The following is a 288,358-nucleotide window of genomic DNA, read 5'->3' on the forward strand; positions in this document are numbered from 1 at the left end:
CCCACTAACCCTTCTCCATGTAAGAGGATGGAATAAGGATCACAACAGTGTACTGGGTTTGTAATGTTGGATGTGAAAAAGCAGGTAAAGGCTTTCAAAACCTTATTTTATGTACTTCTGTTTCAACATTTCTTTTTAGCAGGGTTTGTAATGTTGGGCGCAGCAAAGCAGGAAAGGCTTTCAAAAGCTTTAGGGAGACCTTTCTGATATTTTGTGTATCAATTTTTTAGATTTAGCCAATCTATGAGAAGACCTAATTTTAGGCAGATTACAAATGAAACAGTAATCATTTAAAGACGTAACAAAATAGTGGAAAAAAATCCTCATACAAATAAAAACATCATTTACCTGTAACATGTATTGTGCAAGGACAAGCAGGCTTATTAATTCTCACAAGTGGGTGACGTCGACCCGCGTCACCCAGTCCAGGATTTATAAAAGTATAAATCAAGCTTTGTGGAGCGCAAGACACACTTTCTACTTGTGTTCCTCTTTTGGAACCTCCTGTCCTTGTTTCCCTTAAGTTTTTCATTTATTTTCCCTGTGTTTAAGTTTCCTTTCCTTTTTAGTCATCATCAGGCTGTTTATTGTTCCTTGCCCCTTTTTCAGGCACCATCGCTTCGTTTAATTTAGATGAGGAAATTTTTCCTTCCATGTCCACTGAAAGCTCCCAGTAGCTTTAAGCGCTGTACCCGATGCAATCGGATGATCTCTGGGAAAGACACCCATTCTTGGTGTCTACAGTGCCTTGGGCCTGACCATAGCCCCACTAACTGTGTTATCTGTCTTCACATGAAGACAAATACCCAGATTTCCAGAGATGCTCAATGTGAGAAGATTTTTGGAGCCAAGTCTGGCTCCTCAACATCAGTGTCAACCAGGGCCGCTGAGAGGGGGGGACAGGGGGGACAAAAGTCCCCGGGCCCGGGCCTCCGAGGGGGGCCTGGCGCCGCCGCCTGGCCCGCCCTCCGTTGCTCCCGGAACTAACCTTAAGCCTCCTTTCACTTCGCAGCAAGCAGCAGCAGGGCAGGCCACTCCTTCCTTCCGTGTCCCGCCCTCGCCTGATGTAACGTCCGTGAGGGCGGGGCACGGAAGGAAGGAGGAGTGGTCTGCCCTGCTGCTGCTTGCTGCAAAGTGAAAGGAGGCTTAAGGTTAGTTCCGAGGGCCCGGCCCGGCAGCGGGTGGAGGGGGGCCGGCGACTTTGGGTGGGTGGGCGGCGGGGGCCCGGCGATCTTGGGTGGGCGAGCGGCAGGGGGCCCGGCGATCTCGGGTGGGCGATGACCTCGGGTGGGGGGGCCAGGGGGCGGCCTTGTCACGGGCCCGGCTCTGGCTCTCGGCGGCCCTGGTGTCAACAAGCATGGCTGCTGCTCGAGGGCATAGCTACGGGTGGGCCTGGGTGGGCTCAGGTCCACCCAGTCTCATTGATCACCAATCAGCTGCCAGCAATCCTGCACAGCTACATGCAGTAGTCCAATCGCATTAGTAAATGTGCAGAAAGCAGTGAAGCACCTCCTACTGCCTTGCTTTGTTTCCTGCTATTCGGGAGTCAAGCATCGGATTGGGGGGGGGGGGGGGGAAGAGGCTCTGCACCGCACCCTTCTTAGGGTGGATTACTTCTCTCTGCTGCTCTGCCTCCGCTCCCTATGGCTGCCTGCTGCAGCTCCTCTAGCCTATGCTCACTTGTGCGGTCTGCCCTGCAGTGCATGCATCGATCTGGCATGGCCAGGTTTCATCTCGTCGTCTCCAGTGAGCCCCCAGGATCCAAGGGGTTGAATTGAGAGCAGGAGACAGCATGGCGTCAAAGGGTTGAGGCCATGGACTCAGAGGTTGGTCCATGTTTTCCCTCCCTCGCACAGCCATAATCCCCGTGCACTTGGGGCAGGGCAGACGGGCCTGTGGGCTGCTGCATCCACGTTGTCGTTCTTTATTGTTGGTGGCATTTTTGTTTGATCTCACTTGTGTTTTTAAGCAAGCTGGCTTGTGCGGTATGCGGATGTACACAGAGGAAGTATAATAATGGGATAACTTTTCATGGGTAGAGTTGTGATTTATTGTGAGTTGTGATCAGTGTGTCATTTGGAGAAGCTGCTTGTGGGGACAGCCTAGCACGTGATGTATTCGTGTGGAGATATTTTCCTCCTGGTGAAGGGCCACTAAAGCAGACATTATGAGAATCAGGTGCTCGACATTCAGAGTATCTATCAATCTATTTATTTCCTTATTTTATGACATTTTTATGTATGTAACAACCAAGACATGTACTAAGGGATATGAATTGGGTTGATACATGGGAGCATTTGAAGTCTTTTTTTTTTTCTGTGTCAAGGGATGGGGATGGTTTGTTGGAACTTGCTCCTTTTGTTTTGTGGGGTGAGGTGGTATATTATATAGGTGCACTTAATATTGTTTATTGCTGCTATTTAAGAGAGAAATATTTGGCGATGGGGCAGAGCTACCATCATACAGAAGTCAAGGATCAATCTGGGTGTGTGCCAACATTTTCCAGTTCTGTAAAGTCTGTTTGGAAAGGTATATATATATATATATATATATATATAATTTTTTTTTTTTTTTTTTTGGGGGGGGGGGTTAATCTTTGTCTCCCAGCTCTGTGTTTGTATATAGATGAGTCCTAGGAATAATGATGGCTAAGAGAAAGCAGCAGTAAAACAGTTGGAGTTGAATGACATTTATGTTTTCCAAATGATGATGCACAGCTTGATGGGATGTCTTTGTTGTAAGATCAGAGTAAATAATTTCTTAGCTTCTTGCCTAAAATTAACCAAGGAGGAACAACTTTACTATTCTGTCTCACTGTATTTCCAGTTTTGGCACAGTATAAGTCATCCCAAAGACAAAATATAAGAAAACCAATGGACTGCATTAGGGGCTTATAGCCCATGAAGTTATATTTAAACAAATGAGAGATCTGCATGAAAGAAAATATTTGTATTATTTTGACTTATGAAAACCACTTGTCCCTGAAACATGCTCAAAACGGAATAATACATTTGTACAAAAGAGATGAGGTGAAGATGTGATTCCATATGCCCCAATGAAAGGAGAGTTTGATTTTAATTCAATTTCAGTATATTCCTTCTTTATAGCACCAGACTTCCCAAGGCAGATTACTACAACAGTTAAGATGAACCCAAAATCTCCAGCCTGGAACTGGATAACTTGGCATCTCTGTGGGCTGATGCCAGGCCACAGAACAATATCAAATTTTTGGTCCTTTATTGTGATGAGGGTTGGTCTGTGTTCTGCATGTGACTGAGGTTAGAGATTCTGCTGGCATGTGGTTTGTGTGGGAATCTATATCAGTCTGGTTTTTCCAATGGGACCCGTATTGCTGTAGTGTATATTCATTCTGCCTTTTTAAGGTACAGTTATTGGTATTTGTGTGTTCAGAATTGGTGTTAAGGTTTGCTACATAGGCTCTAAGAAGCATCTTCATAAGATTTAGTGTTACTTTTAACAAAGAATCTGGCAGTGAAGGGATTTTGTATTGCCAATACCGAGATCCTACCAGAATTTGAATACATTTTTTTCTATGGACAACTGTAAGAGGAAACATCTTAGCTGTGGACGAATAGGAGGGGCGAGATTAGTAACCTTGACTCAGGAGAGAGACCTGGGGGTGTTGGTGTCTGAGGATCTAAAGGTGAAGAAACAATGTGCTTCGTATGTGAGGATGAGCTAGAGCCATAGCGGTGGCTGGATTGTTGGCGTAAGGAAGTGGGTAAGGTGCAGTCTGGCGCGCCTTTACTGGATGGCCACTCAGTTAGGAGGAAGGAGAATGTAGTCAGTAGATTTAGATGATATGATAGCATGAAGGTTTGAATACCGGTGAGAAAAGCCATTGTTTAAATGGTGTGTGGCTTATGGAGTTTGAAAGCACGTGTTTATGTGTAATAGTTTCCTTCCAGTGCTATTGGCTGGATAGAGATAATGAAAAATATCTAGCTGGCTTTGTAGCTGCGCAATGAAATACAAGGCCTGCCTACATGATAGCAGATTAAATGATGGTAGTAGTTCTTACAAGTTCTCTTTTCTGACTGCTAGTGAGCCCTATTCTCCTCTTTTTGAAATAAGTGTTTGTGTGCTTGTCACTGGGATTTCAGGCTCTGGCCTGTTGTGGGTCCTGTGAACTGGGAAGGTAGAGTTCAGGCAATTTCTTACATTGTTTTTAAAAGACTTAAGTGAACTGTTTTGTAGACCTCTTCTGTACTAAAAGAGGACATTTCTCTCCTAGTCTTCCCTCCTTATTGCAATATGTATTTAAGGGTGTAAATGTAAGCATTTTCATAATTCATGGAGACTTGGACGGAATTGAGGAGAGACTGACTTCTCCACCTTGCAATAAGATATATTATGCAGCTCTAATAAAAAGATGAGTTTAGGTCCAGAGTTACAAAGAATTCTGAAATCTAAGTAGATCTATTAGAGAAAGCTCAAAAATACAGCACCTATGAGACTTCTAGAGGGGCAACAATGGAGATCTATAAGGCAAAAGCAGAAAAACAAGTTGTAATGTGCACCTACTAAACAATGTGTTAGGTGCTGTAGTTTTGAACTTGTTTTTCTGCTGCTTTTACTTTATACGTATCTTATAACTATCAGTTTGACTAATATTTTACCTTTTACTATATTTATACATATTACAATATACATTCCTTCATTGTTATTTATTAATTAACATATCTTTACATCCATACTTTCAAACAGATAAATCTCACATTCCCCCAACAAATCTCCTCAAACAGAAATCCTCTGGACTTTATAATATAGTAATGTCCCACATATTGTGTTGTCCACAATAGTCTTACAAGATACAACCCTACAGGTTACACCACCTCCTTATATTCAAATACTGTGAACACTTCAATATATCCAGGATATATATTCCAATGACAGCTCCACTTAATCCAAGTGATGATTAATCAGTATTTCAACCATGAATTTTCTTTGCTGTAATCTTGATCACCAATAGATGTGAAATTTTCACAAGATATATCTTCACAAGGAGACTTGTCTGGATCTTAATCACACGTTTCAATCGCATTCAATCATCAATCATGTCTCTACACAGGCCGTGTTTCATTTTACTTCTTCAGGAGACCTTATTCAAACAACATCAACAATTTCACATTGAACCATGCATTGACACCATTGAGGCCATAGTTCCCCTAATTATTGAGTGATACTATTGTGTTTAGAGCTATCTCAAGCAAAAATTCAGTTATTATTACAGATGGCAACATTAGTAATTGAAAAAAAATATTTTCAGTTTGTAGAACAATATTACTTACAGATTAGAGGGGTTGCCATGGGGGCCACGGTTGCCCCTATGGTGGCGTGCCTCTATATGGCAAAGTATGAATCTCAGTTTGTGTATTATTCAGATTATGCGCAGAATAACTTGATAGCCTGGAAGAGATACATTGATGGTGGTGTAACCTGTAGGATTGTATCTTGTAAGACTATTGTGGACAACACAATATGTGAGACATTACTATATTATAAAGTCCAGAGGATTTCTGTTTGAGGAGATTTGTTGGGGGAATGTGAGATTTATCTGTTTGAAAGTATGGATGTAAAGATATGTTAATTAATAAATAACAATGAAGGAATGTATATTGTAATATGTATAAATATAGTAAAAGATAAAATATTAGTCAAGCTGACGGTTATATGATACAGGTGACTAATCAAAAGTGAGTGTAACCTTTGTAGTGATAGTAGGATTGCCTTATACGTATCTTAGAGATAGCAACATGTTAAAGATTAATATATTGTTTAATACCTCTCTAGTTTTGTTTTTTTAGGTGCTGTATTTTAGATTTTGAATTGATTCATACATTCCAAATCAATCTTATCCATTCAGATAGTCACATGTTAGAGATAAATCTGTTAGAAAGAACAATAAGTACTTCTCTTGCTTTTATGTGTTTAAGAGATAAAGGGTAGAGTTTTAAAGCATTCTAAAGTAAATGTTTTAATTGTATGGAGTAACTATGGTGTGATTTTGTTTTTTCCATAATAAATACATGAAATTGTGTCTGTTCCTTTAATCAATAATTGGTCAGGGCATGTGCCTCTCCCCATCAATGAGTAACACAAAAAAACCTCATCTTAGAGCATCTAACTAGACAGGTTTCAACAATGCTGAAAAGAAAGACCAGGAATGCTTAAAGAGAGAGCATAAAATGCCTGTGTTTGTTTCTATGAAATGTATTCATCCCACCCATGGGCCCAAGAAACAGGTGTGGGTGTGTGGTAACTATGAGAGGGCCTTACCTCTTACTTGTTGATTCAACTAGATGAAACAAAAGTGTCCAGGCAAGCAGCAGGTACAGAGCAACAGCGGAGAACTCACTGAAGGAAAAAGAGATTGCAACATAAAGGTCAGAATTTAACAAGTACCTTAAAACTATAATAGGAGGCTCATAATCATTTAATTCTCGATCTTGAAAAATGTGTGTGTGTGTGTGTGTGTGTGCGCGCACGCGCACCTTTCCAGTTAAACTCATGCTTTAAGGACTACAATCTCAAGCAGCCCTTAGATAGGTTGCCTGATAGGGCTAAGAGGCATTCCCAGAATCCTAAAGGGGATGAGCTGGGAAAACATCATGAGGATATGAGACAGCAGGAGGAACCCATGGACTTGCAAGTTGAGGAGGTGGAAAGAGAGGAGGGTGTGGAGGAGGAGGAACCTGGTTCCCCGAGGGTCGGGGGGGGGGGGGGGGGTCTGGACTTAAAATTTGAACCGAGGAGGCACCAGAACCCACTAACCCTTCTCCATGTAAGAGGATGGAATAAGGATCACAACAGTGTACTGGGTTTGTAATGTTGGATGTGAAAAAGCAGGTAAAGGCTTTCAAAACCTTATTTTATGTACTTCTGTTTCAACATTTCTTTTTAGCAGGGTTTGTAATGTTGGGCGCAGCAAAGCAGGAAAGGCTTTCAAAAGCTTTAGGGAGACCTTTCTGATATTTTGTGTATCAATTTTTTAGATTTAGCCAATCTATGAGAAGACCTAATTTTAGGCAGATTACAAATGAAACAGTAATCATTTAAAGACGTAACAAAATAGTGGAAAAAAATCCTCATACAAATAAAAACATCATTTACCTGTAACATGTATTGTGCAAGGACAAGCAGGCTTATTAATTCTCACAAGTGGGTGACGTCGACCCGCGTCACCCAGTCCAGGATTTATAAAAGTATAAATCAAGCTTTGTGGAGCGCAAGACACACTTTCTACTTGTGTTCCTCTTTTGGAACCTCCTGTCCTTGTTTCCCTTAAGTTTTTCGTTTATTTTCCCTGTGTTTAAGTTTCCTTTCCTTTTTAGTCATCATCAGGCTGTTTATTGTTCCTTGCCCCTTTTTCAGGCACCATCGCTTCGTTTAATTTAGATGAGGAAATTTTTCCTTCCATATCCACTGAAAGCTCCCAGTAGCTTTAAGCGCTGTACCCGATGCAATCGGATGATCTCTGGGAAAGACACCCATTCTTGGTGTCTACAGTGCCTTGGGCCTGACCATAGCCCCACTAACTGTGTTATCTGTCTTCACATGAAGACAAATACCCAGATTTCCAGAGATGCTCAATGTGAGAAGATTTTTGGAGCCAAGTCTGGCTCCTCAACATCAGTGTCAACCAGGGCCGCTGAGAGGGGGGGACAGGGGGGACAAAAGTCCCCGGGCCCGGGCCTCCGAGGGGGGCCTGGCGCCGCCGCCTGGCCCGCCCTCCGTTGCTCCCGGAACTAACCTTAAGCCTCCTTTCACTTCGCAGCAAGCAGCAGCAGGGCAGGCCACTCCTTCCTTCCGTGTCCCGCCCTCGCCTGATGTAACGTCCGTGAGGGCGGGGCACGGAAGGAAGGAGGAGTGGTCTGCCCTGCTGCTGCTTGCTGCAAAGTGAAAGGAGGCTTAAGGTTAGTTCCGAGGGCCCGGCCCGGCAGCGGGTGGAGGGGGGCCGGCGACTTTGGGTGGGTGGGCGGCGGGGGCCCGGCGATCTTGGGTGGGCGAGCGGCAGGGGGCCCGGCGATCTCGGGTGGGCGATGACCTCGGGTGGGGGGGCCAGGGGGCGGCCTTGTCACGGGCCCGGCTCTGGCTCTCGGCGGCCCTGGTGTCAACAAGCATGGCTGCTGCTCGAGGGCATAGCTACGGGTGGGCCTGGGTGGGCTCAGGTCCACCCAGTCTCATTGATCACCAATCAGCTGCCAGCAATCCTGCACAGCTACATGCAGTAGTCCAATCGCATTAGTAAATGTGCAGAAAGCAGTGAAGCACCTCCTACTGCCTTGCTTTGTTTCCTGCTATTCGGGAGTCAAGCATCGGATTGGGGGGGGGGGGGGGGGAAGAGGCTCTGCACCGCACCCTTCTTAGGGTGGATTACTTCTCTCTGCTGCTCTGCCTCCGCTCCCTATGGCTGCCTGCTGCAGCTCCTCTAGCCTATGCTCACTTGTGCGGTCTGCCCTGCAGTGCATGCATCGATCTGGCATGGCCAGGTTTCATCTCGTCGTCTCCAGTGAGCCCCCAGGATCCAAGGGGTTGAATTGAGAGCAGGAGACAGCATGGCGTCAAAGGGTTGAGGCCATGGACTCAGAGGTTGGTCCATGTTTTCCCTCCCTCGCACAGCCATAATCCCCGTGCACTTGGGGCAGGGCAGACGGGCCTGTGGGCTGCTGCATCCACGTTGTCGTTCTTTATTGTTGGTGGCATTTTTGTTTGATCTCACTTGTGTTTTTAAGCAAGCTGGCTTGTGCGGTATGCGGATGTACACAGAGGAAGTATAATAATGGGATAACTTTTCATGGGTAGAGTTGTGATTTATTGTGAGTTGTGATCAGTGTGTCATTTGGAGAAGCTGCTTGTGGGGACAGCCTAGCACGTGATGTATTCGTGTGGAGATATTTTCCTCCTGGTGAAGGGCCACTAAAGCAGACATTATGAGAATCAGGTGCTCGACATTCAGAGTATCTATCAATCTATTTATTTCCTTATTTTATGACATTTTTATGTATGTAACAACCAAGACATGTACTAAGGGATATGAATTGGGTTGATACATGGGAGCATTTGAAGTCTTTTTTTTTTCTGTGTCTGGGTCAAGGGATGGGGATGGTTTGTTGGAACTTGCTCCTTTTGTTTTGTGGGGTGAGGTGGTATATTATATAGGTGCACTTAATATTGTTTATTGCTGCTATTTAAGAGAGAAATATTTGGCGATGGGGCAGAGCTACCATCATACAGAAGTCAAGGATCAATCTGGGTGTGTGCCAACATTTTCCAGTTCTGTAAAGTCTGTTTGGAAAGGTATATATATATATATATATATATATAATTTTTTTTTTTTTTTTTTTTGGGGGGGGGGTTAATCTTTGTCTCCCAGCTCTGTGTTTGTATATAGATGAGTCCTAGGAATAATGATGGCTAAGAGAAAGCAGCAGTAAAACAGTTGGAGTTGAATGACATTTATGTTTTCCAAATGATGATGCACAGCTTGATGGGATGTCTTTGTTGTAAGATCAGAGTAAATAATTTCTTAGCTTCTTGCCTAAAATTAACCAAGGAGGAACAACTTTACTATTCTGTCTCACTGTATTTCCAGTTTTGGCACAGTATAAGTCATCCCAAAGACAAAATATAAGAAAACCAATGGACTGCATTAGGGGCTTATAGCCCATGAAGTTATATTTAAACAAATGAGAGATCTGCATGAAAGAAAATATTTGTATTATTTTGACTTATGAAAACCACTTGTCCCTGAAACATGCTCAAAACGGAATAATACATTTGTACAAAAGAGATGAGGTGAAGATGTGATTCCATATGCCCCAATGAAAGGAGAGTTTGATTTTAATTCAATTTCAGTATATTCCTTCTTTATAGCACCAGACTTCCCAAGGCAGATTACTACAACAGTTAAGATGAACCCAAAATCTCCAGCCTGGAACTGGATAACTTGGCATCTCTGTGGGCTGATGCCAGGCCACAGAACAATATCAAATTTTTGGTCCTTTATTGTGATGAGGGTTGGTCTGTGTTCTGCATGTGACTGAGGTTAGAGATTCTGCTGGCATGTGGTTTGTGTGGGAATCTATATCAGTCTGGTTTTTCCAATGGGACCCGTATTGCTGTAGTGTATATTCATTCTGCCTTTTTAAGGTACAGTTATTGGTATTTGTGTGTTCAGAATTGGTGTTAAGGTTTGCTACATAGGCTCTAAGAAGCATCTTCATAAGATTTAGTGTTACTTTTAACAAAGAATCTGGCAGTGAAGGGATTTTGTATTGCCAATACCGAGATCCTACCAGAATTTGAATACATTTTTTTCTATGGACAACTGTAAGAGGAAACATCTTAGCTGTGGACGAATAGGAGGGGCGAGATTAGTAACCTTGACTCAGGAGAGAGACCTGGGGTGTTGGTGTCTGAGGATCTAAAGGTGAAGAAACAATGTGCTTCGTATGTGAGGATGAGCTAGAGCCATAGCGGTGGCTGGATTGTTGGCGTAAGGAAGTGGGTAAGGTGCAGTCTGGCGCGCCTTTACTGGATGGCCACTCAGTTAGGAGGAAGGAGAATGTAGTCAGTAGATTTAGATGATATGATAGCATGAAGGTTTGAATACCGGTGAGAAAAGCCATTGTTTAAATGGTGTGTGGCTTATGGAGTTTGAAAGCACGTGTTTATGTGTAATAGTTTCCTTCCAGTGCTATTGGCTGGATAGAGATAATGAAAAATATCTAGCTGGCTTTGTAGCTGCGCAATGAAATACAAGGCCTGCCTACATGATAGCAGATTAAATGATGGTAGTAGTTCTTACAAGTTCTCTTTTCTGACTGCTAGTGAGCCCTATTCTCCTCTTTTTGAAATAAGTGTTTGTGTGCTTGTCACTGGGATTTCAGGCTCTGGCCTGTTGTGGGTCCTGTGAACTGGGAAGGTAGAGTTCAGGCAATTTCTTACATTGTTTTTAAAAGACTTAAGTGAACTGTTTTGTAGACCTCTTCTGTACTAAAAGAGGACATTTCTCTCCTAGTCTTCCCTCCTTATTGCAATATGTATTTAAGGGTGTAAATGTAAGCATTTTCATAATTCATGGAGACTTGGACGGAATTGAGGAGAGACTGACTTCTCCACCTTGCAATAAGATATATTATGCAGCTCTAATAAAAAGATGAGTTTAGGTCCAGAGTTACAAAGAATTCTGAAATCTAAGTAGATCTATTAGAGAAAGCTCAAAAATACAGCACCTATGAGACTTCTAGAGGGGCAACAATGGAGATCTATAAGGCAAAAGCAGAAAAACAAGTTGTAATGTGCACCTACTAAACAATGTGTTAGGTGCTGTAGTTTTGAACTTGTTTTTCTGCTGCTTTTACTTTATACGTATCTTATAACTATCAGTTTGACTAATATTTTACCTTTTACTATATTTATACATATTACAATATACATTCCTTCATTGTTATTTATTAATTAACATATCTTTACATCCATACTTTCAAACAGATAAATCTCACATTCCCCCAACAAATCTCCTCAAACAGAAATCCTCTGGACTTTATAATATAGTAATGTCCCACATATTGTGTTGTCCACAATAGTCTTACAAGATACAACCCTACAGGTTACACCACCTCCTTATATTCAAATACTGTGAACACTTCAATATATCCAGGATATATATTCCAATGACAGCTCCACTTAATCCAAGTGATGATTAATCAGTATTTCAACCATGAATTTTCTTTGCTGTAATCTTGATCACCAATAGATGTGAAATTTTCACAAGATATATCTTCACAAGGAGACTTGTCTGGATCTTAATCACACGTTTCAATCGCATTCAATCATCAATCATGTCTCTACACAGGCCGTGTTTCATTTTACTTCTTCAGGAGACCTTATTCAAACAACATCAACAATTTCACATTGAACCATGCATTGACACCATTGAGGCCATAGTTCCCCTAATTATTGAGTGATACTATTGTGTTTAGAGCTATCTCAAGCAAAAATTCAGTTATTATTACAGATGGCAACATTAGTAATTGAAAAAAAATATTTTCAGTTTGTAGAACAATATTACTTACAGATTAGAGGGGTTGCCATGGGGGCCACGGTTGCCCCTATGGTGGCGTGCCTCTATATGGCAAAGTATGAATCTCAGTTTGTGTATTATTCAGATTATGCGCAGAATAACTTGATAGCCTGGAAGAGATACATTGATGGTGGTGTAACCTGTAGGATTGTATCTTGTAAGACTATTGTGGACAACACAATATGTGAGACATTACTATATTATAAAGTCCAGAGGATTTCTGTTTGAGGAGATTTGTTGGGGGAATGTGAGATTTATCTGTTTGAAAGTATGGATGTAAAGATATGTTAATTAATAAATAACAATGAAGGAATGTATATTGTAATATGTATAAATATAGTAAAAGATAAAATATTAGTCAAGCTGACGGTTATATGATACAGGTGACTAATCAAAAGTGAGTGTAACCTTTGTAGTGATAGTAGGATTGCCTTATACGTATCTTAGAGATAGCAACATGTTAAAGATTAATATATTGTTTAATACCTCTCTAGTTTTGTTTTTTTAGGTGCTGTATTTTAGATTTTGAATTGATTCATACATTCCAAATCAATCTTATCCATTCAGATAGTCACATGTTAGAGATAAATCTGTTAGAAAGAACAATAAGTACTTCTCTTGCTTTTATGTGTTTAAGAGATAAAGGGTAGAGTTTTAAAGCATTCTAAAGTAAATGTTTTAATTGTATGGAGTAACTATGGTGTGATTTTGTTTTTTCCATAATAAATACATGAAATTGTGTCTGTTCCTTTAATCAATAATTGGTCAGGGCATGTGCCTCTCCCCATCAATGAGTAACACAAAAAAACCTCATCTTAGAGCATCTAACTAGACAGGTTTCAACAATGCTGAAAAGAAAGACCAGGAATGCTTAAAGAGAGAGCATAAAATGCCTGTGTTTGTTTCTATGAAATGTATTCATCCCACCCATGGGCCCAAGAAACAGGTGTGGGTGTGTGGTAACTATGAGAGGGCCTTACCTCTTACTTGTTGATTCAACTAGATGAAACAAAGTGTCCAGGCAAGCAGCAGGTACAGAGCAACAGCGGAGAACTCACTGAAGGAAAAAGAGATTGCAACATAAAGGTCAGAATTTAACAAGTACCTTAAAACTATAATAGGAGGCTCATAATCATTTAATTCTCGATCTTGAAAAATGTGTGTGTGTGTGTGTGTGTGTGCGCGCACGCGCACCTTTCCAGTTAAACTCATGCTTTAAGGACTACAATCTCAAGCAGCCCTTAGATAGGTTGCCTGATAGGGCTAAGAGGCATTCCCAGAATCCTAAAGGGGATGAGCTGGGAAAACATCATGAGGATATGAGACAGCAGGAGGAACCCATGGACTTGCAAGTTGAGGAGGTGGAAAGAGAGGAGGGTGTGGAGGAGGAGGAACCTGGTTCCCCGAGGGTCGGGGGGGGGGGGGGGGGGGTCTGGACTTAAAATTTGAACCGAGGAGGCACCAGAACCCACTAACCCTTCTCCATGTAAGAGGATGGAATAAGGATCACAACAGTGTACTGGGTTTGTAATGTTGGATGTGAAAAAGCAGGTAAAGGCTTTCAAAACCTTATTTTATGTACTTCTGTTTCAACATTTCTTTTTAGCAGGGTTTGTAATGTTGGGCGCAGCAAAGCAGGAAAGGCTTTCAAAAGCTTTAGGGAGACCTTTCTGATATTTTGTGTATCAATTTTTTAGATTTAGCCAATCTATGAGAAGACCTAATTTTAGGCAGATTACAAATGAAACAGTAATCATTTAAAGACGTAACAAAATAGTGGAAAAAAATCCTCATACAAATAAAAACATCATTTACCTGTAACATGTATTGTGCAAGGACAAGCAGGCTTATTAATTCTCACAAGTGGGTGACGTCGACCCGCGTCACCCAGTCCAGGATTTATAAAAGTATAAATCAAGCTTTGTGGAGCGCAAGACACACTTTCTACTTGTGTTCCTCTTTTGGAACCTCCTGTCCTTGTTTCCCTTAAGTTTTCGTTTATTTTCCCTGTGTTTAAGTTTCCTTTCCTTTTTAGTCATCATCAGGCTGTTTATTGTTCCTTGCCCCTTTTTCAGGCACCATCGCTTCGTTTAATTTAGATGAGGAAATTTTTCCTTCCATATCCACTGAAAGCTCCCAGTAGCTTTAAGCGCTGTACCCGATGCAATCGGATGATCTCTGGGAAAGACACCCATTCTTGGTGTCTACAGTGCCTTGGGCCTGACCATAGCCCCACTAACTGTGTTATCTGTCTTCACATGAAGACAAATACCCAGATTTCCAGAGATGCTCAATGTGAGAAGATTTTTGGAGCCAAGTCTGGCTCCTCAACATCAGTGTCAACCAGGGCCGCTGAGAGGGGGGGACAGGGGGGACAAAAGTCCCCGGGCCCGGGCCTCCGAGGGGGGCCTGGCGCCGCCGCCTGGCCCGCCCTCCGTTGCTCCCGGAACTAACCTTAAGCCTCCTTTCACTTCGCAGCAAGCAGCAGCAGGGCAGGCCACTCCTTCCTTCCGTGTCCCGCCCTCGCCTGATGTAACGTCCGTGAGGGCGGGGCACGGAAGGAAGGAGGAGTGGTCTGCCCTGCTGCTGCTTGCTGCAAAGTGAAAGGAGGCTTAAGGTTAGTTCCGAGGGCCCGGCCCGGCAGCGGGTGGAGGGGGGCCGGCGACTTTGGGTGGGTGGGCGGCGGGGGCCCGGCGATCTTGGGTGGGCGAGCGGCAGGGGGCCCGGCGATCTCGGGTGGGCGATGACCTCGGGTGGGGGGGCCAGGGGGCGGCCTTGTCACGGGCCCGGCTCTGGCTCTCGGCGGCCCTGGTGTCAACAAGCATGGCTGCTGCTCGAGGGCATAGCTACGGGTGGGCCTGGGTGGGCTCAGGTCCACCCAGTCTCATTGATCACCAATCAGCTGCCAGCAATCCTGCACAGCTACATGCAGTAGTCCAATCGCATTAGTAAATGTGCAGAAAGCAGTGAAGCACCTCCTACTGCCTTGCTTTGTTTCCTGCTATTCGGGAGTCAAGCATCGGATTGGGGGGGGGGGGGGGGAAGAGGCTCTGCACCGCACCCTTCTTAGGGTGGATTACTTCTCTCTGCTGCTCTGCCTCCGCTCCCTATGGCTGCCTGCTGCAGCTCCTCTAGCCTATGCTCACTTGTGCGGTCTGCCCTGCAGTGCATGCATCGATCTGGCATGGCCAGGTTTCATCTCGTCGTCTCCAGTGAGCCCCCAGGATCCAAGGGGTTGAATTGAGAGCAGGAGACAGCATGGCGTCAAAGGGTTGAGGCCATGGACTCAGAGGTTGGTCCATGTTTTCCCTCCCTCGCACAGCCATAATCCCCGTGCACTTGGGGCAGGGCAGACGGGCCTGTGGGCTGCTGCATCCACGTTGTCGTTCTTTATTGTTGGTGGCATTTTTGTTTGATCTCACTTGTGTTTTTAAGCAAGCTGGCTTGTGCGGTATGCGGATGTACACAGAGGAAGTATAATAATGGGATAACTTTTCATGGGTAGAGTTGTGATTTATTGTGAGTTGTGATCAGTGTGTCATTTGGAGAAGCTGCTTGTGGGGACAGCCTAGCACGTGATGTATTCGTGTGGAGATATTTTCCTCCTGGTGAAGGGCCACTAAAGCAGACATTATGAGAATCAGGTGCTCGACATTCAGAGTATCTATCAATCTATTTATTTCCTTATTTTATGACATTTTTATGTATGTAACAACCAAGACATGTACTAAGGGATATGAATTGGGTTGATACATGGGAGCATTTGAAGTCTTTTTTTTTTCTGTGTCTGGGTCAAGGGATGGGGATGGTTTGTTGGAACTTGCTCCTTTTGTTTTGTGGGGTGAGGTGGTATATTATATAGGTGCACTTAATATTGTTTATTGCTGCTATTTAAGAGAGAAATATTTGGCGATGGGGCAGAGCTACCATCATACAGAAGTCAAGGATCAATCTGGGTGTGTGCCAACATTTTCCAGTTCTGTAAAGTCTGTTTGGAAAGGTATATATATATATATATATATATATATAATTTTTTTTTTTTTTTTTTTTGGGGGGGGGGTTAATCTTTGTCTCCCAGCTCTGTGTTTGTATATAGATGAGTCCTAGGAATAATGATGGCTAAGAGAAAGCAGCAGTAAAACAGTTGGAGTTGAATGACATTTATGTTTTCCAAATGATGATGCACAGCTTGATGGGATGTCTTTGTTGTAAGATCAGAGTAAATAATTTCTTAGCTTCTTGCCTAAAATTAACCAAGGAGGAACAACTTTACTATTCTGTCTCACTGTATTTCCAGTTTTGGCACAGTATAAGTCATCCCAAAGACAAAATATAAGAAAACCAATGGACTGCATTAGGGGCTTATAGCCCATGAAGTTATATTTAAACAAATGAGAGATCTGCATGAAAGAAAATATTTGTATTATTTTGACTTATGAAAACCACTTGTCCCTGAAACATGCTCAAAACGGAATAATACATTTGTACAAAAGAGATGAGGTGAAGATGTGATTCCATATGCCCCAATGAAAGGAGAGTTTGATTTTAATTCAATTTCAGTATATTCCTTCTTTATAGCACCAGACTTCCCAAGGCAGATTACTACAACAGTTAAGATGAACCCAAAATCTCCAGCCTGGAACTGGATAACTTGGCATCTCTGTGGGCTGATGCCAGGCCACAGAACAATATCAAATTTTTGGTCCTTTATTGTGATGAGGGTTGGTCTGTGTTCTGCATGTGACTGAGGTTAGAGATTCTGCTGGCATGTGGTTTGTGTGGGAATCTATATCAGTCTGGTTTTTCCAATGGGACCCGTATTGCTGTAGTGTATATTCATTCTGCCTTTTTAAGGTACAGTTATTGGTATTTGTGTGTTCAGAATTGGTGTTAAGGTTTGCTACATAGGCTCTAAGAAGCATCTTCATAAGATTTAGTGTTACTTTTAACAAAGAATCTGGCAGTGAAGGGATTTTGTATTGCCAATACCGAGATCCTACCAGAATTTGAATACATTTTTTTCTATGGACAACTGTAAGAGGAAACATCTTAGCTGTGGACGAATAGGAGGGGCGAGATTAGTAACCTTGACTCAGGAGAGAGACCTGGGGGTGTTGGTGTCTGAGGATCTAAAGGTGAAGAAACAATGTGCTTCGTATGTGAGGATGAGCTAGAGCCATAGCGGTGGCTGGATTGTTGGCGTAAGGAAGTGGGTAAGGTGCAGTCTGGCGCGCCTTTACTGGATGGCCACTCAGTTAGGAGGAAGGAGAATGTAGTCAGTAGATTTAGATGATATGATAGCATGAAGGTTTGAATACCGGTGAGAAAAGCCATTGTTTAAATGGTGTGTGGCTTATGGAGTTTGAAAGCACGTGTTTATGTGTAATAGTTTCCTTCCAGTGCTATTGGCTGGATAGAGATAATGAAAAATATCTAGCTGGCTTTGTAGCTGCGCAATGAAATACAAGGCCTGCCTACATGATAGCAGATTAAATGATGGTAGTAGTTCTTACAAGTTCTCTTTTCTGACTGCTAGTGAGCCCTATTCTCCTCTTTTTGAAATAAGTGTTTGTGTGCTTGTCACTGGGATTTCAGGCTCTGGCCTGTTGTGGGTCCTGTGAACTGGGAAGGTAGAGTTCAGGCAATTTCTTACATTGTTTTTAAAAGACTTAAGTGAACTGTTTTGTAGACCTCTTCTGTACTAAAAGAGGACATTTCTCTCCTAGTCTTCCCTCCTTATTGCAATATGTATTTAAGGGTGTAAATGTAAGCATTTTCATAATTCATGGAGACTTGGACGGAATTGAGGAGAGACTGACTTCTCCACCTTGCAATAAGATATATTATGCAGCTCTAATAAAAAGATGAGTTTAGGTCCAGAGTTACAAAGAATTCTGAAATCTAAGTAGATCTATTAGAGAAAGCTCAAAAATACAGCACCTATGAGACTTCTAGAGGGGCAACAATGGAGATCTATAAGGCAAAAGCAGAAAAACAAGTTGTAATGTGCACCTACTAAACAATGTGTTAGGTGCTGTAGTTTTGAACTTGTTTTTCTGCTGCTTTTACTTTATACGTATCTTATAACTATCAGTTTGACTAATATTTTACCTTTTACTATATTTATACATATTACAATATACATTCCTTCATTGTTATTTATTAATTAACATATCTTTACATCCATACTTTCAAACAGATAAATCTCACATTCCCCCAACAAATCTCCTCAAACAGAAATCCTCTGGACTTTATAATATAGTAATGTCCCACATATTGTGTTGTCCACAATAGTCTTACAAGATACAACCCTACAGGTTACACCACCTCCTTATATTCAAATACTGTGAACACTTCAATATATCCAGGATATATATTCCAATGACAGCTCCACTTAATCCAAGTGATGATTAATCAGTATTTCAACCATGAATTTTCTTTGCTGTAATCTTGATCACCAATAGATGTGAAATTTTCACAAGATATATCTTCACAAGGAGACTTGTCTGGATCTTAATCACACGTTTCAATCGCATTCAATCATCAATCATGTCTCTACACAGGCCGTGTTTCATTTTACTTCTTCAGGAGACCTTATTCAAACAACATCAACAATTTCACATTGAACCATGCATTGACACCATTGAGGCCATAGTTCCCCTAATTATTGAGTGATACTATTGTGTTTAGAGCTATCTCAAGCAAAAATTCAGTTATTATTACAGATGGCAACATTAGTAATTGAAAAAAAATATTTTCAGTTTGTAGAACAATATTACTTACAGATTAGAGGGGTTGCCATGGGGGCCACGGTTGCCCCTATGGTGGCGTGCCTCTATATGGCAAAGTATGAATCTCAGTTTGTGTATTATTCAGATTATGCGCAGAATAACTTGATAGCCTGGAAGAGATACATTGATGGTGGTGTAACCTGTAGGATTGTATCTTGTAAGACTATTGTGGACAACACAATATGTGAGACATTACTATATTATAAAGTCCAGAGGATTTCTGTTTGAGGAGATTTGTTGGGGGAATGTGAGATTTATCTGTTTGAAAGTATGGATGTAAAGATATGTTAATTAATAAATAACAATGAAGGAATGTATATTGTAATATGTATAAATATAGTAAAAGATAAAATATTAGTCAAGCTGACGGTTATATGATACAGGTGACTAATCAAAAGTGAGTGTAACCTTTGTAGTGATAGTAGGATTGCCTTATACGTATCTTAGAGATAGCAACATGTTAAAGATTAATATATTGTTTAATACCTCTCTAGTTTTGTTTTTTTAGGTGCTGTATTTTAGATTTTGAATTGATTCATACATTCCAAATCAATCTTATCCATTCAGATAGTCACATGTTAGAGATAAATCTGTTAGAAAGAACAATAAGTACTTCTCTTGCTTTTATGTGTTTAAGAGATAAAGGGTAGAGTTTTAAAGCATTCTAAAGTAAATGTTTTAATTGTATGGAGTAACTATGGTGTGATTTTGTTTTTTCCATAATAAATACATGAAATTGTGTCTGTTCCTTTAATCAATAATTGGTCAGGGCATGTGCCTCTCCCCATCAATGAGTAACACAAAAAAACCTCATCTTAGAGCATCTAACTAGACAGGTTTCAACAATGCTGAAAAGAAAGACCAGGAATGCTTAAAGAGAGAGCATAAAATGCCTGTGTTTGTTTCTATGAAATGTATTCATCCCACCCATGGGCCCAAGAAACAGGTGTGGGTGTGTGGTAACTATGAGAGGGCCTTACCTCTTACTTGTTGATTCAACTAGATGAAACAAAAGTGTCCAGGCAAGCAGCAGGTACAGAGCAACAGCGGAGAACTCACTGAAGGAAAAAGAGATTGCAACATAAAGGTCAGAATTTAACAAGTACCTTAAAACTATAATAGGAGGCTCATAATCATTTAATTCTCGATCTTGAAAAATGTGTGTGTGTGTGTGTGTGTGTGTGCGCGCACGTGCACCTTTCCAGTTAAACTCATGCTTTAAGGACTACAATCTCAAGCAGCCCTTAGATAGGTTGCCTGATAGGGCTAAGAGGCATTCCCAGAATCCTAAAGGGGATGAGCTGGGAAAACATCATGAGGATATGAGACAGCAGGAGGAACCCATGGACTTGCAAGTTGAGGAGGTGGAAAGAGAGGAGGGTGTGGAGGAGGAGGAACCTGGTTCCCCGAGGGTCGGGGGGGGGGGGTGGGTCTGGACTTAAAATTTGAACCGAGGAGGCACCAGAACCCACTAACCCTTCTCCATGTAAGAGGATGGAATAAGGATCACAACAGTGTACTGGGTTTGTAATGTTGGATGTGAAAAAGCAGGTAAAGGCTTTCAAAACCTTATTTTATGTACTTCTGTTTCAACATTTCTTTTTAGCAGGGTTTGTAATGTTGGGCGCAGCAAAGCAGGAAAGGCTTTCAAAAGCTTTAGGGAGACCTTTCTGATATTTTGTGTATCAATTTTTTAGATTTAGCCAATCTATGAGAAGACCTAATTTTAGGCAGATTACAAATGAAACAGTAATCATTTAAAGACGTAACAAAATAGTGGAAAAAAAATCCTCATACAAATAAAAACATCATTTACCTGTAACATGTATTGTGCAAGGACAAGCAGGCTTATTAATTCTCACAAGTGGGTGACGTCGACCCGCGTCACCCAGTCCAGGATTTATAAAAGTATAAATCAAGCTTTGTGGAGCGCAAGACACACTTTCTACTTGTGTTCCTCTTTTGGAACCTCCTGTCCTTGTTTCCCTTAAGTTTTTCGTTTATTTTCCCTGTGTTTAAGTTTCCTTTCCTTTTTAGTCATCATCAGGCTGTTTATTGTTCCTTGCCCCTTTTTCAGGCACCATCGCTTCGTTTAATTTAGATGAGGAAATTTTTCCTTCCATGTCCACTGAAAGCTCCCAGTAGCTTTAAGCGCTGTACCCGATGCAATCGGATGATCTCTGGGAAAGACACCCATTCTTGGTGTCTACAGTGCCTCGGGCCCGACCATAGCCCCACTAACTGTGTTATCTGTCTTTACATGAAGACAAATACCCAGATTTCCAGAGATGCTCAATGTGAGAAGATTTTTGGAGCCAAGTCTGGCTCCTCAACATCAGTGTCAACCAGGGCCGCCGAGAGGGGGGGACAGCTCCGAGGGGGGCCCGGCGCCGCCGTCTGGCCTGCCCTCTGTTGCTCCCGGAACTAACCTTAAGCCTCCTTTCACTTCGCAGCAAGCAGCAGCAGGGCAGGCCACTCCTTCCTTCCGTGTCCCGCCCTCGCCTGATGTAACGTCCGCGAGGGCGGGGCACGGAAGGAAGGAGGAGTGGTCTGCCCTGCTGCTGCTTGCTGCAAAGTGAAAGGAGGCTTAAGGTTAGTTCCGAGGGCCTGGCCCGGCAGCGGGTGGAGGGGGGGCCCGGCGACCTTAGGTGGGTGGGCGGCGGGGGCCCGGCGATCTTGGGTGGGCGGGCGGCAGGGGGCCCGGCGATCTCGGGTGGGCGATGACCTCGGGTGGGGGGGGGCCCGGGGGCGGCCTTGTCCCGGGCCCAGCTCCGGATCTCGGCGGCCCTGGTGTCAACAAGCATGGCTGCTGCTCGAGGGCATAGCTACGGGTGGGCCTGGATGGGCCCAGGTCCACCCAGTCTCATTGATCACCAATCAGCTGCCAGCAATCCTGCACAGCTACATGCAGTAGTCCAATCGCATTAGTAAATGTGTAGAAAGCAGTGAAGCACCTCCTACTGCCTTGCTTTGTTTCCTGCTATTCGGGAGTCAAGCATCGGATTGGGGGGGGGGGGGAGAAGAGGCTCTGCATCGCACCCTTCTTAGGGTGGATCACTTCTCTCTGCTGCTCTGCCTCCGCTCCCTATGGCTGCCTGCTGCAGCTCCTCTAGCCTATGCTCACTTGTGCGGTCTGCCCTGCAGTGCATACATCGATCTGGCATGGCCAGGTTTCATCTCGTCGTCTCCAGTGAGCCCCCAGGATCCAAGGGGTTGAATTGAGAGCAGGAGACAGCATGGCGTCAAAGGGTTGAGGCCATGGACTCAGAGGTTGGTCCATGTTTTCCCTCCCTCGCACAGCCATAATCCCCGTGCACTTGGGGCAGGGCAGACGGGCCTGTGGGCTGCTGCATCCACGTTGTCGTTCTTTATTGTTGGTGGCATTTTTGTTTGATCTCACTTGTGTTTTTAAGCAAGCCGGCTTGTGCGGTATGCGGATGTACACAGAGGAAGTATAATAATGGGATAACGTTTCATGGGTAGAGTTGTGATTTATTGTGAGTTGTGATCAGTGTGTCATTTGGAGAAGCTGCTTGTGGGGACAGCCTAGCACGTGATGTATTCGTGTGGAGATATTTTCCTCCTGGTGAAGGGCCACTAAAGCAGACATTATGAGAATCAGGTGCTCGACATTCAGAGTATCTATCAATCTATTTATTTCCTTATTTTATGACATTTTTATGTATGTAACAACCAAGACATGTACTAAGGGATATGAATTGGGTTGATACATGGGAGCATTTGAAGTCTTTTTTTTTTCTGTGTCTGGGTCAAGGGATGGGGATGGTTTGTTGGAACTTGCTCCTTTTGTTTTGTGGGGTGAGGTGGTATATTATAATGGTGCACTTAATATTGTTTATTGCTGCTATTTAAGAGAGAAATATTTGGCGATGGGGCAGAGCTACCATCATACAGAAGTCAAGGATCAATCTGGGTGTGTGCCAACATTTTCCAGTTCTGTAAAGTCTGTTTGGAAAGGTATATATATATATATATAATTTTTTTTTTTTTTTTTGGGGGGGGGGGGGGGGTTAATCTTTGTCTCCCAGCTCTGTGTTTGTATATAGATGAGTCCCAGGAATAATGATGGCTAAGAGAAAGCAGCAGTAAAACAGTTGGAGTTGAATGACATTTATGTTTTCCAAATGATGATGCACAGCTTGATGGGATGTCTTTGTTGTAAGATCAGAGTAAATAATTTCTTAGCTTCTTGCCTAAAATTAACCAAGGAGGAACAACTTTACTATTCTGTCTCACTATTTCCAGTTTTGGCACAGTATAAGTCATCCCAAAGACAAAATATAAGAAAACCAATGGACTGCATTAGGGGCTTATAGCCCATGAAGTTATATTTAAACAAATGAGAGATCTGCATGAAAGAAAATATTTGTATTATTTTGACTTATGAAAACCACTTGTCCCTGAAACATGCTCAAAACGGAATAATACATTTGTACAAAAGAGATGAGGTGAAGATATGATTCCATATGCCCCAATGAAAGGAGAGTTTGATTTTAATTCAATTTAATTTCAGTATATTCCTTCTTTATAGCACCAGACTTCCCAAGGCAGATTACTACAACAGTTAAGATGAACCCAAAATCTCCAGCCTGGAACTGGATAACTTGGCATCTCTGTGGGCTGATGCCAGGCCACAGAACAATATCAAATTTTTGGTCCTTTATTGTGATGAGGGTTGGTCTGTGTTCTGCATGTGACTGAGGTTAGAGATTCTGCTGGCATGTGGTTTGTGTGGGAATCTATATCAGTCTGGTTTTTCCAATGGGACCCGTATTGCTGTAGTGTATATTCATTCTGCCTTTTTAAGGTACAGTTATTGGTATTTGTGTGTTCAGAATTGGTGTTAAGGTTTGCTACATAGGCTCTAAGAAGCATCTTCATAAGATTTAGTGTTACTTTTAACAAAGAATCTGGCAGTGAAGGGATTTTGTATTGCCAATACCGAGATCCTACCAGAATTTGAATACATTTTTTTCTATGGACAACTCTGAGAGGAAACACCTTAGCTGTGGATGAATAGGAGGGGAGAGATTAGTAACCTTGACTCAGGAGAGAGACCTGGGGGTGTTGGTGTCTGAGGATCTAAAGGTGAAGAAACAATGCGACAAGGCGACGGCCGTGGCCAGAAGGATGCTAGGCTGCATAGAGATGGGCATAACAAGCAGAAGAAAGGAGTTGTTGATGTCCCTCTACAAGTTGCTGGTGAGGCCCCACTTGGAGTATTGTGTTCAGTTTTGGAGGCCGTATCTTGCTAAGGATGTAAAAAGACTGGAAGCAGTGCAAAGAAAAGCTGCAAAAATGGTATGGGATTTGCGTTGCAAACCGTACGAGGAGAGACTTGCTGACCTTAACATGTATACCTTGGAGGAAAGGAGAAACAGGGGTGACATGATACAGATGTTGAAATATTTGAAATGTATTAATCTGCAAATGAACCTTTTTCAGAGACGGGAAGGCGGTAGAACTAGAGAACATGAATTGAGGTTGAAGGGGGGCAGACTCAGGACTAATGTCAGGAAGTATTTTTTCACAGAGAGGGTGGTAGATATGTGAATGCCCTCCCATGGGAGGTGGTGGAGATGAAAAAACGGTAATAGAATTCAAACATGTGTGGGATAAACACAAAGGAATCCTGTTTACAAGAAATGGTTCTGCGGAGTCTCAGCAGAGATTGAGTGGTGATGCCAGTAATTGGGAAACAAAACGGGAGCTGGGTAGACTTCTACGGTCTATGCCCTGATCGTGACTAAATAGGGATGCGCTGGAGTGTAAATTTTAAGAGGCTTCGACATTAGCTTCTGAACGTAGTACAAGAACAGTGTTGAGCAGACTTCTGTGGTTAGTGCCCTGAGAAAGGCAAGGACAAATCAAACTCAGGTACACATATAAAGTAACTTGTTGGGCAGACTGGATGGACCGTACAGGTCTTTATCTGCCGTCATTTACTATGTTACTATCCAGCTTATAATCGAAAGACATCGCCGGCGAAAAAGCGACAAAAAAGGGACATAGCCGGCTCCATTACAGAAAGCCGGCCAAATACAATAATCGATCGTCAGTCATGTCGCCGGTGTCAATGTAAAGCCGGCCATCTATGGCCGGCCCCATAAGGGGCATGTTAGGGGCGGGGTAACAAGACGGCCGGCTGCAACTTCTAACGGATAGCGAAATAGTAACGCATGGCCGCCGATAGAGGCGGCGTGATTAGACCACAAATAAAAGCGACCAGAGTAAGAGGGAAATTGTCTATAGACCCATTAGCGATTGTGTGGAGTTGGAGAGTGGCGAAATCGTTGTTGGGAGAGTTGAACTGGTGTTTGCAGAGAAAGCTGAGAGTTTGTTGAGTACCTGTTACCTTTGTCCATGTCTGCCTCATTTGTGGTTTACCTTTTCACCTTTAATCCCTCCCCAAACCCAGACACACCTACTCCTTTCTCTATCTCCCCCAACCCCTCTCCCTTCAGTGTGTCCAAGTTCATAATTCAAACCCTTATCTGTTTGTAGACTCTGTTTTTGTGTTTGTCCTGTGTAGTGCTGCAGCTGTTTGTGAAGACTGTCGTTTGCTGCTTGGAGAGTGGCTAGAGGGTGTTGAGGGAGAGTTTGTAGTGGGTGTTGCTGGGTGGTGTGAGAGTGAGTGGCAGCTTCTGTGTGTTCCTGCTGTCTTTCACTGGTGTATTGCACCTGTACTGTGGGGAAATGGAGGCACTAAATGCACAGGTGGCTTGCATGTTAGAGGAAGAGGGGAGGCACCGCAGGAGGTATGCACGCCCCAGAGTGTTCAGGCCCCGTTCCACTTTCCTAGACCTCACTGACCTGCAGTGCCTCACTAGGTTCTGGTTTGATAGAGCTGCCATTCATTACCTCTGTGACCAGCTCCAACCCCTCCTGCAGGCCGGGACCCGTAGGAACAACCCCATTCCTGTGCACCTAAAGATCACTGCTTCTCTCTCTTTTCTGGCCACTGGGAGTTTCCAGTCTGTCCTAGCTATGAACACGGGTCTCATGCAGCCTTCCATTTCTAACTGCCTCACCCAGTTCCTTGATGCCTTCCTCACCCACACCCCTGAGTACATCACCTTCCCCACCACCCCCCAGGCCCTGCAGAACAACATGGCTGACTTCTATGCCGTAGCTCGCTTCCCCTCGGTCATAGGTGCCATTGACTACACACATGTCGCACTCAGACCCCCCCGGGCACAAGAGGCCACTTATAGGAACAGAAAATCATTCCACTCCATGAATATGCAAGTGGTGTGTGACGCCCAGGGGGAGATTCTAGACGTGTGTGCCCAGTATCCAAGGTTGACCCATGATGCCTACATATTGCAGCACTCGGGCATTTTTTGCAGGTTTGACCGAGGGGAGATTACCGGCGGATGGCAAACTATCACCTCCTCCAACAGGCAGGCCTCAGCACTGTCTACATCCAGCTCACTCCACAACCCACTAACCCCTCCCCCCACCTCCACAGGGTACCCACTCCAAATAATACATACTCATCATCTGTCTCATTCTGTTTCTCTCCAAAGGTGACCGAGGCTACCCACAGCGGACTTGGCTCATGACCCCCCATAGTGCACCCACAAACAAGGTCAGAGGAGAACTACAACAGTAGGCATCGGACCACCTGTGGCAAAATAGAGCGGACGTTTGGACTACTAAAGAACAGGTTCCGATGCCTGGACCGTTCTGGAAGGGAGCTCCTGTATAGCCCCCAAAAGGTGGCAAAGATATTCCTGGCCTGCTGCATGCTACATAATTTGGCAAAGTACTGAGGACAGGCCCTCCCAGAAGAGGTACAGCCACCAGAGCAACAGGCCCCAGAGGAACAGGATGAGGAGCCCCCTCCACCTCCCGCCCACAGAGCAGAGCTCACTGCTCACCAGCTGGGGGTGAGAGCCAGGCAAAGATTCTTGGACACAAGTTTTCAGTGAAGTAAGTGCATATTTTTTTATATCTTACAGTATTTACACACCAACAACACCCCCCCTCCCACCACCATCACCCGCTCTGTGCATATTCCCCTCCCTCTCCACCCCTCAACCCCCAGCATGTGCCATCACTTTCCCCGTCCCCTCCTACCCCTCCCACCATGTCCCTTTGCAGCTGGTGCTGCATGGGAACTCTGTTGAGAGTCCTCCTCTGAGCTCCCACGTCCTCCTCAGTGTCCACAAGGCAGTCCGCTGCCTCAGCTGCCCTGGTGAAATCTGGCCACATTGTTCTCTGTCCCTTGTCCTGCAACCTGGCCACAGGACCCAGAATGGGAGCTGGTGTGGTGGATGCTGGACCGGTGGCTGGGGAAGCGGATAATCTCAAGCTCCACTTCTTCGCAGGTGGTTCATGTGCAGTCGAAGAAGTGGATGGCAGTTGTTGTGGTGGTGGGTGCTGCACAGCTGGACTAGGTGCTCTCATGTAACGGTGTAGGCCCTCAATGCTGTGCTCCAGCCGTTGGAGCTGCTGGATCACAGCACGTTGGGCCTCTACCGCTTCCTGTTGCACCTGCAGCGCTTCCTGGTGGGCCTCCCATTGGGCCTGGAGCGCTTCCTGGTGTGCTTGCCATTGGGCATGGAGCGCTTCCTGTTGCACCTCTAATTTCTGCCGCCAGTACTCCTCCATCTGCAGATTGTGGCTCAGCAATTGTGTGGCCAGGCGCAGTAGCTGCCTCCTCTGGCTGCCTGGCCTCTGCTGAGCAGCTGCCCCCCCCTTCTGCCTCATCACTTTTTTCATCTGTGCCACCATCACCCAGGGGCGTAGTTACAGGTGGGCCTGGGTGGGCCCGGGTGGGCCCAGGCCCGCCCACCCAAATTGCAGCAGCAGCAGCATGGCACGACGACGACAGGGACGGCACCCGCACGCACCTGCTGTGGCTCAGCTGATCAGGCTCCGAGTCCGACAGGACAGAATTCAGCCCGATTTCACTCAGGCCCGCCCCCCCACCACCACCCAAGCGCTAGCGTACCACTGTTACCACGCAGGCAGGCAGCCGGCCGGGCACCCGCTCAGGTCTCCAGGGCAGGGCAGGCTCTGCCTCCGGACATCAGCCCTCGCCGGGCCGGTGCCTACCTTCTGCTTCTTCGGGTCCGGGAATGCATGCACTTGGCTTGCACAGGGCCACGCAGGCAGAGTCTGGACTACATCAGCCCCCGCCAGGCCAGCGCCTACCTTCGGCTTCTTCGCGTCGTACTTTTTCATCCATCCTGCGGTGCGGTAGCAGTAGCAGCGCTCACTGGACGACGTGCGCACGTGCACGCACGCAGGTGCGAGGCAAGCCTCAGCCTGGCCCTGCCTGGACGTGGGAAGGAAAGGAATTGGCTTGGAAGTTGGGAAGGAAGTTCGAGGAGAGACTCCAATCGAGTTCCAGCAGTGTCTCCGTCCAGTGGCACTCTCCAATCCATAACTTTACTGCCAAAAAGGTAAGAAGCCTGCCAGCAGCCCAGCCCAGCCCAGCAGCAGCCAGCAGGTAATAAAATTGTAAATTCCTTCTTTTTTTTCATCATAATCTTTTGCCCTGCAGTGAAGAGCCCACCCCGAAGCCCACCACCATGACCTGCCAGCATTTTGATTATTCTTTTGTAATCAAAATGATGACTGTGGTCTGGTAGTGAGCTTCTGGATGGGGGGGGTAGACATGCCGGTGCCTAGGGCAATGAGGAGGCCATCCCCACCCAAAAATTCCCCAACAATTTTAATAGTGCCAGAGCTAGCTTAATTTAAAAAAAGTTGTCTTTCTCTCATTTTGGTGGGTTTTTGGGTGGGGATGGTCTCTGCAGTGCCTAGTTAAAAAAAAAAAAAGTTATGTGCCGGCGGTTTTCTCTGGGTGGACCGGTGTGTGCAGAAAAAAAGTTTTTAAAGAAGTTTAATTCCATAGGGGTGGGTAGGGAGTAGGGTAGGGCTGATGCTAGGCTACAGGGAGGAGTGGGGTGAAGGATAGAGCTGATGTTTAGCTATGGGATGGATGGTGGGGAAGGGAAGGATTGATACTGGGCTACAGGGATGGATGGGGGGGGGGGGTAAGGAAGAGAAGGGAAGGGCTGATGCTGAGCTATGGGGATGGATAGATTATTGGTGGGAAAAGCTGATGCCAGGCTGCTGGGATGGATGGATGGATGGATGGATGGATGGATGGATGGATGGATGGGGTAGGGTAGGGAAGGTCTTTATGTTTTTGTAATATGTTTTAAAATGAATGTGTGTTGAATTGTGATCTGTTTAGAATTGCAGAGATAATGTGGCATAAAAATTTAGAAAATAAATCAATAAATTTATAATTTTTGGTCCTTTATTCTGTAATTGATGAGGGTTGGTCTGTGGTCTGCATGTGACCATGAGCAGATGAGAGTTTCTGCTGGCATGTGGTTTATATGGGGATCTATGAGTCTGACTTGTCTGGCTTTTCCAATGGGATGTGTATTGCTGTTGTGTATATTTACTGCTGCCTTTTTAAAGGTACTGTTATTGGAACTGGTGTTATCGTTTGCAATATAGGCTCTAAGAAGCCTCTTTGCAGGATCACAAAGTACTTGGCATCAAAGGGATTTTGTATTGCTAGTATTGAGGTGCTACTACAATTTGAATACATTGTTCCAGGATTGGGGAGGGGGTGCTATGCTTTAGTAAAAGGGCAACTTTATTATGCTTCTGCTACCTATGTTGTTGGATGTATTATTATTATTTCTTACATTTGTATCCCACATTTTTGCAGGCTCAATGTGGCTTACATGTAACTGTTAATGGCGTTAACTGATTCTGGTCTGAACAAATGCATGGTATGAATGAATACAAAGTGATACTGTTGTCAAATAAGGTGAATGTATGGTAGGTACAATTGGGGGAACTTAGAGGGGGAAGAAGAGTCAGGTAATGTCTATTACGGTCTTTGGTTACATTGTGTTGCAAGTGTCCAGGTATTTTTATGTTGGGTCGGTGGGGTATGCTCTTCTGAACAGGTCTGTCTTTAGTGCTTTCCGAAAATTTAGGTGATCGAGCGTAGTTTTTACTGCTTTTGGCAATGCATTCCATAGTTGTGCGCTTAGGTAGGAAAAGCTGGATGCATAGGTGGATTTGTATTTTGAGTCCTGTATGTAAATGTAAACTCAGAAGATCCTTATCACAAAACTTACTGAAGTTATTATGATTTTAGCTTCAAGGAGAGAAAAATCCCGGAAGTGTTCCAGAGATAAATATATTTCCTGACAGTGTTCTTTATTCTGCCCCCATGGCAAAACAGAGTTCATTACTAAACTACTTCAAAAAACCATGTATAGAGGAGCATGGTGAGGATGCTGTTCCCTCAACAATTTCTACTTTATGCTCACAGATCAGTAAACCTGGTGTGCAACCGATGGAATTACTTTCAGATTTATCCGACATTGATGAACCACCAAAACAGCCAAAGTTACAGGCTTTCCCAGTTTGTACAATTAATGGCAAGTCCTGAAGTTTTTCATCTCACTGGTATGATAAATTTTGCTGGCTGGAATACAGTGCAAGCCAGGATGCAGTGTTGTGCAAAGCGTGCAGACATTTTTCTGATACCCGGGCTGAAGAAACTTTCACAAGAACTGGCTTTAGAGATTGGAAGCACATGAATCAGAGCTGCTCAAAACATGAATCCAGCAAGGCACACTGTCTTGCACTAGGAAAATTTGAAGACTACAGACAGTCACTTACCAGGAGATCGGGGAAACATTTTCAATCAACTAAACCAAGATGCCATGAACTTTTCTTTAGTTGAAAGGAATTGTGAACACATCAAAGTAGTACTTGATATTGTGATATTCTGTGCCAAGCAAGAAATTCCATTACAAGGACACAGAGAGACAGAAGAAGCCTTAAATAAAGGAAACTTTTTGGAAATGTTCAAACTCCTTAGCAAATATGACAATAGTATCAAAAGTCGCCTTGAAAAACTTCCAAAGAATGCAACTCTAATGAGCCCAGATATTCAGAATGAACTGTTAGAATCTGCCACTTTACTACTGTTATGCAAAATCAAATCTGAAATACATGAAACCGATAATACATACTATGCAATTCTGGGTGATGAATGCAAAGATCTCTGTAAACGTGAGCTTGTTGCAGTATGTGTCAGGTACCTACACAAAGGGGTAATAAAGGAAAGGGCAGTTGGATTTGTTGATACTGCAGACATGACAGCAAATGGGATTTCTGATAAAATCATAAAAGTGATTGAAGTGCTTGAATTAGATCCAGAGTTATGTGTTGGCTTCAGCTTTGATGGAGCATCTGTGATGTCTGGAAACAAAGGAGGTGTTCATGTCATTTTGAAACGCATGTTTCGGCGGGCTGTTTATGTGCACTGTAATTCTCATCGCCTCAATCTGGTTCTCTGCACAGCATCTAAAGCATGTCCCTCTGTTAGCACATTTTTTGAAATTCTGAACTCCTTGCATAGTTTTATGACAGGTACATATAGGCATGCTCGTTTTTTGGAAGTACAGAAACAACTGCATTCTGATAGACCATGTCTTGAACTTGAACGATCAACAGACACAAGGTGGAGCTCAAAATCTGGCTCTGTGAAAAAATTATTGATACTTTTTGATGTTATTCTTGAAGTACTTGCTGAATTTTCAAATGCTGCTGGACAGACAAAACTAGATTCCCTATCACTTCTACATTAGATAGAGACAAAGAAATTCTTATTTCTGGCAGTTACATTTGGGAAATTATTTGAAAGCAGTGATTTTGCCACAAAAGGACTACAGAGTGCCACGCTGTCTGTTACAGATTGCATTAATCTTATAGAGTGTCTAAAAGAAACTTTTGTTCAGTTTAGGGAGAACACATCAAATGACTTTGATAAAGTTCTTAAATTAACAGAGGATCTCATGAAGAAATATGATATTGAAGAGTGGGATGATTCTTCCTCTCGAAAGACAAAGCTACCTATAAAGTTTGGTGATTCATTGGTTTTTTTCCACTTTGGGTAAATCTTCTTCTGTGCAAAGCAATGAAGATTTGAGACATCTGTGGAATGAGATTATTGACTGCCAGCTAAGTGAACTGAATAATCGTTTTCAAGACGATGCTTATGGAATGATGACGGCTTCTGCTGCCTGTATGCCAACATCTGAGGCCTTTGGCCGAAGAGAGAGTCTACTGCCCTCGTGTACGTTATATGGCATTACCATAGAGGAAGCTGAATTAACAGTGTTTGTTCAGCATCTAAAATGCAAAGTAGCAGAAGGTATAAATTTTCCATCTTTAATTGAAGTACTAGACAGCTGCAATGTGGACATTTTCCCAAATGTCGGTGCCCTTTTAAGAGTACTTATCACTCTGCCGATGTCAACTTGCACTGTGGAATGACTGTTTTCAACTGTAAACAGGATCAAAACGGCATCAAGAGCCTCAATGCTCACGTCGCCTCCATAAAATGTCACTGTTATCATTTGAAAGAGAACTGTGTGATTCATTGGACTATGACAGAATTATTGATATATTCAACACCAAAAGACTGCGCCTCATTCTTTAGTGAGCATAGTTTCTCACCTTAATTTCCTACATACTATTATACAGCTTTGGAATTGTACGTTTATGCACTTACTGTTTTTGTATTAAAGCACACTGTACTGTTCTATTTAAATAGTTACACTTCTTGAGTGCATGTAACCACACCTGTACTTTGTTCTTGGTTTTTATTTTAAACTGTTTTTACAAATGTCCCTAGCCTTCAGGCGAAACATGGTCATGTTGGGTCATTTTCAATAAAGTATTTTTGGTTTGTTCTTCGTCTGTGATTCGTTCTGTCCTTTGATATACATTTCTTATAAAACAAAGTTGAAGGATATGTGCCAAACTGTGGCAATTTTATTTTGTCAGCATCAGAATAGAGAGAGAAAGCAGTAGAGCCAAAGGAAGGGAAAAAGTCTTCAAAGGTTATCAGGCATTTACATTTGTTAAGCAAAGTATATGCCATTACTGTGATTATACTGTTATGTGTGTTGACGTATTTGCCATTATAGTAGACATATCTGATCAAGTTTGATATGGCATAACGTAACTATATTTAAAACTATTGTTTTTTTCCCCACATTAAGTAAGTGGTTTATGTTGATGCAGGGCAGCTGTTGGGCAGAATACTTAGAAATCCATCATCAAGTGCATTCTACTTGCCCACCCATATTAGCTCTGGGCCCACCCAAAATCTCAGGTCTGGCTACGCCACTGCCATCACCACAGACTGCAGCTGGAGGAGGCATAGGTGGTGCGGCAGTTGGTGGAGGCATAGGTAGTGCGGCAGTTGGTAGAGGCATAGGTGGTGCTGCTGGTGTTGTGTCTTGTGGTTCGACCCCATGGTCCTGTGTCGGTTGGTGTGCAGGCCCACGGGTTTGCTGCTGTGTGTGGTGGGGCTGGAGGCCACTAGGGACAGCTTCTTCCTCCCACTGGGTGTCATCACCTGCATAGCAAAAGGGGAACAACTGTGTTGGTCCAAATATTCTGCATTTGTTTTTCAGCATTCATATACATAGCTCCACAGGCAAAGACCCAGCAAAGAGATGGTGAGGAATGGGATTGGCAGGCAAGCCACAGATGTCATTGTGCATGGTACAGAGCTGGAGACAAGGAATGCAGTGTACTGCAGAGACTGATGTGCAAGACAGCCACACAGACAGGTGGGTAGACATACAACTGTGAAAGGAGTGCAGAGGACACAGTGGCTAGAGCACAGAGGTGTGGGAAGGAGATATGCAGAGTTTGGTGATGGGGAAAAAAGGAGGGAGTGGGGAAGGCACCCAAAGGTGTGAAACAGTGCAAACCTACACACAGTGTATGTATTTGATTTACATTATATATAATATTGTAAATATCTTGACATCTATTATATACATTGCTCGAGACCCTCCCCACCTCCCTCTCCATATGTGATGGTTTGCAATGATGATATGCATTGCATGCTGTTCTTTTCCCCCTTTCCCTACTGAGGAGCACCACACTGTCCCCCACTTGTGTGAAGCACAGTGTAGTACAGCACAACAGATCCCCCAGCTCCCTAATGGTGAACCTACCTGAGCCCTCAGCCTGTGCAGATGTGTCCAGGGACCCAATGCCATGGATCCCCTCCTGGGGCAAAAGCCCATGGACGACGAGTTCAATGGGGGTCAGGTTTGCGGTGTCATTTCCTGGGGGGTTTGCACCAGCCTTTCTCCGCACATCTTGCCACAGCCGGTGCCACTTTCTTTTGCAGTCTTCCACATCTCGCCCTGTGTGGAACACCGCATTGAGCCTGCCTCTGACAGCCTCCCATTCCCTCTGCTTGGTGGTTGCGGCTATCCTCTGGCCGGTGGGCACAAACAGGTTCATGTGCCTCCTGTCTATTTCCTCCACCAGCAGTTGAACCTCAGCATTGGAAAAGTTTCCCTTGCAGGTAGCTGGTAGTTTGGGTGCCATTGTCCCAATCTAATGCAAAAGATTCGAAAATACGGAGAACGCCGCTTAAATACGCTCTTATGGCCGGCCATGTGAGAATGATATGGGCGGCTCTCACATAGCCGGCGTAGTTTCAATTATCGGCAAACGCCCTAACCGGCCACACCCAGATGGCCAGCCTAATTTTGAAAATTGCTAAAGCAAATGGCCGGCGTCATTTTGATTATCGTCAAAAGCCCTAACTCGCCGCCACTGCTTTCCGCAGATGGCCGCCGTAATGTTGATTCTCGGTAATGAACTACGGGTGTTCTCATCTGCACTGTGTTTGGATTGTACTCATCATGATGAAGGGTCACGAACTCACTAGCTGCTGTTCCCATTTGGAATCTTACATTTCCTTTATTGGAACCTCTTTAAAAGGGCTTTCTCTGTGCTGCACTTTATAGGTTTCCATTTATAGTATGGGATGGTTTAGCACTGCGGTTTTCCCAAATGTATGCTTTTCTATATATACTGTGTGTGTTGTTTTGGGTTCCTGGGGGGGGGGGGGGGGGGGGGGGGTGAGTTTTTGGCTAATGGTTGAAAGGGGGGGGGAGATTTAGGACACTTTTGTAAAGAAAACTGATGTGTGCACTTTGTTTCAGACTGGGTGGTAGTTGCTAGCCTAGCATATACTCTGCAATTTCCACATCGGACCAACTCTGCATTCTGTACCCTCCAGGACCTCCTTCCTGTGTGTGATATGTTGGCTCAATGCCCCCCCCCCCCCTTCTCTCTCTCCTGTGTTGAAGTAGCCAGCATCTGGTCCCTTGGAGCCTACAGATTCCAGCACCACAAGTTCTAGGTAAGCTCATACCTCTCAGCCACCTCTTCCCTTTCTGCTATGTAGTTGCTAACCAAACACTTCTTGCATCTTTGCAGGACAGTTGGTCAAGAGGATTGCAAGAGACAGCAGTGGACTGTAATACCCTGACCTCAGAGAGCCTTGATTTGTTCAACCCACTTCATTGTACAGATGTCTTGTTCTCTATTGGACACAATCAGCAGTGGCTGGCTGTGGGGTGGGGGTGGGGGAGGGGGAGGGGAAGAGGCCCTGAGAATGGATGTGTGCATCCCTCATAGTTAAGGGTTCCCCATTCTATCTGTCTCTTCACTGCACTCAAATTGTACCTCTATTTTCACCTGGTTCATAGGTATCCACAGCTGGTAGTTTGTGTCCTTCTTTGCCCCTCATGCGTCTCCCCGCTAGGTTCCATCCTTCTTTATGTGGTGAACTCCAGTCCCCTGTTAAGAAGTGCCCACCCATTCTCAGGGTTGTTGGGGGTGGGGGGAGAATGCATACATACATAACAATATATAACAAATCAGTTACCATATATGTTCTTTACTATGCCACTGCTGTATATTATTGCAAAGTTAATTTACTGCTTGCATTGTTTTAGTATGTCAGTAATACAGTATTCTTGATGTAGCTCTTGTAAGCCACATTGAACCTGCATCCAGTGGGAACATGTGGGATATAAATGCTTTAATTAAATAAACAAATGAATAAATATGCCCTGAATGTCTTTTCCACATTATTAAGCACAGTCCTACAATTGTCTATAATTATAGAACCACAACATTTCTACATTCCAGCCTACAAACCAGGGGCGTAGCTACGGGTGGGCCTGGGTGGGCCCGGGCCCACCCAATTTCAGCTCAGGCCCGCCCACCCAAGCGCACACACACTGTGCAGCAGCGTGGCGACCACGGCAAAAACGGCACCCGCTCGCTCTGGCTCAGCTGAGCTGATCTCTCCAGGGCAGGCTCCAGCCCGATTTCGGACCCACCCACCCAAGCAAGCAGCAAGCGCATTGCGCACACACTGCAGCAGTGCACGATGTCACGTGGTTGCGGGCTCCCGCTCAGGGCCGGCTCAGCTGATCTCTCCAGCAGGCTCATCCCACCTACTTTTGGCTTGGGCGGCGCTGGAAAATGCACTTGTTGCAGCAGCAGGTCCCATCACGGTCGCGCAGCGCGTTGTAGTTCCCTCGACCCATATGATCCTATGCGGTAGTACCATATGATGATGTGGCTGCTGTGCACGGCGGCATGCACAGCCTCGCTCTCATTCCGCTCGCATCTGAGAGCGGCCAAAAAAAATAGCTGCACATGCACGCAGGCCGGGTTAAGTATTGAACTAGAGCCTCAGCCTGGCCCTGCCCTGTGGAAACGTGGGAATTGGAAAGGTTCGAGTGAGATCATTCGAGAATCGAGTTCCTGCCAGTGCCAGCCCAGCCCAGCCCAGCCCAGCCCCAGCCCAGCAGGTAATACAATTGGAAATGCTTTTTTTTAATCATAATTTTAACATCACCATCATGTATTTTTTTTTTTAAATTAAGGTAGCTGGGGCCTGGGCACAATTAAAATTTATATATATATATATAGTGCCCACCCATATTAGCTCTGGGCCCAGCCAAAATGTCAGGTCTGGCTATGCCACTGCTACAAACTATTTTCAAGGTGGCCACAGGTACGTGGCTACTGAGCCCTTAAGTCATGTGAGAGCAAGGGTTTCTGGTTACAATTCCTACTCCAAATTACGTGCAGGTGGCTATAGCCTGTTGGTTGGAGTGGCCTAGTGGTTAGAGCACCGGTCTTATAATACAGAGGTTGCCAGTTCAAATTCCGCTGCTGCTCCTTGTGATCTTGGCCAAGTCACTTAACCCTCCATTGCCTCAGGTGCAAACTTACAACCCTCCTGGGACTCAAGAAGCTGTGAGCAAACTCACAATCACTACAACAATATACATTTATATCCCCTAGCCTAGGCCCTTCTGTACCTGTGGTATTGTATTGCAATTGTGAAGAATCAAACATCCATCTAATGTTTTAACATTGGTTTCCCTTTTCTGTTGAGCACTATATAGCATTGCTCAATGTCAAAAGATGGCCCAGCTCCTTGTAACATCTTTGTGGCCCCCACCATTGTGGTTTGATTGTGGGTGAGGGTGTCTGGTGATTAAAGAGCAAAACTTGTCTAGGGGCTACCTATAGATATCTCCAAGTTTCTACTTGGCAGTTCACTAGTGCTACACAACTCTGTGGTGTGCAGCTCTAAGGTAAAGGGGGGAGGAAGAAGAGGCTAGATGGGCATTTATGTTCCTCACCACAAATGCCCACCCAGCCTCCCCCCTTACCATACAGCCATGCAGATTGGATGGAACAGGTGGCCTTCTGTATGGCCACACATCACACATATGTACCCAAGTTTCTCTGTCACAGTTCACCTGTCATGCAATCCATATTGCTGCCTCCTCTCATATGAACCCCAGCATTTGATAGCATGTAGTGCAGAAAGAGAGACACACACCCTGTTATCTGAAAAATATGCAACTTATATTAAAATAATCCAAAACAATACTATTTACAATATCCCCCCTCCCTCCCCCCAAATGTCCTTTATTGACGGCCACGTCTTCCTGGCTGAATGGCCGTGTACAGCAGGCTAATGAGCAGCACCAGGAGCAGCGTCACTGCCCTATGGTGCTGCTCATTAGCCTGCCACATTGCCCCCATCTGCTGCCTCATTGCTGTCACCTCCTGCAGCAACTGGTTTACCCCATCCACCAGTTGCTGCAGGAGGCGCAGTGCTGGGGCAGGAGATGGGGGTGGGGGTGGTGATGGGGCTGCAGCTAGGGATGGGGGTGGGGATGGGGTAGAAAGGGCAGGGGGTGTGGGCCCTTCATCATCCCCCTCAAGGGGAGGCATGTCTGGCCAGGCCTCCTCCTGCTGGGCCTCCTCCTCCTGGGCCGCCGCCTCCTCCTCCTGGCCTGCCTGCTCCTCCTCCTCCTCCTGGCCTATCTCCTCCTCCTCCTCCTCCTCCTGGGACGTTTCCTCCACTTCCTCCTCCTCCTGGGCCGCCTCCTCCTGCCGCTGGTGCTCTGTGTATGTAACAGGATTGTGGTTGAGATCAGCACATCCAACATAGCTTACATAGTGCAGGAGCTGGCTGGCCTGAGGCGGGGGATGGGGTGTGAAATGCATGAGATGAGATGACAGGGAACCGTGAATACTGGTGTGACTCTGAGTACACAGGCAGACCACACTCATTGCTCAGCAGCATGTTTGCATTATAATTTGTGACTATGGTTGGCTGACTATTTTGGGTTTATGTTGATTTATTTTGTTGGTTTTTTTTTTTTTTTTTTTGGGGGGGGGGGGGGGGGACACATAAGTTTAATATGAGGCAATGACATTCACTAAGAGTAGGACCTCAGGCAGGAATACCATGGAACAGTATCTACCCCAGAAAGAGGGATACAGAAATGAGGCATGCCATCTTATTCATCTCACAGGAGGTTAGTTGGAAGTTGCAGCCATACCTCAGGCCTTGATCTGGGATAGAGGTGTTATGACTTAACTAGTTGCTTATTAGTCACATGGAAACTGATATTGTACAGGACATTTGCAGTATGAAATACATTTACAAAGGAGTACAAGTGCCCTGTTTATAATACTTACGTTGATCCCTGAGGCGCCGTCTTGCCGCCCTAATCATGTGAGGGCTCTGTAAGCGGACGCGGCGGTACCTCCACCGGAGGTAAATCTTCTGCAAGATATAAGTTTGTACACCAGGAGTCAGGGGATGGGCCTTCTTGCCTTCAGCACCCAAATTCATTTGTAAATCAAGTAGAAGAGATTCAGAACACTGGGTGGGGGGGAGGGGATGTGAGGACGGAGAGAACCTTTGTGTGCAGTATTGTAGGGATGTGGCAATGGTTTTAATTTCTACTACCTACATTATATTAATGATTGTGCATGTACACATATCATTGATTATTGAATGCAGACTCCAGTTTGTGCTTACACTACTGAGGGAGCTGTTATATATGTAGCTACAGGAGGGGGGGGGGGGGGGGCTGAAACACTTACCTGTGTAACCTGTCCCTGATCTCGGTCCAGGTTCTGAGGCAGATAGCCCTGGGGGTCAGGTGGTGGTGGTAGGGGAAGAGAACATGCCTGTGCTTGACACAGAGGTAAACTAACAGCAGGTTCTCTGCAACAGAGAAGTTCGGCTCCCTTCGCATCGACATATTTGTCAGTGAAAATGGGACCACGTGCGTCGCCTTATATGGCCGGCCATGCGTGATGGCCACCCTTACATGCAAGGCTCCATATATGGGTCGCCATTCCATATATGGATAGGTCAGCACTTGCACGTCTCGCCATGTACAATGGCTCCACACGTGGCTGGCTATGACGCATGGCCGTCTGTGACACATTGCCGTCATGCATGCGGGACCTACGTGCGGAGTTGCCCTTATATGGGAGTTTTCATATATGGATCATTATCACAAATGTGAACTTCATACACAATATATTTCCCGTAGCTGCATGTTCCGCAAGTACAATGCAGTTGCGGACATCCAGATACAGGGAAAATTTACGGAACAATGAAGAATATCAAGTACAGTAACATTTCTCAAGTACCGTATTCTTAGTATACTTTGGCCGGCCCTGATTTGGCCGGTTGGAACCGCGAAAATCGAATGTTTCATGGCGGCATTTTTACTATGCTTTGCCCGCATCAAATTTGGCCGGCCTCGATCGCGATAATGGTACGTTTATGGCCGGCCATATTAGTTTTGATTATTCCTGCCTGTTTTCACCCGCCTATATGAAGCCGGCCAAATTCTGAGTTCGCCGGCGTTTCGATTATGCCCCTCCACGTATGACAGATCTGCCAAGTAATTTTAGGCCGATGTCCAATTTGTCATTTTAGAAAAGGTGGTTTTTAACACAATTTAATCATGCAATTATGTTTCTTATAAAACAAAGTTTGAAGGATGTGTGCCATTGCTGTCATTATTTTTACAGGATACTGTGATATGTTTTTAGATGTTTGCCATTATAGTAGACTTATGTCTTGTCAAGTTTAAGTGTTGCTTGTCTAGTAATTAATATGCAAAATTTTATGTTCTATACACTATTAATCAGAGGGTAGAAGAGACCAATTTAAATCACATGAGAAGAGACCTCTCCTAGGGTGCCAGCTAGAGCATACACTATTTAGCCAATAGCACATTACACAGGTATGCGTACACTGACCTGCTGCTTTTCTGTCCATTTACAGACACAAAAGTGGCATATACTCTGAAAATTTGGGTGTGCAATTGGTTGGGTGGTGTGTGCTTTGGCTGGCACTTTTGGGAGAGGTTTCTTCTAAATTTTATGTATTTAACAGTTGTAATCTGCCTAGAATTGTGGGATAGTGCAGGATTGACATTTTTAAATTTATTTAAAATTTTCTGTGTTCCATAAAGTATGTATGTGGTTTATGTTGATGCAGGACATCTGTTGGGCAGATAATTTTGTCATCAAGTGCACGCTAAGGCATTATTTAGACTATCCCATGAAGCACAACTCATACCTATATACATAGTGCCCACCCATATTAGCTCTGGGCCCATCCAAAATGTCAGGTCTGGCTACGCCACTCCACCTACCTCGAGGACTCCTGCTGTGCAGGGCCCCAAGATCGTCCATCATCGGACCCAACCCCAAGGCAACATGTGGATTCAATGTTGTCAGCACCAAGGAGCCTCAGTGACAAGCTTTGGGCAAAGGCCAAGAAGCATCATCATCAGTTGCCAACACATGGTGCTGGGAGCTCCAGGGCGTTGAAGGATTCGGCACCAGAGAAGCGTCAGTGCCGGGAGGACCACTCGCTCTCCCAGCAGCCAAGATCCTTCTCCCATATCAACACCAGCAGTTCTGCAATCTGCACCCCAGACTTTCCCGGTGTCAACCTTCAATGAGTGCCATCCAGGTTTTGTCTCCCTGAGCTGCTAGATGGCCTCATGCAATGGGTTGCATCGGGGGGGGGGGGGGTGCGCTTGTGTCTACCTTGCCTACTGGTGCGGCTTTCGTCACTGGAATCGAGACGGTAACAGACTTCTAAATGCTGTTCTTGAGTGCGTGGTTCCTCAAGGTCGAGGCAGGTTCGGTCTCCACACTCCCATCAGGAGGTATTGTCTGACACTGAAGAGGAGTGCTCATGGGATTCAGAGGAGGATCCAAGGTACTTTTCCTTTGATGAGTCCTTGAAAGAAGAAAATGTCCTCTGGAAAGCCTTTCATTCCCTTCTTTTGTTAAGGAAATTTATTTATTTATTTATTTATTTATTTATGTATTTATTTATTGCACTTGTATCCCACATTTTCCCACCTATTTGCAGGCTCAATGTGGCTTACAAAGACCTGTTATGACGTAGCCATGCCAGGGTAGAGAGTACAATTGGTGTTACAAAGAAGACAAGGAAAACAAGAAGATTTGGTCAAGTAGTTATAGAGAGATACATTCTGAATAAAGGTGGATGGGTATTGTGTTATAGTTGGTTATGTGTTCTCCTGGTAGGCCTTGTTAAAGAGATAGCTGATGCCTTTCATTCCCTTCTTTTGTTAATGAAATGGCTGATGCTCTTCCCTTTCTTCTGGGAGGACGAGCCCAGGGGCACCATGCTCGAGACGTTGATATCCACACTTTTTGTGGTCCTTGCTTTAATGCTGTAATCATCCCTGTTTTTATATATAATCACTCGAAGTAGTATAACAGGAAGTTTACTGGCAATGTGGTGGTTTAATTCTCCTCCGATGCTGTATTAATATTTCATTGCGCTTCTGTCAGCCTTTAAGGGCACTGATAATTGTTTGTCATACATAACAATAAGTGCATCATTTTATAACACGGCACTTTTAGATATTTTATCATTATATCGCATTTAGTGTTTATATATGTGACTTTGCTGTGCCATGATGTTGTTTTGATTGCAAGACGTTTTGTATATAGTATTTTTTTAAACACATCGCACTAGTCATGTCAATACACAATGTAGTGTCAATACACCCTATGATACCTAAACTAATGTCATATTATTAGTCTTGATCCGCTCTATTTTTATTTTTTTGTTTTTTATTAATTCTTTTTGATTTATGATTATAGGGATTCCCGTTTGAGCTGGTTTTTTCTTGACTTTTATGCACCATATGTGAGTAACATTTTTATTGTTTACATTTATCTTCATTTATTTTTATTTTCATTATTTATCTTTCATTTTCATTTTTTTATAATTTTTCTTTTTCCTTATTTATTTTTAATTCGTTTTTTTTAGTTCAATACATACTACCCAATTTCCCATTTTTTGGTAACGTGGAGGGGCATAATGGAACAGAAACGCCTATCTCCATGGGCGTTTATCTCCGAGAACGGGTCCGTGAAGGGGCGGGGCGGATCGTATTTTTTAAAAGAAAAAGACGCCCATGTTTTATTCGTCAAGGTATGAGCTGGGCGTTTTTGCTTTTCAGCGATAATGGAAAATGAAATCGCCCAGCTCAAAAACGAATAAATCCAAGGCATTTGTTCGTGGGAGGGGCCAGGATTCATAGTGCACTGGTCCCCCTCACATGGCAGGACACCAACCGGGCACCCTAGGGGGCACTTTTACAAAAACCAAATAAAAGGTAAAAGAGCTCCCAGGTGCATAGCACCCTTCCCTTGGGTGTTGAGCCCCCCAAATCCCCCTCAAAACCCACTGCCCACAAGTCTACATCATTACTATAGCCCTAAGAGGTGAAGGGGGGCACCTACATGTGGGTACAGTGGGTTTGGGGGGGTTGGACGACTAATAGCATTAAGCAGCACAATTGTAACAGGTAGGGGGGGGGATGGGCCTGGGTCCACCTGCCTGACGTCCACTGCACCCCCTAACAACTGCTCCAGGGACCTGCATACTGCTGCTTGGGAGGAGGGTATGACATTTGAGGGTGAAAGTAAACAGTTGTGAAACATCATTTGTTGTGGTGGGAGGGGGTTAGTGACCACTGGGGGAGTCAGGGGAGGTCATCCCCGACTCCCTCTGGGGGTCATCTGGTAATTTAGGGCACTTTTGGGGGCCTTATTCGTCAAAAAACAGGGTCCAGGAAAAGTGTCCTAAATTCTAGCTCAAAACTGTTCCATTATCGGCGAAGGGCGCCCATCTCTGTTCGGCCGATAACCACGCCCCAGTTCCGCCTTCGACACGCCTTCGATACGCCCCCGTCAACTTTGTCCGCATCCGCGACGGAGTGCAGTTGAAAGCGTCCAAAGTTCGGCTTTCGATTATACCGCTTTATTTGTTTTTGTGAGAAGAACGCCCATCTCCCGATTTAGGTCGGAACTTGGGCGTTATTCTCGTTCGATTATAAGCTGGATAGTGTATTATTTGATTGTTTCCATGTTCACTTTTTTATAGTTGCCCCTTTACGAAGGTTTCAAATTAGGTATGTGCCCTTTTATTATCTCATTTATGAAATTTTTTATACATATTTGTATTGAAGTTCGTAATATATACCAGTGCCCTTGCTTTGCTGTTATGTGATGTCAGATTTTATTATGCTTTTACATATATGTTTATATGCACTGTCATACAATTGTTGCATTACATACACTTCTTTTATATATATTTTCTTATATATGCTCTTTTATGTACATGTGTGTATATATATATATATATATATATATATATATATATATATATATAATTTATATTGGACAGTGCATAGCGATATGCTTATTCATGTAATTATTCTAGTATACTCTCTATGTATACTTAGTAATATTCCATATTTTATTATTTGTTTTTTGTCAATTTATATATTTGATATATTATGCTCGTGTGTTATATTTTATTTATTATGATCTATGATAATTATTATATATTTGTTCATTGTAGCCCCTGACGCAGCCCTAGGTGGGCGAAACACGGCCTGTGTCGGGCGATTTGTTCATACACGGTATCTTCAATAAAATCTTTTTGTTGTGATATTGATCTGCTGGCTTTCTTTCCCATATTGGATTTTGCAGATCGTTTGCCTTGTTGTTTTTTGGGACCCTATAATCGTACCAGCTCTTCACAAGTATCCACTTGCGAAACTCAGTGCATAAGTTGTCGGGCCTGGACGAGTCACTTCACAAGTTGGTCAAGCAGCAGAAGATATGTTGAAAATTCTTGGCCGGGGACACTTATGACACTTTTGATGTGGCATCCAGGATCTCTGCTCAGAGTATAGCAATATGCAGGGCTGCATGTTTCTGACTTTTTACAAACCAAGGAGGATTACAGCATAGGTTCAACCCCTTGGCTTGCCGGTCTGTTCAGGCTCAGCTCCAGCGTGCTCATTCATGTCAACAGCGTGCACCTAAGGCTCCTGCTGCTCCCCAGTCAACATAGAAACATGATGGTAGATAAGGGCCAAAGGCCCATCCAGTCTACCCATTCTCAGTAACCACTAACTCTTTCCTAAGGGATCCCACATGCCTGTCCCCATCCCCACGACCTCCACCAGGAGGTCATTCCATGCATCCACCACTTTTTTCATGAAAGAGTATTTTCTTAGATTCCTCCTAAGCCTATTTCCTCTTTATTTATTTAGATTTTGCTCACACCTTTTACCAATTTTGTAGCCACCCTCTGGACCGACTCCATCCTGTTTATACCCTTCCATAGGTGCGGTCTCCAGAACTGCACCCAGTACTCTAAATAGGGCCTCACCAGAGACTTATACAAGGGCACTATCACCTCTTTTTTTCCTGCTGGTCATCCCTCTTCTTATGCAACCAAACATCCTTTTGGCTTTGACCGTCGCTTTTTCTACCTGTTTGGAGATCTTAAGATCATCAGATACAATCACCCCCCAAATCCCGCTCTTCTTTCATACACAGAAGCACTTCACTCCTTATATTGTACTGTTCCCCTGGATTCTTATAACTCAAGTGCATCACCCTGCATTTCTTAGCATTAAATCTTAGTTGCCAATTATCAGACTAGTCTTCAAGTTTCACTAGATCCTTCCTCATGCTATCCACACCCTCAGGGGTGTCCACCCTATTACAGAGTTTGGTATCATCCGCAAAGAGACAAACCTTACCAGACAGTCCTTCCACAATATCTCTCATAAAGATGTTAAAGAGAGCTGGCCTGAGGACTGATCCCTGCGGTACACCACTGATAACATCCCTTTCCTCAGATCAAGCTCCATTTACAACTACCTTCTTTCTCCTTCCATTTAACCAATTTTTAACCCAGTGAGTCACTTTAGGTCCCATATCAAGGGACAAGCTTTTGGCTTGCTCCAGCAGAGCATAGCCACAGTAAAAGTGTCCATCCCGGCTGACTTGCCGGTTAGGGAGAGGCTGAAGGTTTTCCATGAAAGGTGGCCCCTTATAACCTCCGACCGGTGGGTCTCCTAACATGTCCTTCTCAAATATGCACTCAAAGACTTCCAAATTGCCCACTGTGAGCTCATTCATTCAGCTATCAGCACAGGCAGGTACTTGCAGAGGAACTCCCTGCCCTTCTGAAGGCCCAAGCAGTCAAACCCGTTCCACCAGGGGAGGAAGAGAAGGGATCGTATTCCAGGTACTTCCTTGTGCAGAAGAAAATGGGGGGAATGCGTCCCATCCTAGACCTAAGGGCCCTGAAAAAATTCCTAGTCAGAGAAAAGTTCAGGATGGTTTCCCTGGGCACCCTTCTCCCAGTGATTCAGAAAGATGATTGGCTATGCTATCTGGACTTAAAGGATGCATATACTCACATCTTGATACTTCCAGCCCACCAGAAGTACCTTTGATTTTGACTGGGAACACATCACTTTCAGTACCGCATGTTGCCTTTTGGCCTCCCATCAGCTCCCAGGCTTTTCACCAAATGTCTAACGGTAGTTTACAGCATCGCTACATAGACTGGGAGTCCATGTGTTTCCCATGTCTCGACAATTGGCTGGTAAAGAGCAGCTCTCTGGAAGGAGCTCAGGAGTCCATGCGAATGACTATTCAGGTGCTCGAGTTACTAGGGTTCGTTTTAAACTACCCCAAGTCCCATCTTCGTCCTGTCCATCTATTGGAATTCATAGGAGCCCTGCTCAATACACAGAAGGTTCGAGCCTACCTTGCAGAGATGAGAGCAGACACTCTTGTCACACTTACTTCCAAGATTCGAGCCTCTCAGCAGGTCACAGCTCGGCAGATGTTGAGATTGTTGTGGCACATGGCTTCCATATTGTATGTAACTAAGAATCAAGATGGCAAGCGATCTGCAAAATCCAACGTGGAGATAAACAAAGCAGATCAATCAGTGATATGGTTCAAAACTTTATTTTCAGAGTTTTGCCCGACACAGACTGTGTTTCGCCCACAAGGGCTGCGTCAGGGGCTCTACAAAAGCAAATAAAATCAAATACAATTAAAAACATATATATTTGTATAATACTATATCATAAAACATTAATAATCAAAAAGAAACCATATCAGATATATAAAATCAATCAAACTCTTGGAAGGAGAAATCAAATATCGTCAAGGAAATAAACATAAATACCTACATAAACCTATGTTTACAAACATACAAATTTGAGTAACACAAATAAGACAATCATAAATTCTCTGTTATGCATATGATAATTATCTGAAATAGAGATAACTGATTTAGATAGCATAAGAACAATAGTCCAAACAATAATTAACATAATACAATATAATTTATACTTACATATATAAAGAATCAGACTCACAACAATTATAGCAAAATACTTCATACAATTTTATCACTCAATAAAACTCACAAAAAGAATTATATGGCAATATATATTTATAATACATTTAAAATGTCAGTTATAATTATATATATACAAAGAAAGGTAAAATAGAATATTAAAAGGACCAAAATAAATCATATGATTCAACAAGACAATGGCCACACAGAAAAGATTCTATGGCAATACTTATTTAAAATGTCATTTGTTATCAGTTATCTCTTTCAGAAAGGAATGGCATATATGTTGGATGAATACCTTAATAGGAGAAATCTATTACTATAATGTTACTTGAAAACATACATAATCAAAATAATAAAAACATAGATAACTCACAATAGTCCAAGCAGGACATGAGATTGAAACATAAAAAACCAGCAGGGTGCTTTCCTCAATCAAGGTGAGGACACTGCAAACAAATTGCAAAAAGTAAGAAAAAAAAAAGAAGGAAAAACTTGGAGACTTAAAAAAATTTATATATATATATTTTAAAAGTGAAATCTTCCTTTAATAATGATAATAAATCGCCATAGCAGTTGTTATCTTATTTAATAAACAGAGAGCTAACATAACACAAACAGGCTATATACATAGAGCTCTCAATCTCTACACTTGCCTTAACGAACCATTACTTGCTACAAAGAACTAGCAACAGTCCACTATATAAAGCAAAGTGAAACTGAACTGAAAACATGGAATAAAACCAGAGCTGGCAAGTCAAACTGTGTCGAAAAATACTTATGCACTCAAAAAATCTACAAATTACTTAGCTTCTCAAAATCATGGTTAAGAGGACCTGATTTTGAGAAGCTAAGTAATTTGTAGATTTTTTGAGTGCATAAGTATTTTTCGACACAGTTTGACTTAGTTTTTTGAGAACACATATATACATTTGTATTTTGAAGATAATATAAAATTTGAAGAATTTAAATTTGAATAATTTAAAGGTTGAGGCCGATGATGAAGCAGCGCAGCCCCTGTGAGCGACAATACATATAGCCAGGGGCTTCTTGAGGCCTTTCCTTTATACATTAAGAGTGTGATGTTGATTGAGCATACAATATTTGATCCCCTCATCTCGATTTGGATTATTGGATAACCAGTATAATTGAACAAAGAGGGGTGTGATATGATCTGAATGGTTCACAGTAGTGGAATAAAATATAATATACATCATACAATCAAAATACCATCATATAATATAGGAGTACAATACAAAGTTAAATAAACTACAAAGGAGATGATTTTATTATGACTCCCTGATTTGTATGGTAAGTATATGCTTAATTTACTCTTGTGCATATTTCTTTAAAAAGTATCACAAAGAAATTAAATGCAAACTTTTACACCTTCTTCTCATTTGCCGCACCAGGGATCACTAGAGCAGCTTAGTAAAAGAAGCCCTAAATGTTACAATGAGAAACAGAGAATTATGCATAAAGAAACATTCCAAAATAGTTATACAAACAGCTCACATCAAGGAGAACTTTTAATTATGGAGCAGCAAAACAAAAACAAAAAAACATTTCACGAAGAACTGAAGTACCCTTCTTTTGCCAGCACAAAAGTTTTCAAATGGGTGGGATCAAGGAAAATATAAGAATTATTCCCATATCTTACCAAACATTTACAGGGAAATTTAAGAAAAAAAATGAGGCACCTAATGCCAATACCCTAGATTTTAACTGAAGGAAACTTTTCCACTTCAATTGAGTAGGCCTGGAAACAACAAGGAACAGCATAATAGACTGCCCAAAAAGGGGACATTATAAGCTTTCAACACAATTTTTGCAACTTAAAAAAAGAAAAGTTGTTTATAATATTTAAACATCACGTATCAAGAAAAACACTTATTGATTAAGGAAATATGCAGATCATTGCTTCAGGAAAATAACTTTAAAAATTGATAAAAAAGGATAAATAATTACCTAGAAACAGCCTGTAAGACCACAAAAAAAAAAAAAAGGAAAGGCGATTCACGAAATATTAGGGCATTATCTTAAAGGAAACAAGTTACAAATAAAATACACAGGAATATGCTAAAAGAAGATGGAACCTAACTACCATATCTCTTGCCTCTTCTCATAACTCCAGGAGTACAGCAAAGAGGACATTTATTATCTAAGAAATTTTTCAGCTGAATGGGTCAAAAAATATAGGGGCCCTTTTACTAAGCCACATAAGCGTTTGCACGTGCCCAATGTGAGCCAAAATGGAGTTACCACACGGCTACCATGTGGCTCTTGTGGTAATTTCATTTTTGGCGCATGTTCAAAAAATCATTTTTATTTTTGGGCACACCTATTGGACGCGTCCCAAGTGGCACTTGACGCACGTAGGTCATTACCGCCCGGTTACCGTATGAGTCTTTACCGCTGGGTCAATGGCTGGCGGTAAGATCTCAGACCCAAAATGAACACATGGCAATTTTGATTTTGCTGCACGTCCATTTTCGGCAAACTTTTTTTTAAAAAGGCCTTTTTTTCCAGACACAGTGCAAAATGGATCAGTGCGTGCCCAAAACCCGCGCCTACCCTACCGCAAGCCATTTTCAGCGCACCTTAATAAATGGACCCCATATTTTTCATTAGCATAGTTCACCACACCGAAGCAGAAAAACTGGAACACAAAAAGGTGGTCCACAGGAAGTATCTCACCTTCTCCAAACCAGGAAGCGCTTACATCTCTCTTGGGAGGCATAGGAAATATCTGGAAAAGTATTTTACAGCTTATTTTACGTGTGTGTGTGTTGTGGGGAGCTTTAGTGGGGCTCAGACCTGATGTCTGTATCTTCAGAGCACCCCTTTGAATAACATAAGCAGACCTCAATAGTGTGTCTTTTATATAAATGATGTATATGAATGCTAACCTGTCCCCAACACTGCCCCTGGAAATGTCTCTACTACATGCACATTTTTACCTTCTGGTATTATGAACAATTTAAAAGAAGTGGTTTCTGCCCATAAAACTCTGTTTTATATGTGAAAATGAGCTTCTAAAATTACCCACAGAATGTTTCTTTTACAACACAGTATGTGTTGTATAAATGCTCTTCTTCCTTTTCAAATGTTTTAAAAGAATTCTTAGAATACACTATAACAAAAAAATACACAGGTGTGAAATCACAACTTCCCTAAAGAAAATATTCATTCATGACTCGAGACCATTGTTCAAAGAAAGGCAATTTTAGCAATAAAGGGAAAGAAAAGCTTCCAAGAGCTCCAAACCCAAAGGCTTAGAGCTAAATGTGATCACATAGATCTACTCCATCATTGGCGGAAAAACCTTCCCTTAATTTTAAATTATCCCAATATTTATACTCGTAACAAACATACATTAAACTTGTGATGTATGTTAAGAGTATTTTGGAACTGAACATTGTTCTTTTTGGGACTTTTTATAACATTTTTGTTTTTCAAGGACATTGGATGTATATTAGTTTTGTGATATTTTTTCCTAATCTGTAGTCCACAGACTTCTGGGAATTCATCAGGATGCTGCTGGCCTTGCCCTGAAAAAGGTCATAGAAAAGAGAGGAAACAATGGTAGCAGAGATGTCAAGTATTCAGGCTGGATACTTTCTGGCCAATCGTGGCTTTGAATTTATATCCCAAAGCAGTGTGGGGATTTTTAGTACCTGATCTTGTCCATTGAAGTCAGTGCCGAGAGTCCTATAATGCACTGTGATGGGGTAGTCAGAAATCCAGGACTGTCCCCAAATCTCCATACTGGAGCTGGTTAACTTGGTATTGCTGTGATAGACAGCTCTGCTTCCATTAGCAAACACAAGGGAGAGGAATAGCACTATGGCATGGAACTAAAGAGTTAAAGCATCTGAACAGCCCCTTCTTTGTTCTATGGAATCTCTTTCCACTCTAAAGAGGAAGTGCACATGGCAGCAGCTAGAGAGTAAGAGGTAGTTAGGAGGACAATGTCTGAAATGCCTTTATAGTTCCTAGGCTGCCATTTCTGGCCCCACAAGGAGAAAGTGACATGAGATGATTGGAGGACAGGGGAGTTGGGAAAAAGAGGCTGGAAAATGGAGACTGACTGAATTCAAAACATAAAAATTAGAAATAAATGAGGAATAAATTATTAAAAAAAAAAAAAAAGAAAGAAATGAGGAAAAAAAGAAGAAAACAAATGAGAATGCGAGCAAAAGAGTACCGCCTGGAGGTGGTCCTCACTCCTATTTGAAGCAGTACTGTAGGCAACACTAGTGTCCCCTTTAGCCTGGCACAGCACAATCAGGGCCACCATGTAAAAGCATATTTCATTTTTTTTCTTGTTCATTACAATTTTTTTTCCTGGTTTCTCTCGAGTTATTGATTTTTCCCCGGGGCTGTAGGGTTGATTATTACCATTGTTTTATTGTTACTAGAGTCTGTAGGACAGTTATTATTTTCTTTGTTGTTTTGTTATTGCCTGTTGACAATAGGTTAGCAATTACAGTTCACCTTGAAACAGCCTCATGGCTGATGTCATGGATGACTATGATAAGGATGCCAAAGGAGTCCAAATCAGAACATTTTTTTTAGAATATTGTAAGAGCTTGTTATAACTTTTCAATTTTTCTTCCAGATCTCTGTGACAGAAACATTGGAAAAAAGCATTCAACTCAGATGTCATACTATAATAGATATTTCGCTGGGGTTTACCTTCTTACTGTAACAATTATCTCCATGTTCAATCATCTACTAGACAAATCTTCAAGTCAATCAAAATATAAAATAAATATTACCCATAGACTGTGGAATGACATGGGCTACGGTCCCACCAATATTTTGCCTCACATATCATCAGCAACTAGAGATCTTGGGGTTGGTGCTGGAGATTGTCCCCTTCAAACAAAAAGATGTTTTATGGGCCCTAATATTACTCATAACCACCCAATCACACCATTAAGTGATAACAGAACTTTTATAATCTCAGCATACTATGACAATAGAAATAATTCTTCTATACGTGTCATCACAATCATTCACCATAAAGTGAAAGAACTGTACTGCTGGTTCCCCTGTTCTCCAGATGGCAATGTCTCCATAACGAAAGCAAATATACGTATGCACTCTGACAGATGGGGATTCCCTTACTGCACAACAGATTTACTTTGCTCAGAACCCCCAGCCTGTGATCCAAAATATGTTTCAATTCATTGGTCCTCTGAAGGAGATATGAACCAGCTACCCACATTTGAAATCAGAAATCGTGAACCCACAACATTCTCTGCAGAGTTTACAGTCTGCATTTCTACCATGTTTGGGAATTACAGCAATGTCTTACAGTTCATACAAGCTATAGAGATGTATAAACTATTAGGAGCACAAAAAGTGGTGATCTATAAAAACAGCTGCAGCCAACTGATGGAGAAAACTTTGCAGTACTATGTCACAGAAGGTACCGTAGAGGTGATTCCCTGGCCAATCCACAAGTATCTTGATGTGTCTGACAAATGGCATTATTCAATGGATCCAAAAGACATTGGCTATTATGGACAACTGGCAGCATTAAATGACTGTGTGTACAGGAACATGTACACCAGCACGTATGTAGTACTCAATGATATTGATGAAATAATTCTGCCCATTAAACACCTAAACTGGAAGACAATGATGAACAGCCTTCAGACTGTTCATCCAAACACTGCAGCTTTCCATTTTGAAAATCATGTCTTCCCCAAAACCGTATTTACCTCTGCATTCAACTTTTCAACCTGGAATACTATACCTGGAGTTAACATATTACAGCACATTTACAGACAGCCTTGGAAACCAAATGCAGAAAAAATTATAGTGGATCCAAGGAAAGTAATTCAGACATCTGTTCACACTATTTTGCAAGCCTATGGGAAGAAAAGCATGATTGACCGAAACACAGCAATTCTTTTCCATTGTAGAGCAGCAACACAATCTCAACTAGGCAAGGAATCGCTCATCAGGGACACGACAATCTGGAAATACAACACATCTTTAATTCAAAATGTTGACAAGATACTGCAAGAAATCTTCGATGTTTCAGATTCAAACTTAAATAACACTGGCAGCAATCCACTCTTCCTGTAGCAGTAGTTCGTCATGGTCCCCCCACTAACCTTCCTGATGGCAATCCCCCATCTATCCACAAGGTCCACCACTGTGTCCTATGCCCACCCCCAACCCAAAGGAAACCCAGCATTCTCCTGAATTTTTGGCCCCAGTGCTTGACAGCTGCTAAGTAACTGCCAGGGGAGGAGGGGGTATAACCAGTGGTGTGCTGGTAAATGTTTAACAACATGCTCTCTCCCCGGTCAACCTCTGTGCCCCACCGTCCACCTCTGCCCCCCCCCCCCCCAAATTGCAGAGCTGGCTATAGCCGGGGAGAGAGCCTGGGGGGGGGGCGCAATGCATTACTCCAGGAAAAAAAATTAAATGATCCCAGGTTCCAATCTAATTCATGTTTAATGTGGGAGAAAATGCCATAAATAAGTAAATAAATATAAACTTTTAATGTTGAGCAACTGATTCTCAAAGTGGACATATTCCAAACACTATAATGAAAATAAAATCATTTTTTTCTACCTTTGTTGTCTGGTGACTTTGTTTTTCTGATCATGCTGGCCCAGTATCTGATTCTGCTGCTATCTGTCCTCTTAACTCCGTTTCCAGGGCTTCCTTTCCATTTATTTCTTTACTTTCTGCCTTTCTTCTTCATTTATTGCCCTATATCCGTAAGTAAAAGCTGGGTCCTCTGCAGACATGACTGTCCAGTGGATCCAGCTTCTGCCTATTTTCTTCATCCATGTGCAATTTTTCTCCTCTCTTCCTTTTCCCTCATCTCATCTCCTTCCTCACTTTTCCCTCCCCTCCATCCATGTCCAGCATTTCTTCTCTCCCTTCCCTCTCCTCCATCCACCCATGTCCAGCAACCCTCCTCTCCCCCTGCCCTCCCCTCCAGCCACCCATACCCAGCGATTGTCCTCGCTCCCCTTCCCCCCTCCAGCCACCGATGCCCAGCAATTGTCTTGTCTCGTCTGCCCGCCCTCCAGCCACCCATACCCAGCGATTGTCCTCTCTCCCCTGCCCCCCCTCCAGCCACCCATACCCAGCGATTGTCGGTTGTTGAGTGGATTCTTCGGGGCAGGCAGGAAAGATCCCCAGTCTTGACTGCCCGCTGCCGGCACTGACCCTTCCAAGCTGCCGGATCGCTCTCCAAAATTGCCACCGAGACTTACAAGGGCAGCCTCCAAGACTTCAGCAGAAGTCTCACGAAGCCGCTGCTGGAAGTCTCCGCAGCCATTTTTAAACAGCGATCCAGCAGCGGGGGAGGATCAGCACTGGCAGCGGGCAGGCAAGACTGGGGATCTTTCCTGCCTGCCCCGAAGAATCCATACACTGTGAGGGAGCCTGTAGCTCGAAGGAAGGAGGGAAGGACCCTGTAACTCGAGGGAAGGAGGGAGGAGAGCCGGCTCGCCCTGAACAACAACCGGCTCGCAAGACGGTAAAAAATTTAACAACTGGCTCTTGTGAGCCGGCTCCAGCACATCACTGGGTATAACCCAAGGCCCCAAAGACAACCACGGTGCTGAGTAAGGTGGTGGCCATGCCCAAGAACTCAACATATCCTGTCCATGCTGTTGTGGCACATCAGCCCCACCATGGGGTCCAACTCATCCTAGCAGAGGAGAAGCAGGATGCACACTACCCTCCCCTACTAGCTCAGGAGCAGGAGGCCCTCCACCCACCGATTCCTCTCCTCCACTGGCTTCCCGCTACGCAACTCTACCTGTGGGAGCATCCTTAGCAGCACCACTGCCCATCCCAACACCCCGCACTCAATCCTGCACGCCACCTTCAACCACAGATTCCTCTCCTCCACCGGCTTCCCGCTACACAACTCTACCCGTGAGAGCATCCATAGTGGCACTGCTGCCCATCCCAACACCCTGCACTCAATCCAGTATGTCACCTTCAGCTCAATAGGATCCCAACCTCGCTCCTCGCTATCATGCTGCTGAATCCCGCTTTTCTACCCTTCACTCCAGCCAAGGCGCCCTTCTTACCCCTCCTCCCTGTGCTCGCCGCTACTGCCAAGGTCAACAAAGCGTCAGCCTTAGATTAACATGCAGGCAGAAGTAGGGTCACCCTCCAGCTCTCGGGCTTAGTAATTCATTTGCATTACACTTTTATTCCTAGGCAATGGGATAAAATTTATAGACTGTACCAAGTCAGAATTACACCCAGGGCTGTGCCTAGGGTCTCTGATGCCCCCTGCAGACTATCAGTTGGCGCCCCCCCCCCCCCCTCCGTCTAGCAGAGCGGGAACAGAAGGGCGCAGGCAAGTAAGCCAGACCTCAGGAAAAAATAGCACTGTATGTATCCCTCATTGATAAGTCTCTGACTCTAAAGTTTAGCAAATTTCATTAAAGCAAAATGTATTTTCATAACACTTCAAAGATTTCCAACTCAAAATAGGAATGCTAATTCAAAATGTGAGCAAAGTCCTCTTAGTTTCCAAAGATTCTTTTTCTAATCTCCTTTGCACCAAAGGATATAATTCAGATCAAACATTTCTCTGATCAACTATCTCAGATCAAATATTTATTTCAGATCAAATATTAAGGTTTCCTTGCTTACAGTCACTTAAATCTACCCAGCCTTTATATAGCTTATAGGATTTAAACACTCTTAAACTGAAATTCACCCTTTTCTATTCTTCATAAACTTCAAGTAATCCTGAAATATTCAGATCCTTTTCTCACTAGAGATACCTCAAACTTCAATCTCCACCAACCTGTTTCCATTCATATTTTCTCATTTACCACATAATCAGGCACTCTTTTATAATTTCAGTCAACACACACAGGAACTCACAGCTGCATGTCTCTCTTGGCCAAACCCACGGTCAGTTGCTGTCTCACTCTGTTCCCTTCCCGGCAGATTGCTAACAGAAGCTGATCATCCAATCAGTGAGCTCTATTTGAATGCAGATTAACATACAGACACTGTAATGGGAAGTTTTAGTCAAAAACACTAGATAAACCCTTCGTTTTTGGATAAAACTTCACACTTTTGATCAGAGCCATGACCTAATATTAAGGCTGTAAACATTTCCATCATTTTTTTATCCTTAAATATGCAATGAGAACTTCCCAAAGTGCATATGATTTAAACAAATCTGAGCATATGACAACCAACTACAGACTCCCAGCACCTGAATTCTGCAATTAGATTTAATGCAAATACTTTTAAAACTTATTTTTAGCACTTTTAAAATTTCAGGTTCTCTTTAATTTGAATGTTGTTCAAGCTCTGAAGCTCACCCTGAGTGAGGAGTTATCCCCAAACCAAAGCATATATAGCAATCTGGTTGCATTCTCTCAAATAACTTAGAGCCTGCCTACCTCAGTGAATTCTGCTGTGTTGCTTTCACTTCCTTGCTTTCACTTCCGGGATCGCAACTTCAGGTGAAAGATTTTGCAAGTGAGCGGAAGGCAGGGCAGCGGCGCCCCCCCTGCCTTGCTTACCCCGCTTACCGCATCGGCACGGCCCTGATTACACCCTGTATGATATGTCCCCCACCCCAACTGCACTACAGCCAAGGCAAGGAGACAATGGATAGGGAGCAATTTTGGTACCCCACCTCCCTTGCACCCTTTGTGGCTGCCATCACTCGCACAGCTCTCGGTATGGCCCTTGGCTAAGCTTAATCTGCTTTTCTTTGAAGGGGAAATTTCAGATGATCAATTTATAATCTGTGATAGGACTTCAGTCTCATCAATACCTCCAGCCCTTCTTATACTGAATCCAGTCCAGCTTTTATTAACCCCCTTTTACCATCATCTCTAGCTTAATGTACAATTATCCTAGATTTATTTTATTTATTTATTTATTTCATTTGTATCCCACATTTTCCCACCTATTTGCAGGTTCAGATTCTACTCTTATGCTATGATTCTGAGTTACTCAGCACTTCATTCTCAGGCTTCTTTTCCTAAACCCCTCTTCCCCTAAGCCTGCAACCCCTCATAACATCTGAAGGCATCAAGGCTACTATCACATTTATATAATGTCAGCTTCACACTCTTTCCCTACTTAAAGGACTATGCCTTTAAGAGGGTTTACATGGGACACACTCCCTTAGAATCTTGGTGCTATGCAATGCTTTTATCCTGCCCCCCCCCACCCTCACTACATAAGAACTGTCCCGTTCACTGTAGTGGCTTAGAAACAAAAATCATGGCATGGATTTCAGGCACAGGAAGACACTTTTCCAACCTGCCAATGTCCTTTCAGTAGATAGTTTAATCACACCACATGTCTCCCTTTCGAGACTCCCTGATTATGGGTGCACCTCTCCTCTTCACCCCAGATTCTAGTTACTCACTGTGGAAATCTGCAATCCTCGGCATATTTGCCTCTCTATAGGTTCAGAGATTTCCTATCTTTAAAAACTCCTCTTCCCTTCTTCAGGTTCTAGCTCTTCCCTATGGAAACTTGTGTTTCTCAGTACAACCACTTGTGTCTGTGGTGGAGACTAATTGGCCCTGAGAAACTCACCTACCCTTTCTCAGTTTCCAATCTCTCTTTCTGGAAACCTCTTTTAAGCTCCCCAGCACCACAGCCTATCTCAGGGGTGGAAATTTCCCCTTCTCCTGCATATAGGGAATATCAGCCTTGGCTTACCTCCCTGTTTACATCTGTATCTCTCTCTGTTTGGGGGGGGGGGGGGGGGGGATGGACTCCTTTAAACTGTGCTGGCAGCAAGTAGAGAGCACCAGCTAATTCGTACAGCTGGCAACTTGCTGACAGCCATCAACAAGACTACTAATTAGAACAGATAGCAAGCTGACCTATCAGTCTTCCTCAGGCTTCCACAAGTCTGATGCTGCTGGCCTTAGGCCACATTGCCTCATGGGACTTGTGGTTCATACTTTATAAAGGGAAAACTTTCCAGTCCAATTTCCGTTTTCTTAAAGTGTCATAGCTATCCTATTGATGTCACAACTCTTATATAATTAATGTGGTTCCTAAATGTAGTTTTCAAATTCTGCAGCAGTTAAGTGGCACATGTGTATAGATTTCCATATTGAATAATACAAATATGTATTCACCTTACTAAAAATAAAGTTGTTTTCTAGTATTTTTTGGGTGTCTGGATAATTTCATAAGGACCATAGAGGGGCTTTTACTAAGCCATGGTAGCATTTGTACCTTACGGTAGAAATCAGCTAGTGATAAACACTAAAACGCGCATACGGATATAATGGGTGTCTTGGCTTTTACCGCAAGCTAAAAATGCGACTGCGGCTTAGTAAAAGACCCCCTTAATGATCAGTGCTGGGAAGAAAGAAAAAGGGACAGAGAATAAGTGGAAGGAATGTTAGGGATCTCAGAGGAATATCAGCTTCCTTCTGCCCCTTTGGATTTTCAGTTCAATCAGATCTGGAATCTCGGGGAATTACAGAGATCCTTCAAGATCAGCTATTAAAGTCAGGTTCCCCCCCCCCCCCCCCCCAACCTCCCTACTTTCCTCTAGCCTAGTCACCACAGTGACAGTCCTTGACCAGGTGGCTACAGACCATAATTCCACCCCAGAACAGTGGTTCTCAACCCACTCTGCAGGGCACACCAGGTTTTCAGGATACTCACAATAAATAGAGGAAACTGTACAAAGCAGATCGTTGATAAACCAAGATATGTTTTATTAATATAGTAAAATTAAAATATAGTAACTCATATGCATATACATATAATAGCCCAATAAATATGCATGATATAAATTTACATGCAAATCTCTCATAAGCATATGCATTATGGATATCCCGAATATCTGACTAGCTAGGTCTGTCCTGAGGACAAGTTTGAGAACCCCGCTCCAGAAACTGGTATAAATATTAGACTCCAACATATGCTATTTTATTGATGCATCCATTTGGAGGAGGTTTCTTTGACTGAGAGAAAGCAGTTGGGAGTAGCTGATAATATTATTTCTTTCTGATGCATTTGCCTCCCACAGAAAATTATGCAAACATAGTGGGGGTAATTTTCAACTGGTTAACTAAGGAGTTAGCCAAACAGATGAAAATTTGCCCCATTCGCCCCACTCCCTGTGATTGGACAAATGGATATTTCTGGAGACATCGAGTTTTTTTTTTTTTTGTGGGGGGGGGGGGGGACCTGAAGCTGGCTAGCTGGTTCAAGTACACAGCTATGCGTACAGGGCTAGAAGGATTAAATCTAGACTTAAGCCAAATTTTGGTTAACATCTAGCTGAAAATGGTTAGCTGCCTGTTACATAACTAAGGGGCCCTTTTACTAAGACACAGTAAAAAAAAAATGGACAACGCATCCTAATGTGGGACATTCCCTTGTGCTAAGCCCATTTTTATTTGCGGCATTGAAATAAGACTTTTTATCTATTTTATTTTTGCAGGTCATATGCTAATTTTTCAATTAGGAGGTGCTAACAGTGCTTAGCGCACCTTAGTAAAAGGACCCATAAAGTTGCTGTTCATTGGCTCTTTGAAAATGCTCCCCATGTTGTTATTGCTTAGTTGTTCTTTCTCTTCTACCCCCACCTTCAGCTACAGAAGAAGAATTTTGTTTTTATTGTAGTAAACCACTTAGTCACCTGTATAGGCTCAATTTGAGGTATATCGAATGCCTGTAAAATAATAAAAATACTTACAGAAAAAGGAAGGAATTAGCATAAGTTTGAAACTTGGGCACTACAGCATCAAAAATTGCCAATATTCACAAAATTCAAACTTGTGTGAGTTTGACCATGCATACACAAAAAGGAAATGTCCTGATGAAAAAAACATTGCATATTAATACAGCTTCCTAAATGCAACTATCAACTTCCTCACCCAGCCAGTATAGACTGTGCCATGGATAACAGGAAGGAATGCCAAATATAGCTCTTGATCCCTTCTTAGCTTTCTGCACCTGAATACTTCTTGACTACACCTATTACAAGCAAATTTCCTGGAAAATGAGCTATATAATGCAATATAAGTAGTATAAGTTACATACTTTTGTCAACTAATTTGTTTTGGCAGGTGCCATGCCCATATCCACCTTCTGGGTTCTCAGAAGTGAGAATCTGCCCAAGCCACTCCTACTCCCTCCCTGCCCCTTTTGATGACATCACTAGATGTGACATCATAGCTCCACCACAATCCCAACCCCCTTTGGTGATGTCAAAGGAAGTGACATCATATCTCTCCCCAGGCTGTACCCCCCTTTTTAAGATGGTGATGAGTGTCTTAGAGTTTAGCACCAGCTAATTTGCAGCTAGAGTTAAAAATGTTAGTGCACCTTAGTAAAAGACCCCTAAATTAGGTTTTTTTGCAATTTATTAACCTGACGTTCTATAATAAACTGTCAATTAAAACTCCCAGTACTCAAGCTGTTATGTCAAAATGAAAGTTATGTATTAAAGACAATAGCAGATCACTCCTGATGCCATCTGGTGGACCGAACCATAGAAATTTAGGGCCCTATTTACTAAGGTGTATATTTTTAGCATGTGCTAAAAATTAGCACACGCTAACCATGTAGCATATACACGCCCATAGGAATATTATAGATGTCTACATAGTTAACGTGTGCTAAAAACGCTAACTCGCCTCTAGTGCAGCTTAAACTAAACAAGCATAAAACTAAGGGCCCTGTTAACTAAGTTTGTGGGAATTCACCCAAATTTTGATTAAATTTAAACAGTATCATGGGACCTCCGAATCTGTTTTGTCATCTGCTACAGGGGGCTCATCTGCATAGATGTAGTATTCAGTTTTTGTTTTCTCCAATTCTGCTCCTAAAGATCTCATTAAAATGTTAAACAGTATTGGGGATAGCTGTGATCTGCATACTTTTTTTTTTTTAATCTTTTTTTTTATTGAGAACAAGCAGAGCTTTCCAATACAAACATATAGCAATTGTAAACAGTAATACTAACATGAAAGTAACGATCTGCATACTTAATATCTGATAATGCTCCATCCTTCTTCACTCTATAGGCGCATTGTGTTAAAAAACTGTCAAACCATTTTAGAACTAGCCCAGAAACACCTACTTCTTCCAGTACCTGAAGCAAAAATACAGTGATCGACAAGATCAAACGCACACAATAAATCAAATCATATGAATATTGATGATCTTCCCGAAGCAAGTAAACATTTAGGGCTCCTTTTATTAAGTGGTGGTAAGCACTAATGCATGCTAAAAGCCACTACCACAGGGCACACTTAGGCAACCTGCAATAGTTCTGGGATTGGTGCACGCTACCCATGCAATAAAAAATAGTTTATTTTTTTTGACACAGGGGTGTTTGGAGGCAGAGAGTAGGTGTGCCCTGGGTTAATTAAGTATCATGGGTAAATCACTGTGCGCTGCCTGATTAGAGCGGGGTTAGCACATGAAATCTTATCATCTAGTAAACAGGTGGTGGTAAGAGCTAATGCTCTAATGGGCACAAGCTAATGGGGAAATTAGCATGTGGCCATCAGTGGGAAAATAGAAACTGCAGCCATTTTACAGACATGCTAAAAGTGGCCTCAGCAGTAGTATGGGGCTTTCCCATGCACTAACACAGGCCACCTTTTAGCACAGCTTACTTAGGGCTCCTTTTTACTAAGCGGCTGTAAGCCCAACACAGACTTGCCGCTCACCATAGGCGCAGACTCCGTGGGTGCTGTGGGTGCTCGAGCAATATTTCACCTGCCGGAACCGGAAGTTCCCTTCGCCAGCATGACCTGCCTGGTGCCCGCCCTCTTCTCCCTCAGTCCTCTGCCGGGCCGCCCTCGCCTTCCTGAGTGCCGCCCAGAATTTTAACAGTCATCTTACCTCAGGGTCCTGACGGCAGCAGTGAAAGGCATGCAGGCTCGGCCCTTCAGCCTTCCCTGCTCTCTCTCTCTCTCAGTTCTGGTCCCACCCTCATTTCCTGTTTCCGCAAGGGTGGGACCAGCGCTGAGAGAGAGAGAAGGTAAGGCTGAAGCGCTGAGCCTGCACGCCTTTCACTGCTACCGCCGGGACCCCGAGGTAAGATGACTTTTAAAATTCGGAACTCGGAGGGAGGAGGGGGGGCTGGAACTCGGAGGGAGGGAGGCAGGCAGGCCTGGACCTCTGAGGGAGGGGAGAAGGGGAGAGGGAGGGGGGAGGAGGGGAGAGGGGGAGGGGGGAGAAGTACCCCCAATCATTTTGAAAAGTTGGCTCCTATGCCGCTCACTATACAGGAAGTACCACCGAGCTACCTCATCAGGCCAGCAGTACTTCCCACCTCTAATGCGCCATCATTTCCAGCGCTACAAACATTCATTTACTTTTGTAGTGCCGAAGTGTACCCGGCGCTAATCGGGCAGTGCCAAGTGCTGCCTGGTTACTGGTAGGTTAACACGGGAGCCCTTTCCGCCACCTCAGTGGGTAGCAGTAACCTCAGTGGGTAGCAGTAAGGGCTCCCCCTGAAATGGCTGTGCAAGTGCTTTACTTGCCACATGAAAAAGCAACACTGGGCCTTCAAGAAAGAGACAATGGCAGTCCTTTATTGTGAAAAAGACCCGACACAGGCCGTGTTTCGGCGCACAAGCGCCTGCCTCAGGGGTCAAAGTGTGTCTTCACAATATATGAGCAGGAATGTTCAGACAGTCTGAGTAAATTGCCAGCCACCACTGAGCGTTTGTTCAATCCTACCAGACGCTGTCTGTGTGAAAACTGCCAAAAGAAGGCCCAGTGTTGCTTTTTCTTTTTTATATTGTATGCTGTATTACCCTCTCTTTTGTGATTAGCCTTCCTGCAGGAAATGCCCACGTGGGAAGTAGACTTCCCTTTTACCAGCTGTGGTAAAAGGGGGCCTCAGCATGCGTGTAAAACACATGGCAAAATACCAGCACCGGCCCACTTTTGCACCAGCTTGGTAAAAGGGGCCCTTAAAGAGTCCCTTAGCTTAGGTCACTAAAGAACAGACCACAGTCTCTGTACTGCAGCCCGTTCAAAACCCCCAATTAGGAGTGATGCAGAAGATTAAAAATCCTCTATAAAATTTACTAAATGAGTACTGACCCAGTTCTCCATAATTTTTGTTAATAGGAGTATATAAGCTACAGATCGCGAGTTAGTGGTGTTTTGTACACCAGATTTTTTTACTTTTTAAAATAGGAGTCAATATGATATTTTCTTCCAAGGAGTGGAAGTTGCCCAACAAAAGAAAAAAAATGAGTGACATTTGGCACATGTCTAAACAACTTTGCTTACTCTCCATCAGAATATGGGGGCAATGGAAAATCAGGTAAGATCAACGAACTTAAGATTTTTAAATTTTCCAGTTTGACAGCTTTTGTCCACTGAGTTTTTGCTTCATAAATAATTGCAGGAAGTCTTATTACTGTCAAACATGGAATATATTTCTTTTTCTTGCCTTTTAAGTGGATATGGCAGGAGGGACAGAAGGGAAACAGAAGTCCTTTAATCTTACTCAGGGGTCCTTTTACTAAGTGTGGTAGAAAGTGGCCTGCAGAAATATGGGCACATGGTTTTGGTGTGCGCTGGGCCATTTTTTACCGTGACTGGGAAAAAGGCTTTTTTAAAAAAAATGGGGGTAGTAAATGGCTGTATGCTAGAATTAAAGGTAGCATGTAGCTATTTACTGCCCGAGCTCTTGCCACCACCCATTGACCTAGCAGTAAGAGCTCACATGCTACATGTATAGTACTCATGTGGTTGCGCTGCCGATTACCGCTGGAAACGCTCCCCTCCCCCCCCGGAAGAAATTTGCCTTCTGGCTTTACCATTTGTGTGTGAGAAACAAATTTAAAATGTTCATATTTGAAAGGATAATGCCAAATTATGCATTTTACAGGATTGTTTTGGCAGGGATGGTTTTGGGGTGATCATGATTTCTGAGGGGAAAAGTGCACAGTTGAAAGTTCACATAGACAGCCAGATTCTATATAGTACGCCTAGAGTTCAACACCCAAATCCAAGCGTATTCTATAACTATGCATGCAACTTAATTGGCTTAACAAGTTAATCAGCATTGATAACAGCACTTAAGCAACAAGGAGCACTAATTGGCATTAATTATAATTTACGCACACAAATCCCTAAGTGTATTCTGTATCATACTGTGCCTAAATTCCTAATGTGCGCAGTTCAAAAGGGGTATTGCTGTGGACAGAAAAATAAGCATTTCATGGGCGTTCCAATATTTACACACGTAGTTATAGAATATGGGCCAGTGTGTGTAAATTTACACACATGGATTTACACCACGTTTTCATTGGTGTAAATGGACACACATAGATTTAGGCACTAAAATATCAACTAAGCGTATTCTATATACTGCCCCTAAATCTAGGCACCGCTTGTAGAATACACTTAGGCAAAAATTTTTATCATGTGCATTTTTTTTAGTAATCATATAATTTGGCTCAGGGGCCCTTTTACTAAGCCACATAAGCATCTATCTATTTATTTATTTACCACCATTCAAGGCGGTGTACAGTAAGAATAGCTCAAACATGAGCAACAGACAATTACAGCAGTAAAAATATTCAAAAACAATACAAAGTATGACATGGTGTACTACTTACAATGTCAACACAATACGTAATAGAACATTATAATTGATAGTGAAGGGTAAAGCAAAGATGAAACATATAGATAGGTAAGAAAGTGGGAAGAGTTAGAACGTAAGGTGATTGATTTAAAGAAAATTGCATATGAGGTCAGAGAAATGGTTAAATATTATCTCAGCTAGGGTATGAGTGGATAAACATGACCGGATGCAGTACATGCAGCCCGAGTCACACCTTGTGTGTATGAGTAAGGCTAACGAGTTAGTTACTTCTTCCATTAAAGGTCTGGTTGAAGAGCCAAGTTTTTACCTGCTTCCTGAAGTAGAGAGAGTCTTGTGTTAAGTGCAGCCTTTGAGGCAGTGCATTCCAGAGTGTGGGGACTACTCCGGAGAAGGCTCGCTTGCAGGTATCCCATCGTGTAATATCTTTTGGAGAGGGTGTGGTTACTGAAAGTACTTGGGAGGACTTTAGTGTCCTTGGCGGTCTTGGAGAGGATCTTTAGCAAATGGGAGGACCCTTGAAGATGTACATGTGACTGGGGACTTGGTTGAAGGGTATCTCCCTCAAATACTGACCTCCTGTTCACTTTTTAATCTATGCGGGCCAAAATGGAGTTACTGCCTGGATACCACATGGGTCTTGCAGCAATTTCATTTTTTGCGCGTGTTCAATACACACAGCCGAAAAATAATTTTTATTTTCAGACGCGTGAAAAGTGGCAGTTGGCGCACATAGGTCATTACCACTCGGTTACCACGTGAGACACGACTGGCAGTAAGGTTGCAGACCCAAAATGGACATGCAGCAATTTTGATTTTGCCGCACTTCTATTTTTGGCAAAAACTTTTAAAAGGCCTTTTTTTACAGGAGCATTGAAAAATGGATTGGAACACACCCAAAACCCGCCCCTACACTACCACAAGCCATTTTCCAGGGCACCTTAGTAAAAGGACCCCTCAGCGTCTAATAAACTTGCAGTGGCTCTAGGCACAAGCATTCAAAAGTGTGTATCAGTCTGCTGCTGAGAATGAATAGCACGTTGATTCTGTGACAATGAATTGCTGACATGGGAGGAGTGCTCAGCAACTAGTTCCCAAATAGTATTTTGCATCTTTTTGAATAAGCCTTTTTAAAAGCTGGTTTTGAGTTAATGCTTAACAAATTATAAATTAGTTGTTTCAGAAAGAATAGCTAGTTTTAGCCCCCGAGGGCAATGTGACCCAAGCACATTATGTTTCTTTTACAATAGAACAGAGGATGCTGGTAATTGCAGTCCTGACCTTAGCAGGGGAAAAACAAGACCCAAAAATGGTAAAATGTAAACACAAGGTTACAAAAGTGTAGGAAGATGGTACAGTTAGAAGAAAAAAAAGATAACCCTCTTATCATAGTGTCTGTAATAAATCCCAAGACATCTCTGATATAAAATTTACTTATCTATTCTTTTTACCATCAAACCTGTTCTAGAGTGTCCAACTCGTGGCATCAAATTTGCTAGAAGTAGGCTTTCATGATATCCAAAACAATGGCCACAATACATTTAAGCACTAAAATTAGTTTTTAATGATGGTCTTCTCTTGCATCCCACTCTGCTCTTAGAAGTGAGTGCATGGCCATTTCTAGAATATCCCTGAGAAGAACCAAGATCCTTTCTAAAATGTCACATACAAGGTTTTAGGAAGGAGGAAAAAAAAAAACAGAATGCTGCCAGGTTTATGCTCGGCCTAGTTCAAACTTTTGCCGTACCAGTACAGTTATTAAACATATCTCCACACATTTTACAGGACCAATTTGCACCAACATATGCTACAGGTTCTTTGACGCCTGAAGCAGGCTCACACACCGAAACACAGCCGTGTTAGGTCCTTCATGTGTTGAAATCGCTGATTATATTAAAGGTCCTATACACTGATATCTTGGAATACTTTTTTGCCTTGCTCCTTTTGTGTTATATACGAGGCTTTACCATAAAGGACTAGGAAATTGCCTAGAGAACTATGAGGTTCTTTTACTAAGGTGCGCTGAAAAATGGTTTGCGGTAGTATAGGGGCGGGTTTTGGACAGGCAATCCATTTTTCAGCACACCTGTTAAAAAAAAGGCCTTTTTAAAACTTTTTGCCAAAAATGGACATGCGGCAAAATCAAAATTGCTGTGTATCCATTTTGGGTCTGCGACCTTGCCGCCAGCCATTGACCTAGCGGTAAAGTCTCACACAGTAACTGGGCAGTAATGACCTATGCATGTCAAATGTCACTTGGCATGCGTCCAAAAAATGTATTTTTCAGCTGCGCGTATCGGACGCGCGCCAAAAATAAAATTACCACAACAGCCACGCAGTAGTCGAGTGGTAGCTCCATTTTGGTGTGCATTGGGCACGTGTAGACGCTTATGTGGCTTAGTAAAAGGGCCCCTATATTTTGAAAGCTCTCTGAACCTGGACCAGAGAGGAACTTGATTTTGCTCACTTTACAGTCATCCATCAGTGCCACTTTAAAGAGCAACTACCACGGCTTTCTGGACCCCCAGGAGGGAGAAATCCCTCCTCACCTTCTTGGATGTTTCCCCACCTCCCAAGTTTTCCCCTAGATCCAAACAAATCTGCTATCCAGTCCTTCCACTTAAGATGGACATGCCTGTAATGGGTTAGCATACACCGTAGCACTACCAGCAAAGGTGAAATCTCATGAAGTCCAGAATGCCAGTTCACAGCCAATCAATATAAACCACTGATCTTTTTCACATGGAGTAGAGTGTCAGACTTCATGCAGGGATTTTTCAGGATCACCACAGACACTGTTCAGTGCTAAATAAGTCTGAGGGGCCCTTTTACTAAGCCGCGTAAGCGTCTTTGAGTGCCCAATGTGCACCAAAATGGAGTTACCGCCCAGTTACCATGTGGCTCTTGCGGTAATTTCATTTTTGGTGCATGTCCAAAACGCGCATCCGAGAAAGAATTTTTATTTGCAAACGCACATATTGGGCGCTTGCCAAGTGGCATTTGGACTCGCGTAGGTCATTACCGCTCAGTTACCGCGTAAGACTTTGCCGCTAGGTCAATGGCTGGTGGTAAAGTTTCAGACCCAAAATGGATGCATGGCAATTTTCATTTTGTCGAACGTCCATTTTCGGAAAAAATTTTAAATGAATAGCTAAGTTGTTGAACAGCTATAACATGGTACGTTGAAGTTGGAATTTGAGCTATGCAAGTTGTAATGCAATAACAGTGGATTAAAGATGAGAGGGAAGGGGATAAAATGACAAAAGCTTGATGTCAGAAGATAGCAAATCACCTTAATTGTTTGCTTAATTATGATTGAGTTTGGTACATTCAAGAAGTGGAATGTGTTTATTATGTTGACGGTTCATCAATAAAAACTTTGAAACAAGTGCGCTGAAAAATGATTCTGCACTTACCCAAAACACGCATCTATACTACCGCAGCCCATTGTTCAGCGCAGCTTTGTAAAAGGGCCCCTGAATGAGTGAGCAAAAACTGGCAGTACAGCTACCGCAGCGCTATCTCCCACCAATATGGCACTACTGCAGGAGCCAGCAACAGTGCCACCCCCAGCATGCACCATTTCTGGCATGACAGAAAATATTTCTTCAGCACCAGGGGCTTACCCAGTGGTAATTGGGCAGCGTCATACACTGCCCAGTTATTACCAGGACATTACATACTTTTGCTGGTTCTTTGAGCTCATGTAGCTATCAGGACCACTTGGGTTGTTTTAATTGTAGCTGTTCTTTGCCAGTCCCAAGAACCTGTTGGGACTCTAGATGACCACCTAATGATTAAGGCAGCTTTGCCTACATAGACACACTCCCTCCGATATTCAGTGCTATTTAGCCGGCTAAGAATGGCTCCTGCCAGTTGAATAACACTTAACTGGCTATCCACAAACATTCAATGGGCGATACTGGTTATCTCCCACTGAATATTCCTGGTCAGCACTTATCCCCAGATTCTATATATCGCGCCTAGATTCAGTGCGGAGATACGTGCATAACTTAATTAGCATAAGGTAATCGGAGTTTTTAACAGCACTTAAATAATGAGCACTAATTAGCAATAATTACAATTTAAGCAAGGAAATCACTAAGCGAAACTGCACTTAAATTGCAAAGCGCACAGCTCAAAATAAACACATGTAGCTTAAATGGGGCATGTTTATGGGCGTTCAGTGGGTGTTCCAAAATTTCCAGGCGTAATTACAAGTTGCAGGTAAGTGTGTCTAAATCTACATGCATGGATTTACACCAAAACAGGGAAGATAAGGTATCCGACAGTGAGGTTGCAAAAGAGACTGTGGTAGATCAGGTGTCCTTAAATAAAAATAAAAATCAGACAAAAGATTGCAAATTAATACTGTCAAGTACTGAGCACGATGTAAATAGGAACAACAAACAGTTTGAAATGTCTATATGTGAATGCCAGAAGCCTAAGAAATAAGATGGGAGAGTTAGAATACATTGCACTAAATGAAAAATTAGATGTAGTATGCATCTCTGAGACCTGGTGGAAGGAGGATAACTAATGGGACACGGCCATACCAGGGTACAAATTATATCGTAGTAAGAGGGTGGATCAAATTGTTAGAGGGGTAGCATTGTATGTTAAGACGGGCCTTGAATCAAATAGATTGAAAATTCTGCAAGAAACAAAACACATCTTGGAATCCCTATGGATTGAAATTCCTTGTGTAAAGGGGAAAAGGATAGCGATAGGAGTGTACTACCGTCTACCTGGCAAGAATGAACAGACATATGTAGAAATGTTAAAGGAAATTAGAGACGTTAACAAACTGGGCAACACAATAATAATGGGTGATTTCAATTACCCCGATATTGACTGGGTAAATGTAACATCGGGGCATGCTAGGGAGATAAAATTCCTTGATGAAATCAAGGACTGCTTTATGGAGCAGCTGGTGCAGGAGCCGACGAGAGAAGGAAAAATTCTAGACCTAGTCCTTAGTGGAGCACATGATCTGGTGCGGGAGGTAATGGTGCTGGGGGTGCTTGATAACAGTGATCATAATATGATCAGATTTGATATTAGCCTTGGAGTAAGTATACGCAGGAAATCCAATACAATAGCGTTCAGCTTTCAAAAAGGAGACTATGATAAAAATGAGAACAGTGAAAAAAAAAACTTAGAGGAGCAGCTGTGAGGGTCAAAAATCTATATCAGGCATGGACGCTGTTCAAAAATATCATCCTGGAAGCCCAGGCCAAATATATTCTGTGTATTAAAAAAGGAGGACGGAAGACCAAACGACACCCAGCATGGTTATAAAGTGAGGTGAAGGAAGCTATTAGAGCTAAAAGAAAATCTTTCAGAAAATCGAAGGAACTGACTGAAAATAATAAGAAACAGCATAAGGAATATCAAGTCAAATGCAAAGCGCTGATAAGGAAGGCAAACAGGGACTTTGAAAAAAATTATTTAGGTATATTAAAAGCAAGAAGCCAGCAAAAGAATCAGTTGGACTGCTAGATGACCAAGGGGCAATCAGGCAAGACAAAGCCATAGCGGAGAGATTAAATGAATTCTTTGCTTCGGTCTTCACCGAGGAAGATTTGGGAGAGATACCGTTGCCAGAAATGGTATTCAAAGCTGATGAGTCTGAGAAACTGAATGAAATCTCTATAAACCTGGAGGATGTAATGGGGAAATTTGACAAACTGAAGAGTAGCAAATCTCCTGGACCGGATAGTATCCATCCCAGAGTACTAATAGAATTGAAAAATGAACTTACGGAACTATTGTTAGTAATATGTAATTTATCCTTAAAATCGAGCGTGGTACCGGAAGATTGGAGGGTGATCAATGTAACGCCGTTTTTTTTAAAAAGCTTCCAGAGGAGATCTGGGAAATTATAGACCAGTGAGCCTGACATTGGTGCCAGGCAAAATGGTAGAGACTATTATAAAAAACAAAATTACAGAGCATATTCAAAAGCATGGATTAATGAGACAAAGCCAACATGGATTTAGTGAAGGGAAATCGTGTCTCACCAATCTATTATATTTCTTTGAAGGGGTGAACAAACATGTGGATAAAGGCGAGCTGGTTGATATTGTGTATCTGGATTTTCAAAAGGGGTTTGACAAAGTACCTCATGAAAGACTCCAAAGGAAACTGGAGAGTCATGGGATAGGAGGTAGTGTTCTATTGTGGATTAAAAACTGGTTAAAGGATAGAAAACAGAGAGAGATATAGTGGAATTAGAAAAGGTGAAGAAAAGCGACGAAAATGATAAAGGGGATAGGACAACTTCCCAATGAGGAAAGGCTAAAGCAGCTAGGGCTCTTCACCTTGGAGAAAAGATGGCTGAGGGGAGATATGATAGAGGTCTATAAAATAATGAGTGGAGTGGAAAGGGTAGACGTGAAGCATCTGTTTACTCTTTCCAAAAATACTAGGACTAGGGAGCATTCAATGAAGGTACATAGTAGTAAATTTAAAACAAATCAGAGAAAATTTCTCTTTACTCAACATGTAATTAAACTCTGGAATTTGTTGCCAGAAAATGTGGTAAAGGCGGTTAGCTTAGCGGGGTTTAAAAAAGGTTGGCTTCCTAAAGGAAAAGTCCGTAGACTATTATTAAAATAGACTTGGGGAAAATCCACTGCTTATTTCTTAGATAAGCAGCATAAAATGTTTTTGGAGATCTTGCCAGGTATTTGTGACCTGGATTGGCCACTGCTGGAAACAAGCTGCTGGGCTTGATGGACCTTTGGCCTGTCCCAGTATGGCAATACTTACGTACTTATATAGATTTAGGTTCTACAGTATTGACTAAGTGTATTCTATACACCGCAACTAAATCATATAGAATACTTCTAATTCCATGTGGATATTTTAGATGCCAAATATAGAATATAGCCCTTAGCGGCTCACCAGTTATATCACACTATAGAATGAGCTATCCACTAATATTTAGTGCATCACTAGCTAGGTTTGGCAGTCAAATTGGGCTGCTGAAATAGCAGGCCTATCTTTGGCCGGTTTAAACTTAACTGGCCAGTGCTGCATATTGACTTGGTCAGTTATGTTTAAACCAGCCAAAAATAAAACTCAATATTCAATGCCAGTCATCAGAAACAGTCCAGCATTGAAGATCCTGTCTTACCGCCAACTGCAGGAGTTATCCAGACTGCCTCCCATGAATTGGCCCCACTACCTTTAACTCAAGAGAGGATGCTAAGGTCAACAGTAGTATTCAAAACCTTTCCAGCCACATCAGCTTACCTTCAATGCACAACCAACATGCCTCTCCTCTGCTAATTCTGTTCAAGAGTAAGAGGCAAAGGTACTTGAAAGAATAAGCATCCATGAATTCAGGCATTGTTTAGTAATAATTTATTCAGTTATAAATAGAATTCAACACCACCCATGTCTCTCCTATGCTAATTCTGCTGAAGAGGAAGAGGCAAAAGTAGCTAAAGGAATACACACCCATAAACTCAAGCATTGTTTGATTGTTTAGTAATAATGTATTCAATTATAAATAGAATTCTACACCACCCACGTCAGAAATGTCTCTACACAAGCATGCCCACCACTCAAGCTTGCTGAAGGGGTTTTCACAGAGGTCTGGTTAATATACGAGTTTTTATTAATTTCAAACAATGTCACTTATTGAAAGGAAATGGTTGGTTAAATAAAGAAATAAATCCTATTTTTGAAATTTTGAGAAAAAGCAGCTGGGAGAAGGCCTTAAAACAGTCTATTTTCCTTTCAGATAGCCTACATTGTATGCAAAAGTCAGGTAATGCAATTATAGGATTGCAAAAACAAAGTGATGGTGACAGATTGGAAATTTTGTCACAGTATATAATGGATTACAGTTATTTATTTATTTGGATTTTTATTTACCACCTTTTTGAAAGAATTCACTTGGTAGTGTACAGTAAGAATAAATCATACATAAGCAATAGACAATTATGGCAGTAAAAATATTCAAATACTAATACAAAGCATGGCAAATATATATCACCACATGAGCCCAGTGACTTAAGTTCTCAGGTTTGACAGCACTTGTAACTGGAGATGTTTGTTCAATGATACATGTCATATCATGAATGTCATTTTAATTTTGTTTTAGCATGCACCAACAGAAAACAGCATGCACTGATATACGTTAATCGACATTATTTAGCGTATGCTAAACTAAAAATGAAATGAAGATTACCACAACAAAAAAATGTACAGCCCTAGAATATGCCTCAATCCTGTTCAGAATAGGCAATCCACAAGGGATGCTAATCGAATCAGTTTTGGTATCTATGAACCACCACTTCAGTACTGCAACCTCAAGAAGAGTTATAGCTGCATCATACAGATGAGATTTAATATGGACAAGTGCAAAGTGATGCACATTAGGAAGAAGAATCCAAATCATAGCCATTTGATGCTAGGTTCCTGCCTAGGAGTTAGCAATCAAGAAAAATATCCTAAGTGTCATCGTGCACAATACGTGGAAATCTTCTGCCCAGTGTATGGCAGTGGCCAAAATTCAAACAGGCTTTGTTTTATTATCTATCCCTTTCCTAATAATTCCTTGCATTCTATTATAATGCCTCTGTATTGCTCCATGGTGCGACCACACTATAGGGCTCATTTTCAAAGCACTTACTTTGCAAATCTAAGTGCTTTGAAAATACGCCTCTATGTAACTTTGTAAGTCTATCTGCTTTGAAAATATGCCTTCTTATGTGCAATTCTGGTCGCAGCATCTTTAAAAATAGCAGAATTAGAAGAAGTTCAAAGGAGGGCAACCAAAATGATTAAGGAGATGGAACTCCTCCTCTCATACGAGGAAAAGCTTAGGTTAGGGTCTTCAGCTTGGAAAAGAGGTGGCTGGGGGGGATATGATAGAGGTCTACAAAATACTAAGTGGTGGCCAGGTAAACATAAATTCATTTTTTACTCTTTCAAAAAAGTAGAAAGACTAAGGGGCACTCATGGAAGTTACATAGTACTAATTTTAAAATGAACAGGAGGAAATATTTTTTCACTCCATGAATAATTAAACTCTGGAACTGCTTGCCAGAGGATGTGGTATCAGCGATTAGTGTTATCTGGGTTTAAAAAAGGTTTAGAAAAGTTCCTGTAGGAAACATTCATAGACTGCTATTGACATAGACGTGGGGAAAGCCACTGCTTGTCCCTGGATTGGTAACATGAATCATGCTACTATTTGGGACTCTGTCAGGTACTCGTGACCTCAATTGGCCATCCTGAATTGGAAGCAGGATACTGGGCTAGATGAGCATTGATCTCATCCAGTATGGCTATTCTTAAGTCTTATGTAGATAAGGCTCCTTTTACTAAGGTGTGCTAATGAAGTTAGTGGATGCTAAGAAGCCCCTAGGAATAAAATAAGCTTCTTAGCATTTAGCACACGCTAATCATTAGAGTGTGCTAAATCCATTAGTACACCTTAGTAAAAGGAGCCCATAGAGAGCTCCATGCCACTGGTGACAGACTGTGGTAATCGAAGCTTACTCCACTTTATCCCCGCTGTATGCAAAGCTGACACAGCCCATTCAAAATGAATGGGCTTTGTCGGCATTAGCACATCGGCAGCCATTAGTGCAGCTTTGTAAACAGGGGGATATGTCTATAGAATTGTTGTTCCATCTTCTCTAAGAAAAATGAGTACTACAAGGAACAGGTTAAAACCTGGATTAGCACGGACACATATGGAATAATCTAGCTACCTCCTGCGATTCCCTTATACAGATGTGAATATTTTCAAAGCACAAAGATTTCCCATCTACCAACACTCGAGCATTTCAGCATGTTGCTATGTGAAATGCCTTAATTCATCCCAATTGTTTTGTGTGTTGTGAAAAACCCACAAAAACAAAAGAAAGATTCGGTATGTGTCCTTTACTTCTAGTTTTCAGTTGCCTATTACATTTTGAATAACTTGATTAACATTTTTAATTAATGAAGAATTATATCTCCACAGTACTCTATCTCTAACGAGATTCGCTTTTTGTAGCTTTGAGTGAGGTACAGATCTGCAGTGCTGAATAAATGCCATTTCCAGAGACACAGTTTGGGTTCTCCCAAGGCCTTTTATTATTTTGTGGACTGAGGTATGAATTACTTTGCGTGGGTCGACTATCAATTTCCCAGGAGCCTGGACCTGTGCCTGCCTATAGGTATACTGCAATATATTAACTCCTGGAATAGAAGTCCAAAATGAAAGGTTGAATGCATCCATTGTGTACAGTGTGTTGGCTGGGAAGAGAAATCTTTGAAATAGAAACATACCAACATCTGGATGCTGTTTCTGAAGTTCATCCATCATCTCTTTCCAGCTCTGGTGTTTCTGTGGCAGAATTATTTCATCTAGGTCAATTAGTATGACAAACTTGCTTCTATACATATTTCTGTAAATGCAGTCATTTAGTGTAGCAAGTTGTGCATAGTAGCCAATATCTTTCCCATCATTCACATAATGCCAGTTTGGAGAAATCCTGAGATACTCATTGATTGGCCAAAGTAATACTTCCACTGTACCTTCAGTGATATAATACTGCAACACTTTTTCCATCAGTTGGCTGCAGTTGGTTTTATAGATCATCACTTTCTGTGCTCCAAGTAACTTATACATCTCTAGGGCCTGTATAAATTGTAAGACGTTATTGTAATTTCCAAACATGGTAGAAATGCAGACAGTGAATTCAGTTGAGAAAGTCTTAGGGACACGGTTTCTTATGTTAAAAGTGGGTAGTTGATCAATGTCTCCTTCTGGGGACCAATGAATTGACACATATGTTGGATTACAGTTCATAGGTTCCACGCAAAGAACATCTGCCACGGAATAAGGGAACTTTCGGTGGCAACCAATTTTTATTTTTGCCACAGTTATCGATACATTTGCATTAAGGCTGCAACAAAACCAGCAGTACAAGTGCTTTACTTCCAGTCTCTGAACAATAGAGAGTACACGAGTGATGTTCTCTCTGTTATCAAAATATGCTGTTATTACAAAGGTTTTATTGTCACTTAATGGTGTGATTGTGTCTTGGGCAAACTGGCCCCTACAAGTCAAGATGCTCTTCAGTGATGCTGGGTGAATCAGCTGTTGTGACCAATAGAAGCAGGTAAAGACCAGCATTAGTGTACAAGTGAGTGTGAAAATGGTAAAAAGATTTGCCTTTTTCTTCCAGCAAAGCATTCTGAACTTCCAAAAGCTTTAACAGCATATATCTTAATCTTCTAAATTATTAGTCCTGTAAACATAAAACAACAGTAAAAAAAAAGGTGGATTTTGAACAAATGAAGACCTTTTATTTGGATGGCAATTATGAATGAATTTGAAAGATTCATGAATGGACAGTAACCACAGTTCAAACTTGATGACTGGCACTAATTTTAAATGTATGCTAATTTTACTTCTGTGTGCGTCTGTTAACATGTAGCAATGGTATTTTTCTGTATAAACTTTATTGAACAGACAACCACTATTGTATGTACATACAATAATAGACTAGTGATAAAGAAAATGAACCATTCTTTACTTCATCCTTTGTTGAAGCCAAGAGTGAATGGATTTTTAACATCAAGAATTCTTTAGCATGTCCATAGCCATCAATGCTTTAATTTTCTTCCATTTCTCAGCACATGCTAAATTATTTAACAAGCACCAAGGGGCTAAGATTTAAGCCCCAGGCATGCAAATAAATGATCAAAACTTTGTCACAGATGTGCATGGATACAAATATTCCTTCTAGACGCCATTCTATAAAATGGTGCATAAGGGCAATGGCAGATCATTTGAAAGTGAGTGTTCACATGGGCAGGGTGAAAAATTATTCACTTAGATTATAGACTACTATGATCCATGTGCATTCTTTTGTGATTTAGGTAGGGTTATTTATATCAGTTCTCAGGCTGATATGGCATCGTGCCTTAATACTAGATTTGCATTTGACATCTTATGCTGACATGCATTTGAAGGCAAGTGGAACATATTGCTTATAGTGTATAAAGAACTATTATTTAATGTAAATGTTAAATAGATCCATAGGTTAGTCTGTATTTGTAAAAAAACAAACTGTGGTCAGTAGAATCTTATTCAAAAGCCTAGGAAAATAAAATCAGCCAAAATGTATCTACAATTATTTAATAAAATTTAAGTAAGATCAAGACCTTTCCCCATAGGCTAAAGAATGGGGACAATTCATTTTGAATAAAGCCCTTAGGCTAGATCAAACTGGTTATGGATATGCATTAGCCAGCCACATTTGGTTCATTTAGGGGGTCTTTTACAAAGCTGTGCTAGCATTTTTAGTGCGCACAAAATTGATTTACCTCGCGTTAACCTACAAATTAACACACATAGTTTATTTCTGCACATTTATGGTCTAACGCATGTTAAAATGTTATTAACAAAAATGTGTGAAATGAACTGAAAAAAAAGTCTGAAAATTGGGGAAAAAGTTTGAAAAAGATCTGAATTTTTTTTTCATAGCTCAGGTTTTTTGTCAAATATATTTATTAAACCTTTTTAAGTTACAAAAATTAGCTCTGTTGTATTTACCACCCAATATCTAAGCGGTTTACAAAGCATTAATTATAATAATGGGTAAAAACTCAGAAAAACACAATAGGATCTAGGTTAAAAATGCCACATAATAATCAAATTACATCTTTCTATAAAATATTACATGGAAAGGCAGTGAAAATGAAAGGAGTTGCTACTGGGTTACCAATTAGGTACACTCAGGACAGGTTAATCAGGAGTAAATGCCAAAGTAAAATAATAGGTTTTTTTTAGAGCTGCCTTAAAGTGTTGAAATGAAGATTCTATATGAATATAGAGGAAGGGCATTCCACAAAGTAGGAGCAACTACACAGAAACAAGAATGTTGGGTGTGCCCATCCATAATAAAAATATTTCTATTGAGTAAGTAGGTCATATTGGCTTCACTTATCTTTGGATTCAGACACTGCTGACATATGCATTAGAGGGTGAAAAGGGGGGAGGGGATAAACATTTGCCTTTGGCATCACACTCAAAATGGCATCATCAGGCTTAACCAGTAGCCATGGGAGAAGGAACAGAAGACAATCAGGGTAGAGCATATCTGCGCACATGCACAGGACCTATGAAAGCTCAGCCCACACATCCTGCATGGCTTCCTGTTACCATGGAAACCATGTGAAGTTTCTCAGCATAGCAAGATTGGGGTCCTTGGCCTTTCTTGCCAAATGAAAAAGGGGGGATATAGGAATGAGTCAATGGGATGGAGGAAAAAAAAAGAGATGGTAATATGTTGCTGGGCAAAATGGAAGGAGAGAAAAATTGAGTTTCTAAAGCAGACAGTGGTACTTGGTGACATGACTTACTATCTATTCTGGGAGCCATGCAGGAACCATGACTGGTAAGACAGGGTGGGGTGGGGATATAAATCTGATTATATGCCCTTTGGCTCTAAATTAGCTGGATGAAGATTGGCTTTTGGTTGAATTGACTGGAGCTCTGTTTGTCTGCTGCATTAAAACAATGATTAAGTTTGCACAGTATCTACAATATAAATTCAAGAGATAAAATTTGAATGCATTACCTCCACTGAATTTCTCTCATACATATTCATTGTGGGTATCCTGAAAACCTGAGTGGCTGGGCATGTCTTGAGGACTGGATTGAGAAACCCTGATCTAGGCTACTATTAGAAATCAAAGATCTGACTCAATTGTTTCAGTAAAAAAAACAGACCTTTCAGTTAACAACTGTACTACTATTTATAGAATACTAGCTTTCACCTTTACATTTTTTTTATTAATTATGGAAACACTAGAACTGGTACAAACATCAATATTTGGGAATTTCAGTATGAAATAAGCTAGTATTATACTTATTAAACAAGCTATATTATATTATTATACTTTCATTCTCATTCTTATATCACTCTGAACTAAACACTGTATACCCTATAAAGCTGTTTAAAAATGGTTTTCTATTGAAATGGGTTATTTGGTCAATTGAATATCATGTAATCATGGGACTGACAAAGACATCTTTGTTCAAGGCTGAGCACCTGGATACTTCTGCTAAACACAAAGAAGAATCTATATCCAGATGCAACAGCTAGAAGAATTATTATTTTAAAAAAATCTACCTCCAGTAATAAATGCTTATAGTTACATTTACTTAAATAAGTTACCAATAAGGCATATTTACATCAATTTAGAACAAAGCTATGTTGGATCAATTAATACAGAACTATTGAAAGAGTGTTCAGGCAGTTCCATATGTGGCAAAATACTTTTACATGCACTAATCAAGATTTCCAACTGATTATCATATAAGAAAATATGGGCCTCTGAATTCAATGTTCGAGGCAATACCATCTCTTTGAAAATATATAAAAAGTATTTCTAAAAAATATTAGGGAATTTTTCCAGGCTTCAAGATTTGCCCTAATTTTGCTATGAATATGAAATCAGAAATTCCAGTTTATTCTACCTATATATATAAATATATTTTGATCAAAAATGTGGTCATATAATGGAATGAACTCAATCTGAACCAGCTGGACAAAGCCTACCTATATGATAAGACAGTAGATTTTAATTAACTCTAAATGAAAGAAGAAAAATTGATAGAGACACCAACTATATTTTTCTACAAATGAATTTTTGCTGCAAGAATAAAGTTTTTAAAAAATGTTTTTTTTTAATCTTCCCCTACAAGACATCAACAAGAAAGTTGATATAAAAAACAGACCTAGTATCAATACTACTGTTACAAATGGAAGTTTGTACCCCACATAATAGGGCACATTACAAACACAGATCACAGAAAAGCAATGAATCTAGCTTATAGGGTTATTATAGAATTTTACTCAAGAAAACTTGACATTAAAATCTCAGAAGTTGGACTAACTACATTCTAGATTATTATCACCTTTGTGCTGTTGTGGACTATGCTCCATGCCTAATGGTTTTATACTGTACAAGAGAAGTTCTACAAACAAGTTTATGTTTGAATCTTATTTATTATTAGTTGACATGAACAGTTAACAAATACTAGTCAAAAAAGATACTTTACAAAGGAAGGTCATCCAAAATCACATATTCAACATAGTAAATTACAACAGTGCATTTATATTTCTCCCCAGCCCACCCACCCATCATCCCTCCCTCCCTACCAGTGTCAACTATTGTTCCTAGGGCATTCACAACTTTCTAATTAATGTCTAAGCTACATCTATAACGTATTGGCCGGAGTTGCCCACCTAATGTGTCTCATTGGCTTGACCTCCTCCCGGCTATACCCACCCTCTTCCCTTCCCTTCAGGTTCCTATGGATTCAGCCATATGTAATGTTTGGGTCTCTTATAGATACCAAATATCTAAAGTGGTGATGTCTGTCACACTATTTTACTCATCTAGGATGACTGCATTGTTCTACGGTACCGAACGAGGGCCCTCTTATCAGGAGCATCATATAACATTGTCCTCACTAATTGGTTCCCCGTGTGATGCCGAATACAAGAGGGCATCTGGTAAGGATTAGAAATTTAGCAGTAAACTTCTCGCTCTGGACGGGAGAGTGACCCAGAGTGCCTACCACTGCGCCCGAAACCCCTGGCCCGCTGGACTGTCCAGATCATGTATCCCGCATCTATCAATTCTCATTTGTTTCACTAATTGCGATCGCCATATCTGCAGAGGGGGAGTTTCCTTCATTCTCCAGAATTGCAAAATGGAAGTTATTCCAAAATATATTGCTATCTTTGCAAATGCCTTAAAGCCTTCTGGGGGGTCTGTAGAATACCGAAAGATATTAAATAAAATTAAAGGATCCCACACTAGAGTACAGTTCCATAATTGGTCCACCCCCCCTATAACCTGTTTCCAGAACCGCTCTATGGAGGGACAACTCCAGAACATATGGCCGAGAGAGGCAGAACCATGGTTGCACTTTGGGCATGCTCCTGTTGTATTAAACCCTGCTTTCTGTGCTCTGTGAGGAGATATGTGTGTTCTAAGCAGCCAGCGGTATAGCCGTTCCCTTTGTGGGATGGAAAGCCGCTGCTTATAGATAGATTTCAAATATGATCTATATTCTCCTTCGGTAAATGTACAACCTAAGTCCCTTGACCACTCCTGCGCTAATCGCCGGAAGTCTATCTCTTCTGTAGTGTCTTTGAGTTGTTGGTGATGAAATTTCAGTGGAACCTTAAGCTGTGATCCCAGAGTGAACTCCTCTGCAAGAACCTCTACTACATCTTCCGTAAGATCTGTCCACTCTAGGGAGGCTACATAGTGGTGTAATTGATGATATGCAAATCGGTGCGTCGGAGGAATCCCATATCGGGACTGTAATTCCGTGAATGGGAGAATTTGTCCCTCTTCTGTAACTATATGCGCCAGATATATGATCCCCTTTTTCGCCCAACTTTTAAATATACTGACCCCTTGACCTGGTGAAAATGCTGGGTTATCACAAATTGACATCCAGGGAGATATTCGGGGGGAGAAACGATGACTCCTACATATCCACCTCCAAGTTTCCCTGAGAGATCTCAATAACGGGTGTCTATGAAATGCCGCTGTGGGAAGTGGAGTCCCGGAGTGAAGCAAGTGACTAAAATGTGTATCCGTAAACATCAAGGTCTCCGCTTGTGTTATGGAAAAATCTGATGTTCCCCTGTACCAATCGTTTATGTGCCGCATGGAACTCGCTATTGTCAAAAATTTGATATTTAAAAGTCCCATGCCGCCCCCTTCTCTTGGGGATGCTATCTGGTGGTACGGTATTCTAGGTTTCTTCCCTTGCCACAGATATGTTTGTATTAAATGCTGCAGCCGCTTGTCATCTCTATGTTTCAAAAAGAGAGGTACTACAAACAAGTTTAAAGTTTGAATTGAGAAGATCCTCCAGGGGGGGCGTGTCAAGATGGCTGCCTAACCGGCTGAACGGCAGAGAGCTCTGAGCGTTTGGGGAGAAAAATTTATTCCTATTTTCTTAATAATGCCTCATTCCAAAAGAAAGGGGAAGCTAAGGTTAGATCCTCAGCCTACCTTGACGTCTTCTCCGGCCCAAGCGTCTCTTGAGCGGTACTTCGCCGGTTTTTCCAGGTTCCAGAGGGAGGAGGATCCCATAGCGGGAGCTCTCGGAGAAGCGCGATCCCCGCTGGGAGAGGAAACCTCCCTTTCACCACCATCAACGTTCTTGATTCCTCCGTGTCCAGCGTCGACGGCGTCCCTGGAGGGAAACCCCGCCGATCCCGGAAGTGTATCGGCAGGGGTAACCAGCGAGGACCCGGGCATGCAAAAGTCGACTCTGAAGCCTGAGGGAACTTGTCTTTCCTCAGTGAAAAATCCGGAGGTGACACTGGAAACGATTGGGGTGATGTTGGACCTGATGAATTCTACACTACAAAAAACCTCAGGTGATGTGTTAAATTTAAATGCCAAGTTTGAAGAGCTAAAAGTAACTGTTGAATCTGTTAAAGACAATCTAACAAAGCAAGTGGCTAATCTTGGTAAAGAAGTAGAATCATTTAAGGAGTTTAAGACTATGTTTGTTAAAGATAATATGGACATAAGAAGAAAAATTGAACAATTAGAGAATCATAACAGACGGCTTAATCTCCGTCTGTTAAATTTTCCTAAGCTATCGGGGGTAACTCCGATTGAAACATTTAGAAGATATTTGAACGAGATTCTCAAAATTCCCCTGGACGCTATTCCTCCGGTAAACAAAATTTACTTTATTCCTAAACCAAAAGGGGAACTGCGAGGAACAGAAAATATTACTCCGGATCTGCAAAACATTTCTGACATTTTGGAACAATCTTCAGAAACAATACTTGATAGAGCTACATTGTTGATTTCTTTTGTTTTTGAACAAGACTATAATAACATATTAAGACTGTATTTTCGTAATATTAAGGCTCAATTTTGTGGTTCTAAGGTCTGGATTTTTCCAGACGTAACTAAACAAACACAACAAAAAAGAAAAGCTTTTCTTACTTTGAAACAGAAAACAATTGATATTGGTGGTTCTTTTTTCTTGGCATATCCATCTAAATGTGTGGTTAAGTTAGGTCAGACTAAATATACTTTCTTTTCACCGGAACAACTGAAATCGTTTCTAGACATGAAACAGTTGAAGTAATTTATAACCTGGAGTAAAAGCAGCTTTTACTTGATAATAATGTTGATTTCCTTTTCTTTTGAAACTTCTCTGACTCTATCACTCCCCCCTCAATTTTTGAGGTCTAAGGAAGGCTAAACTATCTTTCTCTTAAATGTATAATTACCTTTTAATCTTCTTGTCCATTGTAAGATTTATTTTTTGAAGTTTTTTTTTTCTTTGTATTTACTGGCAAAACACTGGATGAGAATGTTATGTTGTATATTATTTGCCTGTGTTTCAAGCAAGGATTACCTTGTTAAATGTATAACAAAATTATAAATAAATAAATAAATAAATAAAAAATCCTCCAGACACAATTACCAAAAAATAATATACAAAACAGCCATACTCATTCATTCCCAGCAGTAAAGTGTTCAGTACCTGCTGTCCAGTAAATAAAATAACCTACTACTATCTCAAATGTCAAAGACCAATTCATTAAAATAAGAATATTTGGGGAACAGAACCCTTAACACTGATTAGGATCAAGTGTTCTGAACCCTGGAACCTGTTCTTTTGGAACATACGAAAACCAAAATCAGACAGAAAACTATTGAACATGCATACTTACTAATTGTTTTGGAAAGAAATATGGATAGATGTATCCCAATACAAACTGTACAGTAATTCCAACCAAAAGCAACTTGTATCTAAAATCTCCACAGGCAGAATACGTGTTGATTTGCAAGGTCTTCATGGCTCTCTGCTCCTCAATTCCACTTATCTCTTCATCTCTGTATTTTGAACATTGCAATTCTTCTTTAGCCTTCTGGACTTTGCTGAAGTTTTTGTTATTTTTTTCTTTTAGCTTAAGTTCAAAGCTGAAACTAGACAGGCGTTTTGATGCATTCAACACCTTACATGGTGATGACATTGCTACCTAACTGAAGCTGTTAAAAAAAAGTAGAGTTAAATTAACATTAAGAAAGAAATCCTTACCTGAATTAAGTGAAATGGTCTCAATTATTTCCCTTCATCCTTTAATGTTTCCAGTAATAACAGAACAAGCACCTTTTGCCGTACCTGTTCTGCATGCATATTCTTATATAGCTTTCTACATCAAAAAGTAGACCGCAGTTATATTTCACACAAAAAACAATAGCCTAGCCGGAACTTTCTTTACTCAATTTCAAAAGTATGTTTTTTTTCCTTCAGCCCTTACAGTATTTTCTACCTCAAACTTTAATAATAAACCTTTCCAAATTATTTCACTGTCTGGAAACATGGTTTTAGATACCACAGTGATAACAGCAACATTTTTCTCCCCCTTGAAGCTCCCTACACCAGAGCCTTATTTAGGACAGAATGAGTATATATTGTAGAATGCATCAATACTCTTTATATCCAGGGTGCTAACTAAACACTTGGGGTTGGCTGTTGTGAACATATTTTAATCTGTGCTAAACGTAAAGTAGATCTATTGGATAGATACCATCAGTCACAAAAATCAGACAATTGTTCTTTTACCTGGGAGTTCCTGTGTCTTTTTTTTTTTTTTTACCTCATACTTCTACAACTCAATGCAAATGGGCTCTGGTTTTCTTTCCAACCAGGAGGCAATTCTGGAAGAAGCTGTTTTGGAAGATTTTCTGAACTTGAGCAAACAGGAAGCTACAAGTGTAGACCTTCAATTGAAAATGTGAACCCAACCGATCCACTGGGCTAAGACTCATGGGAGTTTATTTATTTATTTGTAACATTTGTATCCCACATTTTCCCACCCACTAGCAGGCTCAATGTGGCTTACATATTACCGTAAAGGTGATCGTCAAGTCCGGTGGGGGTAGACAAATATGATTTGAAGTAATGGTCAGTTAAGGGGAGGGTATTAAGGTACAATAAGGGTTAAAGGTAGTAAGGAATATATAATGTTCAATACAATCTAAGGTTTTGTTGTGTTGCAGAGTTGAGGCATTTAAACCGAGCGGTAATCGGCATTGTATGAAGCAAACATGTGGACAATGGGGAGCCGGTTGATATTGTATATCTGGATTTTCAGAAGGCGTTTGACAAAGTGCCGCACGAAAGACTCCTGAAGAAATTGCAGAGTCATGGAATCGGAGGTAGGGTATTATTATGGATTAAGAACTGGTTGAAAGATAGGAAGCAGAGAGTAGGATTGCGTGGACAGTATTCTCAGTGGAGGAGGGTAGTTAGTGGGGTCCCGCAGGGGTCTGTGCTGGGTCCGTTGCTTTTTAATGTATTTATAAATGACCTAGAGATGGGAATAACTAGTGAGGTAATTAAATTCGCCGATGACACAAAATTATTCAGGGTCGTCAAGTCGCAGGAGGAATGTGAACGATTACAGGAGGACCTTGCGAGACTGGGAGATTGGGCGTGCAAGTGGCAGATGAAGTTCAATGTTGACAAGTGCAAAGTGATGCATGTGGGTAAGAGGAACCCGAATTATAGCTACGTCTTGCAAGGTTCCGCGTTAGGAGTTACGGATCAAGAAAGGGATCTGGGTGTCGTCGTCGATGATACGCTGAAACCTTCTGCTCAGTGTGCTGCTGCGGCTAGGAAAGCGAATAGAATGTTGGGTGTTATTAGGAAGGGTATGGAGTCCAGGTGTGCGGATGTTATAATGCCGTTGTATCGCTCCATGGTGCGACCGCACCTGGAGTATTGTGTTCAGTACTGGTCTCCGTATCTCAAAAAAGATATAGTAGAATTGGAAAAGGTACAGCGAAGGGCGACGAAAATGATAGTGGGGATGGGACGACTTTCCTATGAAGAGAGGCTGAGAAGGCTAGGGCTTTTTAGCTTGGAGAAGAGACGGCTGAGGGGAGATATGATAGAAGTGTATAAAATAATGAGTGGAATGGATCGGGTGGATGTGAAGCGACTGTTCACGCTATCCAAAAATACTAGGACTAGAGGGCATGAGTTGAAGCTACAGTGTGGTAAATTTAAAACGAATCGGAGAAAATTTTTCTTCACCCAACGTGTAATTAGACTCTGGAATTCGTTGCCGGAGAACGTGGTACGGGCGGTTAGCTTGACGGAGTTTAAAAAGGGGTTAGATAGATTCCTAAAGGACAAGTCCATAGACCGCTATTAAATGGACTTGGAAAAATTCCGCATTTTTAGGTATAACTTGTCTGGAATGTTTTTACGTTTGGGGAGCGTGCCAGGTGCCCTTGACCTGGATTGGCCACTGTCGGTGACAGGATGCTGGGCTAGATGGACCTTTGGTCTTTCCCAGTATGGCACTACTTATGTACTTATGTACATAGACCATTACCGCCTGGTTAACGTGTCAGACTTTACCGCTAGGTTAATGGGTGGTGGTAAGGTCTCAGGCCCAAAATGGGCAGTTGCAGTTCTAGCCCTGGTATTTAATGGTAGCTGGAATCATCAACCAGTCTAGTTAAACCTGACACCTAGTCAGTGTCCCAGGTTCAAGTCCAATTATGTCCATTCTGAGAGATTTAAGAGTTCAATAATGCTACAATAATTTGTTGATCAGTCTCTTAAGCTTTCCATTATCTTTCTTCAGTAGGTTGGGGACAAGAATCTTTCACATTTCCTCTTACTTGTACTTGTAAGTATTGATTGAATTCTAACAGCATTAGGCAACCATTGATACTTTATAGAAACTATACTGTACTGTATACAGGAAGCTACAATGGAAATATAGAGCACTGACAATTTTGTAAGCTGAGCAAGTCAGAAGGAAGGAACAGCACAGAAAACTGTAATACAAAGATAGTGTGTAGAGCCACAGACGGGACAATGAGACGGAGCCAAAGTTCAGTTTACTCAATTCAAAAGAAGCAATTTGTTGAGAGACCGAAACAATTTTTTTTTTATTAGGATTTATTTACCGCCTTTTTGAAGGAATTCATTCAGGGCGGTGTACAGTAAGAATAAATGAAACATGATCAATAGGCAATTACAGCAGTAAAAATATTCAAATAACAATACAAAGTATGGCATAGTATACTACTTACAATGCCAACACAACACGTAATAGAATATTTTAATTGAAAGTGAAGGGTATAAGCAAAGAAGGAACATATAGATAGGTAAGAGAGTAAGATGTGTTAGAGGGTTAGGGGTCCTTTTACTAAGGTGCACTGAAAAATGGTCTGTGGTAGTGTAGGCATGGGTTTTGGGTGCGCGTAGATCCATTTTTTGGTGCGCCTGCAAAAAATGCCTTTTTTACATTTCTGCTGAAAATGGACATGCAGCAAAATAAAATTGTTAATTGCTTGGGTCTCCCAACAAATTGCTACTTTTGAATTGAATAAACTGCTTTCTTTGAACTTTGGCTCCGCCTTGTTGTCCCGTCTGTGGCCCTACACACTGCCCTCGTTTAATAATTTTGCAAGCCAAGAGCCAACGCCTTCAGTAGAAGAATGCCCTAAACCATATGCAAACCTGTGCATTAAATGTGCCCACATCCACCATGTATATAAAGCAAATTGACTTCATAGTCTATTGAAACAACCAGACCAGACACTCTTCATGCTTGGTAATTGCACACCAACATTATAAGGGGGAAAACAAAATCCCAGCAATGCCTGAAAGCACCATAATATTTTTCTAGGTGCCTAGAAATCTAAAATAAGTAATTCTAAGCCTGGCAGTTCTTGCATCTTTTGGCACCCCCCACACAAACAATAGCTGAGCTGCTGCATCCTGGTAGTAACTTATTAACAAGAGAAAACAACAGGATATAATCACGTACACAGAATAAATATGGCATTGGGGGCTTGTATCCATCACACCTTGATTTGTTAGAGCTTTGTTCAACAAAATACATCTACGGTTTTGCATATATTCCTAAAAAGAACTGGCACCAGACTACCAGCATAAGTGCAGCTCTGCGTGTGTGAACCATTACTAGCCAACAAACTACAACTCTAAGGGGTCCTTTTACTAAGGTGTGCCGAAAAATGGCCTGCACTGCTGTAGATGCGTGTATTGGACACGTGCAGGTCCTTTTTTCAGTGTGTTTACAAAAAAGGCCTTTTTTTTTGGCTGAAAATGGACATGCGGCAAAATAAAATTTGGCATGCATCCATTTTGGGCCTGAGACCTTACCACCACCCATTGACCTAGCGGTAAAGTCTCGCACGTTAACCAGGCGGTAATGGTCTATGCGCATACAATGCCGATTACCGCTCAGCACCACACACTGGAAAATTTCTGGTGCACTTAGTGAATGCAAGTTAAAAAAATAAAATTACCACCTGGGCCACACAGTAGCCAGGTTGTAGTTCAAAACTGGCGCGCATAGGACGCGTGTACGCGCCTACATGACTTAATAAAAGGGCCCCTAATTCTTCTCTCTGTCATTTGGGTAGAACAAATATACTTACATCTGAAGGGACCTGCGTTGTCCAGACAGACTGAAAGATTTAAATATATACACCCCAGAGGAGAAGAGTGAGATGGGAAATAGGATAAGCAGTCAAACATACCAAATGTATGAATATGATACATGAAGCATAACATTTGTTGACATCAGAAGTTCCATAACTAGATATAAATGACAAATAAGAGTAGTAGGTGGTGAGATAAAGATCAGAGAAGGTAGACAGAGCATTAAAAAATATTTCTTCACAGAAACACAGATCTAGATGAAATGTTCCCTCTACAGATGGACACCACAAGAGTAACTGAGTATGAGATACACACAGTAGACACCCATCTGTGAAGAACTTAAGAGAAAAAAAAAAACAACACATCAATGAAAGGGTAGGGGGAAGAAGAAAAGACGGACATGGAGTTTTGCATATCCATACCTGTATTTTACAAGTGTCTCTCTGTCTGACAAAGCTTTTGTAAATTACAGGGAGATTTGTGCACATCCCAAGCTGGCCATCTCAGTTTACACCTCCACATCTTTTCTAAGTATATAAGTACCGCCATACTGGGAAAAGACCAAGGGTCCATCAAGCCCAGCATCCTGTCTCCGACAGCGGCCAATCCAGGCTTCAAGAACCCGGCAACCCTCCCCCCCCCCCCCAAAAAAAAAAAAAAAATTAATGATGTCCAAACCCCCTTTAAATTCTAAAATTGGGCTTCACATGTCTGTAAAATAAGACACCTTCCTGCCAAATTAACCTAGGCAAACTGTTATACTATTACCCTCAAAGTACAGATATAAAAGTAATGTGCCAATGATCAGAAGCAAACACAGGCGCTAGAGGCTGTTAGTGACATACTAGCGCCTGTGTTTGCTACCTCCCCATGATCAGAGCTCCTGAGCGCGTGAAACAATGCGCTCGTGGGCTCTGAACACAAATAGCATGCAAATGCATGCAAAACAGGGCTCTTAGTGCAAGTACCATGCAAATGCATGCTAAACCTGTTCATCCCCAATGATCAACGACCAGCTCGTCAAAGATTGGCTTGCTGGCCACGGCAAACCCTATGCCAGATCGGATGTGGCAATAGGGTTTGAAGACCATTGGGGAGGAAAGGTGAGCCCTGTCCAGCATCCATTTGCATGCTAGATGGCTCCCATTCCCCCCAATGCAGGAGCCCCGACCTGACCCCCCTCCAAGCAATAGTGGGCTGGAGGTCCGGAGGACCTCTGGTCCCCCTGACACAGGTTAAGGGGGGGGGGGAGCTGGAGATCCGGTGGGTCTCCAATCCCCCTAGCATCCCACTGATGTACCTGGTGGCCCAGTGGGCCGCGGGTAAATCCTGCACCCACCCCACCCCCTACCTGCGGGTGGGGGGAGGATTTGCCTGTGGTCCACTGGACCACCAGGGACATTGGTGGGATGCTGGGGGGGGGGGGTTAGGTGGGCTGGAGACCCACCGGATCTCCAGCCCCCCCCCCCCCCGAACCTGTGGCAGGGGGGTGGCAGGGGGACCGGAGGTCCGCCAGACCTCCAGCCCTCATTTCGCTTGGCCCGGGCAGGGGTAGCTGGGGTCTGGTGGTCCCATGGGCCTCCAGCCCCTGTGTTTGACAGGCCTGGGTTTTGGATAGCTTGGTCCTGTCAAACAAGTGCGAGAGGATTGTACCTGAGCATCCTCCCAAACATCTACCCCCATGATCAGAGAGAATAGCGCACTTAAATTTGCATGCGGTTATCTCTGATCAAAGGTTTGATAAAGCCCCACGCTGTTCCAGTGCTATTTTTAGAGCGCGGTTGGGAACAGTGTGGGTCTTTTGATCATCTGCCTATAAGTGTCCATTCAAAAGACGTTTTAACTACTTATAGGTAATCTCCTACAAATAATTCATGAGCATATGAACCAAGACCAAGCAAATCAGATTACAACCTAGAGATTACAAATTCCAATTGAACTATTCTCTAACATCATGCCCCATCTGTGGTCTATGTTTCTAGGGGGAACAGAGGAGAGAGTGCACTGCCCTACCTGCAATATTTTCCCCCTCAATAATAACTCCTCCTTGCAACCAATGTGATTTACATTCTGAAACAGAAAGAAAATGTCAAAACTTTGAAAAGGTCATTTCTTTTCAATATATTTTAAAGTAAAGGCACACTGGACATATTGCATCATATATTATTACAGTTTGATTTCCTGTTTAGGAAAGATCTTTGATTCACCATGGTTTAAAAAATAAATTTTTTAGATATTTTACAGAGTACATTAGCTTTAGAAGGAGGGAGAAAATATATACAAAAATCTATTAGACATCACGTACACAGACATATTTCATTTTAATTTTAAACATTGTAGATATGAGGAAAATAAACAGAGCAGCTCTTCTTATTCAAAACAGAAATGCAAAGGGAATAATGAATCCTAATGGCACAGTTCAATGTACGTTTGCAGATACATAGCAGGGCTTTACTTATTAGAAAATGCAATAGCATGCAATGATTGGTGAATTTAGGGTATCTTCCCCTTGAAGGCCTAATTTTCCCAACTCTTTTTCAGAGACTTACCTAACAATTTCAATATATTCACAATGAATGTGTATGAGATGCATTTACATCCTGCAAATACATCTCTTTCGTTCATGATCATTGTGTATATTCAGAAACCCTCACCTGTTAGACCAAGCTGGGAATAAGCTGGGCCCACAGAAAACAGTGGCTACAATTGTTTTGGGCTTCCAACGCATAAAATGTCAGTCAGGTTTTCACAATGAATATGAATGAACTTGATTTGCAAACACTGCCTCCATTATATGCAAATCTTTCATGCATATTCATTGTGGATATCCTGAAAATCTGACTAGAAAAGGGTGCTCCAGGATTGGACTTGGAAACACTGATATAGAAAATACAAATAAATCATAAAAGAGATGCCACAGCCATACTTGTTACCAAACTTCCTTCTCTACCATTGTTGTACCTTAACTGCTAGCTAGACAGACACTACTGGAATGGGTCAACTGGGAGGATCAAATGATCATTTCCAAGGAGGTTTAATGATGGGAGATGGCATGAGCCTATCTGGCCCATTATCTCAGCTGAAGCCAGTAGGTGGAGCTTGCCAGCATATTGAGTAGTCCAAAACAGCAGCAAACGCTATTGAAAATGATAGCAAGGGTGAGGTTTACATTGTTTTGCATTCTTTCTGTTAGGTCGGGGGAGGGTATGTAAGGGGAGTTGGGGAATTTGAAGGATCTGTGAAGGGGGGAGGGTTATATTCAAAATGTTTTTGACATTGCTCAAGAGCTTGCTTTGCCCTTTGTTATTTGCAATGTTGTACTGTAGATTTCAGTGCTGCGCTATATGCCTTTATTTTTGCTTATGAGGACAATAAAGATATTTCTACATAAAAACAACAGCAAACGCACCACACATAGGCAGTCCTAAAGTATTTGTAAAAAGTCTAAAGCTGTTCCAGTTGGATAGGCAGTGGGTGGAGGATAAAGAAATTTTCTTTTGTCTCTGTGTGTTAGTCTTCCCTGCCTAGTTTAGGTAATGCAGGAGCGGTGGTTGGAGTATAGAGTTGTGGTGGTGCTGTCCTCCCCTCCACCCTTCCTTACGGAATGGGAAATACCACTCCTACCACTAGTTTGAAGCACAGCTGAGCCCATGGGGCGACCGAGTGGAAGGCGGTTGCAGTGGATGCCTATGAGTGGAGTTAGACTTGACTAAGACTGATACCAGATCACATTTGCAGCACATCAGCAACTGGGAGGTCCCAGATGCTTAGGAGCGGTGACGTGAGCATTTGCTGTTCATTTTGATAGTGATGTACTGATTCACCATGTCCAGCCTCTTCTTCCTTCCTACGCCTCCCTTACTCTTCTTTTCCCCATGTCCCCCCTGTACCACAGTTTGACACATCCTCTCTTTTTCCTCTGGCCACATCCCAAAGCCAGGCATTTCTGTACCATGCCCCTCTATGGTACTGGCTACCAAAGACATTTAATAACAATGAACAATGACAATGAAGATGCAGCAGCTTTGGAAGTACCAAGATGGCAGCTGCTGGGGGAAACTGGCTTCAGCCTTGTGATGTCATGCCATCTCCTGTCTTATTAAACCTCCTTGATAATTTCCCGTTGACATCAGTATCCTATGTTCCATTTTTTTTCTAGTCAGCCAAATCGTCATTTCTGGTGTCTGAAAGCTCAATGTGCCTATTCAGTTCTGCCATTTGTGTATCACTTTACTCTCACACATGGAAGACAATGTTCAAACAGGTGATGTATGTGGGTAAAATGCTTTCTACCTCTTCCCTTCCCAAAATGCTTTGAAAGACCTTGATGAACCAAACTGTGTCCCAGTATGGTGGCTCTCTCTGGGGGTGAGCACTGTGTGGGTCTAGAGGAGCACAGAAAAACTGCATTACAATATCATTCCTTCCATTGATGGTGGTGTAGAGCAAAGCCCAAAATACATTTCTTATGGGCAATGTCCCCTCTCCATATGGGGGTAGAGAAGGGAGGCACGCACTGCTGTTATATACGTAATTTTGATGGTGCTGTTTCTACTCTCTTTCTTGGCACATAAAAAAAACAAACACCTAAAAAAAGCTATAGATGTCAAACTTCCAGACATAATAAACATCTTTTCCCCTTTCGTTATAATGTTGAAAGTCATCTCCTACATCCTCTACTGCTTTATGTTTCCATGGAGTTTCTTTGTGTGCGTCTTTTCTCACCTCTCCATCTCCTTCAATATTTTTCTTTGAAATCTATCATGCAACTTTTCTTTCTCCATAATTTTTCATATTTTCTATGCCCGTCTCATGCCTCAATTTCCCTCATCCCATGTCACTCACAATCCTTCCTTTCCATTTTCTTTTCTCACCACTTATCTCACTCTTTAAGCTTCACTTCTTTCTCCTTTCATCTCTCCATGTGTTTTTCATCCCTCTAATTGCCTCTTTCCCTCCCAGTCTTCAGTCAATTTCTCATCTCACTCAGCCCCATCTCCATCCCTCTCTTCTTTCATTCACATTTCAGTTCTCCCCTTGCCCAACTCACACTCGCCCCAATCCCCTCCCTCTCTCAACCCCATTTTTCCCATTTACCTTTCCCCTCAACTATCCCATCTGCCCCTTATTTAATCCATTTTCTATCAATTCTTTCCCATCTATTTTTCTTTTGCCTTCCCCATTTCATATTCTCCCCTCATTCAAATCCCACATTGCAACACCTCCCCGTCTCCATTCTTCTTTTCTAATCCTTCAGCATGTCTGCCTCATCTTTTCTCCCTATTCCTTTCATGTGTCATATACTCATCACCACTCCCCTCCTCACATGATCACTGGTACTCTCACTTTCCTCATTTGATCTCATGTTCTCCTCCTCCTTTCTTGCTTTACCCCTCCCCAGCTCTCCTTGGCTCCACTCCATATTATCTACGCACCTGTCCCCCTAAAATTGCTAGTCCTCTGTGTTCTCCCTTTCCTCACCACGTCATCCCAGGGCCTTTCACATCTTTGCTCCTCTCTCTTAGTCTCTCCCTTCCCTTCATCTGGACCAGTTGTATAGCCACAGGGGGACCTTGTGGGCCTGCCCCCCCCCAATTTGGGTTCAGGGCCCCCCAAGGTCTGCTGGCTTGGCTAGCCTGGGTCCCCGAGCCCCACCAACAGAAGCTTTCCTGCGGCAATATTTGCCGCCGCGCTGCCTGTCCTGCTCTCCCCCTCCCCTGTGTGGGGCGGGAAACCAGGGCAAGCAGCGTGTTGGCAAATATTGCCACAGGAAAGCTTCAGCTGGCAGGGCTTAGGGACCCCTGCTAGCCCAGTTATGTGGGGTTACCGTGGGGGTCAAAAGTGGGAGGGAAGTGGGGCAAAATATGCCCCTCCCCACTTTGGGCTCATGCCCTCTCCGAAATTGACTACACCTCTGGCACCTTCTCACACATTTCTTCCCAGGCTGCCTCCTCACTTTGGTAAAGAACTGCATTGCTGATCACAGTTTTCCAGTTCTCAATGATTCCCATACCTTGGCAGTTTTGCTGTGGGTTGTACTTATTTTTGGTCATTTGGCAGGAATCCTTATTTCTCCCACTACAATTAATATTATTATCTGTATTATAGCCTAAATTCTACAAATCAGTTGTCAAACAAATTTTATTTTACTATATCAAACTGTATAACTGACGATGTATGTCATCAGAATGGGATTTCCTGTTTTTGAGCCTAGCGCTTGAATGTAGCTGGATCTCCTGAAGAAGTAGCTATGAAACACGGCCTGTGTTGAGATCCGAGGAGTATATGGATAATGAGAGATTGCTACACCATTGTGAGACAAATCCAATAGAAGCATTGGTTTGGAGTGGAGTAGACTGCTTTGAGGAAATTGATTTATCCTAAGAAGACGTGGATCATTTCATCGAGTGAACGTTGATCTTTGGGTTACCAACGAACATACACTTGACAATTTATTTGTGGATGAACATTTCAACATCTATTCAGGAATGAAGATAAGTTAAGTGAAAAGACTATAGATATATTTTAAGTACTGGATGATGTGACTTTGTAAGTTGGTAATTATTTTGTTCCAGTGATGTGGTAGAATCTCTATTACCGATTAAGAATTGATGTTATAAGTTTATAAAGTTATACAGTTTGATATAGTAAAATAAAATTTGTTTGAGAACTGATTTGTAGAATTTAGGCTATAATACAGATAATAAATTTAATTAGCCGATAATTAAAATACTTAAGACCAGGATTGTTGATACTACAATTAATATGAGATATAAGGAGCCCTGTGCAGTTCACAGCCTACAAGGTTGCTGGGAATCACTGAGTGGCTGCAAGAAGCCAAAGTAGTAAAGTACCCACACCAGCCAGCCACAAAGGGAAGAACGTACAGGAGAGATTGGTAGAGGCAGGTGGGAGGTGCACAAGCAGAAGGTATGTGCTGGAAGGATTTGAAGAAACATTATGGGATCATTTGAATGCAGTCTTCTTGAGAATTTCATTTTGCAAGAAAAACCTACATTTTCCATCTTTATGGGGAAAAATGATTTTTGGCACATTTCAAAAAGGTGAAAAGGGTAGTTACTTTTGTCTGTCTGCCCGCTAATGACAGGAACTAACCACAAGGTGGTGCTGAAGAACAGTAATAACTCCTCAGGGTTTATTGATTATTCTGGTTTAAAGATCACTTTTAGCTAATCACAGTTACACTTGGTTGTCTGCAATTAAAATTCCACTGATCAACAATGGACTGATTCTAGCACTGAGGTGGCATTTCTATTTTGTATGAAGCTTGTTTGTGTAAGATTTCAAACACTAAGAAAAGGCACTGTTGTGCTCCAGTTATGCCAGGGATGGTCCACAGCCTGCATGAGGCTGCTTGTCCGAAGTGTGTCTGGTATTTGTTAATACAGTACTGAAGAATGTTTCAAAGAAAGCAGGGGGGAAAAGCCATAGACCAGTTAGCTGTATTTTTCCTTCTGACATCAACCCCCTTCAGAATTTGGATTTTGGATGTCAGAATAGATTCACATATAAGCAAAGAAAAAAAATATTATGCTTATACCATAAATAGGTAAAAAGTAACCGCATACCTTCCAAAAATTCTCATTGCTATTTATATGTATATTTCCTATATTTACCTCAGTTTTCCCAGGTTTTTTTTAACCTCATGGTTTAATTGTCCCCACAAAAATAGAAATTTGATTCACAAGCTAACTTTTCCATTGTGGACTGTGGATAGCACCGTGTCGTTAAACTTTTCTTCAGCTTGAGAGATCAAGAAGCCAATCTGTAAACGTCAAGCTGTTGACCCCTGATGAAGGCTGTCTAGCCGAAACACAGACTGTGTAGGGTCCCAATAAACTTTCATTTGGTGCTCTTACTACCGTGGTTTCAGAAGTGGTCATTTTTGGACTTGTTGGTGTTCTTCCACCCTTGTGTGTTTTTTTGATCCTTCTTAATTGTCCCCACCCCACAAAACTTTGTAGTACATAATCCTTCGGTTTCCTCAATACACATGACATTACAAAAACATGCATGTCCCTGAGAAGAAAACAGGCACTTCATTATGTGTCTATGACCAGTCATTGCTTTTCATGTACTGTCTACAAAGCAGCCCTCCATCAGCAGCGCTATGTTTATGAGTGAGTCTGGGCTTTAGCAGCCTGGCTTCCTGATGCGGGCACTCAGCTCTAGGTAATATTCTCCATTCTTAAAATTCTAACTCACTCCCTTCAAGAACATCTCAACATCGCCAAGAGATTTTAATTAATATTTCAAAATTTCTTTTTTAATTCTAGAAAATATTTTGGGTTTTTTTTTTTTTAGAGAACTGTTTGGGAATCAACACTTGTTGCACCTTAAAAACCTGTCACATATACACGGGGTGAGGCAAAAAAAAAAAAGTAAAACCCTAGAGGTTTTTTTTGTTGTTTTCTCAGCAACTGATTGGAATTTCAAGATGAAATTTTACAGCTTTACTTGCTCTTACTATCTACGTTTATGTGCCAAGTGGAATGAGATTATCTTTAAACAAGGCAAAGTTTCAGACTTTTTAGCATGACCACCCATCGATTTTCACATGTTCAAAAATGTATGCACTGTAAAACTATCATTGCTAAAATTCCTTATTTTTGAATTTGAGTATGTTACACTGTAAAACTACCATTGTTTGAGAAAAAAAAAAAAGTACCAGTTTACTGTTAAGTCTGCATCACTGTGATATCATTTTGTCTGGGGAGCAATGTTGGGGGTCTATCGCAAGCTCCACTGAAAGCCACAAACAACTACTGAACTTAAGGAAGCGCTGCAGATGATCTGGGACAGCTTGCCACAGGGACCGATCGACAAGGCTCTTAAGAGCTTCCCAAAGCGATTGAAGGCCTATGTTTAAGCTGGAGGTAGACACTGAACATTCACAGTGACTGCGAAATTCTGACACATTGTTAATTGTGTCGTTTGAATGACGTTACTTTATTGTTGTTTTAGCCTGGACATTTTTAACATGCAAAAATCGCTAGGTATGTCAGTAAAATCAACATACCTTACCCATAATTAAATGTTGTTTAATAGTAATACACAAGTATGATGACTAAATAACCATGTAAACTTTCTCACTGAAATTCAAAGCAGTTGCTGAGAAAATGGCAAAAAAACTCTTTTTTTGCCTTGCCATGTATATATTTTTTTAATTTTAAAATTCTCCTGATCATCTTTTAGAAAGATTACGACTCAAAAGCTTTTGGGCACAATTATCAAAAATGGTTTAAAAGATACCCTATGTGGCTTTTTTATTAAAGGGTGCTAAGCCCTTAACGCAGGGTTAGCATGCAAGAACAAGCTTTTGCAAAATGTGTTAAAGCGTTTTACAATATTTTACTTGCTGGTGCGTGGTAACCCATACGTTATTTATTTGGTTTTTTTTAAATATTTTTGGAAGGGGGTGTCATGGGCAGAGAATGGGCACTCCTGTGTTATCCAGCTTGTGGATTATGATTAGAGTGTGCTAACTAGATAAAGCAGAGTTAACATGGACTTAGCACTTCCCATATACGAGGTGGTAAGTATTTCCACATTAATTTTTTGCAGGTCTTGCGCACTAAAGGGAACATTAGCGCATTAGCTGAAAATTTAAAAAAAAACCGAAAGTGCTGTATTAAATCTGGCCTTAGCACATGGGAAAGTTCCACTCTAAAACACCTTAAGCCCAGACGTCACTGCACTTTAGAAAAAGGCTCCATATGTGACTTAAGTTTTTCAATGTATTTGGCATGTAATGAACGCTAGCCCATATCACACACATTTTGCTGATCACACTTTTATTCAATATGCATTCCCTCTATCTCAGCTGTTCTTGTCTGTCTAAAAGCCCAACTTCATCTAGGACCTCATCTACTCTATTGATTAATTTCTCTTTATATTTCCAGAGCACCTTGTCCTCTACAAGAAATTCTTTCTCCAGGTTTGGTTCTTTTGATTTCCTGTAATGGCACAACATGGCAACATTCATGGACACCCAATAGTGTTCCCCAGAAAATTCCAGGGGTGAATGAACAGATGTCTTTATCAGATCTCTAGGATTTATGATCATTTTCATAGGGTTGTCAGCTTCAGGTTTATGGCATTCTCGATAGCTATACTGCAAGATATTCACACCAGGGACAGAGTTCCATGCTTTGGATTCGGAAGACTGATTTTCAAAGCTCACATCTGTTGGGAAAATATGGTGGTCAAAGCTGAAAACGCTGGCCTCTGGGTTCTGCTGCCTCAGGGAGTCCATCATGTCATGCCAACTTTGGTGGGTCACAGGAATAATTACTTCATCAATATCATTCAGGCAGACATATCTGGTTCTATACATGTTGCGATAAATGCAATCATTTAATGTGGCAGTTTGACCATAATAGTGAAGCTCTCCAGGGTGCTCGGGAAAGTGCCAACCTGAGGAAACATTCAGATATGAAGTGATGGGCCATGGAATAATCTCTATGACATCCAGCTTCTGATAGTATGACAGGACCTTCATGATCAGTGGACTGCAATCTGTCTTGTACACAACCACTTTTTGGGCTCCAAGCATCCTGTACATTTCTATGGCTTGAACGAACTGCAGCACATTATTGTAATGGCCAAACATGGTGGAAATGCAAACAACAAACTCATACTTAAATGTCATTGGAAAGGCATCAGACAGCTGTTCCTCTCGGTTTTGAATTTTTAAATATTGTAAAAGGGGCCCAGACTCTCTGGGATCAACCCCATGATAAACTGATACATATTCTGGGATCCTCTGATCTTTGAGGTTACACATCAGGTCAGTAGTGCCATAAGGAAAGTTAAAATGATCGGTGTGGACTTGGATCTCTGCTGCAATAGAGTAATTGTCATTGGAAAAGCAAAAGAGGCAGAGGAGGACCTCTGACGTCTCCCGATGGGTAATTCCAAGAATGCGGACACTGCGGCTACTTCTTAAGTCTAAATATGCTGCAATTAAAAAGTCTTTGCTGTTCGGCACTGGGGTTATGGTGCTGGCTGCCACATGGCTTCCACAGCTTGGCATCTGAGCTACCTTGGAAGAACTTAGTGGGGGCAGCAGGTGTCTCACACTGACTGCAGAAGAAAATTTGAGCAGCTCTTTCTTTCTGCATATAGAACTGAAAATCACCAGCATAACAAGGGAGACGAACGTAAAAATGTATTTGCAAATGATTCGCAGTGATGTGTTGGGATTCATTCCTGATTGAACCAATGCCTCAGGTGGCAAGAATCTTAGAACCTGTTTGCCATTCAATCTGTAAATAAATAAAAGTCTGAATTAAAGATGCATTTGACTTCTCAGAATTTTTTCACACATCAGTTAAGGACTCCAAATGCTTTTCTAAAATAAACATGACTATTTTGTCTTGCAAGGAAGTCAAGACAAGGGCTGGACTTGTGGCTTAGGCTGTGGGAGATCCATAGTTCTGAGAGGCCCAACTGAGCATAAGGGTATTGTCATGGCAGTGGCATACTCAGATTCAGGGAAGGAAGACTCCTGCTATAGTAGTAGCACTGAGGGTGTGCCTTGAAGGTGTCCTAACAAACTGGAGGCCAGCAAAGTATTGTTTGGGCAAGACTGAATAGTGCACAAAGGATTAAAGACAAAATTTTAAAAGACACCTCATTGTAAATGACGACATATACTGCTATCAAACTTAAAACCATACAAGTAAATCTGGGCTGTGCAACCACCATAAAACCAACCCACGGTGCTGTAGGTAACAGTTTTAGCATTCCAAGCAAGTTTGTATTCTGGTGAGCGAGACTGACATGCGGCAAAAACCCTTTCATAGCAACCTTGGGAGGCGGAATATTCTCCGCCTTATCTCTTCCCTTCTTCCATGCCTATTTACTTAGGGGACCTTTTACTAAGCCACGGTAGGGCTACCACACAGGTAGCGAGTGCCAAATCGACCCTACCACTGGGGTAGCACAGACATCCGATGGTACTTTCAAGTTGGCGTATACAGTTTCCTACAGTAGAAAATAATTTCTATTTTCTACCGCGGGGTGGGGGGGGGAGGTTGTTCTCGGCGGTAATCAGCAGTCTGGCCACATTGCCGCATGCTGATCACATGAGCCCTTACCACCTTCTAAATATGTGGCAGTAAGAGCTCAGGTAGTAAATAGCTATGCGCTAACTTTAATATTAACGAACGGCCATTTACTGCCCCATTTTCAAAAAGGCCTTTTTTCCTGCCATGGTAAAAGAAAATGGCCCAACGCATGCCAATTTCACACACCAAAACTAGCACAGGCCACTTTTTACCGCAGTTTAGTAAAAGGGCCCCTCATTGCCCAGCTCGTCTCCCTGCCCTGCCTCTTCCCTTCCTCCATGCCTATTAACATATTACCCAGGCTCTGATCTCTAATGTCAGCATACTGCAGTCTATGGCTCTCTTTTTCTGAAAGTTAACCGCCAAAAGAAACAAGTTCCCCAAAATATCTTACTAGTTCTCAAACAGGAATGGAAATCATGTAAAAATCTACATTGCATTTATTAAGGCTGGTATTTTGTTTTGGCATTAATATCAAATCGGGAGCAGATATGAAGGGAGTGATCCAAAATGGAGAGATTAGATACCTAAAACAGACTCAAAGCATTCATTGACGACTGCCACCAATAAACAACAAAAATATATTATTGGGTGTGGGGGAATATTGGAGAAATTCCCACATTCACTAACACTGTGGTATTTATGTATTTTTCATCTCCACTCACACTAAAGGAGGTATATCCCAGAACATTCAATAGTGCACACGTGGTGATGTACTATTGAAAGCTAGAAAATGTGAGTGTAGTAATATCTAATTGTTTTTATGTCCAAAAATATCCTGAGACCCCCAAATAAAAAAAGACAGTGGACTATCACCTGAACAAATATCCAGTCAACTGGTCAATGTCTTGGTTTCTGATTTAATTGGGGGGAGAATGAAAAATCCTTATTAGAAGTTATGTATGGAAGCACCCAGGCCACTCAACAATGTCAGATAAAATGCCGCTGTCAAAGATCAGCTGATCTTAAAGATTATGGTTTAAAAAGGGCTTTAGACGCTGCCGCCATCTTAGCCATGGAAACACAGTAGAGACTTTTGATGTCCGTGGCATAAGGTATTTGATTTGTTTTTTAAAAAATGGTAGAATAAATTAAATAGTGTTTAGCAAGTTTCCTAATATATGTTTTTTTTACAGGGGCAGATCCTTGATAAAGCCATGAGACGAAACATGGTGCGTGTTGGATAACATAGCCCCACTGCTGATTCTGTTCTTGAAAAACATTTATTAAGTCTTGAAAGCTGAACTTTTTTTTTTGAAATTACAATTAAAATGATTGAGAAGCTTTTAAATTAAAGACCGATGATGAGTGAGCATATAAAGCTTAGAGCAATGAACGTTTGAGAGCTTGGAGTGGTGCTGCTGAGGTCTACAAGCTAAGAATTGTTATATATTCTATATACATTTTCATCCTAAATAGTGGTGGAGCTTTGGAGCAGTTTATCTAGATATCTGTTTTGGGACATTGATTGGAGCCTGGTTTGTGGGTATTTTACTTGGAAAGGATAGACATTATTTTATATGGTCCATCTGACAGTGAGCTGGAAACAAAACTTGACATACGCCATGCAAAAACACAGCTAAACAATGTCCATCTTCAACACAGTGCCCACAGTTCTGCTTAAACAATAGATAAGGGTGTTCAATAGCAGCTGTCTATCCCATGGAGTCCTTGCAACCAACCACATATGATGCATTTGTGAATTCTCATAAAGAAGCCTCTTGATCATCATGTCCACAATGTTACTTAAATAGGCAGTGAACAGTCTAGATGAAAGGTGTACCGAAGACACAATCAAACAATTAGAGCAGCTTCAAGTTACATATCTATCCACAAAATCCTTGCATGAAAAGGACTCGCCATCCAACCTGTGTGATGCCAGTTCCACTGAGAGATAGTCCAGAGTCTTCTTTGATGCAAGTCCCTATTGGGTATATTTAGACATAAATACCCTCTGTTTAATGAATCTGGAATCCAGTTCTCCCCCATACATATATGATTTTTTTTTTTAGTTCACTAAGAAATGGGAATAGATTCCATTGTGCATGATCAATGCTTGCTTCTGTTTTATGTCTCCGTTTTGGGCCATTTTCTGCACATCAGGTGATATGTGATATCAGAAATCACGGTGACTTCATTATTGCATGCTATCTATAAGTGGAAGTAGAGTATGGTGGTGGACACTTTTCAAGCTTCTACAACTCCCCCCCCCCCCAAGACCCAACACAGGTAACGGATATACACAACCATATAAGCCAACTTTGTGGGTGCTTGAACACGCCAAATGCTGAACAAACTCGTGTCCAGGGAACGGTAATTTCCATTGGGTTTAGCACCCACAATCATTTGAAAACATTGGCTCCTGTGTATACAAACCCCTCCAAAGTATCAACAAATAAGCATCATTTTTGCCTAACAATTTGAAACTAGCTGGAAAAATCCCCAAACTATTTTTTCACTACTTTAGTCAAATTGAGACATTCAGTCTTCAGGAAAAGAGATTTTATTCCCAGAAAACAAAAGGCTCTGATATTCAGCCTGCAGTGTGTGGGAATCACTGCCATTGCCGGGACCCATTGAAATGAGAGCAGCAATAAGGAGAGCTGTGGCTGGGGTGTGGGAGGGAAGGAGAGATGCTGCATGGGGGGCGCATAAGCAAGGGGTGAAAGAGGGGGAATTGTTGGACATGGGGTGGAGGGGGAGGAAGGGAGAGATGCAGCAAAGGGGTGAAGAGGGGCCAGAAAGGGAGAAATCTTGCATATGGGGGTGAACGGGGGGGGGGGGGGGGGGGAGAGATCCTGCATGGAGAAGGGAGATGGGCGAGAGAGGGAGAGATACTGGACAAAGGGATGGACGGGAGGGAGAGATGGTGCATTGGGAAGAGAGGGTGACATGTTGGTGGAGGGGTGAAAGGGTGTAGTACTGAATGGGGGAGAGGGAGATGTTGGACCTAGGGCACAAGGGAGGGAGAGAGAGAGAAATGGGCAGTGGGAGAGAGGCAGAAACGTTGGACTTGGCAGTGGAAGAGAGGAAGGGAGAGAATGCTGCATGGAGGGAGGGGGAAGAGAGATGTTGGACCCGGGGCAAAAGGGAGGGAAAGGGGGAGAGATGTTGGACACAGGGCAAAAGGGAGGGAAAGGGGGAGAAATGTTGGACATGAGGGTAGATGAGAGGGAGGGAGAGATACACAGGAGGTGGAAAGGGGAAAAAGAGAGAGATGCTGGATCCAGGAGCAGAAGGGAGTGATCGGATAGAGAGATGCCGGACAATGAGAGTGAGGGAAGAAGAGTGAGAAATGCTGGACCATCGGGGTGAGGGAACAGAGAAGGGACAAGGAGATGTCAGGCTACTAGAGTGGAGAAAGGAGAAAGAGGGAGCAGATTCTGGACAGAAGGGTAGAGGGAATGGCTGGGATATCAAGGAAATTAATAAGAGGCTAGTGATTACAGAGGGTAGAAATATGGTAATTGGGAATAGATTAAAAGTAAAAAGGAGAATAGTGACAGAGGGTGAAATATGAGTTGAAAGCGCCAGAAAAGAAAAAGAAAACATAGGAAAGATCTAAGAAGGAATGATCAACATGTCAGAGGCAGGTGTAGTGAGAGAATAGACAGGAGAGAGGAGAAAAGACAAATGGACAAAAGCAGCTTGAAGGAAAATTCACAGATGACAGACAGAATGACAGGAGATAGGAGAAAAGACAAATGGACAGCAGCAGCTTAAAGGAGAATTCGCAGATGACAGACAGGAAAGCAGAAAAGAGAAATTGGAACCAATATGATGGAAAAATAAAATGTCCAGACCATAAAGGTAGAAAAAAGTATTTTATTTTGAATTTTAAATGGAATATGTTAGCTTTAGGAAATGTGCATAGCAAAGGTCTTTGTACTGTGTTCAGTAGAAAAGGAAATGCATTTCTGGTTTTATTTTTCCAGTGTTGCAAGTACATGCTAAGTTTAACTTCTTGGGGCTCTCAGTTCAATTTTTGTCTAAATATTTTTATTTCTAATTTGTGATCCCTTGTTCTGTATTTGGTGAGGGTCTGTCGGTGTGATAATAATGGCAGGTGGGGAAATTGGAGGGGAGGCAGGGAGGAGAGGGAATCGGGGAGAGGGCCCTCCTTTATTTTCTGATCTGGACCCTAGAATTTCTAAGACCTGTCTTGACCCTTGTTGTACAGCTGGTGGGGATCCCCAAGCATCCCCAGCTGAGGACCTCCTCCAAAAGGGCAGCCAGAACTCCCTTCTACCAAGCTCTGCAATCAACAACAGCATCTTTGAGCCACAGATAGCTAAGCAAGCACGGAGTGCCAGCATCAGTGGCTTAGGAATGTTGCTCCTGCCTACCAAACTTGGTAAAAGGGAGTTCTGGCCACCTTCAGAGAAAGTTTACAACTGACAGAGCTTGGGGATCCTCCTCAGCTAATGTATTTTTATTTTGAGGTGGGGTAGAGCAGGGCTGAGACAGTTTTGTGCCCACCCAAAATTGGCTGCTTCAAACATTTATAGCCCTAATAAAATGTGCCACAGTAGTCACCTCTGACACTAAGCCACATACACAGGAAATTTTGTTCCGACTTACCCGTTTCCCTAGTCCTGTCTTTTCTCCAATGACTGTACAGGCTGGGGAAGCAGCTGCTGGAAAACAGAACCTTGGTGTGAACACAGAAGCTTTGATTGCAAAATCAAAACTGAGGACAAGAAGAATCTTGGGAAACTAAAAGGAAGCCAGAACACAAAGTCAGATAATGCAGAATACTACTAACAGACAAGGAAACACAGTTTCTCTCGATACAGCAGTGTTCCTAAAGTCCAGAACCCAGAAAGATTCAAGATGGAGCAGGGCAGCATTAAGCATTTGTTGCTTCTTGCTATAAAAATAAATAAATAAATAAATAAAAGACATCCTAGGGTCTTACTTCAGGAGTCTCTCTCAGCATTTCTCCGAGATCATAGCTGTGTTTAGTCACTAAACCACCTCAGCTTCTTGCATAAATTAAAAAACATTGTTTTGCAGGTATTGAAAGTTATACACCCATAGAAGAGAGCGTTTAAGCCTATTCCAGTGTTTTGGAGGCAACACAATCAAAATAATTAATTTGATTTCATCTCCCTTTGCTGTACAAAGTGCTCAGTAAAGGCATATTCACCCAGATTCTATATAGCACGAATTAAGTTCCACGTGCAAATCCAGTCATAACATGTAATATGATGCTCGTAAATTCTAAGTTGTACAGTTGTGGCCATGGGTGTGGAATGGGTGGGTCATGGGCGTATCTAAAATCTATGCACGTTGTTATAGAACACACCTGGTCCACGTCTAATTTAGACATCGGCATTTATACCAAGTTTTACTTTGCAAAACTGCCCAAGACTAAATTTAGTCACTACGGATGAGCGCTCTGCATATTCTATAAACTGTGCGACAGTGGCATAGCTACGTGGGGCCACGGGGGCCTAGGCTCCCCTGAATTTCCTCTAGGCCCCTGGTTTTGCTGGCGGGGGTCCCAAACCCTGCCAGCTGAAACCTTGTCCAGCGCCGGTCTCTGGCACGGCTGCATTGTCTGCCTTGCTCTGTCTTCCCCTCATGTCTGGCACGCTCCTTTTAGTGAAACTGACCATGCTCAATTTCATTAAAAGGAATGTGCAGGACATGAGGGGAAGAGAGAGCAGGGCAGGCAACGCAGCATTGCTGGAGACCGGCGATGGACAAGGCTTAAGCTGGCTGGGGTTGGGGACCTCCAGCAGCCAAAGTATTTGCTGCGGCAGTGGGTGGGGAGCAGCAGGGCAGCAAGACAGCGGGGGATAGCAGCGAGGGGGGCAGCAGCGAGGCAGCAAAGCAGTAGGGGGGGGGGGAGTGCGGCGGCAGGTGGCAGACCAAAATGTGCCCCCACCTCGGGCTCTGGCCCCTCCCACCGTGAGGTCTGGCTACACCCCTGAGGTGCGGAAATTTAGGTGTATTCTATAGAATACTCCTAGGTGTATTTTTTTAGGCATGATATATAGAATCTAGCCCATTTTGCTTATAGAACATAGATCAGGGATCTTCAAATCCAGTCCACAACCCAGCCTGGTTTTCAGGATTTCCACAATGAATATATATGAGATCTAACTGTATGCAATGGAAGCAGTGAATGCAAATAGGTCTCATATATATTCATTGTAAAAATCCTGAAAAACAGGCTGGGTTATAGACCTCAAAGACTGGATTTGAGAATCCCTCCGTTACATGACCAACGTTTTAAGCAAATGAAAGAAAACAACCAGGTCTACTCTGTCTGTATCTTTCATGAAAAACGCTGTCTTTAAAGCTGGCAAGTTGCAAAGTAGGGAGAAAGTCATATATAAATAAACTTGTATCTTCAACCCTTCTAAAGCTCAGCTGCTTTTTACCCCTCTGCCACTGTTTTTATAGGAAATTATACTGCTGTGTGCAGCATATCCTGCCATTATCATCTTTCTATTTTTGGAGTCAGAAAAACAAAAAAACATGGTATGTGTTGCTTCCCTTGGGATCATGATGGCTTACTAGCAACACAACATGAACCTGAAGTGCACCTAGTATTAAATGGCCAGCAGATGGCATTACAAAACAAAATTACACCAAGTGGCATATTCCTGAAATGATCCAAATGCTAATGACATATCTCAAACCATTTCTTCAAGAAAAAACAAAAAAACGTATTCAACAGACTTATCTGTCTCCTAAGACAAGACCTATCCATCAACCCAAGTACAAGAAAACTACAAAATTCACCAGACACAGCAAAATTCTATGTCACACACATTCAATAATCATCACACCCATCATCGCAACCAAACCCAGAATGTATTTCAATGCTCGACAACACTAGCTTGTATTAATCCTCCATTTTCCTTTTATTGCATTTAAATTCACCCTCCAATCTGCTAAACGCAAACCCCAGGAGGGGCCACCGCAGATAATATGCATCTCAGTGCTGGCTAGAATATCCAGCTGAATCTGAAGAGCAGCATTCTGACCTCTGAAATTATTCTGTTTAAATGCTAGTGATGCCATTAGGTTAAATGTTTAATGACAATCAAATGCATTTCCTATCATTCAGTAACAATGTTTTCACCAGCTATAAACTAGAACAGCACACTCCGATTGCTCCTAGCTCTTTCTAAAGGAATGAGTGGAATGCATGATGGTGATAAGTCAGAGCTATAAATTCTGCCCTACTGTTTTTTGGGGGAGGGGGTCGTTAACCCATGAAAGAAGAGAGCCCACTGCAACCACTACCACAGTTCTCAATTGCCAGGTAAGGATTATACATCACTCCCCCCCACACACAGACTCCCAGGATGCTCAGTGGAGGCCTCCCTCTATTTCAGAGGCTCTGTGAAACATTTACTAGAAAGTCCAAAATCTGACCTTACAACACTAGACAAGGTCTATTTCTGTTGCGAAATGTGTTCCATGTTACGCAAAATATGTTCATTAAGTTACAAAAACTGCTGCTTTTCTATGTTCTTCTTTTACCTCTCATACAAGCTTGTGGGATTTGGGCTGCAGATGGAAACATTTTCTTGGAGGGAAGCAGGGGAAAATCTAATCCTTCTGGACATACACCCTCCACCCAGGATGAAATAATTCAGTGCTCAGCCTTCCCAATTCAGAATAAAGGCTAGAAATTTTTTTTACACAAAACTGTATTAGTACTGAAACTGTGACAGTGGGGGTAGAGTCTTAAGCACAATGAGGTCATTACTCAGAAGGAGCTATCCAGGTAGGAGTGGCTTCTACCCAGATGGCACCTGAGCTCAGTGCATCTAACCCAGATTTTCAGCAGCATTTACCAAGGTAGGCCGTTGAAAACCTGGGTAGGCAATAATCCAGCCACTGTCGATATTCAGAAGTTGCAACTGCATAGTTACCTGGTTAATGCAGGACAGATAAAGGCCTAAGGTTATCCAGGTAGCAATCTGAATATCAGGGGTACCCAGATAACTTCTAGACAGTCAGGGTTCCTTTTACAAAGGCATGCTGAAAAATGGTCTGCGGTATTGCCGCGCGTCCATTTTGGGTCTGAAACCTTACCGCCAGCCGTTGACCTAGTGGTAAGGTCTCACGTGGTAACTGGGCGGTAATGGTCTATGCGCGTAAAATGCCGATTAGCGCCTGCGCACCAGAAAATAAAAATATTTTCCAGTGCGCATAGCGGACACGCATCAAAAATTAAATTACCGCAAGGGCCATGCGGTAGCTGGGCGGTAACTAAAAATCGATGCACATTGGCCGCGCATAGGTGCCTGCGCAGCCTAGTAAAAGGTCTCCTCAGTACAAGTTCCCGGAGAGGGACTGGCACTCAATATCTGGGCTTAATTCAGCTGGTGGTGGCTAGCATTTAAAAAATACTGAGCCACACTGGTTGAATATCGAAGAGAATGAGGGTAATACTATAAAAGGGGCACCTATTTGGAGCCTTCTTATCTTTATAGAATAGTAGTCAAACATGCATCTGTCTTAAGAGCAAGAAAACTCATTGCCGGAAGATGTGGTAACAGCGGTAAGCATAGCTTTGTTTAAAAAAAGGTTTGGACAAGTTCCTGGAGGAAAAGTCCATAGTTTGCTATTGAGATAGACATGAGGAAGCCACTGCTTGCCCTGGGATTGGTAGCATGAAATGTTGTTACTGTTTGGGATTCTGCCAGGTACTTGGCCACTGTTGGAAGCAGGATCCTGGGCTAGATGGACCATTGGTCTGACCCAGTATGGTTATTCTTATGTTATGTTCTTACACTAGCCACAGAGCTGGTATAAACACTCATGCCTAAATAGCTAAAGAATGCACATAAGTCAATGAGGTCGACAGCCTGACAATCAGCTGCAGTCGATCCAGACGGATGGTCTCCTTGGGAGCTAGAGCAGAAAGCGCCGCTGAACCCGTGCATCTTGCAGGCTCCCTCCCCGAATGGATCGGCGCTGAGCGCTGATTGCGGCTTCCTACCTGATTTGGGACCGTGACGCTGCCCTGACCGGACCTCAGCTTTCATCCGCACCCCGGCCAGACGGACTCATCCGCACCCAGACCTCATCCACACCACAGACAGAAGATCTCGCCTGAGCTCTGGAGGGAGGAAGCCCCGAGCCCAGGACACCCCACGAGCATACCACAAACATCCTCCTCCCCCCCAGACAGGTCTGAGCCGAGAGCCGACCGCTGCTCCCTCCCAGCCCACGTCTACAGCACTGCCTCAGATCGGACATGGCACCCACCCACACCACCGGCATTGCCAGCTTGGCGGCAGCACCCCTACACACGTTGTGCAACGAAGGAAGCGCCGACCGGCCAGTTGCCCCCCAGTGGCCGCAGGGAAAGGTGGAGACAGAAAAGCATCATGCACAAGGCTGCAGAGCCGGGAGGGCAGACGAGAGGAGCAACCCCAATATGGCAACCTGGGCAGCACGCGGCCAGCCACCACGGCTGCACGCCGCTCACGACGGCCGCGGTGGGAGCAGCCTGAGTCTACACCAGGAGCAGCCAGAGTCCCTCAGGCACACCTCTGAACAGCTGTTCGTGAGTAAAGAGTGGGTGTTTGTTCAATGAGGGACGCAGTGGGGGCTATGGGTGTCTGCCGGTGTCCAGAGTGGTACTTCACAGCAAACAAAAAAGCAGAGCTGAATGTCTGCAGTGGGAGAGGAGGGTATCCTGGCTAGAGGAGCATGCCTGCTGAAAGCATTCTGCACTGCATCTGACCAAACTGGGATGCTAAGCTGTGAAGATGCAGACCTGTATTGATAAATCCAGTGGGAAAGTGATTCAATTAGCTTTGTTAATGTAGATCTGGAAGTTAATAGAGATCTGCACACAGGTGAGATTCTAGTTAGGAAAAGCAATGCTTGGAACTGTTCAGAACATTTACTGGGGAGCGGACTGGGAAAGAGCAGAAGAGTATGTGGAGGTTTAAAACTGTACTTAAGAGCCACCAAAGAGCAAATGAGGGCCAGATGCACTAAACTTAATGAGCCATTAATGAGCAAGTAGTAAACCCTGGCATGCACTAAAGACTCTTTTCCCACGACTATAGCAGCTAACGAAAACGGAACGCAAATGAGCAAATTGTGTAGAACCCCTATTGTAATGAGATGCATTAACCTTTTCCGATTGACTTAGCGCTGGAAAATCTAACGAGAGGTCTGTACCTCTCGTTGGGGCTGCGCGGGATTGAAAAACTGCAACAAAAGTAAAAAAAAAAAATAGCGCTCCGCTTTTAAAAAAACATCCATTTTGGCCATCATTCCCCCCCCCCCCCCCCCCCCAAGACGCCGCGCTGCTCACTCCCTCCGATGCGGCTCGATCCAGAGGACAGTGCAGTTGAGGACACCCATCCAAAAAAACCATCCATTTTGGCGGTCATTCCCCCTCCCCCCCCCCCCCCCCAATAATAAAAACATCTTTTTTGGCAGTGCTTCACTCAGTTGAGAGACCTGGAAGTCTCTGAGCCAATTACAGCGCGTTTAGCCATTAAACGCGCTGTGATTGGCTCAGGGATTTCCAGATCTCTCAGCTGAGTGAAGCACTGCCAAAAAAGACATTTTTATTATTGCGGGGGGGGGGGGGGGGGGGAATGACGTCCAAAATGGACGTTTTTTTTGGATGGCCGTCCTCAACTGCACTGTCCTCTGGATTGAGCCACATCGGAGGGGGTGAGCAGCGCAGCGTCTTCAGGCGGCACAGGGAGGCTTATTTGGCATGTGCAGAGCAGCCAGCATAACGCTTGGCTGCTCTGCGCATGCTCGACCGGCCGATTGGCCGACTGTTTAACGATGGAATAGAGAATGCAAGTGAGCTACAACGAGCAGCTCATTTGCATTCCTATTCCTTGATGCATGCCCGTTCCTACCGATTCGCTAAGGGAATCGGTAAGGGAAGGGCTCTAACGATTGTTTAGTGCATCTGGCCCTGAGTTAAGTGCCTTCCTATTGTCATTCAAGCACCTGTCCCTGACCAAGAGCTAAACCCCTGATCTGAAAATGAATTGAAAACAACTTAGTGAATGTTGCAAAACTGATCAGAAACCTGGAAACAGGATCAGAGTGAGAAGGAAACTCCCAACCTGAATTATTTGTGATGCATATATGTCACCCCCCCCCCCCCCTGCTAATTCCGTGAAGGTGCTCTGAAGCTGGAACCTTCCAACCTAAGTTCCTCTGGGCTGCATATGTGACACCCCCCCACAAACACACACCACACTAATTACCTGAAGGAGCTCTGAAGTCCTCACATGAATTGAGGTTGAAGGGGGGGCAGACTCAGGCGTAATGTCAGGAAGTATTTTTTCACGGAAAGGGTGGTAGATATGTGGAATGCCCTCCCGCGGGAGGTGGTGGAGATGAAAACACCTGACACGCCTCCTTTTCAGCTGCACAGTAAAAAATGTACATCTTTATAGACTAGCACTAGCAGGATGCACACGTAAATCCAAATTCTTGCCAATTAGCATCAATAATTGATTAACACCCAATTATTGACTCTCATAGGCTCGTTACTCAATTAAATTGTGTACACAGATTGGACAGACACCCAAATTGCATGCAGAATTGTAAACACCATTTACAGAACTTGGGGGTAAGTGCAAATTCTGTAATACTAAGCCAGCTCAATGGCTGGTGTAAATACTCATGCCTAAATGTAGGTAATTAGGATACTGATGCTCAGATTAGTGCCCATATTTACCTGTGCAGAATGTTCAGAAGCTTGTATCATGGGAACGAACAAGCACGCAGAACAGCGAAAGCAGCATACTAACGCATGCTGATGAGCTCTTTTCCTATTTCTGCCCCATGCTCAAAAAACAGCGCACTGAACAACGGCGCCCTTAACGTCATAAACCCTACTCCAGTTCAGAGCTGGTGTTAGGGTTTGTGAAACAGGAGGAAAAGCAGGGCCACCGTCTTTTCACATTCACTCCTGTCCTTAAACCAGCCAGAAAGCATGCTCACCTGATCACAAAACATCGTGATGGGAGGCCCCTAACCCAAAACACCACGCCTGCCCCTTTGGGCAACCAAATGGGGCAGCAGGACCATCATCACATGTTTTAGTTTCTGGCAGACTCCTGCACCCCAAAGAATTATAATGTAGCCAGTCCTAGATCACACGGGAATGACAGTGGGGATCTTTCTTCAAGCTGCTTGTGCTTTCCTCCTTCTTGTTGAGTGGATATTTCTGGCTTCCTCTGAATGCCCCTCCACCCCGGCGAAGTCTGCGATGCCTCCTCCTTGCCCCTCTTGCGTTCTGACCATGCGCTCAAAAGCTGTGTTTAAAACACAACTCTTGAGTGCCTGTGCCAGACACTATCCTCCCGCCAAACTCCCTAATGCTCAACGCTATGAGTGTGCCTAAATTTGCATCTCATTAGCATTGAGTACTCGGGAGTTCCTGTGCCGTGCTGATTCAGCAGTAATTTTCCGGTGCTGTTCGAAACAGCACTGGAGTTTTGAGCATCTGCCTCTAGGTACATAACTGCTAATATTCAATAACCTGCAAAGAGCTAGGCACACCCCTGACCCGCTCATGCCCCTCTCAGGTTCACACCCCCTTGCAGTTGTGTGCAATGGATTTTGCATGCACAACTTGCAGAATCCCAATTAAGAGCAGTTACGCATGCAACTGTCAATTAGTGCCAATATTTTTGGCAACTTTTTACTTAACAATTCATAAATATGATCCAAGTGAGATTACCAGAAGCGAAACTGACATAAGAGTATAACCTTTAAGGTTTTCTTCACAGTGACCCTTTAGCTTTACACTGTAACGAGTTCTGCTTTAGCAAATGAACAAAATCAACCTGCACAATTCTCCTCTATATAATAAAAATGGCTATATAAACAGTTCCCTCACAGGCAGGTGTGAAGAGCAGTTCTGGATATATTAATTTAGAATTGATTCATTTTGAATAAAAAGAAGAATCAATAAATGTTCAAATAAAAATTATTAATTGATAAAGTTAAATTAAGAGAGTCATTTCAGAAGACTTGCATGCACTTACACTTGTAAATAGTGGATGAGGATGTAGAGATGGCGCAATGCATCCAAGTTATAGTTTAATGAAAAGCACACACGGTTTTCAAATGGGCCTCTTGTGGGCATGGTTTAGGGAAGCCTGAAAAATGTGTGTATTTCCTCTTTTGTTAATGACATACAGATCTACTACATAAAATCTAGAGACAGGCTTTTACTCCAGCTCTGAGGCATGCCTATGTGTCGCTAAATACTCACTTAAGATTTGAGGTTTGAAGTTGAGAATGACACGGGGACGGGGACCCACACTAACCATAGAGATGGGGACAGATCCCACGGGGACTGGGCCAAACTTGTCCCCATGTCACTTGCTACTTTGAAGCCTGTTAATGAACTGGACTGTTTATGTTTCAGTGATGCAGACAACAATATTTTTATTTTTTTGAAAAAACAAGCTGGCCACAGCTAGCAAAATTTGCATGGGGGATCCTGTACATCCCGCTACCAGCACATCTTCTAAGAATACATCTTCTATTGCAGGAGTGACTGTGAAAGACAGGAGAGCTAGACTGAATCTTCAGATTGCTGATGACTTCTTATTCATCCACAGATTAAAAAATCATAACAGTGCTTCATAGGGCATATTTCTCCCCTCTAGGGCATACAGAACGGGTTGTATTTTGTACCCCTGGACATTTTAACAGGGTGGATTAGGATTCCTTGGGGTAGCAGAAGTCAGCTATTGTTGGGGTTGGAAGGGTAGAGGGAGGGTTTATTAGCTGCTTTTTGTTATTATTGTTTTCTATTTGTAATTTATACACAACAGTTGCACAGCATATTGTTCCTTTTTATACTTTTATAAAAGATTTAAATATAAACTTATAAGTGTTCGAGGCTTCTGCCGATGACAACAGAGCCCACGGGGATGGGGATGGAGACAGAGCCCACGGGGATGGGGATGGAGACAGAACCCACGGGGATAGGGTGGGGCGGGGACAAATTTTATCTCCATGTCATTCTCTTGTTTGAATGAGTGAGAGGGTGCAGTAGTGCTTACCCCGCTGACACAGAAAACCACCTCAAAAACACATAACAAACTTTCATAGCCTTGCTCCTTCACTGGCTCCCTCTTGGTTGTTCAGCTTTGTAAAATCCAATCTTTATAGGGTTACACAGTGGAAGTTACACACAGAAGTCACAAGATCGCTACTTACACATTCAAAAAAGTGTATTAGTTCAGCCCTCTCAAGGCTTATGCCACTCAGATCCTTCATTGCCCTATCTGCTTGCACAGCTTTGCCACCTGCACAGCTTTGCCACCTGCACCCCCCCCCCCCCGGGCATTTACTAACAGCACTTCCCAACACTAACTCCCGAAGGGGTCCTTTTACTAAGGTGCACCGAAAAATGGCCTACACTGGTGCAGACGCGTGTACTGGACGTGCGCAGGTCCATTTTTCTGCCCGCCTACAAAAAAGGTCTTTTTTATTTTGGCCAAAAATAGACTTACGGCAAAATAAAAATTGACGCGTGTCCACTTTGGGCCTGAGATCTTACCGCCACCCATTGACCTAGGAATAAGGTCTCACATGTTAACTGTGCGTACAATGCCGATTACCGCCCAGTTAGCGCTGCATGCAAGAAAATTTCCAGCGTGCTTAGTGGACGTGTGTAAAAAATGAAATTACCGCCTGGGCCAAGCAGTAGTTCTAAATTGACGAAAGTAGGATGCACATATGCACCTATGAGTCTTAGTAAAAGGGCCCCTACTCATGGGACAGCTTTTACTGCTTCAACCTACTCTCCTTTCTGTTGCAATAGTACAGTCTTTTTGGCTCTGGCATAATGATAGCATACTTCTGGGCTCACGGTAAAGCACAGGAGTCTGTTCTAGTCCTCTAGGTGACACCAGTAGTAGCACCAAGCATAACAGCATAAAAACTGCCACTGCTGCAGCTTTGTTTCAACCTTTCAGCCCACAAACTTCCTCGTTAAAATAATATGCAGTAGAACACCAACATATATCGAGCAAACTGTGCACAACAGCCAAAAAAACAAAAAAAAAGTCTGCACAGCTTGCAGAAAGGAGACCTACTAAAAAAGAAATGCAGGAGGCAATGAAAAATAAGTATAAAGAAAAACAGAGGATGTAAGGAGCTTAAATGTAACATGAGGGTCAAAACCAGCAGCTATCCTACAAGAAAAACATTGTTAAAATTCAGCAACTCACCGCTCTTCAGAGACAGAACTAATATCACTTGTTAAAATTCAGCAACTCACCGCTCTTCAGAGACAGGTGCCGAGAAGGGCGACGAAAATGATAAAGGGGATGGGACGACTTCCCCATGAGGAAAGGCTAAAGCGGCTAGGGCTCTTCAGCTGGGAGAAAAGGCGGCTGAGGGGAGATATGATAGAGGTCTATAAAATAATAAGTGGGATTGAACGGGTAGATGTGAAGTGTCTGTTCACGCTTTCCAAAAATACTAGGACTAGGGGGCATGCGATGAAGCTACAATGTAGTACATTTAAAACGAATTGGAGAAACGTTTTCTTCACGCAACGTGTAATTAGACTCTGGAATTTGTTGCCAGAGAATGTGGTAAAGGCGGTTAGCTTAGCAGAATTTAAAAAAGGTTTGGCCGGCTTCCTAAAGGAAAAGTCCATAGGCTGTTATTAAATGGACTTGGGAAAAAATCCACTATTTCTGGGATAAGCATTATAAAATGTTTTGTACATTTTTGGGATCTTGCCGAGTATTTGTGGCATGGATTGGCCACTGTTGGAAACAGGATGCTGGGCTCGATGGACATTTTGTCTTTCCCAGTATGGCAAAACTTATGTACTTACAGTGGTGGAAATAAGTATTTGATCCCTTGCTGATTTTGTAAGTTTGCCCACTGACAAAGACATGAGCAGCCCATAATTGAAGGGTAGGTTATTGGTAACAGTGAGAGATAGCACATCACAAATTAAATCCGGAAAATCACATTGTGGAAAGTATATGAATTTATTTGCATTCTGCAGAGGGAAATAAGTATTTAATCCCTCTGGCAAACAAGACCTAATACTTGGTGGCAAAACCCTTGTTGGCAAGCACAGCGGTCAGACGTCTTCTGTAGTTGATGATGAGGTTTGCACACATGTCAGGAGGAATTTTGGTCCACTCCTCTTTGCAGATCATCTCTCAATCATTAAGAGTTCTGGGCTGTCGCTTGGCAACTCGCAGCTTCAGCTCCCTCCATAAGTTTTCAATGGGATTAAGGTCTGGTGACTGGCTAGGCCACTCCATGACCCTAATGTGCTTCTTCCTGAGCCACTCCTTTGTTGCCTTGGCTGTATGTTTTGGGTCATTGTCGTGCTGGAAGACCCAGCCACGACCCATTTTTAAGGCCCTGGCGGAGGGAAGGAGGTTGTCACTCAGAATTGTACGGTACATGGCCCCATCCATTCTCCCATTGATGCGGTGAAGTAGTCCTGTGCCCTTAGCAGAGAAACACCCCCAAAACATAACATTTCCACCTCCATGCTTGACAGTGGGGACGGTGTTCTTTGGGTCATAGGCAGCATTTCTCTTCCTCCAAACACGGCGAGTTGAGTTCATGCCAAAGAGCTCAATTTTTGTCTCATCTGACCACAGCACCTTCTCCCAATCACTCTCGGCATCATCCAGGTGTTCACTGGCAAACTTCAGACGGGCCGTCACATGTGCCTTCCGGAGCAGGGGGACCTTGCGGGCACTGCAGGATTGCAATCCGTTATGTCGTAATGTGTTACCAATGGTTTTCGTGGTGACAGTGGTCCCAGCTGCCTTGAGATCATTGACAAGTTCCCCCCTTGTAGTTGTAGGCTGATTTCTAACCTTCCTCATGATCAAGGATACCCCACGAGGTGAGATTTTGCGTGGAGCCCCAGATCTTTGTCGATTGACAGTCATTTTGTACTTCTTCCATTTTCTTACTATGGCACCAACAGTTGTCTCCTTCTCGCCCAGCGTCTTACTGATGGTTTTGTAGCCCATTCCAGCCTTGTGCAGGTGTATGATCTTGTCCCTGACATCCTTAGACAGCTCCTTGCTCTTGGCCATTTTGTAGAGGTTAGAGTCTGACTGATTCACTGAGTCTGTGGACAGGTGTCTTTCATACAGGTGACCATTGCCGACAGCTGTCTGTCATGCAGGTAACGAGTTGATTTGGAGCATCTACCTGGTCTGTAGGGGCCAGATCTCTTACTGGTTGGTGGGGGATCAAATACTTATTTCCCTCTGCAGAATGCAAATAAATTCATATACTTTCCACAATGTGATTTTCCGGATTTAATTTGTGATGTGCTATCTCTCACTGTTACCAATAACCTACCCTTCAATTATGGGCTGCTCATGTCTTTGTCAGTGGGCAAACTTACAAAATCAGCAAGGGATCAAATACTTATTTCCACCACTGTATATCACTTGTTAAAATTCAGCAACTCACCACTCTTCAGAGACAGAACTAATATCACTTAGGCAAGAATTTTCTACAGGCAATTTTAATTCTTCAGTAACATCATCAACAACTTGATCAGGTTCCAAAAAAAAGGAAAGGAGAGATGGAGGAGATATGACACAGACATTTAAACACTTGAAAGGTATTAATATGCAAACAAACCTTTTCCAGAGAAGGGTAAGTGGTAGAACTAGAGGACATGAATTGAAATTACAGAGAGGGGAGGGAGGGGGGCGACTTAGAAGTAATGTTAGGAAGTACTTTTTCAAAGAGAGGGTGATGGATGTCTGGAATGCCCTCCTGCGAGAGGTGGTGGAGATGAAAACAGTAACAGAATATGTGGGATAAGCACAAATTATTCCTAAATGGAAAGAGAATAAAATCAAAACAACTTTGTAGTGCTTAAACGTCAAATCCCATAGTTGGGAAGTAAGACTAGTGCTGGGTGGACTTCTACAGTCTTTGTCCTGATTATAGATATATAGATCTGGTTGGGCTGGAGCAGGCTTCAATGGCAACTCCAGATGGTCTGTGCCCTGAAAATATACATTGGGTAGATTGGATGCACCATGCAGGTCTTTATCTGTTGTCATCTACTATGCTACATTCTAAAACTTTATATGTAATTTTACATTTTGCAAGATACCTTTACACAAAAGTGCTCCACTTTTTGCAGCTCATAAGAACCTTAGAAATAAACAGTTAAAACAAAAAACTGTGCAATGATCTATTTTCCTTATTCCGTCAATAAGACAAAACATAACCAAGTAGGGGTTCATGTAGCAAGATCAGTCTCAGCAGATGTCTCAACATTTACGTCAAAATCAACTTGTTCAGAAGTGGCGGCAGATTCGAAGAGATGGAAAGTTGTTTTCCCTATGACGGAAAGGGTAGGTATTCTACCACATAGTTTCACGTTTCAAATGTATTTGATATACTGCCTATAGAGGGATATCTAGGCGGTTTCTGTAAAAATAATTTCAATATAAAATATGTGAAAGAAAAACAATAGATAAATATAAAATTAAAAAATGATAAAGAAATTAAATTACAATCTGTGACAGGAAAAAAGCGATAGAGATCTGAAGAGCAAATAAAAAATATATCAGTCTGCTGCCACTCATCCCAAGACCCCAGGTCCCACTGCCACATGCCCATGCTCGAATTTAAAAACATATTTTAGGAAGAAAATGCCTTGGTAAAGAAATAAGTCTTTAAGGCTAGTCTTAAATTTTTGAATAGAAGGTTCTAATCATAGGTACATGACAAGTTATTCCAAAGGGTGGGAGCAGTAATTCTAAATACTGAGGGGTCCTTTTACCAAGCTGCAGGAAAAAGGACCCTGCGCTAGCGGTGGGGGTCATTTTTTCTTCGCACCAGGGCCCTTTCTGCCGCAGCAGGTAAAAATCCCTAGAAACATATGGCCATGCAGTAAGAGAACTCTTACTGTGTGGCCAAGCAGCAGGGAACCCTTACCACAATCCATTAAGGTAACAATAAGGGCTCTTGCGCTAACCCACGGTAACTGGGTAGCGTGCGGTGATGCCTGATTACCGCCAGGTTACCACCATGCAAGCCATTTCTGTGGGGTTTTATTTTCCTCCAGAAATGGGAGCACGATCAGGGCGGGACTTCCACTGGTAGTCCCGGAAGAGCAAGCAGTAAGCCCTTGTTGGGCTTATCGCCACTTTTTAAAAGGGGAAAGGTATGGGACTTGATATAATGCCTTTCTGTGGTTTTTGCGGTTTACATAGCATATACGGGTACTTATTTGTACCTGGGGCAATTGAGGATTAAGTAACATACATACATAGTAACATAGTAGATGACGGCAGAAAAAGACCAACACGGTCCATCCAGTCTGCCCAACAAAATAAACTCATATGTGCCACTTTTTGTGTATTCCTTACCTTGATTTGTACCTGTCTTTTTCAGGGCACAGACCGTATAAGTAACTTGCCCAAAATCACAAGGAGCTGCAGTGGGAATCGAACCCAATTCCCCAGGATCAAAGTCCACTGCACTAATTACTAGGCTACTCCTCCTGAATGAGTACAGTGGTGTGGTAGCCATGAGAGTCTACTTTTAAAGGTAATAAATTTAAAAAATGGATAAACATAGAAAAGAAAATAAGATATCTTTTTTATTGGCCTAATGATACATTTTTTGATTAGCTTTTGAAGATAACCTTTCTTCTTCAGATCGGAAATAAGCAAATACTGAATGACAAATTATACCTAGACAGATAATCCTAAAGGTAGGAATAACTAACAAATTTAGCTGAGAGGATCTCAGGGCACAAGAAGATGAGTAGGTGATCAGGTAACAATAAAAGAGCTGTTCAACAGAGTGCAAATATTTTATGGACTAACATATATAACAAATGAAATCCTGTAGGCAACTGGCAGCTGATGATCAGCTTTTAACAGAGGAATTACATGATGAAATTTTAGAGCTCTGGTAATCAATTTGACCATAACACCTGAAGCATTACCCCAAGGGAGACTGTACATATGGAAAAAATTTATAACTATTTTTAGAATGTAGGGTATTCTGAATAGTTGCCAGCTTTCTTATTTTCATCACATTGTTTTTAACCATCTTGGTTCCCAAATCTTAATAATAATAATAATTATTATTATTTATTGCATTTGTATCCCACATTATCCCACCTCTTTGCAGGCTCAATGTGGCTTACAATACATCATGGATAGTGGAAATGAGAAGAGGTTAAACAATTGGAGTTACAGCAGGGTTTGTATTGGATGGTAATGAAATGCATAAAAGTAAGAGACAGAAGGCATTGATTTACATTCATGGTATAAGTGTGAGTTTCATATGACTTGGTCTTTGTGATAAGTCTTGTCAAAGAGATGGGTCTTTAACCCTAGAACGCATGACGTTAAAAATATACATATTAACGTCATGGGGGCCTTTTAGGCCCCCATGCACATAATGTAGAAAAACACACTTCAATAACTTTCACAAGTTTCAAAATTGCTGAATAAAATATGAATAGTGGACAACATTTTAATTATAATTTTTCACAGAAAACACCAAAAAATCTTTTTTTTTCCCAAATTTCACGCAAAGACATGAAAACACACAAAAATGCATAGAAATCTATAGCAAACTAGCTGCAGCTACATTTTTATTCTAACTTTCTTTTCTATTATATTAGTCTTCCAAACAATTCTGACATGTTATTTTTTCAGAAGAGTGTTCTTTGCAAACAGTTTCCTTACAAGTGGAACAATATCGCTCAGTTTTCCTCTCTATGTTTCTTGGACACATGAAACAACGCTTTCGTTTTCTTTCTCCTGGCTCTGGAGTAATCTGAAACTGTACGCCACCACCGTTTCATTGCTTCTTTAGTTTTCTTTGGCAAGCATTTCAAGTCGCTTCGCTCTATCATGTGAGGTATTACAAGTTCATGACAAAGGTCCTTCAAGAATAAGCGTCTCCTGTCCTTCCTCTGTGCATGAAATTCAGGATGAGTTTCTGTATAAATAATGAATGAATTTAGGGCTGCTACATCAAGCATATTTGAAAATAGTACTACAGGCCATCGTTTTGTTTGCCTCTTACACGAATATTCTCCCACCATCTCATCCATTTTATCTACACCTCCTTTTGTTGCATTGTAATGCAGGATGATTTCTGGTTTCAATTTTTGGTTATTGCTGTCAACACTGCAATCGTGATGCATGGTACTGAGTAAAATTACAGATTTCTCCTTCTTTGTTTGCCTTGTAAGATACCAAAGTCGCTTTGTTATTGAATCCAAAGACACTCTCATAAAGTGCTCGCTGACGATTGTGTTTGAGTGCTGCTGGAATTTCTCGTCTGTTTTGCTTTATAGTACCAACAAGTGTAATAGCTTTTGCAAGCAGAAAATTGCCTAGTTCAACATTAGTGAAATAATTGTCCATGGTGATGTTTCTACCTGAATTGAATATTGGAACAGCAAGAGTTTTGACTATTTCAGACCCCAGATCCTTCTGTACTGGTGCACCAACCTCTTTGCCACAGTAGATTATGCCATTTATGCCATAATAATTTGCAGAATCACACATCCAGAAGATTTTTATACCGTACTTGGCTGGCTTGCTGGGCATGTATTGTATGAATTTGCAGCGTCCTCTGAACGGTACAAGTTGCTCATCTACAGTAACATTAGTACTAGGATTGTAAAGTTTTGTGCAATTTTTGATAAATATGTTCCAGATATAACTGATAGGGGCTAATTTGTCTGTTTCAAACCTCGCTGCACGAGTTCGCTTATCATCAAAGCGAATGATCCTTCTAATTTCCTCATATCTGCCCACTGACATTGTCGCCTTATAGTGTGGATCAGAAAGTGGGTCCAGAAATAATTCTCGTATTGGGACATCATACGATTTTTGACTCCCTGCCAGCAGGAAAAGTCCAATATATGCATAAAGTTCCTCTTTTGAGATATTTTTCCAGGACTTATTTTTTGCTGAAGCGATACGTCTTCCTTCTAGGTTTGAACATAATAGGACCTCTTCTGCAATATTGTCAGAAAAATAAGTACAGAATACATCTTTAGGGGTAAAGTAACTGGGACTTCCCACAGCTCCTTGAGCCTGTCTCACAATATTGTGTATTGGAGTATGTCCGACTAATGTAGGATTACTGTCCCAAAAAACATTCGTTTTGGATGTTCTACTTATCACTTCTTGAGGATCCACTAGATTCACTTCTTCATCATCAGAAGAATCACTGGATGAGGATGTTTGATTAGCTGGTGGCAGATATTCTTCATCAGACAAAGATAGTTCACTTTCATCATCGCTTTGAAACATAATCGCTTCAATCTCTTGGTCAGTCAGACACTTGGAGGAAGACTGTGCCATTGCTGACTAGATGTTAGAAAATGAAACAGATTTCCTCTCAACAGCTTATCTTATCACAGGTCCTTCAGCAATTAGCTCACATTGTATACTGTCCTCAGTGTTCAGAGGACCTTATCACTCCCTCCAAAAATCACATGACATCCTCACATGTTATTATCCACACCCTGGCCCCTCCACCAGCATTACTGAGTACAAATAAAGTAACTTGAGACACAAACACTTCTGAGAACATGATAAAAACAGCGGGGGCCTAAAAGGCCCCCAATTCGTACAGATGTAGTTTTCACCAAACAAGCATTGTTACACCATAATGCCTATGAAAAAAAATTATATGAACAACTGGATATTATCAACAATGACATACTTGAGTAATACCTTGAGTTTCAAAATTCTAACTAAAGTAATTTTGCAGATAATAGCAAAAATGTAAGCATGGGGGCCTAAAAGGCCCCCAATATGCGTTCTAGGGTCAATAGTTTCCGGAAGTTGGTTAGTTCATGGACCGCTTTCAGGTTCCGTAGTAATGCGTTCCAGAGCTGTGTGCTCATATAAGAAAAGGTTGATGCGTGCATTAATTTGTACTTTAGACCTTTGCAGTTGGGGAAATGAAGATTGAGGAATGTGCGAGAAGATTTTTTAGCATTCCTGGATGGTAGGTCTACCAAGTCTGACATGTATGCTGGGGCATCGCCATGGATGATTTTATGTACTAGGGTACATACTTTGAACGTGATGCGCTCTTTGAGTGGGAGCCAGTGTAACTTCTCTCGTAGGGGTTTTGCACTCTCATATTTTGGTTTGCCAAATATGAGTCTGGCTGCCGTGTTCTGGGCTGTTTGGAGTCTTTTGAGTATTTGCTCCTTGCAGCCAGCGTAGAGTGAGTTGCAGTAATCTAGATGACTGAGGACTAACGATTGAACCAGATTATGGAAGACGGTCCTCGGGAAGAATGGTCTTACTCTTTTTAATTTCCACATTGATTGGAACATCTTTTTGGTTGTGTTTTTCGCGTGATTCTCAAGTGTTAGGTGTCGATCAATGGTGACACCAAGAATTTTCAAGGTGTCCGAGATAGGTAGGTTTATCTTTGGTGTGTTGATGGTGGTGAATTTGCTCGTATTGTATTGAGAGGTAAGTACTAGGCACTGGGTTTTTTCTGCATTGAGTTTTAACTTACACTTTTCCTGAAGTTGCACGCTACTACAAAAAATAAAAATGAGAATAAACTGCTGAAACTCCATTTTCCAGTACTCCCAGAGTCTAAATAAATAAATAATAATAATAAAAGGCCTTTGAGATATTTATAGCATCCCATAAAGATTCCAAGATAATATTAGTGGTGCTGTAGTACTTTCCAGTGACTCTGTCCAAACCTATTTGCTTCTGTCACAGCAATCTTTGCTCTGGTCTGATCTATCTCAGCAACGTGGAAGAGCTGACAGAAAGCCTGTAAAAGATCTTCCAGTATGGCACAGGGGTAGACACATATACTCCATCAGTTCCTGAGGCTGACACTCCAGATCTGGATCTTCCTGGCCGATCTGCAGAGGTTAACTTTAGCTTGAACCAAAAATTGTCCATGAAGTCTAAATGGGATCTTTCAAAAGAAAAATCCTTGAAGTCTGCTTGTGCTTTGGTATATTGATTAAAAAATCAGTCAAAAGAAGAAATAATTCCACCATAGAGATCCAGATATTGGTCTGAAAGACCCACAGGAGTCGGGTACAACCATCTTGCCACCGTCTAAAAGAGGGGCCTTGCCCTCATTCTTTGTCATAAGTTCATGATCAGACATACAACAGAATTCACAGATTGAGCAGAGCTGTAATGTGAACATGTCTGCTACAGCCCCTGGAACTGGGCCAAAGACCTTTATCTCATGTCCAATAGGCCAGCTAAGCTGAAATTTGAACTAGTGCCCTAGAGATGAAATACTCTGACCATTCCCCTTACCCATCCATGTTCTGCCTTGGTTAGAAGGTCATGACAAATTCCTGTTTACAGAAAGTCACATTTCAGTAACCGTTTGCAAGCTACAACCTACCACAGCTTTTTTTTTCCCGAAGCAGTCAAGAGTTTTGTGTGGGTTTTTTGTTTTTAAATATAACCCTTGAACAGGTTGTCATGGCTAAAAAAACAAACAAACCAAAAACTATTATGTCACATATACCCCTTCAGCTGAGAGTTTACGAGTAAGGAAAACAATAAGAGAAAACAAGCGTTGCCATTTTTATAATCTCATTTTATGTAGTTTAATAATAGAGCAACATGAGAGATTAAGATATTGTATCTAAATTCACTGGAAAAATACATGATGAGTGACAGAAGCAGTAAGCGCCATCAGTCACAACTCAGCCAATTTCTCCTTTGCAAACAGTTACTGTTGAAGTCTGTCATGGATATGTTGGGAATGGTTTGATTGTGTTTTAGAGGGTTTAATAAAATTTTCAATTTTTATGTCTTTGACATTTGAAACATCTAGTGTTTTTAAATTTAAGGGGTACTGGTGCTTAAAAAAAAAGTCCTGGGCAAACCTCTCTAGACCCTGTCAAGGTCTTCAGTGAAACATACTCTGTATGTTTTTCTTTTCCATTCACAATTATCTTCCACATTGTTTTTTTCTAATAAATACAAGAGAATTTTTTTTTTAAAGGTTTTAAAAACTCCACTGAAAAATACCATTTGCTGCAAGCAAAACAAAACAAAAAAACCACAAACACAAATTTGTAAAGGCGCATTCAATTCATACTATGCACACTTCTCAAAGCTCTTCTTTACTTCCAGCACATACTCTTTATTCATCACAATCCCCTTCCTCCCTCCACCGACTAACCTTCATGCACCTTAGGATGTGAGGACCTGGGATTGATTACTAAGGTCATTTCATGGAAAGAAGAAAAACAAACAGCACAACATGCTACCAACTTGTGGTCAGTGGATTCTCAGCAGTTCTTATGTACAGGAAGGAGCCCTTCTAATCTTTTATCATGAAAACCCCACCCCAACTTGGTTTCAGCTAAAAGGGAAGTACAGTTCTTTGAAATGACATAGGAAATGTTGAGGGAGTTCCCTATGCCATTTCTACCCCAAAACAGGACCCCCCCCCCCCCCCCCCCCCCCCCCACACACACACACACACAATTTTGGGTTGTTTTTCCTGTGATTTAATATAGTATAGCTCAGGGTTTTCAACCCAGTCCTTGGGGCACACTGAGCTGGCTGAAAACCTCAGCTGGCTGGGTGTGATGTGAGGACTGGGTTGAAAACCTCTGGTAGAGCTCTTGTGGATAAGTGTACACTATGGGTGGGATTCTGTATAGGCTGCCTGACGTTTTTGCGAGCAGATCAAAGTAGTTGGCTAAATTGGTAATTACAGGGGTGGCCCAACCATTAGGCCACCTGAGGTGGAATTCTTTCGGCAGCAGCATCTCCCCCTTCCTTTCTCCACATATACACGGTGTCGGGAATAAAACAGGACCCCCCCAATATTTTTCCAAATAACCACAAAATGTCCTACTGAAGCAGAAACTTCCTGTAATTCGAGAAGTTGAGCTCTTAGGACCCTTTTACAAAGGCACGTAAGGTCCTACGTGCATCCAGTGCGTGCCAAATTGGCATTACTCTCCGGCTACCATGTGCCCTGGGAGATAATTCTTAATTTGGCGCACACTGAAAACACGCGGTAGAAAATATTTTCTATTTTCTACCACGGGGTGCCTTCCCGGCGGTAAACGGCATTTGGTGTATGCTACATGCTTAGCGCCTGAGTAACGCGTGAGACCTTACCGCTAAGTCAATGGGTGGCTGTAAGGTCTCAGGCTGAAAATGGACACGCGCTGGTTTTCATTTTGCTGTACGTCCATTTTACGAACCTTTAAAAAAAATCCTTTTTTTTCCCAGACATGGTACAATAAGGGTGCCAAAAACATGCGTCCACATTGCTGCAGGCCAGGTTGGCACGCCTTTGTAAAAGGGCCCCTTAATTAATAAACCTCAGTGGCGTTGAAAACTTTGCAAATGTGTCAAGGTTGAAGGAATTAACTTAGAAAAAAACCCATTATACTAATGTATTTTTAGAGGTCATATTAAATGTTTAACAATTCCAAAGCATTTTGAAACTATGTAAGGGGTCCTGGTTTTTTTCTGCACAATGTGTAATAAAGCCAGATAGTGTGGCAGGTCAGAAGAAAATCTAATGTGCACCAAGTAAGCACTTTCAACGAAGACTGGGGCTAGAAAGGGATAAATTTACTCATTTAAAGACCATTTTACTTTTTATTATTTGGACATTTTAGACATGATTTAATGTGGATATATGTTCAAATATTATTATTAGTTTTTGTTTATGAGTTCAGACTTCAGTTAATACCTTTTTATTGTGAATTTCAACGGTCTCCCATTTGAAAAAAATGAAAGCTACACAGTAATACACTTTGTAGGTAGAGAAAGGCATACAGAAAGTGAAGCGAAGGGAGAAGAACATCTTTCACACTGTGGTATGCATCACCTATATTTAAGAATCTACGCTGCTGTTCAATTGGCAAACATAGGGGCCCCTTTTACTAAACCACGTAGGCGTGTCTTACATGTGTCAATTTGGAGTCACCACCCGGCTACCATGAGACCTGGGCGGTAATTTCGGCTTTTTACACACGTCCACTACATGCGCCGTAAAATAATTTTTATTTTCCTGCGCGTGGCGGAAACCGAGCAGTAATCGTCCATCTACATGCGTAGATGATTACCGCACAATTACTGCGTCAGACCTTACTGCTAAGTCAATGGCTGGTGGTAAGCTTTCAAACCCAAAATGGACACACGCCAATTTTTATTTTGCCACACGTCCATTTTTGGAAAAACTTTTAAAAAGGCCTTTTTCACAGGCGCACTGAAAAATGGAGCTGTGCGCGCCCAAAACACACGCCTACACTAGTGCAGCCCATTTTTCAGCACACCTTAGTACAAGGACCCCTTTATACTTATTTTTCCTTTTGTGGGACACCTTGTCCGTCACTGACCAAACGCTGAGGCAAGTGTTACACAGATCTGAAACCTCCCACTTTTAAATGACAGCTTACATAAATCTGAAAGGATTTAGCAGACGAGCGAGTGAGTAAGCTATTCACGTTAAAGAAAGCAAGAGAGGAGGCAATTGCTTTGCAAAATATATTTCATAACAAACTCCATTACCATGAATGAATCTATTTTACTGGGTTCCAAGTATTCCAGCACATATGCCAACATTTTCCACAGATGCCCAGCAGTGAAAAACAACTTTAAGAAAGGACTTCATACACACAAACTGGAAATTATGAAGCTGTTTAATGTTTTAGTTTTGTGTTGTCTACCTACTAATATGGTAAGTTTGAAATAAGTAACAGAACATGAATAGAAGCCAAAACCCTAAAAGCCATGGAATGTGCTACTGGAATTACCTTAACTTTCCATGAATAGAAATCATGCTCTAAAGCAAGAGAAAGAGTATTCATATTATATAAACGCTGCACATCATTGAAATATACTCTGTATCTACCTAGATGTCAAGCTGTGTGGTCATAGGTTTTACTTTGGTAGGAGTGAAGACTTCAAACAAAAAGATGAAAAAGAAAATAAGGGTAGTGATTAGAAGAGGCTGTGCTGCAATGGTTGAGATTGATGGCAAGGATGGGAGAAAGATTCTTTGGAACGTTAAAACATTCTCACAAAGGGGAAGTTCATTATATTTATTTATTAGGATTTGTTTACCGCTTTTTTGAAGGTATTTACTCAAGGCGGTGTACAAAAAGAATAGGTCAAGCATAAGCAATAGACAATTAACAACTATTTACCATTCAGGAAAATGTTAAAGTCCCATTTTTTTCAAACAAGCTTACCCTAATGAACCAACTTAATTCTACCAGCCTACCTACACTACTCCTGCTCTGAAGATGACACTGACTTTGACACCAATTGCACCTCTGACCTTATTTTCAAATCCCCTTATACTCAATCTCCAATCTTCTCTTCTCCATCCTTTTATACCATATTCCTCCCAATCTCCTTCCCTTTTACCTATACTATCCCTTGTCTACCTCCCCTATTCCAATTCATATACTCTTGGGCACTGTTATCATTATGTTTATCACAGTTTATAATATTCTTCTTACATGTCCTTTGTAATGCTTTTTTTTACTGTGTAAGCTGCACTGAATCTGCTGTATGTGGGAAAGCGCAGGGTACAAATGTAATAATCTCTATATAATAAAAGGCACCTCCAACGTTCCATGAAGCCTCAAGCCGGAAACTTGAGGCGCCAGAGATATCCGGTTTGGCCTGGAGTGTCTGGCCTGCCCTCGCGTCATAACGTCATGACATCGAGGGCGGCGCTATGACAATCGGCCAAACACCATCTCCCTCTCACCCTCAGCGGACATTTTCACCTCCGGAGGACTAACATGCGCGCACAACGTTGGAGGGAGGCAGGCAGGGACGCAAGCATCGGCGACACGCGATCTGACTCCTCTTGCCCCTCGGCAGCCATTTCCCAACTCCGCAGGACTCCCATCGCCCCGCACAAACTCGGAGACACAGAGGGAGCGACGGAGGCAGACAGCCTGAACGTCGGACACACGCAGGGAGCCAGCCTGCTTGCCTGCCTGCACGTGCCAGGAAGGGAGACAGCTTCAGTCGGAGGGAGCGCCACGACCCTGAAAGGCACTGGAAGGGGGGGCACTCGAACCTGAACCTGCGAGGAGGGAAGGGGGAAGGGGGAGGGCAGGAAGGGGGGGAGGGGGAAAAACGCCGGCCGACGGAGGGACCACCATCCTGAAAGGCCAAGGGAGGGGGGGGCCAACACCCTGAAGCTGGGATTCCTTCTCACACACACACACTCACATTCTCGCACAAAAACTCCACACACACTCTCCACACACGCTCTCTCAAACATACACACTATGATGCAGAAAAACGCCGCCAGAGGGCCCACGATCCTGCAGGCCGGGGGGGGGGGGGGGGGGGCCACGACCCTGAGGCTGGGAGGGGGGAGGGGGATGAGAAGGATATGGGAAAAGGAAACACAGGGGGGGGAGCGGGAAGGATGCCAACACACGGAGGGGGGACCCCTGCGGCACATTGTCTCGAACACACACTCTCACACACACACACACACTCTGTCTCTCACACACCCACTCTCAAACATACACACTTCGATGAAAACCTTGCTAGCGCCCGTTTCATTGCTCTCAGAAACGGGTCTTTTTTACTAGTAATAATAATAATTACAGCAGTAAAAATATTCAAACAGTACAAAGTATGGCATAGTATGCTACATTACAATGCCAACACAATACACAATAAAACATTTTAATAGACAGCATAGGGTGTAAGCAAAGATATAACATATAGATAAAATTGAGTAAAGGAGTAAGAAACTAAGGGACTAGTTTAAGGGAAGTTGCAGATGAGGTCAGAAAGGTGCTTGAACATTATCTTAGCTAGGGTAGGAATGGATAAACATGTCCTACTATAGAACGTGCATTAGGTATACAAAACATTCAAGGTACTTCAAGAAAAAGACAGATGGATTCTCCAAGACTAAGGTTGGTCAACCATGGTCCTCAAGGGCCACAACCCAGGTGGGTTTTCAAGATTTCCACAATTAATATGAATAAAATTGATTTGCACGTACTCTTTCAATTATATGCAAAATAGATCTCATGCACATTCACTATGGAAATCTTTAAAAAACCAACTGAATTTTGGCCATTGAGGACTGTGGTTGCCCAACCATCCTAGACAATGAATGAGTCATCAACACTACCAAAAATATGTGCAATACAAAAATTATGCCCATGAAATTTTTTTTTAATTGGATAACCTCCACTACCCTTGTAATTACCCCTCACTAAAAAACATCTCATTCTTGTATCTTGACTTGCTCCGTATATACCAAATAAAGCCCCGCAACCTGCCTGGGGATTTTTCTTTCAAAGCTTCCTTCTGTTGGTGAAACTAGAGATTGAAGGCATTCGTCCTTGGCACTTTACTTTCTGAATCAATTTCTCATATTTTGAATTAATTTAAAAACACATCTCATGATGTTTTAATTACTGCCAATTCATAAAACGGTCTTGCAATGTTGTACTTGATGCTGTTGGTCCTTGTCTTATTTAGACTTTAGATTATGTTACCCACCTTGTCCAAATCCAAACTCAAGATGAGCTACAATGTAGGTATTTTCCCTGCCAAAAGGGGCTTACAATTAAGACATACTAGAGGTTATAGAGGGCTAATAGGCTGATGATCAGAAGCAAACGCAGGCACTAGAAGCTGTTAGCACCATACTAGTGCCTGCGTTTGCTACCACCCCATGATCAGAGCCCCCGAGCACGTTGCCATCGCTGGATCTGAGCACAACTAGCATGCAAATGCATGCTAAACCTATTCCTCCCCAATGATAAGCAACCACCTCGCCATACATTGGCACACTGGCCGCTGTAAACCCTATGCCAACTCAGAGCTGGAATTAGCGTTTGGGGAGGAATGGTGAGCCCTGTCCAGCATGTATTTGATGGTAGCAGGCCTCCCATTCCCCCCAACGCAGCAGCCCCCCCCCCCCCATAGGAACCCCGACCTGAGCCCCCCCCCCCCCCCCAGCGACACAGGCACTGGAGGCCCAGTGGACGTCCGATCCCCCCGACCCTCCCCTGACAGGTTCAGGGGGGAAAGGCATCTGGTGGGTCTCCAGCCCCCCAACCCCCCTTGCATCCTCTCAGATGTCCCTTGTGGCCCAGTGGGCCAAGGGAAAATTAGGTTCTTACCTTGGTAATTTTCTTTCCTTTAGTCATAGCAGATGAATCCATTATGAATGGGTTGTGTCCACCTACCAGCAGGGGAAAATAGAGAGCACTGAAAACCATAGTGCCTTTTGGCCAGCTAGCTCCATCTGCCTCTCAGTATTTGAAGCTTCCAAAGCAGTGTTACACCACAAAGTAGAATAACATGAACTTTCCTCACAGCGAACAAACATCCCAGAACAGGAGCAGTAAATCAAAGGAGGGACGAACTCAACCTCCTGTAACAGAACAGAAATCCTGAAAACTGTTTTCCAACTTCTCCCAATGAGAGAACATATCTTCAGGAAAAACTGAACCCAAACAGCATTAATCAATCAGGGAGGGCTCATGGATTCATCTGCTATGACTAAAGGAAAGAAAATTACCAAGGTAAGAACCTAATTTTCCCTTCCTTGTCATCAAGCAGATGAATCCATTACGAATGGGATGTATCAAAGCAATCCCTAGATAGGGTGGGAACAGGCCACACCACGCGCTAGCACTTGTGCTCCAAAATGCGCATCCCTCCTGGCAGCCACATCCAGCCTTTAATGTTGGGCAAATGAGAGCTTAGAAGCCCATGTCGCTGCACTGCATATCTCTTGAAGAGAGAGTGCTCCAGTTTCAGCCCAAGAAGAGGAAATCGCTCTTGTGGAGTGTGCCTTAAAGGCTTCAGGCGGAGCCCAGCCAGACAGCAGATATGCTGAAAAAATAGCTTTAGACGCTGGAGACCCTCTGCGAGGACCTGACAACAAAACAAAAAGGTGATCAGAGGTCCTGAAAGCATTTGACATGCGCAGATATTGCAACAGAGCCCTTCGCACATCTAGAAGGTGCAATTGCAGAAATGGGTCTCAACAGGACAGCGCCTGGAGGTCAGACACCCGTCTCGCTGATGTAATGGCCACCAAAAAGACTGTCTTTAGGGTCACATCCTTCTCCGAAGCTCGCCTAAGCGGCTCAAAGGGCGAACACTGAAGGGCCTTTAAAACTAATCCCAGCTTCCAGGCTAGAAACGGAGCCTGCATGGGAGGACAGAGCCGAAGCACCCCTCTAAGAAACCGTGCCACCTCCGGATAAGCAGCTAGGGAGAGGCCAGCCACCTTCCCCCGAAAACATGCTAAGGCTGCAACTTGAACATCCTGCAAAAAGTCAAGTATCAGCGAGACCGAAGCCCACATGGGTGTGATCGCTTTAGCAGCACACCAAGCCTCAAACTGGCGCCAAATCCAAGCATAGGAAATGGAAGTGGAACGCTTGCGGGCCTGAAGGAGAGTGGAGATGACCTTGTTGGAATAGCCCTTGTCTCTCAATTGCACCCTCTCAATAGCCATGCTGTAAGACCAAAGCGGCAGGCGTCCTCCATGGTTACCGGCCTCTGTGACAACAGGTTCGGTACCAGAGGCAAAGGAAGGGGAGCCTCCACCAGCATCCGCATACCACGGCCGCCTGGGCCAATCCGGGGCAATGAGAACCACCTCTCCTTGATGTAGTCGAATCCGCAGGAGTACTCGCCCTATCAAGGGCCCAGGAGGGAACACATACAGGAGGCCCTGAGGCCAGGGATGAGCCAAGGCATCCAACCTTGCCGAGCGAGGATCTCTTCATCTGCTGTAAAGCAGGGAACTTTGGCATTTGCGCTTGATGCCATAAGATCCGCTACGGGCATCCCCCATTTGGCACAGATCTGAAGTAACACTTCGTCTGCCAGTTCCCACTCCGCTGGGTCGATTTGATGCCTGCTTAGATAATCGGCTTGCATATTGCTCTGACCTGCAATGTGAGCTGCTAACAGAAACTGCAGATGTAGCTCGGCCCAGTGGCAAATCTGCGCGGCCAGTGCCCTGCACTGAGTGCCGCCTTGTCGATTTATGTAGGCCACTGCTGTCATATTGTCTGACAGAACTCTGACAGCCAGTCCCTCCAGGGTCGGGTGAAAGGCCAGAAGCGCCTGGAATATCACTTTCAACTCCAAGCGATGGATGGACCACTCCGACTCCTCGGGTGTCCAGAGACCATGGGCATGTGTTCCCTGGCAATGTGCCCCCAGCCCTGCAGGCTGGCATCTGTTACCACCAAGCACCAATTGGGAAGCGCTAGCGGCATTCCTCGCCGCAGCATGCTGTCTGACAGCCACCACTCCATACTGAGCCGGGCCGCAGGGAGCCACGTTAAGTCTGCGCTGGTAATCCTGAGATATTGGAGACCATCGTTGAAGCAGGGAACACTGCAGAGGTCTCAGGTGCACTCTCGCCCATGGCACCACTTCCAAGGTGGCTGTCATTGACCCCAACAGCTGGACTATGTCCCAAGCTCATGGACAAGGCATCCTCAGGAGCAGACAGACCTGGTTCTGAAGCTTGCACCGCCTTTTTTCGGGTAGAAAGACAAACCATGAGGCTGTGTCAAACCGGACCCCCAAATAGATTGAGGGGGGTGTCAGTTGACTTTTGGGTATATTGATGACCCAGCCCAGAGACTGAAGTACTGAGACCACTCTGGCTGTTACATGACGACTCTCTTCTGCAGAGTCCGCTCTGATGAGCCAGTCATCGAGGTACAGGAGAACCCGGATACCCTCTCACTTGAGAAAGGCAGCTACTACCACCATTACCTTGGAAAAGGTTCGGGGAGCTGTGGCGAGGCCAAAAGGCAAGGCCCGAAACGGGAAATATTTTCCCAGCATCGCAAACCGGAGAAACCGGTGGTGCAAGACCCAAATAGGAATGTGCAAGTAAGCTTCTTTCAGGTCCAGAGACGTGAGAAACTCTCCTGGCTGTACTGCCGCAATGACAGAGCGCAGGGTTTCCATGCAAAAATGCCACACTCTTAGTGACTTGTTGACTTCCTTTAAGTCGAGTATGGGCCTAAGAGACCCTCCTTTTCGCGGCACCACAAAGTAAATGGAGTAACGACCGTAGCCGATCTCGGTGGGAGGCACAGGGACCACCGCCCCGAGGTGCAACAAGCCTTGCAAGGTCTCCTCTACCGCCGCCCGTTTGACAGAAGAGCTGCATCGGGACTCCACAAACATGTCTCTCACCGGGGCATTGAATTCTAATCTGTAGCCATCTCTGATCAGGTTCAAAACCCACTGATCTGAGGTAATCTTGACCCATTCCTCGAGAAAGAGGGAAAGACGTCCTCCAACTGCAGGAATCGAGGAGTGGGCCGGTGCACCATCATTGAGAGGGTCGCCCGTGAACTCTAGGACTTGAGCCGGCCGCTGCGGAACGTTTGTCCGAGCAAAGGAGTTCCTCTGCTGAAAGCGGGCACGTGAAGTAAACCCAGCAGAACGCCCCAGGCGGTACCTTCTAGCTTCACGAAAGCAAGGTCTGGAAGAGGAGGGAACCGCCTGATCCTTGGAAAAAGGCCGCGGCCTATCCTTGGGTAACCGCTGGGGTATAGTTTCCCCCCAGGCCTTTAACAATTTTCTCCAACTCCTCACCAAATAGGAGAAGGCCCTGGAAGGGCAACTTCACCAACCTTTGCTTAGAGGCCATGTCAGCCACCCAATGCCGTAGCCATAGAAGGCGGCGAGCGGCCACCGCCACAGTCATCTGTTTAGCCGAAGTTCTGACCAGATCATAGAGGGCGTCAGACAAAAATGACAAGGCCCACTCCATCCGCGGTGCCACCTCCGCAAGGGGCTCCGCTCCATCCCCGGGCTGTTCCACTGCCTGTTGCAACCAAGCGAGGCAGGCTCGAGCAGCATAACAACTGCACACAGATGCCCGAAAGGCTAGGCCTGAAATCTCAAAGGACTGTTTGATTGTTGATTCCAGACGTCGGTCCTGCATGTCCTTCAGGGCGACCCCTCCCTCTACTGGGAGGGTAGTCTTTTTCGTCAAAGCCGTGACTAGGGCATCCACTTTAAGGCACGGCCAAGCGTGCCAAGTGCTCCTCACTGAGAGGGTATAAATGCCCCATTGCCCTGGCAACTTTCAAAGGCCAATCAGGGTCAGCCCAGTGAGCCAAAATAAGCTCTTGGATGGAGTCATGTAAAGGAAAGGCTCGAGCAGGCTTCTTAGTACTTGCCATCCTGGGATAACCAGAGGAGGCTTCGCCCAACACAGGATCTTCAATAGAGAGGGCCTGTAAGGCATCAGAAATAAGCGCTGGCAGCTCCTCGTAGTGGAAAATTCTAACCGCAGTGGGATCATCTGGATCCAGTGGCAATCCTACACCTTCCTCTGGCTCTTCGGACCACGAAGGCCTGCCAGACCCCTCAGAATGCCCATAGTCCGACCACGGGGGGGGGGGGGGGGGGGGGGGGGGGGGGGGAGGGGGTGTGCCACTCTCTGAAGGGGAATTTACCCTTCTGCGCTTGTCTTGCGGCCAACTGTCTGGGGAAAAAAACGCCTGACGGCAATCCCAAGCCAGTCTCCACCGGAGGGGAACCAGGTAGCAACGCAGAGTCAGACATCTGCGGCAGAGCTCTTTTTAACATGAACGCTTTATGTAAAAGCAACACAAAGTCAGGGGGAAAGGCTCACCTTGGCCTCCCGGTTCCAATCCGGGGTAAGCAGCTCCTCTGGTAGCCTCCATCCGAGGCTCCCCTCCGGCCTCAGACCCCTCCACTCCTGTGGGGGTCGAGCCCTGCGGCGCATCCAAGATGGCGCCCGCTGCCAGCTCCACCGAGCGGGAAGAAAGCTTGATCACCATGCTCAGGCTGGCCCTGACGTCTGAAGAGCACGATTTACACAGCCCCGCTGCGGATCTGCACTTGCCACAACATGAACAGTGCTTAACAATTTCTGCAGCCATCGCCAAAAACGGCAGAAAATGTCAAAATGGTGGATTCGCGCCAAAAACGTCCCGATCACGGGCCCTCGGAGGAGGAGCTACAAGACTCTCTTACCTCACCAGACTGACTCACAGAGCTCCGGTCACACTGCACAGACAGAAGGAAGCCTCAGAATCGCAGCGTTAATAAACGCGTCGCGTTTGTTTTTTTAACGCTGTGAGGAAAGTTCGAGGCAACAGCTATAGAGGCACTCCGGAGGTCCAGGATAGTGGGAAAGGCAGGGAAAGGACGAACCAATGTGCCTGCATCCACATAGAAGAGTGTGGGAAAGGCAGGGAAAGGACATACCTATGTGCCTGCATCCACATAGAAGAGTGTGGGAAAGGCAGGGACAAGACAAACCTATATGCCTGCATCCACATAGGGGGAAGGGTAAGGCAGGGAAAGGGCGAACCTATGTGCCTTTAAAGTGAAGCTGCAATAGCCACAACACCCCTGTTACAACTGGCAAAAGCCCAGGAGCCACGCCAGGCAGATTTTTGAAGGAGCTGAATAAGCTGCGTCGAACCCTGCTGGGGAGATGGAGAATACTGAGAGGCAGATGGAGCTAGCTGGCCAAGAGGCACTATGGTTTTTAGTGCTCTCTATCTCCCCCTGCCAGTAGGTGGACACAACCCATTCGTAATGGATTCATCTGCTTGATGACAAGGAAAGGTCAATTCCCCCCTCCCACCTGGTGGTCTAGCTGCCCTTCTGACCCCCCCTACCTTCATTGTAGGAGGGAGGTGGCCTCCATCCTCTACCATTTATGCTGCCTTGAAAATGGTGGTGCCCAGCCCTGCCCAGTGCATCCTGGGATGCGCTGGGCTTCACACCACATAAGGGAAGGGCCGCTAGACCACCAGGTGGAGGGGAATTGAGCCGTGACTCACTGGGCCACCAGGGACATCTGAGGGGATGCTAGGCGGGGGGGTTGAAGATCCACTGGATCTCCAGCCCCCTCCTGAACCTGTGTCCGGGGGAATTGGTGGGACCGGAGGTCTGCCGAACCTCCAGCCCCCATTTCACTTGGCTCGGGGTGAGAGTACTTGGGGTCTGGTGGTCTCATGGACTTCCAGCCCCTGTGTTTGACAGGTCTGGGCTTTTGACACCCCAGACCTGTCAAACAAGTGTGGGAGGATTGTGCTTCAGGCACAATCCTCCCGCACTTCTAACCTATGATCAGAGAGAATAGCATGCTTAAATTTGAATGCTGTTATCTCTGATCATAGGGGCGGTAAAGCTCCGCGCTGTTCTAGTGCTATTTTTAGAGCGCTGTTTGGAACAGCGCGAGTCTTTCAATCATCTGCCCATAACTGACTTGCACAAGGTCACCAGTAATGTCAGTGAAATTTGAACCCTTGCTTCCCTGTTTCTCAGCCTACTGCTAAAATCGCTAAGCAATTCCTTCCCTCCTTGTTGTTTTATACTGATTTATTGTTCATTTTATTGATCCATTCTTGATTAAATTATACACTGCTTTGGGCTTAATAAGACAATTTATAAATGTAAAAACAATTCTGATCCCTCAACAATAGTCTTGTCTAGATGATTCGATACATGGAGAATACAAAGCATTGAACATTCCTCATCTGTCTTGACTGTACCATGCTGACATGTCCTAAATGTAGCTTAGTGACTCTATATACGTGGTGAAGCCTCTTACTAATGGTGCTGTATCATATCTGCTGCAGGTCCGACAGGAATAAAATAAGCCCTGCAGCAGATAGTGTGTATTAACAATGTTAGAATGCAGTGTTACCTCTGCATTGCAGTAGTCTGTTAATTTCTGCCAGCTCTATATAACATAACTCTGATCTGTTTTATCAATGCAATTGTATAATCATTTACAGGGATGCTGAATTTCCTAGAGGTGGTTCTCATTTGAAGGGAAAATCTGTTTGAAGTATAACTTAAGGGAAGAATTCTCTATAGGTCACTCAACATTAAGTGCCAGGGTGATCCACGCTAATCGTGAATTCTGTAAAGGCTGTTCCGTGCAGAACAATCTTTATAAAATACTAGCTTAGTGCGCATTTTGTGCCTAATTTTGAGCACAAGCATTTACGCTGGTGCAAATACTCACGCCCAACTAATAGGAGTTAGGCACAGAAATGCAAGTATTCTATAACACTAAGCTGAAATTCTGGAATTGTCCTTCACCAGCCCATGCCCTTCCCATGGCCATGCCCACTTTTGAGTTAAGTGCTATATAAAAAGTAGGCAGCACGTTACAGACTAGGGCATAGGGAGATCTACACAACTCCTAATGACTGCTAATTAAGCATGTTAACACCAATTGACCATTGTTATCACCAATTTAGCCAGTTACTTTACACGTGTATCTTATATGGTCTGTGCCCTGAAGAGGACAGGTACAAATCAAAGTAGGGTATACACAAAAAGTAGCACATATGAGTTTATCTTGTTGGGCAGACTGGATGGACTGTGCAGGTCTTTTTCTGCCGTCATCTACTATGTTACTATGTTATCTGTGATCCGAGCCCAAAACTGAGCGCCTAACTTTGTGCAACCTATACAGAATTTGGGGGTAATAGTTCAGATTGTCTACACCAACAGGCACCATGGCATGCAAGTCATCAAACATTATAAAGCCTTCAATATAAACTAGGACCATAGAGCAAAGACCAAGTGAAAACAGGAGGGCAATTATTGGTATTTTATTATGGACATTTATTTAAATTTGTACAAATTCTATTTTAAAACTGGCCATTCAAAACTCAAGCATCTTTGCCTTTTTCTGTGTAGAATAAATGTGGGGAAGGAAAACTACACCAACAGAGCACAGTCAGGATTCTTTTAAAAATAAATCTAGCCAGAAAAAACACAGGAACAAGAATTCAAAGACTGATGAAATCCCTGTTCACATTGCTTTTGTACTAATCCCTGAAGTTTTTACTCATAAAAGTAACTGCTTATTCTTTCAACAATTGTTAACAAACTGGTTTGATAAGTATTGGACATTAGGAAAACAAGGCTCAAAAAAAGGGCAAGGTAACGTTTGCCAAAATATTACAATTAATAATCTTTCTTTCTGCATAATTACAATGGGAAGGGCCACAGCAGCACTCAAAAACCTTCAAAGAAATACTGGACAAGATATTGGCATAAAAAATGGGTTTAGTGCACAGAACAGCTATGAAACATGGTGAAACAAATAATAAATTTGAAAATACTATGCACAAAAGTGTACCCCAGGAACACAGAATGAATTTCATTTGTTCTAATCCCTTGCAGGCTGTGTGCCAATAGATCCTCCAGTTCTGCTCATATATTCATAAGAACATAAGAATAGTCATACTGGATCAGAGCAATGGTCCATCTAGCCCAGTAACCTTGAAGGAGTGGAACGCCGGATACTGCTCGAATACTATGAATACTACTGAGCAACAGGACAACCTCATGTTTTTGTGCCTACTGATGGACTTATACTTATGCACTCTACCTCTGCTTTTGGCTGTTTAGCCACACCTTATCACTGCACTGGACATTTGTGCCTTATCCAGTTTTACTGTTTACTAACGAAAGAAGTTTGCTGTTTACTAATGTAAAGATAGAATGCAGGGCTATTAGACATGTAGCTTGTAACAGTAGTTTGCAAGGCCTATACAAGACCAGCTTGCATGTAGCAGCGCCATCTGAATAGACGACCTTGGTGGGTGCTGACACCCCGCCCTGCATTCCTGAGCCGAACGAACCTTATCTCCTGTGCTAGAAAGGAGCATTGTGTGTGTGAAGAATAAGCTGCTAAGTTCGTTTTTCTTGCCAGTATCATTTCAGTGTTATGACGTGTGTACGTACTGGGACTACAATTTTGTACTGTAAGAACTACAAATGTTTACTGCGCATGTCGGTTGTGACGTGTAAGGGGCCAAATGCGCAGGCCCAGTAGGGGAGTATAAATGTAAGTGTCAGATGATTTATGACACACAGTGTCCCGAGACTACTCGGTGCTGTTCACTTGCTAGCAATAAAGTTGCCTTGTTTGGAACCAAAATTTGCCTTTCGTCTCCTGATTCCCCACCTGTTTCATTGGCGACCCAGATGGGACAGAAGTAGAAAGGGGAATCGGATTATATTCTTCCCCTCCCCACTGCGGTCGGATCGGGTCATCGACCCCCACCCGAGAAGGTGGTGAGTGGCCACCGCTGATTTCAGCGTCCATCTCCCGGAGGAGGGCCGATCAACTCCGCCTGACTGTAGAGGGGGCTGTGTGGTTCCGACAAGGCACCTTTTTCCATTTCAGAGAGAAGCGTACGACGGCGCGGCCTGCGACCCCGGCGGACAGGCGAGTATACTCTACGTAGTGACCGGCCCAGTAAGGACCGAAGAAGAGGCGTGATCACCCTCTTTTAGCCAGTGACTAATACGGACTATTGGTATACGACTAGGTCCCGAAACTCACTAGGCTCCGACGACGAAACCGAGCGGCGAACGGGAGGGTTTCTTGTGGCGTATGAAAGTGTGTGAATGGGCTTGCAGTTCCAGGCCGGGCGACCGCGTCCTGGTCAGGCCGAGTGTTGACCCTTCTGTGTCTGGTGGAACGAGACCCCTTACTCCTCCACCGCCCCTTTCCCCCTTTGTCCGTCACCTGTCCTTTGGCACTCAGGTTAGGATGGGCGGGGGTGGGTCTTCACCGTTAGATTTAATGACGGAACACTTTAGCGAAGTGTTCGACCTAGATAAATGTAGCAGGGCCGGGATGATACAGAGATGTCAATTTATGTGGCCAGGGCTAGGAATTGCTGGATGGCCCCCGGAAGGGTCATTCGAGTATGAAAAAGTGGCGGCGGTCATGAATATTGTTATAGTCGAGGGAAACCCAGGCTGTCCCGAGGACATTCCATACATAGAAGCGTGGTTGGATGTAGTCCGGGATCCGCCGGCTTGGGCCCAACGAAAGGTAGAAAAGGCCGCCCTCATGTTGGTAAAGCAGAGAAAAGGCCGGAAAACTAAACTTAAAACCCTGCCGACCCATGCCTTCGCTCTCCAAAGCTCGGCAACCGCTGCCGTCCCGAAGGCCGCAGGGACCGCCCCCATACGGCCTACCGCCCCTAGCGCTGAAGCCACTGAGACCACGCCCCCTGCTACCATTGGTAAGGCAGGAGCTACGCCCAGTACGACCAACACACTTTCTAGAATGAAACCCCCAAAGAAAACCCCAGGGAAAGTTCAGGGTTTGCCCGAAAAGAAGCCTCCAAAAGCCCCGATACTTGCTACGGCGGAAGCATACGAAGATGACATCGCGCCACCGCCATATGCCCCGATATACCCCGACATCGCGAGCCTGGAGGAGGGCCCGGATAACGCTGAGGCTTCCGGGTCAGAGTCGGATGCCGGAGAGATGTCCCGTCCAGACTCACCTGAGTCACCTGGCCCCGCAACCATACGGAAGAGTAAACGGGTTGTGAAGAACATTACTCGATTCCCTCAATCGAGTCCGCGCAATGCCCTCGTTTCAAGCAGGAAAGGGGGAGCCACCCACTTATTTCCAGTTCGACAATCTACCACCTATACCCCTAACCCGGTGGAAGGGGGGGGCCAGCCCATTGAATCAACAGTTTATAGCCACGTTCCCTTCTCAAGTGCCGACTTGTATAACTGGAAATTGCATGGGCCGTCCTACGACCAGAAACCCGAGCAGTTGGTAGAGCTGGTGGAAGGCATTATATACAGTTATAATCCGACTTGGGGAGACCTTAGGCAGTTGAGCGCCCACATCCTGACCACTGAAGAACGCCGCCTTTTACAACAAAATATGGAGCAAGCCGTCCGGGATGCGAACCCTACCCATGCCAACTTACAGAACCTAATAGAGACGGAGGCGCCCATCGCTGCCCCTGCGTGGGACTACCGAACCGCTGAAGGCCAAACCCTTATCCGCCGATACCAGCAGGCGTACCTGGCCGCCTTAAAGAAAGGGAAGCAGAAGGTTACCAACATGGGGAAAATCCACAGTGTAGTCCAACAAAAGGACGAGAGTCCAGGGGACTTCCTTGAACGACTTATGGAGGCATTCAGAAGGCACAGCCCGATAAATCCCGAAGACCCTAAGAACCTCCCAACCGTGGTTATGAGTTTTGTTAGCCAGTCAGCACCGGATATACGAAGAAAGCTACAGAGAATGGAGGGGTTCGAAGGGATGAGCCTCAGCCAACTGAAAGCTATAGCTGATCGCGTATTCGGATATCGCGACCAGGAAGAGAAGACGGAGGCCCGAAAGGAATCGACCAGGCGGATGCGGGAGAAGGCAGATGTGTTGGCCACGGTGCTGGAAGAACGGATGAGGTCTAGACCAAAGGGGAGGGGCAGAAGAACAAGAGGAACGCGGTCCCCCATAGGACGTAACCAGTGTGCAAATTGTCGACAAGAAGGACACTGGTGGGCTGATTGTCCAGAGGAGATACGGGACAGCCCGAGAGAAGAGGAACCATGGGACCGGCAGAGAGAGGAGGAGACGGGCGACCGTACAGGGGCCCCCAGACGAGGCCGGGGAAGGGGCCGAAGAGATAGAGGACGGGATGACCGGAGGGAATGGCAGATGGCTGTGGACGCTACCCGAGACAGCACAGCATGAAGAAACCGGGAGGGCAGAGTCCCCACTGACCCTCTGGTGGAAATTCGGGTGGGGACAGAGTCTATGAAGGCCTTACTAGACATGGGGGCCCAGCGATCTGTTATCACCACCGCCATAGCCCCAGCCACGAAAGAAACTATACCAATTGTGGGAGCATCCGGGAAATCCCTTGCGGCCCCCCTCCTCAAGGAGCGCCAAGTCCAGATCGGAGGGACGATGGTGTCTCATCAGTTCATACACATCCCTGGATGCCCAGTCCCCTTGATTGGTCGGGACCTGCTCTGTAAGCTCCAGGCCACCTTGAAGTTCAAGACCACGGGTGAAGTGGAAGCTCGCTTTGAAGATCGGCCAGTAACACTTATCTGTCCAGTAAGAGAAGAATGGAGACTACACGCTCCCTCAACTGTAGGACCTGGCGACTGCCGTTACGACCAGAATACCCCTTTTGCCCAGCAGAGGCGAGCCATAATGGATGAAGTGCCTGATGTATGGGCAGAAGTGAACCCCGGAGGACTGGCCGTTAACGCTATCCCCATCTGGATTGAGCTCAAACCGAATGCTCAAGTTGTCAACCAAGGACAATACCACGTCCCCTATGCAGCCCGGCATAGTATGCACACTCATCTACAGAAACTCCTTCAACAGGGGGTTCTTAAACCAATCAGATCCGCATGGAATACCCCATTGTTGCCCGTTAAGAAGCCAGGAACATCCGAATACAGACCCGTCCAGGACTTGAGGAAAGTCAACAACCAGGTAGCCGACATAGTCGCCCTCGTACCAAACCCCTACTCCATCTTAGCCCAAGTGCCATCCCAGACCAAGTGGTATAGTGTCATTGATCTGAAGGACGCCTTCTTCTCCATCCCCCTTGCTGCCGACAGCCAGAAGTTGTTTGCCTTCACGTGGGAAGACTTACAGACGGGAACCAAGCAGCAATATACATGGACCCGGCTTCCTCAGGGGTTCAAGAACTCCCCCACCCTCTTTGGTGACCAGCTTGCCCAGGACCTGAAAACGTACCAAGACGAGTACGGGCCGGTCGTCCAATACGTGGATGACCTGTTGGTGGCCCGTGAAACGTACACGGACTGTGCAGAAGCTACCCTTTACCTCTTGAAAACCCTGGAAGCCCAGGGGTACCGGGCCAGTCGCAAGAAGGCCCAGATATGCGAGATCGAAGTCGAGTATCTAGGGTTTCGCCTCCGAGAAGGAACCCGGAGGCTCGGTATTCCCCGAACCCAGGCTATCCGCAATCAACCCACTCCTGTTAATAAAAAGGAGTTTCGAGCACTCCTCGGAGCCGCTGGATATTGCCGGATATGGATCATCAATTTCGCTGTTCTGACCCATGATCTGTACGCCAAGCTAAAAGGACCTGAACTCGAGGGCCAAAATCTCCAGTGGGAGAAACACGAACTGAAAGCCCTCCAGGACCTCAAGGATGCCCTTGCGGCCCCACCAGCGCTCGGACTGCCAGATGTGACTAAGCCGTTCCACTTGTTCATCGACGAAAAGAAGGGATTGGCACTTGGAGTCCTCACCCAACTGGTCGGCACCTGGCAACGCCCTGTAGCATACCTCTCCAAGGGCATGGACAATGTGGCACGAGGATGGCCGGGCTGCCTCCGAAGCATTGCGGCGGCCTGTCTGCTGATACACGAGGCCAATAAGCTCACCTTCGGCCAGACACTCTTTGTGACCACACCCCACACCATCCGCGGCCTACTCGAGAGCCATGGACCTAGATGGATGACCAACTCCCGATTGGTCAAATACCAAGCCCTCCTGTGCGAAAATCCGGAGGTGCGGATCCTGGACACAACCAACCTTAATCCCGCCACCCTCCTTCCGGCCCCTGAATCACCACTCCACGACTGTGAGGAGGTAATGGCCACTGTGCACTCGAGCAGACCTGACCTGAAGGACCAACCCTGGCAAGGGGGCATCACCCTTTTTACCGATGGAAGCAGCCAGGTGATAGAGGGAATTCGAAGAGCTGGCTATGCTGTTGTGTCTGAGGACCACGTGATCGAGGCTATGGCTCTGCCGCCTGGAACGTCAGCCCAGAAGGCGGAACTGATAGCTCTCACCAGAGCCCTCCGGTGGGCTGAAGGAAAAGTTGTTAACATCTACACAGATTCCAAATACGCTTTTCTCACCCTCCAGGTGCATGGAGCCTTGTACAAGGAGAGGGGATTTCTGACAGCTGAGGGGAAAGGACTTGCAAATGCCGCTGAGATCTGCCAGTTACTCGAGTCAGTATGGAAACCGAAGAAGGTGGCTGTGATGCACTGTAGGGCCCACACCGGGAGAACGGACCCTATCGCCCGGGGAAATCAGCGGGCAGACGACGCTGCAAAAAGGGCAAGTCAGCTCCCCCACTCCTCTCACCCTTCTGACCCCGTACTCGTCGTCCAGCTCCCTACGGAGACCCCTATCTACACCCCCCAAGAAACGGAGTGGGCCCAACAAGAGGGTCTGGAGTCACGCAATGGCTGGTGGATACTACAGGATGGGCGCATATGGATACCCGAAGCCTTGGCCTGGACGGTGGCCAAGGAGGCTCACGACCGCACCCACCTGGGCAGGGACGCCCTGGGGCGCTTACTTGAGAAGACCTACTACATCAACAAACTATCCCTGTGGACCAAAAACGCTTCCAGCCGATGCGCAACTTGTGCCCGGAACAACCCTCGAACGGGGCCCGGCCCTATGCCAGGACATGTTCTCCGAGGCACCAGCCCTTTCCACGTATGCCAGATTGACTTCACACACATGCCCCCGGCACGAGGCTACAAAGCTATCCTCGTCGCCGTGTGTACCTACACCGGATGGATTTAAGCCCAGCCCACTAGAACGGAAATGGCTAAAGAAGTCACCTCCCTACTGCTTCATCAAATCCTACCCAGATACGGTCTCCCCAAGCAAATAAACTCTGACAACGGTCCCGCCTTCGCCAGCGAAGTAACACAACAGCTCAGTACCAGACTGGGCCTCGATTGGAAGTTGCATTGTGCCTGGAGACCCCAAAGCAGTGGAGTAGTGGAGAGGGCTAACCGATCCCTGAAGAACCAGCTAGCCAAGCTATGCCAAGAAGCAAAAGCCAAATGGCCCGACCTGCTCCCACTGGCCTTGCTGCATCTTAGGTGTACCCCCAAGGCTACCGGCCTTACTCCTTACGAGATGATGTATGCTAGGCCACCACCACTACCCTCTTTTCCCGACTCCTTGCAGATACAGGGCGAGAGTTCCTTAGTGAAACAGATGAAAGCATTACATGAGGTAGTGCAAGACATCCAGCAATACACTGAAAGAGTAGCTCCCTTGGTTCTCACCAGTCCCACACATCGGTTCAGGGTAGGAGATGAGGTCTGGGTAAAAGAGTGGGATGAATCTGACTGCCTAAAGCCCAAATGGAAGGGGCCCTCCCTTGTTCTCCTAACGACCTCAACCGCTGTTAAAATTGCAGGAAGCCCAGTGTGGATACATTGGACCCGACTGAAACCTGCTGCTCCCACTAGCAGCACCCTGAAGCGTTGGACTGCGCACCAACATCCTGACGCTCCATTACGGCTGACTCTAAGAAAGACGTGAACCACCAGATTCATGCCTGCCCAGCAACAGGAACTCAGCTTCTGGACCCACTGCGTTTTTGGCTCTCTGTTTATCGCAGCCTTCATCGTGGGCCTCATTATCTTCTTGCTGCAAAAGCTCGGATACCTCCCACCACATATATAATGCTGACCATCTTCCTTCTCCTGTGTGCAGTCCCGAGCTATCCTGCCACCCTGAGCCTGAATTGCACTGAATGTTTGCGCCTCGTGCGCCATCGTATAGAGGGAGGATATCACCTAGTCACCACCCTCATTCACCAGACGCAGCCCCCGGAAGGCGATTGCCGGCTTCTCCCGACTTGTGCCCTCATCACTCCGAATGGCCTCCAACAGTTCCACAGATGCCTCCAAGGAAATCTCACTATCTGCCATAGCCCTACCAAGCCGAGATACTACAATGTCACCCTCAGCGTAGGACTCCCTGCGTATGTGGCCGGGCCTCCGGGAGTCGAGGGAGATGGCATTCTGTATTACATAAATTCCACTCGCATCCTTGTCGGTGGCATCCAAACTGTAGCAACCCTAACCTTCGACGTCTGTGCCGCCATGGACAAACACCCTTGGTCTCGCAAGTGTGGCAGCCAGAGTTGGCGTAAGGCATATGTTAACGACCACAAGTATGTCTGCCCCTTCAGTCCAGACATGAGATGCTGCTCCCCGTGGGTTTGGCTCCCATGCGCCGGCGACACTCGAGCCTCGGGCTGGGACCGAGTATGTGCTTATACGGGAGGAGGATATGCCGGATGCACCGGCCTGGGCGAGTTTCATCGAGGTTCTGGTAACTATGTGTCCCTAGACTGGCCCATTCGAGGACACGACATGCCATGGAGAGGGACGTGGGGCCTCGGCATTGACGGCGGAGGAATGGATCCGTTGACATATATTACCATATATCAGAGTCTCGAAACGAAGCCTCCTACGCACTACCAGACTACTGTCGTCGGCTACCAAGACGTATTCGATGAAATCGCTCATGCTGAACAGACCGAGACTAAATTCCCCATTTCCCCAGAAGCCCGGAATATGTTCCTCAACTTGGCTGAAAACATTGCCCTCTCCCTGGGAATTGCCAACTGTTTCGTCTGTGGAGGCACCGACATGGGTGAACAATGGCCCTGGGAAGCGAGAGAGATCCGACAGCAAACATGGGATGCACTCAACACCACCAACCTTACCTTTCCCCAGCGGCCGAAGCCGTACGAATGGGCCCTGAGAACAAATATCATAGGTACCCTCTGCGCTAGTCGAGCGCCATCGAAGCGTTACTCTGTACCAGTGGGAGATTCCGCTTGCACGGGGGTTCTTCAGTATAATGGAAGCCGGACGACCTGGGGGCAAACAGACAACCTGCCCGCCCCGGAGCCTATCTGGACAGAACCCACCTTGAACACGACATGGACGTACGGAGGAAACGCCTCCCTCAAGTGGGTAGCCCCGGCGGGCTACTACTATATCTGCGGACGCAGGGCCTATGAACAGCTCCCGGCCCGCTGGTACGGTACCTGTCTCTTGGGCACTGTCCGACCTAGTTTTTTCCTTCTGCCCCTGCGAGTCGGCGAAACTTTGGGTATCCCCCTATACGTGGACAAGGGGCCTGATAACCCTGCCAGACGTAAACGGTCTTTCCCAAACATCAAGCCCAAAGTCCAAATTGGAGACTGGAAAGACAACGAGTGGCCGCCTGAACGCATCATTCATTACTATGGACCGGCCACATGGGCTGAAGATGGTACATACGGGTACCGTACCCCTATCTACATGCTAAATCGCATTATTCGCCTACAGGCCGTACTCGAAATCCTTACCAACGATTCGGCCCTTGCCCTCAATATCCTAGCTCGACAGAACACTAAGCTCATTACCGCAGTTTACCAAAATCGCTTGGCTCTTGACTACCTCTTAGCCCAGGAGGGCGGGGTATGTGGCAAGTTTAACCTCAGTAATTGCTGCTTACAGATTGATGACCAGAGCCATGTCATCAGAGAAATAACTGACCGGATGGTCAAATTAGCCCACGTCCCCGTCCAGACCTGGAACAGTGCGTGGGATTGGACTTCCTCCCTAACCAACTGGCTACCAACCTCCGGGAGCCTGCATGGCCTCCTCGTCATGGGTGGCCTGTTCTTGTTGTCCTGCTTATTAATACCTTTGTCTCTCCCCTTGGTTTTCAGGTGCTTCCGCTCCACCATGGAAAGCATCGCTGATCGCCGTGCTGCTGCCCAACTTATGGCTCTCCAGATGTACTCCCCCATTCCCCAGTCTGATGAAGCTGACGATGAAGCACCTTGTGGCTGATGGGCACTTTTCACCTCCTGAGTCACTTAATGAGCCAGTACCCTTGTGCCAGCATAAGACCGGCTACAAAGGGGGGGGGATTCCACTAGGGGCCTTCCGTCTCAACCCCGGCGAAGCAACCACCGGCTGCGCAAGGGCTTAGGGCTTGCTTGTTGCCTCCCTCGCTAACTATCCTTGTCCTTTCTTTCCTTTTCAGGGTTCATGGAGGATGGAGGTGATACTCTCCACCAGAATGGATGTTCAAGTATCAAAAGGGGGGAATGAAGGAGTGGAACGCCGGATACTGCTCGAATACTATGAATACTACTGAGCAACAGGACAACCTCATGTTTTTGTGCCTACTGATGGACTTATACTTATGCACTCTACCTCTGCTTTTGGCTGTTTAGCCACACCTTATCACTGCACTGGACATTTGTGCCTTATCCAGTTTTACTGTTTACTAACGAAAGAAGTTTGCTGTTTACTAATGTAAAGATAGAATGCAGGGCTATTAGACATGTAGCTTGTAACAGTAGTTTGCAAGGCCTATACAAGACCAGCTTGCATGTAGCAGCGCCATCTGAATAGACGACCTTGGTGGGTGCTGACACCCCGCCCTGCATTCCTGAGCCGAACGAACCTTATCTCCTGTGCTAGAAAGGAGCATTGTGTGTGTGAAGAATAAGCTGCTAAGTTTCGTTTTTCTTGCCAGTATCATTTCAGTGTTATGACGTGTGTACGTACTGGGACTACAATTTTGTACTGTAAGAACTACAAATGTTTACTGCGCATGTCGGTTGTGACGTGTAAGGGGCCAAATGCGCAGGCCCAGTAGGGGAGTATAAATGTAAGTGTCAGATGATTTATGACACACAGTGTCCCGAGACTACTCGGTGCTGTTCACTTGCTAGCAATAAAGTTGCCTTGTTTGGAACCAAAATTTGCCTTTCGTCTCCTGATTCCCCACCTGTTTCAACCTGTTTCCAGCAGTGGCCAATCCAGGTCACAAGTACCTTGCAGAAGCCCAAATAGTAGCAACACTCCATACTACCAATCTCAGGGCAAGCAGTGGCTTCCCCACTTCTATCTCAATAGCAGACTATGGACTTTTCCTCCAGGAACTTATTCAAACCTTTTTTTTAACCTAGACACACTAACTTGAGAAATTACGTCAACTAACAAAATAATGGTAAAAGTAATAAGTTAGATATAATCTTGGATATTTATATAGCTACAGATTCTGAGCAATGAGGAAAGCCCAAAGTGTAGAGGGGCGTGTTCCTATCCAGAGGACAGTCCAAGACCTTTTGTGCCACAAGGGCACTGTACTGTCTAGATAAAAATGGACACAATTGGATTCCTGTATGGATAGTCATAGTGCTAAATACAGGCCAGCCCACATTTCCCCGAAGCTGTAAACCTACACAGTAAACTATTATTTTTCTATTTAGCCCAAAGAATGGAGCAGACGCAATGTAAAATCAGACTAAGGCAACTTACAGTTAAAATAAGAACAGGTCTTGAATGATATGTTGTCTCCTTGGTAAATTACTGGTTATATTTTTGTTCTTTTCATTTCAGTTGGAAGCAGGTGGTTCACAGCACACAGTTCCTGTAACCCTATATAAAAGAAAGGAAATAAAAAAACCCAAAAAACAAAAAACAAATGAGTATTCAGGAACTACTGTAAAGAGAAGCTTTTTCTAGATCAGATGTTATAGATAACATTTACTGTCTTCACTTTCCTGCTTACAGCCTGCTTCGGAAGAGATGTTTTGTTTCACATTTTATGAGACTTGCATTTTCCTTATCTAAACACTAGTAAAACAGGCCCGTTTCTGACACAAATCAAACGGGCGCTAGCAAGGTTTTCCTCGGAGTGTGTATCTTTGAGAGAGTATGTGTGAGAGTGACTGTGTGAGAGAGAGTGAATGTGCGAGTGTGATAGAGAGAGATTGAGAGTGGGTGCGAGTGTGTCTGTGAGAGAGTGTGATAGTGAGAGCGTGTGCCAGGGGCCCCCGCCCCTTCCTCCGTGTTTCAGGGTCGTCGTCACCCCCCTCCCTCCGTCCGAGTTCCAGGGTCGTCCCCCCGCTTTTTTTTTTGTTTCCTAGTTTTTGTACAGGTGGTGCATTCCCCTCCCTCCTCTCCTCTCGTCCCCTCCCCTGAGTTCCAAACCCCTCTCCACCACCGAGTTCCAGACACCCCCTCCCTCCCTCCCCCCCCCGAGTTCCGCCCCCCCCTCCCTCCCCCCCCCCCCGAGTTCCAGACCCCACCTCCCTGCCTCCCTCCCTCCAATTTCCAGACCCCCCCATCTGAGTTCCTGACCCCTGGACCCCCCTGCCGCGACCCTCTCGAGCCCCCCAACCCCACCAGCCAAAGTCCTGTTCTCGGCCGTGCGGCGTGGACGAATCATCTGATCAAGTTGCAATTTGTTTGTGTGCGTGCGTCTGACATCCTGTGTGCAGGTTGGGGTCCCCCGCCAGCACAGGTACGCGACGGTAGCGGGGGAGGGTTTGCAGCGGGAAGGGGGGCTCGAGCGGGTCGTGGCAGGGGGGCCCAGGTGTCAGGAACTCGGAGGGGGGTCTGGAAATCGGAGGGAGGGAGGGATTCTTGTGATGTCGCATTACCATGGGCGGAGCTATTACAAAGCTTACGAACACTTCAGGGCTTCACGGCTTCACTTCCAAGCTGCCACGGAGTCAGCTTCAGAACGTTGGAGGTGCGAATTATTATATTAGATATTGCCCAATGAATGGTGATCAAGTTTATATTCAGCACTAAGCTACCACCACATAGTTAAGTAATAAACCGGTGGCGTCTCTCGAGATGCTATTTACAGATCCTGCTCTTCTTGATCATAAGTATACTTGATTTGTCACTTTGAACATGACTGGACCTTCTCTCTCATCTTCAAAAGATCATGTGGACATTTCTCTTAGGACAAGTCTTGAAACCAAATAATCAAACACACAGGCATGATCCCAACACTACCCCATGTTTGACCTGCTGAACACAGAGATATCAAGAGACATGACTACTCCATACAAAAGCTAAGCAGCTTTTCTTGGAACAAGACATGTTTTCCTCCTTTGGTTGGTTCTATCATTATTGAGATGCGAGATTAATCTCCTTACCTTACAGGCTTATAATTTAGCTGAAAAAAAAGTCTAGAGGCATCCAAGTAGTACCCTTCAGTCAGGTCTTCTACACCCTGGGTCATCTGGAACTGGAAACAGTGAGAAGTAAAATACATTGAGTTAATGGGGAACTATAAATTGTACAGTATTACATATGAGTGACATAAATTAAGCTGAAAAGGGGTTTTTTATCATAAATACAAATGTTCTGCTATGGAGAAATTCAATTACAGGTGTAACTCCGTCAGGAAAAACCACCCTCCTTGGGCACAGAAAGGGTGAGTGGGTTTTCCTGAGGGTTACTGGAGGAAGAGGCCTGTGAAACAACCGGAAGGGGCAGGGATTATGGAATGCTATGTCGCTGGGGGCTGGTCCAGTCTTTTAAAGGGGGGAGGAGCTGTAATTGTTTTCAGTAAATACTGTTATGGTGAGAAATGATTGGTATGCATTATTAAATTGGGGTTGGGGTCTGGGTAACAAAAAAGTTAGCTCAGTATCCCAAACCCCCACCGAGAAGCCAAGGGGGTATCTTGACCTGGCAAAAGAAACGGGCTGCAAGAGCATGGTGAAACATTTCTGCCTAGTTGAAGGGGTGAAATGAAAAGAGTACGAGATCTGTGGAGTAGAGGGATTGAAAACCCCAAGAGCTGAGCAGGAGAATGACCAGCTAGTTACAGAGGTGGGCGAGGGAAACCCCAAGAAGTGGACGGATAGAGAAGATCCTGTGAGACTAAGAGAAATAGTCAAGAGAACAGCCACTACTACTACTATTTAACATTTCTAGAGCGCTACCAGGGTTACGCAGCGATGTACAAAAAACAAAGAAGGACAGTCCCTGCTCAAAGGAGCTTACAATCTAAAGGACAAGAAGGACAAGGAGTGCAAACAATCAAAAATTGGAACAGTCTAGATTACCTGGGTAGAGGTACAATGGTTAGGTTCCAAAAGCGACATTGAAGAGGTGGGCTTTGAGTAAGGATTTGAAGATGGATAGGGAGGGTGCTTGGCGTATGGCCCAGGTTGTTCTGCCAGGTAGAAGGGAAAATAACCCACTAGGAGCAGGAAACAGAGGACTGGATGAGAGGATTCACAAGTCATTACCTTTGATTTTTTTTAAAGTTTGCTACATTAAAGACTGCTCATGTGATTCTACTGCTGTTTGTAAAGTTGAACTGTTTTCTTTTTCCAAACCTGGTGTGTGAGTGCAATTCTTGGAGATGAACTTGTTGTGAGTCTGAGGCCCCGATGCTCAAAAGTTGCTGTTAAATACCTAATATGTTTATAGCCATGGTTGAACTTACCAATTTCTAAACAGTGACTGATGCTCAAAGGAAATCACATGCAAATGAAGTGCACCGAAATTATGCAAGCAGCTCAGTAGGGAAAGCACCAAGCATATGTGCAGAACAGTTTCTTGGTAAGTGTATATGTTCTGTGCACGGCCAGGAATAAGTTTTAATAATGTTGCTGGCTGCATGCAGTGCTCTCATTGCTTTCAGGGACAGAGGAAAACTCCATAAATAGAAAACTTGAAAGTATAGTCACCTAAGTACCCTGCAGTAGGGTAGGAAGGATCTGCTGTGCCTCTACAGAAGAGAAAAGGATTGGGAAGGTTAGAGTTTCATCTCATCTCAACTTACAGCCAAGGGTCAGTACCCTATATCCATCTGTGTATCTATACCCACAGGGTGTGTGTGCCCCACCTCATCCTTGCATCCAACCCAGTACACATTCTTCCCCCTTTCCACACACCCACCAATGCCTATGTTCAGTCCAGTCACCAACCCGACTCCCCTTCCTACCTCAAGCCTCCTTTTACCTAAACTATCTACGCATACTGTTTGTTGTTCTTCTCCAGGGCTCTTCTTTACCCCCATTACCAAAGGATCTTGCACTACCATCAGCCTATCTCACCCTCACTAAAATTTTCCATCTCTTCCAACTAATTGAAACTAATCAAAACTATTATAACTGCACCAAGCAGACTGCTCTACTCATCCCCATAGAATGACAGCTCCAGACCTGCTGTTAAAGGTAGGCGCTCCTTTTTCTGCATTGCACAAAATGCTCATTTTAATATTAATGAGCTCATTGTAATACATTTGCATGGAATGACCGGTAGCTGCTACGGCAAATGATTAAAGCCACGCAGAATCCCTTTGTGCATTAAGACGCTAAATAACATTTGCTTTAGACCGACTACAACCGGTCTAAAGCAAATGTTGCAAGCATGGTAAGTTTTGTGCATCAGGCCCTGAGTAGTGGTAGGAGAACTTCCCGGTCTACTGCGATTAAGCCCGGACTCAGCCTATGCCTTATTTGACTGACTTCATTTATTCTGTGGACCCCGGTGTCCGGGTGCATACCCTGAAATCATAGCCGACATCCTGAACTGTTTTGAGTGGGACCAGGGTTACACATGGATAAGATTTCGAAATGTGAAACTTATACACTTATTAAACAACCCAAGCAAAAACAGGGTTTCCGCTCTCTCTGCGGAGACAGCATTTGCAACCTCAGGGAGCAAAAGGGGATCACAGTCATAATGAAACATTAGTACACTTCAGGCAACAGAATAAAGTTTCAGATCAGGTAAAAGATACAATAGGGAAGACAGTATTAGGAATGAAGACATATGAAAAGTGCTAAATATCATACATAACAAAAGGGGAAAATAACCATGTGCAAAGAATGGAACACAAAGAGGGGCATAATCGAAAGGGGCACCCAAGTTTTCCTGAGGATGTCCTCGCAGGATGTCCCGGCGAAGGTGCGGGGAAATTCGTATTATCGAAACAAGATAGGCGTCCATCTTTCGTTTCGATAATATGGTCGGGGACACCCAAATCGTGAAACTTAGGTCGACCTTAGAGATGGTCGCCCCAATTTTCGGCGATAATGAAAACTGAGGACACCCATTTCAGAAACGACCAAATGCAAGCCCTTTGGTCGTGGGAGGAGCCAGCATTCGTAATGCACTGGTCCCCCTGACATGCCAGGACACCAACCGGGCACCCTAGGGAGTACTGCAGTGGACTTCAGAAATTGCTCCAAGGTACATAGCTCCCTTACCTTGTGTGCTGAGCCCCCCCCCCCCCCCCCCCCCCACTCCCCACAACTGTACACCACTACCATAGCCCTTAAGGGTGAAGGGGGCACCTACATGTGGGTACAGTGGGTTTCTGGTAGGTTTTGAAGGGCTCACATTTACCACCATAAGTGTAACAGGTAGGGGGGGTTGGGCCTGGGTCCACCTGCCTGAAGTGCACTGCACACACTAAAACTGCTCCAGGGACCTGCATACTGCTGTCATGGAGCTGGGTATGATATTTGAGGCTGGCATAGAGGCTGGAAAAAATATTTAAAATAAATTTTTTTTGAGGGTGGGAGGGGGTTAGTGACCACTGGGGGAGTAAGGGGAGGACAACCCCAATTCCCTCCAGTGGTCATCTGGTCATTTAGGGCACATTTTTGTGGCTTGGTCGTAAGAAAAAAAGGACCAGGTAAAGTCGTCCAAGTGTTCATCAGGGACGCCCTTCTTTTTCCATTATCGGTCGAGGTCGCCCATGTGTTAGGCACGCCCCAGTCCAGATTTTGCTATGCTTCCAACACACCCCCAGGAACTCTGGTTGTCCCCGCGCTGGAAAGCAGTTGAGGACACCCAAAATCAGCTTTCGATTATGCCGATTTGGACGACCCTGTGAGAAGGACACCCATCTTGCAATTTGTGTCGAAAGATGGGCGCCCTTCTCTTTCGAAAATAAGCCTGAAAGGATTCCCAAAAGCAGCTCTACAATATCAACCTACAGGAATGGAGATCTAAACCGAGACTAATATAACGCTTTTCTACAGCTCCATGGTGCAACTGCATCTTGAATACTGTGGGGAATTTTGGTCACTTCATCTCAAAAAAGATATAGTGGAATTAGTAAAGGTACAGAGAAGAGCAACAAAAACGATAAAGGGGATAGGTCAATTTTACTATGAGGGATAGCCAAGGAACCTAGGGTTCTTCAGCTTGGAGAACAGATGACTGAAAGTGAATATGATAGAGGTCAATAAAATATTGAGTGGAGTGGGAAAAGGTAGATATGAATCACTTGTTTACTTTTTCCAAAAATACAAGGACTAGGAGTCACACAATGAATCTATTAAGTTAGAGGTCGTCCAAATTTCAGTTTCGGATTTGGCACTGAAACTGGCCCAAAATCTCTCCTCGCTTGCCTCCCCCTTTTGTGCCTCCCAATTTCCTGTCCAACCATGCCTACCTGGTGGTCTCGCAAGGCTACCATGGGACGTCTCAGTAGCCATTTTGTGACAGAAACAAGTTCTCTGCCCATACTGGTTCCAATTGTAAAATGACTGCCAGAACCTCCCACAGCAGTTTTGCAAGGCTGCTGCAGGAAGTCACAGCAGCCATTTGGATTGGAGCAGCACATGGGGCAGGAACAAGTGGAGTTTGTTCCTGCTCCCAAGAGCGAGAGAGACCAATAGACCACCAGTACGTCATTAAAAGTAGGCTTGAGGAGGGCCTATGGGTGGTTGGATGAGACCATGAAAGGGAGGGTGATCATGGTGGGGGGGAGGTAATCACTAAGAGGGGAGGCTTTTATGGTCGGGGGGTGGCAGTTTCATTTACTGTTTCAGTTTCTGCTGAAATCGAGTGGCCAATTTTGGTTGCAGATTCAATTTTTGCAGAAACCGAAAATCTTGGGTTTGGTCGGGCTCTATATTAAGTATTATTACCTGAGGCACAGCCTAATGGTTTGAGCACTGGCCTGGGAATCTGGAGTGGTGGGTTTGATTCCCTGTTAAACTGGCCAAGTAATAATCACCTTCCGTTGGCATATATAAGAGTAGCCTAATAGACCAGCCTGCAGAGAACCAGAGCAGAGAGCCAGAGGTTGCTGGTTCAAGTCCTACTTAGTAATGAAGGAGTAGCTTCATGGTTAGTGCAGTGAGCTGAAATCCTGGGGAACAGGGTTCACTTCCCACTGCAGCTCCTTATGACCCTAGGCAAGTCACTTAACTCTCCACTGCACCAAGTACAAAAAACACCTTAGATTGTGAGCCTACTAGAGATGGAGAAAGTACCAGCATATAGGACCCAATTCTATAAATGGCGCTGAAAATGTGTACAGAAAAAAACCCACATTACGCGCTATTATAAAAACAGCTCTAAAAGTTAGGTGCCATTTATAGAATAGCGCTTAGAACTGGGATCCACACCTAACTTTAGCAAAGGATTTAAACTAACTAAACCCTGGTGTAAATCCTCGTGCATAAATTAGGCACAGAACCCCCCATATTCGACAACAGTGTGCATAAATTGCAAGAACGCCTCTGATCCACCCATAAACCTCCCATGGCGGTGCCTTCTTTTTGAAGCCACATATAAAATTTATGCGCAGGTCCTGGCACCTAAAATTGTACACATAAATATTAATTGATGCCAATTACTACCAATAATTGATTAGCAACCAATTATCGGTGCTAATTGGCTTGTTATTCAATTAACTGCACGTGCAAATTGGGTATGTGCCAAAGTGTGAGTGCACTTTTAGTGCCATATAGAATTTGGGGGATAATATGTACAGTGTTGTGTATATCTAGTAACATTATAAAAATAAATAGTAGTAGTAGTACCACTATTACATTTTTTTAATCAGATAAAATATATCTTCACTCGACATGTAATTAAATTCTGGAATTGATTGCCACAGAATTTGGTTAAAGTGGTTAGCATAGCGGGGTTTAAAAAAATGTTTGCCCAAGTTCTTGGAAGAGAAGTCCATAAATTATTAAGGTGATCCTGCCAGGTACTTGTCACCTGGATTGGCCACTGCTGGAAACGGGAAATTGGGCTTGATGGAACATCCGTCTGCCCAGTACGGCAATGCTTACGTTCTTAAAGAGATCCAGGCAGATTGAGGAAAAGATGGAACAGTCATCTATAGTGAAGCCAGGACAGACACTAGTGCCAAACCCAGCAGGAGCGAAGATTATATTATTTATGTACAGTCCTGAATATAGACAGGAACATTATTCATTCCCTCTATTTTTATCTAACAAACAAATCATAATACTTGTGTTCACTTATTTCTAGGTGCAGGCATACCAAGTTTGGAAAATCAGTACTCAGATTATGCTCAACAGATGTGAAGAATCAGCATCTGTTTAATCATAGCACACCTAAGTTTAGCTATCCTGGTATAAAAAGCACAAATTAAACCTTTACAGGTCAACATTATGTACGATTTAATCGTTACACGCTTTGTGTTAAAGCAGGATATAAATATAAAAATAAATAAATATGCTACCAACAACAGTCGATTTCTTTTCTTTAAGTTCTGAGTGATACTGGTTAAATCAGACTCAGATATTTAATGATGGGCCATGTCTGGGCACAGTCACTGAATATGTGCTTCGGTGAACCCAGAGTTTTGTGGGTGTCAGCCAATGCACAGTGCTAGTACCCACATACCTAACTGAGCAAAGAAAGGACTGCATTTTGTATGACCCTATCTGCCTGGGTAAGTATGCAGGCACTGGCACCGACTACCAGTACCCCACATAACATAGTACATGATGGCAGATAAAGACCTGTATGGTCCATCCAGTCTGCCCAAGATAAACTCACTGCATAAGGTATGATTGACACATATACACATAAATATATATATATATATATATATATATATCCTATATAATAAAACGCACCTCCAACGTTCTGAAGCTGAGAAAGTGAAGCCTTGAAGCATTCGTGCTCTCTCTAAAGCTGTATACATCTCCTGAAGTGACGTCAGCGTACTTCCGGGTACGTCACACACAGCATTGACCAACCACAGATGGGAGGGCGGGCGCACGGCAGCGATTGGCTCTACCGTTCAGTGGCCATGCACGCTGAGCTGTGCATGGCAGCGGAGGTTGGGCAGTTGGTGGAGGGGCAGAGATTTGGGCGGTGTGGTGCTGTAAGGGGAAGGAGAATCGCTGGGTGGCTGGAGGGGGAGCAGGGGAGATAGGACAATCGCTGGGTGGCTGGAGGGGGACAGGAGAGAGAGGAGATTCGCTGGGTGGCTGGAGGGGGGCAAGGGAAAAAGGAGAATCACTGGGTGGCTGGAGGGGGACAGGGGAGATAGGACAATTGCTGGGTGGCTGGAGGAGGGGGCAGGGGACAGAGGAGACTCGGTGGGTGGCTGGAGCGGGGGCAGGGGAGAGAAGAGCATCGGTGGGTGGCTGGAGTGGGGGCAGGGGAGATAAGAGCATCGGTGGGTGGCTGGAGGGGGGCAAGGGAAAAAGTAGAATCGCTGGGTGGCTGGAGGGGGAGCAGGGGAGAGAGGAGAATTGCTGGGCGGCTGGAGGGGGGACAGAGGAGACACACTCGCACCCAGCAGTCTCACTCTCTCTCTGTCACACACACACACACATTCACTCTCTCTCTCTCACACACAGTCGATCTCACACATACTCTCTCAAACATACACACTCTGAGGAAAACCTTGCTAGCGCCCGTTTCATTTGTGTCAGAAACGGGCCTGTTTCACTAGTAACTATATAAATGAGAGGTGACCAACTCACCCGCAAATGCGCAGTAGAGAGCAGCTGTCATCAACGTTCCGCGCATGCGTTGGACTCACAGAACAACTGTTAAGGGGAGAGCAACAGCAGACAAGCATCCCTCGCACACAACCGCAGACTCCAGCAAATAGGAATAGGGAGGAGGGCCTGGAACACGGAAGGGGAGAGAAGGAGGGGGCGTGCAAATCGGAGCACCAGACTTCAGGGACAGAGGGGAGGAGCCCTGGAAGATAACTCGCTGTAGAGCAGGACACTTAAGGGGACAGCAATACAGTAGACAAGCACACCTCCCACAAAACCGCAGAGACCAGCACACCGTGAAAGGTAAGTGCACACGCGACCTCTGCACTCAACATCTACCGGCAGACAAAAACAGAGAACCCATGGCGCTCTTTCCCTCATGTCCAAAGCAAATACAAAAGTTAAAAATAATGTTGACGCTCTATGATGCAGAGGAGGTCAAAATCACGAAGCGCGAGCACAGCCCACAAATCACGCACACAGAATTCCAGCACACACACACCCTTCCCCCCTTTACCTCACCAAGCCACGTTCGCACCTGCTACCAACGGACTGCCACACAGGGGAAACACTGAAGGACCCACAAGAGACACAGAGACAGGGAAGAAGGCTGCAGACCGTTTATCCAAAGATTACTCCTCTATTAAACAACACATTTAAAATATCTTTCACCTACACTGTGTTGTTCAACAGGGATGTAACGGTGAGACTCATAACCCACTGTTTTTCAAATTTTGAATAAAAAACAAACAAGTACTAAAAAAACTAACAACACAGCTCAGCTGCACTAATTTATGTCCATTCATCATTAACGCCTCTCAACATTGCATACAGGCAACAAACACACACCCCACTGCTACTTCAAATAACAAATAAGCCACGCAGAAAAATAGAAACCACAGAAAATGACCAGGCAGCTCATGAGTTACAATTGAAGAGGAGGAAAGCTCAAAGGGATAGAATTAGACAAGAAAATAGAACACAAAAACAAACACATGCAGAAAATTGATTCAAGGATCAAATTCTATTTACTCAAAAAACATCTTCTACTATAATAAAAAGCACCTCCAACGTTCTGAAGCTGACTCCGTGGCTTCAGTGAAGGGTTCGTAAGGTTCGTAAGTGTGTAACCTCTCTCTCTGCCCCGCTCTCGCGTCAAAACGTGATGACATCGAGGGCGGGTAATCAGAAGGCAGGACTGAGGGAACGAACTCACCTCTAACGTTCTGAAGCCAGGGCTTTCAATAATGCCGCCGCTTCGATGGAACTAATCTGGGGACACAGTACAATTGCTGGGTGGCTGGAGGGGGGACAGGGGACACAGGACAATCGCTGCGTGGCTGGAGGGGGGCAGGGGAGAGAGCAGAATCGCTGGGTGGCTGAAGGGGAGCAGGGGAGAGAGCAGAATCGCTGGGTGGCTGGGGGGGCAGGGGAGAGAGGAGAATCGCTGCATGGCTCGAGGGGGGGCAGGGGATACAGGAGAATTGCTGGGTGGCTGGAGGGAGGGCAGGGGAGATGAGAATCGCTGGGTGGCTGGAGGGGGGGCCAGGGGAGAGAGGAGAATCGCTGGGTGGCTGGAGGGGGGCAGGGGAGAGAGGACAATCACACACACTCTCTCTTTCACAGACACACTTGCACCCAGTCTCACGCTCTCTGTCACACACTCGCACGGTGCTGCCAACCACACAGAGGGGGGGGGAGAGGCAGGGGGTCCTGAGACAACAGGAGAGGGGATCCTGAGACCAGAGGGGGGGTCCTGACACCACAGAGGGAGGGGGAGGTATCTCTGTCACACACACACACTCTCTCACAGTCAGTGTCTTTCTCTCTCTCACTGTCTCTCACACTCTCTATGTGTCACACAGTCACTCTCACACACTCTCGGTCTCACAGAGAGTCTGTGTATCGCACACATACTCTCTCACACACACTCTCTCTCTTTCTCACACACACACACTCTCTCTCTCACAGACACACTCGCACCCAGAATCACTCTCTCTGTCACACACACACTCACACATTCACTCTCTCTCACACAGTCATACACACTCCGAGGAAAACCTTGCTAGCGCCTGTTTCATTTGTGTCAGAAACGGGCCTTATTTACTAGCAGTATATAAAAGTGTACTGTAGACATCAACTCACAAATGTTGCTTACACTCTTTCATTACATTTTTTTAAACAAAAAACTCACCCGTTTTAACGGGCTTAACGGCTAGTGTGTGTATGTGTATGTATATATATATATATATATACACACACACACACACACACACACACACTTGATCTTGATTTGTCCTTGCCATTTTCAGGGCACAGATCATAGAAGCATGCCCGGCACCGGCCTTGTTCAACTACTGAAGCTGAATCTGTCCAGCCACGATCAAGGCACAGACCGTAGAAGTCTACCTGGCACTGGGTTTGCTTCCCAATTACTGGTCTTTCCATCTAATCACCACTAAGCTTGTTTGGCTCCATGCCTTCCATACAGGATTCTTTTGTGTTTATTCCACACATTTTTTGAATTCCATTACCATTTTCATCTCCACCACCTTCTGCGGGAGTGCATTCCAGGCATCTACCACCCTCTCTGTGAAAAAGTACTTCCTGACATTATTCCTGAGTCATACTCACCCCACCCACACAACCTCAATTCAAGTATTCTACCACCTTCCCGTCTCTGGAAAAGGTTTCTTTGTAGATCAATACCTTTCAAATATTTTAATGTCTGTATCATATTACCCCTGTCTCTCCTTTACTCCAGGGTATAAAGAACTTCTGGTTCTATCTTGACTCCATCCACGAACCATCCAGATTGTGCTGGGGCGATGAGCCGATATTCAGGGCACTGCCCTGCTAAGTGCCACTTAACATCAGTGACCAGACAGCCCCAGTGTGGTTTAAGTGGGAAGTAACCTCGCTTGCCCAGTTAAACTACTTAAAAATGCGGCCATGCCAAAAAATTAAAAAATCTAAAACCTACCACCAAATGTATTCAAGATAGGAAAAAGCTTTTGAGAATCCCTGAACCAGAGAAAGCTATGTAGGGGAACACCACCTGCTTTTCACCTGCTCAGGCCACTTCTAGTAGGATATATCCCATATCACACCTAATTTTACATGTGCTATTGACTAGCAACAGGGAAAATTTCCTCCTCTAGTTTGTAACTTATGGAAACTATGCTCTAAATAATTCTTTGTATTACTTGTGCATATAGAAAAGGTTACTTCTTATATATAAATAAAGGCCTCACAAGCCAAGGGTACCAACTCGGTGGACACACCTATAATGGCTTTCATCACAGGCCACCAACCACCTCCGAAAAACCTGCAGAGTGAAACAACTCTATAATAGAGAGAAAAAAATCCAATCTGCAGTAAAAAAAAAAAAAAAAACAACAGAGAGTGGTGTAGTAACAAATCAATTATCACAATGCACAAGCAATACTATTGAACTAAATCAACATCTTCTGTATATTTTCGGAAGAATGATTATCAAACAAAAAGACTATATTAAGGGGAGACCACGAAGAACAGTATCAAAACTACAAAAGGAAAAGAAGAACTTAGCTTAATTCATAGAAAAAATTATTTGTTTTCCATGAAGCATGTCCTGTATTCATGTAGTATCATAGAGATCAAAAAGGTCCCACAAATTATAGTTATACTCAGTCTCTCGACAGTCATAGAATTCTGTGGATATGCAAAAAGCTCATCTTCCACGTTGCATACTCCTCTAGTTTGTATAATTTCCCCCCATCAAAAACAGCAGAAAATGTAACAAAATGTCTTCTTTTGTTTAGCAGGCAGTAAATGGTTAACATGTGCTAAAACTGCACAACATTAGCTAAATGAAATAAAAACATGTAAAATGTTTTAAAAAGCAGAAAAATAATAAAATGAAAAAAGGTACAAAAACTACAGATTTTGGATGCCATGTACCATATCGTCAAATTCAACCAAAGAAATACTGATCCACAGCACATCTCAATAACTTGAAATTAAAACGTATCAACATGCAACTGCTTCACAAAAGTTATTCTCCAATTTCTTATTGTGCCTTTCATAGACCAGCACTATAACACGTTATACAAATCAGACACTATACATACCAGTCACATGGCCGCATGGCCATTGTCCTTATGACCTTGTAACTTGTATGAGATTAAGTGAACGTATGTGGCTCGAGGTCAGGAAGTGAGTGGTGGAGAAAGGAATGGTGAAAAGTTTACAGATTCCACAGTTCTGCACTCCAATAGAAAGGCAGACCCAAATCATCAACTCTATCCCAAACTAGAAGATTAGGCTGGCACAACAAATCAAAGGTCAAAATGGAAAAGAAAGTCCCTTGCTGAATAGCAGTGAGGTCCAATGTCAGTTTGAGCAGTGGTAGCGAAGCTCTGGAGCCAGGAGCTTTAGAAAAGATGTAGCTGGCCTCTTCAATAACCGAATATTCTGGCTGGATCCAAAAGCCAATGACCAGCAACTTGGTCTTGAGCCCAATGAAGCGGCTAGCTCAACACAAGGACAGCTTTATGGAGCAGCTGGCACAGGAATCAACAAGAGAAGGAAAAATTCTAGACCTAATCCTTAGTGGGGTGCATGATCTGGTGCAGGAGGTAATGGTGATGGGGCCGCTTGATAACAGTGATCATAATATGATAAGATTTGATATTAGCTTTGAAGTAAGTATACATAGGAAATCAGCGTTTAACTTTAAAAAAGGAGACTGATAAAAAGAGAAGAACGGTGAAAAAAATAAATTAGAGGAGAAACTGCGAAGGTCAAAAATTTACATCAGGCGTGGGTGCTGTTCAAAAACACCATCCTGGAAGCCCAGGCCAAATATATTCTGTGTATTAAAAAAGGACGGAAGACCAAACGACAGCCAATGTGGTTAAAAAGTGAGGTGAAGGAAGCTATTAGAGCTAAAAGAAAATCCTTCAGAAAATGGAAGAAGGAACTGACTGAAAATAATAAAAAACAGCATAAGGAATGTCAAGTCAAATGCAAAGCACTGATAAGGAAGGCTAAGAGGGACTTTGAAAAAAAAGATTGCGATGGAGGCAAAAACACGTGGAGCGCCTAAGTTTTCCTGAGGGCGTCCTCGCAGGACATCCCGCGAAGGGGTGAGGAAACCTGTATTATCGAAACAAGATACCGTCTTTCATTTCAATAACACGGTCGGGGACGCCCAAATCTTAACATTTAGGTCGACCTTAGAGATGGTAGATAATGGAAACCGAGGACACCCATCTCAAAAATGACCAAATCCAACTCATTTGGTCATGGGAGCCAGCATTCGTAGTGCACTGGTCCCCCTGACATGCCAGGACACCAACCGGGCACCCTAGGGGGCACTGTAGTGGACTAACTGATTAACTAACTGAACGGAAAAAGTCCTTCCCTTACCGGTCCCGATTCAGAAAGGAACCGGCACGCATGAAGGAAATCGCATGCAAATTAGCTGCTCGCTGTTAGCTCATTTGCACACGATTTTCTTCCTAAGGAGGGGAAGCCAGTGCAGATATTTGAGGCTGGAAAAAAAAGTTTTTAAAGTTGTTTTTTTCTGGATGGGAGGGGGGTTAGTCACCACTAGGAGAGTCAGGGGAGGTCATCCGGTCAGTTCGGGCACCTTTTTGAGGCTTGGTCATAAGAAAAAATGGACCAAGTAAAGTCGGCTAAGTGCTCGTCAGGGACACCCTTCTTTTTTCCATTATCGCTCAAGGACGCCCATCTGTTAGGCATGCCCCATTCCCGCCTCTGACACGCCCCCGGGAACTTTGGTCATCCCCGCGATGGGAAGCAGTTGGGGCACCCAAAATCGGCTTTCAATTATGCTGATTTAGGCGACCCTGAGAGAAGAACTCCCATCTCCCGATTTGTGTCGAAAGATGGGCGACCTTCTCTTTCGAAAATAAGCCTGATAGTAAATTTTTTTTAGGTATATTAAAAGCAGGAAGCCGGCAAAAGAATCGGTTGGACTGCCAGATGACCGAGGAGTAAAAGGGGTGATCGTGGAAGACAAAGCTGTAGCGGAGAGATTAAATGAATTCTTTGCTTCGGTCTTCACGGTGGAAGATTTGGGTGGAATACCGGTGCCAGTTATGGTATTTGAAGCTGACGAGTCGGAGAAACTTAATGAATTCTCTGTAAACCTGGAGGATGTAATGGGGCAGTTCTACAAACTGAAGAGTAGCAAATCTCCTGGACCGGATGGTATTCATCCCAGCGTACTGATAGAACTGAAAAATGAGCTTGCGGAGCTATTGTTAGTAATATGTAATTTATCCTTAAAATCGTGGTACCGGAAGATTGGAGAGTGGCCAATGTAACGCCGATTTTTTAAAAACGTTCCAGAGGAGGTCCGGGAAATTATAGACCGGTGAGTCTGACGTCGGTGCCGGGCAAAATGGTACGGACTATTATTAAGAACAAAATTACTGAGCATATTCAAAAGCATGGATTAATGAGACAAAGTCAACATGAATTTAGTGAAGGTAAATCTTGCCTTACCAATCTACTACATTTCTTTGAAGGGGTGAACAAACATGTGGATAAAGGGGAGCCGGTCGATATTGTGTATCTGGATTTTCAGAAGGCTTTTGACAAAGTACCTCATGAAAGACTCCAGTGGAAATTGGAGAGTCATGGGATAGGAGCTAGTGTTCTACTGTGGATTAAAAACTGGTTACAAGATAGAAAACAGAGAGTAGGGTTAAATGGTCAGTATTCTCAATGGAGAAGGGTAGTTAGTGGGGTTCCCCAGGGGTCTGTGCTGGGACTGCTGCTTTTTAACATATTTATAAATGACCTAGAGATGGGAGTAACTAGTGAGGTAATTAAATTTGCTCATGACACAAAGTTATTCAAAGTCGTTAAATCGCGGGACGATTGTGAAAAATTACAAGAGGACCTTACAAGACTGGGAGTCTAAATGGCAGATGACGTTTAATGTAAGCAAGCACAAAGTGATGCATGTGGGAAAGAGGAACCCGAATTATAGCTACGTCATGCAAGGTTCCACGTTAGGAGTCACGGACCAAGAAAGGGATCTAGGTGTCGTCGTTGATGATACGTTGAAACCTTCTGCTCAGTGTGCTGCTGCGTCTAAGAAAGCAAATAGAATGTTAGGTATTATTAGGAAAGGAATGGAAAACAAAAATGAGGATGTTATAATGCCTTTGCATCGCTCCATGGTGCGACCGCACCTCGAATATTGTGTTCAATTCTGGTCGCCGCATCTCAAAAAAGATATAGTGGAATTAAAAAAGGTGCAGAGAAGGAAGACGAAAATGATAAAGGGGATGGACGACTTCCCTATGAGGAAAGGCTAAAGCGGCTAGGGCTCTTCAGCTTGGAGAAAAGGCGGCTGAGGGGAGATATGATAGAGGTCTATAAAATAATGAGTGGAGTTGAACAGGTAGATGTGAAGCATCTGTTCACGCTTTCCAAAAATACTAGGACTAGGGGGCATGCGAAGAAGCTACAATGTAGTAAATTTAAAAGGAATCAGAGAAACGTTTTCTTCACTCAACGTGTAATTAAACTCTGGAATTCATTGCCAGAGAATGTGGTAAAGGCGGTTAGCTTAGCAGAGTTTTAAAAAGGTTTGGACGGCTTCCTAAAGGAAAAGTCCATAGACCATTATTAAATGGACTTGGGGAAATTCCACTATTTCTGGGATAAGCAGTATAAAATGTTTTGTACTTTTTTGGGATCTTGCCAGGTATTTGTGAGCTGGATTGGCCACTGTTGGAAACAGGATGCTGGGCTTCATGGACCTTTGGTCTTTCCCAGTATGGCAATATTTATGTACTTACGTAATATATCACCATACCGACCAGGGATGACCTCGGAGCCATGGGTTTGCAATGAAAAAGCACAATGCTCCTCATTTAAACAACTCCATAGTCTGTCTAGCTGCTGCTTAAAATGGATGCAGGAGGGCAAACTGAACAGGTGCAGAGAGTGCGAGCACAGTTTCTGAGAAGAACACTTTCTCCAAAACCAAGCACCTGAGTTCACCAAAAGAAGGTTAACTGCTGGCACTTCACTCTGTTTCTTTTTCTTTTTGTGTCAGTTTCGGATGATTCACTCAATGTTTAACCACAACCTAAGTAAAACATATTTCAGCAGTCCCTACCAAGGGTATTTAGAACACCAAGTGGAATAAATTGATAACTAAAGTTTATAGAATACTGTATTCATTCCTTGCTATCCACAAAGCTATGGAAAAACAAAAGAAAAAAAAATAAAGACTAAAGAGACACCAGGGGCCCTGTTTACTAAGGTGCGTTAGTGTTTTTAGCATGCCTACACTTAGCATGCCTACCATATAGGTGCCTATAGGGATACTGTAGGTACGTACATGGTTAACGTGTGTTAAAAACGTTAATGCGCCTATAACGCTGCTTAGTAAACAGGGCCCCAGGTTTGTCCATCCAAGCTACCTAGTCCTTCCCACTGATGCTGCAAAGAACATATCCCTGCAACTAGCCATAGAAACTTTACCACTTGAAAGGTATTGTTCTTTATCCAAGTCAGATTGGTTACCTTTAAAGTTGTTTTTTTCAACAAATACTATGCACGTTAACCCTAGTGAAGATCTGTGGATCTTTGTTCAAACGGTTTCTTATTTCTCTGGAGTTTGAAATAAACCATAAACCATGTATTTGTACAATTTGCTATACGGCCCTTCCTAAAACTAACACAGGCCAGTACAATCAAATAAAATCAAACAGTATAAAAAAAGAGCAATGAAAGGAACACCAATAATCATAGGACTGGCAACAGTCCTACAGGGGCCCTTTTACAAATGCATGGGAGGGCTTACGCGCGTACAGCACGTGCCAAATCCTGCAGCAGAAAATTATTTTCTACCGCGGGCCACTTACCCGGCGGTAAACAGCAGTTGGTGCGCACTGCATGCTTACCGAGCAGGTAGCGCATGAGACCTCACTGCTAGGTCAATGGGTGGCGGTAAGGTTTCAGGCCGAAAATGGACATGCGATTGTTTCAATTTTAGTGCACGTCCAATTTTCTGGCCCCTTAACAAAAGGCCCTTTTTCCTAGATGCAGTAAAAAATGGCCCAGCGTGCCCAAAAGACGTGCTCGCACTACCGCAGGCCACTTTTACCTCAGCTTAGTAATAGGACCCCACAGCAATCATACAAAAAGGTGGTGGTCAATCAACCCTTACTATCTCACCAAAATCAACTGAAGTGTCGTCAAACGCCTTCTGAAAAAGTTAGGTTTTCAAGGCCAAACGAAATTTAGAATATGAGGTTTCAAGTCGCATTTGAGACAGTAAGGCATTCCATAGAGAGGGAGCTATACAGAAGGCGGCACTTGTACTCATTAGATCAAGCCGGGCAACCTTAGGAGATGGAATATTAAGATGACGGTCATTTAGAGAGTGAAGAATCCCAGGGGGAGCATAAGGAAAAACAAAATTCACTCGATAAGATGAATTTCCAGAATGCATGATCTTAAATTGAATGTGGTAAACTATGGGGAGCAAATGATATTGAATAAAGAGTGGAGTGATATCATCATGGCGCTTGGAACGAGTAAGAAATTTAAGTGCAGTGTTTTGAACTGTTTGTAAGCAGCGCAGAGATGCTAAGGGAAGACCAGAGTAAATAATGTTGCTACTATGGAGCTATCAGAGATCGTATTGTAAAATGTTCTCTCTGCTTCTAGAACATGCAGGTATGGTTTCTGATTATGAATCAGGATAGGACTGGCCACTGAAGTACCAGCACTGTTTTATTATTATTATTTTATTCAAAAATGCTGCAAGGAAACAGGTATGGGTCTTGCACTACTGACATATCCTGGAGCATTATTGTCACTTCTGGCAGTTCTTTAACCCCTTCCTCTCCCTCACCACCCAAGAGGCTGGAGTACATGTAGGACAGAACAGCAGAGAAAGCAGCTGGATCATAAAGCTCTGATGCCTAACAACACAGTCAATTCTGTCCTATTAGGGGATAGGGGACGGGACTTGATACACCTTCAGTCCGGCCTAAAGATGCACTTCTGCTCAGCTCCAGAGAGAAATCATAGTGCCTTTCTCTCCGCTGACAGACTACCACTCCGATGGCTGGGCTAGAAAAGAAGCAAAGTGTAGTTGCAATGAGAGAAAAACAAAATCATGAGCCGTTGCCAATAAAGGCCCACATTCTTTCACCTTACTACTACTACTTATCATTTCTATAACGCTACTAGACATACGCAGCGCTGTACACTTGAACATGAAGAGACAGTCCCTGCTCTACAGAGCTTACAATCTAATTAGGACAGACAAACAGGACAAACAAGAGATAAGGGAATATTAAAGTGAGGATGATAAAATAAGGGTTCTGAACAAGTGAACAAGGGTTAGGAGTTAAAAGCAGCATCAAAAAGGTGGGCTTTTAGCTTAGATTTGAAGACGGTCAGAGATGGAGCTTGACGTACCGGCTCAGGAAGTCTATTCCAGGCATATGGTGCAGCAAGATAAAAAAGGAACAGAGTCTGGAGTTAGCAGTGGAGAAAAATGCAGATAAGATAGATTTACCCAGTGAACAGAGTTCCCGGGGAGGAATGTAGGGAGAGATGAGAGTGGAGAGGTACTGAGGAGCTGCAGAGTGAATGCACTTATAGATCAATAGGAGGAGTTTGAACTGTATGCGGAAACGGATAGGAAGCCAATGAAGCTGATGTCTCTAGTCATTAATGCTACATAGGATGCGGAGCTGAGAAGGCCAAGAGATATGCACTGCTTGTACAACAAGAAAACAGGAACCAAGGGACAAAATTCTCATTTCCCATGTGCCTTCTGCCCCCCCCCCCCCCAACCCAGCTTCCTAATTATTTTTAAAAAAAATAGTATTTGACGAGAAAAATACAGCTGCTTCAGCGTCTCTGGGCAAAAAAAAAACGCCATACCCCACAAGTTTTAAACTTAAAACTTGTGGGGTACTTAGATTGTAAGCTCTGTCGAGCAGGGACTGTCTCTTCTGGTTCAAGTGTACAACGCTGCATACATCTAGTAGCGCTAATGATAAGTAGTAGTAGTAAAAGGTGGCAGCTATACTGAAAGGGGCATGATCATTATTTTCCTTTACAGCATCGAATGCTTCAGTTTAGTAGCTGAGAAAATTTCAGAGGAAGCAGTTAACTGCTGCATTGTTGCCTAGATAACAGAAAACAAAAACAAAACAAAAAAAAAAGAAAGTTTTCTACCATCAAAAGGAAACTACGACTTTTCTCCAGAGGAGGATTTTTTCTGCAGCTGATTTTTTCCAAATCTGAACGGGGCCCTTTTACAAAGCCGTGGCAATGGTGCACAGCAAATTGGCCCTACCGCAGGAACTCGGCAGTAGTTCCAATACGTGCCATGCGCCATTTCCAGTGCTCAGATAAATTATTTTTAGCGCTGGGGGGCTTACCCGGCGGTAATCAGGCAATGCTGCATACTGCCCAGTTACCACCGGGTTAGAGCGGGAGCCCTTAACGCCCGGTAAGGGTTCCCCCACGAAATGAACATGCGACAAGTGCTTAACTTACTGTATAGCCATTTCCTTCTTTAAAAAAAAAAATCCTTTACCCGTTGTGATAAAAAGGGGCCCTCGGCACACGCCAAACCTATGTGCTGATACCACAGCAGGGGTCCTTTTATCGCAGCTTGGTAAAAGGACCCCTAAATTTGAATGTGAGGGGCAACATTCTAACAGACTATTGGTCCTGGAGAAAACTGGATCCTAGGTAGGTCGAGATAACCCCTGGTCTAATACTAGGTCTCAAATCAGTCAGGCTTTCAGGATACTCACAATGAATATGCATGAGATTGGTTTGAATACAATGGAGGTAGTGCAAGCAGAGCTCTCGCATGCATATTTTAGATACCTTGAAAATCTGACTGGCAGGGTTGTCCTGAGGATTGGGTTGAGAATCTCTATATTTGACCAACACAAGACTTACTCACTTTCAAGACTCCACAGATCCCTTCTTCACATGTCAAAATGTATCCAGTTTATCCTAGCTAGATCTTGTAGGTACACTGTCCTGGCCACTCTGTTTAAATGTTAGTGCAATGAAATGTAAATGCCAGTAAATAAAAAAAAGTCCCATTTATAAACAGACTAAGTTCACTAACTCCATCTTCACCACTGGACTGGTCCCATTTTATTTATTTATTGTATTTGTATCCCACATTTTCCCATTGTATGGCAGGTTCAATGTGGCTTACATATTGATTAAAAGGCAGTTACAACATTTAGGTGTGTAGAAGTCTAGTACATAATAGAGAAGTACAATAAACGCTTAGGTTGATATATTAGCATATTGTGAGAGAGGGTTTTATTATTGTTTTCCATTTCTGAACTTTTCGTGATGTATGGTGGTGTAGGATTAGGCAGATCCAGGAGGGAAAGACTTCTTGAAAAGTTGTGTTTTCAGCTTTTTTCTGAATTGTAGGTCGTTTTCTGTGAGTTTCATGTCTTTGGGTAGTGAGTTCCAAAGTTGTGAACCTATAAAGGAGAGGCTGGTAGCGTGTGAAGATTTGTATTTGCACATTGAGAAAATTAAATATCACCATTTATACTGCACACACCAAACAAACTTCCTCGGGGTATGTTACTGCAAACGGAGGCTGCTCACTGCTAGATAAGGGTTAGTTCAGACTTGTTTCCATTAAAGTACGTCAGTCATATCACAAAACCTCTAAAAACATCCCATACAGGAATGTGGGGTAATAAAAGAAAATAGAAATCTGTCACTTTCTTCTGATGCAGACAATGGGGATCCTGGGGAGGAGATGGGGGAGGGGAGATGACAGAGCCTAAGAAATTTCAAAGAGAAAATGAAATATTTTTATATATTAGGTACACTTTAAAGTCAGGAACTTTTTATTTATTTTTAATAAAACTCACATAAATATCTTTCAACTGAGAATTTGACGATTCTAATGTGTAACATATTATTTTATGTTATACAAATATGTCAGCACACCCTGCCTCAAAAAGAAGATCAGGTAATATCCACACAGCCCTTCCTATCACTAAAGGTATATATTTACTTTTCGTAGTGTTTGGAGTTTCGGAGCTCCGACACCTCTTCCTCTATATTTGGAAAAATCGAGAATATCATCGATTGAGGTACATCTACAAACTTGTTTCTTGTGGAAAATCCCAACATGTCCTGAAGAAGCAGCGAAATGAGGCTTGCTGGGTCCATTTCGAACCGCTATTTTGGATGCTCCCCGTTACTGGACTGAAAACTATTGATTCAGTTTTATCTGGACATTATTTATAAGCATTTTGGTTATTTGGGCACGTTGAAGCACATGATTTGCTTGTTTGAAACATTACGTTGTGCAGTCTTTTTCTTTTCACTATATTATGTGGAACCCGAGAATGCAAGTTTATTATGATGGTAAATACACTCTAGCAGTTTGGTGAACGGGTGAAATCTTCACAGAGGGGTTTGATGCAGAGGGTGAATTATTGCCACTACTCGCATGGCTTCTTCTGCAAGCTTTCTGCAAAAATTACCCACAGGATGCACACTGAGCATGCAAATTACTGCCACATTAAAACTGTTGTAGTAACCCACTGATTGTTCCAAAATGTCCCCCTTCCTATCAGTGCATGAGCAGCAACTGGCTCACGCAGACAGGAAAGGAGACATTTAAAACAAAACCTGCTGCTGCATGAGGGGGTCACTTCCACAATCACCCCCTCCCCAAAATTAATTCCCTGATCCTCCAAATCCCACATGCTGACACCCAATCTCTCCTTGCCACCCAAATTCCCCAGGCATCTAATGGACCCCACTCCAGTCCTTCCTTAAAATAGCCACAACCCTCAGGTCCCCCAAGATACCCGATCCTTCTGAAGAAGACCCCAATCCTATAGACACCCACCCTTGAACCCTACAAACACATTGTCCTGGTGTCTAGTTGACCCACAACCCATCCAATCTTCCCACAGAAGCCGTGCATCTAGCGGGTACCCCTACCTCCTGTGATGCCCAATTCCCCAGGCATCTAATGGACCCCACTCCAGTCCTTCCTTAAAATAGCCACAACCCTCAGGTCCCCCAAGATACCCGATCCCTCTGAAGAAGACCCCAATCCTACAGACACCCACCTCTGAACCCTGCAAACACATTGTCCTGGTGTCTAGTAGACCACAACCCATCCAATCTTCCCACAAAAGCCGTGCATCAAGCGGGCACCCCAACCCCCTGTGATGCCCCTCAGCACCCCTCCTTGGTGTATCGTCAAAGAGGAAGGAACAATGCCCACTCATTCCTACCTCCTTGCTGTCACCTTGGGAAAATGGCAGTGCCTGACCCTGGACTGTGCATTCCATACAGGGTCAGTTTACCACAAAAGGGCATTTTTTTCCATTATTTGGTAGGCTGACCCCACGTGGTGTGTTCCAGGATGCACTGTGCCAGAGCTGGTGGTGGGAGGCGGGACTAGTGCTGGGCAGACTTATACGGTCTGTGCCGGGGCTGGTGTTTGGCCGGCGGGGATAGTGCTGGGCAGACTTATAGGGTCTGTGCCAGAGCCGGTGGTGGGAGGCAGGGATAGTGCTGGGCAGACTTATAGGGTCTGTGCCAGAGCTGGTGGTTGGGAGGCGGGGATAGGACTGGCCAGACTTATACGGTCTGTGCACTGAAGAGGACAGTACAAATAAAAAAGTAGCACATATGAATTTATCTTCTTGGGCACACTGGATGGACCGTGCAGGTCTTTTTCTGCCGTCATCTACTATGTTACTGCACAGGGTCAGACACCATCATTATATAAAGGATCAGTGCAGAGGCAGGAAAAAGTGGTCATTGTTCCTGCCTTGTTGAAGATATGGCAAAGGGGTAAGGGTATGTGGGGTTCGGGGTGATGCTAAACACCAGGAATTTTTTTGGCTGATCAGGTGAATGGAGTCCAGTAGATGGCAGGGCAGTATGTCTGGGTGGGCTGGGGTTGGCAGTTGAAGAATCAGGGTCATCTCGGGTGGGGCCACGACAATTTGAGAGGGGTTGGAGGAATCGGTATGGGGAGGTAATGAAAAGGTAGCAAAGGCGTTTAGCTTCTCTGCCCCAATGCAACTGGAGCAGAAGGGCACACTAGCACTTTTACACCTCCTCAAACCTGGTGGTACATTTCTCCTGTTATGTTTGCCTTAAAATCTTGCTACCACTCACTTTAATACACTTTGTGCCGATGTCTGCAAGTGAGTTAACTACCAAGGTGAACCCTTCTCTACATTTGCAACCACAAACACAATTGTAGACCTCATGGTAACCGACTCCTCATACCCGCTCGGGCTTTCTGCATTGGCCCCACAGAAAGCAAAGATGATAAGCAAAACATATTTACGACAGACTCTAGCTATTTAAAAAAACCTGCAAACAGCTTTGTAGCATACTTCTCCATTCTTATCCAAACTCTACTGGCTCCTGATAAAAGCAAGAATCAAGCTGAAGTTATCAACATTTGTTTTTAAAATATTGCACAGATTGGATTAACTTAAAATAAATATATTAATTAATTAATTGAACGCTTCTAACTTGCTTATACCCTAAGCGGTTTCCATAAAAACATACACTTTAAAATAAAAAATAAACATTAACAAATCTTCCATCCATTAACATACATAACATACAGTGCTGCCATCACAAACTCTCCAACCCTACACTGCCCATGAGAAAAAAACTTGTACGAAAAGCAGTGTTTTTAACATGTTCTTAAGTTTCTGAATACTGGCACTTATATGCAACTAGCCAGGCAAAGCATTCCACGTAAGCGTTCCTGCAATTGAGAATGCTGATGCTCGAGTAGTAGAATAATGCACAGAGGACACCAAATGTAAATCCAAACATTTAGGGATCCATTACGAAGCTACAGCAAAAAGGGGCTGGAGCATGTTTTTGATGTGCACCGAGGCCCCCTTTTACTGTGTGGCCATTTGGGGGGGGGGGGGGAGCACTTACCATCATCCACTGAGGTGGCGGTAACCCGACAGTAACCCATTGAGGTGGCGGCTAACCTGGCGGTAACCAGGCAGCACAGTGCACACCGGCACTACAAAAAACATGGAGAAATGAAAGCTTACGACCTAAGCTAAAAGCCCACCTTTTTGATGCTGCTTTTAACTCCTAACCCTTATTCACTTGTTTGATGCTGCTTTTAACTCCTAACCCTTATTCACTTGTTCAGAACCCTTATTTATCATCCTCACTTTAGTATTCCCTTATCTCTTGTTTGTCCTGTTGGTCTGTCCTAATTAGATTGTAAGCTCTGTCCAGCAGGGAGTGTCTAGTAGCGCTTTAGAAATGATAAGTGTAGTAGATTCCGCAACCTAGCCCCAGCTTTGACCAAGTTGGAAGCCAATAAAAGCAGATAGAAGTTGTTGATCTTTATTTTCAGTTTGGCAAACAATAAAAACCAAAGCCTTACATGTAAGAACAGTCTCTATCCTTCCCAATAGCTCCTTCACTGCCTTAGCTCATATTTAAGAACCAAATGTAGTGACTAAACATTATGGGACATCAATGAATAAAGTTAACTCTATTATTCAAGAAGTTGTGCCTCTTTAGCTGCCTTTTTGTGTGAATATAAAAACCGATTGATCTACTCACCCAGACCATGATGCTCAAAAGCAGTGGTATGCTGGTAAATGTTTAACAACAGGCTCTCTCCCCGGTCCCCTTCTGCGCCCCCCCCCCCCAAATTGCAGAGCTGGCTATAGCCGGGGAGAGAGCCTTGGGGGGGTGGCAATGCATTCCTCCAGGAAAAAAAAATTAAATGATCCCAGGTTCCAATCTAATTCATGTTTAATGTGCAATAAAATGCCATAAATAAGTAAATAAATATAAACTTTTAATGTTGAGCACCTGATTCTCAAAGTGAACATATTCCAAACACTATAATGAAAATAAAATGATTTTTTTCTACCTTTGTTGTCTGGTGACTGTTTTTCTGATCATGCTGGCCCAGTATCCAATTCTGCTGCTATCTGTCCTCTTAACTCCGTTTCCAGGGCTTCCTTTCCATTTCTTTCCTTTCCTCCTTTCTTCTTCATTTCTGGTCCTCAGCTTCTGCCTATTTTCTTCATCCATGTGCAGTTTTTCTCCTCTCTTCCTTTCCCCTCATCTCATCTCCTTCCTCACTCTTCCCTCCCCTCCATCCATGTCCAGCATTTCTTCTCTCTCCCCTCCTCTCCCCTGCCCTCCATCCACCCATGTCCAGCGACCCTTCTCTCCCCCTGTCCTCCATCCACCCATGTCCAGTGACCCTTCCCTCCCCCTGCCTTGCATGCGCCCATACCCAGTGACCCTCCTTTCCCCTGCCCTCCATCCACCCATGTCCAGCAGTGACCCTCCTCTCCTCTGCCCTCCATCCACCCATGTCCAGCAGTGACCCTCCTTTCCCCTCCTCTGCATGCAACCATACCCAGCGACCCTTCTCTCCCCTCCCTCCATCCACCCATGCCCAGCAGCTCCCTTCTCTCCCCTGCCACCCCCTCCCGAGTTGTTCAGCGAATTCTCCTCCATCCCTCCCTCACCGACTCCTTGTCCTTCTAATTCTTCGGGCTGGCAGTCATGCCTGCCCGCTGCCAGCGCTGACTCTCCCCCGCTGCCAGTTCACGCTTCAAAATGGCCACTGAGACTTCAGCAGAAGTCTTGCGAGGCCGCCTCTGGAAGTCTCGGCAGCCATTTTTAAAGCGCGAATCGGTAGCGGGGAAGAGTCAGCTGGCAGCGGGCAGGCAAGACTGCCTGCCCCGAAGAATTAGAAGGACAAGGAGTCGGGGAGGGACCGGATCCAGAGGGAGGAAGGAGAGCCAGAGCCTGCTCGCGATTTTTAAAAACCGGCTCGCAAGTCGGTAGAAAGTTTAACAACCGGCTCGTGTGAGCCGGCTCCAGCACACCACTGCTCAAAAGTAAACATGGATGCTAGAGGCCATTAGTACCATACTAGTGCCTGCATTTACCTGTGCAGAATGTTCAGAGACCCGGAGTGCGGGAACAAACAAACATGCAGATGAACAATGCAAGTAGCATGCTACTGTAGTCAAGCTTACGTTAATGAGGTCACTTTGAGGCATATTTTCAAAGCACTTAGCCTTCCAAAGTTCCATAGAAACCTATGGAACTTTGGAAGGCTAAGTGCTTTGAAAATATGCCTCTTTGTATTCCTCCCCAATGCTTAGAAAAGAGCGCCTGAAACAAAACTGCTTTACCCCTGCAAAAAATAATGCAGGCATTAGGGTGTTGGAAGAGAGGATTTCCCATGATTCTTATGCTTCTGTCTGCAAAATCTGATAAATTTGCTTGCTTTTGGAAGCAGAAGGAAGCCCGTACAAGCTCTTAAGTGTTGGTTGTGAGAAATAGAAGACCCAAGCGAAAGCACACAGCGTGTTTCCTGTATCTAAATTTAAAAGGTCCATGCTAAAAAAAATTAAACACATATTTAGGCCGTAGAAAACAGACGCCAATGTGTGCTTATTACATTCGGGTTTTTCCAGGTACATGTGCACAGGAGCCGAGCTTACCACAGAACTTTTCTGCGCATACGCCAAGCACAATCCTCCCACGCCAAAGCACAACCCTCCCTCCAATCACCCTAATGCTCAACACTATGAGGACGACTATATTTGCATCTCATTAGCATTGAGCATTGGGGTCGTCTTCTGTGCTGTTTCAGTGGTATTTTTACAGTGTTATTCGGAATAGCGCTGGAGTTTTGAGCATTGGGGACTTAGGGTTTCTTTTACAAAGCTGTGCTAGTGATTCCTGCATTTGCAAATGAGAGGAAGCCCATTCAATTCCCAAGGGCTTCCTATCATTTGCCATGTGGGAATCACTAGTGCGGCTTTATAAAAGAAGCCCTTAAATTGTAAAGCACCCTGCAAGAGGGTGGTTTACAGTTTAAAATCATCATAAAATAGGATAAGCTCTAACAAATGACACGAAAGTAGACACCATTCAAAAGATCAAACACACATTCACAAATCCACAAATACATCCTCTTCTAAATAAATTTCCTCCTTGCTCTCCGCGTTTTGAGTACCAGGATTTTCTCCTTCCAACCCTACAGAAGCGTTGCAGCTTACACTGTAGGCTTAAGGGCCGCCCATGGCTACAGTTTCATAATGTATAAAACCTTCAATTTTCTGTGAAATATTTAGTTATTACACCGAACACAGCATTACACTTCTTGAATGATAAGAAGCACAATTAATCCCATGAACAATGTCTAGTATACCAAATAACCACTCTCTATTTGACGAATTATACAAGTGGAAAGATTAAGAAAACAGCACCTACTAAAAAGCTTGAATTGAAGGAATTCCAAGAAATTACATTTTTGGATTTACTCTGCTAAGTAAATATAAAAGCCCATCTTAAGACCAAATATATGTGTGCACAGTCTGTTCCAGCTGTTCCAGTCCGTCAGTTCCAGCTGCTCCAGTCCGTCAGTTCCAGCTTGTTCCAGTCCATCCGTCCCAGCAAGTCAAGTCCGTCTGTTTCTACTTGTTCCAGTCCATCTGCACCTGCTTGTTCCAATCCGTCTGTATCAGCTTCATCTAGTCCGTCTGTTCCAGCTTCTTCCGGCTTGTTCCAGCTTCCTCCAGTCCGCCTGTTCCAGCTTCTTCCAGCTTGCTCCAGTCCGCCCATTCCAGCTTGTTCCTGTCCTTCTGCTCCAGCTTGCTCCAGTCCGTTTGTTCCAGTTTGTTCTGCTTGTCAGTCCATCAACTTGCCTGCCTATCAGCAACCAACCTGCCTGTCCATCAACTTGCCTGCTTATCAACCCACTAACTACCTCCCTGTCATCTAGCCTGCTCAACCACCTAACTGCCTCCTGCCTGTCGCCTGCCTTCAAGCCTGCACAACTACCTGACTGCCTCCCCGCCTCCCGGCTTACCAGCCCATTAACCCACCTGTCTACCAGCTCACCCATCTGCTTCCCTGACCATGGCCCCTATACACATTCTCTTCATCGCCCTGTCCCTTCCTAATCTTTTCCCCCTCCCCCCACCGCTGTCTACCGTAGGAACTCACTGCCCATCCATGTCCTCTCCCATTCTGCTCACTACTGCATTACCCTACCCACCCCCGTCCCTCACCACCCCACCATCTCTCCTATCCTCCCCCTCCCTCCTAGCTCTCTACATTCAACACTTCATCCCTGCCATTAGCCCATCCCCATTCCTACTAAGCTCATCCCGTCTTCGTCGCCTTCATCGCCCTACCTCCCCCGCACTCTCTTGCTCCTCCTCCTACTCTCTGCTGGAGACATCAATCCCAACCCAGGACCCCCACACACAACCTCCTCCTATCCATGCAAACGATTCCATGATGTCTCCAATCTCGTCGCTATTCCCCTCCTTCCCCCCCCCCCCCCTTCCCTCCCCTTCTTATGTGCCCTGTGGAATGCCCACTCGGTCTGCAACAAACTGCCCTTCACCCATGATCTCTTCATCTCTCATTCCCTTCAACTGCTCGCCCTAACTGAAACCTGGCTCTCCCCAGACGACTCTGCCTCGGTCGCTGCCCTTTGCCATGGAGGTTCTCTCTTCTCCCACACTCCCCACCCAGTTGGCCACAGTGGAGGCGTCGGGCTACTACTCTCGCCCTCCTGTAGTTTCCAACCCCTCCTCCTACCGCAGTCTCACTGCTTCTCATCCTTTGAAGCATACTCCATACGGCTATTCTACCCATTGCCACTCAGAGTGGCAGTCATTTACCGCCCCCCCCCTAATAAATCCCTCCCTTCCTTCCTCACCGACTTCGATGCCTGGCTTTCCGTTTTTCTTGAACCCTCATCTCCGTCCCTCATTCTCGGAGACTTTAACATACACGTTGATGACCAATCCGACCCTCACGCTTCCCAGTTCCTCACTCTAACATCCTCTTTCAACCTCCAGCTATGCTCCACCACCCCTACTCACCGAGACGACCATTGTCTTGACCTCGTCCTCTTCTCTACCGGCTCTCCCTCCAATTTCCACGCTTCAGCTCTTCCTCTCTCCGATCATCACCTGATCACCTTCTCACTTCGTCACCCCCCCCCCCTCAGCCCCATCCAACTTTAACCACTACTTCCAGAAATCTCCAGGCTATTGACCCCCTCACCTTATCCTCTAGTATTTCTAATCTCCTCCCCTCCATTGTGTCCTCCGAGTCTGTCAACAAGGCTGTCTCCGCTTACAATGCCACTCTCTCCTCTGCTCTGGACACCCTCGCAGCATCCACCTCCCGTCCCACAAAGCGTACTAATCCCCAGCCTTGGCTGACTCCTTGCATTCATTACCTTCGCTCCTGCACCCAATCTGCTGAACGCCTCTGGAGGAAATCTCGCACCCACTCAGATTTCCTTCACTACAAATTCATGCTATCCTCCTTCCACTCCTCCCTATTCCTTGCAAAACAGGACTATTACACCCAATTGACCAATTCTCTCAGCTCCAACCCCCGTCGTCTCTTCGCCACCCTTAACTCCCTCCTAAAAGTGCCCTCCGCTCCCACCCACCCCCCTTGCTCTCTCCTCAATCACTGGCCGATTATTTACGTGACAAGGTGCAAAAGATCAACCTTGAGTTCACTACCAAGCCATCTCCTCCTCCTCCTCCTCTTCACCCTTCAACCCTCTCCAACCAACCAACCCAGGCCTCCGTCTCCTCCTTTCCTGACATCACCGAAGAGGAAACCGCTTGCCTTCTTTCCTCCTCGAAATGCACCACCTGTTCCTCTGACCCCATCCCCACCAACTTACTTAACACCATCTCTCATACTGTCACCCCCTCCATCTGTCAGATCCTCAACCTCTCTCTCTCCACTGCAACTGTCCCTGACACCTTCAAGCACGCCGTAGTCACACCTCTCCTCAAAAAACCATCACTTGACCCAACCTGTCCCTCCACCGACCCATCTCCCTACTACCCTTCCTCTCCAAAATACTTGAGCGTACCGTCCACAGCCGCTGCCTTGATTTTCTCTCCTCTCATGCCATCCTCGATCCACTTCAATCCGGTTTTCGCCCTCTACACTCGACAGAAACAGCACTCTCTAAAGTCTGTAATGACCTGTTCCTTGCCAGAGGCCACTACTCCATCCTCATCCTCCTCGATCTATCCGCCGCTTTTGACACTGTCAATCATGATTTACTTCTTGCCACACTGTCCTCATTTGGGTTCCAGGGCTCTGTCCTCTCCTGGTTCTCTTCCTATCTCTCCCACCGCACCTTCAGAGTTCACTCTCATGGATCTTCCTCCACACCCATCCCCCTATCTGTTAGCGTTCCCCAGGGATCTGTCCTTGGACCCCTTCTCTTCTCAATCTACACCTCTTCCCTGGGCTCCCTGATCTCATCTCATGGCTTCCAGTATCATCTCTATGCTGATGACACCCAGCTGTATCTCTTCACACCTGATATCACCGCAGAGACCCAGGCAAAAGTATCGGCCTGCTTATCCGACATTGCTGCCTGGATGTCCAAGCGCCACCTGAAACTGAACATGTCCAAGACCGAGCTCATCGTCTTTCCACCAAAACCCACTTCTCCTCTTCCCCCACTTTCTATCTCAGTTGATAACACCCTCATCCTCCCCGTCTCATCTGCCCGCAACCTCGGAGTCATCTTCGACTCCTCCCTCTCCTTCTCTGCGCATATCCAGCAGATAGCCAAGACCTGTCGCTTCTTCCTCTTTAACATCAGCAAAATTCGCCCTCTCCTCTCTGAACACACCACCCGAACTCTCGTCCATGCTCTCATTACCTCTCGCCTTGACTACTGCAACTTACTCCTCACCGGCCTCCCACTTAGCCATCTATCCCCCCTTCAATCTGTTCAGAACTCTGCCGCACGTCTTATATTCCGCCAGAACTGTTATATTCATATCACCCCCCTCCTCAGGTCACTTCACTGGCTTCCAATCAGATACCGCATTCAGTTCAAGCTCCTCCTTCTTGCCTATAAATGCACTCAGTCTGCTGCCCCTCGCTACCTCTCTACCCTCATCTCCCCTTACGTTCCCGCCCGAAACCTCCGCTCACAAGACAAATCCCTCCTCTCAGTGCCCTTCTCCACCTCCGCCAACTCCAGGCTCCGCTCATTCTGCCTCGCCTCACCCTATGCTTGGAACAACCTTCCTGAGCCCTTACGCCAAGGCCCCGCCCTAACCATATTCAAGTCTTTGCTGAAAGCCCACCTCTTCAGTGCTGCTTTCGGCACCTAACTCTTACCTTTCAGGAAATCCTGACTGCCCAATTTGACGGCCCCTATCGGACTGACTGTTCATTTGTCCTTTAGATTGTAAGCTCTTTGAGCAGGGATTATCATTCTATGTTAAATTGTACAGCGCTGCATAACCCTAGCAGCGCTTTAGAAATGTAAAGTAGTAGTATTTATAATGCAATATGTAACATATGATTGTTGAAGAAAAACAAACGAGACTAATAAAATCTAATTAAATGTACGTGGGCCTACATAAAAGATACATTATTTTTTTTCTCTGTTTATCATGCATATATAAATCAATATCTTGCAAATATTTGTCCTTTTGCAGCTGCCTTCTCTGCACTGCTGGATCTTTAATCTCTGGCCTTAGCTTCCTCTTGGCGTGCCACGCAGCCTCTTTGTACCCATTCCAAGCATGCTTGAATTCTCTTGGTTTGACTTTTATTGCCTCCCCTAGAAATGAGTTCAATGTGTCTGCTGCTGGAGTGAGTTTGTGCAGCAAAAAAACAGATATAGGGTTTTTCAGCTTGTTGCAGTTTGAAACAGGAAGTGAACTGCATCTCTTCTGTTGAAAGATCATCAAGAACAACCAAACAAATAGTAATTAACACAGTACTTGACCCCTTAAGCCAGTAGCAGGGTTCCTGTGTTGCAACACCGCTGTCATCTCTGCTGGTGCGGGCACAGCTGTGTGAGCTCTGCAAGGTTCACCACAAGCAGCTCCAACACTACATTGTATAGTGCTAAATGTTGTCCACCTATGCACAAATCAAATATAAAAAGCCCCTAAAACTTCTATGAGCAGGGGTATGAAACTAGGTTTACTCGTGCAACCCAGCACTCAATCCTCACTTATCAATTGAAACAATATGTGTAGACAGTAAATTATGAAGAAGCCTCGGTGGCTATTTGTTTCACACTAGGACTCAGCCCAGTGCCTCGCGCTCAACTCATCATCAGCTGCAAAATTAAATTCACAGCTTAACGTATTTTCAAGACACCACTTTAAATAGAAATTTAGCCATACCTTCTCCATGCCTTGGAAATATATTAAGTTGTGCATTTAATTTAGAAGCCGATGACGAGGCGAGGCACTGGGCTGAGTCCTAATGTGAAACGAATCGCCACCGAGGTTTCTTCACAGTTTACTGTCTACTGTCTACACATATTGTTTCCAGTGCTTTTTTTCTACCAAAAAAGGTGCCGGTACTCAAATGCCAAGCCACTCTTCAGGGGTGGGGTGATCACCAGGGTTGCCAGGTGGAAAAATTTTTCCCCACCCAAATCAGCCCAAATCCAGCCCAAACCCCGCCCCTGACACCCCACCCCCGCCGTCATCAACTCCACCCCCGCCATCATCGGCCCCGCCCCCCGTCATGGGCCCCGCCCAGAACATCATTAACCCCGCCCAAAACATCACTAACCCCACCCAAAACATCACTAACCCCGCCCCGAAAAACCACTCAAAAAACCGCCGAAAGACCCCAAAACAAGCCCAAAAAAACGCAACCCGCCGCGGGCAAAAATTTCCTGCGGCGGGTCACGGAAAACCGCCCACCTGGCAACACTGGTGAACATTGGAGTGGAGGAGTGGCCTAGTGGTTAGAGCACCGGTCTTGAAATCCAGAGGTGGCCAGTTCAAATCCCACTGCTGCTCCTTGTGATCTTGGGCAAGTCACTTAATCCTCCATTGCCTCAGGTACAAACTTAGATTGTGAGCTCTCCTGGGACAGAGAAATAGTCAGAGTACCTGAATGTGTAACTCACCTTGAGCTACTACTGAAAAAGGTGTGCAAAATCTAAATAAATAAATAGCCAGACCCCCTTCAATCAGTTACAGAATCTATGACAAGGCAGAATTGGTGTGTAGAGCCTGAGCTCTTTCTTTAAAACTTGAGGTCCATGGGTCAATTTTATCAAATGGTGGTACTCAATACCCCCAAGTACCCCCTCAAAAAAAGCTCTGATTGTTCCAGTCAATAAGTGAGGACTGAGTGTTGGGTTGAACGAGTAAATCTAGTTTCATATCCCTGTTCATATAAGTTTTAGGGGTCTATTTAAATTTGATTTATGCATAGGTACATAGCATGTAGCACTATACAATGTAGTGTTGGAGCTGCTTGTGGTGAACCTTGCAGAGCTCACACAGCTATGCCTCCACCAGCAGAGATAACAAGCAGAAGTGTTGCAGAACAAGAACCGTGCAACTGGTTTAAGGGGTCAAGTACAGTGTTAATTACTTTCTGTTTGGTTGTTCTTGATGATTTTTCCACAGAAGAGATGAAGCTCACTTCCCGTTTCAAACTGCAACATGGTGAAAATCCCTCTATTTTATTTAGAAACCCTAGATCTGTTTTCTGCTGCACAAGCTCACTCCAACAGCAGACACATTGAACTCATTTCTAGGGGAGGCAATAAAAGTCAAACCAAGAGAATTCAACCATGCTTGGAATAGGCTCAAAGAGGCTGTGCAAGGGGAAGCTAAGGCCAGAGATTAAAGATCCAACAGTGCAGAGAAGGCAGCTGCAAAAGGACAAACTGTTGCAACATATTGATTTATATATGCATGATAAACATATAAAAAAAAATAATGTATCCTTTATGTAGGCCCACGTACATTTAATTAGATTTTATTAGTCTCGTTTGTTTTTCTTCAACAATCATATGTTACATATTGTTTGTTTGTTTGTTTGTTACATTTATATCCCAATTTTCCCACCTACTTGTAGGCTCATATAAATGTATGTGTACCACATATACTTGGTGGCTTTAATTCCAAAAATGGAATTTCTTCAAGCTTTTTAGTAGGTGCTGTTTTCTTAATCTTTCGACTTGTGTAATTCCTCAAATAGAGAGTGGCCATTTGGTATACTAGACATTGTTCATGGGATTAATTGTGCTTCTATCATTCAAGAAGTGTAATGCTGTGTTTGGTGTAGTAACTAAATATTTCACAGAAAAATGAAAGTTTTATGCATTATGAAACTCTAGCCATGGCTGGCCCTGAAGCCTACAGTGTAAGCTGCAACACTTCTGTAGGATTGGAAGGAGAAACGCCTAGTACTCAAAACATGCAGAGCAAGGAGGAAATTTATAAGAGGATGTATTTGTGGATTTGTGAATGTGTGTTTGATCTTTTGAGTGGTGTCTACTTTCCTGTCATATTAGAGCTCTTTAGTTTATGATGATTTAAAACTGTAAACCACCCTCTTGCAGGGTGGTTTACAATTTAAGGGCTTCTTTTATAAAGCTGAACTAGCAATTCCCGCATGGCAAATGAGAGGAAGCCCTTAGGAATTGAATGGGCTTCCTCTCATTTGCAAATGCAGGAATCACTAGCGCAGCTCTGTAAAAGAAACCCTAAGTCCCCAATGCTCAAAACTCCGGTGCTATTTCGAATAACGCTTTAAAAATATGACTGAAACAGCACAGAACACCTTAATGCTCAACGCTAATGAAATGCAAATATAGGCATCCTCACAGTGTTGAGCATCAGGGAGTTCAGAGGGAGGGTTGTGCTTCGGCATGGGAGGATTGTGCTTGGCGCATGCGCAGAGGAGTTCTGCGGTAAGCTCGTCTCCTGTGTACATGTTCCTGGTAAAACCCTAGCGTAAGCATACATTGGCGTCTGTTTTCAAGGCTTAAATATATGTGTTTAATTTTTTCTACCTTGGATGCTTATATTGAGATGCAGTAAACAGATGCCAATGTGTGGTTTTACTTTGGGAATTTTAAATTTTTGGTTTTTAGCATGGACACTTTAAATTTAGATGCAGGAAACACGCAGCGTGCTTTCACTTGGGTCTGTTGTTTCTCACGACTAGTGCTTAAGGGCTTGCACGGGCTTCCTGCTGCTTCCAAAAGCAAGTAAAACTGTCAGATTTTGCAGACAGAAGCATAAGAATCATGAGAAATCCTCTCTTCCAACACCCTAATGCCTGCATTATTTTTTGCAGGGGTAAAGCAGTTTTGTTTCGGGCGCTCTTTTCCAAGCATTGAGGAGGAATACAAAATGACCTCATTAACGTGAGCTTGACTACAGTAACATGCTACTTGTGTTGTTCATCTGCACGTTCGTTTGTTCCCGCACTCCGGGTCTCTGAACATTCTGCACAGGTAAATGCAGGCACTAGTACGGCACTCATGGCCTCTAGCACCCATGTTTACCTTTGAGCATCATGGTCTGGGTGAGTAGATCAATTGGTTTTATATTCACACAAAAAGGCAGCTAAAGAGGCACAACTTCTTGAACAATAGAGTTAACTTTATTCATTGATGTCCCGTAATGTTTAGTCCCTACATTTGGTTGTTGAATGTGAGCTAAGGGAGTGAAAGAGCTATGGATAGACATTGTTTTTGTTGTTTGCCTAACTGAAAATAAAGATCAACAACTTCTATCTGCTTTTATTGGCTTCCAACTCGGTCAAAACTGAGGCTTGGATGTGGAATCATAAGCCTTCATTTCTCCATGTTTTACATCCACCTCCAGTCTTGGTTCAGTTCATTAATCAATGTGACACTCTTCAACCATGGGCCCTGAATCTTGATACCTTTCTTTCAAGAGATTATATGCCTTTAAGATGGTATTTTTTCCCCACCTTTTCTGAATGCTCTATTGTAGTCTGGAGAAAGGGAAACCAAAATGAGGTTAGGAGAGGGATTGTCCTATCTGGAGCAATGAAATGGGGAGTATTTGCATTTTGGATCTGAGAGGGTAGCTAGAGAAGATTTATTTGCTCAACCTTTTTATACATCACATCTATTACATAGTAACATCTATATAAATAATTCTCACCTCCAACGCTCTGAAGCTCACTCTGTGGCGAGGAAACACTGAAGCCCTGTACCGTTGGTAGGCTAGGCTATCAGCACGCACCACTCACTCTCACTCATAGACCCGCCCTCAGCCACGCCCCTTCCGGACATAATTCGCAACCCCAACGTTCTAATGAAGCCTCCACAAGTCCCAACATTCTAAATCCATGGTGGTGTAGTTCGAAATTTGACCATGACTGTTTGCCCCGCCCCTGCGTCAAACGTGATGACGTCGAGGGCGGAGCAAGGACACTCATCCAATCGCATCGCTCCGCCCTCGACGTCATCACGTTTGACGCGAGGGCGGGGCGCACATCAATGTACACCACGACACACCCCTACCCCCCCCCTCGGCGCAGCACCAAAACCCCTCCCTCCGGCGCATCACCCAAGCCCCTAACCCCCCTTCGGCCACATCAACCCCCTCGCCACCCGCAGACGCAGCGGCCGGAACAAAAACAAAACAAAAAAACTGGCATTGGCTGTCGTCTCTGCAGCCCCTCCTCCTCTCCCCTGCACGTCACTGCCCCTGGAGGAAACCCCAGAAGAGCACAGCGACGTCTGAGGGGAGAGGGGAGAGGAGGAGCGGCTGCAGAGACAACAGCAAATGCCAGCTGCCTCTGCTGGCCACGAGTAGTGATTCTGCCATGTCCTGCCTATGCGGAAACAGGAAGTTATTTCATAGGAGGCAGAATGCAGCAGGAAGAAGAACCCGTGGCCAGCAGAGCAGAATTAATGAGATAACCCAGCACAGGAGCAGGAGACCAAGCCAGCCTTCTGGTTGCCATTGGAAGCCTCCTTTCACACCTAGGGAAGCAGCAAGGGGCCCGGCGCAGGACAGGAGCAAAAATGTGTGGGGGTGATGGGGGCCCAGCTTTGTATCTCAGCAGCACTGGCAGCTTCCCTCTTGAGGAGGGGTCCCAGACTGAGTAAAGATGTAACAGGACTTTCACCTGGAACCTTCTGCAGCCCAGAGAGTTCCTAAAGAAATTGAGATTAAATTAACAGAGCCAGGTGGCACCTTATAGATTAACCAAATTATTGAGCTTTTGAGGACCAGAATCCACTTAGAGCCTGTATGTGTTAAAACTGTGTTTTTCTATTTCTTCCTGTATACAGTTGATTCTGACCATTTATCTCATTGTTTTGGAGGAAGCTTTAATATAAAACCAGAAGGGAATATTTTTCCATAGAATAAACATTTCAAGTGCAAGAGGCCATCTATTCTGACTTCCTTAGGCTACCTGTCCTTTGTCCAGTTCCTCCATCACAAAGGAACATCCTGTTTGTTTTTGGGGAACATCCATTAAATATTTGATAGATTTTTCATCAAATCTACCAGAAACAGAAGACAGACTGTGCTTCTTACTCTTCATGAAGTTACTGGTAGCGTATGTCACGCTTTACCACCTATGAATTATCTTGTCATGCCTCAGGTGCAAATAGAAGATCTAGTTGTGTCATATGTCCAAAAGATGGTACCTAGGGATTTTCACGGTGACATCTATTTCAAAGAACTCTGATGTTCCCTCAGTGCCGCTGCACCCCTTTTTATCTGGTGAAGTTCCATTGCCCCAACCCAAACAAGATCTTTACAAAGAAAGAACTCAACACCATGGTTCAATGAAGAGTTGAAAAAACTTAAAACACAAGTCAGAAGGGTAGAACGAGCTTGGAATAAAAAGAAAGACGACACCACACTTAACGCCTGGAAACAACTTCAAAGAAAATACAAATATACCATAAGACAAACCAAAAGACTACATTACAAAACCATAATCGGACCAAATTACAAGGACACACACAAACTTTTCCAACTTGTGAACAAACTAATAGATACCACACCAATCACAACCAACAGCAAAGACACTCCTGGAGCAGACAATCTCACGAGATACTTCAATGAAAAAATACTACAACTACGATTTAAAATACATGTCAGTAAATCAGATTATGCTGAACTCCTTAATTGCCTAGACCCAGTCCCTGGCATTCACCCAGCGGACAGGACATGGACCAACTTCGAGATACTATCGGAGAACAGCATCTCCCAAACGCTCAAAAGATTTGCCAAATCTCACTGCAAACTAGACATATGCCCAAACAACCTGATGACATCTGCCCCTCAACAATTCATAAACGACATAACGAAACACCTGAATTACATGTAACAAAATGGACTCTTCCCGAAGGAAAAAGGAAACATCTTACTCACCCCCATACCCAAAGAAGAGCGCTAGTGAACTAACTAACTACAGACCGGTAGCATCCATTCCCTTAATAACCAAATTAACCAAAGGGTTGGTGACAAAGCAACTTACAAATTATCTAAATTTTCTATACTTCACGACTCCCAGTCAGGGTTTCGGTCTAACCACAGTACCGAAACAGTATTAGTAACCCTCATGACTAAATTCAAACAAAAGATTACATCTGGTAAGACTACTTCTACAATTTGACATGTCAAGCGCCTTCGACATGGTTGACCATGGAATCTTACTACACATCCTTGAATACTTCAGAATCGGAGGCAACGTCCTCAAGTGGTTCAAGGGATTCCTAACCGCAAGGTCATACCAAGTAACATCTAACTCGACTATTTCAGCCGCATGTGTACCTGAATGCGGAGTACCACAGGGATCCCCCCTCTCGCCGACTCTATTCAACTTAATGATGATACCTTTGGCAAAAATACTATAAAATCAAAACCTCCATCCATACATCTATGCGGATGATGTAACGATCTACATCCCATTCAAACAAGACCTAAAAGAAATATCCAATGACATCAACCAAAGTCTTAAAATCATGCATTCATGGGCGGACGCATTTCGGCTGAAACTCAATGCAGAAAAGACCCAATGCCTAATACTAACCTCCCAACACAACAAGAAACAATACACCGCCATCAACACACCAACTCTAAACCTTCCTATTTCAGAAACCCTAAAAATTCTTGCAGTCACTATTGATCGACACCTAACACTAGAGATCCACGCGAAAAATACAACCAAGAAGATGTTCCACTCAATGTGGAAATTAAAAAGAATAAGACCTTTCTTCCCAAGGAGTGTCTTCCATAACCTGGTACAATCAATGGTGCCCAGTCACCTAGACTATTGCAACGCACTATATGCCGGCTGCAAAGAACAAATAATCAAGAAACTCCAGACAGCCCAGAACACTGCAGCTAGACTCATATTTGGCAAACCAAAATTTGAAAGTGCAAAGCCCTTACGAGAAAAATTACATTGGCTCCCACTTAAGGAACGCATCACGTTCAAAATATGTTCACTAGTTCACAAAATTATCCATGGAGACGCACCAGCTTACATGTCTGACCTAATAGACCTACCACCTAGGAATGCCAAAAGATCATCCCGCACATTCCTTGATCTGCACTTCCCCAGTTGCAAAGGAATGAAATACAAACTAATGCATGCGTCAAACTTCACCTGAGCACACAGTTATGGAATGCACTGCCGCGCAGCTTGAAATCGATCCACGAAAGAATGAACTTCCGGATATTACTGAAGACCCATCTCTTTGATAGAGCATATCAAAAAGATCAACCCATGTGAATATGCACAACTCGCCTATCTAACTTCAGAACTGTTTCTTAACATTTGCTTGTATACTATTACTTTGCTTTTATCATCATGCTACCAAGATCATGTAATACTAAATGTTTATTTTACTAACATTCTTCCACTACTCATGATGCATTGTAAGCCACTTTGAGCCTGCAAAGAGGTGGGATAAGGTGGGATACAAATGCAATTTAGGTGAGACTGATGATGGCCTGTCCAAAGAAAGCAAAGGATTCTGTTGCATCCATGCTGGCATCAAAGGAAACCAATGCTGAGTGAAGGTGAGATTACCTCAACACTAGACCTCATTGGTGCACAATACTAATAGGACAGCAGCTGCCAAGATTTTCCTCCTATCTTCCAAGTATCCCCACATAGGAGATCACTCATACAAGGGACGACTGCAGCAAATTCCTACAGTTCATAGTCCGGCCACTGTGGACACCTCAAGCAACCCGGTAGGATGTTGCATCATCTCCTGCACCCCATGCAGTATTGGCATTACCAGCCATTCAGGAAACATTTGACAGAAAGATCCAGGAGATGCAAAATTAAATTCACAGCTTAACATATTTTCAACACACCACTTTAAATATCAATTTAGCCATAACTTCTCCATGACTTGAAAATATATTAAGCTGTGCATTTAATTTAGAAGCCAATGACAAGTTGAGGAAGTCACTGGGCTGAATCCTAGTGTGAAACGAGTCGTCACAGAGGCTTCTTCACAGTTTACTATCTACTCATTCTCTTTGAATTGATAACTGAAGATTGAGTGTTAGGTTGCATGAGTGAGTCCACCTACGCATGTTATTTCAACAAATCAATTTGATACTCACAGACCTAAACAACCTGTTACATATGTGGCAATTCTACCTTCTGGTATCATGTTGAATCCTGCTAATTTGAAGCATTTAACAATGGTATCACCCCTTTCCCATCTTCTTCAGAAAGAAGGAGAAATTAGGACTTACCTGATAATTTTCTTTCCATTATTTCTTCACAATATTCCAGGACGAGTGGGTAGTTATGTCCATCAACCAGCAGGTGGAGATAGAAAATACAGAACTGAGCACCACTAAATTGCTCCCTGCTAGCAGCTCAGCTCCTCAGTATCAGTCCTCAAGCAAGGAAGAAAGAACACCCAATCAGGCGCATGGTCAGCAACCAACACATCCAGTCCTAAGAACCATCCAAAGACAAGGTCCCTGGAAAACAGGATAGTGTATACTCTAGTGGAACCTCCTCTACTTCTATCCCACTGTCAGTTGGTGTACCTCAGGGATCTGACCTGGGACCTCTTCTTTTCTCCATCTATACTTCTTCCCTTGGTACTCTGAACTCATCCCATGGTTTTCAGTATCATCTTTACGCTGATGACTCCCAGATCTACCTCTCCACACCAGAAATCTCAGCCAAAATCCAGGCCAAAGTATCAGCCTGCCTGTTTGACATTGCTGCCTGGATGTCTCAGCCCCATCTGAAACTAAACATGACCAAGACTGAGCTTCTTATTTTTCCCCCTAAACCAACCTCTCCTCCTCCCCCATTCTCTATTTCTGTGGATAACACTCTCATCTTTCCTGTCTCATCAGCTCGTAACCTTGGGGTCATCTTCGACTCCTCCCTCTCCTTCTCTGCACATATTCAGCAGACTGCTAAAACCTGTCGTATCTTTCTCTATAATATCACCAAAATCCGCCCTTTCCTTTCTGAGCACACTACCAGAACCCTCATCCACACTCTTATCACCTCTCGCTTAGACTATTGCAACTTGCTTCTCACAGGTCTCCCACTTAGCCATCTCTCTCCTTTTCAATCTGTTCAAAATTCTGCTGCACGACTAATATTCCGCCAGTGTCGTCATGCTCATATTAGTCCTCTCCTCAAGTCACTTCACTGGCTTCCTATCCGTTTCTGCATACAGTTCAAACTCCTCTTACTGACCTATAAGTGCATTCACTCTGCGGCTCCTCAATACCTCTCCACTCTCATCTCTCCCTACATTCCTCCCCGGGAAATCCGTTCATTGGGTAAATCTCTCTTCTTTGCACCCTTCTCCTCCACTGCTAACTCCAGACTCCATTCCTTTTATCTTGCTGCACCATATGCCTGGAATAGACTTCCTGAGTCAGTACGTCAAGCTCCATCTCTGGCCGTCTTCAAATCTAAGCTAAAAGCCCACCTTTTTGATGCTGCTTTTAACTCCTAACCCTTATTCACTTGTTCAGAACCCTTATTTTATCATCCTCACTTTAATATTCCCTTATCTCTTGTTTGTCCTGTTTGACTGTCCTAATTAGATTGTAAGCTCTGTCGAGCAGGGACTGTCTCTTCATGTTCAAGTGTACCACGCTGAGTACGTCTAATAGTGCTTTAGAGATGATAAGTAGTAAGTAGTAGATACAAAGACCATGCATAGAGCCACCAATCAGGGCGTCGAACCACGGGAGGGCTCCTGGAATAGTGTGAAGAACTAATGGAAAGAAAATGATCAGTTAAGTCCTAATTTCTCCTTCCATTACGTTCATTCCCACTATTCCAGGACGAGTGGGATGTTCAAAAGCCATCTCTACGAGGGTGGGAAGCCGAACCTGCCACAAGCAGAACTGACACCCCAAATGCAGCCACTGTCTGCATGGCCCCCGCTATACCATCATGCTACTGAAGGAAAGCAGAGAAGATCCAAAATATAGAACAGGAAAAGTTCTCTACGATGACGAATCACAGAAGGCAAAAGTAGAGACTAATAGACGATTCACCACTGGAGACGCGAGTCCAACAGTCTTTATTATATCAGAGATAACGACCCGACACAGGCCGTGTTTCGACGCTAAAAAGCGTCTGCATCAGGGGTCAATAAATACACTACAAATCAAAACATATAACATATAAATAATACCAATAAAAACATATATGCACATCCATATAGAGATATGAAAATTCAATAGACACTATTTTTCTGATCAGAGGTCAATATGCTCAAATATGCTTAATAACCATTAAAACAGCATACATATATTCAAATGATTTAAAAAGTTTTTGGCTTCTGCTAATATAAATCAAAAAATATGAAAATATAAATATTATGTGTATTCCAGGTATATATATATAATTTTGGACTTATATGCCACTCGAGCAAGAAAGATGGTACTGCCCGAAACGAGACCTCGCCTCCAAAACAAAGACGGAGAAAGGGTCCTAAGAAGGAGCCTGAAGTTGCAAGAAGTAACAGGCCAACAGAAGCGCCCTAATAACACAGAGTTCTACGTGAGAACTATCAGGATCACCTAGCGATGGGGCACAAAATGGAGAGTGCTGCAGCACCCGAAGGACCAGCATAAAATCCCATTCGGAAAAGAAACGCGAAGGGCAGCGTAAGCGACCCACACCTCTCTGAAAATGAATCACAACCGGAAGAGCTGCTAAAGAAGAGGTCTGCCAACAACCCTGAAAGCAAGCCAGGGCTGCCACTGGAACCCACAAGGAACCCAGCGCTAGACCTTGATACTCCCTCCCACAAAAATGCCAGGAAATGGCCCAGGGAGGAAGCAAAGTACTGGCAGGTGCCAAGGAAGAAGAGTGCTTCCTAGCCTGCAGCAGGGAAGCCAGGACTGAAACCAATAATCCTTCTTCCTCAGCTGAGCCCTCTCAAGGGCCATTAGGGACCAAAGGGAGAAGAATCCTCCATGACCACCAGGCCCTAACAGAAGAACCTCGAACTTGAGGGAATCACATTAGCTCCGCAACTAGGAGCTTCACAAGATCAGGCTCGACAACAGGAGCACTGTATCCAGAAGGTCTCCCACTCTCCCCCACTCCCGGCCTAACTTCGGCATGGGGGAAGGCGCACAGGAGTCCCTCACTCAAACACAAACGCAGCAGGGTGTCCAGACCCAGAGAGCTCTCTTCCCTGTGACGGCTGAAGAACCGAGGAATAGTGACATAGGAATAGGCCAAGAGAACCAAGCCCCATCGACACATCAGTACCTGTAACGGCTAGACAGACAGCTCCCAATCGCTGGAAGTCCAAGCGTGCCTGCTAATAAGGTCGGTCCCCACGAGAGGGACCCCTCAAAACCGCCGAAAGGCACAACAAGTGTCTCTCTGCCCCAGCCATTAACCAGTTGGGCTCCAGAGCCCACAAACTGCTAGGAGTACCCCACCCCCTTAGCTAGTAGAAGAGGCTAGTGCCATAGCAATGTCCAAAGCATTCCCAACAGTGGGGCAAAAGCCTCCAGAGCTTAGCGCACCCCTCACAGCTCCAGAGGGCCAATGCGCCTCTACTGGAAACTAAGCGCCGTGCCAGGGGACCACTGCAAAGGGCCCCCCAGCCAAAGAAACTGTCAACCATAGACCCCACTTCTCAAGGCAGGAGCGGGGAAGGCCTCCCTAGGGTCAACGACTGGTGAAGCCGCAACCACCTCAGGTCTGTCTGACCGCCAGGGGCAAAGAAGCCAGAGGCTGTAACCCTCTGAAATCGGAGACCAGGAGCTGAACAGGGCCCTATAAATTGGCCGCATCCGAGGGTAAGGTATCACTTCTAGGGCTGCTGTCACAGAACCAAGGAGCTGCACAAAATCCTAGGCTGGAAGCTGGGAACGAAGCAGAAGCAAAGAATCCAGTACGCTAACTTAAAGCGCCGTCCCTCTGTGAGAAACACTCAAGCTCACAGGGAATCAAAAAGAACACCTAGATGCTTCAAGTTGGTGTGCTGGCACCAGCCGCCCCCACTGAAATTGAACACCCAAACCAGAAAAGAAAAAACAAAACAGGAGGCGAACCATTGTTGAAGGAGCCTCTACACAGGCTTGGGAAGAGGAGGCTCTGATTAGCCAGCTGTCCAAGTGCAGGAGGAAACAAAACCTCCGTCTCCGCAGAAAGACCGCTACATGCATGACCTAGGAAAAGGTCCCCGGGACCGGAATTGGAAAAGAACTGCAGAAGCAGCCGGAAGAGGGGAAGGTAATTATGCCTCCCTGGCCTCAACTTTCTCTCTGAACGGATGGGAACACAGACCTCAGGCTCACCATCCAAAAATGGACACCAATGGACCCCTAGAGATCTCAATTTGGTTGCACTGCTCCCATCTTCCTGGGAACCTCAAAATAGGAGGAGAACCGACCAGACCGCGCTCGGCGGGAGGGATGGAAACAATGGCCCGAAGGGCCAGCAGCACCTTAACTGAGCTTCTGCTCTGAGCTGCCAGAGGCCCCCTCGACAAGGAGACTGTAAGAAGAGAGGAGCTACAGGAGGGGAGAACTCCAACTGGAAGCCATCACCCAGAATAACCAGCGCCAGAGCTGAAGAAAAGGTAGACCACACGTCCTGAAAGGCCTGAAGCGGCCCCCTGTAGGCCCAGAGGGACCATCTGGCCTGGCTATATTGGGATTGCCGGGAGACAGCAGCCACTCACTCTGAGTGCCCTGCCGGCTCTCCATACCCCAGAAGGATGATTGCTGGGCCTGAAACTGAGTCCTCTGGCAAAAGGTCTGACGACCAGACCTACACAAAGAGTTGTCATGATACAGGGCATCTGCTGAGCCCACAAGGCAAGCAGAGGACCAAGGAATGTCTTCTGGAGGATGCTGGGGCCCGCTCACCCAGCTCCTGAACCAAATTGCTGAGGTCATTCCCAAAAAGAAATGTCTCTCAAAAGGGTAACCTGACCACGCAGGTTTTTGAAGTGGCAACGGCCACCTATGCCCGCAGCCAGAACTGACACCTCACGGAGAGCGTCAAAGGACATGCCTGTGGCTGAAAAACTGACATACACAGTGGCCATCAGACAGGCTAAGCCTGCCTCCATCCAGGGACTGCCCCGGGAAAAAGGACTGCTGATATCACTGCAAACAGGCATGTGCCACCAAAGGGCTACAAATAGAAGCTTGCAGCTCCAAAGCAGTCACCTCAAGGTGTGCTGGAAAGCCTGTTTCGGCTTCCTATCTAGCATATCCCTCAAGGCAAGGCCGCCAACCACCGGGAGGGTAGTACTCTAGGTGACTGCAGACACCGAGTCCAACTTAGGTATGGGAACATTTCCTCCTTCTGACACCAGAGAAAAAGGATGGGTCACGGTCCTCCCAACCTGTAGGCCTGTGTCAGACGCATTCCACCTTGCGGCAAGCAGGACCCGATTGTCCAGGTGAATGGAGAAATACCCTGGACGGTCCCCTGAGGCTCTTCATAAGGCTAGCCGCCTGACTACCTTCCGGAAACTCCCCAAAGGAGTGCTGCAAGTGCCTCTGAAATCAGGGGGCCGCCTCCTAGCAGCCCAACTGCAGCAAAATCTGAGACTAAGTCTCCATTGGGCAGCAGTCGCGATCCCCTGGGAACAGGCAGGGAGATCCCCATCTCCTCTGTCTCTCCGGAGCTGCCAGGCCTGCTGGAGAAAAGGCTCCTAGCACGACCAAGGCCCAGTGGAGCAGACGAAGGTTTGGCCCTGGCCCTGACCCAGGGACCCCCCCCCCCCCCGAAGGGACCCCCACCTACACAGCTGCCTGCAAAGGGGCTTCACTTCTGCCGAAAAAAACAAAATGGCCGCCATTCCCGCCTCCTTCTGAGGCAAAGCACCAAGGCCCTGCACCGGGGACCAGAGCCGAAAGAAACGCGCTGCTGTGACCGAATGCACCCTGTGTGTGCGAGCCCCAAATCAGCTCCTCCACTTGGGAACTAGAGTGTACACCGTGCAGCGGCCCAAGGAGGAACACCGCTCACTGCAAGACGGGCAGCAGGTCACATACTAAGCGGGGATTGCCATGGCCAGAGACTGAAGCTGCGCGGGAAAACACGTGGCGCACCGCGCTACACACCCGCTGCTTTTTTTTTTTTTATATATATAACTGGAGCACAGCACAAGCAAAAATATGTCCTTTTTTATTTTTTTTTTAACATTCAGGTAAATTAGGCAGTTTTCTGTCTTAGGAGGAATCACAGTCTGTTTGTATCTGCCAAAGACCTCAAGAAGCAGTTGTGAGATTTAAACCAGGCTCACTCCACTGATCTAATCACTAAACTGCTCCTCCACTTCCTCCATGGTTTTATTTATTTTGTAGCACCGACATACAGTGCTCCCATCGATGTCCCAAGGCCTGAAGCACAGCTACCCGGGGACACAGTCACCCCCCCCCCCCCCCTTTCAGAGCAGGGCACGGCAACAGCACCGGCCTGCCAGACTCACTGTGTTGTCTGCGACTCCTCATCTTCTGAGCAGACTGGTTGCTGAGCAGGCTCTCACACAGAAGGAAAACAGGGAAAAGGCACTGAAAACCCCAGGGGGAAGGCACGACAGGGACCCAGCACCACCAGGTATTTCTGCTCAATTGCTCACTCTGTTCAACTGGGAACCAGTTGACCAACTGGACCAGGAACAAGGCCTCAGAACCAGTGACAGAGGAAGTCTGTCCATCTACCTGCTGGAGATAGATCATACTGAGCAGCTAGCAGGGAGCTATGCAGTGGAGCTCAGTTCTGTATTTTCTATCTCCACCTGCTGGTCGATGGACATAACTACCCACTCGTCCTGGAACAGTGGGAATGAACGTAAAGCGAATGATACATACCTGTAGCAGGTGTTCTCCGAGGACAGCAGGCTGATTGTTCTCACGACTGGGTTGACGTCCACGGCAGCCCCCACCAACCGGAACAAAACTCTGCGGGTGGTCCCGCATGCAGGGTACGCCCACCGCGCATGCGCGGCCGTCTTCCCGCCCGTGCGTGACCATTCCCGCTCAGTTGAATGACAAGCAAAATGAGTAAAAACGCAACTCCAAAGGGGAGGAGGGAGGGTAGGTGAGAACAATCAGCCTGCTGTCCTCGGAGAACACCTGCTACAGGTATGTATCATTCGCTTTCTCCGAGGACAAGCAGGCTGCTTGTTCTCACGACTGGGGTATCCCTAGCTCTCAGGCTCACTCAAAACAAGAACCCAGGTCAATTGAACCTCGCAACGGCGAGGGCATAACAGAAATTGACCTACGAAGAACAACTAACAGAGTGCAGCCTGACCAGAATAAATTCGGGACCTGGAGGGTGGAGTTGGATTTAAACCCCAAACAGATTCTGCAGCACCGACTGCCCGAACCGACTGTCGCGTCGGGTATCCTGCTGGAGGCAGTAATGTGGTGTGAATGTGTGGACAGATGACCACGTCGCAGCCTTGCAAATCTCTTCAATAGTGGCTGACTTCAGGTGAGCCACCGATGCTGCCATGGCTCTGACACTATGAGCTGTGACATGACCCTCAAGAGTCAGCCCAGCCTGGGCGTAAGTGAAGGAAATGCAATCTGCTAGCCAATTGGAGATGGTGCGTTTCCCGACAGCGACCCCTTTCCTATTGGGGTCGAAAGAAACAAACAATTGGGCGGACTGTCTGTGGGGCTGTGTCCGCTCCAAATAGAAGGCCAACGCTCGCTTGCAGTCCAATGTGTGCAACTGACGTTCAGCAGGGCGGGTATGCGGTCTGGGAAAGAATGTTGGCAAGACAATTGACTGGTTAAGATGGAACTCAGACACCACCTTCGGCAGGAACTTAGGGTGAGTGCGGAGTACTACTCTGTTATGATGAAATTTAGTATACGGAGCATGAGCTACCAGGGCTTGAAGCTCGCTGACCCTACGAGCTGAAGTAACTGCCACCAAGAAAATGACCTTCCAGGTCAAGTACTTCAGATGGCAGGAATTCAGTGGCTCAAAAGGAGGTTTCATCAGCTGGGTGAGGACTACGTTGAGATCCCATGACACTGCAGGAGGCTTGACAGGGGGCCTTGACAAAAGCAAGCCTCTCATCAATCAAACGACTAAAGGCTCTCCAGAGATGGCTTTACCCTCTACACGAAGATGGTAAGCACTAATCGCACTAAGGTGATTCCTTACTGAGTTGGTCTTGAGACCAGACTCTGATAAGTGCAGAAGGTATTCAAGCAGGTTCTATGCAGGACAAGAACGAGGTTCTAGGGCCTTGCTCTCACACCAAACGACAAACCTCCTCCACTTGAAAAAGTAACTCTTTTTAGTGGAATCCTTCCTAGAGGCAAGCAAGACACGGGAGACCCCCTCAGACAGACCCAACGAAGCAAAGTCTACGCCCTCAACATCCAGGCCGTGAGAGCCAGAGACTGAAGGTTGGGGTGCAGAAGCGCTCAGTCGTTCTGCGAAATGAGGGTCGGAAAACACTCCAATCTCCACGGTTCTTCCTAGTACAACTCCAGAAGTAGAGGGAACCAGATCTGACGGGGCCAAAAAGGCGCTATCAGAATCATGGTGCCGTGGTCTTGCTTGAGCTTCAGCAAGGTCTTCCCCACCAAAGGTATGGGAGGATAAGCATACAGGAGGCCGGTCCCCCAATGGAGGAGAAAGGCATCCGACGCTAGTCTGCCATGTGCCTGTAGTCTGGAACAGAACAGAGGCAGCTTGTGGTTGGTCTAAGAGGCGAAAAGGTCCACCGAGGGAGTGCCCCACTCTCGGAAGATCTTGCGTACCACTCTGGAATGGAGCGACCACTTGTGCGGTTGCATGACTCTGCTCAGTCTGTCGGCCAGACTGTTGTTTACACATGCCAGGTATGTGGCTTGGAGAAGCATGCCGAACTGGCAAGCCCAACGTCACATCCTGACGGCTTCCTGACACAGGGGGCGAGATCCGGTGCCCCCCTGCTTGTTGATGTAATACATTGCAACCTGATTGTCTGTCCGAATTTGGATAATTTGACAGGACAGCCGATCTCTGAAAGCCTTCAGTGCGTTCCAGACCGCTCGGAGCTCCAGGAGGTTGATCTGAAGATCTTTTTCCTGGAGGGACCACAGTCCCTGGCTGTGAAGCCCATCGACATGAGCTCCCCACCCCAGGTGAGATGCATCCGTCATTAGCACTTTCGTGGGCTGTGGAATTTGGAATGGGCGTCCCAGGGTCAAATTGGTCCGAATGGTCCACCAGTGCAGTGAAGTGTGGCAACTGATGGAGAGGCGGATGACATCTTCTAGATTCCCGGTGGCCTGGCACCACTGGGAAGCTAGGGTCCATTGAGCAGATCTCATGTGAAGACGAGCCATGGGAGTCACATGAACTGTAGAGGCCATATGACCTAGGAGTCTCAACATCTGCCAAGCTATGACCTGCTGAGACGCTCTGGTCTGGGAAGCGAGGGACAGGAGGTTGTGTGCCCTCGCTTCGGGAAGAAAGGCCTGAGCCGTCTGAGAATTCAGCAGAGCTCCTATGAATTCCAGAGATTGGACTGGCTGGAGATGGGACTTTGGGTAATTTATCACAAACCCCAGCAGCTCCAGGAGGTGAATAGTGCACTGCATGGACCGGAGAGCTCCTGCCTCCGAGGTGTTGTTGACCAGCCAATCGTCGAGATATGGGAACATGTGCACTCCCAGCTTGCGTAGATACGCCGCGACCACCACGAGGCACTTCGTGAACACCCGTGGGGCAGAGGCGAGCCCAAAAGGGCAGCACACAATACTGAAAGTGCCATGTGTCCAGGCGGAATCTGAGATACTGTCTGTGAGCTGGCAGTATCGGGATGTGAGTGTATGCATCCTTTAAATCCAGGGAACATAGCCAATCGTTTTTCTGAATCATTGGTAGAAGGGTGCCCAAGGAAAGCATCCTGAACTTCTCTTTGACCAGGTATTTGTTCAGGCCTCTCAGGTCTAGGATGGGGCGCATCCCCCCTGTTTTCTTTTCTACAAGGAAGTACCTGAAATAGAATCCCTGCCCTTCCTGCCCGGGTGGCACGGGCTCGACCGCATTGGCGCTGAGAAGGGCGGAGAGTTCCTCTGCAAGTACCTGCTTGTGCTGGGAGCTGAAGGATTGGGCTCCCGGAGGACAATTTGGTGGAGGGGAGGCCAAATTCAGGGCGTATCCGCACCGCACTATTTGGAGAACCCACTGGTCGGAGGTTATTAGAGGCCACCTTTGGTGAAAAAGTTTTAACTTCTCCCCGACTGGCAGATCGTCCGGCACGGACACTTTGATGGCGGCTATGTTCCCATGGATCCAGTCAAAAACCCGTCCCCGGTTTTTGCTATGGAGGCGCCGGGGGCTGCTTAGGCGCACGCTGTTGACGGGAACGAGCGCGCTGGGACTGTCCCTGTGCCTGAGGAGGCCTTCGGGCCGGCTGGGTGTACCTACGCTTGTTGTAGACGTAGGGCACAGCCTGCCTGGCCCGGGAAAAACGTCCACCTGCTGAGGTGGATGCTGAAGGCGCCCGGTGGGAGAGCTTGTCGAGGGCGGTTTCCCGCTGATGTAGTTGGTCCACCAACTGCTCGACCTTCTCACCAAAAATATTATCCCCCCGGCAAGGGACATCGGCCAGCCTCTGCTGGGTGCGGTTGTCCAGGTCAGAGGCACGCAGCCATGAGAGCCTGCGCATCACTATACCTTGGGCCGCAGCACGAGATGCCACATCACAGGTGTCATATATACCCCTGGACAGGAACTTTCTGCACGCCTTCAGCTGCCTGACCACCTCCTGAAAAGGCCTGGACTGCTCCGGGGGGAGCTTGTCGACCAGGTCCGCCAGTTGCTTCACATTATTCCGCATGTGTATGCTCGTGTTTAGCTGGTAGGACTGGATGATGGTCACGAGCATTGAAGATTGGTAGGCCTTCCTCCCAAACGAGTCCAGAGTGCGAGACTCCCGCCCCGGGGGCGCCGAGGCGGTATCTCTCGAACTCCATGCCCTCTTGAGAGCAGAGTCCACGACCGCCGAGTCATGAGGCAATTGAGGCCGCATTAACTCTGGGTCTGAGTGGATCCTGTATTGGGACTCCGCTTTCTTGGGGATGGTGGGATTAGATAAAGGTCTCAACCAGTTCCGAAGCAGTGTCTCTTTGAGGACATTGTGCAACGGTACCGTGGAGGACTCTCTAGGTGGTGATGGATAGTCGAGGACCTCGAGCATCTCAGCCCTCGGCTCATCCACAGAGACCACGGGGAAGGGAATGCAAATCGACATGTCCCTGACGAAGGAGGCAAAGGAGAGGCTCTCAGGTGGCGAGAGCTTTCTCTCTGGTGAAGGAGTGGGGTCGGAGGGAAGGCCCACAGACTCCTCTGAGGAGAAATATCTGGGGTCCTCCTTCTCCCCCCACGAGGCCTCTTCCTCGGTGTCGGACATGAGCTCCTGTAGCTCAGACCTAAACCGGGCACGGCTCGACTTCGAGGCACCGAGTCCTCGGTGGCGTCGTCGAGCGGTGGACTCCCGCGCCAGCGGGGATGAAGCTCCCTCCATCGACGTCGACGGGGACTCCACCTGCGTGGCGGTCGAGACCGGCGCCGCAAGCAGCGTCGGCGTCGAAGGCCTCGGCACCGGGCTAGAGCACGCTGTCGGGAAAGGCGAGGGGGCCGGTAGAGGTGTCGGTGCCGGAAGCTGTTCGGGTCCAGGAGACGGCACCGAAGTGCTGGCGCCCTGACGTAACGATACCTCTACCACAGAGGGGGACCGCTCCTCCCGGCGCTGCCGCTTCCTCGACGTCGAATCGTCTCTGGAGCCGGGAGCCACATGCGCCGTGGGCGACCGATGACTGTGCTTTTTTGTCTTTTTCCAGTGCCCGTCATCGGCGCTCGGCGGTACTGAAGAGGAGGAGGTAGATCCCCCTCGGCCTCGAGGGATCGGGTCCGACAGGGTTCGGTCCCGAGGGCCCTGGGTAGAGGGAGTGACCGGGGCCGATTGCCCACGCGGCCGCTCACCCCTGCCGTCTCCGGAAAACCGGCGGGCCGACGGGACCTGTGCTCCTGGGTCGGTGCCGTCGGTGCCGATTTTGTGGACATCGGTACCGAAGATCCGCCAGTCGATACTGATGCTGTCGAAGTCGACGTCGAGGGGCCGGCGCAAGTTCCAAAAAGACGGTCCCGTAGAACTTGCCTCGCCACCTGTGTCCGTTTCCGTAAACGGAGACACAAGGTGCACGTCTTGGTATCGTGCTCCGGCCCGAGGCACTGGAGGCACCAAGCGTGAGTGTCGGTCTGCGAGATATGCTGGCCGCACCGACCACACTTCTTAAATCCACTCGGGACCTTCGAGGACATCGACGGAAAAATCGCGTTGGCGAAGTCAAAGTCGTCGATGGTGGCGGTAAAATTCACACCTCGAAAAATAAATCGACCACGCGGCCACAAGGCCGCAACGAGACGCCCCGCTAAAAAGACGAGGGAAAACAAAGTTCTTCTCGTTTTTTGTTTTTTTTTAACAAAAATAAAACAGACAAGCGAAGAAAAACACAACGAAGAAAAATCTTGCGGCAAAAGCGCGATCCGGTTTCCGGGGCTGACAGAGAGAGACGAACGCAGCTCTCTCCAGCGCGGAAAAGAAAAGACTGAGCGGGAACGGTCGCGCATGGGCGGTGGGCGTACCCTGCGTGCGAGACCGCCCGCAAAGTTTTGTTCCGGTTGGTGGGGGCTGCCGTGGACGTCAACCCAGTCGTGAGAACAAGCAGCCTGCTTGTCCTCGGAGAATGGAATATATCTTTAGCTCCTTCTCTCTCCCTCCCCCCCCCCCCCCCCCCCCCCCATTTTCTCACAGACCTTCCACAGACTGCTGTCAAGTGTCACAGTGGTCCACATATGCCAGACTCAAAGATCGATATTAAAAATCTTAAGAAATTTCTCATAAATCTCATCGCAATCTGACTGTCATTACAAAGCATCTCCATATTAAAAATAAAAACCCTGCAGATCGTGCTCAGCTGGGAGGTAGACCACCATTATATACTAGAGTGATTTTGGAATGCTGATCCAATTACCTAGAAAGGCTGTGAAGATATTTACAATCTACTTAATGAATGCACGGTCACATGGAACACTGTACAGTTAATGCATAAGCTTTTAACTTTGTAACAATGTCTTGGGACCACTTTACAGCTTCTGTGGTATTACAGCAGTGTGCGTCATTTTGCATATGGCAAGGATTTTCAAAAGGCATTTGACAAAGTACCTCAAAAAACTCCTGAGGAAATGAGAAAAGTCATGGGATAGGAGGTAGTGTCCTATAATGGATTAAAAACTGGTTAAAAGATAGAAAAGTAGAGAACAGGGTTAAATGGTCAGTATTCTCATCAAAGGGTGGATAAGTGGGGTTCCTCAGGGGTCTGTGTTGGGACCACTGATTTTTAACATATTTATCAATGATCTAGAGATGGGAATAACTAGTGAGGTCATTGAATAACTGTGTCATCAGCAAATTTAAAACTGTTAAATTGAAAGAGGTTTGTGAAAAATTGCAAGAGGGCCTTTACAAGACTGGGAATCCAAATGGTGGATGACATTTAATGTGAGAAAGTGCAAAGTGATGCAAGGTTCCACATTAGCAGTCACCGCTTAGGAAAAGGATCTAGGTGCTATCCTTGATGATATGTTCAAATCCTCTGCTCAATGTGCAGCAGCAGCTAAGAAAGCAAACAGAATGTTAGGAATTAAGAAAGGAATAGAAAACAAAAATGAGAATAATATAATGCCTTTGAATTGCTCCCTGGTGTGACCACGCCTCAAATATTGTGTGCAAATCTGGTCACCACATCTCAAAAAAGATATAGCAGAATTAGAAAAGGTACAGAGAAAAGTGACAAAAATGATAAAGGGGATGGGATGACTTCCCTATGAGACAGGCTAAAGCAGCTAGAATTCTTCAGCTTGGAGAAGAGACAGCTGAGGGGAGATATGATAGAGGTCTATAAAATACTGAGTGGAGTGCAGTGGAATGGGTATAGGTGAATCACTTGTTTACTCTTTCCAAAAATAGAATGACTAGGGGGCATGCAATGGAGCCACTGAGTAGTAAATTTAAAACAAAGTGGAGAAAATATTTCTTCACTCAACGTGTAATTAAACTTTGGAATTAGTTGCCAGAGAATGCAATAAAAGCAGTTAGCTTGGTGGAGTTTAAAAAAGGTTTGGATAATTTCCTAAAAGAAAAGTCCATAAACTATGTGAAAATCCACTGCATATTCTAGGATAAGCAGCATAAAATCTGTTTTGCTGTTCTGGGATCTTCCCAGGTACTTGTGACCTGAATTGGCCACTGCTGGAAACAGGATACTGGGCTTGATAGATCTTCAGTCTGTCCCAATATGGCAACGCTTATGTTTTTATGAAGCTTTTCACAGGAGCACACAACAATGTGATGGCTTACCATGGAATCTATGTGAAAAACAACAATAGGAGGTAATAGGCAACACAAGGCAATCTGACCGAAAGCTCTTCCAAAAAGCTTTCTAGTTAGCTGCCATGTTTGATATTACCATCACCTACATGGATGGGAAATGGATGTGGACTAAGTATGCACTGAGGTTAGTGCAAAGTAACTTTGCGGGAATATATTTTACTAGTAGAAGAGGCCCGTTTCCGAAAGAAATGAAACAGGCGATAGCAAGGTTCCACGCCCCCCTCCCTACTTCTCCTCTGAGTTCCAGCCCCCCTCCCCTCCGAGTTCCATACCCCCTACTTCCCCCTCCTCCGAGTTCCAGGCACCCTTCCCCTTCGAGTTCCAGGACCCCCTGCCACCCTCCCCTTCGAGTTCTAGGACCTCCTCCCTCCCCTGCCCTTCAAGTTCCAGGACCCCCTCCCTCCTCTCCCCTTCGAGTTCCAGGACCCCCTCCCTTCCTTCCCAAGTTCCACGCCCCCCTGCCTCTGGTCCCGCCTCCTGTTTCCAGAAGGGCAGGACCAGAGGCAGAGCTGAGACACATGGGAAGGCAGTCTGAAGCGCTGCTCGCCTTCACTGCAGACGCCAAACCCCGAGGTAAGAATTTTTAAATTACAGCCGGCATGCAGGAAGGCGAGGGGCTGCTGGAGGACAGGTCATGCTTGCACTCAAAGGGGAGAGAGAGGGAGAGAGGCGCGGAGCCGTGGAACACGGAAAAGAGGGAGGTGTGGAACTCGGAGGAGAGGGAGGGAGGGACGTCCTGCAACTCGAAGGGGAGGGGGGTCCTGCAACTCGGAGGGAGGGAGGGAGAGTGGCATGGAACTCAGAGGAAGGGGGAGGAGGAGAGGGGGGCCTGCACCTCGGAGAAGGGAAAAGTAGGTTCTTACCTTGGTAATTTTCTTTCCTTTAGTCATAGCAGATGAAGCCATTACGTATGGGTTATGTCCATCAACCAGCAGGGGAGATAGAGAGCACTACACATCCTCCCAACACACTGGAGGGAATGAACTCATCCTCCTATTTATAGAACTGGAGGGGAACACACGCGCCTCCTGGAGAGAATCAACACATCCTCCAAAAAAACATGCTGGAGGGAATGAACACATCCTCCTAAATTTAAACTGAACATGAATCCTGAAGATTGTTTTCCAACTTTCTCCCAAGGAAGGAACTTCAGGAAATTAGAACAGAACCTGAAAAACAGATTCACAGCATACAGACAATCATACAGGGAGGGCTCATGGCTTCATCTGCTATGACTAAAGAAAAGAAAATTACCAAGGTAAGAACCTAATTTTCCCTTCCTTGTCATCAAGCAGATGAAGCCATTACGTATGGGATGTAACAAAGCAATCCCTAGATAGGGTGGGAACAAGCCACACCACGCGCTAGCACTTGTGCACCAAAACGCGCATCCCTCCTGGCAGCCACATCCAGCCTGTAATGTCGGGCAAAGGAGAGCTTGGAAGCCCATGTTGCTGCACTGCATATCTCTTGAAGAGAGAGTGCTCCAGTTTCAGCCCAAGAGGAAGAAATCGCTCTAGTAGAATGTGCCTTAAAGGCTACAGGCGGAACCCTGCCGGCCGGCAGATAAGCTGAAAAGATAGTTTCTTTGAGCCAGCGGGCAATAGTGGCTTTAGACGCTGGAGACCCTCTGCGAGAACCGGATAGCAAAACAAACAGATGATCAGAAGTCCTGAAAGAGTTAGTAACTCGCAGATACTGCAGCAGAGTCCTGCGCACATCCAAAAGGTGCAGCTGCCCAAAAGATTCTGGAAACTCTTCCTCTGAAAAAGAGGGCAAGAAAATAGGCTGGTTTAGGTGAAAGGCTGAAACCACCTTAGGCATAAAGGAAGGCACGGTCCGAACCGTGACTCCGGACTCTGAAAATTGCAGAAAAGGGTCTCTACAGGACAGCGCCTGGAGCTCTGACACCCGTCTCGCCGAGGTAATGGCCACCAGAAAAACGGCCTTCAGTGTCAAATCTTTCTCCGATGCTCGCCGAAGCGGCTCAAAAGGAGATGCCTGCAGGGTTTTCAAAACTAGCCCCAGGTTCCAAGCTGGACAGGGTGCTCGCACTGGAGGTCGGAGCCGAAGCACCCCTCTAAGAAACCGTGCCACATCTGGGTGAGCAGCCAAAGACACGCCTTCCACCTTACCACGAAGGGAGGCCAACGCTGCCACCTGCACCCGCAGGGAATTATAGGCCAAGCCTTCCTGCAAAAAGTCCAGAATCGGCGAGACAGGAGCCCGCATTGGAGCAATGGCTCTGGAAGCACACCAAGACTCAAACAGGCACCAAATCCTGGCATAAGCCACGGAAGTGGACCGCTTGCGGGCTTGCAGGAGAGTGGAAATAACTTTATTGGAATAACCTTTATCCCTCAATTGCGCCCTCTCAATAGCCATGCCGTAAGACCAAAGCGGCCGGCGTCCTCCATGGCTACCGGTCCCTGAGTCAACAGGTTCGGTACCAGAGGTAATGGCAGAGGAGCCTCCAGGAGCATCTGTCGGAGGTCTGCATACCAAGGTCTCCTTGGCCAATCCGGGGCGATGAGGACCACTTCTCCTGGGTGCAGCCGAATCCGCAAGAGCAGGCGCCCTATCAAGGGCCATGGGGGAAACACATAAAATAGACCCGGAGGCCAGGGTTGAGCCAAGGCATCCAACCCCGCCGAACGAGGATCTCTCCGTCTGCTGAAGCAGCACGGGACTTTGGTATTGGCACTTGTCGCCATTAGATCCATCACGGGCTTGCCCCATTTGGCACAGATCTGCAGGAATACTTCGGCTGCCAGATTCCATTCTGCTGGATCGATCTGATGCCTGCTCAGATAATCGGCCTGCACATTGCTCTGACCTGCAATATGAGCTGCCGACAGACACTGAAGATGCAGCTCGGCCCAGTGGCAAATCAGTTCGGCCTGCGCGGCTAGTGCTCTGCACCTTGTTCCGCCTTGTCGATTTATATAGGCCACCGTTGTCGTGTTGTCTGACATCACTCTGACAGCCAATCCTTCCAGGGTCACTTGAAAGGCCAGAAGCGCCTGAAACACCGCTTTCAACTCTAGGCGGTTGATGGACCACTCCGACTCCTCGGGTGTCCATAGACCCTGGGCATGCTTCCCCTTGCAGTGTGCGCCCCAGCCCTTCAGGCTGGCATCTGTTACCACTAGGCACCAAACGGGGAGCGTCAGCGGCATTCCTCGCCGCAGCATGCTGTCCGAGAGCCACCACTCCATGCTGAGACGGGCCGCAGGGAGCCAAGTAAGTCTGCATTGGTAATCCTGAGAAATAGGAGACCATCTCCGGAGTAGGGAATACTGTAGAGGTCTCAGGTGCGCTCTCGCCCAGGGTACCACTTCCATCGTGGCTGTCATCGATCCCAGCTGCTGGACAATGTCCCAAGCTCGCGGGTGGGGCATCCTCAGGAGCAGACGGACCTGATTCTGAAGCTTGCACCGCCTTAGCTCGGGTAGGAACACATAGCCCGAGACTGTGTCGAACCTGGCCCCCAAAAACTCTAGAGATTGTGAAAGGGACAGGTGACTTTTGGCCATATTGACGACCCAGCCTAGAGATTGCAGTACTGAGACCACTCTGGCTGTAGCTTGTAAGCTCTCTGTTGCAGAGTCTGCTCTGATGAGCCAGTCGTCTAGGTACGGGTGAACCCTGATACCTTCTCGCCTGAGAAAAGCAGCTACTACCACCATTACCTTCGAAAAGGTTCGGGGAGCTGTGGCGAGGCCAAAAGGCAAGGCCCTGAACTGGAAATGTTTTCCCAACACCGCAAACCTCAGAAACCTCTGGTGCGGGGGCCAAATCGGTATGTGCAAGTAAGCTTCTTTCAGGTCTAGAGACGTGAGAAACTCTCCTGGCTGAACCGCCGCAATGATGGAGCGCAGGGATTCCATGTGGAAATGCCGCACTCTCAGGGACTTGTTCACTTCTTTTAAGTCCAGAATAGGGCGAAAGGACCCACCTTTTCGCGGCACCACAAAGTAGATGGAGTATCGGCCGCAGCCTTGCTCGGCGGGAGGCACCGGGGTCACAGCCCCTAACTGAATCAGACCTTGTAAAGTCTCCTCCACCGCCGCCCGTTTGACGGCAGAACCGCATCGGGACTCCACAAACACGTCTCTTACTGGGGCATTGAATTCTATTCTGTATCCATCTCTGATCAGGTCCAGAACCCACTGATCTGAGGAAATCTTGGCCCACTCCTCGACAAAGAGGGAAAGCCGTCCTCCGATGACAGGCATCGAGGAGAGGGCCGGCGCACCATCATTGAGAGGGTCGCCCCTGAACTCCTGGTCTTGAGCCACCGGCTGCGGAACACTTGTCCGAGCGAAAGGAGTTCCTCTGCTGACCACGGGCACGTGAAGTGAACCAGCAGAACGTCCCGGGCGGTACCTTCTAGCTTCACGGAAGCGAGGTCTGTACGAGGAGTGGACCGCCTGGCCCTTAGAGGAAGGCCTCTGCCTATCTTCGGGCAAACGCTGGGGTTTTGGATCACCCAGGCCTTTCACAATTTTCTCCAAATCCTCACCAAATAGGAGAAGTCCTTGAAAAGGCAACTTCACCAACCTTTGCTTAGAGGCCATGTCCGCTGCCCAGTGTCGTAGCCACAGACGACGGCGAGCCGCCACTGCTACTGCCATTTGTTTAGCCGAAGCTCTGACAAGGTCATAAAGGGCATCAGCCAGAAAGGACAAGGCCACCTCCATCCGTGGAGCCACATCCAAGAAGGGCTCCGCTCCATCTCCGGGCTCAGCCACTGCCTGTTGCAGCCAAGCTAGGCAGGCTCTCACAGCATAACAGCTGCATGCAGATGCCCGAACAGTGAGACCTGCAATTTCAAAGGACCGTTTCAACGCTGTTTCCAGCCTACGGTCTTGAACATCCTTCAGGGCAACAGCTCCTTCAACAGGGAGGGTAGTTCTCTTTGTCACCGCAGTGACTAGGGCATCCACTGTAGGCATTTGAAAACGAGCCATATGTCCCTCACGCAGAGGGTATAACTGCCCCATAGCCCTGGAAACTCTCAAAGGTCCCTCGGGGTCAGCCCACTGAGCCGAAACAAGCTCTAGGATGGAGTCATGCAAAGGGAAGGCCCGAGCAGCTTTCTTGGTACTAGCCATCCTGGGATTACCCGAGGAGGCCATGCCACTCTCAGGATCTTCAATCGAGAGGGCCTGCAGGGTATCTGAAATAAGCGCTGGCAGCTCATCACGGTGGAAAATCCTTACCGCGGAGGGATCATCCAGATCCTGTGGTAAATCCGCACCTGACTCTGGTTCCTCAGACCAAGAACGTCTGTCAAGAGTTCTCCGAATCCCGACCATGGGGGGGAAAAAGGTGCACCACAATCTGAAGGGGAATTAACCCTTTTGCGCTTATCTTTAGGCCAAGCATCCGGGGAAAAAAACCTCACTGGGCAGTCCCAGGCCAGAATCCATCGGGGGGGCAATCAGAGGAGCCTCAGGCGACCCTTGAGGAAGGGCTCTTTTCATCATGTATGCTTTATGCAGCAAAAGCACAAAATCCGGGGAGAAAATCTCACCCTGGGCACCCAAATCCTGTCCGGTGCTAGCCACTCCTGAAATAACCTCATCTCGAGGTGCCCCACCCGGCTCAGGTCTCTCCGTGTCCACGGAGGCCGCGCCATGCGGTGTAAGCAAAATGGTGCCCGCTGCCAGCTCAGAGCGGGAAGAAACATCGCTCGCCATGCTCGGGCCGGCTCCTACGCCAGTACAGCACGATTTACAGAGCCCTGCTGCTGATTTGCGCTTGCCACAAGTGGAACAGCGCTTTACATTGTCCGCAGCCATCACCGAAAAAACGGCGGTAAAATCCAAAATGGCAGCTTCGCGCCAAAATCGCCCCGATCGCGGGCCCACCCCGGAGGAGTTGGAAAACACTCTTACCTCAAAGGATCTAGTGTACAACTACGATCCTGCTGAAAATCAGGTCAAAAACCTCTGTTCCAGCGTCTCTGCGTTTAAAAACGCGACGCAAACTTTTTTTTTTTTTTTTTAAGCTGTGAGGAAAGCAGAGGTATTGAAGACTCCGGAGGCTCAGATGAGTGGGAAAGGCAGGGAAAGGGCGAACCTATATGCCTGCATCCACTGTTGGTGGGTAAGGACAGGGAAAGCAAGGCAATATGTCCGATTCTCTACTCATCTCCACTGGCTGATGCTGGGTTCCCTTCCCTCTCACTGATCCGCCCTCTGATGTCGTCGCCAGGGCAGACCAATGGGAAGTGAGTTACGAACCCAGGCATCCAGACGGAGGTGCAAATTATTATATAGGATTGTACGGTAAAATTTTTTTTTACTGTGCAGTAGCCCCTTAATTCTAGAGAGTTATACACCCAAATGTGTAAAGAGTGCAAATTTTGTTTGTACAATTTATAGAGTAAGGTCAGTTGCATACACAATTTAATTATGAAGTAATAATTGGTGTGAATGAGCAATTGGATATAATTGGCCTCCATTAACAGTTACATGCATCACTGCCCTTAATCACAATTCTATAAGTTGCGTGCTCAAATTGCAGAGTGCGCAACTTGAAGGGGAATGGGTGGGGCAGGCAGTTAACACACATGCAGTGGTGTGCTGGAGCCGGCTCGCACCGGCTCACAAGAGCCGGTTGTTAAACTTTCTATCGACTTGCGAGCCAGTTGTTAAAAATCGTGAGCTGGCTCTGGCTCTTCTCCCTCCCTCCGGATCCGGTCCCTCACCGACTCCTGGCTTGTCCTTCTAATTTTCCGGGGCAGGCAGTCTTGCCTGCCTGCTGCCAGTTGACTCTCCCCCGCTGCCGATTCGCGCTTTAAAAATGGCTGCCGAGACTTCCAGAGGTGGCCTCACGAGACTTCTGCTGAAGTCTCGGTGGCCATTTTGAAGCGCAAACCGGCAGCGGGGGAGAGTCAGCGCTGGCAGCGGGCAGGCATGACTGCCTGCCCCGAAGAATTAGAAGAACAAGGAGTCGGTGAGGGACCGGATCCGGAGGGAGGGAGGGAGGAGAATTCGCTGAACAACTCGGGAGGGGGTGGCAGGGGAGAGAAGGGAGTCACTGGCCATGGGTGGATGGAGGGTCGCGCTGGGTATGGGTGCATGCAGGGCAGGGGAGAGGAGGCTCACTGCTGGACATGGGTGGATGGAGGGCAGGGGAAAGGAGGGTCACTGAGTATGGGTGCATGTAGGGCAGGGGAGAGGAGAGGAGGGTCGCTGGACATGGGTGGATGGAGGGCAGGGAAGAGGAGGGGAGAGAGAAGAAATGCTGGACATGGATGGAGGTGAGGGAAGAGTGCGGAAGGAGATGAGATGAGGGAAAAGGAAGATAGGAGAAAAACTGCACATGGATGAAGAAAATAGGCAGAAGCTGAGGACCAGAAATGAAGAAGAAAGAAGGAAAGGAAAGAAATAAATGGAAAGGAAGCCCTGGAAACGGAGTTAAGAGGACAGATAGCAGCAGAATTGGATACTGGGCCAGTATGATCAGAAAAACAGTCACCAGACAACAAAGGTAGAAAAAAAATCATTTTATTTTCATTATAGTGTTTGGAATATGTTCACTTTGAGAATCAGGTGCTCAACATTAAAAGTTTATATTTATTTAAAGCATTTTATCGCACATTAAACATGAATTAGTTTGGAACCTGGGATCATTTAATTTTTTTTTCCTGGAGGAATGCATTGCCACCCCCCCTCCCCAGGCTCTCTCCCCGGCTATAGCCAGCTCTGCAATTTGGGGGGGGGGGGGGCGCAGAGGGGGACCGGGGAGAGAGCCTGTTGTTAAACATTTACCAGCACACCACTGCACACATGGGTTATAGAATGCCAACATAAACATGCCTAACCACCTATAGTTATGTGAAAGCATTTATGCCAGCCATTTAAAGTGTTCTTGTCTAAAGTTAGGTGCGTAAATGCAGACTCATGCGAGTATTCTATAATAGCAGTTAAGTGAGAATTCTCCACAGCAGTCGTACATGCAATGAGCATCATCCTGGTGCCTAAATTTCAGCAACTGAGAATTTACCACTAAATGTACGAGAAAAAGCTGGTAACACTACAAACAATTATTGCATAGGCTTTACAGTTACCATGTGGTAAGAACAGCACGTTACCACACAGAGCAGGGCCCCTAATATGCATCCAACCGAGACAGCTGGTGCACTAAAGACATGTATTGGCTTTGCCCTCCTTGTATCTTTACTTTTCAAACCCAAGCTCAGGTACGATAGATATTTTCCTGGGTTACAGGCTAAGAGCCCCATTTTCTCCATTCTGAGTCTATGGTGAAAATGCTTAGAAAATCGGGCCCTAAATTTGTACTGAGGCAACTGAGGGTGAGACAGCTTGGCAAAGGTCACAGAGAGGGTCAACGGGAGAAGCAGGATTTGAATCCTGCTTTTCAGCTTACAGAGCTAACCACTAGGCTACCCCACTACTCCACAACAGTCTAAAGGTGGGGGGAGGGGACCATCCTTGGCTGACAGCTCAATCTGCACTTGGATATTGGCCATAAGGTCAAAAAGCAAAGCCCAGGGATTACAATGGAGCACTTCAGGTTTAATGCCATAGAATTATTTTGAAAATCTCCATCATGTGCCTTCTGCAGGAGACTATTTGTAGTCTTGCTGTCAATACACTAGTCCACAGACACTTTTTGAAAAAAATCATCAACAGATCAAGGGCAGCCTTATAAATTTGACTTATACATCCACCACTCAAGCCCTCTTTGTGTGAAGGCAGTTCATCAATATCCATTAGTAGAACACATTTTCACAAGATCTAAATTCCATCTACCCAAATCATTCACATTAGCTCCATATAATTAAGGCATTTGGTTATGAACAGACACGAGAGAGATCTGCTCTTAAGGAACACAATAAGCATGGAAATACTTGGTCATGCTTAAAAGACAGAAAATGGATCTTGTTCATGACAAATAAAATGCCTCTGGAAATTCATGTTCCCTTTTCAGAACATTATTTATTTTTTTATTTTGCTCACACCTTTTTCAGTAGTAGCTCAAGGTGAGTTACATTCAGGTACACTGGATATTTCTCTGTCCCAGGAGAGCTCATAATCTTTGTACCTGAGGCAATGGAGGATTAGGTGACTTGCCCAAGATCACAAGGAGCAGCAGTGGGATTTGAACCAGCCACCTCTGGATTTCAAGACCAGTGCTCTAACCACTAGGCCACTCCTCATGCTCATTTCACCCTGCCCCCAAACTAAGTGACTTTTGCAGGCTCAAATTTTAGTATGGTATAACAAGGATCAAATGCACAATCCCACTTTTTGTGACTAAACTTACAAGTTCATTTTTTTGAAATATTTATGTAGGCGAAGGCAGATTTTATGGGTATAAACCTGGCCCTTTTAAAATACTGCCCAAGTAGTTTACAAAAGTTATTTTGAACAATATTACTGGATAAAAAGAGGGCAATGCTGGAAACACTAGGATGAATATATTTAGATGGACAGCACCAAATGAAGCACCATCTTGCTAAATCTGTGCCAACAAATTGGTCTAAAACAAACCTAGGGGCGGGGCGGCCACCCCAGCCAGTGCAACTTTTACCAAATGGGCAAAAGGCTGTACAAAATTTGGACCCCAAGCCAGGTGCTGGCATTTGTCTTCCTGCTTCCCCCCCCCCCCCCCCCTCCAATTGTGTTGATCGCCAGCAATGGCAGAGATTAAGGCACCTTCCTTCTGCAACATCTCACCTCCTATGATGCAATATCCTGTTTTTGTATAGGTGGGACCAGTGGTGTGCTGGAGCCAGCTCGCACGAGCCGGTTGTTAAATTTTCTTTCGACTTGCGAGCCGGTTGTTAAAAAGCGCAAGCCGGCTCTGGCTCTCCTCCCTCCCTCCAGATCTGGTCCCTCACCGACTTCTTGTCCTTCGAATTCTTCAGGGCAGGCAGTTTTGCCTGCCCGCTGCCAGCGCTGACTCTCCCCCGCTGCCGGTTTGCGCTTTAAAAATGGCCGCTGAGACTTCCAGAGGCGACCTCGCGAGAGTCTCGGCGGCCATTTTGAAGCACGATCCGGCAGCGGGCAGGCAAGACTGTCTGCCCCGAAGAATTCGAAGGACAAGGCGTCGGTGAGGTACCGGATCCAGAGGGAGGGAGAGAGGGAGGAGAATTCGCTGAACAACTCGGGAGGGGGTGGCAGGGGAAAGAAGGGAGTCGCTGGCTATGGGTGGATGGAGGGGAGAGAAAAGTCACTGGGTATGGGTGCATGCAGGGCAGGGGAGAGGAGGGTCACTGCTGGACATGGGTGGAGTGAGGGCAGGGGAAAGGAGGGTCACTGGGTATGGGTGCATACAGGGCAGGAGAGAGGAGGATCGCTGGGTATGGGCGCTTGCAGGGCAGGGGGAGGGAAGGGTCGCTGGACATGGGTGGATGGAGGGCAGGGGAGAGGAGGGGAGAGAGAAGAAATGCTGGACCTGGATGGAGGGGAGGGAAGAGTGAGGAAGGAGATGAGATGAGGGGAAAGGAAGAGAGGAGAAAAACTGCACATGGATGAAGAAAATAGGCAGAAGCTGAGGACCAGAAATGAAGAAGAAAGGAGGAAAGGAAAGAAATGGAAAGGAAGCCCTGGAAATGGAGTTAAGAGGACAGATAGCAGCAGAATCGGATACTGGGCCAGCATGATCAGAAAAACAGTCACCAGACAACAAAGGTAGAAAAAAATCATTTTATTTTCATTATAGTTTTTGGAATATGTTCACTTTGAGAATCAGGTGCTCAACATTAAAAGTTTATATTTATTTACTTATTTATAGCATTTTATCACACATTAAACAAATTAGATTGGAACCTGGGATCATTTAATTTTTTTTTCCTGGAGTAATGCATTGCCACCCCCCCCAGGCTCTCTCCCCGGCTATAGCCAGCTCTGCAATTTGGGGGGGGGGCACAGAGGGGGTACCGGGGAGAGAGCCTGTTAAACATTTACCACCACACCACTGGGTGGCACCCAGCAAAGGCTCCAGCACCAGCCAGATGCAGCCTGCTATAATCAGTGCCACTGCAGGTGATCAATGCAAGTTTGGAGGACTGCAGTGGGTAGGTAGGGGGAGCGGGAAGAGAGAGACAGACTGGGAGAGGGGAAGAGATACTGGAACCACAGAGAGAAAAATATGCTAGACTATGAGGGAGAGAAAGGGAGAGAGATGCAGGTCCCATAGTTGGGGGGGGGGGGGGGTAAGAGAGGAATAGGGACAGAGAGGAGAGATGCTGTTCTTACTATCTTTTATTAATTTTGGTATTTGTATTGTTCATGTATTTTTAGCTGTACCCTGTTCTGTCACATTTGATTTTTAACCTTTGTTAAAACCTTTGTTAAACTGCTTTGGCTTTGAATGGAGTGGTATAACAAATTGTATGAATAAAGACACAATGGGGAAATAGGGAAACGGAGAGGCAACGCTGGACAAGGCAAGATTGGGACACAGAGGATATGCTGAATATAGGGACAGGGGTGGTCCTATAATTAGGCCAATTGAGGTGGAGGCCTCAGGCAGCATATGTTAGGGAGCAGCATCTTGCTGCCCACAAGCCTGCCGGCCAGCTTCCTCCCCCCTCCAATGAGTCCCATCTCTCCCTTTAGCCCCCTCCCGCCCAGGCTAGCATCTTGCCATCCACTCCCCTTCCCCTGCAATTTACCTATAAGACAGCAGCTATGGCAGTGGCAGTTTAGTCACGAATGCTGCCCAGCCGCTCACCCCAGCATCTTCTCTCTACTGTGGCCCGCCTTCTCTGACATAGCTTCCTGTTTCTTCAAGGCAGGCCACAGTAGAGAGAAGATGCTGGGGCCCGGTGGCAGGATAGTGTAAATGAATGGCTGCTGCCAGCTGCATCTTTTGGATAAGAATGAAGGTAGATTTGGGGGGGGGGGGCGTGAGTGGGGGAGAGTGCGTGTTCAGGAGGCAGAGAGGAAGAAATGTTGGACTCACAGAGGGAAAGATGTTAGACTGGGAGGGGCAGAAAGGAGAGAGGGAGGAGAGGGGAAAGAAAGTGTAAAGAAGGCAGAGAGGAAAATGTTAGACTTGTTTGGGGAAAGATGGACTAGGAGTGCCAGAAAGGAGGGAGAGAAAATGTCACACTTGGGGGAGGGGCAGGAAGGAGAGAGGAATCAAGGGAGGGGGCAGAAGGGAAGCAGAGATGTCGAACCCCAGGAAGGGGTGGTGGAAGGGAGGGAGGGAAAGTGAGATATCAAATTCGGTGGAGAGGGGATAGAGAGGAAGGGATAGACAGGGGAATGGAAGAGAGGACAGAAAGGGGAAAAGATCAGGCTTCATGTGTGTGGTGTGGGGAGAGAAAGAGAGGGAGTAGATGCTGGGCTACAAGGGTGGCGTGAGGGATAGGGAGAAAATATGCTAGGAATGATGGATTCATGTGAAGAGGTCATGGGAGGGTTATCAAGCAGATGAGTGATAGGAGTACAGAGAATACAGAGGGTAGAAATGTGGTAATGGGGAGATGAAAGATAAAAGGGAATAGGAGGCTGGGACATGAGGGAAATAGGAAATATGAGAGCTAGGGGATGAAGAAGGAGATAAAAAGTTGATAGGTAGATGAAAGAGTAGAGCAAGAATGAAATTTGAGTGAACAGAGGCAAAAGAAAAAAAACGAAGGAGGCAGCTTTAAGGGAAAGATCAATATTTGAGAGACAGGTGTAGTGAGGGAATGGAACAAGACAGGAGGAGAGATGAAAAATAACACTTGGACAGTGGCCACTGGAAACAGAATTAGCAGAAGTCAGGAAAGCAGAAAAGAGAAATTGGGACCAACATGATAGAAAAGTAAAATGCCCAGACAGCAAAGGTAGAAAAAAAGTGTTTTATTTTGAATTTATTAACTAGAATATTTTATTTTGGGAAAATGTGCATTGCAGATGTCTATGTATTGTGTTCAGTACAAAAGGAAACATTTGTTTTTATTTTTCTCCAGTGTCACAGTAAATGCTGAGCTTAACTTCTTGGGGTTCCCAGTTTAGTCTTCATATTTCTATCTCTAATTGTTCTTTATTTTATTTATTTATTTATTTGTAGCATTTGTATCCCACATTTTCCCACCAATTTACAGGCTCAATGTGGCTTACATTTGCCATAATGGTGGTTGCCATTTCCGGGTAACAGAATTACAAATGGTAATGCGTTTAGGTGCATACCTACTTGGTAACATACATGGAACATGATATATATGGAACAAATCATGGAATATATATATATACACCATGTGTATACATACATGGTAAGGAAGAATACATTTTAGTATTGCATGAAGGTTCCTGAGTAATAAATTGGATTGTAACATACATTATTAGGTCATCGGCTCTAGAGAGACCCTATTCGACGTAAGGTTTAAAGTGGTAGTGTTTGATCAATAATAGAAAGGGTTTAAGCAGTCATGCGATAAAAGGTCAGTTTTGTATAAATCGTGTGTAATATTATTTAGTATTTAAGATGGATGTTTATGGTATGCCATCTTGAAAAGATCTGTTTGGTGAGAGTGTCTGTTTTGCGTGTGACTCAGGTGTGGTTATGTTTACACATAGTTTCTGTGTTGAGAAGTCCCACTTGATCTGTTTTACCTGTAGAAGGTGTGTCGGTCTTTTGGGGCCTAGTGTAATATTTGCAGTGCTGACTATTCATAAGTTACTCCTGGAGGAATGTGGCATCACTGCACAATGCAGAATTTACACAATTCTGCACAAGGCACAGAAGGCAGACAATTTGTGAGCTTTCTGATCCCCCTCCCCTCACAGCAAATACTCAGAGACTTCTTGTACAAATCCCCCCTCCCCCAATTGGCTTACCCTATCTTTCCTGCTCATTTGACATAAGGAACAAGCAAGCAGCTGTGCATCTCACCACTTCCTCCTACATCTCTGAACTGAGGTAGCACATGGGTTCTGACCTGGCCCCAGCCTGGCAGCCCCTACGCCACCAAAACTTGTACCAACTGCTCCTTTCTACTAGCTAGCTGCCTGGTCTGGTGCCACTAAATGAACTGCAAAACAGTGAGTTTTTTTTTCACTCTAGCTGCTAGCACTGCACAGCTGCTAAAGTCTGGGTGAATCTACTTGGTGTTTTAGGTGTGATACAGGAAGTACTTATTCTCTACTTTCAACTCCTGTACAGTGCTAGTGGACAAAGTGACTTGAGTGAAAAAAGTTCCCTTCTCTGCAGTGGATTTAGTGGTGCTGGACAGGTAGAAGGGGGCCGATGAGACTATAGTCTGATGCTAAGGATGGAAAAACTGGGCTGGGGGCGGTGACAAGGGGGCAGGTGGGAGATGGGTATTTGTGGTGAGAGAAAGCGAAGAACAGATATTGCTGGGGGGGGGGGGGGGGGGTAACATGGGCATATGCTGCAGAAGGTGAAGATGGACGGGTGCCATGATGGATGCTGGGGTTAAGGTGGAAAAATATTGGAGAAGGAAATGAGTAGATGCTGGAGAAATGGAGAAGGAAATATGGGACAAGAGATAGGGCCAGGCTCCTGGGGAAAGAGGAAAAAGACAGGGCTACACAGAATTTGAGGGATAACAGAAGATGATATAGAACAGAAGGTGGGAATGGGAGCCTGAATAAGAAAGTAAGATATAAGAAAGAGACTGAAGGTGGGGAGGGTATGAAAGAACAGGAGTTAGTGAGCAGATGACAAGCAGAGATGAAGCTGGGGAGGTAAAAAAAATACAGATGGAAATGGGGAACTGAAAAGTGAGTGAAATTCAAGGAATAGGAGCTTGGGGAATGAATGAGAGTGAGAGAGAATGGAAATAAGGAGGAGAAGGGAAGAAAGCAGGGCTGTGGAAACTCAGACTACTGTATTTTTCTGCTGTCCGACTGGCTGATATTAGGCTTTAAATCTTTTGTCCTGGATCTAAAGTACTGGTAAATGTAACTTATATTTACCAGTACTTTAGATCCAGGACAAAAATATATATCTAAATATAACGTGATAAATTTACCATATGTTGTAATGTATTTATTTAGAAGCTGGAGTTGGTATATTTTTATCGACTCCACCCAAAATTGCTGCCAACTCCAGCTCCACAGCCCTGGGGAAAAGTGTACGAAGTAGAAAGCTAAAAGTAAGTGAAAGAGAAGACAGAGGATTGTGGGGAGGAGGAGGGATGAAATTAGATACAGGTACATAAAACGGCAGATGAGAGAAATAGAAACAAAAATGAAACAGAAGGATCGTCAGTTAGATATGATATAAAGGAAGAAGACAGGATAGAGAAGAAACGGAAAATGGAAATGAGATCCTAGAAAGGGACGAAGAAAAGTAACAAAGTGAGAGAGAGACCAGGAACAACCCAATTGGAAAAATAAAATGGTCAAAAAACAAGGATACAGACAAATTTATTTTTGATAAATAAAAACAATGTCAGCTTTGAAAATATGCATTTCTTGTATTTTGCTCTGTACTGAAGGAAATGCATCCGTTTCCCCTTATTTGGGGTTTTGCTGCTCAGTCTGATTGATTTCTGTGGTTTTCCATTTCATTTTTTTGTCTACATATTTGTTTCTAGTTTTCAGTCTCTTAGTTAAAAAAAATGATGGCCTGCATTTTCGTAACAGATGAGGAATTTCGTTTACATATAGGTGCAGTGTAGGAATCTAACAGTCCATCTTTTCTACCTGGAAAAGAGCCCCTGCACCCTCTAACCTTAATAAAAGGCGAGCCCCACACACACCCTGATCCCCGGAGGTTTGCTGGTGTTCTAGAGCGCTTACAGTGCTGAATTTGTAGGTACGGTTGGTGCAGTTTAAATTCTTAATTTGATGCTGGTATGGTATGGAAAGCTTCTGGGTGTCTATTTGCAAGGTTTCGTCTTACATCACACAGTGTCTAGCAGTGGGGGTTTGTGTTGCTATCACTAATTTGACATCAGAGTTTGAATGTTGAGTTGTAAAGTGAAACATTCTACTTTTGCTCTAAACCCCTTGTTGGGAGAGTTTATTAGTTGATCTGGGAATGACCATGTGAATAAATAATTATACTCTATATAAAATTACATACGATTCACTTCTTTGTGAGTACTTGTGCTCTTCGACTCAGGCCTCAGAGGTGTGAATAAACATGTGGATAAAGGTGAGCCAGTTGACGTAAGTATCTAGATTTTCAGAAAGCTTTTGACAAAGCTTCTCATGAGAGACTCCTGAGAAAATTTTAAAAGTTATGGGATAGGAGGCAATGTCCTTCTGTGCATTAGGAATTGGTAGGGTTTTATGGCCATTTTTCTCAATGGAGGAGGGTGAATAGTGGAGTGATGCAGGAATGAGTACTGGGACTGGTGCAAATTAACATATTTATAAATGATCTGGAAATCGGAATGAAGAGCCAGGTGATTACATTTGCAGATGGCGTAGAACTATTAAAAGTTGTCAAAAGACATGCACATTATGAAAAATTGCAGGAAAACCTTGGGAAATTGGAAGACAAAATTTAATGTGGAGAAATGCAAAGTGATGCACATTGGGAACAATAAAATCCAAATCATAGTTACCTGATGCTAAGGTCCACCTTAGGAATCAGCATTCAAGAAAAAGATCTAGTTGTCATTATTGACAATATGCTGAACTCTGCCAAGTGTGTGGCGGCGGACAAAATCAAACAGGATGTTAGGAATTATTAGGAAAAGGATGCAAGATAAGATGGTACGACCTCACTTTGAGCACTGCGTTCAATTCTGGCCACCGTATCTCAAAAAGAGATATAGTGGAATTAGAAAACGTTCAAAGATGAGTGACCAAAATGATAACAGGGATGGAACTTCTCCCATATGAGGAAAGACTATAGAGGTTAGGAAAAGAGAAAGCTGAAGGGGGATATGACTGAGGTCTACAAAATCCTGAGTGGAGTAGAACGAGTAAAAGTGAATCGTTTTTTTAACTCTTTCAAAAAGTACAAAGACCAGGGGACACTCAATGAAATTACATAGAAATACTTTTAAAATAAATAGGAGGAAATATTTTTTCACTCAAAGTATAGTTAAGCTTTGGAACTTGTTGAAGGAGGATGTGGTAACAGCGGTTAGTCTATCTGGGTTTAAAAAAAGGGTTGGACAAGTTCCTGGAGGAAAAGTCCATAGTCTGCTAGACATGGGAAAGCAACTGCTTGCCCTGGGATTTGTAGTATGGAGTGTTACCATGATTTGGGATTCTGCCAGGTACTTGTGACCTGGCTTGGCCACTGTTTGGAAAACAGGATACTGGGCTAAATGGACCATTGGTCTGACCCAGTATGGCTACTCTTATAGTCTTATGTGTGAAGCTAGATCCTGGCATCCACCAGCACCAGAGGGCTCAACCATGGTGAAATAAACTGTACATTTTTCTTTTGTGTGCATTCAAATCCATTAGGCTGTTCAACTTTGGTTTTATGTACATATAATATATAAATATACATAGTTTATATATGTTTATGATTTTGTAATACATGTAATTGCTTAACTCCTGTCAGTTTGCTGTTTCTATCACTCCCAACCAGGGGCGGGGCTAGGTGGGGCCACGGGAGCCTGGACCCCCACAAATTTCATCCGGGCCCCTGGTTCGCTGCCGTGCTCTTCTTTCTTCTTGCTGACATCCTCCTGGGCATGCTGGCGCTCTTTTATGTGAAACAGACCGGCGCTGAAGAAGGCTTCAGCTGACGGGGGTTGGGGACCCCCCGCCAGCAAAGGTATTTGTTTTTGCGGGGGGGGGGGGGGGAAGCGACAAGGCTGTGAGGGGAAGCAGCAAGGAGATGAGGGGGAGTGGTGAGGCAGCAGCAGACTAAAATGTGCCCCCAACCTCGGACTCTGGCCCCCTCCCACCGCAAAGTCTGGCTATGCCCCTGCTCCAAACCACTCCCTGATTGTAGCTCTGAGGAGGGGGGAGGAGGTACCATCTCATCCCTCATCTCAGACAGCAGATTGCCTTGAGCTGTCCCTGATAGGAGTAGGATAGGGACACCAGGGGAGATGCTGGACAGGATGGACAAGTTTAAAAAGGGAAGATGTATGGAGAACATGGAAAGATAAAAATGTCAAATGATGAGACCATGGAAAGGCCAGAAAAAAAAAAAAACAGAAGCGCAGAAGAGAGACACTTGGACCAAATAAATGGAAAAATCAATTGCTTAGACAGGAGGTAGAAAAAATATTTTAGTAGGATTTTTTTTATATTGTAATATATCAGCTTTTGGAAACGCATCTCTCTGATATTGTCCATTTCCGTTATTATTTCTCTAGTATTGCTGTACATGCAGAGTCTGACTTCTTGAGGTTTCCAGCTCAGTTTTTTGCCTTATCTCTGTTGCTGATCTATGGTCCCTTGTTTCATATTTACTGATGGTCTGTCTGCATGTGTGAGTTTGGGAGTTAGTGTTATGGTATGGTAACATTCGGAGTATGTTTTTTAAAAGGTTTGTGAGAGAAAAACAAGATGGCTGACTAGTAGTCCAGTATCTCCCTTCCCTCTCCTCCCCAAGTTCAGCAGCTTCCTTATTCTCTCCCCCACCTCCACTGATTCCAGCAAACAAAACAAACAACAAAAAAGTGGTATTAAGGTACAGAGCTGCGATCTAGGCCATGCCACTGATGGCCTTTCAGTCTCACCCCTTCTGATGAGGGTTTCCTTTTTCTGAGGGGTGGAACTGGGAGAGCCATCAGCAGTGCAGCCTGGACATCCGCACTGCATCTTTATGTCACTTTTTTTTTTGGAGGGGGGAGGAGGGGGAGCAGCTTGGTTTGCAGGGTGCTAAGGAAACTGCATTACTGAACTAGGGAGGGAGAGGGTGCCACTGGACTACAGGGACCCCTCCAATCAACCAAAATTTGCCCAGGGACCCATAGCTGGTTAAATCAGCCCTGGTGTAGCTGGCGAGGATCCCCAATGCCCCAGACTGAAGACATCAGGAACCAGATACAACTCCACTCATAGCAGTCAGTGGCAGCATTCCTAGCCGCCGATGCTAGCACCCCATTCATGCTCAGTTCTCTTGCATGAACTACGCATGCACTGGGTACCAGCGTCAGCAGCTGGGAAAACTGCTGCAAGGGAAGTTATGTCTGGTTGTCGATGCCTTCAAATAGTGAGGCTTGGAGATCCCTGCCAGCTAAGATATTTAATTTTAAAGTTGTATGGAGGGGAGGAGCAGTGAGGAAATTTATCTGCCCACCCTTTCTTCCTATTGGCTCATCCTAAAATTTGCTGTCTGGCTATGCCACTGGTAAAGTTATCTGTGCCGTGCACTTTTTAATATATATGCACAAGTATTTTTCTATGGTGAATGAATATGTTCTAAGCTATGTGCCAGAGTGGAGGAATTAGCTTAATAGCTAGAGCAGTGGGTTGACAAATTACAACGCCTGGGTTCAAATCCCACTTCTCCTTGTGACCTTGCATAAGTCACTTCACTATCCATTGCTTCATGCACCAATTTAGATTGTTACCTTGGGCAGAGAACTATCTATTGTACCTGACCAACTCACCTTGCACTCAGATTTGGAAAGGTGAGCAATTATATTTAAAATCCAACCTTAGTCTGGCAGATACTACACTGAAAATCCTAGATCAACCTTTATATACCAAGCAATATTCTATTTAAGAACATAAGAACAGCCATACTGGGTCAGAAACAGTCCATCTAGCCCAGTATCCTGTTTCCAATGGTGGCCAATCCAGGTCACAAGTACGTGAAAGATACCCAAATAGTAGTAACATTCCACGCTACCAATCCCAAGGCAAGCAGTGGCTTCCCCCATTGTCTATCTAAATAGCAGACTATGAACTTTTCCTCCAGGAACTTGTCCAAACCTTTTTTAAACCCAGATACACTAACCACTGTTGCCACATCCTCCAGCAACACGTTCCAGAGCTTAACTATTCGTTGAGTGAAAAAATATTTCCTCGTTTTAAAATTATTTCCATGTAACTTCAATGAGTGTCCCCTAGTCTTTGTACTTTTTAATACAGTAAAAAAATTGATTCACTTCTACTCATTTTACACCACTCAAGATTTTGTAGTCCTCAATCATATCTCCCCTCAACTCTTCAACAGATTAATGTAAGTGTAATCCTCTGTTAGGTTGGGGATTACTAAGAGGGTAAGTCCCTGCAGACAGTCACCGGGGGGGGGGGGGGGGGGGGGTAGTGACTGGAAGGTCCCTGGGGGGGAGGAAGCCCAGCAGAGAGATAGTGCTAGGAGAGAGAAAAGAGTGACAAGTGGGGGAGGAGATTAGGAGAAGATATAGGTGATAGTTTGGCCTGGAGATAATTTTTTTCTTTCCTTTTTGGGTTTTCTGTTTGTAGCTGTGGGACTTTGGGTCACTTCGCAGTGGGTAATGAGTTCTTTGCCTCTGTTTTCACCGAGGAAGATTTGGGAGGGATACCGGTGCCGGACAGGGTATTCGAGGCTGATGAGTCGGAAAAACTTAATGAAATATCTGTAAACCTGGAAGACGTAGTGGAGCAATTCTGCAAACTGAAGAGTAGCAAATCTCCTGGACTGGATGGTATTCATCCCAGGGTACTGATAAAACTAACAAATGAGCTGGCAGAGCTACTGTTAGTGATTTGTAATTTATCCTTAAGATCGAGCGTGGTACCGGAAGATTGGAGGGTGGCCAATGTAACGCCAATATTTTACAAAGGTTCCAGAGGAGATCCGGGAAACTATAGACCGGTGAGTCTGACATCGGTGACGGGCAAAATGGTAGAGACTATTATCAAGAACAAAATTACAGAGCACATTCAGAAGCATGGACTAATGGGACAAAGTCAACATGGATTTAGTGAAGGGAAGTCTTGCCTCACCAATCTGCTGCATTTCTTTGAAGGGGTAAACAAACATGTGGACAAAGGTGAGCCGGTTGATATTGTGTATCTAGATTTTCAGAAGGCGTTTGATAAGGTCCCTCATGAAAGACTACAGAGGAAATTAGAGGGACATGGGATCGGAGGTAGTGTCTTACTGTGGATTAAATACTGATTGAAAGATAGGAAACAGAGATTAGGGTTAAAAGGTCAATATTCGCCAATGGAGAAGGGTAGTTAGTGTGGTCCGTCAGGGATCTGGGCTGGGACCTCTGCTTTTTAACATATTCATAAATGACCTAGAGATGGGGGTAACTAATGAGGTAATCAAATTTGCTGATGACACAAAGTCATCAAATCGGGGGAAGATTGTGAAAAATTACAAGAGGACCTTATGAGACTGGGCGTCTAAATGGCAGATGACGTTTAATGTGAACAAGTGCAAAGTGATGCATGTGGGAAAGAGGAACCCAAACTATAACTACATCATGCAGGGTTCAGCGTTAGGAGTCACGATCCGAGAAAGGGATCTAGGTGTCATCGTTGATGATACGTTGAAACCTTCTGCTCAATGTGCTGCTGCGGCTAGGAAAGCAAATAGAATGTTGGGTATTTTTAGGAAAGGGATGGAAAACAAAAATGAGGATATTATTCTGCCGTTGTTTCGCTCCGTGATGCAACTGCACCTCGAGTATTGTGTTCAATTCTGGTCATGCGATGAAGCTGCAGTGTAGTAAATTTAAAACAAATTGGAGGAAATTTTTCACTTGGTCTGTCCCAGCATGGCGATGCTTGTGTGTGTACTTATGTACCCAAAGAAGGAGAAGGGGGATTCCATTAAAAAGAAAGGAGAGTTGCTGATAAGAAACAGGGTGAAGGAAAGCTCTGGGTGGGCAGTGAAGAGACCCAGCCCAGGAGCATGAGATCCTAACCAGGGTGAGCCAACACAAAAGTCACCCTGGGGGGGGGGGGGGGGGGGGAAGGTCAGACCACGAGATTAGAGACCTACATGGAAACGGGGCAGCGAGATTCCCATGGGGATAGAAGCAGTAATTTTTCCTACTTCACTTTACCTCCTATTAAGGGTATAAAGAGATTTTCCATCTATGATAAATTACTTGCTGTGCAAGCAACCAAGATATGGAAGCTGGTATCCTCTTGTTACGTACTAATTAGAAAAAATTAAAAAAAAATTACTCTACAAAAGATTTCTGGACTCATTATCCCCTGGATTCTATGTAGCTTGCCTAGAGATCCACGCCAAAATCCAAGCGTAATCTATAACAACGCACATAGCTTAGTTGGCTTAACATGCTAATCAGCGTTCTGTAATGCAGTACACAAACTTCTAATGTGCACAGGCAAAAGGGGCGTAGTTATAAAATATGGCCCAGTGCATCTAAATCGACACGCTGGGATTTACGCCACATTTTCATTGGCGTAAATGGATGTGCGTAGTTTTAAAGCACTAGGATGCCAACTAAGTTTATTCTATATACCTTGCCTAACTCTAGGCGCCGCTTATAGAATACGCACTGATTTCTACGCCGATTTTTTAGATGTCATATATAGAATCTCTCCCTATATCTCTAGCTAATATTCTGACCAAATCTGGATGAAAACTGTTAGTGACTGTATGCTACTTTGTACTTTGCATATCATCCTATATAATACAACGCACCTCCAACGTTCTGAAGCTGACTGTGTGGACATAAGCCTTGAGGCATTCGTGCTTCTGTATCCATCTCCTGAAATGATGACGTCTCCCACTTCCCGGTGCATCAGCAGCGACTGTGCCCAATCACAACATAGCAGCGCGAGCCAACTCCGTCGTGCACCTGTGCTGACGGGGGACCCCAACCCCCGAAGTCCTCTTCTCGGCTGCCGCGGCGTTGCTTGCTGATTGATCTGATCAAGTTTCTGTGCGTGCGTCTGACATCAGACGCACACACAGAAACTTGATCAGACCACTCAGCAAGCAACACCAGCACAGACGAGAAGAGGACTTTGGCTGTCGGGGGTTGGGATCCCCCGTCAGCACAGGTATGCGACACAGCGAGGGAGGGTTTTCGGCGGAAAGGGGGGGGGTCGAGAGGGTCGCAGCATGGGTGGTTGAAATCAGAGGGAGGGGGAGTCTAACTCAGTGGGAGGGGCGTGAGGGGGCCTTGAACTGGAAGGGAGGGCGGGGGGTCTGGAACTCAGAAGGAAGGGAGGGAGGCGGACAGAACGAGACAGCGAGGGAGGGTGGGGGTATTACCTTGCTAGCGCCCGTTTCATTGCCTACCAAAACGGGCCTTTTTTACTAGTATTGTATATTTTCAACAAGTATGTTTTCTTCCAACAGATTGCCCTTGGTTTTCCTTACTGTAAACCGCTCAGAAACTGTTAATGATTGTATACTACTTTCACTTTCCTATATCACTTTGTGTATTTTCATCAAGTATGTTATCTTCCCAAGGATTTTCCTTGGTCCCCCTTATTGTAAACTTCTCAGAACCATCTGGTGTAGAATGATATATAAGCCTAATGTAATGTAAAGTAAAAGAAAATAAACTTGAAAGTTGATCTGCAGAAAGGACACATTTTCCCTATCATCTGATTTCCATTATCATTTAAAAATACTAAAGAGATATGGATTCAGGATTGATCTCCAAGATACACTTTTTGGAGAAATGCTATTTATTTTCACCCTAACCTGCTTTTCCTCAGCCAGTTTAGAACGTATGGCCCACTCTTACTCAAAACAGCCAACTTTCAAAATGATTGAGGGTGCCGAACCCGATGGAAATGACCCCTTACTGCAGACAAAATGTTTGCTCAATATTGGGGGTTCGCAAGCACTCACAGAGCTGGTCCTATGCCCCTAGCCTGCCCGGTCTATCTATTAGCCTCCCTCATTACCACATCATCTGACAAATCAAAGCCATTTTTAATCAGCATATTAACACTTCACATATTAACACTTTGATTAAACTATATTCTGGATACATATTGTTCATGTCTTTATATGTTAACTCCACTGGTATAACTTGAACCAAAAGTAGAGGGTATATGGACATTTTGTGCAGTGGGGAGATGATTTGTTCCACAGCCACAAAGTCACTATATTCTCTAGCACACACACTCCACAAGTTTCATTCCCTTCTCTCTCTCTCTCTTTTTTTTATGAAGGGATTGCTAAAGCTCTTCTCAAATAGTAAACACTAATAAACCATACTGAGGCTCCCCCAAAACGTTCTACAGGCATAAGAAGGTACAAAGTGCAGGCTGAGCATTAAAGGCTTAAGTGTGTACTAGAGAATGATGCGGAGAAGGGGATGAGGCAGAGACAAATTCTGTCCCCCTGTCATTTTCTACTTTGAAAGCATAATGAACTGGACTTTATGTATGAGTGAGGCAGGTGATGATATTTTGATTTTTTGGAATAACAAGCAAACATGCTGGCCACAACTAGCAAAATTTGCATTGGGAATCCTATACATTCCTGCTACCAGCACATCTTCTAAGAAAGCATATTCTATTGCAGGATGGACCGTGGAAGACAGGAGAGCTAGATTGAATCCTGAGATTATTGATGCCTTTTTCATCCACAGATTAAAAATCATAACAAGTGCTTTATAAGGCATATTTCTCCCCCACTAGGGCATACAGAACGGGTTGTATTTTGTACCCCTGGACATTTTAACAGGGTGAATTAGGATTCCTTGGGGTAGCAGAAGTCAGTTATTGTTGGGGTTGGAAGGGTAGAGGGTAGTGGTGGGAGGGCTATTATATTTGTTCATTGCTATTATTGTTTTCTATTTCTGATTTATACACAACAATGGCCCAGCATATTGTTCCCTATACTTTACTAAAAAGATGTAAATATACAATCGTAAGTGTTCAAGGCTTCTGCAGATGAGGACAGAGCCCACGGGAATGGAGTGGGGACGGAGATAAACTTTGTCCCGTGTCATTCTCTAGCGTGTACTGAAGAAGGGAGATGTTTTAAGAACATGAGGTTCAGCCACAAGAGATGTATTTTCCAAGGCTATTAGTAGCCATATTGCTTCAGTAAAGATGGATATATATATATATATATATATATATATATATATATATATATATATATATATATATATATATATATATATATATATATCATGCAATGTTATCTTTCTTGTAACAAAACAACAAGAGGCTGTGACCAACCACAGCAAAATCTGCCTGGCAGAGTGATGGTCCAACCAGAACAGGAAACACTCAAAATTTTTACCTGCTCACTACAAAAATCGATACTATTAAATATGTATTTACTTTGTGTAATTTAACAAAAATATTGAGAATTACAATCTTGAAAAACTTCCCCTGAATGTCTGAAAAAGATGTGAGCTTAAACCCAGTTAAAAAATAAATAAATCTAAATACGCTAAAATTCCAGCACGACCCTGTTCCATCACAGAGATGCTTAAAACCCATTTTTCATGCTCAGCACATGGACTAAAACATACATATGAGCAGGTTGCTTGCCTTACTTGAAGGGGGAGGTGGAGACGTCCTTTTCCAAAAATGTGGATGCAACTATATCAATTCTGATCATTAAACACCTCAATAATTTGGTTAGTCTACAAAGGTGTCACCAGTTTCTGTCATTTTAGAAATAACAAAATTAATTTCACTTTTCAGAAGTTCCTATGTGATTGTTACCTTAACAGTGCATGAAACCATGTTACTGTACCACCAACTAAATACAGGATGCCAAAGACCCTATGACTTTTAGCATCCTGTGCTGATACAGCAGGAAGCGACATCCCTCCCTTCCCTTTTCACTGAAATTCTATGGCTGTGGACAAAGCTGTGCATTGGATCATCACACTGTCCACAACTTCTTGGCTGTTATCCAGTGCCATACACACCCCATAACACAATGTCTCTACGTTTAAGTACCTGAAGGAAACTTGTTGCCTGGCTCTAGCAGCAACATGCAAAAGCTGTGCAGAATGTATAGATAGAAGACCTCCAGGGACAGAAAAAATACTCACTGTACCTTATGTACACCATTCCAATAGCGTTTGGGCTTAAAGGTGATATACAAGAAATTAAAAAATAATATTAGAGACAATTTATTTATTTATAGCATTTATATCCCACAATATTCCCACCCATGGGGCAGGCTCAAAGTGGCTTACAACAGTCTATAAAAACATTCAACAATTCAGCAAACAAACAATATCGTAAGAGAGAAAGGGAAATAGCAAGGTGGGAACAGGGGACAGAGTAGCGGTGATCAGTATGTCGCTACGACAGTTATAATTCAGAAGGAAGACACACCAGGCGGGTTTAAACCATATGCTCTACCAAAAAGGAAGGACTTGCTGATAAATGCTGATTTAACTATCAGAAGCATATGTACTGCCAAGGTCACGCTTTAGAAATGATAAGTAGTAGTAGTACACATCAAGGCCAGCTCCAAAATTAAAGGTGAACACAAGAATCTCGATGGCATTGACCTTTGTTGGGAAATTAGGTAAATCTCTCTGAACATGATGAATCATCAATTTACTTTGTCTGGTGGGTTTGACCATACAGTTTGATTATTCACTTGATATCGGATCAGGCCACTGCTTCCCAAACGTTTTCTATATGACTATTTTAGCACTCACATTTGCATGTATCTTGTCCTCAGAGCCCTTCTGGTCTTTACAGCCTTTTGGGGATAAGGGGAGGCAGAAGAGGTCCTTCCAAAATAAAGGCAGTAGAAGAGGGTGCCTGTCCAAGGGCCAGAACTCATCTGAACTCTTTCTAGCACCAGCAACCTGTCCCTGACATGTAGCACAAACAGCAATTCCGTTCTGGTACTTTCACTTCCTGGACTGGTCTTGCCACAAGGCCCCAAGAAACTGCAAGGCAGACAATCTACAATATCCAGAACACAGCAGCAACAGAAAATGGACTGATAAAAAGATATGTCACCAAAAAACAGCAGTAAAATGTTATTTGGATTATTTTCTTATAATTTTACTGACACAGACAGTAGCAGCACCAGCATAGCAAATACATGAAATGTGCCTATTTTAAGATTATGAAAAAGCATTAAAAACAATCAAAAAACATATTAAGAACCAAACTCAAAAATGTATAAATACAAAATTAAAATCATAAGAAATAAAACTTACATATAAGACAACCATGGCAAGAGGTGAAATGAAGGACCAACATGGCCGAGGTGTTTTTTAAGGGTGTCACCTAGTCAGTCCAAAGCTGAAAAGTAATGAATAAGGCATTAAGGGTCTCTTTTACTAAACCACACTAGCAATTACCACATGGCAAATGCAACGCAGCCCATTCAAAATAAATGGGCTGCGGTGCATTTGCCATGCTGGGAATCACTAGCGCAATTTAGTAAATGAGACCATAAGCCATTCATATGCCATGCACAAGCCAAACAGAGGGGTCCTTTCACCATGGCAAAAAGTGGCCTATGGTAGTGTGGGTATGTGTTTTTGGCACGCACCGGGCCAGTTTTTACTGCGTCTGGGAAAAAGGGCTTTTTTTCAATGGGCCAGGAAAAGGGCCTGCAGTAAAACTGAAATCAGCGCATGTCTATTTATAGCCTGAGCCCTTAACGCCACCTACTGATCTAGCGCTAAGGGCTCAAGCGCGACATGTGCGGTGACTGGTTAGCATGCGCCAACTGCCGATTAATGCTGGAAACAAAGAAATAATTTGTCCCGGTGGTAGGCATGCACGCCAAATCTGAAATTACCACGGGGGGGGGGGGTGTCATTTTGTTGTATGCTGCACGCGCGTAGACCCTACTGTGCTTTTACTGAAGTTCTTCATGAACCAGTACAAAAGGGGGGAAACCTACCAGCTCTTTCTTCAGCACTAACACGTGAACATGGTGAATCTGCCAGGGCCGCAGAGAGGGAGGGACAGGGGGGATAAAATTCGCCGGGCCCAGGCCTCCGCGGGGGGTGGGGGGGGGGGGCTCAGCACCGCCGCCACAGTCTGGCCCACCCTCTGTCGCTCCCTGGCATTGAACTTAAGCGCCTCACCTTCAAAAGTGCAGCGGCAGACCACTCTTCCTTCCGTGTCCCGCCCTTGCCTGACGTAACTTCCGTGAGGGCGGGACACGGAAGGAAGGAGTGGTCTGCCGCTGCTTGTTGCTGCGCTTTCGAAGGTGGGGCGGCCTTGTCCCGGGCCTAGCCCAGGCTCTCGGCAGCCCTGGAATCTGCACTTTCATTCCAGTAGTCACAAAGGTTAAAGCTAAAGGTCAATGGGTAATAACATTAAAAACAAGAATAAAATCTTAAATAAAGCTCAATATATTTCAAGGGGCAGACTATCCTCATTACAAAGGCATTCTGGCACTGTGCTACTACTAAAAACCATATGTTAAGATATAAAACTACTTGTATTGGCTCAAAAATGCAAAACAAATATAAGAACAGACCATAAGAATAGGCATAACAGGATCAGATCAATGGTCCATCTAGCCCAGTATCCTGCTTCCAACAGTGGCTAATCCAGGTCACAAATAGCTGGTAAAAACCCAAATAGTAGCAACATTCCATGCTACCTAGTTCAAATCGATGGTCAGGATTAAAAGAGCTTCACGTACTGAGCAAAATCACATTTAACAAAAATCACATTTTTACATACTTCACTCATGAGAAACCCACTAAAACAACTCAAAACATCTTGCGTTCCACTGATGTCATCAAACGTTCTAAGACGAGGGAGAGCTGATAGAGGCAGGGAAACCTCTAAAACACACATAAATCACTTCAGAAAGCATAAATGCATATTAGAAAAGGAGTAAAATGAGTGGAGCACATTAAAATGTAAGATATGAAGTAAAATTCCACCTCTATGTAAATTCAAATGTGATGTTAAACATAAATAAAAAGGGCATACCAAACTCAAACGTAACTATTATCAAAGTATAAAAATGGGAACACCATTAAAACTATAATAGCATAACCAGATGGATGGCTCCAGTAAAATGTAATGGATAAATAAATAAATACACACAAATTTAAAGGAAATCTGATAAATCAATCTACATTAATACCTCCAGGGGTCAAGGACTTAAACCTAAATATGTAGAAGTGTTGCCAGATCTCCACCTCTCCATGATTTCCTTGGGACTGCCAGTACACAGAATTTTAAATCCTCAAAGTAATATCCAGTTTGGAGAGAGCAGCCCACTAATGGCTTGTCTTTAACTTGTCTCTTGATGGCACTTGTATTTATTTATTTATTTATTTATTTATTTATTTATTAGGATTTGTTTACTGCCTTTTTGAAGGAATTCACTCAAGGCAATTAAGGGACTAGTTAAAGAGAGTTGCAAATGAGGTCAGAAAGGTGCTTGAACATTATCTTGGCTAAGGTAGGAGTGGGTAAACATGTCCTGCTATAATATGTGCAGCTGGTGTCATTTACTTATGCTCCATGATCCTCATATTAAACCTTTTGGTTTTTCCCACGTAGATGGGCACACAGCAGCATACACTTCTCCTACAGTTTTGCAATTGAAGACGTGTTTCAAGACAAATTTCTCTTTTGTGGTTGGGTGGACAAAGCACTTGGGTCCTGATGCTCAGAAGCAAATGCAGGTGCTAGAGGCCATTAGTGCTGAACAGGAGCGGACTGACCATTTGGGCAACTGGGCAGTACCCGAGGGCCCAGAGGCTCTGCCCAGATGCCCGGCGTGCCGCTTGGTGATCTAGTGGCCTCTGCAGGGGGGGGGGGGGGGTGAGAACATGTTCTTTCCTGCCCAGCCCGCTGGGCTGCCGCTATTCCTCCCAGCCCAGCATCACCATATTTTAAAAATGGTGGTCAAGACTCCCTGCGGAAGTCTCGCAAGACTGTCAAGACCCACGAGACTACCGCTTGAAGTCTCGGCTGCCATTTTGAAAACATGGTGGCACCAGCAGGTGGGGGAATAGCGGCAGCGCAGTGGGCAGGAAAGAACATGCCCCTCCCCCCCCCCCGCAAAGACCACTAGACCCCTCAGGTAGGACCAGTGGGGACATTGGCTGCAGCAGCATGGGTGGCAGGGGGTTGTTGTGCAGCAGCCAGGTGGGGGGCCCAGACCACCCTCAGTCTGCCCCTGGCGCTGAACTAGCGCCCGCATTAATGAGCGCAGAATTTTCAGATGCTCTAGCACGCGAGACAGAAAGCCAGAGATTAGTGCAAATAGCATGCTAATGTAGTCAAATGCATGTTAATGAGCTCACGTCCTATTCCCTCCCAATGCTCAGAGAACAGTGCACAAAACAAACCCGCTTCACCGCTGAAAAAAATAGCGCCAACTCGGAGCAGGCCTTAGGGTGTTTGAAGAGAGAAATGATTCCTTCTTTTAAATCTGCCGGTTTTGATACAATTTGAACACAGAAGGAAGCCTGTGCAAGCCCCTAAGCACCAGTAGTGAGAAATAAAAGTATGTGAGCCTCTCTTGAACAAACTAAGCTCTACGAAAAGAGTTCATCTGTTATGTGTATGTATACAGTACTGAGTAGTAGTACTGTAGCAATGATAAAAAGTACTAGTGATTCAATAACCTTAGGAAAGGAATTCTACTGGGATCTCTTGTACTGGATCCTTTTAAAGAAGGCCTTCGCTCCCAGGACAGAGACCTAGCACCAGCAGAAGCACCCTGAACAGAATTACTGGCTCCGTACTATGAAGGCAGCACCAATCGGAACCAGTTTTTCTGCAGCACCAGTGTGCTGACCAGAGGGCAGAGTGGCAAGATGCCGGAGCAAAGGGAGGGCATCTACAGATGATACCTTCCACCCTTTTGCTGCCATGGAAAGCTACAAGCTTAAGAGATGGAATATTACCGGTAATCCTTAACACTGGTGCCATGTGACACCCTTAGAAATATACTCTGTGTGAAAACCCATAATTGCTACATCCTCTTCAGTGGATATGTTGAATGTTTGTAGCCCACTTAATTCCTTTCAAAAAAAGTTCACAGGGGGTAACAAAGGAACTAATTATAATTAACAGTATAACAATTCTTATGGTACTAAAAATGTGATTAGTAAAATTTGAAAGCACAGAACCCCATCCTGCTCATCATTATCCCCCCACCCCCACCGAGTGACAGGACTAGTTGAATAACCGAAAGGCAAGTCCACTTTAATCTGCTGAACTGAAAAGCCAGCCCTGCCACAATGTTTTATTTATTGGGATTTATTAACCAGCTTTACAAAGAGATTCACAATACTCATATCCCTTCTCAGAGCCACACTTTGCATGCTCAGACAAAACAATGTTAGGCAAAAACTATTTGTCTGGCCAAGTTTTTACTCACAAACGTAGTTTAGCATACAAAACAGAATCATAAAAATAAAAACAAAATAGGCATATCTGTCACTATTTGAATATCGTCTGGTGGTGAAATATATTGACAAGTGCCTTCACACATACAAAAGATTGAGACCCACACCACGAAGACCGTATAGCAAGTAAACAAACGAATATTTTTTTAACTATATATATTATTAATAATAATTTTTTAAACACATAGCTTTCTCTCGCATTCCAGTATACAATTAGGGTGACCAAAGTCTCCCCACGCTCGCCTACCTTGTCCTAAATCGTCCCCCTCCCCCCCAAAAGGGTGGTGGGTGCAGAGGGCTGAAAAGATCTGGTCCAGCCCTTCCCAAAAACCAAACCGGAAGGCTCTTTCGGAACAGATAGAGGGCTAGATTCAAAGAAGGTGAACTGAAACAGGGTGGGGTGGGGTGCGAGGCTCATGAGTTTCCTTCGTACGGACTTGTAATCTCAGACGTACTGCAACAACGCCCAGGAGAAGCGTTAGTTTGAGGATTTAAAAAAAAAAAAAAAAAAAAGCCCAGACTGCTAAAAAAGCGAAGCGGGGTCTAAACTTGCAATAAGAAGAGACCAACGGCTGGGGATCCTTCAAACGAAGAAACAGTACAACCTGTTAAACGGAGAAAGGCGTCAAACATATTAAAGCAAAAACAATCGTGAAATAAAGGCACAACAGTAACACGCACAAATGCTAGTGTTGCGGAATCTGAAGCAATCCACACGCGAGCCAGGCTCTGACAGCGCGCGGGGGGGGAGGGGGTTCAGGAATGTTTTTATATAGACCCTCTGAGATGCTTCGATTGACTCACCTGTCCACAGAAATTCAATCATTTGCTATGTCTGTCTTTCTCTCCACTGCATTTTTCTTCTCTCCCCAGACCCTTCCTACGTATTTTCTGCCCTGCGATTCTCCGATCACCCCCTTTCTAGAGCTGCGGTGGGCTCTGCCCCCCGGTGGTTGAACTAGCACTGGGAGCCTGCCACTCCTGATACGTGACGTCTACGTGCATGTGTGTGTTTTTAATAATTCGGCTCCAATCGCTTACATTTTCTGCAGAAACTGAAAGCTGTCACATCTAATCCCTTTGGAATGGGGATAGTACAGGAAGGCGCCCACTAGGTGATCGACTGCAGAGCTGCCAAGTTATCCAGCTCCAGGGCGAAAACTTCAAGCCAGTCCTACATTTCTGACAACCTCATTCTGATACATCACGGGACTAGAATTAACCAAAAACTCTTCCTCCTGACACCCTGTAATGCCGATGGCTCTTTGACTGAGGTGTAAATAAATCACTCAACCTTTGCAACTTTTTGCATTCTAGTTTTCAAATAGTTTGCTGCAGATTCATTCATGCAAAATAGGGGTTGTAAGCAGTGGCGTACCTAGGGTAGTTGACACCCGGGCCGGTCATTTTTGAACCCCCCCCCCCCCCCCCCCCCAAATCCAGTACTAGAGAATACAAAACACTCAGGACCTATAGAGCAATTCTACCATACCATAAGCAGTCATTTCTACGAGTCACACAAGGAAAAGGAAAGCATCTTAAACACTACAGTGAGCACTAGAACATCAATTCACCTATTGTAAAACGAAACCAGACAGAATAGTACAGATCGTCAATCCTGCACAGTCAGTGCCAACCGAAAGCCATGTCTTTTTCACAAACACAGATACACCCTAATCCACTATAGAATAAGTAATCATAAACTTTCTATTTAGACAAAAATTAAACTGAACCCCCAATGCCAGACTCTGCATACAATGCAACACCACAGAAACAGAAAATGTCCCCTAGTACTGTGCAAAATATAAAGACAGCAGATGTCAATTTGAAAAAAAAACCTAACAAGTACCAATCACCACTTTACAAATTAATAAATAGAAATAAAACAAATATAGAAAGTAAAATAATACCATTTTATTGGACTAATACATTTAGCTTTCAGAGGCCAAAACCTCCGTCCTCGGGTCAGTACAGTATAGTGCTGTTACAGTATCCTATTCTGACCTGAGGAAGGGGGTTTTGTTCTCCGAAAGTTAGTCAAAATGTATTAAAATTAGTCCAATAAAAAGATTACCTTATTTACATGTTCTATTATAAACATTTAACACATCTACAATACTTTATCCTAAAGCAAAAAAAATAAAAAAATATATATTTTATTTACAGTTTGTTGTCTCTGGTTTCTGCTTTCCTCATCTTCTTTTCACCATCTTCCTTCCATCCAGCATCTGTCTTCACTCTCTCTCTGCCATCCAGTGTCTGCCCTCTCTGCCGTCCCTTCCATCCACTGCCTGCCCTTTCTCTCTGCCCCTTCAATCCACCATTTGCCCTCCCTCTCCCATCCATCCAGGGTCTGCCCTCCCTCTCGCTCCCCCTTCCATCTAGGATCTGTCCCCTCTCTCTCTCTGCCCCTTTTTTCAGCCCCCAGTTCCAGCCCCCTTCTCCCCTCTGAACACCCCCACCCCAGTCCCCTTCTCCCCTCCCCTTCTCCTGTCTGAGACCCCCACCACAGTCCCCTTCTCCCCTCCCCTGTCTGAGACCCCCACCCCAGTCCCCTTCTCTCCTCTGAACAGCCCCATCCCAGTCCCCTTCTCCCCTCCCCTTCCCTTCTCCCCTCTGAGATCCCCACCCCAGTCCCCTTCTCCCCTCTGAGATCCCCACCCCAGTCCCCTTCTCCCTTCCCCTGTCTGAGATCCCCACCCCAGTCCACTTCTCCCCTCCCCTTTTCCCCTCTGAACACCCCCACCCCAGTCCCCTTCTCCCCTCTGAGATCCCCACCCCAGTCCCCTTCTCCCCTCCGCTATCTGAGATCCCCACCCCAGTCCCCTTCTCCCCTCTGAGATCCCGTCTGAGATTCCCACCCCAGTCCCCTTCTCCCCTCCCCTTTTCCCCTCTGAGACCCCCACCCGTCCCCTTCTCCCCTCTGAACACCCCCACCCCAGTCCCCTTCTCCCCTCCCCTTCCCTTCTCCCCTCTGAGATCCCCACCCCAGTCCTTCTCCCCTCCCCTGTCTGAGATCCCCACCCCAGTCCCCTTCTCCCCTCCCATTTTCCCCTCTGAACACCCCCACCCCAGTCCCCTTCTCCCCTCTGAGATCCCCACCCCAGTCCCCTTCTCCCCTCCGCTATCTGAGATCCCCAAACCAGTCCCCTTCTCCCCTCCCCTTTTTCCCTCTGAACACCCCCACTCCAGTCCCCTTCTCCCCTGTCTGAGATCCCCACCCCAGTCCCCTTCTCCCCTCCCCTTTTCCCCTCTGAACACCCCACCCCAGTCCCCTTCTCCCCTCCGCTGTCTGAGATCCCCACCCCAGTCCCCTTCTCCCCTCTGAACACCCCCACCCCAGTCCCCTTCTCCCCTCCCCTTCCCCTGTCTGAGACCCCCACCCCAGTCCCCTTCTCCCCACCCCACTCCCCTTCTCCCCTCCCCTTTTCCCCTCTGAACACCCCCACTCCAGTTCCCTTCTCCCCTCCCCTTCCCTTCTCCCCTCTGAGATCCCCACCCCAGTCCCTTTCTCCCCTCCCCTGTCTGAGATCCCCACCCCAGTCCCCTTCTCCCCTCCCATTTTCCCCTCTGAACACCCCCACCCCAGTCCCCTTCTCCCCTCTGAGATCCCCACCCCAGTCCCCTTCTCCCCTCCGCTATCTGAGATCCCCACCCCAGTCCCCTTCTCCCCTCCCCTTTTCCCCTCTGAACACCCCCACCCCAGTCCCCTTCTCCCCTGTCTGAGATCCCCACCCCAGTCCCCTTCTCCCCTCCCCTTTTCCCCTCTGAACACCCACACCCCAGTTCCCTTCTCCCCTCCCCTTCCCTTCTCCCCTCTGAGATCCCCACCCCAGTCCCTTTCTCCCCTCCCCTGTCTGAGATCCCCACCCCAGTCCCCTTCTCCCCTCCCATTTTCCCCTCTGAACACCCCCACCCCAGTCCCCTTCTCCCCTCTGAGATCCCCACCCCAGTCCCCTTCTCCCCTCCGCTATCTGAGATCCCCACCCCAGTCCCCTTCTCCCCTCCCCTTTTCCCCTCTGAACACCCCCACCCCAGTCCCCTTCTCCCCTGTCTGAGATCCCCACCCCAGTCCCCTTCTCCCCTCCCCTTTTCCCCTCTGAACACCCACACCCCAGTCCCCTTCTACCCTCTGAGATCCCCACCCCAGTCCCCTTCTCCCCTCCGCTGTCTGAGATCCCCACCCCAGTCCCCTTCTCCCCTCCCCTTCCCCCGTCTGAGACCCCCACCCCAGTCCCCTTCTCCCCACCCCAGTCCCCTTCTCCCCTCCCCTTTTCCCCTCTGAACACCCCCACCCCAGTTCCCGTCTCCCCTCCCCTGTCTGAGACCCCCACCCCAGTCCCCTTCTCCCCTCTGAACACCCCCACCTGAGTCCCTTTCGCCCCTCTCCTTCCCCACCTCAGTCCCGTTAAAACCGGCGAAGCAGCGTCGCAGGCAGCGCCTCGTGCCCTGCTTGTAAAAAAAAATCAAATCTCCTTCCTTCTCCTCGTCTTGACGTCTTGACGTCGACTCGGGCCTTCCAATCAAATTGATTGGAAGGCCCGAGTCGACGTCAAGACGAGGAGGAGAAGGAGATTTTTTTTTTTTTTTTACAAGCAGGGCACGAGGCGCTGCCTGCGACGCTGCTTTGCCGTTTTTTTAAATGTGCGGCGACGCGGGAACGGCCACGGGAGGCGGCGGGAGCGGAGCACCCCCCACCCACTGGCACCCGGGGCGGACCGCCCCCACCGCCCCCCCCTTGGTACGCCACTGGTTGTAAGTGCTCCCATGGTAATTCTAAAAATGGGTGCACTCTAATGGTAATATTAGCACATGAGTTCTCAAAAATTTTAATAAGCTGTAGAGCAAAAGTATATAGAGAAACTAATCAAAATTATATATTGTTCTAAACTTGGCTCCAACTCATTACATAGACAATGGTTCAAAATGTCTATCAAATGAAACCTCGACTGCTTGGGGTGCCTGCAGAGATAGACTACCCCCACTATGCTGGCTACTATCACTGGTTGTAATATAACCTCTGAAACCCACTGCAAGAAAAACAGCTCCCTAATGGAGAAAAAAACCTTGCAGTAAAAAAAAAACAGAGGAGAATGGCAAAAATCCAATTGCACTAATATAATGAAAAAGAGTCAATAATGTGTTCCTGACTTAAATATAAAGAGTATACAGGGAAACTCGTTCACTTAGCTTAACCACCTGGGTGGTGACCGTCGATTTCAATGCTTCAAAAATAGCATCCAGTTCTTCCAAAATCCCCCCGGGGGGGGGGGGGGGGGGGTCGCTCGAGGTATTCCAACTTTAATACTATATAGTATCCCTGATATGTTTCTGCCTCAGGAGGACAACATTACATAAAACATAGCAGGAATCTTCCAAAATTGTAAAGGCAACAAAATGGCCAGTGATACAGATGCCGACTTAGAACTGCCCAACTGTTGACGTCATCCTGTCAACTAATTGTTTCCAAACTGGAATCAAATGCAGAAGTAACCCTCATCCATAGAACACTTCCCATTCCAATGGACCATTAAGACCTTCAGGATATGTAGTATGCAGATTGAAAATGCATCTTTGCTCTTTCTGATGTAAACAGCGAGAGATATCACCTCTATGTCCGTTATCTTGTACTTGTTCAATGGCCAAGCAACGCAGTTGTTCAAAGGAATGCTTCTTCAGCAAATAGTGTTTCACTAAAGGCTTATGTATTTTTCTTTATTAATGCAGTATTTATGTTCAATAAGTCTAGTCTTTAATTCTTGTTTAGTTGACCTATATACTTCAACCCACAAGGGCACCGGATCAGGTAAATAGCTGCTTTCGAAGACCATTTAGTGGCGTATTTAATATGATTCCATCTATGATTGTAGTCATCCCAGAATTCCTTAGTTTCTGTCATCACTTCACACATAATGCACTGACCGCATTTAGTGTGACCCCCCGTTCCAGTCTTGTCTATTCGACCACACATCAGAATGGCACAATAGGTCTGAAAAATTAGCCTGTCTTGAATATGCTATCCTGCAATCAGATCTTGCAAAAACATCATGCATTGTCAAAATCTGCCAATTATTCCGGACTATTTTAGCTATTTGGGGGGGTAGACCTGTACATTGTAAAATACAGGATATATTAGATTCCCGAGGTCTTAATCGGTCAACATGTGGCAATGTAGCTACGCTAACTGATTAGTGCTGGGCACGTCTACACTCCGCCCCCAAACATTCCTCCTGCGTGCACAGATGGAACAACGGAGGACAGGCGCGCGTGGCACCCCCCCCCGGCGGCGTGCACCCGGGGCAGACCGCACCCACCGCCCCCCCTAGGAACGCCACTGTTCTCATGCTGCCACCTCTGGGCCAAGGGCTCACAAATGTCACACGGTGGAACCCAGTCTATCGCGAAGCACCAAAATGCCTCAAATCCATATGGTTTCTCCCGCAATGATCAACGAGAGGTGCTCCCTTTTTCTGATTCTTTACACAAGAGCGATTCTCAGTGATTCTTGTGTATAAAGCTCTCGTTTTTCCCACATATATTTTCTGACAATTACATATTAGAATATAAATCACATATGATGATTGGCAGCTCATATGGTACTTTATCAGGAATTTCCTACCATCAACCGGATTGACAAATTCCATGAGTTCCATTGATACTGAACAGGTTTTACAACAACCATATTTTTTGTGCCCCGCATTTCTTTCCTGGTTCTGGGAGGGTAGATTGGCTGGACTGAGAATTTCTTTTAGATTAAGTGATCTAGAGAATGCTATTCTAACTCCTTGATCATGGAAGAGAGCATGTGACTGCATCATCATCCAATTGTGCTTTATAATTTTGTTTAAATCATCACTGCCACTTGAGAATCTCACTACAAACGTGTTTATCTTTTCATCATCTTTGCTTGTCTGTGATCGTTTCAAAAGTAAATCCCTATTGCTGTATTTAGCTCTCTTGTACGCTGATTTTACCACATCTTGAGGAAATCTCCTTTTGTCCAAATGTCATGAAATTCTTCGCACAGTATTTAAAACCCTCACTTTTGTTGCAAATCCTTTTAAATTGCAAAAAATTGAGAGAATGATAAACTGTTTTCAAATCGGGCAGGTGGCACTTCAGCACTCTCCTTTTAGTCCAGACCATACACAGTATATATTCACACTTGACCAGTTATCCGATAAAGAGTAGAATTTATTGTGGCCGTAGCATTCTACAATTTATATCTATGAATTATTCACAATAGCAAGCAATTTCCAATCATGTATACATTTTACAGTAATAAACAAATTTATGACTCGATTTCTATCTAGTTCATTTGAGGCAAGTGGCCTAGCCTTTTTGAGTCACACAGTTCTCTCTCTTTCTGCCATAATCACGCTGTAGCTTTTTGCTCCACCTGGGGCATATACCGCCGACATTCCCAGGCGCTAATATCACAGCTTTGCTCAAGGGATTGCCATAAAAGCATCTTCCCTCTCATACCTGTTGACTCTCTTTCTTGAAGCCTTCAGCCTCCCCATTCCGTCCAAGTCTGAGGTACGCTCCTCTGATCATCTGCTAATCTGGCACTGGCCCCCCTCTGTACAAGAGGGGAACTGCCCTTGTTCTTAGACATCATCCATGCCACAACAACCACATGATCTTTGACCTTGCTTTGGTCTGAAACATAATGCTGTGTACTCTTTCAGGCTAGGACCCACCGCCACAAACCGGGACAGCGAAACCTTGCTTGTCACAGTCCCCCACCATATTTTGTCCTATCTGCGGCCACATCCACTCTGACACTTATGGCTGGACTGCAAATAATTCCCTAGTAGAGCCTCGCTAGATCTTGCACTGATCTATCCAAACTATGCGCACTACTGTATCCAACTCACTCCTAGCCCCCTGTTAGGCTGCTGCCATGTGAGTCTCTTGCAGCTCATCATGACTGCCAACACAGGTAACGTCACAACTGACAAACAACTGGTACCACACCTCACCAGTGGGCATTGCTGTGCCTCAAACCAATCAGTGGTAATAATCGGTGTGCATTTATGTGGCCCAAACCAAAAAGTTTTAATAACAGCCTATTTCACTGTTCAAGCATTCACACTTGCCTCCACCCTCCTCATGTCTCTCTCCCACTCGTGACATCACGTGTTCTATTCAGGCTCGCCAGAACCTTCCGGCATGATAAGGAGTGCATTCCCTCTAGTAGGAACTTATGCATGGACCAGCATCCCGTATGTACACATGTATGTGCACCTGTCATCTTGTGACCTGTATATATCTCTGACAGCCAAAACTGGCACCTATAATTCCAGCCATTAAGCCATTTCTAATATGTGAAGAGTATCTGACACTTGTAGTTGATTGTATCTTAAACATAAGCAGCGCTTGATTTGACCTCTATAATGTATCTTAAACATGAGTAGCGCCTGATTTGACATCTGCAATGCATCTTAAACCTGTGCAGTGCTGTCCTGTCATGCAGAGCGCTTTTGCATTCCATAATGTCAATGGGTGATGCTCATCTGATACGAGCACCTCGTCTCATACTGGTGCAGTGGGCAGTTGAATCTATAATGGCGGCCCAACAATACATTAGGATGCCATTGGGATCCCAACTTGCACTGTCCAGAACAATAGGATAGTAGTTTTGCTATCCATGTCTTATTCTGTACTCGTCCAACCAAGAATACGTGGACTAAATTACTATAGCCACTATTGACTGGAGAAGGAATGCTGTAGTAAATTCTGTGTGTAATCCCTCCATGTGTGCCTTACACTTGCCCCACTGATAGCCTACGATAAAAGGAAGATGCAATGGAAAAAAATGCTGTATCCTGATGGAACCATAAACTGAGCCGTCACAGCCGTATTGGCTCATGAGAAACAAGAAAAGGGATCACACCACTACCTTTCCTATGACCTTCGATTGGCACGCCGAAGCGCATCTAAATAAGTGGCTTGGGCTCTATAGAGAGTGCAATATCAACTGCACATGCAAGCGACCCTTTTGTCTTAACACTATATGGTGCATAGTGAAACGTTGAGAGTCAACTGTGATAGAGGACTTGAATGTTCAGTCCTTCAATAATTAACCCTGATCGTAGGTTATGTGTAATCTGCTGGGTTGGTATAATAACCTTACCTAGCATCAATTATGTGCTAATGATGACCTCCTGTGTTGGTGACAGTTCTCACTGTAGCAGCAATGTATATTTTAGTATAAGGAACCAAACTGAAAAGTGAGAACTATTGTCATGACTTATGTTCATAAAGCCCTTTGTTTACCCCGAGCAAAATGCAAGCAAAATGCAAATAACCAGTGTGCTAATCATTCTTGCCATGACTACCTCTTAAAGAATGCTGGTGATGTAAATGCAAGAAAACACTCTTATGTATAGGTAAGTGCTGAAAAGAAGATGTGCTGTAGTGACGCTGGATGTGTCACCCTTCGATAGTTAACCAACCCGAAAGCCAGTAGATGTAAAACTAATGTGGGCTGTTACTACACTGCAACCTCCAGTGTTTATGTAATTACCCTACCTGGCCTCAATTATATGCTGGTTCTACCAGTGTAAGTGTTAGCATTCAAGGTAAATCAATCAGGGCCGGTCTTAGCAAGTGCGGGGCCCTATGCAGACCAATTTGGCAGGGCCCCATCCTAGCCCCGTCCCACCCTAGCTCCGCCCCACCCTAGCTCCACCCCATTGATAAGATTATTCCATTTTTAGAACTTTTTTTTATTTATGAAATTTCAAATAAAGACAAATGAAGCTAAACTTGTACAAAAAAACTGATTGAAATAATAAGCACAATGCTATCATGAAACCTCCCCTCCCCAGAAATTATTCAGTTCAAGTCCACTACAATTAGTAGTTCCAATTCTCATAACAAAGGAGAATAAAGGAAAAATATTAAGAAAAAATCCAGTACTTTCAAATTCGGGAGCTGATGGCAGGCTCAGCGGGCCCAAGCCAGGGGTGGGCGCCGCGCCGGTGGTGGCGGGAGCGGAGCGGCCGAGCCGCGGGAATGGGGATCATCTCAGGCGACTAAGGCAAGCAGCGGTGGAGGTCGGAGCGGAGGCACGAATGAGGCAGAGTTGAGGCGCTCCGCGCAGGGCCCCCTTAGCCGCGGGGCCCTATGCGGTCGCCTTGGTCGCCTCTGCCTAAGACCAGCCCTGAAATCAATTATTACTGAGAGTACCTACAGTGTAAATTTAGTTACCCTATCTAGAAGTCAGGTATGTTTTTAGCTGGGGAATCTAAAGTGACACCAAGTTGAACATCAAAGCCAATGGAGATTCTGTACTGATAGAAAGGTAAGAACTGCTGTCATGAATTAAGTTCCCGAAGCCCTTTGTCAATAGTCTCATGCTCAACGCTAAGCACTGTCGACCTCTGCCCTAAATATCACGTACTGAATGCTGGTTAACCACTGCTTTCTTGATGTACGTTCTAGTTAACCACAGCAGGTTTCCCAGTGCGAAGCTAGTTATGCTAGTTATATGCGCACCACAACGGATCAATGGAGGTGTAACACCGAGGATCTGAACTGGGGACCAGAGTTACATGTGAGTGCGTGCATGTCAAAACTGTGTTGTGAAGATGTAGTGTGATCTGAGTGCTATTCAGTGGCTAGTTGCTAGTGTGCGTGTGTAGGGTGCCATCTGTCATGATCCAAGCCATGGATACTCTAGTCTGATACAGCTCCATCCTGCAGGCATCATTCGGAAAAGGCTGTATATGTTGGTATGTAAAATATGTGCCGCACGACTAATATTTCGCCAAAGTCGTTATGCCCGTATCACCCCTCTCCTGAAATCACTTCACTGGCTCCCTATCCTTTTCCGTATACAGTTTTGTTAAACTGTACAGCGCTGCGTAACCCTAGTAGCGCTTTAGAAATGTTAAGTAGTAGTATACAATTCAAGCTCCTCTTGTTGACCTATAAGTGCATTCACTCTGCAGCCCCTCACTACCTCTCCACCCTCATCTCTCCCTACACTCCTTCCCTAAAACTCAGTTCACTGGGCAAATCTTTCCTAATTGCACCCTTCTCCTCCATCACTAACTCCAGACTCCGCTCTTTCTATCTCGCCGCACCTTATGCGTGGAATAGGCTTCCTGAGCCATTACGTCTAGCTCCATCCCTCGCAGCCTTCAAATCCAGGCTAAAGACCTACCTGTTTGATGCTGCTTTCGACTCCTGACTTGTAACTTTTATCTTATCCTTATGTGTCCTTCTGTCTGTCCTTCTCTTATCCTTTTTGGTCCTGTCTGTTTGTCTTGATTTAGATTGTAAGCTCTTTTGAGCAGGGACTGTCTTTCTTCTTCAGGTTCAATTGTAAAGCACTGCGCAAGACTGGTAGCGCTATAAAAGTGATTTATGGTTAGTTAGTTAGTTAGTTAGTTAGTTAGATGTGCCATGCCCCTTGAGTCAGAATGCTAGTAACATAGGGGGTGCCAGGAGATCAAAATCTGAACATATTTTTTCTTCTTCTTCTTCCTTGCTATTATGTATACACAGAAGAACAGCTACGGCTTTGGGGGGTATTAGAGTTGGTGGGGGGGGGGGGGGCTGGGTAAGAGAAAGAGGGAACAGGAAAAGTGCAATTGGTCGCATGGTTGACTGGATTTGTTGGTTCCCAACCGTGACACTGTAAGCTACATTTGTTAATGGTTGATGAAGAAATGAGTATGTGTGCTTTTGTTAATAAAAAGGTTGAAACATAAAGGGGGGGGAGGGGTTGGAGACAAAAACTGGATAAGTTGATCTCGCTATGGTGTTAGGAGGTCCTCAGAATTCAGACCTCCAGGGGTACAGATGGGGGGGGGAGGTTAGAAGTAGAGGAGGGGATGTTTCAAGTTGGGATGGGTTTAAACTCAATAAGATTACATGGGCACAACCTACCTTTTGAGCTGTTGGCCAGCCTGGCTGGTGTATAATGTTAATATTTCATGTTTCAAGCTGAGACTATATTGTTGGAATAGGGAAGGGGGGGAGGTTGGGTGGAGGGGGAGAAAATTGAAAAAATGTTGATGATGATTGTTATTATCTTGTTCCTATGAAGCATGTTCTGATTTAATTTTTGCAATATTGAACTTGTTGGACATGTTTAACATGCTAAATTATCAATAAAATAGTTGAAACATAAAATTCTGAACGGTCCACCCAGCAGTCACTTTCATTATCTATTCAAATTTAAGTCAACAATAAGCATGGGATAATATACTTACTGATTATGAGGATGAAAGTTAGGAATAACCATTTGGTGTGCTATATGTCCTCCAAACAGTAGACTGAATGTGTGAAGGTGCAGAATACCTGCTGACAAATTCTACATACCTATACTAAGGCAGATGTAGTGTGCCCTTTCACATCCGTGCCATTATTCGCTGGCACCAAGCTGGTGCCGTCTCTCTGCCTGCTGCTTTTGAGTACTTCATGAGTGGAGGCATACCTGCAAAACCATACTGAAGAGGATGTAAATTAGTGAGTGTAATACTATCAACTGTGTTAACAGGTAGCCTCTACCCTCAACACCAGATATTCTAAAAGTCCTAAAGCAGAGCAACTAAGTGGGTCCAAGTGGTTATAAGTTCAGTGCCAGGAGGGCAAATTTAGTGAAGAAGGCAAGGAATACTGTGTTTAAACCATATCCAGTATCTTGTGTATTCCTATATATGCATGTGCTTGGGATTTATTACCTCTTCACCAAGCAATACGTCCCGGGAAGTGTAGCACAGGTACTGGATAACTTTAAACTTACCATAGGGTCACCAATCACACCGTGATGCACCTGAATGGACATAATGCACATAACATTGCATTGAACAAACTTGGAGCTAACAGTTACCCCTTAATAATGAAACAACAGGGAGCTGTATGATATATCCATTGAACAGCACAAACATTCCATAGGCATAGATATTGTATGATGTCAGCTTGACCTTAACATGCCCTCTAATGAGCAGTCCTTTGTAACCTTACAATAATATGGTTCCTTGGCAGTGTTTTGCTTGGGTGCTGTAGCCAGGGGCGTAGCCAGACCTTGCCAGGAGAGGGGGCCAGAGCCCGAGATGGGGGGGCACTGTTAAGCCGCCTCCCCCCCTCCGGCAACCCCCCTTCCCCCGCTCGATCGCGCCGACACTCTTAAACTCCCTCCCCCTCCTCCCGCTACCAACCCTCGGCCGCCGTCGCCGCCCGCTCCATGAAGTACCTTGTTTGCTGGCGGGGCTGCCCAAACCCCGCCAGCCAAGAGTGTTCTTCAGCGCTGGAGTTAGTAAACTCCGGCACCTTCATTCAAGGAAGTTCGTCTGAAAGATCAGCTGGTTTTGATGCATTTACGTCCTGCACGGGGCTACATGCACGGTGCAGGACGTAAGGTGTCAAAACCAGCTGATCCTTCAGACGAACTTTCTTGAATGAAGGCGCCGGAGTTTACTAACTCCAGCGCTGAAGAACACTCTTGGCTGGCGGGGTTTGGGCATCCCCGCCAGCAATCAAGGTAAATCATGTGGTAGCGGGGCTGGCGGCGATGGTGGGGGAGGGTTGGTGGCGGGAGGGGGGTCGTCGGCAGGGGGCCAGGGGCGAATCTGCGGGGGCCCAGGCCCCCTCAGGCCCCACGTAGCTACGCCACTGGCTGTAGCTTGGCCACCTGTAGGATCCCTGTGTTTGTTTGGAATGCATATCTGACTGCCGCCCTGGTTTTGTCCTTTAGTATGTCTTTCGATTTATAGTAATGGAATAAGGCCTCTATAAAGTTGCTGGATGTTCTAAAGCCTATGTATAGACAGAGAGAGTACTACGTATATATATGGGAAACATGTTTATCCAATATATCTTTCATAGCATAAGACATAAGAACCTAAGAGTAGCCATACTGGGTCAGACCAGCTGTTCATGTAGCCCAGTATCCTGTTTTCTAAACAGTGTCCAAGCCAGGTCACAAGTACCTGGCAGAAACCCAAATCGTGGCATCATTCCGTACTACAAATCCCAGGGCAAGCAGTTGCTTCCCATGTCTGTCTTAATAGCAAGCTATGGACTTTTCCTCCAGGAATTTGTCCAAACCTTTTTAAAGCCCAGATATGCTAACTATTGTTATCACCTCCTCCGGCAAAGAGTTCCAGAACTTAACTATTTGTTGAGTGAAAAAATACTTCCTCCTATTTGTTTTAAAAGTATTTAATGTAACTTCCTCAAATGTCCCCTAGCCTTTGTACTTTTGACGAGTAAAATTCAATTTACTTCTACTCGTTCTACACCACTCAGGAATTTGTAAACTTCCATCGTATCTCTCCTCATCTGTCTCTTTTCCAAACTGAACAGCGCTAACCTCTTTAGCCTTTCTTCATACAAGAGGAGTTCTATTCCCTTTATCATTTTAGTCGCTTTTCTTTGAACCTTTTCTAATTCCTCTTTTTTTTTTTAAATTTTTTGAGATATGATGACCAGAATTGAACGCAATACTCAAGGAGTGATACAAAGGCATTATAGTATTTTCGGTCTTATTCACCGTTCCTAATTATTCCTAGCCAAATTTCAAGGATATCATTCAAAGCAAAATGTTAGCAAGTGAAGATGTGTAATTTTATGATGGGGGAATTTTTTTTTTATAAATTCAAAAACATATTAAGTATTGATCTGTAACACTTTTAAGTACAACCAACTTACTGGCGGATGGATTTGAAAAGGAGTTCTTTCCTGTTATGTTATAGGTGGAATGAGTATTTTTTTTTTGGGGGGGGGCATAGAATAGCCACCTGCGCATTGAGTGTCCTAAGACCTCACCAGTATGGCTGCCACAATAACCGAATTGTGCAGTATTATAACCCCTCCTAAGATGAACGCCAGGTTCTGTAGTAATTCACCATAGAATCCTCTCTCTGCCACCAGGCTTGCACAGAATGTATGCAGCGACTCACAATCAGCCCACAGACTAATCAGGGGCACTATGAGCTGACACAGGTCCCCCACCCTGACATTGTGATTTGTGCATGGATGCGGCGCATTCACAGAGTCACATGCATGCAAGGGAAAAACACACCTGCCTAATCAGGAGGACCACGGCACAACTTGAAGGCCTAAAAATAGTCCACATTCCCATATGTGACCATGCGCAACACTCGCCCTTTCATGGCTACCAACCCACGACCTGATGGTTCACAGAGAAGGGGGCATCCCTTATCCAGATGCTGCCAGATGCACAGGGGCCATACTGAACCCCGAATTATATGGTAAACCCAGGCCACTAGCACAAACACATTTTTAAATTGAAACTTGCCTGCAATCCACCCTCAAACAATGCCCGGTACCAGCACAGCTGATGTTAATCGTGCCCCCAGAGTGCACTGCCAATGACCCATCAGGATTTCACAGACACCGCCCATCACTGCAGCACAGTCGTTTTATCCGTGACCATGGTTTGCTCCGCACATTCAGGAGCAGAATCGCATCTGCCAGAGCCACAGATGCATACCAATTCCCGACCAATCCTGAGGCGCCGTTCTATAAGATGGAACCATGCTGTTTTCATCATGCGAGAGCAAACCTCCTCCTCACCATGGCCACTGGCACACTCACTGGCACTCTACCTCTCTGTGGGCACATTACACCCTACCCAGAAGACGCAGGTCCCGAAAAGAAGGGCAAGCCGAGCAGTGAGGGCTCCCATACCAGCACTGTAAATAGTCAAATGGCCGGCCTGTGCCTGAGCCGCCCACTGCTCTTCAGCCCTCTGCTGTTAGCCAAACTCCTGTGCTCCCTTCCTGGCCACAACCAACGGCCCACAGAGAAGGTACCCTGGACCAAACAACGCAAAAGGCAAGAAGAGAGAGATTAAATGAATTAAAAAAGAATTTACCAAATGTTTCAGTGGAAGGGAGCAGAGCCGTGGGGGCAGGAGGCTAAAATAATGAGTGCACCTTGCAGGCGCCGCCCTTCTTGCTCCCAGAGGTCACCTCTTTTCCCACCTCCTAGACTTCCTGTCTTGTTACCTGCCTCCCTATAGACCCTCTATTCTTTAGTGCCTCCCCCTCACTTGACTATGCTTGCAAGCTCTTTTATCATTCCCATCACCCCCTCCTCCCACCTCCTATTCCAGCCATGCTGAGCCACCACCCGTTTGTGCTTGTGACCGCCTAATGCTGGGTCTCTGTCCTTTATCCTCACAGAGTGGTAACTTTGGTATTGTAAAACTGTGTTGTAATCAGTATTTTTTTTAATACACTTTTGTAGTGAATTTATGTTCTTCAATGTTAACTACAATTAGGGTTACCATATTTGGTTCTCCCAAAAAGAGGACACATGCCCTGCCCACCACACCACACACCACCCTGCCCCCCTGTCACATATCGCCCCACCCCCCCAAGGGTGTCCTATCCCCTAGTCCCCTCCCCTTACCTTACTCTACTGCCCTGGTGGTCTAGTAACCTCTTCAGGGCAGGAAAGAGCCCCCTCTTTCCTGCCCGGAGCGCTGCCCTGCATTCTCTTCCCATTGCAATGCTGACGATCCCGGCGCCGATTCAAAATGGCCTCCAAGACCAAGGAAGGGTGAATTAGTTCTTACCTGCTTATTTTGTTTCCTTGAGTCCCTCCAGACTAGTTTAGAACCCAGTCATGGTTCTTTGCGTCAGTTTATGTTTTGTCTCATGAAGTAAAAAGATTTTGATTTTGGCTAGTATATTTTTCCTTCATTAGTGTGGGTCTGTGTTGAGCAGTTCATTAGTTCCTACGGGGAGTTTTTTTCCTTTTAATTGCCTTTCTTCCGTTCTTTTTTTTTTTTTGTGATAAATATTGACTGGTCAGGGGGTTGCACAGGGTTCTTAAATAATGACTCACAACTTAGTAGTTCTCAGTCTCCACCTGCTGGCAGGGCAGGACAAACCCAAGCACTTGGACTAGTCTGGAGGGACTCAAGGAAAGAAAATTAGTAGGTGAGGACTAATTTTACCATTAAATTAAGTAAAACAAAGCTAAACACAAAGACATAAACCCAGAGAGAAATATCAAACATTTTCCCAGGCTTGGATAAATAATTATTGCTTGTTTTGTTGCCTGAGGTTAAGAATTCATTGATTCACTACTCACAAGCAAGAGACGGCATAGAGAAAATTCTCCTCCTTGGATCTCAAACAGGTGTCTTCTGCTGCTTTACGGGATTATAAAGTAGTTTATGATGAGACAAAATTTTTACCTTACGAGACTGTGAGACTGGGCATTCAAATGGCAGATTACATTTAATATGAGCAAGTGGAAAGTAATACATGTGGGAAAGAGGAACATGAACTATAGCTACATGATGCAAGGTTTCACATTAGGAGTCACCAACCAGGAAAGGGATCTAGGTGTCATCGTTGAAGTTGAACCTTCTGCTTAGTGTGCAGTGGTGGCTAATAAAGCAAATAGAATGTTAAGAATTATTAGGAAAGGAATGGAAAACAAAAATGAGAATGTTATAATGCTTTTGTATTGCTCTATGGTGCGACCACACCTTGAATTCTGTGCGCAATTCTGGTCACCGCATCTCAAAAAAGATATAGTGGAATTAGAAAAGATACATAGAAGGGTGACAAAATTGATAAAGGGGATGGGACGACTTCCCTATGAGGAAAGGCTAAAGCGGCAAGGACTCTTCAGCTTGGAGAAAAGACACCTAAGGGGAGATTTGATAGAGATCTATAAAATAATGAGTGGAGTGGAACAGGAAGACGTGAATTGCTTGTTTACTCTTTCCAAAAATACTAGGACTAGGGGGGGCATGCAATGAAGCTACAAAGTAGTAATTTTAAAATAAATCAGAGAAAATATTTCTTCACTGAACATGTAATTAAACTCTGGAAGTCTTTGCCAGAGAATGTTGTAAATTAGCTTAGCGGGTTTAAAAAAGGTTTGGATAACTTCTTAAAAGAAAAGTCCATAAGCCATTATTAACATGGATTTGATGAAAATCCACTGCTTATTTCTAGGATAAGCAGCATAAAATGCATTGTACTGTTTTGGGATCTTGCTAGGTACTTGTAACCTGGATTGGCCACTGTTGGAAACAGGATGCTGGGCTTGATGGGCTTTTGGTCTATACCAGTATGGCAACACTTTATTTATTTAGATTTTGCTCATACCTTTTTCAGTAGTAGCTCAAGGTGAGTTACATTCAGGTACACTGGATATTTCTCTGTCCCAGGAGGGACTGGTGCTCTAACCACTAGGCCACTCCTCCACTTATGTTCTTATGTAATACATTAGCATTTAACTTTCAAAAAGGAGACTATGATAAAATGAGAAGAACGGTGAAAAATAAAACTTAGAGGAGCGGCTGTGAGGGTCAAAAATATACATCAGGTGTGGATGCTGTTCAAAAATACCATTCTGGAAGCCCAGGCCAAATATATTCCGTATATTAAAAAAGGAAAGAGGAAGACCAAACGACAGCTGGCATGGTTAAAAAGTGAGGTGAAGGAAGCTATTAGAGCTAAAAGAAAATCCTTCAGAAAATGGAAGAAGGAACCAACTGAAAATAACAAGAAACAGCATAAGGAATGTCAAGTCAAAAGCAAAGCGCTGATAAGGAAAGTAAAGTGGGACTTTGAAAAAAAGATTGCATTGGAGGCAAAAACACATAGTAAGAATTTTTTTAGGTATATTAAAAGCAAGAAGCCGGCAAAAGAATCGGTTGAACCACCAGATGACTGAGGGGTCAAAGGGGCGATCAGGGAAGACAAAGCCATAGCGGAGAGATTAAATTAATTCTTTGCTTCGGTCTTCACCGAGGAAGATTTGGGAGTGTTACCGGGTCCAGAAATGGTATTCGAAGCTGATGAGTCAGAGAAACTGAATGAAATCTCTATAAACCTAGAGGATGTAATGGGGCAATTTGACAAATTGAAGAGTAGCAAATCTCCTGGACCGGATGGTATTCATCCCAGAGTACTGATAGAATTGAAAAATTAACTGGCGAAACTAAATGTCACGTCTGTGGCCGTGACCACCCTCAGACTTACCTTGTTCCTGGGGGTCAGCTTCCTAGCTGGCTCCTGTTTCTTCTGTCTGTCCTTTCTGAGCTAGCTCTGGCTCTCTGTGCTGGCTGCATCCAGCAGCATGACACTAGTTGCTTCACTATACTGCACCTGTGGGTGTTGCCTGGGTTATCTCTCTCTCTCTCTGTGCTGGCTGCTTCCAGCATGACTCTAATTGCTTCACTACACTACACCTGGGTGTGGGAAGCCTCTCTGTGTTTCACTGTGCTTTCTGCCTGCTCTGTGGTTTCTGCCTGAACAGCCTCCGTAGTTACTTAGAGATTGCTGCAGATGCGCCTCTGGTGTTGAAGGGCTTTATTAAGCACTTAGAGACTGCAGTCTTGGCCTTTGCATCGTCTAAGGTCCTTGGTATGTTAGAGTGCTCTGTGCACTGCTACACTGTCCAGTTCAGTGTGAGTTCTAGCTTGTTACTAGTTAGCTTGGGCACAGCTTTGCTTGTTAGCCTGTGTACAGCTTTACTAGTTCTCCTGTGTTTGCTTAGAGTGAGTTTCTAGCGTATGACTGGTTAGCTTGGGCACAACTTTCCTGTTAGCTTGTACAGCTTTACTAGTCTCCTTGTATTTAGCTTTCTGGTTTTCCCGTGTGTGTTTTCTTTTGCTTCTGGAGCTTCAGCCCTAGTCCTGTCTGTTGCCAGTACTCCTTGTTACTGGAGCTCCAGCCATAGTCTTGCTCCTTGACCTGACCATTGCCTGAATCTGACTACTCTCTGCCCGCTGTCTGACCTGACTACTGCCTGGACCCGGATATTCTCTGCCCGCGGTCAGACCTGACTATTGCCGGTACCCAGACTTTCCATGCCTGTCTGCCTTGCTTTCACCTAGGTGCCTGGGGGCACTTCTGTATCCTGACTCCTGTTGTTCCTGCCTGCTAGTTCCAGTTCCGATTTTCCTGTAAGCCCTGCCGGCCGCCCGAACCTGAGGGCTCAACCCTCAGGGAACGGTGGCTAAGCGTAGGTGAAGCCTAGGTCCAGTGTGTTCCTGTCCAGCAGGTTCCGGTTCCGTGGGTTCCAGTCCAGTGGGCTCCACTCCAGTGTGTTCCAGTCCAGCGGGCTCCACTCCAGTGCGCACCCGTCTGGTGCGTTCCAGTCCTGTGTATTCCTGTGCAGAACTCCAGTCCGGGGTTCCAGTCCAGTCTTGCCTTGTCTCTACATTGAAGGTGACCTTGCCTGCCACTGCCGCTCCACGGTAGTGGTCCAAGGACTCACAGACCCAGTGCTCCCAGGGAAGAAGCCTGACAGTATGCCAAGGTCCTCGAGAACGCGACACTAAACCTATCCCTACACTGCGGAAAAAGGGATTACACCAAACCCAAGAACACACATCCTACAAAAGAGGTCATGTAGACCCGAAAACATTCTGGCAACTGATGTACAACAAAGATTGGACAGCACAAACAGACTCCATATACTACCTCTTGGAATGGGATAAAAGATGCAAATGCATACTAGACGAAATAGCACCCTTACAAACAAAAACATCACGTAAGACTAACTCGATACCATGGTTCAACGATGAACTGAAAAAGCTAAAAACACAATCCAGGAAACTCGAATGAGCATGGAAAAAATAAAAAAATGAACATTCACTCAACACATGGAAACAATCACAAAGATAACACAAATAAGCAATAAGGCAGACCAAAAGATTATACTACAAAACTAAAATATGGCCAGATTACAAAGACACGAAGAAACTATACCAACTTGTGAACAAACTCCTAGACACCAACTTGGTCACTGCATCAAATACAGACATCCCATCTGCAGATAAACTTGCTAAGTATTTCAATGAAAAAATGGTAAACCTACGCAACACACTACCTCAGGACAACACTGACATCGAAAACTTCCTTAATGAATTGGACCCAACCACTGAAGAATACCCAGCTGACCGATCCTGGCTAAACTTCGCCCTCCTTAACGTCGATACAGTTGCACAGGCGATCAACAGGTTCTCCAACACTCACTGTAAACTACTGTAAACTAGATACCTGCCACAACTTCCTAATAAAATCCGCCCCTGACCGCTTCATAGCAGACCTCACATCCCACCTAAATTACATGCTTCAGCAAGGTCTCTTCCCTAAGGAAAATGGCAATATCCTACTCACCCCGATACCAAAAGACACCACGAAAAAAACAAATGAAATCACTAGATAAGTTCAGGATTGGTGGAAACATACTTAGCTGGATCAAAGGTTTCCTAACCACAAGAACATATCAAGTAAAATCAAACATATCATCCCCGTGGAAAGCAGACTGCGGAGTACCACAAGGATCACCGCTATCACCAATCCTCTTCAACCTAATGATGACCCCACTGGCCAAGACCTTATCCGACCAAGGCCTTACCTCTTTCATCTATGCAGACGATGTCACAATATACATTCCTTACAAATCTAAACTGACAGAAATCACCAACAAAATCAACAAAATCTGCACTACCCAAGCTGCAAAGGACTCAAATACAAGTCAACCTATGCATCCAGTTTTTCCCACATAAGCACACAACTGTGGAATGCATTACCAAAAGCCTTGAAAACTACGTATGACCACCTACACTTCCGGAGAACACTAAAAACTTACCTGTTTAAAAAGGCATACCCTACAAATCCAACATAAATGCCAATCTCTGCTACACGACAAAACTAAAATACGTAATGGACATACACAACTCTTCCACTGTACGATTCCCTTATATGGCTAAACCACATAAACTTTATCTTGCCACAAGATCACTCTGTAGTTGTTTGAACTTTACCTTACCACAACATCACTTTGTATTTGTTTACACCGGAGTCTGCACACGCCTCTCCGGCACTATGTAAGCCACATTGAGCCTACAAATAGGTGGGAAAATGTGGGATACAAAAGTAACAAATAAATAATAAATAAATAAATTATCTTTAATATTGAGCCTGGTACTGGAAGATTGGAGTGTCTAGGGCTCCAGCTTGGAGAAGAGATGGCTGAGGGGAGATATGATAGAGATCTATAAAATAATGAGTGGAGTGGAACGGGTAGACGGGAATCGTTTGTTTACTCTTTCCAAAAATACTAGGACGAGGGGGTATGTGATGAAGCTACAAAGTAGTAAATTTAATATGAATTGGAGAAAATGTTTCTTCACTCAATGTATAATTGAACTCTGGAATTCGTTGCCAGAGAATGTAGTAAAGGCGGTTAGCTTAGTGGGGTTTAAAAAGGGTCTGGACGGCTTCCTAAAGGAAAAGTCCATAGACCATTATTAAATTGACTTGGGAAAATCCACTGCTTATTTCTGGGATATGCATCATAAAATGTATTGAGCTTTTCTGGGATCTTGCCAGGTATTTGTGACCTGGATTGACCACTGTTGGAAACAGGATACTGGGCTTGATGGACCTTTGGTCTGTCCCAGTGTGGCAATACTTTTGTACTTATCCACCCTGCAACATTCAATAACTCACTATCCACAGGTATTCATTTCAAGTTGTGTCTATTCCCATATTATTGTGAAACTGAAACTTCAAAATTCTCCACCTATGGGAAATAAAACAAAAACACCAGGGGGGGGGGGGGGGGGGCGGGGGGAAGGAAACTGAAAAACAAAAAAAGAGCTAACTTGGATATCACTCAATTCCCAAATATCCATCCACACTCCTCACACTAAATCAACCTTGCGCCAAACCAGCATCAGCACTGGTTCAGACAGCTGCCAAGTTACTCATCTCCAGGAGGGAAATTTCTTGGCTAGTTCTGGTTTTTTTACATTCCCAATGCAATGTGGGATTTGTAGTCCCTTACACCAGTGGTTCCCAAACCTGCCCCTGGAGGCACCCCAGCCAGTCAGGTTTTCAGGATATCCACAATGAATGTTCATGAGAGAGATTTGCATGCACTGCCTCCACTGCATGCAAATCTCTCTCATGAATATTCATTATGGATATGCTGAAAACCTGGCTGCCTCCAGGGGCAGGTTTGGGAACAACTGCCTTAGTCTATCTATTGCAATTAATACTGCAAGTCCCACAATACCTCCGATGGGCCTGTCAGATATCCAGGACCGGCCTAAAATCTCCCTCCTGGAACCAGGTCAGACCATCTTCTTAGCATAGTGAAAACAAATGGAAGAAATACAGTCATAAAAGCTGCTTTTACTCTTTTATTATTAAACTACAGTGGTTTTACTGCTTACTGATGATACTACTTGCCTGTTTCTATAACATGAGTAGATTCACACAGCAGTTCTGAAAAAGTAGTGCTGGAGCATTTTTTTCAGACAAATCAGATCAGAAAGCAGTAAAAATAAAAGTTGGCAGACTCCCTCTTTTTCATTCAGGGAGAATATGAATGTTTGAAGTTCCTGCCGCTTAACTACCCCTGAAATTAGGGCCTGTGTAAAAAGGATCTTTCTCACAGATGCAAAATGGGTGAAAATCCTTTGCTTCTCAACCAGTCCTTGGGGCACACCAAGCCAGTCAGGTTTTCAGGATATCCACAGTGAATAGACTATGCATGACAGATTTGCATACCAACAAAGCTGTACATGCAAATCTGTCCTTGTGGATATCCTGAAAACCTGTATGGCTAGATGAGCCTCAAATACTAAAGCAGGGCTTCTCAGCCCAGTCCATCTGGACCAGGGGTCCTCAACCCAGTCCTCAGGATACACCAAGCCAGTTTGGTTTTCAGGATATCCACAATGAAAATGCATGAGATAGGTTTGCATGTAATGGGGGCACTACATGCAAATTTCTCTCATGAATATTAATTTTTGGAATCCAGAAAACCTTACTGGCTGGATGTGTCCTTGCCCAAAAACAATCAGACATACAAAAAAACAGTAGATGAAGGACACTGGGAAAGAAGAACTTGAAATGGTGTTCTTTATGTCCCAAAGTGGCAAATCACTGATAGACTGGATGGGTAATTTGGTCTTTGTCTTTATTTACTATATTACAACAAGTTCAAAGTAGTCAAATGTTTAATGTCAACATCAGTTTATTTATTGAGAGTTGATGCAATCAGGTGACTAGAATTGCATGAAACAACTTCTCTCTTCACAGTTAAGTCCAAAAAGTAATGCAGTCAGTCAGTGTCCATAGGAACAGTGTTGTGAAATGAAGGCTCAATCAATCAGTTTAATGTTTGACTCATAACTGGAACTACCATACCTCTATGTAATAAATGGCCCTGTCACAGCCTTAGAAAGACACTTTCTTTACAATGTCAACATTCTTTGCTACACTAATTTAGTCACGTTAATTTGTGCATTTGTTATGCTTCACTGTGCCTTTCATATGATTTGTTTTGGAGTCAAAACAGCAAGTCTTTATATCAATGTTGTCGTGGCTTTTTTTTTTTTAATATTCCTTTAAGTCTTATTGCTGCTCTCATGTTTTCTTTGTATCCTTGTAAATACTGCATGCAGTTCTAGTAAAAATCCTTGCAGAGAAACACCAGTTTCTGCAGATGCATAAGTCCAGATCAGGGGTTGTCAACCCAGGCCTAGGGACAGGTTTCAGGATACCCACCATGAATATGGTAAGAAAAAAAAAAAAGAAAAGATCAAAAACTGGACCTCACAGAAATATTTATTAGTAACAATAATTAAAATAAACAGTAGCCCAGTTCTTTTGATGCGCTCTTTTTTTTTTTTTTTTTGCACCATGTTGGCTCTTGTGGATCGGCTGCCCTGTTCTTTTGTACCCAAAATGAATATACATGAAATAGATTTGCATATAATGAAGGTAATACATGCAAATTTAACTAAGGTATATTTACTAAATATACCTTGAAAACCTGACTAACTGGATGTGTCTCGGGAAGTGGGTGAGAACCCCTGGTCTAGAAATTAATCAAAGATAGAAAGGATGAGTGTGTGAGGGAGTCTGTAGGAAATTACTGCTCCCCTTTTAACAACACTCCTGTACAGTTACAGAGCCACCATAAAAGGCAGGCTAGAGCAGGGAGGAGATGACACAGCAGGAGCAGAGCAGGCAGGGCGTGGTCAAAGCAGGGTAAAATCTCTCAGCACAGATCAGTCATGGAAGCCTAGGGTTACTATACATTTGGATTTACCCAGGTATGTCCTCTTTTTGAGGACATGGCTGGGCATCCGGGCTGGTTTTGCCAGCCTGCCCGTTTGTCCAGATTTGCAGACGAACGGGCAGGTGGGCGGGCCTCAGTGGTGTCCTATCCTCCCTTCCCCTCCCCTACCTTAGTGTGGTGCCCTTCTGGTCTAGCGGCCTCTTCAGTGCAGAAGTTTTGCAAGGTCACTGCTTGAACTCTCGGCAGCCATTTTGAATTGGCACCAGGAGCAAGAGAGGTCTACAGCCATGCCGGGCAGGAAAGAGGGGGGCTCTTTTCTGCCCCAAAGAGGCCGCTAGACTACCAGGGGACTACAGTACGGTAGAGGAGGGGAGGGGAGGGATAGTGAATGAGTCAGGTGGGTGGAGGAGAAGGAGGCTGGAAAATTGGAGAGGGGATAACATGCGGGGAGAGAGAGGGAAACTGTCTTTATTTGGGGGATTTCAAAGTTTCAGGGGGTGGGGTGGGGCATGTGCACTCTTTTTTTTTATTGGGGAAAATATGGTAACCCTAGGGAGGCCCAGAGGAGAGAAGCCCAGCCCTCCTCTCCCGAACTATACCTCTACTTCCACCTTTGGAGTGTAAGCTGCAGAAGCTCTATTCAGGTAGTCAAGTTTATCTTGGAATTCTGCTGAAACTATTTTTGAAACTCAAGGCCAAGCCTGGCCTAACTGTGCTGAATACTGAAAGACAGAATTTTAACTTTGGGACTCCAGGCCACAGACAAGCTGTTTGTGCTGTTGAGAGACAGACTAGTGCACGCTCCAGCAGACCACAGGAGAGAGTTCCTTAGAACAAGGACAAACCTGTTGTATGTATTTTCCTACATATAAACAAATTGTTTTACTTCACATTTAAACCTCTCTGTGTTTATCAAGGCTCCAGACCCTCCCTTGCTCACACTGCTACAAGGTATCAGAAATGATACATAGCTTTCTGAAGAGGACTCTGCCTTTGAAAGCTTGTCAAAAAATATATTAAGCTAGTCCAATAAAAAAAGGTATCACTTTATTTTTCTCTCTTTTATTTTGTTTTGTTCTACTTGTAGCATGAAACAAGCACTTAAACATAAAACAAAGAAAAAAGCTTACAGCAAGTGCTAAACACTCCTGGTGCATCTCCAAAAATTGTCTCCTCCTAAGCTGAGTGCTCTTGACAGTCATTTGAAAGAACCCAGTCAGTGGTGGTGAACGTTTTTTTAGCCACTGCTAGCATTATTCCCGGTTATTCAATGCTGGCATCGAATATCACTGTTTATGTGTCCAGCTATCTCTAATGCGGTTAAGTGTGTTTTTCAGCACTGAAATGCATAAGCGACACTGTAAAAAGATAGGATTGACTTATGTGGTCCGATTTAACCACTAAACGTAAGCGGTTAAGTGCTGAATATTGACACATAACCATATAAACCTTAACAATGGGGGGGGGGGGGGGGTGGAGGGGAGTTATGATCTCTAAGCAATATCTCCTTCACATATTTGCCATGTAATGTTAACAGCCTTGGGAAAAATTCCAAAACCTTAGATTCAGTTGGTGCTGGTAGTTATCAAACATCTCCAGCCTCTGGTGAATATTAACATTATCCTTGATAAACAGCTGTTTGCTCATCCCTCATAGCTGTAGTCTGTTCTAATTCTACAAAGCATCCCACCTGCAATTGCTTGCTAAAGATATAAAAAGACTGGAAGTGGTGCAAAGAAAAGCTCCAAAAATGGTATGGGATTTGTGTTGCAAAAAGGTACAAGGAGAGACTTGCCGACATGAACATGTATACCTTGGAGGAAAGGAGAAACAGGGGTGACATGATACAGAAGTTCAAATATTTGAGAGGTGTTAATTTGTAAACAAACCTTTTTCAGAGACAGGAAGGTGGTAGAAATAGAGGACATGAATTGAGGTTGGCGGGGGGCAGACTTAGGAGTAATGTTAGGAAGTATTTTTTCTCAGAGGGTGGTGGAATGCCCTCCCGCGGGAGGTGGTGGAGATGAAAACAGTAATGGAATTCAAATGTGCGTGGGATAAACACAAAATAATCCTGTTTAGAAGGAATGGATCCACGTAACCTTAGCGGAGATTAGGTGGCGACGCCGGTAATTGGGAAGCGAAACCGGTGCTGGACAGACTTCTACAGTCTCCACCCTGATAGTGACTGAATAGATAGGGATGGCTGGAGTGTAAATTTTAAGGGGTTTCGACGTTAGCTTCAGAACTTAGTACAAGAACAGTGCTGGGCAGACTTCTACGGTCTGTGCCCTGAGAATGGCAAGGACAAATCAAACTCAGGTATAAATTATCACATACCATGTAAAATGAGTTTATTTTGTTGGGCAGACTGGATGGACCATACAGGTCTTTATCTGCCATCATTTACTATGTTACTATGGTCGGAATCCCATTATAACTTTCCAACAAAAACAAAGCAATTCTGACCTCTCCAGTGAGGCAAGCACCATCCAGATTGCCACCACATTGATCACTGGCAGCTCTCTTAACCTCGATAATGGGGATTCTTGTTCTCTACAGCAGATGAAAAAAAAACAAAAATCCCACAAATCACAAAGGCAAAACAAAGGGGTGGGAATGACCAAACAAGCAGGTGATAAAAAAAAAAAAAACGTCTTTATTGTACAACAGCTGGTGATACCAAATAAAATAGTCCTTATTACGAAACAACTGGTAGATATATAAGGACTCGACACAGGCTGTGTTTCGGCATTATTGCCTTCGTCAGAAGTCCAATAGTACCATAATAAGGTAGAATCAGGAAGCTGAAAGATGCTTAATATCCTCTGTGAACATAAACAATTTCAAGAACACTGAAGGGTTATTGTCGGTGAAGAAGTTTGCAAAGGGCCATTGTTTATTAGACCTTTGCACTGGGAGTTTGTTTACGGAGTTGCTCAATGATTTACCCTGCTGGTTAACTACATTTGAGAATAGGCCCCAGTCTGATGATGCCTTTCGGTGAAATCTGGGCACTTGATGCCTCCTCTGATGAAGGGGGGAGATTTAGATTGTACCCAGTGGCCTAGCTATCATCCTCATTTTAGAAAAGGTTGTAGAGACAGCAGTAACTACTAGATTGCAAACAACAACTGATTTTGACTTACTGGATGACATACAACATAGTATGGAGACAGACATAGCATCATTATTGAATGAATTGTGGGAAATATTGGACAGTGGCAGTCAGGCTTTCATAATGCAACTGGATCTATCAGTGGCATTTGATTTAGTGTATCATGATTTGTTGATGCTTAAGTTAAGGGCTGCTGGAGTGTTAGGTGTAGTCCTGGATTGGTTTACTGGATTTTTAAAGAAGAGGTCACAGATGATGAATTGACGAGGAGATTTAACAGTGACTTGAGATTTTATCAGTTACTGGTATCTTATTTTGTAGGGCACCACAGAGATTTCCCCCTTTCGCCCATGCTGCTCAATTTTGATCTACATTCATTGAGTGAAGTTATCTGTCCATTTAGTAAAACTTTTTCTTCTTATGCAAACATTAGTTTAGTTTTTCTGACGTTTCAGTACTAGATATTTATTTATTATATGGATTCATGAGTCTGATATTTGACTATCAGGTTTATTTTCAAAAGAGAAGGGCGCCCATCTTTCGATACAAATCGGGAGATGGGCGTCCTCCCAGGGTTGCTCAAATTGGCATAATCGAAAGCCCATTTTGGGCGTCCTCAACTGCTTTCCGTCGCGGGGACGACCAAAGTTCACAGGGGTGTGTCGGAAGCATAGTGAAGGCGGGACTGGGGTGTGCCTAACACATGGGCGTCCTCGACCAATAATGGAAAAAAGAGGGGCGTCCCTGACAAGCACTTGGCCGACTTTACTGGGTCCATTTTTTTCTTATGACCAAGCCTCAAAAATGTGCCCGAACTGACCAGATGACCACCGGAGGGAATCGGGGATGACCTCCCCTTACTCCCCCAGTGGTCACTAACCCCTCCCACCCTAAACAAAAACGTTTTAAATATTTTTGCCAGCTTCTATGCCAGCCTCAAATGTCATACCCAGCTCCATGACAGCAGTATGCAGGTCCCTGGAGCAGTTTTAGTGGGTGCAGTGCACTTCAGGCAGGCGGACCCAGGCCCATCCCCCCTACCTGTTACACTTGTGGTGGTAAATGTGAGTCCTTCAAAACCCACCAGAAACCCACTGTACCCACATCTAGGTGCTCCCCTTCACCCCTTATGGCTATGGTAGTGCTGTACAGTTGTGGGGAGTGGGGTTTGGGGGGCTCAGCACCCAAGGTAAGGGAGCTATGCACCTTGGAGCAATTTCTGAAGTCCACTGCAGTGCCCCCTAGGGTGCCCGGTTGGTGTCCTGGCATGTGAGGGGGACCAGCTGGCTCCTCCCATGACCAAATGGCTTGGATTTGGTCATTTCTGATATGGGCGTCCTCGGTTTCCATTATCGCCGAAAATCAGGGACAACCATCTCTAAGGACGACCATCTCTAAGGTCGACCTAAATTTTGCGATTTGGGTATCCCCAACCGTATTATCGAAATGAAAGATGGATGCCCTTCAGGAAAACTTGGGCGCGCCCCTTTCAATTATGCCCCTCCATGTGTATAACTGGATGCAACTTAACAGACTTAAGGTAAACCCAAAGAAAATAAAAATACTTTGGTTGGGGAATGGAGAGATGCTAGGCCATTAGAGGCTCCTGAAATAATGGTGTTTGCTTGGGATACCCACCTGGGCAGGTTGTCCACCTAGCTCTTTTCTTCCATCCATGGGAGAAGTCAAAGGAAAGAAATCCACACACAGAATTACTGTTGATTAAATAGCAAAGGCCTTTGTAGAGCAGTCACAGAGTCCACTTAACAGCAGTGGAGTTGCACTGGACTGGCTTAACCTACCTCGTTACCTCTGCCTTTTTATTGGGGAGTTTTCAGGTCATGGGTTAACAGGTCAGCAGTTTCACATCATTAGTCATAAAGGCACAAATTATTGATGATCAAAGATGATCAAAGAGTAGGTCCAGCTCCAATCAGCAGCTATTAGCAATTCAGGACAAAATTCAACAACTGTCAACAATTTAGTTCATTATCAGCAATAATGGACAAGTAACAGGAACGTATCACAGCTGGAACATATATACTGATTTCTGCTTACATATGCAATGTTCTAAGGGTCAAGATTACAGGGCCGTGCCAACACGGTAAGCGAGGTAAGCATGGCAGGAGGGCGCCATTCTCTGGGGGGGCGCGGCGGTGCGGTGCCAATGGGGGGGGCACCGGAGGCGCCAACTGCAGGGGGCGCCGGAGACCCTAGGCACGGCCCTGCAAGATTATATAGGCTAAGTTCCTTGTTCACAATTTTAGAGAATTTCTAACATGTGCACAGGATATTATCTATATGTTGAAACTTAAGATCCAGCTTGTTCAACAGAATGCTCATTGTAATTATTCCTCCATCCTTGCATCTAACCCTTGATACTCCTTTCTGGACCAGGGGATTCTATTCTAAAAAATGCTTTCAGGGTCATCAGCTTCTCCCCTTTGATCCCATAAGGGATCACTGATTTGTCCTAAATGTGCCAGAGAGGAAGTATGAGACACATTGGCAACAGTCTGGTGTATCATCATAATAAATTGTTGAGGGAGCAACCCTCAGGTAACTGATTACATTAGTAAAGATGAAGTTATTTGCATAAGAAAGTTTCCTGCTGCATAGAGTTGGTGTGAGTAACGCTCCTGCTTACCTGAGCATTACGAGTTTTTTCTTCAAAAAAATGCCACATACCAAAAGAAAAGGGGTTGTGAAAAGGGTCCCCTCGCCCCCTGCTACCTCAACACCAACTCAACTAAGCTTGGATCGATTTCTAACACCAACCTCTCAATTGCTAAGGGAAAGTAGCCCCGCTGTGGAGCAAACCGGAGAAGTGGAATCTCCATGGGTTGAAGATACTTCCCTTTCTCCTCCATCGCAGTTGCTTCCTCTTTGTCCGGCAACATCAGCAGCCCTAGGGACGACCCAGTACACCACCGGAAGTGTGGTTGGAGAGGCGCCAAGAGAGGGACTCGAGCTGCTACAGTCGATGCCGAACCCTGAGAAGTAAATCTAAATTTGATCTGGACAATGCTGAATAAAATGAATGAAACTCTTCTTAAAACATCTGGAGAAGTTCATGTTCTAAATGAAAAGTTTGTGGAATTGAAACAAACAATAGACCAGGTAAAGCAAGAAACTACAACGAAAGTTATGAACATTCAGAAAGAAGTAGACTCTCTTCAAGAATTTAAAAACGCTGCAATAAAAGATAGTAATGATGTTCGTCGTAAGATTGAGCAAATCAAGAACTATAATAGAAGGTTAAATTTGTGATTTCTTAATTTTCCAAAACTCCCTGGGAATCCTCCGTTTGAACTGTTTAAAAGATATTTAAATGAAAATTAAAACTTTCCTCTTGAAGCCATTCCCCCAGTAAATAAAATTTATTATATTGTGAACTCTCTGGACAGAGATGGAAAAAAATCTGATCCGACACAAACAAATGTGGATTTGGAAAATATTTCAGCTCTACTAGAACAAACTTTGGATAATTGTGCTGAAAGATCAACCCTCATAGTTTCTCTGGTAATTTAGCAGGACTTAAATGCCATTATGAGAAACTACTTTAAGAACTCTAACACCCTCTTTGGAGGGGAAAGGATATGGAGCTATCCAGATGTTACAAAGCAAACCCAGCAAAAAAGGAAGCTTTTCCTGGCAATGAGAAAAAGGACACTAGAGATAGGTGGTTCTTTTTTTCTTGCATATCCGTGCAAATGTATAATTAAATTGGGCTTGACTAAATATGTTTTTTATTCACCAGACCAGTTAAAATCATTCTTAGATTTGAAGCAACTTAAATAACATCTATCTGTACATTATTGGGAGTATGCAGCGAATTTTCTGTTAAATTTAATTATTTCCACATGTAAACTTCTCTAATCTTTTGTCCCCCCCCCCCCCCCATTTTTTTCTTAAATTAGTGGTCTGAGGAAGCTCAAATTGTTTCTTGGTTAATTAGTTAATTCGATGAAGATTGTATATTTTCTTTTGGCTGTATTTCACAAACAAGTTATGCTTGTTAATAATATTGAAATAAATAAATAAATAAATAAAAGAAAGTTTCCTATCCTCAAAATACTGCTCTCTTATATATTCAAATATATTTTAAGGTTTGATCCTGTCAAGAGCTTACTGCACCCAAGGAAAGAATTCAACAAACCCTAACTTCATGGAAGAGCTACTGTCCTGGGTTATTCTGAACTTCTTCAGGCTGTGTTCACAAGTAGAGGTGTTGGGGTCTGGGTTGACCATGCTAGAATCTCTTTTGCACTCATGTTCAGAATTCCACTCCCTAATCCAGAAACTTCCACCTCTGAACGAGGAACATGGTTGAGTTTCAGTCATAAGGCAGCATCTGTTGCAGTAATCAGGGTCCCCATCTCTTATCAGCAGGTAGTACTTCCATTTTCTTCACTGTACCTGTGCCAGGTCTCACATCAGTTGGTCAGCAAGGAGAGCAAGGAGAGAGTCTCTCAAAGTAAACAAAAAATAAGGAATAGACATAAGATTCAAGACAGGTTGAATATACAATTGCATCCAGTAAAACACATTTCTTTCTTTCTGGCCTATCACTCTTTTTCCAAATTTTCAGATTTAGTAATAAATTCCAATAATACACACAGAACAATACTTATATGTGTTAAAGACAAGAATAAACACTTAAAAACAACAATGGAATAAGTCCTTAGTTGTAAGGAAAACAAGTTGTAAAGCTTAAAGGTTCAGTCTCATAAAATTTTGCTGTAGTTGGAGGCTGGTAATCCTGGTGGCAGATAAGCAACCAGTGGGTACCAGAATTCATCTGAGCTGGGAGGCCAAACTGCTGGACATGTATATTGACTCCTACCTTATTACGCAAATGCAGATGAACCTTCTTGTTAAGAAAATGCTTGCATTTAAGGGAGGTCCATCAACTACAGGCATGCTTTAAAATGAGTCAGTTACAACATGTTGTACAAGCAGTAGCCTTTTTGAGACTTCCAGAGTGATAGCTGTCTTGATTATAGGTCTTCAAGAGTAAGGCAGCTAAACTGGTTTTGGGAGGATCCAGATGGGATAAGGCAACTCTTACTTGACCGCTTTACAGTGATTGCTGGTATGTCCTCATATTCAATTTAAATTGCTATTGTTTATATTTAAAATTCTGCATGGCTAAGAACTGGCATATATGAAGTCTTTCATCTTGCTGCATGTACCAGAATGTTAATTATGGTCTGCTGGCCAGTTCAGAGTTGTTACGTACAGCAAAACAATTTCATTTACAGGAGACTAATAGGAAGATTTCAGGAACTGGCCCAGAATTCTGGAACTTGCTACCACTGAGCATTTGTCAAATATCCTCTTATGAACCCTTTTGTCTTGCATTGAAGACATGATTGCGTAAAAGCTTTATAAAGGTTGAGATTTTATTGTGTGTGACTTGGAATTGGTGTAATATGATATGACTGTTTCTAGTATGTTTTGAACTTTTGGTTAAGTATAATAATGTTCAATTAAATAAAAATGTATAGATTGATTGGGGTTTAATTATTGAGGTAGACAAATTCAGTTTAGTTGTATAATCTTAGGAACTCTTTTATTAAAGCACTAGTGCAAAAGGCCCGTTTCTGACAGAAATGAAACGGGCGCTAGCAAGGATTTCCTCGGAGTGTGTGTGTTTAACAGAGTGTGTGTGAGAGTGAGTGTGTGATAGAGAGAGAGTGAATGTGTGTGTGTGTGACAGAGAGAGTGAGACTGGGTGCGAGAGCGTTAGTGTGAGAATGAGAGTGGCCCGGCCCCCTCCCTGCCATTTCCAGGGTCTGCCCTCTACCCCTCACTCCCAGTTGCAGGGTCCGTGTGCACGCCCCCCCTTCAAGTTCCAGGGTCAGCCCCCCTCCCTCCCTCCCAGGGTCGTTGCCCCCCATCTCTCCCTTCCTCCCCCCCATTTTCAGGGTCATTTTGCCCCTGTCTCCTAAAAAAAAGTAAAACCCAGCCCCAGATGTGAATGTATGCCGATGTCCTGCAGCTGCAATGTGGCACTTACAGGAAAAGCAACTGTATGAATGTGAAAAAAAAAGTCCCTTTGCCGTTTTGCTTTTTACGTTGTCCAAGTGTTGACGGTGTCAAAGTTTTCTTGTGTCTGTGAGCAGATTGCTGAGACTCTTTTCCTCTGCTGTGTGTTGGCAAATGAAGAGCTGAAACGTTCCCTTTTGTAGTAGGCAAACAAAACCTTTTTTTTTTCTGTAGAAATTCTTGTGCTCCTCTTCTCTGCCTCTTGTTCGATTATGACTGCAGGCAAAATTGTCAATGTGTTGCAAAGAAGAGGAAGTTTTTAGTGCTCTGTGTTCAAGAGGACGTCAGTCTGCTCAGCTGTTGGGTTTTTTTTTTGTGTGTGAGGGGATTGCTGAGACTCTCTTCCTGTGCTGTGTGTTGGCGAACGAAGAGCTGAAACCTTCTCTTTGTAGTACGCAAACAAAACGGGGTTTTTTTTCCTCTAGAAATTCTTGTGCTGCTGTTCTCTGCCTCTTGTTCGATTACGACTACAGGCAAAACTGCAAGGTTTTGGGGCAGGGGGAGATGTCACAGTTCTGACTTCCGGTTTCCAGGCATGGGCAAACAGGGTATCTCTGGCGCCTCACAGTTCTGGTTTTGAGGGGGTTTTGAGGCTTCATTTAGAACGCTGGGGTTGCAAATTATGTCCGGAAGGGGCGTGGCTGAGGGCGGGTCCTGAATGACAGTGAGTGGTGCATGAGTGACAGTGAGTGTTGCTGACAGCCTAGCCTTCAGTGTTTCCCTCCCACAGAGTGAGCTTCAGAATGTTCCAGGTGAGAATTATTATATAGGATAGTGCATGCTAATGGAATAGACGTACATTAAATGCTGTGCAGCCCATTTCATACCTATGGGCCACATGGCACTTAGCAGATGCTAATTCTGGGGCCCTTTTACAAAGGTGTGTTAGGTGCTACACACATGCAGCACTCACCTAATGAGGCTACTGCTCTCCCAGGCGGTAATTTTAGATTTGGTGCGTGCCTATAACACCTGGGTGATTTATTTATTTATTTCCTCTCACACACCTAGTTTCTGGTGGTAATCGGCATTTGGCGCATGCTGACCAGTGTGGGAAGGATCCCTCCGCTCCTTTAAGGAAAACTCTGGCCTCCGGCTCAAGTTTTATATATGATAATCCACTGAGATACAACACTCTGTAATCCCCAGATGTGCCCTCCGACTTGGGGTACGTCAGCAGCACTGCTCCCGAAATATACAGTCAGGAAAATAACTCCAGCAGTTTCAAGAAAGTAATTCCAAAAACAAACAGTTAACCCCCTCCCCCCCCAGTAGTTTTAATAATGCAGTTCCAAAAGCAAAACAGTTCAGAAATCTCAACAGCTTCAAAAATGTAGTTCATAAACACCCAGCTCAGGAATCCTCCCCCATCAGTTTCAATAATGCAGTTCAACACAAACAGCAGTCACAATGATGCAATTCAAAATAAGCAATTCCAAAAACAAAAACTGTTCAAAAAAAAAAAAAACCCAAGCAGTTCAGAGAAATCAAACACTTCCAAACAGGCAGTTCAAAAACAAGCAGTTTAAAAATCCCCCCCCCCCCCAGCAGTTCAGAGGGAGAGAGCCTCCAGGGGTCCCACCCTTCTCTGGCCAGCTTTATCTCCTGGCTTCCTCCCACCTGACCCCGTCGCTTCCTGGCTCCTCCACGATAGCCACTGCCTTCCTTTTTTTATCAAGACCCCACACCAAGCAGTTACCTGCTGTTTGAACTTTCCACCTTTGGATCTTGCCAGAGCTGCAATATCCATCGGCCCCTCTTGCCTCACTTCCTACTCCTTTTCTTCCCCCTTCCATTCCATGGGCTCCTCACCCCACCCATTCTCCAGCTGATCCTCCTCCCCCTGATCAGTTCTGCTTAGAGGCTCCCCCTCCATTCCTGGCCTCCGACCGTGTCTTGGGTTTTACCTTTACCTGCCTTCCCTTGGGCTCCATTGGGGGCTGCTGGGATAGAAAGTCTTTGATTCTGTTGTAAGACCTCCTCAAGGGCTGCTGGGAATCGTAGTTTTTACCCTGCCAACAGCCCTCTGGGGAAAATGATCTATGCCGTCTCTTGACATGTAGAACTCCCTGAGCTAAGAATCTGGGTTGTCCCCTCTTCTGGGCCTTATCTTGGACGCACACCGATTTTAGTTTCACCTCATGCCCTTTTCCCATCTCATTAAAAAAAAGCTCTTTTTTGCAGAATCGGTAAAAACTGGTCCGGCATGCACCCAATACACGTACCTACACTATCGCAGGCCACTTTTTACCATGGCTTAGTAAAAGGACCCCTCTGTTAGCACATGCACGGTACTCATACAGCATGCGAACATGTGGCCGCACTGCCAATTACTGTTGGGAACGCCCCAAGTGGTAGAAAATACAAAAATATTTTCTACCACAGGATATAGCATATGCCAACTTCAATTACCGCCAGGTGGGCACACTAACTGCACGGTAGTGTCAATTTGGTGTGCGCTATACATGTGGTAGCCCTACTGCCGCTTTGTAAAAGGGCCCCTAAATTAGGTACAGATTGGGAGTATTCTGTAATGGTGCAAGTAAATTCTTGGAATGCCCATGACCCACCCATGCCTGTCCCATAGCTGCACCCCTTTCAGATGCACACACTAGAATTTACACACTTTTTATAGAATACGCCTTGCAAGATGTGCATGTAAATTCTAATTATTGCCAATTAGTGCCAGTAGTTAATTATTAGTATCCAATTCAATGCCAATTGGTTCTTTATTCAATTAACTTATGCACGGAATTTGGGCACGCATGCAATTTTGAGCACTATATATACAATCCGGGAGGAAGTGTGCTAGAACTAGGTCAAAATAAATAAAATGTTAGAGGCAAGGATCCACATCACATGGAAAACCAAGAGCAAAGGATCCAAGTATAGATAATTAACCCAAGGCAAATTTAAAAACTTTATTGAATTATACAAACACAATATCTGACATGGCCCAAAAGATTTCTCAGCAGGAGTTTAACAGTAAATACAAATAAAATACAGTTATATAAGAATATATAACATCTTCAGTTACTAAATAGCCATTATCACCTTATGACCTGTTATGTTATTTTACTCAACCATATCTTGGCTAGTTACAACTAATCTGTTATGTTAGTGACTCCCAAACTGGGTTCCTTGAGAAATAAGATTGTAGAATCTTTCTGTATGAACATATATATGATTGCATAAATTGAGGGTTCCTCAGTATATGAAAAAACATTTTAGGGGCTCCACCATAGTAAAATGTTTGAAAAATCACTATTATATGGTTTCTAAAAATTTTAACCATAAAATCTGTATTTATAAAACTTAATTTTTAACAAGCTTCCAAACAGGGCTGTCCAACCCAAACATAAACACCCCAGACTACACCCTCCCTATCTCAGACAGCCTCAAAATCCTTGGCGTTACAATCGACCGAAATCTGACCCTAGAGTGCCAAGTGAAATCTACAACAAACAAAAAGTTCCACTCAATTTGGAAACTCAAACGCGTGAAACCATTCTTCCTGCGAGAAACATATCGCAACCTGATACAATAAATGGTATTAAGCCTTGTAGACTACTGTAATGGTATCTATGCAGGATGCAAAGAACTCATAAAGAAACTACAGATCGCACAAAACACAGCAGCCAGGCTTATATTTGGAAAAACGCGTTTCGAAAGCGCCAAACCCCTCCGAGGAAAACTGCACTGGCTCCCAATCAAAGAACGATTTTGCTTTCAAAATCTGCACCATGGTTCACAAAATTATCTACAGCGAAGCCCCAGGATACATGACAGATCTCATAGACCTACCAATCAGAAACACAATCGGATCAACAAGAACATACCTAAATCTCCACTACCCAAGCTGCAAAGGACTCAAATACAAATCAACTTATGCAACCAGCTTTTCCTACATAAGCACACAACTGTGGAACGCACTACCAAAAGCCGTGAAAACAACATATAACCACCTAAACTTCAGGAAATCATTAAAAGCTAACTTATTCAAGAAGGCATACCCTACTGACCCAACTTAAATGCCTGAACCCTGCTACACAAGGAAACTTAAGCTAGTAATGGACATAATGCAACTCTTCCTCTCTATGATTCCCAAATGTGTCTGTAACACATGAACCTTATTCTACCATAATACCACTTTGTATTTGTTCTTTACCGGCATGGCGAATGCCTTACAGTACTATCCTGCTTATAATCGAAAGAGAAAAACGCCTATATTGCGACCCAAATCGGGAGATGGGCGTCTTTCTCCCGTGGGCGCCCAAATCGGTATAATCGAAAGCCGATTTTGGGCGTTTCCAACTGCAATCCGTCCTCTGACAGCCTTTCCCTGGTTCTGATGTGGCTCTTGGGTGAGTGTGACACCTTTTCTGTTAAGGGCACTGCAGAGTCACATCAGCAATGCATTGTGGTGGGTGTAGGGTATTGGGCTCCGTGATTCCACTAGCTTGTGGCACATGCTCACGATGTTGGTAGTTGGTAGGCTCTACTCCCAAGGTGCTTTTCCCTCTGCTGGGTCAGAGTGTGCCCTGTTTTGTTTCCGGTAGTCCGTGAGGTAGCCATTTTTGTAAGCCAGTTTTAGATCCCTTTCACGTGTTAGCCACGTTAGAGAACTTAGTTCTTACCTTGAATGTGGCTGAAAGAGGGCATTGTACACCATTCTACCAGCTCTGACCTACTGCTAATCTCAGTACCAGGGAGACTCGTTGCCAGAGGGGCACAACCTCTGATATGCAGTTAACTGTGAGTAAGCGTGCTTATTCCAATAAAGGACGTTTTCGGAGAGATTAGTCTTCAGGTGTCAACTGGTGTGCCAATGTTATATAGCAGCAACAAGTCCTAGAGGCCTGCGTGTATGTAGGTCCCTGGAGCACTTTTAGTGGGTACCGCAGTGCACTTCAGCCAGGTGGACCCAGGCCCATCCCCCCTACCTGTAACACTTGTGCTGGTAAATGGGAGGCCTCCAAAACCCACTGTACCCGCATGTAGGTGCCCCCTTCACCCCTAAGAGCTATGGTAGTGTTGTACATTTGTGGGTAGTGGGTTTTGGGGGAGGGAGGTTGGGTGCTCAGCACCCGTGGTAAGGGAGCTATGCATGTGGGAGCGTTGTCTGAAGTCCACCGCACTGACCTCTAGGGTGCCCAGTTGGTGTCCTGGCATGCCAGGGGGGCGAGTGTACTACGAATCATGGCCCCTCCCACGACCAAATGGCTCGGATTAGGGCATTTTTAAGCTGGGCGTTTTTAGTTTCCATTATCGCTAAAAAAAAAACAAACGCCCAGCTGAAAAACGTCCATTTTTTCGAAAATATGGTCTGTCTCACCTCTTCACGTACCCGTTTTTGGACATAGACGCCCATGGAGATAGGCGTTCGCGTTCGATTATGCCTCCACGTAAGCCACATTTAGCCTGCAAATAGGTGGGAAAATGTGGGATACAAATGTAACAAATAAATAAATAAACCTTGGTGCTTGAGGGCTGTACTCCAACAGAGTCATCCAACCTCAGTCCTCGAGAGCTGCTATCCAGTTGGGTTGTCAGTGTTACTATGACTTTGCCTCCCCGACCTGGAATTCCATGGCAATGTCCAATCACCTCCCCGTTCACGCCGAGGCTCGGCAAATCAGGGCTGGTGGCAGGACAGGACATCAGGGAGGGAACATGTCTGGGTGTTGTCAGGAATGAGTGCTTTTAAGGAAACATAGCCCTGCTTTCCTGGTTCCTGCCAAGCCTTGTTCCTGGTTCCTGCTTAAACTAAGCACTAGAGTGCCAGCCTTACCTAAGCTCCAGGGCTCCTGTAGTGTTATTTCCTGCTTTTCCCTCATTTCGTGGGCCTTGGAGGCAGTGGTGTAGCTATATGGGGCCACAGGGGCCTGGCCCCCCCCCCCCCAATGTTTCTCTGGGTCTCTGGTTTTGCTGGTCCCAAACCCCCACCAGCTGAAGCCTTCTCCAGCGCTGGTCTCCGGCACCGCCGCGTTGCCTGCCCTGCTCTCTCTTCCCCTTCACATCCTGCATGCTCCTTTTTAGTGAAACTGCTCAGAAGAGAGAGCAGGGCAGGCAACACGGCAGTGCTGGAGACCAGTGCTGGAGAAGACTTCAGCTGGCGGGGGTTGGGGAACCCCACCAGCCAAGATATTTGCTGCAAAAGTGGGTGGAGAGCGGCAGGGCGGCAGTGGGGGGCCGCAGCAGGGCAGCAGACCAAAATGTGCCCCTCACCTCGGGCTCTGGCCCCCTCCCACTGCGAGGTATGGCTATGCCCCTGCTTGGAGGTGATCTGTCTGCCAAAGTTGGGCCTGCAACTGTGGCACTACCATAAAACATATAGGCCCTCATGATAAAAAGCCCTGCGCTGTTCCAAACAGCGCCCTAAAAATAGCGCCTGGACAGTGCAGGGCTTTTCTGCATCGATGATCAAAATAATGCATGCTAATCTAAGCAGCGCTATTATCTTTGATTATCATGTTGAAGTGCAGGAGAATTGTGCCCGAGCATGCGCTCAGCACAATCCTCCCGCACTTGTTTGACAGGTCTGGGCTGTCAAAAGCCCAAACCTGTCAAACAGCCTGGCCCGAGGCCTGAACAACGAGGCCCCCCCCAAACCCCCAGAAAACGTCATGGCCGCCGCCGGCGGCCAAACCCTCTCCCCCCCTCCCACCCAGCGATGGGGGGGGGGGGGTGGGGGCTGGAGGATCGGTGGTGTGGTGACACCCCCCTGGCCCCATCCCGGCCCCCTCCCGGCCCCCCTACCTTTCTGTTGGAGGAGGGATGCAGCCTGCCTGCCTCCCTCCTCTTCCTGTCAGTCGAAGCCCTTACATGGTCTGTAGCCCCGCCCAGTGCATCCCAGGATGCAGTGGGCGGTGCTGGGCGCCGCCATTTTGGGCTTCGACTGACAGGAAGAGGAGGGAGGCAGGCAGGCTGCGTCCCTCCTCCAACAGAAAGGTAGGGGGGCCGGGAGGGGGCCGGGACGGGGCCAGGGGGGTGTCACCACACCACGGACCGCCAGGGAATTTAAAAACAACGCTGGGGGGAGGATTTGGGGTGGACCTCCAGCCCCCCCCCCCCCCCGTTGATGGATCGACGATTTCTGGGGGTTTCGGGGGCTGGAGACCCACCGGACCTCCAGCCCCCGTTCGCGTTTGCCTTGGGGGGGGGGAAGGGGGGCCTGCCAGCATGCAACTGCATGCTGGACAGGGCTCACCATTCCTCCCCAATGATCCGCAAAATCTAACGCCAGCTCGGAGCTGGCGTTGATTTTGCTGTGGCCAGCGACCCAATCTTTGGCGCACTGGTCGCTGATCATTGGGGATGAATGCGTTAAGCGCCAATTAGCATGCATTTGCATGCTACTTGCGCTGAGAGCCCTCGAGTGCGCTGTTTCAGGCGCTCGAGGGCTCTGATCATGGGTCGGCTGCAAACTCTGGTGCTAGTATGGTGTTAACAGCCTCTAGCGCCAGAGTTTGCTTTTGATCATGAGGGCCTCAATCTGCACAAATCCTTAAAGCTTTCTGTTCCATATACTTTTCTTTACGTTGGGAGGAAAAGCCTCAAATGTCATGATACATCTCCGCTCTTTGCAGATACACTGTCACGTTTATGCAGGGTATTTCACTAGCATCATCGGCATAAAAACCTCCTTGCTGTTATTGCTTAATTCAATATCGAGTTAGTTCTAAAGTTAATATTGATATACATCTAATTAGACTTAAATTAAACAGTCCTTCCGTATGATACTGTCCACGGCCAACTGTGGCCAGAGTTTCGGGTCCTTCTTCAGGGTCCATGGATTCGTGACTGTTCTGAAGCACAAACAGATGTAGATATAAGTATATGAATCAGTCCACCGGTGCTTCACATTACCATTCTTCAAAGAAACAGGAGTAACCTCTCTTCTCAGCTGCTAGGAGTGGCCTAGTGGTTAGGGTGGTGGACTTTGGTCCTGAGGAACTGAGTTTGATTCCCACTTCAGGCACAGGCAGCTCCTTGTGACTCTGGGCAAGTCACTTAACCCTCCATTGCCCCATGTAAGCTGCATTGAGCCTGCCATGAGTGGGAAAGCGTGGGGTACAAATGTAACAAAAAATAATTCTCTTCCTTCAAACAAACACCCAAATTATGGCACGTGTCCGGATCCTCTACCAATCCTGGATCTCATTCCTGATCTGCGCCCTTTCAAAATATAAGACTGGCTCTTTATCAGTACATTTTTTCTAGCAAAAAAGGAGCTGGTACTGAAATGCCAGATCACCCTTCAGGGGTGGGGTGATCACTGAGGGACCCACCCCACAATAGCCAGGACCTCTGCAACCAGTCACAGAATCTATGACAAGGCAGAATTAGTGTGTAGAGCCTGAGCTCTTTCATTAAAACTTGGGGACAATGGGCCAATTTTAGCAGACAATGGAAAAGGTACCGGTACTCAGTACCCCAAGTACCCCCTCAAAAATGCTCTTTATACAAACTTCTTTTAAAAAAGGAAGTCACTCTCTGTCTCAATGTCTACAGTGGAAATTTATATTCTAGCGAAAACATTTAAAAGAAATGATTCCACTCTATTCTTGTAATTAGCCCCCCTGGATGTATTGTGTTAAGCTGATAAATCCATCTTTGTTCTTGCTACAACAATACAAGCTTCTTATCACCCCCTTTCACAATAAAGTTCACCTGTTGTAGAACAATGCATCGCAATCCTTCAAATGGATGATTCTCTCTGATGCAATGTGCTGCTGTCATTTTCTGAACATGTATGTTGCTTTTATGCTCTATCAGCCATGTCATCAGCTTCCTGGACATTTGCCCTATATACAATTTTTTGCATGTACATATAATGCAATATACCATAAATTCGGACTTACACGTGGTGTTTGAGCGGAGCACATATCTTTTATTTGTTTGCGGATCCACAAACTCTTGTGCCTCTATCATAATCTTACACATCTGGCAGGCTCCACATTTGCCATGTCCAGACTGTTTTCACTTTGAGCCTCGGGTCTGAACACTACTGGGGACAAAATTTCCTTCAAGTTCCTCCCCCTGCTACAGGCAGGTCTTATTCTCATTTTTGCAAACATGGGCATTGTTTGAATAATGTGCCAGTGATTCTTCAGCATAAAGGCTATCTCTGTAGCTGTTGTTGAGTACTTTAAAATACACGTCATCACTTCTTCCTCTTCATTTTCCATTCCCTTCCTTTGTAATAATAGATACTCCCTGTTATTATACCTTGCTCACCTATAGGCTCTATGAACTGCTGCCTTTGGGTATCCTTTCTGTTTTAGTCTATTCATGCGATCTTTTGCTTTATTTTTAAAATCATGTTCTTCTGAACAAATTCTTCTCATGCACAAAAACTGGGAGAGAGAAAGGCTGTCCTTTAATTTCTTGGGGTTACAGCTTGTGTATTCTAGGAAAGTATTCCTGTCTGTCTCTTTGAAACACACTGGTTCCCAATTGGTCTCCCATTTTTGTTACCAGAACATCTAGAAATGGAATGGAATGTAAATTGTATTGCATCGTAAATTGCAGAGTTGGATGACTACTGTTCAAGTATGCCTCAAATGCTACTACAGTAACTCTGATTGTGTTCCCTTCCAGATACAGAATATGTCGTCAGTAAACCTCACCCATAGCCTTCTCAAAGTGGGGGGAATTGTATACTTTGCTCTCTTCAAATTTTGCTACGAAAAGGTTGGCCACCAAGGGTGCCATGGTAACCCCCATGGTTATACCTGACTTCTGTCTGAACAATTTGCCCTCACATTGCACATTGTACACCCATTGGTCAGGATAGAAGTTGGCGTCTGACATCATTATACATGGGGAGTGCCATAATTTGGGTGTTCATTTGAAGGAAGAGAATTAGCAGCTGAAAAGAGAGGTTACTCCTGTTTCTTTGAGAGAATAGTAATGTGAAGCATTGGTGGACTGATCCATATATCTACATCTGTTTGTGCTTCAGAACAGTCACGAATCCATGGACCCTGAAGAAGGACCCGAAACTCTGGCCGTGGACAGTATCATATGGAAGGACTGTTTAAGATAAGTCTAATTAGATGTATATCAATATTGACTTTAGAACTAACTCGATATTGAATTAAGCAATAACAGCAAGGAGGTTTTTATGCCGATGATCCTAGTGAAATACCCCGCATTGGCCCATACTGGGTATTCATCCAGTACATAAGTATTGCCATACTGGGACAGACCAAAGGTCCATCAAGCCCAGCATCCTGTTTCCAACAGTGGCCAATCCAGGTCAAATACCTGGCAGGATCCCAAAAAAATACTAAACATTTTATACTGCTTATCCCAGAAATAGTGGATTTTCCCCAAGTCCAATTTAATAATGGTCTATGGACTTTTCCTTTAGGAAGCCGTCCAAACCTTTTTTAAACTCTGCTAAGCTAACTGCCTTTACCACATTCCCCAGCAACAAATCCCAGAGTTTAATTACATGTTGAGTGAAGAAATATTTTCTCCGATTCATTTTAAATTTACTACTGTGTAGCTTCATCGCATGCCCCCGTAGTCCTAGTATTTGGAAAGAATAAACAGACGCTTCACATCTACCCGTTCAACTCCACTCATTATTTTATAGACCTCTATCATATCTCCCCTCAGCCACTTTTTCTCCAAGCTGAAGAGCCGTAGCCGCTTTAGTCTTTCCTCATAGGGAAGTCGTCCCATCCCCTTTATCATTTTCGTCGCCCTTCTCTGCACCTTTTCTAATTCCACCATATCTTTTTTGAGATGCGGCGAGCAGAATTGAACACAATATTCAAGGTGCGGTCGCACCATGGAGCGATAAAAAGGCATTATAACATCCTCATTTTTGTTTTCCATTCCTTTCCTAATAATACCTAACATTCTATTTGCTTTCTTAGCCTCAGCAGCACACTGAGCAGAAGGTTTCAACATATCTTCAACGATGACACCTAGATCCCTTTCTTGGTCCGTGACTCCTAACGTGGAACCTTGCATGACATAACTATAATTCAGGTTCTTCTTTCCCACATGCATCACTTTGCACTTGCTCACATGAAACGTCATCTGCCATTTAGACGCCCAGTCTCCCAGTCTCGTAAGGTCTGCTTGTAATTTTTCACAATCCTCCCGCAATTTAACAACTTTGAATAACTTTGTGTCATCAGCAAATTTAATTACCTCACTAGTTACTCCCATCTCTAGGTCATTTATAAATATGTTAAAAAACAGCAGTCCCAGCACAGAGCCCTGGGGAACCCCACTAACTACCCTTCTCCATTGAGAATACTGACCATTTAACCCTACTCTCTGTTTTCTATCTTTAACCAGTTATTAATCCACAATAGAACACTACCTCCTATCCCATGACTCTCCAATTTCCTCTGGAGTCTTTCATGAGGTACTTTGTCAAACACCTTCTGAAAATCTAGATACACAATATCAACCGGCTCCCCTTTATCCACATGTTTGTTCACCCCTTCAAAGAAATGTAGTAGATTGGTGAGGCAAGATTTCCCTTCACTAAATCCATGTTGACTTTGTCTCATTAATCCATACTTTTGGAATATGCTCTGTAATTTTGTTCTTAATAATAGTCTCTACCATTTTGCCCGGCACCAACGTCAGACTCACCGGTCTATAATTTCCTGGATCTCCTTTGGAACCTTTTTTAAAAATCGGCGTTACATTGGCCACCCTCCAATCTTCCAGTACCAGCCTCGATTTTAAGGATAAATTACATATTTCTAACAATAGCTCCGCAAGCTCATTTTTCAGTTCTATCAGTACTCTGGGATGAATACCTTCCGGTCCAGGAGATTTGCTACTATTCAGTTTGTAGAACTGCTCCATTACATTCTCCAGGTTTACAGAGAATTCATTAAGTTTCTCTGACTCGTAATATTGAAATGATAAATGTAGTAATTTTGGTGACATCATCCAGAGGTCAATATTGTTTTGTGTTTAGTTAAATGTAATAATTTTATATGTTGTTGGTAAAGTTTTATAAATATTAAAAGAATGTTGTGTGCCTAGTGAATCATTTTTATTATGAGATGTTGTTTGACAGTGGCAGCAACATTTTAGTGATATCAACTGATGTGAAGTATTTCCAATCTGGAGCTTCCTTTGAAAGTTTAATTCCAGTAGAGCCCTTGGTTAAAGAGTAACTAGAAGTTCTATATTTGCAGTGTTGCAATATATATTATTTGCAGTTCTCTCTGATCTGGCATCATGAAGTTCTATATTTGCAGTGTTGCAATACATATTATTTGCAGTTCTCTCTGATCTGGCATCATCACCTATCAACAAGATCACCTTCTCAGTTTTTGACTGTTTGGTAAAATTAAGAGAGAGTTCGCTTCATAGAGAATATAAGAGAATTGATCACTGTTCAGGTTGGCAGTTATGTCCAGTAGTGCTGTAGTCTAGTCTATTTGTTATTTGTTATTATTTCCTCATATTAATTTGAATAACTCCTCCTTTATTAGGGTGGTCTAAGATTTTTTTTCTACTTATGGTTTGAAATTCTTTTTTCCCTATTGGAACAACTGCTACTTCTACAACTAATAATCATTTCCATAGTGCTACTAGATATATACATCTAGTAGTGGAGGAGTGGCCTAGTGGTTAGAGCACCGGTCTTGCAATCCAGAGGTGGCCAGTTGAAACCCCACTGTTGCTCCTTGTGATCTTGGGCAAGTCACTAACCCTCCATTGTCTCAGGTACAAACTTAGATTGTGAGCCCTCCTGGGACAGAGAAATATCCAGATTACCTGAATGAAACTCACCTTGAGCTACTACTGAAAAAGGTGTGAGCAGAATCTAAATAAATAAATAATTAATAAATAAACACTGTACACATTACATACAAGCACTGTTCTCTTCCCTAGAAGGTTCACAATCTAAGGGGCCCTTTTACTAGATGCGTAGCCGCCTATGCATGTACAACACGCATCAAATTAGAACTACCGTCTGGCTACTGCGTGCCCTGGGCGGTAATTCTAATTTTGATGCACATCCAAAATGTGTGGCAGAAAATAATTTCTATTTTCTAGTGCGTGGCGCTAACTGGGTGGTAATCGGCAATGTACTCGTGCTGACGATTACTACCTGGTTAATGCGGGAGACCTTACCGCTAAGTCAGTGGGTGGCAGTAAGGTCTCAGGCCCAAAATGGACATGTTTTTATTTTGCAGCACATCCATTTCCAGCAAAAAGGCCTTTTTTGCAGGCGCACTGAAAAATGGGTCTGTGTGCATCCAATACAGTGTCTACACCAGCACAGCCATTTTTCAGTGCATCTTAATAAAGGTGCCCCTAAGTGACAAGGAGCTGCAGTGAGAATTAAACCCAGGTTGCTAGGGTCAAAGTCTGCTGCACTAACCATTAGGGTACTCCTACAATTGTTTATTTCTTTATTCACTTTGTATATTGTGAATTAATTTTCAAAGCATAAATAAAAAGGTTTTTTTTAATGATGCTATTCAAAAATACCATCCTGGAAGCCCAAACCAGATATATTCCATGTATTAAAAAAGAAGGATGGAAGGGTAAATGACAGCCGGCATGGTTAAAAAGTGAGATGAAGGAAGCTATTTGAATTAGAGCTAAAATAAAATCCTTCCGAAAATGGAAGAAGGATCTGACTGAAAATAATAGGAAACAGCATGCATAAGAAATGGCAAGCCAAATGCAAAGCACTGATAAGGAAAGCAAAGAGAGAGAGACTTTGAAAAAAGATTGCCTTGGAAGCAAAAAAAAAACCCCCACTTCGTAAAAACCTTTTTTTTTAGGTATATTAGAAGCAAGAAGCTGGTAAAAGAATCAGTTGGACTTGGACTGCTAGATGACCAAGGGGTAACAGGGGCACACAAGGAAGACAAGGCCATAGTGGATAGATTAAGGGGATCTTTTACTAAGTTGTGATAGCATTTTTAGCTATTGGTAGAAATTAGCTGGTGGTAAATGCCGAGATGCCCATAGGAATATAATGGGCGTCTCGGCGTTTACCGCCAACTGATTTTTACTGTGAACTAAAAACGCTACCGCGGCTTAGCAAAAGGACCCCCTAAATGAATTCTTTGCTTTGGTTTTTACCGAGGAAGATGTGGGAGAGATACTAATGCCAGAAATGGTATTCAACCAATGTATAAAACAATCACAATGGCTCCTTTTCCAATAAATTCAACGTGGGGCTTTAAATATCATCCACTTATATATTAAACCAGCTCCCACTCACTTTCCTTCTAACGATATATTTCAAACATTTATTTCATTTCTCTATATCTTAGTGACCTCAGTTGTGCACATTACCAAATTTACTGAATGGTAATGGGTCCTGCACACCTTTCCTCATCGGTTCACTTTACCAGTATTTTTACTTTTCATAACTATTCTTCACTTATTTGAAGTTTAATTAACAGATACTCATCTTAAAAATACATCGGACCCAGGGGTTGGTGTTACTGCCCGACATGCATGTTTCGCCCTTATCAGGGCTGTTTCAAGGAGTGCCCCCTACAAAAAATACATATAGATTACCTTCAATGATACGGTGGCAGAACTATACTACTCCTACCACCCCATCGCTATATATCTTACTCACCCTTTGCCGTTAAGCGCCAGCTCTGCCTTAAAATTAAAGGTAGAATTAAATGGTATTCAATGCAGATGAGTCAGAGAAATTGAAACAAATCTCTGTAAACCTGGAAGATATAATGGAGCAATTTGACAAATTGAAGAGTAGCAAACTAACTGGACTGGATGGTATACATCCTAGAGTACTGATAGAACTGAGAAATGAACTTGCAGAGTTATTGTTAGTAAATATATAATTTTATCTTTAAAATCAAGCAGGTACCAGAAGATTGGAGGGTGGCCAATGTAATGCCAATTTTTAAGCAAGATGCCAGAGGTGATCTGGGAAATTATAGATCGGAGAGCCTGATGTCAGTGCCTGATGTTTAAACTTGTACAGCGCTGCGTAACCCTGGCAGCGCTATAGAAATGCTAAGTAGGAGTAGTAGTAGTGCTGGGCAAAATTTTAGAGACAATTGTAAAGAACAAAATTATAGAGCATATACATAAGCATAGATTAATGAGACAAAAAGAGGCATAATCGAAAGGGACGCCCAAGTTTTGCTGAGGACATCCTCGCAAAATGTCCCAATGGAGGGGTGGGGAAACCCGTATTGTCAAAAAAAGATGGACGTCCATCTTTCGTTTCGATAATACGGTCGGGGATGCCCAAATCTTGAAATTTAGGTTGTCCTTAGACTTGGTCGTTTCAGATTTTCGGCGATAATGGAAACCAAGGACGCCCATCTCAGAAATGACCAAATGCAAGACCTTTGGTCATGGGAGGAGCCAGCATTCATAGTGCACTGGTCCCTCTGACATGCCAGGACACCGACTGGGCACCCTAGGGGGCACTGCAATGGACTTCATAAATTGCTCCCAGGTACATAGCTCCCTTACCTTGTGTGCTGAGCCCCACAAAACCCACTACCCACAACAGTACACCACTACCATAGCCCTTACGGGTGAAGGGGAGCATCTAGATGTGGGTACAGTATGTTTGTGGTGGGTTTTGGAGGGCTCACATTTACCACCACAAGTGTAACAGGTAGAGGGGGATGGGCCTGGGTCCACCTGCCTGAAGTGCACTGCACCCACTAAAACTGCTCCAAGGACCTGCATACAGCTGTGATGGACCTGAGTATGACATTTGAGGCTGGCATAGAGGCTGGCACAAAATATTTTAAAAGATTTTTTTGAGGGTGGGAGGGGGTTAGTGACCACTGGGGGAGTAAGGGGAGGTCATCCCCAATTCTCTCTGGTGGTCATCTGGTCAGTTCAAGCATCTTTTTGTGCCTTTGTCATAAGAAAAACAGGACCAGGTAAAGTCATCCAAGTGTTCATCAGGGATGCCCTTTTTTTCCATTATGGGTCGAGGACGTCCATAGGTTAGGCACGCCCAAGTACCACCTTCGCTACGCCTCCAACACACCCCCATGAACTTTGGCTGTCCCAGCAACGGAAAGCAGTTGGGGACACCCAAAATCGGCTTTCGATTATACCGATTTGGATGACCCTGTGAGAAGGACGCCCATCTTCCAATTTGAAAGATGGTCGTCCTTCTCTTTTGAAAATAAGCCTGAAAGCTAACATGAATTTAGTCAGGAAAAACCTTCAATCACCAATCTACAACAATTCTTTGAAGGGGTGGATAAAAGTGAGCCGATCAATATTGTGTATCCTGAAAGACTCCAGAGGAAATTGGAGAATCATGGGATAGAAGGTAGTGTTCTATTGTGGATAGATAGATAGATAGTGGGGTTCCCCAGGGGTCTGTGCTGGGAGCACTGCTTTTTAACACATTTATAAGTGATTTAGAGATGGAAATAACTAGTGAGGTAATTAAATTGGCTGAGGACACAAATTTATTCAAATTGTTAAATTGCATGAGGATTGTAAAAATTGCAAGAGGACCTTACAAGACTGGGAGACTGGGCATCCAAATGACAGATGATGTTTAATGTGGGCAAATGCAAAGTGATGCATGTGGGAAAGAGAAACCCAAACAATAGCTGTGTCATGCAAAGTTCCACATTAGGAGTCACTGCGCATGAAAGGGATCTAGGTGTCATCGTTGATGATACATTGAAACCCTCTGCTCAAAGTGCAGTACTGGCTAAGAAAGGAAATAGAATGTTAGGAATTATTAGGAAAGGAATGGAAAACAAAAATGAGGATGTTATAATGCCTTTGTATTGCTCCGTGGTGCGACCTCACCTTGAATACTGTGTACAATTCTGGTCACCGCATCTCAAAGATATAGCAGAATTAGAAAAGGTACAGAGAAAGGTGATGAAAATGATGAAGGGGATGGGACAATTTCCCTATGAGGAAAGGCTGAAGCAGC

The 288,358-nt window shown here is 44.6% G+C and overlaps 4 protein-coding genes across 9 annotated transcripts; 2 read left to right on the plus strand and 2 right to left on the minus strand.

The window, feature by feature from the left end:
* The first annotated feature begins 51,787 nt into the window (after positions 1–51,787).
* Positions 51,788–52,987, plus strand: LOC115472534 (beta-1,4-galactosyltransferase galt-1-like). Its single transcript, XM_030206828.1, has one exon. It carries the CDS (start codon positions 51,788–51,790, stop codon positions 52,985–52,987), a length of 1,200 nt encoding a protein of 399 aa, XP_030062688.1.
* A 20,771-nt stretch (positions 52,988–73,758) lies between these two features.
* Positions 73,759–77,549, minus strand: LOC115472969. Its single transcript, XM_030207525.1, has one exon. It carries the CDS (start codon positions 75,679–75,681, stop codon positions 74,395–74,397), a length of 1,287 nt encoding a protein of 428 aa, XP_030063385.1. The 5' UTR covers positions 75,682–77,549; the 3' UTR covers positions 73,759–74,394.
* Positions 77,550–79,022: 1,473 nt separating this feature from the next.
* Positions 79,023–82,854, plus strand: LOC115472970. The gene is made up of 2 exons (XM_030207526.1): positions 79,023–79,473; positions 81,356–82,854. The coding sequence occupies exon 2, from the start codon at positions 81,490–81,492 to the stop codon at positions 82,636–82,638; it is 1,149 nt and encodes a 382-aa protein (XP_030063386.1). The 5' UTR covers positions 79,023–79,473; positions 81,356–81,489; the 3' UTR covers positions 82,639–82,854.
* A 14,294-nt stretch (positions 82,855–97,148) lies between these two features.
* On the minus strand, positions 97,149–238,132 carry LOC115472971. 6 transcript variants are annotated; one of them, XM_030207530.1, is made up of 5 exons: positions 238,014–238,132; positions 151,660–151,751; positions 150,026–150,145; positions 104,667–104,722; positions 97,149–99,281 (listed from the first exon to the last, which is right to left on the minus strand). In XM_030207530.1, exon 5 carries the CDS (start codon positions 99,221–99,223, stop codon positions 97,829–97,831), a length of 1,395 nt encoding a protein of 464 aa, XP_030063390.1. In that variant the 5' UTR covers positions 99,224–99,281; positions 104,667–104,722; positions 150,026–150,145; positions 151,660–151,751; positions 238,014–238,132; the 3' UTR covers positions 97,149–97,828. The 6 variants fall into 6 exon arrangements, with proteins under 6 accessions (XP_030063390.1, XP_030063387.1, XP_030063388.1 ...); XM_030207527.1 differs by having other exon boundaries at positions 104,667–104,801; XM_030207528.1 differs by lacking the exon at positions 238,014–238,132 and adding an exon at positions 232,515–232,646 and having other exon boundaries at positions 104,667–104,801.
* Between the last annotated feature and the right edge of the window lie 50,226 nt (positions 238,133–288,358).

This window comes from Microcaecilia unicolor, chromosome 6 (assembly GCF_901765095.1).
Source record: "Microcaecilia unicolor chromosome 6, aMicUni1.1, whole genome shotgun sequence".
In the NCBI taxonomy this organism is placed as follows: domain Eukaryota; kingdom Metazoa; phylum Chordata; class Amphibia; order Gymnophiona; family Siphonopidae; genus Microcaecilia; species Microcaecilia unicolor.

Bases quoted from the DNA above. Each gene is read 5' to 3' on its own strand.
- LOC115472534 (XM_030206828.1), top strand. From the start codon at position 51,788: ATGGGCCCTAATATTACTCATAACCACCCAATCACACCATTAAGTGAT.
- LOC115472969 (XM_030207525.1), bottom strand. From the start codon at position 75,681: ATGCTTTGCTGGAAGAAAAAGGCAAATCTTTTTACCATTTTCACACTC.
- LOC115472970 (XM_030207526.1), top strand. From the start codon at position 81,490: ATGCCTCATTCCAAAAGAAAGGGGAAGCTAAGGTTAGATCCTCAGCCT.
- LOC115472971 (XM_030207530.1), bottom strand. From the start codon at position 99,223: ATGAATCCCAACACATCACTGCGAATCATTTGCAAATACATTTTTACG.